Here is a 288,358-nt window from a genome sequence, read left to right as displayed (position 1 = left end):
GGAGGCCTCCGGGTTAGCAGACGCTTCGGCAGCTGCCTTGTTAGTTGGAGCGGCGGCTTCGGGAGCGGAGGCAGCTGGCGGTTCTTGATCTGCTGCCTCCGGCTCAGGCAACTCCGGCTCTTCGATTGGCTTGGCTTTCTTCGCCCTCTTGGTGAGTTTGGCTTGGGCACTGAAAGGACAGAAACGTTAAGCACAAAAAGGGTAAGTAAAGACAAGTATAACATGAGATGGTTATCATTACCCGGGCGCGGTCTTGAAAGCCGGAAGACTCGACTGCATAGAGTCGCCCGAAGAGGGGGAGGTCTCCTGATAATTTGAGTCAGAAGAATTGAGTGGCTGACGGATAACACCCGCCAACGGATGAAAAGGGTACAAGTGGGAAATAACCTCAGTTCGGCGCTTCCTCGATGCGTCAGGTAACCCGGAGGAGAGGTCGGTGTCCTTGTTGGTCCTGGTGTGACGCCGGCTCTCATGAACCTGTCGCTTCAAAATAAATTGAGGATCTTGATAAGCTAAAGGATGTGAAAATCTTACTTTCCGGGTTACCCTTTGGACTTTCAGCCTTGGCAAGGGCTCCGAGTCGGAGGAAAGTGACATTACCTCTTCAACCACCGGGTTACTGGATCCGGTGTCATCCTGTTGATGAACAAGTGTTGGTAAGGCGGACAAGAAATAAACAATAAACGCAACAAAGAGCTTATAGGTTCAGGGGTTACCTCTGACTCGGAGCTGTCGCTTAATTGCATCAGCTCCGAAGCAGTTGGCCTACTCCCCTTCTTGCGGGGAGCGGCTTTCTTGGCGGCTTTTTTCGCCTTTCTGGCCTTCTTGGCCGCTTCGTGGTCATATTTGACCCGCCAGAATTTGTCATCAGCCTGAAAGAATACAATGAGGTTTTCTTAAAATGATTCAGATGAAAGTTATGTACAGATAAGATGTTCAGATCAGCAGCTTACCGCTGGGGCTGGGTTGGTCTTGCAGAAGGGGGCTAACCCGGTTCTTCCGCAGTCTGCCAGGCTCTCGTTCAAGAGAGCCTTGGTCATCTCCTCTGCAACGTCTTCAAGAAGATCATTGAGGCTGTGTCTCTGAGGGTCGTCCTTTCGGCCCGTGTACTCACACATTAAGCCGGGGCGGCGGCTCAATGGGATCACTCGCCACGAGATCCAGACCCGGACCAGATCGATTCCATTCAGACCATTGCCCAGGAGAGCCTTGATCTTGTTGATAGTGGGGAGCAGAGGTTGGCGCTCCGCTTGAGTCAGCTTGTCTGATAGTGGGTGAGTCGGCTCCAGACGTGAGGGGCGAAAACCGGGCAACGGACTTTCATCAGCCGGCGACGTGTCTTGGCAGTAAAACCACGTCAGATTCCAGTCCTTGGGGTGGCTGGGCGGCTCTGCATAAGGGAAAAGGCAGTCCCTTCGCCGCGGAATGGAGATGCCACCTAGCTCTAGACTTGGCCCATTGGCGCACTCATTCTGACGGTTCAAGTAAAAAAGCTCTCTGAAGAGCAGCAGACTAGGTTCTTCTCCAAGGTAAACCTCGCAGAACACTTGGAAGTTGCAGATATTGGACACTGAGTTGGGTCCTATGTCCTGAGGCCGCAGATCGAAGAAATTCAGAACGTCTCTGAAAAACTTTGAACCGGGCGGTGCGAAGCCCCGGCTCATATGATCCGCAAAAATCACTACCTCCCCGTCCTTTGGCTGTGGTCTCTCCTCTGACGGGTCAGGGGCACGGTAGGACATGACGTCCTTCTTGGGCAGATATCCAGACTTGACAAAATCTGCTAGGGTCTCATTGGTGACATTGGACCTCATCCAGTTGCAAGTAATGGAGGCTTTGGGAGCTTTGGGAGGCATGGTGAAAGTCGGCAGTCTGATAAAAGGAAAAATGTCCGGGTTAATTATAAGCCGGAGGAAATCTACAGTTCAATGTCAAGGTGGCGGTTTATGAAGGGGACTAATGGTATACACCTAAGTGCATCGGGCTATTTAAGCCGCCGAGGGATTGAGAATAATTTGATTGTCTACAGGCCTTATCACAGCTAAGCTGGAAATTTTTATGGCGCATGGTTTTCTTTAAACCGGAAGGTTCTACGGCGCGTGGTTTCTTTAAACCGGGAATGTAAACCGCCGAGATTCAATGATTGCAGTTTTTTACTAAGTGTGGTAAAACAGGTTTCACACATCGCAGTGAATATTTTGGATCAAAATGGTCGGACAAAAGAAAAGTTTCTAGACCTAGAAACAGACGCGAGGAGGTTCTTGAGCTCGAACAAGGCTCTTATGCAGTAAAAAGAGGGCTATTTGCATGTGAAATGGGTCTTAAACATCTACCGCAGTGAGTCTATACAGAGCTAAGATCAAGAAGGGGCAGTAAAATTCAAATCTACTAAGGGCCGCGATGAACTACGAAGAACAGAGGAAGAACTATGAAGCCCTAGTGTGGATCTGTCCTACGGAGTAGCGAGGACTCACCGAAGCTGAAGAGGAGCGGAGGTTGCCGCCGATTGTCTGGACCGAGTCAGGGTGATGCAGCGGCCAAGGTTGACGAAGACTGGGGGCGCGACGGCGGCGGCAGTAGCAGAGCTCGGGCAGGGGAGCAGTGGCGCGAGGAAGAAGATGAAGGAGAGAGAAGTGGCTGAAAGCCCGTCGGGCCGGCCTATTTATAAGGTGAGCTCGTAAGTGGGCGCGAGAATCAAGGAGACCACGGCATGGTTATCTCCCCACGAAATGCCTTGATTTTCGGGATGACAGTAAAGGTAAAGATCCGTTGCGGATCTGGCGGAGTAAAAAAACGGGCTTAATGGAAGATGACGTCACGGCGGATTATCCGGAGTCCAGAGGATGACGTCACGCCGGGTTATGGCCTTCACACAATTGTAAGCCGGAGGTTTTCTGTCGAAGGAATGGAAGATTGACATGAGCCGGCTCAAATCAATCTGGGGCCTAATGTTGAGGATATAGACCTTAGAGTCACCCGCCAGGAGGGGCCGGGTTACTCATATGGTCATTGCCCGAAGCCGGGCGCCGAGCTTAAAGACGGTGGGCCAACGATGGGCTTAAGACCCGGATATGGCTTAAAGCCCGTAGTTGCAATCATTGTTATGGTAGAATTTGTAGTGTAAGGCAAGGATAGTTGAGAGTCCGAGCCGGACACTCTTATGAGCCAGCCGGGACTCTGAGAGCTGCAGGGCGTCCGCCTCCCTATTTAAAGGGACAACCCGGCAGCGGTTTAGAGACGAGAACAATCTCATCGAGAGCCGGGCATAGCAGTTTAGCTCCCTGGTGATCGTAACCCTAATCAATACCACCTCAAACTGGACGTAGGCTTTTACCTTCACCGTAAGGGGCCGAACCAGTATAAACCCTCGTGTTCCTTGTCCCGCATTAACCCCCTCAAGCTTCCTAGCTGCGATGGCTCCACGACTAAGTCCTAGCTTGAGGACATCTGCCGTGACAATTCCACGACAACGCGGATTACAAGGGGTGCCCCCCTCTCGGCCCAGCCGGATACACCCATGCCCCTTGACCAGATGACATGCCTACCAGAGGCCTCTGGTATCTTTCACCATGGCCTCTCTATATAGTGTGTGCACGGAAAGGGGTTAACAACTTACTGAACCATACTCTGCCTGTGGCAGGGACAAGTGGTAGCACGGAACAAGTATGGGGGTTAGCGGAACAAGACTCGATCTATGGTCAACTCAGGAGGTTTAAGTTTTCCTGTAGTGGTTAGCATAATATAATTCCTTGGCATTACCCAACAGGGTCACCACCTGGTATGTCCCAACATACCCTCACTGATTATTCTCGTCATAACGAGATTTCAGTCTCACGGTCACTTTTCTTGTGACTGTTTCTCCCTGCAGATTAGTCTGGACCAACATAAGCATGTGTGGCACATGGAAAGTAACCATACTCACTTATAGTATATGTTTAAATGAGGGCAACAACATATAAATGGATCATGCATGCAAAAATTGCCATATGCAAGTTTTATTTGAATTCAACATAATCATGATCCAATATTTCCCACAAAGAATCGACCATTCATCATATCAAGTGTTCAAGATGTTTGCCTTGAGCATGCAAAAAGATTGGGTGCACTCCAATACTTTGAAATTTTTATCTTCCCTCCACTTTCCTATTTTCAAAAATATTGCAATTACCACATAATTCCAAAATAGTACCAAAAAGTCTTTCACACATTTTTGAAATAAATACTAAAATAAACTAAATTGAAAATGAGGGATGTCAGAAAAAGAATCAAGTGATTTGGAGTTGTGGTTTAAAACCTAGAGGCGGTCAAAGTCGTGGTCAAATCTATTTTTAAATAAAACATAAAAAGAAAACGGTTCCGCTGGAATACGCTCTACATATAGATAAAGCGTATTCTCTAAAAACACGCGTTCGGGCTAAACAAAAAAGACAAGAAGTCTGACGGGGGTTTGAACTTGGGCGTGCTTCGCGCCGAAACAGAAAAGGAAGGGGAGTTCACCGGCGGTGATCGACGGCGTATCAGGAGATGGCGATGGTGCAGGTGTGCTCGTGGAACCTTTCCGCATCGGTGGGTGGTGGATTTGGCCACCGGCGTGCACCACAGCAACGGCGACGTCGACTCCGACGAACGGCGGCTTCCGGTGACGTTGGATCTCATCGGTGGAGCCTTCGATCGTCAAATTGACGTGCGGGACTGACGAGCGAGTGGATTAGGAGGCTACTGGTGAAATTTGGGAGGTGGGGGTGGATGGACGATGCCGGCTTCTTGGAAGCAGAGGTGGGTTGGGCGACCGGAGTTGGGGTAGTAGACCTCCCCGGGGCCGTTCGATCCCTCTTGTGTGTGTTTTCGGATGGGTGGAGGCGGGGTGAGTTCGAAACGAGGCTCGGGGCGGCCTTTATATAGGTGGGCGAGGGTGGTCGAAGCGGAGTGGATCACGCCGGAGTAATTCCGGTCGGTGGCGTTGGTTTGGGCGGCGAGCGTGGTCGGTGTCTGATCAGAGAGCTCGGTGGAGCTCTCTCGAAGTGCCAGCATGACGAGGTTTGAGCCCTGCGGCCTTATCCACGGCGCGGCTCGCGTACGGGTCTGGCGGCGGTGTCCGTCTCCGGCGACTTCCATGCGGGCGGCACGGTTCGGACGGTGCGTCAATGCCGTAGAAGAGATGACGCATGGAGAGAAGGTAGGCAGGGGAGCAGTTGGGGAGTGAAGGCGCTGGTCGGCCGAGCTGATCCATTCGTCCGCCGCTGCCGAGGGCGGTGGCAGGTGCACCGGCCAGCCACTGTGCTATCGTTGGTGAGCGGCCGACCAGAGGGACCCCAGAGACCCATTAATGATGGATGCAGGTGTGGATGAGGAGGAGAGGTGATGGAGTGCAGTGCACAGCGCCGCTTCCCTCTCCTACTGTCCGTTTCTGAATTTACTGAACTTTCTAATAGTGCTACAGTATGCATAGAAGGTGTTCGACGAAATGCCAATGCTAGCTAGGCATTTTTGAAAAATATGAAATTTGTTGTGGGGTCTCTCTGATGCAACTCTGAGTTGGTGTAAAAATTTCAGAATTTTGGGAGTAGGGGAGATATGGTTTTGAGCAAGGATTCCAAATCTGGTCCAACTTTCAGTCAAATGAAATTTGAATTATTTGAACTATGGACCTGAATAATCTTGGAGGAATTGAATTAGGTACTAAGGTCTTGCTTTGGAAATTTTGGTGAGGTCAGAAAGGTTAGGGAGAAAGGAGTTCCTTTGTAAACTCAAAGGATGCTAAGAAGTGGTGTTAGTTAGTTTTGAAAATATTTAAATTAGTAAAAGAAAATTTTGGTGGAAGAAATTGCATTGGGTAGTGACATAGGGCAGGGGAGGTGTTTGAGGGAATTTTAAAAAAATGAATTTGAGATGGTTTTAGTGCAACAGACAAATTTAAGCATTGAAAATGCTATTTTGTTGGCAAATTTATTCTGAAAATATTTCCTATTTTTATTTAAAATAGAAAAGAAAAGATTTAAGAAAACAACCACATCCCACAATACTAAAAATAAAAACCTAAATGGAGGGAAGAATTTTAGGAAAGCTGAGAACAGAGAAGGCTCTCAAATTAATAAATGACCTGGTATAATTCAAAAATTCATTTTCAGCCAAATTTTACTTAATAAAATTGTGGTTAAATTTTTGGGGTGTTACACAGAGTCTTCACGAAGATCTGCATACCACCACGCAGGTGCTTGCTGAGTTGGCCTAGAGGCCGCACGTCGCCACGCAGGTGCTTGCCTAGTTGGTGGGCTGGCAGCTGCATGGGAACAGCGGTGGAGTCTTGGTAGATGCGGGCCTGGTTGTGACTCCGCGGATGTCTTCGGCAAGGGTCTTGCCGCGGTGTTGCGGGCGTCCCCAGCAAGGGTCTTACCCGGGGGGGGGGGGAGCTCGTGGGTATCCCCGGCAAGGATCTTGTCGAGGATCTTCGTCTTCTTATCCTCATCTAGGCTTGCATGTTCTTGGTCTTCACAAATATCTACGTGCCACCGCAGAGGCGCCTCCCGAGCTTTGGTTCCAATGTGGTTGAGGGCGTTGGAACCTTCAGGCTCAAGGGTGGCAGCCCTGCTAGCGTTGGACGAGTTGCCCCGGCAAGGTTCTTGCCGGGGCCGTGGAGGCCCTCCCCGACAAGGGCCTTGTCGAGGGAGTCCACCTCACCCTTCTGTTCCTTGTGTTTCTGGCTTGGTGTTGCTCTGGTTGTCTTGTGGCTTTGCTTCCTTCCTCTGCCCCACTAAGTGTGGCCGCATGTACGGCTCCAACTGCCCACGCACAAGTGAAGGGGTACAAAATAGGACCCCTCCTTTTGTGCACCGACAGAAGTTAAGGCCACAAAGGAGCAGAACCATCCGTACGATATTTTCAAGCGTTTTGGAAATGCGAGGTCGAACAACAAGCACATGAAGGAGCTGAAAGCGTAATGTCCACACCACATAACCTTTCACTTGCTTTTCTCTGATATTTTTCCTTCGCTATTCCAGCCATGTGTTGTTTATGTTTTATGTTTTATTTTATTTAGTAGACATGATTCTTTCATGTTATATCATTTTCATACAGCTCATGTTTGGACAGAACCAAAATCATACAATGTGATGCGACATACGTCGACCTGGGTGATCTTGCCGAGTCTGTGAGGCCACTTGGTAAAATGTCGAAGAATGTAGTTGCGTGTGGGATTGACTTCATCAACAGGCATATGGATATTTGTCCTAACAAGACGATCATGCAGGACAGCGTGACCTGCAAAATATGGGATGGTGACTTCCACCATAAAATCCCGAGGAAGCATTTTGCCGCGCATGGTGAATTCAAGCTCACACTGAAGAAATATGTGAGTGTTCCTTCTTGTTGTACATATTTCTTCCATGGTATGTCTTGTCAGTAGCTATGCTTCATATGTGGCAACAGCTGCCATGTAAAATATGTTTGACCATTTAATGCAACTTATGTGGCAACTTCACTTAAAATATTGGGCAACTTTGTTTATACATGGATGGCAACTTCTTTTAATTACACATGGAAAATTAACATTCTCCGTGGGCGCATTTTTGGACCCTTGCTACTTTGTCATTCATGTAACTCTTACTGCATCCGGCAATATCTTTACATATCAGTTTTCCAATTACATCATTTCTGTTTTTGATGTGAACTCTGCTTTTTTTCCTTTATTTTACTTGGAGGTCATGTTCCCCATGTTCCAGGAGCTTGCACCAGACAACCCAGATGAAAAGTGTGGTCACCACTATGGATTTGCCTTGACCTGAAGAACCAACGATTTGAGATGCTTGATTCAATGCGTTCAGAAGATGATGAAGACCTTACTACACATGCTGAATTCTTTATCAACAACCTGAAGGAGACATGGAACCGTCACTACGAAAACAAAAAGGTCCAGATCAGTCATTTTCCAATCGAGTATGTCGCGACTATGAATCAAGGAAACCGGTAATTACTATCTTTTTCATGTGTCCTCCACATCAATCCTAAACCTTGTCACCTCTGCATTGAAGTTTATGATTTTTTCTGTTCTCTTGAGTTCACCTGATTCTTTTCTTTATAGGCATGACTGTGGCTTTCACACATTGGAATACCTTGTAAAGTGGGAAGGTCGAAGGGTCCTTGTCGTCACAGTTGCAATGGTCGTCGACTTCCGTAAAATATACACATGGAACTGGTTGATGAATGAAGATTTCAACACGCGGGCCAAGGCACGAGAGTTCATAGAGGAAGTTGTCAAAACTGCCAACAAGAAATACAAGTGATCACATGATGCTCCATACCGCATGCCTATACCTTACATTCTGTGGCAGAGGAATGTAAGGTATCAACTTGTTCTTTTAAAACTATGTCTTCCCCCTCTTGAGCATGCGTTGGTTTTCCCTTGAAGAGGAAAGGGTGATGCAGCAAAGTAGCATAAGTATTTCCCTCAGTTTTTGAGAACCAAGGTATCAATCCAGTAGGAGACTACACGCAAATCCCTTTTACCTGCACAAACAATCAAGAACCTTGCAACCAACGTGATAAAGGGGTTGTCAATCCCTTCAAGGCCACTTGCAAAAGTGAGATCTGATAAAGATAATAAGATAAATATTTTTGGTATTTTTGTTGTATAGATTGGAAAGTAAAGATTGCAAAAATAAACAGCGACAGAAATAGCAAATTGGCGGGAGATTAATATGATGGAAAATAGACCTCGGGGCCATAGGTTTCACTAGTGGCTTCTCTCACGATAGCATAATCTACGGTGGGTGAACAAATTACTGTCGAGCAATTGATAGAAAAGCGCATAGTTATGAGAATATCTAGGCATGATCATGTATATAGGCATCACGTCCATGACAAGCAGACCGAAACGATTCTGCATCTACTACTATTACTCCACACATCGACCGCTATCCAGCATGCATCTAGAGTATTAAGTTCATAAGAACAGAGTAACACATTAGGCAAGATGACATGATGTAGAGGGATAAACTCAAGCAATATAATATAAACCCCATCTTTTTATCCTCAATGGCAACAATACAATACGTGCCTTGCTGCCCCTGCTGTCACTGGGAAAGGACACCGCAAGATTGAACCCAAAGCTAAGAACTTCTCCCATTGCAAGAAAGATCAATCTAGTAGGCCAAACCAAACTGATAATTCGAAGAGACTTGCAAAGATATTAAATCATGCATATAAGAATTCAGAGAAGAATCAAATGTTATTCATAGATAATCTTGATCATAAACCCACAATTCATCGGATCTCGACAAACACACCGCAAAAAGAATTACATCGAATAGATCTCCAAGAGAATCGAGGAGAACTTTGTATTGAGATCCAAAGAGAGAGAAGAAGCCATCTAGCTAATAACTATGGACCCGAAGGTCTGTGGTAAACTACTCACACATCATCGGGGAGGCTATGGTGTTGATGTAGAAGCCCTCCATGATCGATTCCCCCTCGGGCGGAGCGCCGGAAAAGGCCCCAAGATGGGATCTCATGGGTGCAGAAGATCGCGGCAGTGGAAATAGGGTTTCGTGGTGCTCTCGGATGTTTTCAAGGTATATGAGTATATATAGGCGAAAGAAGTAGGTAGGTGGAGACACGAGGGGCCCATGAGGGTGGGGGGCGTGCCTACCCCCTGGGCGCACCCTCCTACTGTGACGCCCCCGATTTGACCGCACACTAATCATGCACGCAAATGTGTACGATCAAGATCAAGGACTCACGGGAAGATATCACAACACAACTCTACAACATAAATAAGTCATACAAGCATCATAATACAAGCCAGGGGCCTCGAGGGCTCGAATACAAGTGCTCGATCATAGACGAGTCAGTGGAAGCAACAATATCTGAGTACATACATAAGTTAAAAAAGTCTGCCTTAAGAAGGCTAGCACAAAAGTAGCAACGATCGAAAAGGCAAGGCCTCCTCCCTGGGACCTCCTAACTACTCCTCGAAGCCGAACTCCACGTAGAATCATCCTCGGGGTCTCTAGATCCTGGACTCCAGCATCTGGTTGCGACAATCAGGTATAGAAAGGGGAAAAGAGGGAGAAAAGCAACCGTGAGTACTCATCCAAAGTACTCGCAAGCAAGGAGCTACACTACATATGCATCGGTATACGTGTAAAGGGCCATATCGGTGGACTGAACTACAGAATGCCAGAATAAGAGGGGGATAGCTAATCCTGTCGAAGACTACGCTTCTGGCCACCTCCATCTTGCAGCATATAGAAGAGAGTAGATGGTAAGTTCACCAAGTAGCATCGCATAGCATAATCCTATCCGGCGGTCCCCTCCTCGTCGCCCTGTTAGAGAGCGATCACCGGGTTATATTTGGCACTTGAAAGGGTGTGTTTTATTAAGTATCCAGTTCTAGTTGTCATAAGGTCAAGGTACAACTCCGGGTCGTCCTTTTACCGAGGGACACGGCTATTCGAATAGATAAACTTCCCTCCAGGGGTGCACCACATAACCCAACACGCTCGATCCCATTTGGCCGGACACACTTTTCTGGGTCATGCCCGGCCGCGGAAGATCAACACGTCGCAGCCCCACCTAGGCTCAACAGAGAGGTCAACACGCCGATCTAAATCCTATGCGCGCAGGGGTCTGGGCCCATCGCCCATTGCACACCTGCACGTTGCGTACGCGGCCGGAAGCAGACCTAGCCTAGCAGGCGTTCCAGTCCAATCCGGCGCGCGCCGCTCCGTCGCTAACCTCAAGAAGAGCTTCGGCTGATACCACGACGTCGAGTGCCCATAACTGTTCCCGCGTAGTTGGTTAGTGCGTACAGACCAAATGGCCAGACTCAGATCAAATACCAAGATCTCGTTAAGCATGTTAAGTATCCGCGAACACCGACCAGGGCCAGACCCACCTCTCTCCTAGGTGGTCTCAACCTGCCCTGTCGCTCTGCCATAAAGTAATAGTTGGGGGCCGTCAGGAACCCAGGCACACCTCTACCGGGATGGAGCCACCTGTCCTTTCAGCCCCCCTCATCAGAATCACTTGCGGGTACTTCTCGAGCCGACCCGACTTTAGTCACCACATGTGTCATGTATATAAAGTATATAGTATATACCCGTGATCACCTCCCGAAGTGATCACGGCCCAGTAGTATAGCATGGCAGACGGACAAGAGTGTAGGGCCACTGATGGAACACTAGCATCCTATACTAAGCAGTAGGATAGCAGGTAAGGGTAACAACTGTAGCAATAATGACAGGCTATGCAACAGAATAGGATTAACCGAAATCAGTAACATGCTACACTACTCTAATGCAAGCAGTATAGAGAAGGATAGGCGATATCTGGTGATCAAGGGGGGGGGGGCTTGCCTGGTTGCTCTGGCAAGTAGGAGGGGTCGTCAACACCGTAGTCGAACTGGGGGTCGCCGGCAGTCTCGGGGTCTACCGGAAAGAAGTAACGGAGGGGGAACACAATAAATAACAGAGCAATCAAAGCATCACAAAGCGTAGCATGGCAATACGCGGTGCTAGAGGTGACCTAACGCAGTAGTAGGTGATACCCGCGAAGTGGGGAAACATCTGGGAAAGTATTCCCGGTGTTTTGCGTTCTCGGACAAATGAACCGGAGGGGGAAAGTTACGTGTTTGCTATGCTAGGGATGTGTGGTGAACGAATGGGCTGCGTATCCGGATTCGTCTCGTCGTTCTGAGAAACTTTCATGTAGAAAGTATTTTCATCCGAGATACGGATTAAAAGATATGATTTTCAAAAGAATTTATTAATTTCTGGAATTTAATTAATTATTTAATTTAATTCGAAGCTGGATTTATGACATCAGCATGATGTCATGCTGACGTCAGCAGTCAACAGGGGTTGACTGGTCAACCTGACCAGTGGGTTCCACTGGTCATTGACACATTTTAATTAAACATATTAATTAACCTAATCAGAATTAATTAGGGGTGGGCCCCACTGTCATTGACTACTTAATTAGCTAATTAGGTTAATTAGGTAACTAATGTTTAATTAGTTGTTTAGTTTAATTAATCAAAATTAATTAATTAATTATTATTATTTATTTATATTTTTTAATTCTTTTTTTAAACGTTCTAGGGGGGGCGTGGGCCCTGGCTGTCATAGGGCCAAGGGCTTAACGGGCACTGGGCGATGGATCGGGCACGGGGCGCAGGGCGCAGCGGGCGGGGACGCTTGGACCCGGGCGATCCCGGCTGGCTTAGCCAGTGGCGAGGCCAGGCAAGGGCGTCGGCGAGGTGAACGAGGCCGGCGCGTGGCCCGGCGCCGGCGACCGTGGCCGGAGCCGGGCGGTGCGGCGGATGGCGCGGTTGGCGGAGCAAGCGCAGAACCCGGGCGAGGGTGAGCAAGCAGGGGACGTGGTGGTCGCCGGGGAGGGGAGAGGGCGCGGTGGGCGCCGGAGTACGCGACGGGCGCGCGCGGGGAGCAAGGGCGTCGAGCGGCGCGGTGTAGACAAGCACGGCGCGGGCGCGCGCGTAGGACGAGTGGCCGGAGCGGCGAGATCTGCGGTGGTGATGCGGGATAGGCGAGCGGGCGCGTCTATGGCCGTGCGGGCGCGGCGTCCGCGGCGACGGCGACCAGCGTGGTGCGGTACACGGGACAGAGAGGAGGGGAGTGGAGGCCGGCGGCTGTAGGGGATTGGCAGTGGGCTCGAGCTCGAGGGGGAGGACAGGGACGGCCGCGTCAACGGAGACGACGAGAGCGATGGAGTCCGGCGAGGAGGAGTCGAGGAGGACGACGAGAAGGCGACGATGACGGTGGGCGGCTCCGGCGAAGCAGTGGCGGGACGAGGCAGTCCGGCGTGGAGGCGGGGTCGGGGCGGCGTTCCGGGCAGCGGTGGACGGCGAAGGGAGTCGGGGCGATGGGATCGATCCCGATCCAGATCTTATCGGGAGGGGGAGAGTGGCGGCGTGGGTTAGGGTTTGGGTGTCGTGGGGGTTATGGAGGAGTGGGGGTGGGCCGGCCGGCTGATGGGTTGGCCGCCTGGTCCAGGTGGGTCGAACGGTCCAGGGGGATGGGGGTCTTTGTCTCTTATTTTTTTTGTTTATTTTCTCTTTTCTTTTATTTATTCTTTTAGTTCTTATTCGTTTTATTTTAGTTTCAAAAAAATACAAAAGTGGCACCTAAAATAGTGTTACAATTTATGCCACTGCCATAAACCGTTTAGCACTGAAATAAAATAGTTTTAAATTGTTTATTATTTTAATGCATTTGAATAACTGTTTTGTCACTATTTATCTATTATAGTGCATTTAAACGCTTTACAAAAGTGTGGTTTCTCCACCAATATTACATATGATTTATTTGTCACATTTAGAACATTTTAGCTTGGACATTTGAATTTTTTTATTGTTTGCTTGATTTTGAATTTGAATTCGAACCGGTTTCGAACTAACGCGGGTTTATCAATAGTAACCGAGGTGACATGGCATCATTAGCAGGGAATTACTGTAGTCTAATTATCCGGGCGTCACAATTCTCCTCCACTACAAGAAATCTCGTCCCGAGATTTAGGCGGGGAAGTGAGGGGGAAGGAATTTGGTTATGAAATTCTCACGAATCTTCTCGGTCTTGGTTGCTCTCCTCGCAGAGGTCGATCCATTACATTGGCGTCTTCCTTCCTCTGTTTCAGGCCATCATGATGAAGTCGTTATCCTTTCTTCGGGAACTTCATCGTACTTACAAAAAAATAAGGGGGTATTTCGGGAGAACGGGCTTCTGCAAGGTTGACTATCTGGTCGATAACATCGGGAAAGGCGGCGGAAAGTAACTCTCGAATTGAAACTTTAAGAAATTATCGGGAGCAAAGTAAGAGGGTGCAAAGTAGAAGTTTCAAGTGCATAGGCAATCGTTCGTTGCCCGATACGAAAATGTGAAAGGGGTTTAGAGAAATGGGAATAAGTATTGCGTCCGATACCAGAATAGATCACTAGGCAGGTGGCCCGTGAACTACATACAAAGTCAAGCTCTAGGAATAACTTGGGCAACAGGGTGTACAGGAGAGTCAGGTTTCGATCCTGTGAAACTGTGGGTTATGGGCCCACCATGTGGTTTAAAGTAGAAAGGGGCTGACATCTTCACGGTCACGATAGCAAGTCATGTCAGAGGGTAGCCTGTCAGTTATGTCGGCAACAACTCGATACCAAGGGCGAGGGACGAAGAGAACCATTTTCCTGCTCGTTGAACGAGGCGGACCAATAGGCAAAGTTCTCATCCATCGGTGGTTACCGGAATGTCACCAACAATAGTAACAGGGTCTTACTGACAGAGTTGTACACCGAGGTGTTTGCACAAGCAGGGAATTAATACTGCTTAGATCATAATGATCACCAGAAATGTTAAACCAACCAATGGAAAGGAAAATATGATTATCAGATTAAGCAGAACAATGGAAAGGAAAAGGTGTTTAAACACATATTTCAGGGTATATCCTTCCCAAGGACAAGCAGAGCATGATATCCATGACAGGATATAATGTAGAAAACTCTTTTAGGTACGGGAGAGAATTTTCATGACATTACCCATACGGCGGTGTTTGGATAATTGAGCAGGAAACATTTAGCATTGGGCTTCAAATGTTCCAGTTGAAAATCGGAGTACCATAGACATGCTTCGAGATAGCATTGACATGGTCAATAGGTGAAGACCAGACTTTGGAAACAAAAAGGATCCATCAGGAACAACCTATAGAATAAGTCTTACAATTTCCTCACGGAATAATGACTAACCTTTCCAAAAAGGAAACTATAACAATAGGTCCTCCGTCTAGGTGTGCTAGGCATGACATCACCTTACCGGGTCATATAAAGACCAATGTTATAACTCTTGGAAATATGTTCCAACCATCATATCTAACCGAGATTCAGTTCTGATTGGTGTTAGGATACCTCAGACTTAGGATGCCTGAGAAGAAAAGGTGCGGCACAATTTGACGAGATGACATTGTAAGATTCTCGGGAAATATACTATGGAAGCGAGTTCCGAAACAAGAGTCCATCAGTAAACCAACGAGAGGATGAGGAGGTGGCTGATGGAATCAGCGACAATTCATCGAGATCAACAAAAGATGGATTTCCACAACTATGTGAACAAGGAGATAACATTTGTTAGATCAAATGGTATAATGATGTAGGTTCGAGGAAAACATACACAATTAAACATTGGTTGAAAGGTGCACCCGAAATATGGGCTAGGTAGCACGATCAATGTTCGAATGATGATCCATTATCCAATAGTCTAAGAATGAACTGTCGACCATTAACTCCAATGCAAATAGGGTTGTTAGGAGTACAGAATCCAAGCAGCATCGTTCACTTGTTGGTATTCCGGTTAGAATCAACATTGGGACCAAGAAAGAATGGTGATGGTGAGAAGTATCACTGTACCAAGAATTCTTAAGAGGTGAAGTAATGCTCACGACATTCTTGACATCAAAGATGGTAATACTCCACGGTAGAACATAACATAAGTTGGATAGCAGGGAAATCAAGATACAACACAAAATATGAACAAGTTTGTGTTGGGGGGAGGCAAGAATGTTGTCGATGATAACACAAATCATTGAGGGCAAGGATGGTATTTCTCATCATGAACTCAATCGATTTACAGGAAGAGCTCCGAATGCCAATGATGATCACAACACATTTGTCAAGAGATTTCATGAAGATGTAATTGATTGGCGATGACATCAAGTCAAAGGAATGATGAAGCGAAAGGATATTGGAACCACAGGTATGACACTAATTCAAAATCAAGCTTGCTGCTCAAGGTGAAATGGTATTATGGGGAAGATCGACGTAAGCTTTGCTCACCGTCGAAAGTTGTGCTCCGGGAAGAAGGACCGGGTCGCACAGTTTAAAATTTAGCACGATAATGATATAGCCAATCAGGCTAGGAATGACGTGTTTGGGTACAAACTCGTAAGTAAAGAAGATTACTAAGGTTGTTGAACAGTAGAGCGGACTCGGTTCAGTTATCGGTGTCTTTGAGTGGTTCTAACAACTCAGAACCCGTTGGAAAAATGGAATCGGCAAGAATATTAGTTGATGAAGAACCCATAAGAAGTTAAGTAGTTCCTTGGCATTCTCGAGATACCAGGTGGGTAATACTCGACGACAGACCAAAGTAGAGGTTGGACGGGGGTATTGCTCTGCAGAGGACAAGTGCTTAAACTTGCACGAGAAATGGTATTTAAAGGAGAACATGGTCGGAACCACGATTGCAAAAGGATCAATACACAGATACTAGACGATATCATATCAAGGAAATAGTTATTATTACAAGAAGCTTCTATGATAGGATCTACATCGTGTCCATGGGCATGAACACAAAGTTCAAGGTCGACTCCCACTTCTCCAATGCATAACCTTTCATTCACTTCTCGCATTCGATGAAGTTGTATGGTAGAAAATTATCGGGTAAGATACCAGAAGGGTATGGCTTGTGAAAACCTTCGGGTTCATACGGTTTTTAGGGAAGGTATAGGTTCAATCCATGGGGCATCTTAGAAACATATACCTCAAACTTCAAGAGTAAAATCACCAGCTCAAAAGTAGAGTATGGTTATCAAGCAGAGGATACAAATTACCAAAGGCATTATATATCCATGGAAATGATCACAAGGTTATTGAATATGAAGGACACTGTCGGATAACAACCCAACAAGGGGTCTTGTGGTCTACAACGGAGCTGATGCGAGTATCGGTACTCTATCAGAGGAAGAAGGAACGAAAGGGCATCGGACTATAAAAACAACTGAGTAATTCAAAGCTCAAATGCAAAGGAATTATCATTTCCAAATCAAGGGATCAGAAGCCAATGGTCTGATTAAGAATGGATAAGTTGAATAGACTTAGGGGTACAATCGACGACAATTTGATTGGTCGATAACCAGTTCACGTTTCAAATGAGGTCTGAGCCGGAAGGATGAATTCTAGGCTCTGATTGAGGATTGCGAGCATTCGCATCAAATTGAATCAACGGACTCAAAATGATAATGACAAGAGATTCCAATAAGATTGCCAGACTTATGGGATTAACTATAATGCAAGCAAGCAAGAATTCCAAGAGCAAGAGGATGCTCAGGATTTTTGGAAGATCGAATGGTATCTCGAAAACTTTTGTGAAACACATGAACAACTTGGAAAGAGCGGATACTCGATAAGCGCGAGGAATTATCCGTAAGGGTATTCATGAGGCAAGAACTGTATAGCATTAAGCTCAAAGGATTCTTGGAACAATGGAGAGCGGTTCGGGGCATCTTGTATTAACAAGATCAACTTGGAATAAAATTAAGAACGACGGGTGTAAGTATTTATCCATAGATCAGTGGTAGGGAATTGCAGAAGCAACGAGCACAAAGTCTCGAGAACATCGGAGAATATTTGAGGGCCCTTGTAATAACAAGGGCAACTGCGGATGAAGGTATGAACGAAAAAAGTATGTAGTTATCCATAAAGATTTATCGGTGGTAGGGATCGCAATGGCGAAGGGCACAAGGGGCTCGGGAAAGCATCAGAGAGTGTCTTCAGAATCTTCTGGTGCAGCAGGCGATCATCTGGCCGGAAGGGGCTCTCCGGGAGAAGTATTTACGGGAACCTACAGTTAGTCTTTTTAGCAAAATCATTTAACCCGAATAGGAGAGAGTTCAGAGTCCCAGAGTAAAGGTCGAGGAATAAAAGATCCTACTACCACCCAATGGCGACGTGTGCCCGTAAGCCGCACAGCCATGTTAGTAAAAACTTTTTCAATGACTAGATTCGACTTCGGCCAAGGAGTTGGAAAGGGGGATTCCTATAGGCAGTCGGCTCTGATACCAACTTGTGACGCCCCCAATTTGACCGTACACTAATCATGCACGCAAATGTGTACGATCAAGATCAGGGACTCACGGGAACATATCACAACACAACTCTACAACATAAATAAGTCATACAAGCATCATAATACAAGCTAGGGGCCTCGAGGGCTCGAATACAAGTGCTCGATCATAGACGAGTCAGCGGAAGCAACAATATCTGAGTACAGACATAAGTTAAACAAGTCTGCCTTAAGAAGGCTAGCACAAAAGTAGCAACGATCGAAAAGGCAAGGCCTCCTGCCTGGGACCTCCTAACTACTCCTCGAAGCCGAACTCCATGTAGAATCATCCTCGGGGTCTCTAGCTCCTGGACTCCAGCATCTGGTTGCGACAATCAGGTATAGAAAGGGGAAAAGAGGGAGAAAAGCAACCGTGAGTACTCATCCAAAGTACTCGCAAGCAAGGAGCTACACTACATATGCATGGGTATATGTGTAAAGGGCCATATCGGTGGACTGAACTGCAGAATGCCAGAATAAGAGGGGGATAGCTAATCCTGTCGAAGACTATGCTTCTGGCCACCTCCATCTTGCAGCATATAGAAGAGAGTAGATGGTAAGTTCACCAAGTAGCATCGCATAGCATAATCCTATCCGGCGGTCCCCTCCTCGTCGCCCTGTTAGAGAGCGATCACCGGGTTATATCTGGCACTTGAAAGGGTGTGTTTTATTAAGTATCCAGTTCTAGTTGTCATAAGGTCAAGGTACAACTCCGAGTCGTCCTTTTACCGAGGGACACGGCTATTCGAATAGATAAACTTCCCTGCAGGGGTGCACCACATAACCCAACACGCTCGATCCCATTTGGCCGGACACACTTTTCTGGGTCATGCTCGGCCGCGGAAGATCAACACGTCGCAGCCCCGCCTAGGCTCAACAGAGAGGTCAACACGCCGGTCTAAATCCTATGCGCGCAGGGGTCTGGGCCCATCGCCCATTGCACACCTGCACGTTGCGTACGCAGCCGGAAGCAGACCTAGCCTAGCAGGCGTTCCAGTCCAATCCGGCGCGCGCCACTCCGTCGCTGACGTCAAGAAGAGCTTCGGCTGATACCACGACGTCGAGTGCCCATAACTGTTCCCGCGTAGTTGGTTAGTGTGTATAGACCAAATGGCCAGACTCAGATCAAATACCAAGATCTCGTTAAGCATGTTAAGTATCCGCGAACGCCGACCAGGGCCAGACCCACCTCTCTCCTAGGTGGTCTCAACCTGCCCTGTCGCTCCGCCATAAAGTAACAGTCGGGGGCCGTCAGGAACCCAGGCCCACCTCTACCGGGAGGGAGCCACCTGTCCTTTCAGCCCCCCTCATCAGAATCACTTGCGGGTACTTCTCGAGCCGACCCGACTTTAGTCACCACATGTGTCATGTATATAAAGTATATAGTATATACCCGTGATCACCTCCCGAAGTGATCACGGCCTAGTAGTATAGCATGGCAGACGGACAAGAGTGTAGGGCCACTGATGGAACACTAGCATCCTATACTAAGCAGTAGGATAGCAGGTAAGGGTAACAACTGTAGCAACAATGACAGGCTATGCAACAGAATAGGATTAACCGAAATCAGTCACATGCTACACTACTCTAATGCAAGCAGTATAGAGAAGAATAGGCGATATCTGGTGATCAAGGGGGGGCTTGCCTGGTTGCTCTGGCAAGTAGGAGGGGTCGTCAACACCGTAGTCGAACTGGGGGTCGCCGGCAGTCTCGGGGTCTACCGGAAAGAAGTAACGGAGGGGGAACACAATAAATAACAGAGCAATCAAAGCATCACAAAGCATAGCATGGCAATACGCGGGGCTAGAGGTGACCTTACGCAGTAGTAGGTGATACTCGCGAAGTGGGGAAACATCCGGGAAAGTATTCCCGGTGTTTTGCGTTCTCGGACAAATGAACCGGAGGGGGAAAGTTACGTGTTTGCTATGCTAGGTATGTGTGGTGAACGAATGGGCTGCGTATCCGGATTCGTCTCGTCGTTCTGAGCAACTTTCATGTAGAAAGTATTTTCATCCGAGATACGGATTAAAAGATATGATTTTCAAAAGAATTTATTAATTTCTGAAATTTAATTAATTATTTAATTTAATTCGAAACTGGGTTTATGATATCAGCATGATGTCATGCTGATGTCAGCAGTCAACAGGGGTTGAGTGGTCAACCTGACCAGTGGGTTCCACTGGTCAGTGACACATTTTAATTAAACATATTAATTAACCTAATCAGAATTAATTAGGGGTGGGCCCCACTGTCATTGACTACTTAATTAGCTAATTAGGTTAATTAGGTAACTAATGTTTAATTAGTTTTATTAGTTGTTTAGTTTAATTAATAAAAATTAATTAAGTTAATTAAGTTAATTATTTTTATTATTATTATTTATTTATATTTTTTAATTCTTTTTTTTAACGTTCTAGGGGGCGTGGGCCCTGGCTGTCATAGGGCCAAGGGCTTAACGGGCATTGGGCGATGGATCGGGCACGGGGCGCAGGGCGCAGCGGGCGGGGACGCCTGGACCCAGGCGATCCCGGCTGGCTTAGCCAGTGGCGAGGCCAGGCAAGGGCATCGGCGAGGTGAACGAGGCCGGCGCGTGGCCCGGCGCCGGCGACCGTGGCTGGAGCCGGGCGGGGCGGCGGATGGCGCGGTTGGTGGAGCAAGCGCAGAACCCGGGCGAGGGTGAGCAAGCAGGGGACGTGGTGGTTGCCGGGGAGGGGAGAGGGCGAGGTGGGCGCCGGAGTACGCGACGGGCGCGCGCGAGGAGCAAGGGCGTCGAGCGGTGCGGTGTAGACAAGCATGGCGCGGGCGCGCGCGTAGGACGAGTGGCCGGAGCGGCGAGATCCGCGGTGGTGATGCGGGATAGGCGAGCGGGCGCATCTGTGGCCATGCGGGCGCGGCGTCCGCGGCGACGGCGACCAGTGTGGTGCGGTACACGGGACAGAGAGGAGGGGAGTGGAGGCCGGGGGCCTCACCGGCGGCTGTAGGGGATTGGCAGTGGGCTCGAGCTCGAGGGGGAGGACGGGGACGGCCGCGTCAACTGAGACGATGAGGGCGATGGTGTCCGGCGAGGAGGAGTCGAGGAGGACGACGAGAAGGCGACGATGACGGTGGGCGGCTCCGGCGAAGCAGTGGCGGGACGAGGCAGTCCGGCGTGGAGGCGGGGTCGGGGCGGCGTTCCGGGCAGCGGTGGACGGCGAAGGGAGTCGGGGCGATGGGATCGATCCCGATCCAGATCGGATTGGGAGGGGGGAGTGGCGACATGGGTTAGGGTTTGGGTGTCGTGGGGGTTATGGAGGAGTGGGGTGGGCCGGCCGGCTGATGGGTTGGCCGCCTGGTCCAGGTGGGTCGAACGGTCCAGGGGGATGGGGGTCTTTGTAGCTTATTTTTTTGTTTATTTTCTCTTTTCTTTTATTTATTCTTTTAGTTCTTGTTCATTTTATTTTAGTTTCAAAAAAATACAAAAGTGGCACCTAAAATAGTGTTACAATTTATGCCACTGCCATAAACCGTTTAGCACTGAAATAAAATAGTTTTAAATTGTTTATTATTTTAACGCATTTGAATAACTGTTTTGTCACTGTTTATCTATTATAGTGCATTTAAACGCTTTACAAAAGTGTGGTTTCTCCACCAATATTACATATGATTTATTTGTCACATTTAGAACATTTTAGCTTGGGCATTTGAATTTTTTTATTGTTTGCTTGATTTTGAATTTGAATTCGAACCGGTTTCGAACTAACGCGGGTTTATCAATAGTAACCGAGGTGACATGGCATCATTAGCAGGGAATTACTGTAGTCTAATTATCCGGGCGTCACACCTACCTCGTGGCCGCCTCGTTGCTTCCTTGACGTCCACTCCAAGTCTCCTGGATTGCGTTTGTTCCAAAAATGATGCTCGCGAAGGTTTCATTCCGTTTGGATTCCGTTTGATATTCCTTTTCTGCGAAACACTGAAATAGGAAAAAAACAACAATGTGCACTGGGCCTTCGGTTGATAGGTTAGTCCCAAAAATAATATAAAAGTGCATAATAAAGCCCATTAAACATCCAAAACAGATAATATAATAGCATGGAACAATCAAAAATTAGAGATACGTTGGAGACGTATTAAGCATCCCCAAGCTTAATTCCTGCTCGTCCTCGAGTAGGTAAATGATAAAAACAGAATTTTTGATGTGGAATGCTACCTAACATAATTTTCAAAGTAATTCTCTTTATTGTGGCATGAATGTTCAGATCTGAAAGATTCAAGATAAAAGTTTAATATTGACATAAAAATAATAATACTTCAAGCATACTAACAAAGCAATTATGTCTTCTCAAAATAACATGGCCAAAGAAAGCTTATCCCTACAAAATCATATAGTTTGGCTATGCTTCATTTTCATCACACAAAAATGCTCTCATCATGCACAACTCTGAAGACAAGCCAAGAAATTGTTTCATACTTTAGTAATCTCAAACTTTTTTCAACTTTCACGCAATACATGAGCGTGAGCCATGGACATAGCACTATGGGTGGAATAGAATATAATGATGGGGGTTGTGTGGAGAAGACAAAAAAGGAGAAAGTCTCATATTAACGTGGCTAATCAACGGGCTAGGGAGATGTCCATCAATTGATGTCAATGACAGGAGTAGGGATTGCCATGCAACGGATGCACTAGAGCTATAAATGTATGAAAGCTCAACAAAAGAAACTAAGTGGGTGTGCATCCAACTTGCTTGCTCACGAAGACCTAGGGCATTTGAGGAAGCCCATTGTTGGAATATACAAGCCAAGTTCTATACAGAAAAATTCCCACTAGTATATGAAAGTGACAAAGTAAGAGACTCTCTATCATAAAGATCATGGTGCTACTTTGAAGCACAAGTGTGGAAAAAAAGGATAGTAGCATTGTCCCTTTTATTTATTTTCTCTCTTTTTTTGGGCTTTATTTATTTATTTGGCCTTTCTCTTTTTTTTCTCTTTTTTTATTTGGGACAATGCTCTATTAATGATGATCATCACACTTCTATTTATTCACAACTCAATGATTAAAACTCGATACTAGAACAAAATATGACTCTATATGAGTGCCTCCGGGATGGGCAATGAATCAAGAGTGACATGTATGATAAATTATGCATGGTGGCTTTGCCACAAATATGATGTCAACTACATGATCATGCAAGGCAATATGACAATGATGAAGCGTGTCATAATAAATGAAACGGTGGAAAGTTGCATGGCAATATATCTCGGAATGGCTATGGAAATGCCATAATAGGTAGGTATGGTGGCTGTTTTGAGGAAGATATAAGGAGGTTTATGTGTGATAGAGCATATCATATCATGGGGGTTGGATGCACCGGCGAAGTTTGCACCAACTCTCAAGGTGAGAAAGGGCAAAGCACGGTACCGAAGAGGCTACTAATGATGGAAAGGTGAGAGTGCGTATAATCCATGGACTCAACATTAGTCATAAAGAACTCAGATACTTATTGAAAAAAATCTACAAGTCATCGAAAACCAAGCATTACGTGCATGCTCCTAGGGGGATAGATTGGTAGGAAAAGACCATCGCTCGTAAGGATGACAATCAAAGAACACCTCATGTTTCAAATTTGTCACACAACAGTTACCATACGTGCATGCTACATGACTTGCAAACTTCAACACAAGTATTTCTCAAATTCACAACTACTCAACTAGCACGACTCTAATATCACCATCTTCATATCTCAAAACAATCATCAAGTATCAAACTTCTCATAGTATTCAATGCACTTTTTATGAAAGTTTTTATTATACCCATCTTGGATGCCTATCATATTAGGACTAAATTTATAGCCAAAGAAAATTACCATGCTGTTCTAAAAGACTCTCAAAATAATATAAGTGAAGCATGAGATATCAATAATTTCTATAAAATAAAACCACCATCGTGCTCTAAAAGATATAAGTGAAGCACTAGAGCGAAATTATCTAGCTCAAGAGATACAAGTGAAGCACATAGAGTATTCTAATAAATTCCGATTTATGTGTTTCTCTCCAAAAGGTGTGTACAAAAAGGATGATTGTGGTAAACTAACAAGCAAAGACTCAAATCATACAAGACGCTCCAAGCAAAACACATATCATGTGGTGAATAAAAATATAGCCTCAAGTAAAGTTACCGATGGACGAAGACGAAAGAGGGGATGCCTTCCGGGGCATCCCCAAGCTTAGGCTTTTGGTTGTCCTTGAATTTTACCTTGGGGTGCCTTGGGAATCCCCAAGCTTAGGCTCTTGCCACTCCTTATTCCAAAATCCATCAAATCTTTACCCAAAACTTGAAAACTTCACAACACAAAACTCAACAGAAAATCTCATGAGCTCCGTTAGTATAAGAAAACAAATCACCACTTTAAGGTACTGTAATGAACTCATTCTTTATTTATATTGGTGTTAAACCTACTGTATTCCAACTTCTCTATGGTTCATACCCCTAATACTAGCCATAGATTCATCAAAATAAGCAAACAACACACGAAAAATAGAATCTGTCAAAAACAGAACAGTCTGTACTAATCTGTATCAAACGTATACTTCTGTAACTCCAGAAATTCTGAAATAAATTGGTGGACGTGAGGAATTTTTCTATTAATCATCTGAAAAAATAATCAACCTAAAAGCACTCTCCAGTAAAAAATGGCAGTTAATCTCGTGAGCGCTAAAGTTTCTGTTTTTTTACAGCAAGATCATAAAGACTTCACCCAAGTCTTCCCAAAGGTTCTACTTGGCACAAACACTAATTTAAAACATAAAACCACATCTAAAAAGAAACGAGATGAATTATTTATTACTAAACATAAACAAAAAGCAAGAAACAAAAATAAAATTGGTTGCCTCCCAACAAGCGCTATCGTTTAACGCCCCTAGCTAGACATAAAAGCAAGAATAGATCTAGGTATTACCATCTTTGGTATGCAATCCATCAGTGGCTCTCATAATAGATTCATAAGGTAATTTAATTTTATTCTTAGGAAAGTGTTCCATGCCTTTCCTTAATGTAAATTAATCTAATATTTCCTTCTTTCATATCAATAATTGCACCAATCGTTCATAGGAAAGGTCTACCAAGAATAATAGGACATGTAGGATTGCAATCTATATCAAGAACAATGAAATCTACGGGCACATAATTCCTATTTGCAACAATAAGAACATCATTAATCCTTCCCATAGTTTTCTTAATGGTTGAATTCGCAAGATGCAAATTTAAAGAACAATCATCAAATTCACGGAAACCTAACACACCACACAAAGTTTTTGGAATCATGGAAACACTAGCACCCAAATCACATAAAGCATAGCATTCATGATATTTAATTTTAATTTTAATAGTAGGTTCCCACTCATCATAAAGTTCTCTAGGGATAGAAACTTCTAATTCAAGCTTTTCTTCATAGGATTGCATTAAAGCATCAATGATGTGTTTAGTAAAAGCTTTATTTTGATCATAAGCATGAGGAGAATTTAACACGGATTGCAAAAAGGAAATACAATCTATCAAAGAACAATTATCATAATTAAATTCCTTGAAATCCAAAATAGTGGGTTCATTGCTATGTAAAGTTTTGACCTCTTCAATCCCACTTTTACCAATTTTTGCATCAAGATCTAGAAACTCCGAATCATTGGGACGCCTTTTAACTAAAGTTGGCTCATCTCCAGTCCCATATTTATCAAGATTCATATTGGAAAACAAAGATTTAATAGGAGACACATCAATCACTTTTAGATCTTCACCACTATTATCTTGAAAACTAGAAGAACACGCTTTTACAAAGCAATCTTTTTTAGCACGCATCCTAGCGGTTCTTTCTTTGCACTCATCAATGGAAATTCTCATAGATTTGAGAGACTCATTGATATCATGCTTAGGTGGAATAGATATAAGTTTAAAAGAATCAACATCAAGAGAAATTCTATCCATGTTCCTAGCCAACTCATCAATCTTAGGCAATTTTTCTTCAAGCAAGGCATTGAAATTCTTTTGCGAAATCATAAATTCTTTAACACTAGTCTCAAAATCAGAGGGCATCTTATTAAAATTTCCATAAGAGTTATTGTAGGAATTACCATAATTGTTAGAGGAATTACTAGGGAACGACCTAGAATTAAAGTTTCCTCTATACGCGTTGTTACCAAAATTGTTCCTACCAACAAAATTCACATCCATAGATTCATTATTATTCTCAATCAAAGTAGACAAAGGCATATCATTAGGATCAGAAGAAACACTCTTATTAGCAAACAATTTCATAAGTTCATCCATCTTTCCACTCCAAACATTAATCTCTTCTATCGCATGAACCTTTTTACTAGTAGATCTTTCGGTGTGCCATTGATAATAATTAACCACAATATTATCTAGGAGTTTAGTAGCTTCTCCTAAAGTGATTTCCATAAAAGTGCCTCCCACGGCCGAATCTAAAAGATTTCTAGAAGCAAAATTCAATCCGGCATAATTTTTTTGTATAATCATCCATAAATTCAAACCATGTGTAGGGCAATTACGTATCATTAATTTCATCCTCTCCCAAGATTGTGCAACATGCTCATGATCAAGTTGCTTAAAATTCATAATATCATTTCTAAGAGAGATGATCTTAGCGGGAAGAAAGTACTGAGAGATAAAAGCATCTTTGCACTTATTCCATGAATCAATACTATTTTTAGGCAAAGAAGAGAACCAAGTTTTAGCCCGATCTCTAAGTGAAAACGGAAATAACTTCAATTTAACAATATCATTATCCACATCTTTCTTCTTTTGCATATCGCACAAATCAACAAAGTTGTTTTGATGGGTAGCGGCATCTTCACTAGGAGGGCCAGAAAACTGATCTTTCATAACAAGATTTAGCAAAGCAGCATTAATTTCACAAGATTCAACATCGGTAATAGGTGCAATCGGAGTGCTAATAAAATCATTATTGTTGGTATTGGAAAATTCACACAACTTAGTATTATCTTGAGCCATCGTGACAAACAATCAATCCAACACACAAACACAGAAGGAGCAAGCGAAAAGAGACGGACGGAAAAGAGAGGGCGAATAAAACGGCAAGGGTGAAGTGGGGGAGAGGAAAACGAGAGGCAAATGGCAAATAATGTAATGCAATGGAGAAGAGTTTGTGATGGGTACTTGGTATGTCTTGACTTGTGCGTAGATCTCCACGGCAACGGCGCCAGAAATCGCACGTTGGCGGGAGATCAAATCTTGACTTGACTTGGTGTAAGCCTCCCCAGCAACGGTGCCAGAAATCCTTCTTGCTACCTCTTGAGCATGCGTTGGTTTTCCCTTGAAGAGGAAAGGGTGATGCAGCAAAGTAGCGTAAGTATTTCCCTCCGTTTTTGAGAACCAAGGTATCAATCCAGTAGGAGACTACACACAAATCCCTCATACCTGCACAAACAATCAAGAACCTTGCAACCAACGCGATAAAGGGGTTTTCAATCCCTTCACGGCCACTTGCAAAAGTGAGATCTGATAAAGATAATAAGATAAATATTTTTGGTATTTTTGTTGCATAGATTGGAAAGTAAAGATTGCAAAAATAAACAGTGACAGAAATAGCAAATTGGCGGGAGATTAATATGATGGAAAATAGACCCCAGGGCCATAGGTTTCACTAGTGGCTTCTCTCAAGATAGCATAATCTACGGTGGGTGAACAAATTACCATCGAGAAATTGATAGAAAAGCGCATAGTTATGAGAATATCTAGGCATGATCATGTATATAGGCATCACGTCCGTGACAAGTAGACCGAAACGATTCTGCATCTACTACTATTACTCCACACATCGACCGCTATCCAGCATGCATCTAGAGTATTAAGTTCATAAGAACAGAGTAACGCATTAGGCAAGATGACATGATGTAGAGGGATAAACTCAAGCAATATGATATAAACCCCATCTTTTTATCCTCGATGGCAACAATACAATACATGCCTTGCTGCCCCTGCTGTCACTGGGAAAGGACACCGCAAGATTGAATCCAAAGCTAAGCACTTCTCCCACTACAAGAAAGATCAATCTAGTAGGCCAAACCAAACTGATAATTCGAAGAGACTTGCAAAGATATTAAATCATGCATATAAGAATTCAGAGAAGAATCAAATATTGTTCATAGATAATTTTGATCATAAACCCACAATTCATCGGATCTCGACAAACACACCGCAAAAAGAATTACATCGAATAGATCTCCAAGAGAATCGATGAGAACTTTGTATTGAGATCCAAAGAGAGAGAAGAAGCCATCTAGCTAATAAGTATGGACCCGAAGGTCTGTGGTAAACTACTCACGCATCATCGGAGAGGCTATGGTGTTGATGTAGAAGCCCTCCATGATCGATTCCCCCTCCGGCGGAGCACCGGAAAAGGCCCCAAGATGGGATCTTACGGGTACAGAAGGTTGCGGCGGTGGAAATAGGGTTTCGTGGTGCTCTCGGATGTTTTCAGGGTATATGAGTATATATAGGCGAAAGAAGTAGGTCGGTGGAGCCATGAGGGGCCCATGAGGTTGGGGGCGTGCCTACCCCCCTGGGCGCGCCCTCCTACCTCGTGTCCGCCTCGTTGCTTCCTTGACGTCCACTCCAAGTCTCCTGGATTGCGTTTGTTCCAAAAATGATCCTCGCGAAGGTTTCATTCCGTTTGGATTCCGTTTGATATTCCTTTTTGCGAAAAACTGAAATAGGCAAAAAAACAGCAATTTGCACTGGGCCTTCGATTAATAGGTTAGTCCCAAAAATAATATAAAAGTGCATAATAAAGCCCATTAAACATCCAAAATAGATAATATAATAGCATGGAACAATAAAAAAATTTAGATACGTTGGAGACGTATAAATGTCCGTGTGCTATGTTATGAATGCATCCCCCGTAGTCTAGTATATAGTGGTGGCGTGTGAGTGCCATTGAATATTTGTAATATATGTGTGGATCTGAACCTGCTTAGGTGTGACAACAGCTACATTTATGTTCACTACTATTATGTGTTTGTGGTTGGGAGTACCAGTTGGGTGTTTGAATGCGTCTATGATGCCTGAAACATGGGAAATATAGTTGATCTGGCACGGTTAGTGAAAGTAATCATTCCGTTTTTGTTTTTTGGGTTTTTTGCATTGCTAATTGTATCGGTTAGCATGGTAGTTCATAAGCAACCGTTCTCTCATGTTTTTGCACGTGATTGTTTCAACTAGTTTGTTCATAGTATGTATACAATACAATATGTGTGGAAAAAATGCGTGGTCTGAAAACGGAAATCTACGCGATGGCAGATTCGGTAGAAATTACATGGCAGATTCGATGGAAGCTCCATGGCAGATTTAGTAGCACATACGTGGCAATTCTAGTCATTCATACATGGCATTTTCTTCAAATTCTGATGTCCAGCAACAGTCATTCTCCCATTTTTTAAAATCTTGACCATCTATATTACAAAAATGTCACCAACACCAAAGTTACAATCCTCCACAGTTGCTTACGGATTGCCCATCCCTTTCTTTGTTTTCTTGTGCTTTTCTTGAATTTCCAACCCCAATTTGTATCTCACCTCTTTTGGACGCCCTTTTGTGATGGAACGGGGCGGGTTCCTGACCTGGGTTTGCGTGCTTGCTGTTCTAGATCCTACCTCCGAGTTTTCAGATGATGGACCCATGGACGAAGGCACACTTGAGGTGTGGGGGAACCTGTGTAGGTCTTCTTCAGCCTTCCTCTTTTTGATCTCATCAAGCTCTCTTTTCTGGGCCTTCCCGTGTTTTTCTGCCACCCTCGCTGTCTCATCACTCTTGCATGCTTCATCTATTAGTTCAGCATAGTTCTTGGTCAACACAACGTGCCTCACGGCGTCCATGGTTGCCTCTGGTCTCTCATCATGCACAACCAAAACTGCATTTTTTGTTTGTGGCCCCAACGCATCGTCAGCGTCCCAAGTCCATTGCCGCCATGGCGGGGCAATCGCGTTACCGCGTGCATGTCCATTACTTTCAGTATGTGACAACACACAATCCCGTCCCGTTCTAATTTGCAGCATTGGCAGCAGTATTCGCCTTTGTTTATCGAGGCCTTCACAAAGTAGTTCCTTCCCTTGTCCGGGTCTTCAGGTTCGGAATCGGACATGCCCAAGAGAGAACACACCTTGAACGTATGTTCGTCCACCTGGTAAGCTGTGTACATGCTGGCACCCTTTATTTCTTCCTGGAATCTGCATGTTTTTGTGCTTTGCTAAACTCTTATATGATGTTTGTAGCACCTTATGTTGAGGTAGGTCGTAACATAGCAAACGTATCTAAAATCAATGATGGCATGGAAATCCTTATTTTTTCCCACATTTTTCTTGGGTTGTTTGTTTCCACAGGGCAACTGCATGATATTTGACATGGCAACTGCATAACATTTAACATGGCAAATGCAGTTTATTTAACATGGCAAATGCAGTTCATAAAACATGGCAAATGCAGTTTTGTCTCACATGGCAACTACATATCATTTCACATGGCAACTACAGTTCATTACACATGGCAACTACAGTTCAACACACATGGCAACTGTAGTTGATTTCACATGGCAACTACAGATCATGCTTATAATGTACTCAGTGGCTATTTTCAATAGATTAGCATGTCAAAAAGTTGGCAACTGCATTGCATTCTATATGGGACCTACTATCTTCATGCTTGTGCAAATAAGACGGTAAGATAATCCACTTACTTGTTAAAAATATTGTTGGTATATATCTTGCTCATCTGCCTCTCCATCGGTAAATATGTTACAAATTTAGGCTACTTGAGCATGGTGTTTGCTTCTTGCTGTAGCTCAGATCCCAGTATTTTCTGTTGCAAAGTTGTGTATTGCTTGGCAAACTGCAGCAATGAGTTGCCAGGGCTCACATACCGCTTCAAAACAGCATTGAACCCCTCGCTACACTGAGTAGTCTACAGAAATGGGAAGAAACACTACATGAAGTAGGCCGGCACCCAGTACATTCGCTTCTCCCACATGCTAGTAAGTGTCTCGTTGTCTTGGACCTGGTATGTTTCAATCATAGCCGTCCAGCTCCATTGAAACTCCTCCACCGTCAAGCTGTGGTCCACGCACAACTCGAATGCCTTGTGTAGCTCTGGACGGTCAGCAAAGAATGGTCCTAGCGTCTCCTCAGCCTTCTTAATAATATGCCACCTGCAGTGCTTGTGCACTGCCAACGGAAAGACCTCCTCTATGCCTGCACGCATGCTAAAATCCTGGTCTGTTATTATGTTCATCGGAGCAAGTTCACCCATGCACTCGAAGAAGGTTTTGGACAGCCAAGTGTAACCATCCGTATCTTCATTCCGAATGAGTCCGCAACCAAACTGCAATGACTGATTGTGGTTATTTATTCCTATGAATGGAGCACAGGGTATCTTGTACATATTAGTGAGATATGTCGCGTCGAACAAAATGCAATCATGGAAATGTTTGTAGGCTCTTCTTGTAGCACCATCCACCCAATACATGTTTCTGACACGGTCCTTATCGTCCAATCTTATCCTATAGAAGAAATCAGTATCTGCTTTTGCTTTCTCTTCGAAGTAGGCTATTGTGTCTTCTATGTCACAACCCGCTCTCTCTACGGTACTTTGCCTTTAGGTTTGTGACGTCTGCTGGTATGTAGGGCATGCTACCCAGTCTACCATCTCCACTGTGGATCAGGGATAGTATTTGGACCATTCTTGATGGACCAATGTTACAATCATGTAGCAATTTTACGAATTTCTTATCGAGGGGGCTGAATCCTCTATGGGCACTCAGAAATTTTACCAGGTCAAACTTCTTTATGAGTTCGTGGTTGTGTTCATCGAAATATTCGGTGACCACCCACCGTGCTCCATCTGCATTTAGCTTACACCGGACAGGGCATTCTGTCTTAACAATGATACCTCTCTTTCGTTCCGGCACGACAGCCGCAACACCTTTACCCTTCTTGTTCCTTTGTGCCTTGTAGCACCTTATCTCACCTCTGCTGTACTTGTTAGTTTTTTATTTTCCTATGGTATTCGGTGTTCACCGCAAACCCATGGAACATTGCATATCTCTGGTAGAATTCCTTGGCATCTTCAAACAAACCAAATCTCTGCCCAACATATGGTGGTTGAGGTATCATGATTTCTGATTGCCCATCTTCTTCATCCCCTTGTGCTTCATCATCAGTTTCATCATTCACTTCAGTATTGGCGGTTGTTTCATATGCTTGAGTGTTGCTTGTGCTGGTGTGCAAAGGTGTGCTTGTCGTCATTGCTGGAACGATTGCCAGTTCCGACACTGATTCTGCATTGTTTGTGGCAGCATTGTTGACTTGCTGGTGGAACGTTCCTTCCGTGTGCTCAGAGGTTCCCGCAGTAGATGTCCCCGCGTCGCTGTTGATTGTAGTTGAAGGTCCTGCAAAAAAAAACAGGTACGTGTGTAAGCATTGCTTGAATGGTAGGTTTATCGTAATGGAATATAGCAACTGCATCTGATTTGGCATGATATCATTCATACAGCAAGCCATGGCATCTGGCCATGCATGGCAACTGCAGGTTTTCAGCCATGGCAGCTACAGTTCAACAAACATGGCAGCTACTGTTGCCAAGACATGGCAACCGGCATCTTTAACATAAAAACTTGCATTCTAGGTACGAGCCCACTAGGAAAAATGGAGTTAATCATGAATGTTGTACACACGCAGACAGTAATTGACAAATCCTGAAGACAATACATGACTATTTGCACATGTCCACTTGGTAGCATTTTTGTTGTTTGCCGCCACCACCGTGACAAATCCACTTTCCCCCATGCTTTTCCACAAAAGCAAATGCACTATTGTTTTTTGGTTCACATATTTTTACCTTGTTGTGCCGCATGTGCTAATCGAAGCTGGTCTGCCATTCCAATTTGTTGTGCTCTATCTGCAATAGTGATGGCCTGCAACGGTGAAGCTTGCCACGATACGTTTGCCGATGTGGTGTGACGCCCCCGATTTGAACGTACACTAATCATGCACGCAAATGTGTACGATCAAGATCAGGGACTCACGGGAAGATATCACAACACAACTCCAAAACATAAATAAGTCATACAAGCATCATAATACAAGCCAGGGGCCTCGAGGGCTCGAATACAAGTGCTCGATCATAGACGAGTCAGCGGAAGCAACAATATCTGAGTACAGACATAAGTTAAACAAGTATGCCTTAAGAAGGCTAGCACAAACTGGGATATAGATCGAACGAGGCGCAGGCCTCCTGCCTGGGATCCTCCTAACTACTCCTGGTCGTTGTCAGCGGCCTGCACGTAGTAGTAGGCACCTCCAGTGTCGTAGGAGTCATCGTCGACGGTGGCGTCTGGCTCTTGGGCTCCAGCATCTGGTTGCGACAACCAGGTAGAAAGAAAAGGGGGAAAAGAGGGAGAGAAGCAACCGTGAGTACTCATCCAAAGTACTCGCAAGCAAGGAGCTACACTACATATGCATGGGTATATGTGTAAAGGGCATATCAGTGGACTGAACTGCAGAATGCCAGAATAAGAGGGGGATAGCTAATCCTGTCGAAGACTACGCTGCTGGCCATCTCCATCTTGCAGCATGTAGAAGAGAGTAGATTGAAGTCCTCCAAGTAGCATCGCATAGCATAATCCTACCCGGCGATCCCCTCCTCGTCGCCCTGTTAGAGAGCGATCACCGGGTTGTATCTGGCACTTGGAAGGGTGTATTTTATTCAGTATCCGGTTATAGTTGTCATCAGGTCAAGGTACAACTCCGGGTCGTCCTTTTACCGAGGGACACGGCTATTCGAATAGATAAACTTCCCTGCAGGGGTGCACCACATAACCCAACACGCTCGATCCCATTTGGCCGGACACACTTTTCTGGGTCATGCCCGGCCTCGGAAGATCAACACGTCGCAGCCCCCCTAAGCACAACAGAGAGGTCAGCACGCCGGTCTAAATCCTATGCGCGCAGGGGTCCGGGCCCATCGCCCATTGCACACCTGCACGTTGCGTACGCGGCCGGAAGCAGACCTAGCCTAGTGGCGTTCCAGTCCAATCCGGCGCGCGCCACTCAGTCGCTGACGTCACGAAGGCTTCGGCTGATACCACGACACCGGGATACCCATAACTACTCCCGCGTAGATGGTTAGTGCGTATAGACCAAATGGCCAGACTCAGATCAAATACCAAGAACTCGTTAAGCATGTTATGTCGAGTAACCGTGGACGCCGTCCAGGGCCAGGCCCACCTCTCACCTAGGCGGTCTCAACCTGCCCTGTCGCTCCGCCACAAAGATCCACTTGCGGGTACTCCTACGAGCCGACCCGACTTTAGTCACCACATGTGTCATGTATAGAGTATATAAGTATATACCCGTGATCACCGCCCAAGTGATCACGGCCCGATAGTATAGCACAGCAGACGGACAAGAATGTAGGGCCACTGATGGAAAACTAGCATCCTATACTAAGCATGTAGGATTGCAGGTAAAGGTAGCAACAGTAGAAGCAAGGGAAGGCTATGCATCAGTATAGGATTAACGGAAAGCAGTAACATGCTACACTACTCTAATGCAAGCAGTATAGAGAATAATAGGCGATATCTGGTGATCAAGGGGGGGGGGCTTGCCTGGTTGCTCTGGCAAGTAGGAGGGGTCGTCAACTCCGTAGTCGAACTGGGCAGCAGCAGTGTCGGTCTCGTAGTCTACCGGAGAGAAGAGGGGGGAGAAACAGTAAATACAATGCAAACATAAGCATGACGATGCGTGACATGACAATGAGCGGTGCTAGGTGTGTCCTAACGCGGCAGTAGGTGGTACCGGCGAAGGGGGGGAACATCCGGGAAAGTATTCCCGATGTTTCGCATTTTCGGACAGACGGACCGGAGGGGGAAAGTTCTATGTTCGCTATGCTAGGAACGTGTGGCTGAGAAACAAACTGCGTATTCGGATTCGTCTCGTCGTTCTGAGCAACTTTCATGTACAAAGTTTTTCCCTCCGAGTTACGGTTTATTTTACATGAATTTTAAAAGATTTAAATTAATTTTAGCATTTATTTAATTTATTTAATACAACATTATCCAGAACAGTGCATGCTGACGTCATCACGTCAGCAGTCAACAGGGGTGTTAACTAGTCAACTGACGTGTGGGTCCAGTGGGACCCACCTGTCATACCCTGTTTAGGTTAATTAGTTTTTAGTTAAACTAATTACTGTTTAATTAAATTAACTAATTAATTAGATTAATTTTAACATGACTAATTAACTTAATTAATTTAGTTAATTAATTAATTAAATTTATTTTTATTATATATTTTTTTATTTATATTTTTTTGTTCTGGGCGCGGGGGCCCACCTGTCTGTGGCCCATAGGGGTTTCGGGCCCAGTGGCAGTGGCTCAGGGGCGCGGGGCCCCACCTGGCAGTGGCTCAGGGGCCACAGGCGGGCGCGGGCGCGGCGCGCGTGTGCGGCGCGGGCGAGGCCAGTGGCCAGCACAGCCTGCCGGCGGCGGGCACGGCCGCGCGTGGAGGGGGAGGGGCCATGGCCGAGCCAGACGGGCGCGAGCGCGTGCGCGCGCGTAGAGGGAAAGCGGGGGGAGCGAAGGGGGCGTGGGGTGAGCAGGGGGTGGCCACGCGCGAGGCGCGAATGGCGCGGGTGGGCGTCGAGCGCGGGAAGGACGGCGAGGCCGGGGTGGACGAGGGAGTAGCGGGACAACGCGGCGACGGGCGTGCACGCGGGCGCAGGCGTGCGGTGGTCGCGGCGACGAGCGACAGAGCGAGGCGAGGCTCGGGCGCGCGCGCGGGGGCAGGGCGGGGGGCGCGGCCCCGAGCGGCGAGCAGGGGAGGGGACGAGCACGGGGCGAGGGAGAGAGAGGAGGGGCGCGGCTCACGGTGGCCGTAGGGTCAGGGGCAGCGGGGGTCGGGGTGGTGGTCGAGGACGACGGCGACGAGGAGAAGCAGGCCGGCGGGGACGCGCTCCGTCGAGGTCCAGGCGTCGGCGGTCATCGCGGGGCGCGGTGGTCTCCTCCTTGATCCCGATCCAAATCGGGGGAGAGGGGGGAGATATTTCATGGGGGGGAGTGTCGGTGGGGGTGGAGTACTGGGGGGAGTGGGGGAGGTTATGGTGGCGGGGTGGGCCGGCCTAGGTGGTGGCCTGGTGGGCCGAGGCCGTTCGGCCAAGTTGGGCCACGGCCCAGTGGGGGAGGGCTCCTTTTCCTTTTTTTTTGTTAGCTTTCTTTTCTTTTTATTTATTTTCTTTTCTGTTTTACATCATTTTAAAATATTTAGGCATTTTATAAAAATGTGTTTACTACACCATATTTACTTATGCAAAATATGGCACCTCCCGAACATTTTTGTTGTAAATTTTGAATAACTTTTATTGTTGACATTAATTTGAATTTGAATTTTGAAACGGTTTGACCTAACGGTAGCTTAGCAACAGTAACTGTGGTGACGTGGCACCATTAGCGTGGGATTACTGTAGCTTGATTATCCGGGCGTTACAAAACTCCTCCACTACAAGAAATCTCGTCCCGAGATTTAGGAGGTAGAAGGAAACAGTGTGGGGTATTCAACACGCAGGCGATCCTCGCGTTCCCAAGTGGCTTCATCTTCAGAATGGTGCGACCACTGGACTTTGAGAAACTTGATCGCCTTCTGACGTGTGCGACGTTCTGCTTGGTCGAGAATGCGGACCGGATGCTCCTTATAGGAGAGGTCCTGCTGCAATTCGAGCACTTCATGATCCACTGCTCGGATTGGGTCCTTGAAGCAATGGCGGAGCTGTGACACATGGAAAACATCGTGAACCTGAGAAAGGTTCGGCGGAAGCTCCAGTTGGTATGCCACTTTTCCATGTCTTTCAAGAATAGTGAATGGGCCAATATATCGAGGAGCTAGTTTTCCCTTGATTCCGAAGCGGTGAGCACCCTTCATTGGTGTGACTCGAAGATAAGCCTTTTCGCCAGGTTGATAGACCATGTCTTTATGATGACGGTCATACTGACTTTTCTGACGTGACTGAGCAGTCTTGAGATTCTCACGAATAATGCGGACTTGTTCTTCGGCATGTTGGATAATATCCGGACCGAAGAGTGGACGTTCCCCAGTTTCTGACCAGTTCAGAGGGGTTCGGCACCTTCGTCCATATAACACTTCGAAGGGGGCCATCTTCAGACTAGCTTGATAGCTATTATTATAAGAGAACTCAGCATACGGGAGAGATTCCTCCCATTTCTTGCCGAAGGAAATAACACAAGCTCGAAGCATGTCTTCGAGAACTTGGTTGACGCGTTCAACTTGCCCTTGCGACTGAGGATGAAACGCAGTACTGAATGACAGATGAGTTCCCATAGCTTCTTGGAAACTTGCCCAGAATCTTGAAGTGAATAAGCTGCCACGGTCTGAGCTGATAACCAATGGAATACCATGGAGTGAAACAATCCTGGACATATAGAGCGTTGCCAGCTGACTAGCAGTGATTGTTTCTTTGACCGCCAAGAAATGTGCAACTTTGGAAAGCCGGTCAATGACGACAAGAATAGCATCATTACCTTTCTGTGATTTGGAAAATCCAGTGACGAAGTCCATCTCAACATGGTCCCATTTCCATTCAGGAATAGAGATAGGTTGCAGAGTTCCAGCAGGCCTTTGATGTTCTGCTTTGATACGACGGCAAACGTCACACTCAGCAACATAACGAGCAATGTCTTGCTTCATATTAGGCCACCAGAATATCTGACGGATGTCTTGGTATATCTTTGTACTACCAGGATGGATACACAGGGGCGTATCATGAGCTTCTTTCATAACTTCCTGTGTCATATCCAGGTTTTTCTCTGCACATGGCACCACTAGGCGGCCCTTGAAGTATAAAGTGCCATCTTCAGCAATAGTGAAGAATGAGGGCTTTCCTTCTGCGAGGTAGCGCTTAATCTTGTGGGCTTCAGAGTCATATCCCTGTATTCTCTTGATGGAGTCCAAGAGATCTGGTTCAACGGCCAGGGTATTGAGGGAACCCTGGGAAACAACACAGAGGTTCATCTTGCGAAACTCCTTAGGAGGGGGAGCGAGTGCACCCGGAGGAACAATATGGAGGTTCAGCTTCCTGAATTCTTCAACAAGCGAAGGCTGAACTTTGTGAACCTGGAGGTGGTTGCAGTAAGACTTGCGGCTCAAGGCATCAACCATTACATTAGCCTTGCCTGGCGTATAGGAAATACCCAAGTCAAAGTCTACAACAAGCTCCATCTATCTCTGCTGACGGAGGTTCAGGTCTGGCTGAGTAAACAGATACTTCAGACTTTGGTGGTCAGTGAAGATCTCGCAACGATTACCGAGAAGGTAATGTCGCCACTGCTTCAGCTCATGTATGACAACAGCAAGTTCGAGGTCGTGAACTGGGTAGTTCCCTTCGTGAGGGCGCAATTGCCGAGAGGCATAGGCAATCACTTTGCGGTCTTGCATTAGGACACAGCCTAATCCTTGACGGGAAGCGTCGCAGTAAATGACAAAGTCCTTCTTAGTATTAGGTGGAGCTAGAACTAGGGCAGAAGTCAACTTGTCTTTGAGTGCCTGGAAACTTTCCTGACATTTGTCTGTCCATTGGAACTTGACGCCCTTATGCAACAGGTTAGTCAGAGGCCTGGCGATCTTGGAGAAGTTCTCGACGAATCGACGGCAATAGCTGGCGAGACCGAGAAAACTTCTGACTTGCTTAACGTTCTTGGGAGGAGTCCAATCAAGGATAGCCTGGACTCGTTCAGGGTTGACGGCAATACCATCCTTAGAGATGACATGCCCAAGATAGGTTACTTCCAGTAGCCAGAATTCACATTTGGAGAATTTGGCATATAGTTGATGCTCTCGTAGCTTTTCCAGCACAAGACGAAGATGTTCAGCATGTTCTTCTTCGTTCTTGGAAAATACCAGGATATCATCCAGATAAACCACAACGAACTTGTCGAGGTAATCCATGAATATATAGTTCATCAGACGAGAGAAGGTGGCTGGAGCATTGGTTAAACCGAAAGACATGACGGTGTACTCGTATGAACCATATCGAGTCACGAAGGCGGTCTTTGGGATATCCTCTTTGCGAACACGGATCTGGTGGTAACCCAACCTCAAGTCGAGCTTAGAGAACACTGATGAACCCGCCAGTTGATCATACAGATCATTGATCCGAGGAAGAGGGTATTTATTCTGAATGGTAGCTTGGTTTATGGGACGGTAGTCTTGAACTAATCGGTTTGTCCCATCCTTCTTCTTGAGAAGGTGCTCCCCAAGGAGAGCAACTTGGGCGAATGAATCCTTTGCGAAGAGATTTGTCGATTTCCTCCTTAAGCTCAAGGAGTTCATGCGGCGGCATCTTGTAGGGTCGCTTGGCTATAGGAGTGCTGCCTGGTTTCAAGTCGATGATGAATTCGACAGCTCTAGCAGGGGGAATCCCTGGAAGTTCTTCAGGGAAGACGTCGAGGAATTCACGCACGACGGGAATGTTTTCAATGCCCTCGAGTGGTGCGGCGTTTGATGCATTCAATGCATAGAGCCTGGCCTCGGCATTTTGCACCAGATGAGCTTGGTAAGCAACTATTTCATCTGAAGGGTGAAGTAGATGGACGGTCTTAGTGGCGCAAACCATAGAAGCAGTATGCGCTTCCAACCAATCCATCCCCGAAATGAGGTCGATGTTAGACGACTTCAGGATAATCGGAGAGGCATAGAATTCCAGCCCTTCGATTTCCACGGGGACATCGATGCCAACCAGGGAGGTTTGACACTGTCCCACGGGGGTTTTGACCAATACCGAGGTGTTCATCTCCTCACATTTAACGTCGTGCTTGTATGCAAAATCTTCTGACATGAATGAATGCGATGCACCTGTATCAAATAAAACGGATGCTGGTACTGAATTTACGAGGAGTGTACCCATCAAAGTAGCAGGCTGGTCTTGAGCTTCGTTGAGATCAACGTGGTTGGCATGAACACGACCATAAGACTTGGCCTTGTTGCTGCGGGGCTGGTTGCTTCCATGGCCAGTTGCTGGAAGGGCCAGTTGATTCTGGTTCTGGTTGCATTCTCTAGCACGGTGTCCTGGTTGACCACACCTGAAGCACAAGCCATTATTGGGAGTGGGAACAGGAGCTTGGGACGGTGGAGCTGGAAGTCTTGACTGCCTAGATGGTGGTGGAGGCAGACGAGGTGCAGCACAGGTCTGCCTTGAGGCAGATGCATTTGGACGGTACATGCTGTTCGAGATCCATATCTTACGCTTCTGTGAGGGCGGGCCCAAAGATGAGCCCGTGTCACGGTTGTGCATGTGAGAGCTCTGGTATTCCTGCAGACCAGTTTCGACATTGATGGCCTTGTTCACCAAGGTGGCGAAATCAGCAAAGTCATGCACTAGAAGTGCGAGCTTGATGTCAGCTTGAAGGCCATCACGGAACTTCTCCTATCTGCGTGCATCAGTTGCAATGTCCTCTTCAGCATAGCGAGACAAGTCCAGAAACTCCCGCTGATAAGCTTCAACAGTTTTGTTGCCTTGGGTGAGGTTGCGGAACTCACGCTTCTTCCGGTCCATGACTCCCTGAGGAATGAAGCGGGCACGGAATGCAGCTTGGAAGTCTGGCCAGGTGATGATTGTTCCAGCTGGCAGAGTATGCCTGTGGCTGTCCCACCATTGAGCTGCGGGTCCCTTCAGAAAGAAGGAAGCAAAGTTGACATAGCTGGCAGGGGCTACATCGGCAGACTCCATCTCATAGGTGATGTCACGGAGCCAGTCATCAGCATCCAGAGGCTGAGTTGAGCTGCGGTACACAGTTGGATTGAGGCGCATGAAATCCTGCAGAGTTACTGGAATTGATTGCTGGTCCATATTGGGACGAGGAAACTGAGCCATCATATTTTCCATGAATTGGCGGTTCAGTTCAAACTGTTGGATCATACCAGCCATGTACTCAGGTGGTGGTGGGGCATTGCCACCACTACCACGACCACCTGGTCTAACCATCCTGCTAATATATAACAGGGGTAGTTCAACATTGAGAAATTTGCAAAGACAAGAATCATTCATGATGAAACATGCATAATGAAAGGAGCACGATAGCTAGTACATAGTAGTCGGCATAACTTACAAAAGGGGTCATGCATAGAGTTCAGTACACAGAGTTCAGTACATAGACTAAAACAACATAGGCGGCACACAGGCTCGCGGCGAATGCATCTAACACTAATAAGCAAGCCTACATTAGTCCCAAGAGGTACTGTGGAGGTAGGTGTAGCCTGAAAGCTGGTAGTGTCGCATCGGGAACTCCACGTCAGCAACCTGGGGTCCGCGAATACTCTGGTGCAGAACCTGACGCTCAGGTGGCAGAAGAGGTCCAAGTGCGGGAGAGTGGCCTCCCACATCTGGCTAGCCGACACCCTGGGGCATCATAGTCCTGGCTGGGTAGATCGCAGAACGGGGCAGCTCCCTAGATCGGACAAAGGGGTGCAACAGCATCAGAGCACGGTAAAGGTGCTGACGGGTGGTGTACAACTCGTGGCGAAGAGCTCGGTTAGCTCGATCCAGCCCATCAGCATGCAGAACCAGGTTCTGATGGTAGAAGGGCTCTCGGGTGACAGTGGAGTAGGCAGCAGTATAGTATCCCTCCGCACCAACATCAGATGTGATAGCAATGTGCCTGAAAGGGGAGGTGTCCAACTCCTGATACTCTCCACGAAGACGTGTCACAGCAGCGTAAGCAGCATCGCGGACAGCCATATCGATGGTCACTCCAACACTATGAGCGGTGTGCAGCACAGTAGTGGAGTCATACTCCCGCGAGTAGAGGTGGACGATGGCACGGTACTGCTCCTGGTTAAAGTCCTGGTACTCCTCGTAGACGGTGTACTCAGGGTGTCAGCGATAACCCAGATAGGTCATCATCTCAGCTAGCACAGCAGGTGATCCCAAGGCACCAATGGCCGTCGTGTGACGCACGACCTGCCTCGTGGGTTCCATCTAAAAGCAAAGACGTTTCAAATGAGTCAAATGACAGTGTGTGAATTGTTCAAAATACTATTCTAAGAAACAACTATGGCTTATCCAACTATGGGGTGAATGCGGTCACGGGATCCGAGTGTTAGAGTTAGTAAATTCGTTTAACCCGAGTAGAAGAGAGTTCACAGTCCCAGAGTAAAGGTCGAGGAGTAAAAGATCCTAGTACCACCCAATGGCGACATGGGCCCGTAAGACAAACAGCCATGTTAGTAAAAGTTTTGTAATGTCTAGACTCCACTTCGGCCAAGGAGTGTGGAAAGGGGGATTCCTACAGGCAGTCGGCTCTGATACCAACTTGTGACGCCCCCGATTTGAACGTACACTAATCATGCACGCAAATGTGTACGATCAAGATCAGGGACTCACGGGAAGATATCACAACACAACTCTAAAACATAAATAAGTCATACAAGCATCATAATACAAGCCAGGGGCCTCGAGGGCTCGAATACAAGTGCTCGATCATAGACGAGTCAGCGGAAGCAACAATATCTGAGTACAGACATAAGTTAAACAAGTATGCCTTAAGAAGGCTAGCACAAACTGGGATACAGATCGAACGAGGCGCAGGCCTCCTGCCTGGGATCCTCCTAACTACTCCGGGTCGTCGTCAGCGGCCTGCACGTAGTAGTAGGCACCTCCAGTGTCGTAGGAGTCGTCGTCTGGCTCCTGGGCTCCAGCATCTGGTTGCGACAACCAGGTAGAAAGAAAAGGGGGAAAAGAGGGAGAGAAGCAACCGTGAGTACTCATCCATAGTACTCGCAAGCAAGGAGCTACACTACATATGCATGGGTATATGTGTAAAGGGCATATCAGTGGACTGAACTGCAGAATGCCAGAATAAGAGGGGGATAGCTAATCCTATCGAAGACTACGCTTCTGGCCATCTCCATCTTGCAGCATGTAGAAGAGAGTAGATTGAAGTCCTCCAAGTAGCATCGCATAGCATAATCCTACCCGGCGATCCCCTCCTCGTCGCCCTGTTAGAGAGCAATCACCGGGTTGTATCTGGCACTTGGAAGGGTGTATTTTATTCAGTATCCGGTTCTAGTTGTCATAAGGTCAAGGTACAACTCCGGGTCGTCCTTTTACCGAGGGACACGGCTATTCGAATAGATAAACTTCCCTGCAGGGGTGCACCACATAACCCAACACGCTCGATCCCATTTGGCCGGACACACTTTTCTAGGTCATGCCCGGCCTCGGAAGATCAACACATCGCAGCCCCACGTAAGCACAACAGAGAGGTCAGCACGCCGGTCTAAATCCTATGCGCGCAGGGGTCTGGGCCCATCGCCCATTGCACACCTGCACGTTGCGTACGCGGCCGGAAGCAGACGTAGCCTAGTGGCGTTCCAGTCCAATCCGGCGCGTGCCACTCAGTCGCTGACGTCACGAAGGCTTCGGCTGATACCACGACGCCGGATACCCATAACTACTCCCGCGTAGATGGTTAGTGTGTATAGACCAAATGGCCAGACTCAGATCAAATACCAAGAACTCGTTAAGTGTGTTATGTCGAAGTAACCGCGGACGCCGTCCAGGGCCAGGCCCACCTCTCACCTAGGCGGTCTCAACCTACCCTGTCGCTCCGCCACAAAGATCCACTTGCGGGTACTCCTACGAGCCGACCCGACTTTAGTCACCACATGTGTCATGTATAGAGTATATAAGTATATACCCATGACCACCGCCCAAGTGATCACGGCCCGATAGTATAACACAGCAGACGGACAAGAATGTAGGGCCACTGATGGAAAACTAGCATCCTATACTAAGCATGTAGGATTGCAGGTAAAGGTAGCAACAGTAGAAGCAAGGGCAGGCTATGCATCAGGATAGGATTAACGGAAAGCAGTAACATGCTACACTACTCTAATGCAAGCAGTATAGAGAAGAATAGGCGATATCTGGTGATCAAGGGGGGGCTTGCCTGGTTGCTCTGGCAAGTAGGAGGGGTCGTCAACTCCGTAGTCGAACTGGGCAGCAACATCGTCGGTCTCGTAGTCTACCGGAGAGAAGAGGGGGGAGAAACAGTAAATACAATGCAAACATAAGCATGACGATGCGTGACATGACAATGAGCGGTGCTAGGTGTGTCCTAACGCGGCAGTAGGTGGTACCGGCGAAGGGGGGAACATCCGGGAAAGTATTCCCGATGTTTCGCGTTTTCGGACAGATGGACCGGAGGGGGAAAGTTCTATGTTCGCTATGCTAGGAACGTGTGGCTGAGAAACGGACTGCGTATTCGGATTCGTCTCGTCGTTCTGAGCAACTTTCATGTACAAAGTTTTTCCCTCCGAGTTACGGTTTATTTTACATGAATTTTAAAAGATTTAAATTAATTTTAGCATTTATTTAATTTATTTAATACAACATTATCCAGAACAGTGCATGCTGACGTCATCATGACGTCAGCAGTCAACAGGGGTGTTGACTGGTCAAGTGACGTGTGGGTCCAGTGGGACCCACTTGTCATACCCTCTTTAGGTTAGTTAGTTTTTAGTTAAACTAATTACTGTTTAATTAAATTAACTAATTAATTAGATTAATTTAAACAGGACTAATTAACTTAATTAATTAAATTTATTTTTATTATTTATTTTTATTATTTATATTTTTTGTTCTGGGCGCGGGGGCCCACCTGTCTGTGGCCCATAGGGGTTTCGGGCCCAGGGGCAGTGGCTCAGGGGCGCGGGGCCCCACCTGGCAGTGGCCCAGGGGCCATAGGCGGGCGCGGGCGCGGCGCGCGTGTGCGGCGCGCGTGTGCGGCGCGGGCGAGGCCAGTGGCCAGGACGGCCTGCCGGCGTCGGGCACGGCCGCGCGTGGAGGGGGAGGGGCCGTGGCCGAGCCAGACGGGCGCGAGCGCGTGCGCGCGCGTAGAGGGAGAGCGGGGGGAGCGAAAGGGGCGCGAGGTGAGCAGGGGGCGGCCACGCGCGAGGCGCGAACGGCGCGGGCGGGCGTCGAGCGCGGCAAGGACGGCGAGGCCGGGGTGGACGAGGGAGTAGTGGGACAACGCGGCGACGGGCGTGCGCGGGGGCGCAGGCGTGCGGTGGTCGTGGCGACGAGCGACAGAGCGAGGCGAGGCGAGGGCGCGCGCGCGGGGCGCGGTCCCGAGCGGCGAGCAGGGGAGGGGACGAGCACGGGGCGAGGGAGAGAGAGGAGGGGCGCGGATCACGGTGGCCGTAGGGTCAGGGGCAGCGGGGGTCGGGGTGGTGGTCGAGGACGATGGTGACGAGGAGAAGCAGGCCAGCGGGGACGCGCTCCGGCGAGGTCCAGGCGTCGGCGGTCGTCGCGGGGCGCGGTCGTCTCCTCCTCGATCCCGATCTAAATCGGGGGAGAGGGGGGAGATATTTCGTGGGGGGGGAGTGTCGGTGGGGATGGAGTACTGGGGGGAGTGGGGGAGGTTATGGCGGCGGGGTGGGCCGGCCTAGGTGGTGGCCTGGTGGGCCGAGGCCGTTCGGCCAAGTTGGGCCACGACCCAGTGGGGTGGCTCCTTTTCCTTTTTTTTGTTAGCTTTCTTTTCTTTTTATTTATTTTCTTTTCTGTTTTACATCATTTTAAAATATTTAGGCATTTTATAAAAATGTGTTTACTACACCATATTTACTTATGCAAAATATGGTACCTCCAGAACATTTTTGTTGTAAATTTTGAAAAACTTTTATTGTTGACATTAATTTGAATTTGAATTTTGAAACGGTTTGACCTAATGGTAGCTTAGCAACAGTAACTGTGGTGACGTGGCACCATTAGCGTGGGATTACTAGAGCTTGATTATCCGGGCGTTACATGTGGTTCCACCATAACAACATGCGATCATTAGCAGTTGGTCAATGCATGGCAACTGTAGTTTGTACAACATGACACATGTAGTGGTTCAACCATGGCAAACAAATTTGTTCACACTTGGCATCCGCTGTTGTTTAGACATTCCAATCACAGTTGATTAGACATGGCAACTGTAGTTGACCAGACACGGCAACTGCGTTTTGTCAAGACACCACGTAAACACCAATGTAACCTATGTTCCTTCTCTTGATTCACTGTCCACAAAATCACTTCATACGACTCACCTGTGTACGACGTTGATGGCAGGTACCTGGTTGCCGCCTGTTGCCACGTGCTGCATGGTGGTCCTACTTTTTCCATAAAACTCATAAGTCTTTGCCATCCTTGCAAGTTTAATTTCATGGCCACATCAGTATGCTTCTTTCGTATGCGTTACCTTAATTTGCCACATTGGCTACTTGAAGTTGGTCTCCCGTACATCTATCAGCGTTAGCGCTCTGTGTTTGAACTTGCCATGGTATCCCTGTGGTTGTGGTTGTGTCATAAGAACCTGCAAAAAATGACATTGTAGGACATAAGTAGAATGCCATTTTCCTCGTCACAAACATGGCAACTGTCCCTTTTTGATCATGCATCGTACCGATGTTCGCGTACTGCTCTAGTAGTGGCAGCAATGGCCCCGCGGAAATGAGTTGATTGTACTCTGCTGCATCCCAAGGGGGCGCTTCCGGCCTTTGAGAAAACCAAGGATCAGTGCCGTCTTCATGATTCATTTTTCCGCTTTTTCTCCCACTGTGTTTTCAGTCACTGCATGAACAAGAACGCATGAATATTTGAAAATGCATTCTTGCTGTTTGCACATACAAGAAAACACGACAATCTTATCACATTTCTTGCATAGACAACCAATACATCATGGCAAGTAGGACATGCATATTCATTCTCTTTTTCTAAAATCTGGATGCCAACTACCATTTTTTACCGATGGCAACAACCAACATAATATGATGGCAAGTAACAACATAACATGGTGGCAGCTAACGGCAATGATAGGTGGCAACTAACGTCATATATGGGTGGCAATTAATTTCCTCCCTCCCTATGCACCACCCAAATTACTCCTTACTCCCCCTGGTTTAGTGAATCCTACACATCCTTCTAGAGCAACTACTTGCAACAACCCAACCCAGAAGCTTAGTTCAAATATAGGATAGAACATGGCAGATCTTGTGTATGTTGGTGGGCAAAGGGGAATAAACACAATTCCATGGTGTGTTTTCCATGACAGTGTGGATCTAGTCGCCATCTTCGTGGGCAATCTAAAATTGTAATTATTTTGGGACAGAAGAAGGATGAGAAAGAGGAGGAGAACGGAGATCGACCAGTTAGCTCGTCGTTGCAACTAGAGAGTGAGGGGGCGGTGGGGGGTGGGGGGTGGGGTGGCACTAGAGATCTGGTCTGGTTGCCATGGCAACTAGAGAAGGAAGATGATGAAGGTAGGGGATTGAGAGGTAGGAGATGACGGTGGCAGGTCGCACTGGAGTTCAAAGGAAGGTCGAGACGACGGGCGCGTTAGGTTGTGCGGGCAGCGCAGTCGATCGCCCGGACATGTGGGCGATTGTGCCACACACCGGACGTGCAGGCTGTGGCTGCGTGCGCCCGGATGCCATCGTGCGGGCGGGGTTGTCTCCGTGCCACACAAGGCGTGCGGCACAACCCCCTAGATGCCACACGTGTGGCAGTTATCGTCGTCCTTTGGTTTTGATGTGGTGTTTGTGCCCACATCTTTTGTATTCAAAAACAATTCTCAGACGTGAACCAACCTATGATTGGATGATTAGAGGGACAGTGGTATCCCCAGCCCACCAGGGTTCAAGTCCTGGTGCTCGCATTATTCCTGGATTTATGCGCCTACGGTGATTTCATAAATGTCAAGATGACATGCCGGCTCAGTCTCTCGCAGGTGCTCATAGGAGCAGAAGGAATTGCATGAGGGGTACTTAAACACTAAATATTTGTTGGGAAACATAGCATGCAATTTAAAAAAAAATCCTACGTCCACACAAGATCTATCTAGGAGACGCATAGCAACGAGAGAGGGAGAGTGTGTCCACATACCCTCGTAGACCGAAAGCAGAAGCATTTGACAATGCGGTTGATGTAGTCAAACTTCTTCTCGTTCTGACCGATCAAGCACAGAACGTACGGCACCTCCGAGTTTTGCACACGTTCAACTCGATGACGTCCCTCGAACTCTTGATCCAACAAAGTGTCGAGGGAGAGTTCCGTCAGCACGACGGCGTGGTGACGATGATGGTGAAGTGATCCGCGCAAGGCTTTGCCTAAGCACTACGAAGATATGACCGAAGGCGTAGACTGTGGAAGGGGGCGCCGCACACGGCTAACAATGGTTGGTGTGTGTTCTAGCGGTGCCCCCTTCATATATATAGGTTGGAGGGGAGGAGAGGCAGCCAAGGGGGCGCCCCAAGTAGGAGGGATCGTACTTGGGCACCTCCCAATTCGACCTCCCCCCTTTCCTATTCCTATTCGGAGTAGGAAGGGAAGAGGTGGAAGGGGGAATCCTATTCCCTTTTTCCTTTCCTCCTTCCCCTTTCCTTCTCCAATTTGGCCAGCCCATATGGGGGGGGCATCAGCCCCTTTGTGGCTGGTGTGTTTCCCCTCTTGGCCCATAAGGCCCATATCTTTTGCCGGGGGTGCCCGGAACCCCTTCCGGTGACCTGATAAGTACCCGGTGCTTCCCGGAACACTTCCGGTGTCCGAAAACCATCGTCCTATATATCAATATTTACCTCTCAACAATTTCGAGACTCCTCGTCATGACCGTGATCTCATCCAGGACTCCGAACAACATTCGGTCACCAAATCACATAACTCATATAATAACAAATCATCATCGAATGTTAAGCGTGCGGACCCTACGGGTTCAAGAACTATGTAGACATGACCGAGACACTTCTCCGGTCAATAACCAATAGCGGAACCTGGATGCTCATATTGGCTCCTACATATTCTATGAAGATCTTTATCGGTCGTACCGTAATGACAACATACGTTATTCCCTATGTCATCGGTATGTTACTTGCCCGAGATTCGACCGTCGGTATCTTCATACCTAGTTCAATCTCGTTACCGGCAAGTCTCTTTACTTGTTCCATAATACATCATCCTGCAACTAACTCATTATTCACATTGCTTGCAAGGCTTCTTACGATGTGTATTACCGAGAGGGCCCAGAGATACCTCCCCGATACTCGGAGTGACAAATCCTAATCTCGATATATGCCAACCCAACAATCACCTTCGAAGATACCTGTAGAGCATCTTTATAATCACCCAGTTACGTTGTGACATTTGATAGCACACAAGGTATTCCTCCGGTATCCGGGAGTTGCATAATCTCATTGCCAAAGGAATATGTATATGACATGAAGGAAGCAATATCAATAAAACTGAACGATCAATATGCTAAGCTGACGGATGGGTCATGTCCATCACATCATTCTCCTAATGATGTGATCCCGTTCATCAAATGACAACACATGTCTATGGTTAGGAAACTTAACCATCTTTGATTAATGAGCTAGTCTAGTAGAGGCTTACTAGGGACACTGTGTTTTGTCTATGTATCCACACATGTATCAAGTTTCCGGTTAATACAATTCTAGCATGAATAATAAACATTTATCGTGATATAAGGAAATATAAAATAACAACTTTATTATTGCCTCTAGGGCATATTTCCTTCAGTATCCCACTTGCACTAGAGTCAATAATCTAGTTCACATCGCCATGTGATTTAACACCAATAGTTCACATCTTTATGTGATTAACACCCATAGTTCACATCTCCATGTGACCAACACACAAAGGGTTTACTAGAGTCAATAATCTAGTTCACATAGCTATGTGATTAACACCCAAAGAGTACCTAGGTGTGATCATGTTTTGCTTGTGAGAGAGGTTTAGTCAATGGGTCTGGCACATTCAGATCTGTATGTATTTTGCAAATTTCTATGTCTACAATGCTCTGCACGGAGCTACTCTAGCTAATTGCTCCCACTTTCTATACGTATCCAGATTGAGACTCAGAGTCATCTGGATCGGTGTGAAAGCTTGCATCGACGTAACTCTTTACGACGAACTCTTTATCACCTCCATAACCGAGAAATATTTCCTTAGTCCTCTAAGGATAATTTTGACCGATGTCTAGTGATCTACTCCTGGATCACTATTGTACCCCCTTGCCAAATTCATGGCAAGGTACACAACAGGTTTGTTACACAGCATGGCATACTTTATAGAACCTATGGCTGAGGCATAGGGAATGACTTTCATTCTCTCTCTATCTTCTTCCGTGGTCGGGCTTTGAGTCTTACTCAACTTCACACCTTACAATACATGCTAGAACTCCTTTGACTGGTCCATTTTGAACTCCTTCAAAATCTTGTCATTGAAAAATCTTATCAAGCGCCTTGATCTATCTCTATAGATCTTGATGCCCAATATGTAAGCAGCTTCATTGAAAAACTTATTCAAGTATCATTTTATGCTATCCATAAATTCTATATCATTTCCAATCAACAATATGTCATCCACATATAATATTAGAAATGCTACAGAGCTCCCTCTCACTTTCTTGTAAATACAGGCTTCTCCGAAAGTCTGTATAAAACCATATGCTTTGATCACCTCATCAAAGCATATATTCCAACTCCGAGATGCTTGCACCAGTCCATAAATGGATCGCTGGAGCTTGCACACTTTGTTAGCACCTTTAAGATCGACAAAACCTTCTGGTTGCATCATATACAACTCTTCTTTAAGAAATCCATTAAGGAATGCAGTTTTGACGTCCATTTGCCAGATTTCATAATCATAAATTGCGGCAATTGCTAACATTATTCGGACAGACTTAAGCATCGCTATAGGTGAGAAGGTCTCATCGTAGTCAACTCCTTGAACTTGTTGAAAACCTTTCACGAGAAGTCGAGCTTTGTAGATAGTAACATTACCATCAACGTCAGTCTTCTTCTTGAAGATCCATTTATTCTCTATGGCTCGCCGATCATCGGGCAAGTCAACCAAAATCCACACTTTGTTCTTATACATGGATCCTATCTCAGATTTCATGGCCTCAAGCCATTTATTGGAATCTGGGCTCATCATCGCTTCTTGATAGTTCATAGGTTCGTCATGGTCTAGTATCATGACCTCCAGAACAGGATTACCGTACCACTCTGGTGCGGAACATGCTCTGCTTGACCTACGAGGTTTAGTAGTAACTTGATCTGAAGTTTCATGATCATCATCATTAGCTTCCTCTCTAGTTGGTGTAGGCATCACGGGAACAGTTTTCTTGTGATGAGCTACTTTCCAATTCGAGAGAAGGTACAATTTCCTTATCAAGTTCTACTTTCCTCCCACTCACTTCTTTCGAGAGAAACTCCTTCTCTAGAAAGGATCCATTCTTAGCAACAAAGATCTTGCCTTCGGATCTGTGATAGAAGGTGTACCCAACAGTTTCTTTTGAGTATCCTATGAAGACGCACTTCTCCGATTTGTGTTTGAGCTTATCAGACTGAAGCTTATTCACATAAGCATCACAACCCCAAACTTTTAAGAAACGACAGCTTAGATTTCTTGCCAAACCACAGGTCGTACGGTGTCGTCTCAACGGATTTAGTCGGTGCCCTATTTAAAGTGAATGCAGCTGTCTCTAATGCATAACCCCAAAACAATAGTGGTAAATCGGTAAGAGACATCATAGATCGCACCATATCTAATAAAGTACGATTACGACGTTCGGACACACCATTACGCCGTGGTGTTCCAGGTGGCGTGAGTTGTGAAACTATTCCACATTGTTTTAAATGAAGGCCAAACTCGTAACTCAAATATTCGCCTCCGCGATTAGATCGTAGAAACTTTATTTTCTTGTTACGACGATTCTCCACTTCACTCTGAAATTCTTTGAACTTTTCAAATGTTTTAGATTGTGTTTCATCAAGTAGATATAACCATATCTGCTCAAATCATCTGTGAAGGTCAAAAAATAACGATACCCACTGCGAGCCTCAACACTCATCAGACCGTATACATCGGTATGTATTATTTCCAATAAGTCACTAGCTCACTCCATTGTTCCGGAGAATGGAGTTTTAGTCATCTTGCCCATGAGGCATGGTTCGCAAGTATCAAATGATTCATAATCAAGTGATTCCAAAAGCCCATCTGCATGGAGTTTCTTCATGCACTTTACACCAATATGACCTAAACGGCAGTGCCACAAATATGTTGCACTATCATTATCAACTTTGCATCTTTTGGCATCAATATTATGAATATGTGTATCACTACGATGGAGATTCAATAAACCATTTACATTGGGTGTATGACCATAGAAGTTTTTATTCATGTAAACAGAACAACAATTATTTTCTGACTTAAATGAATAACCGTATCGCAATAAACATGATCCAATCATATTCATGCTCAATGCAAACACCAATAACATTTATTTAGGTCCAACACTAATCCCGAAGGTAGAGGGAGTTTGCGATGGTGATCTTATTAACCTTGGAATCACTTCCAACACACATCGTCACCTCGCCCTTAACTAGTCTCTGTTCATTTTGCAACTCCTGTTTTGAGTTACTAATCTTAGCAACCGAACCGGTATCAAATACCCTGGGGTTACTATGAACACTAGTAAAGTACACATCAATAACATGTATATCAAATATACCTTTGTTCACTTTGCCATCCTTCTTATCCGCCAAGTATTTGGGGTAGTTCCGCTTCCGGTGACCATTCTCTTTGCATTAGAAGCACTCAGTTTCAGGCTTAGGTCTAGCTTTGGGCTTCTTCATGGGAGTGGCAACTTGCTTGTCAATCTTCTTGAAGTTCCCTTTCTTTCCCTTTGCCCTCTTCTTGAAACTAGTGGTTTTGTTAACCATCAACAATTAATGCTCTTTCTTGATTTCTACATTCGTCAATTTCAGCATCATGAAGAGCTTGGGAATCGTTTTTGTCATCCCTTGCATATTCTAGTTCATCACGAAGTTCCAGTAACATGGTGATAGTGACTAGAGAACTCTGTCAATCACTATCTTATCTAGAAGATTAACTCCCACTTGATTCAAGCGATTGTAGTACTCAGACATTCTGAGCATATGCTCACTGGTTGAGCTATACTCCTCCATTTTGTAGGCAAAGTACTTGTGAGAGAGGTCTCATCTCTCTTGACTCGGGCATGAGTCTGAAATACCAATTACAGCTCTTGTAACATCTCATATGCTCCATGGCGTTCAAAACATTTTTCAAGTCCCGGTTCTAAGCCGTAAAGCATGGCACACTAAATTATCAAGTAGTCATCATATCGAGCTTGTCAAACGTTCATAATGTCTACATATGCTCCTGCAATAGGTCTGTCACCTAGCAGTGCATCAAGGACATAATTTTTCTGTGCAGCAACGAGGATAATCCTCAAATCACGGACCTAGTCCGCATCGTTGCTACTATCATCTTTCAACTTATTTTTCTCTAGGAACATATCAAAAATAAACGGGAGCTACATTGCGAGCTATTGATCTACAACATAATTTGCAAATACTATCAGGACTAAGTTCATGATAAATTAAAGTTCAATTAATCAAATTACTTAAGAACTCCCACTTAGATAGACATCCCTCAAGTCATCTAAATGATACGCAATCCAAATCAACTAAACCATGTCTGATCATCACGTGAGATGGAGTAGTCATCAATGGTGAACATCTCTGTTGATCATATCTACTATATGATTCACGTTTGACCTTTCGGTCTCCACTGTTCCGAGGCCATGTCTGTACATGCTAGGCTTGTCAAGTTTAACCCACGTATTCCGCATGTGCAAAACTGTCTTGCACCCGTTGTATGTGAACGTAGAGCTTAGCACACCCGATCATCACGTGGTGTCTCAGCACGAAGAACTTTCGCAACGGTGCATACTCAGGGAGAACACTTATACCTTGAAATTTAGTGAAGGGATCATCTTATAATGCTACCGCCGTACTAAGAAAAATAAGATGCATATAAAAGATAAACATCACATGCAATCAAAATATGTGACATGATATGGCCATCATCATCTTGTGCTTTTGATCTCCATCTCCAAAGCATCGTCATGATCTCCATCGTCACCGGATCGACACCTTGATCTCCATCGTTGCGTCGTGGTCGTCTCGCCAACTATTGCTTCTACAACTATCGCTAACGCATAGTGATAAAGTAAAGCAATTACATGGCGTTTGCATTTCATACAATAAAAGGACAACCATAAGGCTCCTGCCAGTTGCCAATAACTTCTACAAAACATGATCATCTCATACAGTAACATATATTACATAATGTCTTGACCATATCACATCACAACAAGCCCTGCAAAAACAAGTTAGACGTCCTCTACTTTGTTGTTGCAAGTTTTACGTGGCTGCTACGGGCTTCTAGCAAGAACCGTTCTTACCTACGCATCAAAACCACAACGGTGTTTCGTCAAGTTTGCTGTTTTAACCTTCAACAAGGACCGGTCGTAGTCAAATTCAATTCAACTAAAGTTGGAGAAACAGACAACCGCCAGCCACCTTTATGCAAAACTAGTTGCATGTCTATCGGTGGAACCAGTCTCATGAACGTTGTCATGTAAGGTTGGTCCGGGCCGCTTCATCCAATAATACCACTGAATCAAAATAAGACGTTGGTGGTAAGCTGTATGACTATCACCGCCCACAACTCTTTGTGTTCTACTCGTGCATATCATCTACGCATAGACCTGGCTCTGATACCACTGTTGGGAAACATAGGATCCAATTTCAAAAAAATTCCTACACGCAAGATCAATCAAGGAGATGCATAGCAACGAGAGGGGGAGAGTGTGTCCACGTACCCTCGTAGACGGAAAGCGGAAGCGTTTGACAACACGGTTGATGTAGTCGAACATCTTCTCGTTCCGACCGATCAAGCACCGAACGTACGGCACCTCCGAGTTCTGCACACGTTCAGCTCGATGACGTCCCTCGAACTCTTGATCCAGCAAAGTGTCTGATACGTCTCCAACGTATCTACTTTTTCTCACACTTTTCCCCTTGTTTTGGACTCTAATTTGCATGATTTGAATGAAACTAACCCCGGACTGACGCTGTTTTTAGTACAACTACCATGATGTTGTTTTTGTGCAGAAATAAAAGTTCTCAGAATGAAATGAAACTTTGCGAGGATTTTTTATGGAATAAAGAGGATTTTTGGAGCCAACAACCACCAAAGAGGGCCCCCTGGCTGGGCACAACCCACTAGGGCGCGCCCCCCTCTCCTGGCGCGCCCAGGTGGGTTGTACCCACCTGGTGGCCCCGCAGACCTCAACCCTGACACTATAAATTCCTATTTTAGGAGAAAAAATCAGAGAGAAAGAATTATCGTGTTTCACGAGACAGAGCCGCCGCCAAGCCCTGTTCTTCCTCCGGAGGGTAGATCTGGAGTCCGTTTGGGGCTCTGGAGAGGGGGATATTCGTTCTTCGTCATCACCAACCAATCTCCATCGCCAATTCCATGATGCTCCCCACCGGGAGTGAGTAATTCCTTCGTAGGCTCGCTGGTCGGTGAGGAGTTGGATGAGATTCATCATGTAATCGAGTTAGTTTTGTTAGGGCCCGATCCCTAGTATCCACTATGTTCTTGGATTGATGTTGCTATGACTTTGCTATGCTTAATGCTTGTCACTTTGGGCCCGGGTGCCATGAACTCAGATCTGAACCGTTTATGAATTCATCATTATATCCATGTTTTCGATCCGATCTTGCAAGTTATAGTCACCTACTACGTGTTATGATCCGGCAACCCCGGAGTGACAACAATCGGGACCACTCCCGGTGATGACTGTAGTTTGAGGAGTTCATGTATTCACTATATGTTAATGCTTTGTTTCCGTTCTCTATTAAAAGGAGGCCTTAATATCCCTTAGTTTCCAATATGGACCCCGCTGCCACGGGAGGGTAGGACAAAAGATGTCATGCAAGTTCTTTTAATAAAGCACGTATGACTATTTACGGAATACATGCCTACATTATATCGATGAACTGGAGCTAGTGTCGTATCGCCTAGGTTATAACTGTTACATGATGAATATCATCCAACAAGTCACCGATCCAATGCCTACGAATTTATTTATATTGATCTTGCTGCGTTACTATTGCTATCATCACTGTTAAACTTGCTACAAATTACTGCTATGACTGTTACTGTTACCGTTGCTGCTGTCACTATTATCAAAACTATCAAACTACTTTTCTACTGATCACTTTGCTGCAGATAATTAATCTCCAGGTGTGGTTGAATTGACAACTCAGCTGCTAATACCTTCAAATATTCTTTGGCTCCCCTTGTGTCGAATCTATAAATTTGGGTTGAATACTCTACCCTCGAAAACTGTTGCGATCCCCTATAATTGTGGGTTATCTAGACCTTTTTCTAGACCCGTTGCCGGGGAGCATAGCAATATTTGTTGAGTCACTTGGGATTATTATCATATTATCACTATGAAGAATTTGAGGGATCCAAAGACTAAGAGATTTCCCTCAAAGACGAGGGGAGGTAAGGAACTGCCATCCAGTTCTGCTTTAGATTCACCTTTTGTTATGAGTAAACTTGCAACACCACCACATGCTATCAATTCTAATATGTCGCAAGTTATTTATGATGCTACTTCTGCTATGGATAATGCTTATGATGATGCTAGTACCTTGCTTGATAATGATGATGTGCCACTTGCTGATTTTTCTTGATGCACAAATTGCTAGAGTAATACAACATGATGTTGTTGAATCTGATGATGAGATTGAAACTAAATCTCCTGAAACACTTGCTAGAACTAGCCTTCCTAGATATGAATTGCCTAAGGTATCGGAAGGTTATGTTATGAATGAGGAGACAACTAGAGATATTCTTGCTTGTAAGGATAGAGATGATCTAGAGAAATTATTATGCAAGTATAAAGAAAAATCTCTGAATGCTAGAATGAAATGTGATTGTAAGTTTGCTACATCATCTATCTTTATTGATGATAAGGATTATGAATTCTCTGTCGACCCAGAGTTGATTACTTTGGTTGAATCTGATCCTTTCCATGGTTATGAAACTGAAGCTGTTGTGGCACATCTTACTAAGTTGAATGACATAGCCAACCTTTTTACTCATGATGAGCAAACTCGATATTAATTCTCAAATTATTTCCTTTCACATTAAAGGGTGATGCTAAAGCATGGTACAATACTCTTACTCCTGGTTGTGTGCGTAGTCCCCAGGATATGATTTATTACTTCTCGAAAAAATATTTTCCTGCTCATAAGAAACAAGCTGCCTTACAGGAAATATTTAACTTTGTTCAAACTAAAGAAGAGAGTCTCCCACAAGCTTGGGGGAGGCTTTGCCAGTTTCTTAATGCTTTTCCTGATCATCCTCTTAAGAAAAATGAAATACTTGATATCTTCTATAATGGACTAACCGATGCTTCTAGGGACTTCCTAGATAGTTGTGCTGGTTGTGTTTTAAGGGAACGGCTATTGCTCAAGCTGAGGAATTATTGAATAACATATTGAAAAATTATGATGATTGGACTCTTCCTGAACCACCGGCTAAACCCACTCCAAAGAAGAGGGGTATATTATATCTCAGTCCTGAAGATATGCAAGAGGCAAAGAAATCTATGAAGGAAAAAGGTACTAAAGCCGAGGACGTTAAAATTTTACCCCCTATTGAAGAGACATGAGCTTAATAGACCACCACTGCCTAAGGTGGTAGAGGTAATTTCTCTTATGAAATTCAATGAAAATGATAATGCTCACAATATGCATCCTAGCCAATGCATTTATGAGTTTGAAAATTACATTAGAAAACAAGATCACTTCAATGCAAATGTTATGAAACGATTGAAATATAACTCTGATATGATTCCTCGCTTGACTGACTTGTTATTTAGAATCTCAAATTATGCTAGAGGTGTTGGAAAACATGCTTCTATGGTACAAACTCAACTAGAAGAAGTTGCTAAATCACAAAGAGAATTGCTTGATGAAATGAATAGTAATATGCATGACTTTGCTGTTAGAGTTGGAACTAGAGGAGGTAAAATGACTCAGGAACCACTTATCCTGAGGGACAGCCAAAAATAATTGAACAAGATTCACAAAGAAACAACACGAGTGCACCTAGTCCTTCTAGAAAGAAAAAGAAAAAGAAAAATGATAGGACTTTGCATGCTTCTAGTGAACCTGAAATAGAGAAACCTCCTGATAATGAAAATGAAACTTCTATCTCAGATGCTGAAACTCAATCTGGTAATGAACATGCACCTAGTGACAATGAAAAACATAATGCTGATGTTCATGAAGACACTCAACCAAATGATAAGGAACCAGATAATGATGTTGAGATAAAACCACCTGTTGATCTTGATAACCCACAACCCAAAAATAAAAAGTATGATAAAAGAGACTTTGTTGCTAGAAAGCACGGTAAAGAAAGAGAACCGTGGGTTCAAAAACCTATGACTTTTCCACCCAAGTCAACTAAAAAGAATGATGATGAAGAATTTGAACGCTTTGCTGAAATGCTGAGGCCAGTCTTTTTGCGTACTCGCTTTACTGATATCTTGAAAATGCCTCCTTATGCAAAGTATATGAAAGACATCATCACTAATAAGAGAAAAATACCGGAAGCTGAAATCTCCACTATGCTTGCTAATTATACTTTCAAGGATGGAGTACCTAAAAAACTCGGAGATCCGGGAATACCAACTGTACCTTGCTCCATCAAAAAGAATTATGTGAAAACTGTTTTGTGTGATTTAGGAGCTGGTGTTAGTGTTAATCCTTTATCTTTATATAAAATACTTGACTTGAATAAACTCACACCTACTGAAATATCTTTGCAAATGGCTGACAAGTCAACTGCCATACCTATCGGTATCTGTGAGGATGTGCCCGTTGTTGTTGCTAATGTTATTATTTTGACTGACTTTGTTATACTTGAGATGCCCGAGGACGACAACATGTCGATTATCCTTGGTAGACCCTTCTTGAATACTGCAGGGGCTGTTATTGATTGCAATAAAAGCAAGATCACTTTTCATATTAATGGTAATGAGCATACGATGCACTTTCCAAAGAAACAATTCCAAGTGAATGGTATTAATGTTATTGAAAAATCTCCGACAATCACTATTGGAAGTTTTCAAATACCTCTACCTATTGTCAAAAAGAAATATGAAATGCTTATTGGTGGGGAGATGCATATCCCCATTGAGGTAACTTAGTGATTTACGAAAGTTCTTCGGTTTCATGCTAATCGAAAGTGGTTGTTAATAAGACCTGATCAACCTTATTAATGAATCATATTTGAGCGGTATGAAGTTGATGAATTTAGTAAGCACTACTTTCTAATCCTACTTTTTGTTCTCTGTTTTTATTAGTTAAATAAAATAAAATGCCATGTTTAGTCTGTTTTCTGAATTTCCCGTGCAATAAAAAATGTCCCAAAAATAAAAGTTCTTAGAATACCCTAAAAATTTTATACGATTTTTTTCTGAATATTTAAGAATTCTTGGTGCAAATAATACCCGTGGGAGGTGCACTAGGTGGGCATAACCCACCTGGGCGCGCCAGGACCCCCGGGCTCGCCCTGGTGGGTTGTGGTCCCCACACGGGCCCCCTCACTTATCTCTTTAGCCCACATCACCACTTACCTCCAGAAAAAAATCTCCATTGCTCCCTCTCCCGTGTTCTCGAGCTCAAACCCGCGGATTTCGATCTCTTTGCTCGAAGCTCCGTTTCCGAAACTGTTTCGGGGGATTGTTGCTTGGTATGTGACTCCACCGTTTGTCCAATTAATTTATGTTTTAGTGGTTTATACTTTGAATAATTAGCTACTCTTGGTGCTGCTGTAGATGATCTTGCATGTTGAATTCTTAGTGTTCTAAGTAGTTTGAATGCTTGCTATGGCCTCTATGTATCCCTATGAGTAGTTGCTATCAATTTTGTGAAGTTTTGTTGAGAAAATTTTGTGAACTAAAAATTCAGATTTTTGTTCATAGGGAAATTGTACGTGGACATGAATATCTTCAGGAAGTTTGGCTCTAAGAAGAACTCCGAGGGTGTTATTGGGGAGTCTTCTAACAGTGATATCCACCCTCGGAGGTTGGCGGAGGTACGGCCGTGCGAATGACCGCACACCCCGTTCCTGCAAGAGGCTGGAATTCTTCCGGAGTTCATGCAATATATTGCTAATGCCGGCCTCACCGACTTCATCGCAGATGAGTGTGACCAGCACCAAATCCTCACAAACTTCTTTGTTCAAAGATTTACTTTCTTGCCTAGAAATAATCCTCTTGAAGTGAGCTTTGATTTATATGCTGAAAACCATGAGATACCACTTACTAAATTTTGTGACATATGCATGATCCCTTATGATGGGAGCCTGGCTAAGCCTAGGCCGGCTGGGTTTGAGGAATTTTGTCTCACTTTGACTGTGGGAGATGAGAGAGGGGTGTCAGCCACCACGGCTATTAGCTTACACTTTCCAGCTGCACATTATTTCGCTTTATTTGTTGCTAAGTGTCTACTTGCTAGAAAGAAAGTAGGTGATGCGCTCAGCACACCGGACTTTGTTGTTTTACGCGGGGCACTGGAGGGTGACAACACTTATTGCTTGGGAGCTATTGTGGCTCGTCGCCTACATCTTAATAAATCCCAAGGGGAAATACATGGTGGGATTTTTGCTACTCGTTTGGCGGCCCACTTCAATGTTGGGATACGCCCTCATGATTACCCTCTGACTAAGGTTTACCTAGACCGTGCAGCCATGGAACACCATCACGTTCTTGCACATGATCATCCTAACATCGCCATTCCTCATAACATGGTCTTTAGCGTTAAAACTCATGATGTTATTCCATTGCTTGCACCTGCTTTGTTTGATTCTGCTGCGAGGGGCGGATACCGGATTATGCTTGCGGACATCATCACCGGGATGCTCAGGCTGCAGCGGAGGTAGCACAGGAGGAGCCTCAACAGTGGGATGAGTGGATGCCTACTCCTCAGGATCCCTACTACGATCCAGGCTACTGATCGATTACCAACTTAGGCCAAAAGCCTAAGCTTGGGGGAGTACGTGTTCTCACCGACATTACATTCATGTTCACACACATCATTCTATTTGTCGGTGTTCACACTTTTTCATTGTATCATCCATGTTTAAATTTATTTTCTTGCTTTCTTCTTGTGTGTTTGAAAAACTTTAGAAAAACCAAAAAAAATAATTGTAGTAATTTACTTTCTATGCATGCTTAGTAGTAGAACTAAAAAGAGAAATCCCAAAAGATTTCCTTGTTCTTCTTTTGCTCGTGGGGAGCTTTCCCGTGTAAATAGTTTTTCTCGTTTTTGCTTTTCCCTTTTTATTTGCCTGTTCAAGAAAACCAAAAACTCCAAAAATATTTCAGTGTGTTTCTCTGAATTTCTTTTCCTTTTATTCGAGTCTTACCGAGGAGAAGACCACGATGAAAATGTTGAGAGGCTCTCATATGAATAAATGTTAATCTAATAAAGAGCACATTTTACCTTGTCTTCTCCTGTTGAATAATTTTTTTTGCAGATTCGAGCTTAGTCCATGGCACTCTTGCACTATTATTATTATTATTTTCATATCATTCGGTCGTGCAAGTGAAAGGCAATAATGACGATATTCGATGAACTGGGCGTGGCAAAGAAAAACTGGGATGAACTCAACTTGTTCTGTTTGTGTAAATATGTTTAACCTAGTATCCAGGCTTTAGCCCATTATGATTAAACATGTTTGCAATGACAATTAGAGATTATAGTTTCTCATGCCATGCATAAGTAGCAGGGAGTTGATAATGATTTATCTTGGATATCAACATAGCGTTAAAATGATTATGATGTAGTATGATGATATGGTATCCTCCTCTGCATGTTCGAGTGGCTTGACTTGGCACATGTTCATGCATGTAGTTGAATCAAAACCAACATAGCCTCTATGATATTTATGTTCATGGTGTTCATATGCTACTTATGCTAGTGTCCAATGTTACTTATGCATAATGCCTGGTTATGATCGTTGTTGCTCTCTAGCTGGCCGCTTCTCAATCTTAATTGCTATCCTTCGCCTGTACTAAGTGGGAACTCTACTTGTACATCAAAAACCTTGAACCCAAAGTTATTCCAGATGAGTCCACCATACCTACCTATATACGATATTACCCTGCCATCCTAAGTAAATTTGCATGTGTCACCCCTAAAAACTTCTAAAAAAAACCATCCGTTTTTGTGTGCCTGGATCGTTCATGGAACAACAGGAGGTGGTCGATATCTTCCGTGCTAAGCAGGTTATTCTCAGGTCGAGTGTTTATTCACTCGCCATCGCACGAGAAAATGGGCGGTAATAGGGATTCCCAGTCCTGAACTCAAAAATGCAAATAATAAAACAAACTCCCCGGGGCTGATGTTGGTATGGACGACACCCATTGTTTTGGACAAGCCATGGAGTGTGATTAATGGTGGAGGGGGAGTAAACCTTTACTTTTATTGCTTGGGAACCGCCACTAGCGTGCTTAGCATGGAAGATGTTGATAACTGATGGTCATGAAGTGAATAAGAAGGGTGCATGTCCCAAAATATCATTTATCTCTGTTTTAAAAATTGAGCTCTGGCACCTCTGCAAATCACTGCTTCCCTCTGCGAAGGGACTTTCTATTTACTTTTATGTTGTTCCATCACCTTCTAAAAACAAGTGCCAGAAACTGAGTAGAGCACAACTGTCATGATTTATGCATTGTGTATAGCTAATGTTGGGTGCATCATGACTGGATCTTTTCTACCATGAATTACAATGTTTAGTTGCTGCTTTAACTTTGGAGGTGCTCTGCATTTATGTTTTGTGGTCTCAGAAAGGGCTAGCGAGATACCACTATTGACATATTATATCATGGTTGTTTTGACAACGTGTTGCTGTTTGAGATATCTTATTATCGCTCGCTAGCTGATTATGTCATTGATATGAGTTAATATAATCTTTAAATGTTATTGTTGATATGGTTAGTTATAATGCTGGCTGAAAACCTGGGTGCTGTTTAAGCTTATTTATGCAAACAAGAGCAAAAGAGTTCGTAAAAGTTTTTCTTTCTCACTTTTAGTTTATCAACTGAATTCTTGAGGACAAGAAAAGGTTTAAGCTTGGGGGAGTTGATACGTCTCCAACATATCTACTTTTTCTCATGCTTTCCCCCTTGTTTTGGACTCTAATTTGCATGATTTGAATGAAACTAAGCCCGGACTGACACTGTTTTTAGCAGAGCTACCATGATGTTGTTTTTGTGCATAAATAAAAGTTCTCGGAATGAAACGAAACTTTGCGAGGATTTTTTATGGAATAAAAGAGGATTTTTGGAGCCAACAACCACCAGAGAGGGGCCCCTGGCTGGGCACAACCCACCAGGGCGCACCCCCCTCTCCTAGCGCGCCCAGGTGGGTTGTACCCACCTGGTGGCCCCGCAGACCTCAACCCTAACATTATAAATTCCTATTTTCGGAGAAAAAATCAGGGAGAAAGAATTATCACGTTTCACAAGACGGAGCCGCCGCCAAGCCCTGTTCTTCTTCGGGAGGGCAGATCTGGAGTCCGTTTGGGGCTCCGGAGAGGGGGATCTTTGTTCTCCGTCGTCACCAACCAATCTCCATCGCCAATTCCATGATGCTCCCCACCGGGAGTGAGTAATTCCTTCGTAGGCTCGCTGGTCGGTGAGGAGTTGGATGAGATTCATCATGTAATCGAGTTAGTTTTGTTAGGGCCCGATCCCTAGTATCCACTATGTTCTTAGATTGATGTTGCTATGACTTTGCTATGCTTAATGCTTGTCACTTTGGGCCCGGGTGCCATGAACTCAGATCTGAACCGTTTATGAATTCATCATTATATCCATGTTTTCGATCCGATCTTGCAAGTTATAGTCACCTACTACGTGTTATGATCCGGCAACCCCGGAGTGACAACAATCGGGACCACTCCCGGTGATGACTGTAGTTTGAGGAGTTCATGTATTCACTATATGTTAATGCTTTGTTTCCGTTCTCTATTAAAAGGAGGCCTTAATATCCCTTAGTTTCCAATATGGACCCCGCTGCCATGGGAGGGTAGGACAAAAGATGCCATGCAAGTTCTTTTAATAAAGCACGTATGACTATTTACGGAATACATGCCTACATTATATCGATGAACCGGAGCTAGTGCCGTATCGCCCTAGGTTATAACTGTTACATGATGAATATCATCCAACAAGTCACCGATCCAATGCCTATGAATTTATTTATATTGATCTTGCTGCGTTACTATTGCTATCATCACTGTTACACTTGCTACAAATTACTGCTATCACTGCTACTGTTACTATTATCAAAACTATCAAACTACTTTGCTACTGATCACTTTGCTGCAGATAATTAATCTCCAGGTGTGGTTGAATTGACAACTCAGCTGCTAATACCTTCAAATATTCTTTGGCTCCCCTTGTGTCGAATCTGTAAATTTGGGTTGGATACTCTACCCTCGAAAACTGTTGTGATCCTCTATACTTGTGGGTTATCAGTGTCGAGGGAGAGTTCCGTCATCACAACGGCGTGGTGACGGTGATGGTGAAGTGATCAGCGCAGGGCTTCACCTAAGCACTACGAAGATATGACTGTAACACCCCGGATGTAACTTTCAGTATTTGTAACTCCAACTCTTGCCATTTTCGGCTATGTGTTATGATATTCCCTCTGTGGTCGGGTTTTGTTTTTCATTTTGCATTTTGTTCATGTCATGCATTTCATATCATGTCATCATGTGCATCTCATTTGCATATGTGTTCGTCTCATGCATCCGAGCATTTTCCCCGTTGTCCGTTTTGCAATCCGGCACTCCCACCTCCTCCGGCGCACCCCTCTTGTTTTCCTTTCCTGAGCGGGTGTTAAACGTTCTTGGAATGGACCGAGGCTTGCCAAGTGGCCTTGGTATACCACCGGTAGGCCACCTGTCAAGTTTCGTGCCATTTGGAGGTCGTTTGATGCTCCAACGGTTAACCGGGTAGCCGCAAAGTCCTTTTGTGTGTTACAGCCCAAAGTCACTTCCATGCTCTAGGTCGTTCGATCACGATCGTGTGGGCGAAAACCGGGCTCCATTTGGAGTCTCCTAGCTCCCTCTACCTATAAAATCACCTCCCCCTCCGAAATATTCGCAGATGAAACCCTAGCCCGTTCCCCTCACGCCGCCGGACACGTCCTCCGCCGCCGGACAAAACCCGCCGCCGCGCCTGACCAATCTCTGCGCGCCAGGTCATCGCCGCGTCCCCCCGCGCTGCCCGCGGCCCGGCGAGCCCGCAGCCGGCCCCTGAGGCCCGTCTCCTCCCCCGCGGCCCGAGCGCCGCCGCCCGAGGCGCCGTCCGCCAACGCCGCCCGTCGCTGCTCCTCCTCTGTGCTGCCCCGCCGCCCGAGCGCCTCCCCGAGCCCGCGTTGCCGGTCTCGTCGCCCCCCCTCCTCCGGCCGGCTCCGCCCCGAGCTCCGGTGAGCAGCCCGGCGAGCTTCGGCCGCGCCCCGATCCAGATCCGATCGGGTCAAATCTCGGTTGACTTTCTCCCCTCTCTCAAATATTCGAAGTCCCCGAAATATTTGCATAATGTGCTGATGTTCATCGCATTATAACTCTCTGCATATAGCTCCGTTTCATGCGTGTAATATATCGAAATGTTTGCCTCGTGATGCTCTTCATTTTGTTCCATTCTGCCATGTTCATTTGAGTCCGTCTTGATGCCCAGACCTCTGGTGCAAGAGTGCTAGTTGCTGTTATCTGCTGTTACTTATCAGATCTTGAGGATTTGTTATTTTTGTTCCATTTAATGGGTGCATCTTATGGGCATGAGCTCTACATGTGTTTTGATGTATGCCATGTCATCTTTACAGAGGTGTATGCCATGTAGTTTTGTGATCTCTGTGGTGACTAGCACAAGCATGCAAACTAGGCTTCGTGATGTTTCTGATTTCAGGGACTTAGTAATTTTACTGTCTGTTTCTGCTGTTATTTTGTTGCTGTGTATCCATGTGGCTACAGAGAGATCCAAGCTTCTTTTGGACATGTTCAGTAAGAATGTTTTGTAGATATAGTTGTGGTCTATCCATCCATGCCCCTGTTTGAAATTATGGAGTGCCGTAGAATGTCTTAAGTTTGCTCTACTTTTGCTATAAAATATTTCTGGCAGAATGTTAACATGATAATCAATTTTACCAAGGTTGTTGTAGTTGATCCTTTCATGCTATGAACTTTCTCTTGCCATGGATAGCTTCATAAACATGCCATCGTGCTGTAGGTATGTTTTTTTGTCATGCATTGCTTTTTGATGAGTGAATCAAGCTCACAAAGATGCCTTCATGATACTGTTTCTGCCATGCTCTGTTTTCTGCCAAGTCTGAAACCTGTTAACGAAACTTGCTATATTTACATGGGTGCCATCATATCTTCTGTTCCTTTTGGGCTTATGGTCAGTAAGGAACTTTGGTTCTATGCATTTAGTAGATTTATGCCATGCCTTGTTTTGCTATGTTAAGTTCCGGTAGCATGTTGATTTCGTGCTCTGAACATTGCTACCTGATACTGTTTCTGCCATGTCCAGTAATTTCACTAAGTCTGTGAACCTGATATCTTTTGCACTTTTGCCATGCTTGTTTGAACCTGTTATGTTGTGATCTAGCCGTAGCTCAGTGTTCATCTTTTGTCAAGCATCTTCTGTATATTTCTGCCATATGCTCTGTTGCTATGTTGGAGTGCTGTAGCTTTGTTACTTGTTGCATTCTAAGTGCTATCATGCTGTTAATCTCAGATTCGTGTCATTCTTGTTTTGCTTGCCATTTGCAAACCGTGCATCCGTTTCCGGTGATCTTTATATCGATTTCGACCGAAATCATCTCATCTTTCCAGTGGCATGCTTGGTTTGCAAGTTACTGCCTTGTTCATCATTTTTCTTCCGGAGCACGCATATGCATCGCATATCACATCTCGCATATCATACATGTTTTGCATCATGTTGCTTGTGCATTTCCGTGTTTGATTGTGGTTCCATTGCTTGTGTTCTTGTTTTGGGTAGAGCTGGGAGATGAGTTCGTGAACGAGGAACCTGTTGAGTACGCTTACGAGGATCAAGCTTTCGACAACTCTGAGAACCTTGCAGGCAAGATGACCATACCCTCGAAATCACTTCTATCTTTGCTTGCTAGTTGTTCGCTCTATTGCTTTGCCGCGCTACCTACCACTTGCCATATCATGCCTCCCATATTGCCATGTCAAGCCTCTAACCCACCTTTTTCCTAGCAAACCGTTGTTTGGCTATGTTACCGCTTTTGCTCAGCCCCTCTTATAGCGTTGCTAGTTGCAAGGGAAGATGAAGATTGCTCCATGTTGGATTATGTTTATGTTGGGATATCACAATATCTCTTATTTAATTAATGCATCTATACACTTGGTAAAGGGTGGAAGGCTCGGCCTTATGCCTGGTGTCTTGTTCCACTCTTGCCGCCATAGTTTCCGTCATACCGGTGTTATGTTCCTTGATTTTGCGTTCCTTACGCGGTTGGGTGATTTATGGGACCCCCTTGACAGTTCGCTTTGAATAAAACTCCTCCAGCAAGGCCCAACCTTGGTTTTACCATTTGCTACCACCTATCCCCTTTTCCCTTGGGTTCTGCAGACTCAAGGGTCATCTTTATTTTAGACCCCCCCGGGCCAGTGCTCCTTCGAGTGTTGGTCCGAACCGAACTCGAGGCCTGGTTTTACTCGTAGCTTGACTTATCCGGTGTGCCCTGAGAACGAGATATGTGCAGCTTCTATCTGGATTTGTCGGCACATCGGGCGGCTTTGCTGGTCTTGTTTTACCATTATCGAAATGTCTTGTAAACCGGGATTCCGAGACTGATCGGGTCTTCCCGGGATAAGGTTTATCCTTCGTTGACCATGAGAGCTTATAATGGGCTAAGTTGGAACACCCGTGCAGGGTATAAACTTTCGAGAGCCGTGCCCGCGGTTATGTGGCAGATGGGAATTTGTTAATATCCGGTTGTAGAGAACTTGACACTCGACTTAATTAAAATGCATCAACCGCGTGTGTAGCCATGATGGTCTCTTTTCGGCGGAGTCCGGGAAGTGAACACGGCTTTTGAGTTATGTTTGACGTAAGTAGGAGTTCAGGATCACTTCTTGATCATTACTAGTTGACGACCGTTCCGTTGCTCCTCTTCTCGCTCTTATTTGCGTATGTTAGCCACCATACATGCTAGTGCTTGCTGCAGCTCCACCTCCCTACTCCTTTTCCTACCCTTAAGCTTAAATAGTCTTGATCTCGCGGGTGTGAGATTGCTGAGTCCTCATGACTCACAGATACTTCCAATACAGTTGCAGGTGCCGATGATGCCAGTGCAGGTGATGCTACCGAGCTCAAGTGGGAGCTCGATGAGGACTTGGTCGTTACTATGTTTCGTTTCCTGTTGATCAGTAGTTGAGCCCAGTTGGGACGATCAGGGATCTAGCATTTGGGGTTATCTTCTTTTTCTTTTGGCTTTGACCGTAGTCGGTCTATGTGTGTATCTTGAAAGATGTATGATTTATTTATGTATTGTGTGAAGTGGCGATTGTAAGCCAACTCTTTATCCCATTCTTGTTCATTACATGGGATTGTGTGAAGATGACCCTTCTCGCGACAAAACCATAATGCGGTTATGCCTCTAAGTCGTGCCTCGACACGTGGGAGATATAGCCGCATCGTGGGTGTTACAATGACCGGAGGCGTAAACTGTGGAAGGGGGCGCAGCACACTGCTAACAATTGTTGGTGTGTGTTCTAGCGGTGCCCCCCTTCATATATATAGGTTGGAGGGGAGGAGAGGCAGCCAAGGGGGCACCCCAAGTAGGAGGAATCCTAATTGTGCACTTCCCAATTCGGCCTCCCCCCTTTCCTATTCCTATTCGGAGTAGGAAGGGAAGAGGTGGAAGGGGGGATCCTATTCCCTTTTTCCTTTCCTCCTTCCCCTTTCCTTCTCCAATTTGGCCAGCCCATATGGGGGGCGCACCAGCCCCTTTGTGGCTGGTGTGTTTCCCCTCTTGGCCCATAAGGCCCATATCTTTTGCCGGGGGTGCCCAGAACCCCTTCCGGTGACCCGATAAGTGCCCGGTGCTTCCCGGAACACTTCCGGTGTCCGAATACCATCGTCCTATATATCAATATTTACCTCTCGACCATTTTGAGACTCCTCGTCATGTCCGTGATCTCATCCGGGACTCCGAACAACATTCGGTCACCAAATCACATAACTCATATAATAACAAATCATCATCGAACATTAAGCGTGCGGACCCTGCGTGTAGACATAACTGAGACACCTCTCTGGTCAATAACCAATACCGGAACCTGGATGATCATATTGGCTCCTACATATTCTATGAAGATCTTTATCGGTCGTACCGTAATGACAACATACGTTATTCCCTATGTCATCGGTATGTTACTTGCCCGAGATTCGATCGTCGGTATCTTCATACCTAGTTAAATCTCGTTATTGGCAAGTCTCTTTACTCATTCCATAATACATCATCCCGCAACTAACTCATTAGTCACATTGCTGGCAAGGCTTCTTATGATGTGTATTACCGAGAGGACCCAGAGATACCTCTCCGATACTCCGAGTGACAAATCCTAATCTCGATCTATGCCAACCCAACAAACACCTTCGGAGATACCTGTAGAGCATCTTTATAATCACCTAGTTACGTTGTGAAATTTGATAGCACACAAGGTATTCCTTCGGTATCCGGGAGTTGCATAATCTCATAGTCAAAGAAATATGTATATGACATGAAGAAAGCAATATCAATAAAACTGAACGATCAATATGCTAAGCTAACGGATGGGTCATGTCCATCACATCATTCTCCTAATGATGTGATCCCGTTCATCAAATGACAACACATCTCTATGGTTAGGAAACTTAACCATCTTTGATTAACGAGCTAGTCTAGTAGAGGCTTAGGGCGTGTTCTGAAAGTGCCCAGCTTCTCCAAAACTTCCTAGATTTAACTTCTCGTATGGCTTCTCACTTCAGCTGGCGCTATGGAAAGCGTTCGGCACCCAACTTCCGGTTTCCGTGGTTAGGCACGGGTCTGACAGGCCATTTGATTAGCAATAAGCCCAACTTTAGATGGATTGGCAGGCCATGTTGGGGCCCAAAGCCAATAGCCAACGCGCGCGCGCGAGAGAGTTAGCGATAGAAAATCGAAATGGTATGCTGAATGTCACTTGGCGGTGGCAATCCTATGTAATTTGCCTTAACTCCAACTTCCCTGTTTTCATGGATCTGGAAAGGACCAGCTTCCCAAACTCCTTCCTTTTTACACTGAGACGGGCCGCCAGCTTCTCTATTCCAGCTTCCTGGAGCTAGAGCGTTCGGCTCAGCTTCATGCGTGGAGTTCATGAAGCTGGGAGCTGGAGCGTTGCCGAACAGGCCCTTACTAGGGACACTATGTTTTGTCTATGTATCCGCACATGTATCAAGTTTCCGTTTAATACAATTCTAGCATGAATAATAAAAATTTATCATGATATAAGGAAATATAAAATAACAACTTTATTGTTGCCTCTAGGGCATATTTCCTTCAATATTACCATGCAAAAGAAAATGGTAGTCACTGGAATAATTTGATCCTTAAGTTGAACCAAGGTGAAGGTGTGATTGAGGGGCAAGAAAATCTCAAAGAAATCACTGGGTTTTATAGGAACCTCTTTAGTGACCTGAGATTTCTTCCTTAGTCATGGATCTTGGGTTGAGACTTTATCTACGGTGGAGAAGGATTTTTTGATCAGATGAATCTCTCTAGAGGAACTTAAGGATATATTCTTTGGATGGAGGTAAATAAAGGTGTTGGTCTTGATGACTTTAACATTGAGTTCTACCAATGCTTTTCTTTAACATTGAGTGTATTCATGACAGATGTGAGAGTTATCATTAAGGGTTAACTTAAGGTGGCTACTTTAATACACATCTGGGTGGATTGGTTGGGGCACCCTGGGGATATACCAGTGGCTTGCCCGGACACCTGGGGATATACCAGTGTTGTCCTAGGAGATCCCGGGGTACCCGTGTGATCATCCTATGGAATGCCACCCAGGCTCAAAGGGGTCATAAGATTATTCATGCTAGAAACTTCCGTGTGCAACCACAAGCTATTACGGGCTCTATCATAGTTGAGTATGTTGCATGACCTCTTTAAGTGGTAGGCTAGCAAATGTAGGGGAAAGTAGGTGTAACTGTCTACCCAGAGTAAAGAGTTAATGCTTCGGAAAGACTGTGCCTCGGTCATCCGTTTCTCAAACATTATGTAGTGCGAGAAATCAAACGGAGGAGATCGAGTCTTGTGGGGAAAAGTGCGCAAACCTGTGCAGAGTGTACAAACTAATCATGATTAGCCGTGTCCCCGCTTATGGACATCTTGAGTATCTGGTACTCGAATTATTTGATTGATCTCATCACTCTATATATTTAATTTGTTGGGTTGTTAATATTTAATTGGGATTGAGATGGGGATTTACCATTCTCAACGTTTTCAGCAAACTTTGTAGTTAAATAAAATATATTCCTTTGCAGTAGGGAAAAATTGGCTTTACGCAAAAACAATAACCATAGAGCCTCCACCAGCCATATATGCATGTAGTGATAGTTATTATTCATCATTATCCTATGGTGTGAATTTGCCAGTACATTCAATGTACTGACCTACATGGCTGCAACGTCTCATGTTGCAAGAAATCTTACGATGAGTAAGTGATACGTTAGGGTTACAATTTCTACACTCAACTTTGTCGTTGGTGTTGATGGGAATCCACAACCTTGTTGTTACTTCCGCTATATGGATTGAGGTAATAGTATTTATGTTACTTTATACATGTGATTTACCGCTGTTATAACTCCTAGAGTACTGTGTGTGTCAGCATACCGATCTAGGGATGACACTTAGGCACATAGACTTGACTGTCTGAGGTCGGGTCGCTACAAGTTGAGCTGTTCAGATATTTCTACTATTTAAACCGCCCTATGGAATTTGTGGACGGGCCCAATACTGCACTTGGCGGGGTTTCAATTCAAAAGAGAAAAGATGTCAGCTTCCCTCACGCTAATCATCATAGCCACCCCAAAGATTGGAATCAGACTTGGTTCTACTGCCAAGATACATCTCTAGCTTAATCCATATTCTTAATATTCCCTTATGATCTTTTTAATCTTAACTGGCTGATGATCCATTCTGGAAGAGGAAACCGCAGGATAAACTGGTCAAGACAGCTCGTGCCAAGACCAAGGCCAATAAAAAGCCCACCAAAAATAAAACCGCCGAGTCTGCGGAGTTAAACATTGACGACGACGATCATAATCCTGAATCAGAGGTAGAACTTGATTCACTTGGCTCCTTTTTCGTACATCTCATTGGCAATAATTGTTATCAGGATGATGTAGAGACTAGCCGTGCAGGTGACGCAGAGGTAATTATTCTTTCCTCCGGCTCAGAACCCCTGCGAACACAGAAAACCCGACAAGCAAGCCGGAAAGTAAGATTTTCTCACCCTCTAGCTCACCTGGATCCAAACTTTCTTTTGAAGAAACAGCAACATGAAGCTCGCCGCACGACCCGACATAGCGGCAACATGATCACTTCTTCCGGTTTACCAAACACTCTGCTTCGCAAACGCCGTCCAGAGGTCTTACATATTTCTGACATACTTTACCCCAAGGCGGGTCATTTTCGACAACCTCTTAACCCGTCTGATTCAAACTATCAGGGAACTTCTCACTTTTCCTCTGGAGAATCAACAGGAACACAAATCCCAACCCTCAAAACTGTTCCTGGATGAGCATGTTTTTTGACTCCTTATATCTTCTCTTTGATCATTATACTAACCTGTTTATTTGCGTCTTATTTTCAGGGCCCAGGCCAGACCCAACAAGAAGGCTAAACTGAATAAACCGGTTGATGACCCCAATCCATCTGATCCGAAAAGAACCTCGGAACCTTATAATCCACATGCTGAAATCACTCCTGACGATCCACCACCGCAAGATCATGCAGTTTTGTTGAGCCTATGGAAGTTGACCCGATGACAATGCTGATAAACCGCCAAGCCCAACTAAAATTGCTGATGACAAGACTGATGATGTTATGGTCACTGGTGTTAGTTATACAGCCCCGGGGAAGCCCACTGCTCTGTCAAAACACAGCGCCAAAGAAGAAATTTCTGCTGTTGATAAAGGCAAGTGGAAGGTAGACTTGGAAAGCTATTCCCACCTCAGTGCCCAAGATATTCATTCTGGGTTTTTAAACTGTCTGTATACAAGCCGTGACTATGAAGCCGGTTTACTAAATCTGACGAAGGAGCGGTATGAGGTAAATGATGTTGACTTTGTATGAATATACTTCCCTTAGCCGCCAAGTTTATTGGATATAAGAGAATAGAATGTGCTGTAAACTTCCAATAACCATATAGATCAACTCCAGCATCCCCCAAGGGCCGGTTTATACTTTCAATATGAACCGGGACTTTTATAATAATAAGACTTCAATTTTGCCTGTGTAGCCCTCAAGGGTCGACTTAACAAATATGTTAAGTTGAGACTAATGATGTAAGACCCAAAATTCTCGCTTAGAACCTTCTTAAACCGGTTTACCACCTAATTGATGGTTGGAAAAATAACAATCTATGGTCTTGAGAAAATATGCATTAGCCCCCAAGTGTCAAGAATAATACTTGTACTGGGCTTGGGACTTGTAAAAAGGTTTATAAGAAGCAATAGACATTAGCCCCAAGTGCCAGGTATATTACTTGTTATCTGCTTGGGACTTCAAATACGCATTGTCAACTCATAAATTGCTTGTCTTTTGCAGACTGAGCTTATCAAGAAGGAATCACAAATCGCCGACCTTCAAGAAAATATCAAATCTCAACAATCAGAAAGTTCCAAGGCCAAGGATGAACTGACCAGTGCCTTGGCAGCAATGGAAAAGCTGAAAGAAAGCTTCAAGAATGATCGGGCAGGTTGGGATACAGAAAGGTCAACTCTGCTGAAGAGGGCTGAAGATGCTGAAACGGACCTTAAACCGGTATCGGCAGAACTTACTAGTTTAAAACAGCAGATAAATGCCATGACTGCTGCGGTTTTTGGTAAATAGCTGCTTCATAAGCTTTAAAACATGTGTTATCTAGTAAACTGCCGGTTTACAGATGTCTTTGATGATGCAGGAACCCGCGTTGCTCATCTTGGCTCACATATGCGGAAAAAACTGAAAGCCGCCTATATACTCATAGAATAGTTATATACCGGCGTACAATGGGTTATCTGCACTGCTTCCCATAACAAACCGCCCCCAACCTTGATCAAGGAGACGTTGGAAAGGCTGTCGATGATGCCTGCACGGTTTGAAGAACTAAAGAAATCAGCTGCAAGAGCGGGTGCTCTTACCGCACTGACTCGGGCCAAAGCATGGATATCTGATCTTGATTCGGCCGATTTGGCAAACAACTTCCCAAGCATAAAGGAAGATGGGCCAGACTTCAATACTGATGACCTCACTGCCATACGAGGGAAATGCGTCCACTGGCTAGTAAATTGGCTGAAGAGACCGATCTTTCATATTATCAGTTGGTTTATGATGCCAACAATAAGAGAATTAAAGCGCCAACTTATGATGCTCCAAATCTTACTCCTCCAATCCGTAAGCACAGTTATGCCCCTGATGTTGACCCCTCCACACTTATAAGTGATGAAGCTGTATTCAAAGCCTTAACTGGGATCGATTGGACAACCATTGACTTCCAGCCACTGGGTAGAGAGGAGGAAGATGAACCGGTGCTGGATGATCCACAACCTTCAAGTCAACCAGGCCAAGATTCATAAACCGGAGGCTGGCTTAGCATCTGCTTTCTGCAAGACTTGTTTAAACAATTATTCTTTTGGGCACCAGACGCTTTTGTAATAGGCATAGCTGAAACTCTCAGAGCTGATATGCCATCGTGCATAAGTTATATTGCCTGACCCTGTTGACCTTGAAACTTAAGATATGCCATTTTGCATTAAAAATACCATCCATGTGAATCTGTTCTTGCATATAATCAGATTACAAGTGTCCTAGCGGTTTACGTCAGGACGGGTCATCATACCCCATATGTGATCATAGGTAATCAAAATAATTCATAACCAGGGCCAGGTTAACAAATATCATACCTGTGACATGTGATTTAACTGCCGGTTTATCAGACCGATGCAGTAAGGGGTAATATCCCAATTTTTTTGGAGCACCATGCTTCCAAGTATGACTCAAATATGGCCAGGGCGGTTTATCAAGAACCACCACCACAACAACAAAAACAACAAAGCCTTTAGTCCCAAACAAGTTGGGGTAGGCTAGAGGTGAAACCCATAAGATCTCGCAACCAACTCATGGCTCTGGCACATGGATAGCAAGCTTCCACGCACCCCTGTCCATAGCTAGCTCTTTGGTCATACTCCAATCCTTCAGGTCTCTCTTAACGGACTCCTCCCATGTCAAATTCGGTCTACCCCGCCCTCTCTTGACATTCTCTGCACGCTTTAGCCGTCCACTATGCACTGGAGCTCCTGGAGGCCTGCGCTGAATATGCCCAAACCATCTCAGACGATGTTGGACAAGCTTCTCTTCAATTGGTGCTACCCCAACTATATCTCGTATATCATCATTCCGGACTCGCTCCTTCCTCGTGTGGCCACACATCCATCTCAACATACGCATCTCCGCCACACCTAACTGTTGAACATGTCGCCTTTTAGTCGGCCAACACTCAGCTCCATACAACATTGCGGGTCGAACCGCCGTCCTGTAGAACTTGCCTTTTAGCTTTTGTGGCACTCTCTTGTCACAGAGAATGCCAGAAGCTTGGCGCCACTTCATCCATCCGGCTTTGATCCGATGGTTCACATCTTCATCAATACCCGCATCCTCCTGCAGCATTGACCCCAAATACTGAAAGGTGTCCTTCTGAGGTACCACCTAGCCATCAAGGCTAACCTCCTCCTCCTCACACCTAGTAGTACTGAAATCGCACACCATGTACTCGGTTTTAGTCCTACTAAGTCTAAACCCTTTCGATTCCAAGGTTTGTCTCCATAACTCTAACTTCCTATTTACCCCCGCCCGACTATCGTCAACTAGCACCACATCATCCGCAAAGAGCATACACCATGAGATATCTCCTTGTATATCCCTTGTGACCTCATCCATCACCAATGCAAAAAGATAAGGGCTCAAAGCTGACCACTGATGCTGTCCTATCTTAATCGGGAAGTCATCAGTGTCGACATCACTTGTTCGAACACTTATCACAACATTATCGTACATGTCCTTGATGAGGGTAATGTACTTTGCTGGGACTTTATGTTTCTCCAAGGCCCACCACATGACATTCCGCGGGATCTTATCATAGGCCTTCTCCATGTCAATGAACACCATATGCAAGTCATTATTTTGCTCCCTATATCTCTCCATAAGTTGTCGTACCAAGAAAATGGCTTCCATGGTCGACCTCCCAGGCATGAAACCAAACTAGTTTTTGGTCACGTTTGTCATTCTTCTTAAGCGGTGCTCAATGACTCTCTCCCATAGTTTCATTGTATGACTCATCAGCTTAATTCCACAGTAATTAGTACAACTCTGAACATCCCCCTTGTTCTTGAAGATTGGTACTAATATACTCCGTCTCCATTCTTCTGGCATCTTGTTTGCCCGAAAAATGAGGTTGAAAAGCTTGGTTAGCCATACTATCGCTATGTCCCCGAGACCTTTCCACACCTCAATGGGGATACAATATAGGCACATCACCTTGCCTCCCTTCATCCTTTTTAAAGCCTCCTTGACCTCAGACTCCTGGATTCGACGCACAAAACACATGCTGGTCTCATCAAAGGAGTCATTCAGTTCAATAGTAGAACTCTCATTCTCCCCATTGAACAGCTTGTCGAAGTACTACCGCCATCTATGCTTAATCTCCTCGTCCTTCACCAAGAGTTGGCCTGCTCCGTCCTTGATGCATTTGACTTGGCCAATATCCCTCCTCTTCCTCTCTCGGATCTTGGCCATCTTATAGATGTCCCTTTCGCCTTCCTTCGTGCCTAACCGTTGCTAGAGGTCCTCATACGCCTGACCCCTTGCTTCACCAACAGCTTGCTTTGCGGCCTTCTTTGCCATCTTGTACTTCCCTATGTTGTCTGCACTCCTATCCAGGTATAGGCGTCTGAAGCAATCTTTCTTCTCTTTAATCGCCTTCTGGACATCATCACTCCACCACCAGGTATCCTTATCTTCGCTTCTCCTTCCCCTGGACACTCCAAACTCCTCTGAGGCCACCTTATGAATGCAAGTCGCCATCTTCATCCACACATTGTCCGCATCCCCTCCTTCCTCCCAAGAGCCCTCCTTAATGACCCTGTCCTTGAATGCCTGAGCTACCCACCCCATTGAGCTTCCACCACTTCGTTCTAGCGACTTTGGCACGCTTATCCCGCTGGACACGAATCCGAAAGCGGTAGTCAGCAAGTACCAGCTTATGCTGGGGTAAAACCCTCTCTCCAGGTATCACCGTACAATCTAGGCACGCACGCCTATCTTCTCTTCTCGAGAGGATGAAATCAATCTGGCTAGAGTGTTGGCCACTACTAAAAGTCACCAGATGTGATTCTCTCTTTCTAAAGAGGGTGTTGGCTACAATCATGTTGTAGGCTAGAGCAAAGCTTAAGACATCTTCTCCTTCTTGATTCCTGATGCCATAGCCAAAGCCCCCATGCGCCCCTTCAAAACCTGTGTTAGATGTACCCACGTGGCCATTGAGGTCTCCTCCTATGAAGAGCTTCTCACCAATCAGTACACTCCTAACCATATCTTCCAGGCCTTCCCAGAACTCCTTCTTGGTGTTCTCATTGTGGCCTACTTGCGAGGCATACATGCTGATAACATTGAGAACCAAGTCCTCAACTACCAGCTTGACCAGGATAATCTGGTCCCCACGTCTCTTGACGTCTACCACTCCATACCTGAGGCTCTTGTTGATCAAGATGCCTACGCCATTTATGTTTGCAACCGTCCCCGTGTACCATTGCTTGAAGCATGTATCCTCCACCTCCTTCGCCTTCTGTCCTCTCCCTTTGGTTTCTTGGACACAAAGAATATCAACACCTCTCCTCACCGCTGCATCAACTAGCTCCCGAAGCTTCCCTATCAGAGATCCTACGTTCCAGCTACCTAAGCGAATCCTCCTAGGCTCGGCTAGCTTCCTTACCCTTCGCACTCGTCGAGTCAAATGTGAAGACCCTTGCTCATTTTCCACTACATCCGGGCGCCGATGTACCGCGCCACTAAGGATGCGACGACCCGATCCTTTCTCACTTGCCACCATACCGGATCAAGATATGGCACGCCACCTGGGGGGTGACGGCCCGGCCCTTGCTCATTTTCCACCACACCCGGGTTCCGATGTGCCACGTCGCTGAGAGGGTTACGCCCCAACAAAAATCTTTTGGGTTTCATCTCCATAAGAGTGGCTGAGTTTTTACGTTGGCTCGCTAAGCCTATCACAACTCTCCTCCTTTACCCGGGCTTGGGACCGGCTATGTTGAGACAACATAGGCGGATTTTTTATCAAGAACCACAGGTAGACTCAAATATGGCCAGAGCTGTATGTCAATATTCACCAAATATAAACCCAAAAGATGCACAAAAATTTAATCAAGTAAAGAAAAAACGAGGCTGTCATGGGCTGCCAAGCCACTGAGTTATCCTTTTATTGCGAATCTGTCCTCACACGACTGTCGGTTTAACTGTGATAAGTTCAAATATGTCTATCAAGTAACCGGCTTGCTATTCCAGATTACTCGGTCGGAGTGACAGTTTCGACAATGCAGGATAACCCGGACGGTTTTGGTGATTTACACCTGGTGTTCCAAACCAGCTCACATGGGTAGTAACGCTATGTTCTCTTTGGTGAATACACCTATGTTTGAACAGGAACCCCCCAAGTGGGTTGTGGCCGTAGGCCAACCAAAAGGGATATTCACAGCTATGATTCGAATACGATCAGGAAGCCCCAGAGTGGTTTGTGGCATTGCGCCGATCAAAAGGGATATTCACAGCTATGATTCGAATACGACCAGGAAACCCCCAAGTGACCATAAGGGTGGCATTGCGTCGATCAAGAGGGATATTCACAGCTATGATTCGAATACAACCAGGAAGCCCCCAAGTGACCATAAGGGTGGCATTGCGCCGATCAAGAGGGATATTCACAGCTATGATTCGAATACGATCAGGAAGCCCCCAAGTGACCTTTTGAAGTAAAAAGAGATACTTGTTATTCTTGGAGATAAAACGGCAGAGGCCCTGCTTTATCAGGGATGCCTAACTTTATTATAATCATCATAATATGTACATTGTGAAAATATATGCATTGTAAGAGCCGATGGCTCAAGTGTAGTAGGGCCGAAGATGAGCAATGTTCCACGATCGGTGGGTCTCCTCCTTCGACGTGCGTGAGTCCTTGTGATCTCGAACATTGATAAGGTAGTACGACCCGTTGTTCAGATTCTTGCTGACCACAAAGGGTCCTTCCCAAGGTGGGGATAGCTTGTGCATATCAGTTTGATCCTGGATAAGCCGGAGCACCAAGTCACCTTCTTGAAAGGTTCTGGTATTAACCCGGCGGCTGTGATAACGGTGCAAATCTTGATGGTAAATCGCCGAACGAGCCGCCGCTATGTCACGCTCCTCATCTAATAGGTCAAGTGCATCCTGACGTGCTTTTTCATGATCAGCTTCAACATAAGCCGCCACACGGGGCGAGTCATGACGGATGTCACTAGGGAGAACCGCTTCTTCCCCGTAAACCATGAAGAAAGGCGTGTAACCCGTAGATCTGTTGGGGGTAGTATTGATACTCCATAACACAGAAGGCAGCTCTTCCACCCAACAACCCGACGTCCTTTGCAAAGGAACCATAAGTCGAGGCTTGATGCCTCACAAAATTTCTTGATTGGCTCTCTCCGCTTGACCATTGGATTGGGGGTGAGCAACCGATGACACATCAAGCCGAATATGCTCATGTTGACAAAACTCTTTCATAGCACCCTTGGATAAATTAGTGCCATTATCAGTTATGATGCTATGGGGAAAACCAAAACGAAAGATCACCTTTTTGATGAATTGAACCGCCGTCGCTGCATCACATTTACTGACCGGTTCTGCTTCAACCCACTTTGTGAATTTGTCAACTACCACTAAAAGATGAGTCTTTTTATCCTTGGACCTTTTAAAAGGCCCAACCATATCAAGCCCCCAGACCGCAACCGGCCAAGTAATCGGGATCATCCTCAATTCTTGAGCCGGCACGTGAGCTCATCGTGAAAACTTCTGACAACCATCACATTTACTGACCAGGTCTTCTGCATCAGCATGAGCCGTCAGCCAATAAAATCAGTGACGAAAAGCCTTGGCTACAAGAGATTTAGAACCGACATGATGACCACAATCTCCTTCATGAATCTCACGCAGAATTTCACGGGCTTCTTCGGGAGAAACACAACGTTGAAATGCCCCCGTAACACTATGGTGATGCAGCTCTCCGTTAGCAATAGTCATTGACTTAGATCGCCGGGTTATCTGTCTGACCAATGTTTCATCCTCTGGTAACACGCCTCGGGTCATGTAAGCCAGATACGGAATCGTCCAATCAGGAATAGCATGAAGAACCACCACAAGTTGTGCCTCCGGGTCAGGAACAGCCAAATCCTCCTCTGTAGGTAATTTTACCGACGGGTTATGCAAGACGTCAAGAAATATATTAGGCGGCATCGGTTTACGTTGGGAACCCAACCGGCTTAAGGCATCTGCCGCTTCATTTTTCCTCCGATCAACATGCTTAACTTGATAACCCTTGAAGTGACCAGCAATAATGTCCACCTCTCATCGTTAAGCCGCCATGAGTGGATCCTTACAATCCCAAGTACCTGAAACTTGCTGAGCTACCAAGTCCGAGTCACCAAAGCACCTGACTCGGCTTAAATTCATATCCTTAGCCATCCGGAGGCCATGAAGCAAAGCCTCATATTCAGCTGCATTGTTAGTACAAGGGAACATCAGACTTAAAACATAACAAAATTTGTCACCTCGTGGGGAAGTTAAGACAACTCCAGCCCCCGAGCCTTCCAACTGTCTGGACCCATCAAAGTGAATAGTCCAATACGTGTTGTCCGGTTTCTCCTCAGGCATCTATAATTCTGTCCAATCATTTATAAAATCCACAAGGGCTTGAGATTTGATTGCTGTGCGAGGCACATATTTCAAACCATGGGGTCCAAGCTCAATGGCCCACTTGGCGATTCGGCATGTAGCTTCCCTGTTCTGAATAATATCTCCTAGGGGAGCAGAGCTAACCACAGTGCTGGGATGACTAAAGAAATACTGCTTGAGCTTGTGGCTTGCCATAAAGACTCCATATACCAGCTTCTGCCAATGTGGATACCGCTGCTTGGACTCAATGAGAACTTCACTGATATAATAAACCAGACACTGAACCGGATGCTCCTTTCCTTGCTCTTTCCTCTCCGCCACTATAGCTACATTGACAGCTCGGTTGTTAGCAGCCACATATAACAACAAAGGCTCCTTATCAATAGGAGCAACGAGAACCAGCGGTTCAGCCAGTTGTTTTTTAAGTGCCTCAAATGCCTCATTAGTAGCATTACTCCAGACGAAATCGTCTGTCTTCTTCATCATCTGATATAGAGGGATAGCCTTCTCCCCCAGGCGGCTTATGAACCGGCTCAACGCTGCTATCCGACCCGCCAAGCGCTGGACGTCATTGACACACTTCAGTTTAGCCAGGGAAGTGATAGCCTTAATCTTCTCCGGGTTAGCCTCAATACCCCGCTCTGAAACCAGAAAACCCAAAAGCTTTCCTGCCGGTACACCAAAAACACACTTCGCCGGATTAAGCATCATCTTATAGACCCGGAGATTGTCAAAAGTCTCCTTCAAGTCATCTATCAAGGTTTCCTTCTTTCTGGGTTTCACCACAATATCATCCGCATAGGCATGAACATTGCGCCCAATCTGATTATGAAGACAATTCTGCACACATCGCTCGTAAGTCGCCTGGGCACTCTTGAGCCCAAAAGGCATAGACACATAACAGAAGGCTCCAAAGGGAGTGATAAGAGTTGTCTTCTCCTGGTCCTTAACTGCCATCTTGATCTGATGATAACCAGAATAAGCATCCAAAAAACTCAAACTCTCACAACCCGCCGTAGCATCAATAATTTGATCAATACGAGGGAGAGCAAAAGGATCAGCCGGATAAGCCTTGTTTAAATCCGTGTAATCCACACACATATGCCAAGTCCCGTTCTTCTTAAGTACCAGCACTGGGTTAGCCAACCACTTAGGAAGAAAAACTTCAACAATGAACCCGGCCGCCAAGAGCCGAGCTACCTCTTCAGCAATAGCCTTACGCCTTTCTTCGTTAAAACGACGCAGAAATTGCTTGACTGGTTTAAACTTCGGATCAATATTGCGAGTGTGCTCAGCGAGTTCCCTCGGTACACCTGGTATATCAGAAGGTTTCCATGCAAAGATGTCCCGATTCTCACGGATGAACTCGATGAGCGCGCTTTCCAATTTCGGATCCAGGTTAGCACTGATGCTGAAATGCTTAGATGAATCGCCGGGAATAAAATCAACCAGCTTAGTATCGTCTGCTGATTTAAACTTCAATGCCGGATCATGCTCTGTAGTTGCCTTTTTCAAATATGTCATATCCGCCGGATCAACATTGTCCTTATAAAATTTTAACTCCTCCGTTGCACAAACTGACTTAGCATAAGCCGCATCACCTTCTTCACACTCCAAAGCTATGTTCTGGCTCCCATGCACCGTGATGGTCCCCTTGTAACCCGGCATCTTAAGCTGCAGATAAACATAACTAGGCCGTGCCATGAACTTGGTATAAGCCGGCCGTCCAAACAGAGCATGATAAGGGCTTTTGATCTTCACCACTTCAAAGGTCAATGTCTCAGACCTGGAATCATGATCATCCGCAAATGCAACCTGCAGAGCGATTTTCCCAACCGGGTATGCCGACTTGCCAGGCACCACGCCATGAAAGACAGTGTTTGATGGCTTAAGATTTTTATCGGTCAGCCCCATGCGACAGAAGGTTTCATAATAAAGGATATTGATGCTGCTACCTCCATCCATGAGTACCTTAGTGACTTTATATCCTCCCACCTGAGGCGCCAGCACCAAAGCCAGGTGACCCGGATTATCAACCCGGGGCGGGTGATCCTCCTGACTCCACACAATAGGCTGCTCAGACCAGCGCAAGTAACGGGGAACTGCCGGCTCAACGACGTTCACAGCCCTTTTAGGGAGCTTCTGACTCCGTTTGCAAAAACTTGTAGTGAAGACGTGGTACTGCCCACTATTCAACTGCTTTGGGTTACTCTGATATCCAGATTGCTGCTGTTGATTTCCCTAGCTAGACTGTTGATGGTAACCGCCCTGATTGCCTTGATTTCCTTGATGACCCTGGAAGCCAGAATTAGAACTGCCGCCACCGTAACCCGGTCCATGAGAACCGCTGCCACCATAACCTGGACCGGAGCCAGAGCCACCGCCCGGCCCATGATCATTCCGGAACAAATCAGAATTTTTAAACTCCTTCATAATCTGACAGTCCTTCCAAAGGTGACTGTATGGCCTTTCACGTGATCGTGTTTCGGACAGGGCTGATTTAGCAGATGCTCAAGATTGACAATTGGTCCTCCTGTCTGAGGAGGTGGCTTTGGAAGGACTGTCAGATTATGGCGCTGACTATTATTCCGCATATTAGTATTGGTCACAAAATCCGAATTACCGTCCACTTTACGCTTACCATTGCCCCCCTGGCTCGCCGGATTATGACGCTGACCCTTGGTGTTGCCACTCTTCTTTCCCTTTCCTAGCTTTTCATCATCAGACTCGGGGTCCTTGGTACTATCCGAGTCGGCATATTTAACTAGAGCTGCCATGAGCGTCCCCATGTCATTGCAGTGGTGTTTGAGTCGCCCTAATTTCTGCTTTAAAGGTATGAAACGACAATTGCTTTCCAACATTAGGACTGCCGAATCAGCCTTGATATGATCCGACGAATGCAGAATTGCTGAGACCCGGCGCACCCAGTGGGTTGTCGACTCACCCTCTTCTTGAACACAAGCAGCCAAATCCACAATCGACAATGGTTGCTTGCACGTGTCTTTAAACTGTTGTATGAACTGGGCTAGTAACTCGTCCCGTGATCCAATGGAGTTGGCTGGCAGTCCTTTTAACCAGGTGCGAGCTGTTCCCTCCAACATCATGGTGAAATACTTAGCACATGCAGCGTCATCAACGTCCAGTAACTCCATCGCCATCTCATAACTTTCGACCCATGTCTCAGGGGGTAAGTCAGCTGTGTAATTAGGCACCTTACGAGGACCTTTGAAATCCTTGGGCAGACGTACGTTACGTAGAGCCGGCACTAAACATGGCACACCAGTGCTTCGGGAGGTCAAGCCTAACTCCACCGAAGCTATCGGATAAACCGGAGACGGCTGACGAGCCGCATTCTGGGCTGCTGGCTCAGGCTCGTGATGTGCTCTCTCCTAATCTATCAGGGCCTGAGTGTTATGGGGCAGGTTATGTCCATGGGGCGGGTTACGACGCTGCTCACTGCTTGACACCGCCGGGGAGTCCATGTGCCTGCTATAACTCCAGCTTGGGCGGGGGGTTGAATGGATCCTCTCACGGCTGTAAGAATACGCCTCCTGCTGAACCAATGCTGTCTGAAGAAGCTCTCTAGCCCTCCGCGTTTCAACTGCAGCTGGAGACTCGCCTTCAACTGGGATGGCCGCCAATCGTGATGCCGCAGCGATCATGTTATCCAATGGGTTAGAGTAATGACCCGGTGGTGTCGGCACATGTTGCGGTGGGACATTGTTCTGACGAGGCGGGTCCGTCGTGCATGGTTGAACCTGTCGGATCACGGGTTCCGGCAAAACCCTCAAGGTTCGAACACTGGGGTGCGCAGGAAGATCTCCTCCTACCGATCCACGCCCTAGGTGTGCTAAGATCTCAAGGACTAACTCGGCGAACTCGCAACACAAAGGACACAAGATTTATACTGGTTCGGGCCACCGTTGTGGTGTAATACCCTACTCCAGTGTCGCGGTGGTGGATTGCCTCTTGGGGTGAGGATGAACAGTACAAGGGGAAGAACAGCCTCCTGAGGCGAGGTGTTCTTGTGCTTGGTGGGTGTGAGGATGAACTGAACGAGTTCGAGACCAGTTGCCTCCTACTGTGGTGGCTAATCCTATTTATAGAGGCCCTGGTCCTCTCCCCAAATATTGAGCGGGAAGGGAGCCAACAACGGCCAATTTGAAAGGGGACAGCTAGTACAGCTTATCCTGACAAAAGTGGTCTTCACCTTCAAAAGGCTCTGGTGGTGACGCCGCCTTGGGCTCCATGGTGACCTCCATCTTGCCGTCCTGCTTGTCTTGGTCTCGTTGCACCGATATGGAAACCTTTGCTTGACGCCTCGGTACTCCGCGCCTGCGCTTGCCTCCTTAGAACCAAAGAGGAAACAAGGACATTGTGCGCGCTGGCACCCGCCTGGTCTCGATCGTCATGGCTCACGTCACAAGAACCTCGCGAGGTTTGCCTTGCCTTGATTTCTCTGCCCCTCGCGAGCCAACCTGGTGAGGGCGCTCTCGAGGAGGTCTTGTGTCGTCTGCCTTGCGAGGCTTGGCCCCTCACGAGGGTCTTGAGTGCTTGTTGGTGAAGATGGGCCGTATGGGCCCGCTCGTAGAGCCACGCCGTGGGCCGCAGGCAGGCAAGTCTGGGGAACCCCATTCCCAGAACGCCGACAGTAGCCCCCGGGCCCAAGGCGCGCTTGGGCTTGGCTTCGAGGCGAAGCCAAAGGTCAAGTGCGGAGCGCCACGGGCCCCAATAGCCTGCGGCCTTGGTCGACGCGTGGCAGTTGATTGGACGTGGGCGTCTCCGCTTCCCCACGCTGCCTCAGAAACTGCTCGACTGTCAAAAGGCTGGCGTAGACAGCGCTTGCCTTCACTACTTCCTTTCGCCTTGCTCAGATCCCCTTTTTTGCGCCCTGCCTCCGAAATCCCCAGATCTGTTTCCATCTTCTCCCGCATCAACGACAAATGGCGCCGCGCAAGGCCAAGTCTGCCTCACCGCCGGCTTGGTACGAGCCAGCCCTCGATGCGCCCAACATCTCAGAGAAGAACCTCGCTGCCACGCGCTTTCTGAAGGCAGGGGAAAGCAACGAGAGGGGGAAGACTGAGCTTCGGGTCGGCTCTGCCGTGCTGGAGCCCAAAGGAAGCACCTTCTTCCCCTTCTTCACAAGTAGCATCGCCGCAGGACTAGTTCCCCCTTTTTCTGACTTCTTCTATGTGGTCCTCGGCCACTACGGGCTACAAGCGCTACATCTTCATCCCAACTCCATCCTTCTCTTGTCCATCTTCGCCTACTACTATGAGGCGGACCTCGGCGTGATGCCGTCCGTGGCTCTTCTGCGCCACTTCTTCTTCCTCCACGTCAAGGAGGGTCACACCTCCGGGTGCGCCAACTTCATCGTGGCCGGCAAGGCCAACTCGATCTCGAAGACGGGGAAGAAAGCCGAAGGCTTCCGGAGCAAGTGGGCCATGATGGACGCTAAATGCGTCCACCCATGCTTGACGCTGCCGACGGAGATGCCCAGTCTGACAAGGGCTGGTCTTGCACGAAGCTCACCGACGGGCGGGCGACGTTGGTGCTGGAGCAGATGAAGACCGACCTGAAGCCGTGCAATGCAAAGGCGGCGAAGGTGACAGGGGCCATGCTCCTGAGGGAATTCCTGAAGCTGCGCGTAGCCCCGCTTCAGGCCCGTACGCGCCCCTTATGGGAGCTTGGGGACGAAGAGGACAAGGTTCTCCTAAGCCCGAAAGCCTTATCCGAGGGCGAGATGGCCGCAGTTCTCCGTCTCTTGGTTGGGGACGACCAGGAGTACCCGTCGAGCATCTTCACCCCCTTGTTTCGCCGTGAGGACGGGGCGCAGGTCGTGGCTTCTAGGCCGACTTTTGACGGGCGCGGGCTGGTGCCGCCGACGCCAATCGGGGCCCCTGCGACGCCGAAGCCGGTGGAGCTGTCTTCTGATGAGTTCCACTGGGAGGAAGAGGGGGAGGAGGAAGAATCGGAGGTGACTCCCGAAGGGATGGGGGAGACCTCCCCCTTGAGCAAAGCTGACATCCTCTGTGCCTTTCCTGACGACGACGAGGCCGATGCCCGCCAGGAGGAGGGGGAGCTCCCCGTTATCCCGACGAGGGGCAGATCGTCGCTAGTCTCTCGAGGTGTTAGTCCCGTCTTAGCGTCGTCTGAAGCTGCTTCCGACCCTTCTGCCGCGTTGTTTTCTGTTCCCGGAGTCTGCGCGCTCAATCCTCGGGCCTCGAAGCTCTCAGGCTTCAAGCTCACCAAGTGGAGGGTGGACTACGCTGTTGTGGACCAGTAAGTGCTTGAGCTTCAACTTGTTCTTGCTTATACTGCTGCCTCCTGACGTTCGTCCTTGTTTGACCAGGCTGCCGCCTTCGGCGAAGAAGAGGAAGGAGGATGCAGCGCCCACGCCTGGGACTGAACCATCTGTAGCGGCCGCACCCCCCTCCATGGAGAAAGGAAATGATAGCTCTCGTACATCTTCAGCCCTGTCGCCCTCGCGAGGCCTGGAGGGGCGTCGTCCGGAGGAGTCAGCCCCCGAGGCCCCGCTGGTTCCGGAAGTGCCGATGTCCGGTTCGGCTGCTGAGGTCCCGAAGGCTCAGGAGCCCTTGGTCTCCCAAGCCCTGGTAACGACGTCGCCTCCTCCTCCTGCTGCGCCATTACTCCCAGGTTCTTCTGCCTCCTCTGCTATCTTGGAGCGTGCCCTTTCAGAGATGACTCAGCTGCGGGAAGGTCTCTTGGGCACGAATCCGCGCCTAGTAGCCGGGCGCGGATCCACGCCTAATAGTCGGGCCCCTGGAGCTGGCCTTCGGCTGCCTTCAGTCTGACACAGCAGTCCGAGCGACGTTGAGCCAGGCCGCGACGACCTCCGAGAAGGAGAAGCGGGCCGCCGCTCAAGCTGCGGCCGATCGCGAGGCGGCGCTGAAGGACGCCGAAGTCGCCCACGACCGCTGCCGGGCGCTGGAGGACGAGCTGAAGAGTCTGCGTGATGAGCATGCAGAAGAAGCTCACGGCCGCCAGGCAAAGGAGGAGGAGATGAGGGCCCGAAAGGATGCCATCAAGAACTGCGACGCCGAGCTGGGGGAGTTGGCGAAGGTGCAGGCCACTGAACGCAGCCGGCTGGAGGAGCAGGAGTGGAAGGTGGAGGCGAAGGGGGTCGATCTTGATGCCAAGGCAAAGGTCTTGGCTGAGGATCATGCGGCCTTCACGCTTCTTGAGAAACGTGGCGCTGAAAGCACTTTACGAGAAGGGCCTGGAAAAGCCGCTGACCACCGACGAGGATGGCCCTGCTCAGCTGCTTCCCTACTTGGTTGACGCGCTCGAGGAGGTCGTGGATGGCATCGGTCCCATGGCAGAGGCAGAGGCTCGTGTCCTTTCTTCAGCTGCGCTGACGCGTGTCTTCAGCCATCTGCACCATCGCGACCCCAGCGGTCGTCTTGACGAGCTGCTGGAGCCTATGGCTGACGAACATTGCACAGCCGCCGCCGCAGTCGTGAAAGGTCAGGTGGAGGCCCTGCTAAAGAAGTTCCGTGGCTCTGCTTCTGCGCCTTCGACCGGGGACGCCGCCACTCCTGCAGCTCCGGCCGGTGGGCAAGACGAAGGCGACGTCGTCAAGGGAGGAGTGCCTCTCGTGGGCGTCGGTGGTGTTCAGGGATGACCTGCGGCTCCTTTCCTGTTTTATTCCTACAACATACATCATGCCTCGTGGAGGCGTTAAACTTGCGTTTGATATATGTCTTGTAATATTTGCTTTGAGAATTTGCGATTTTCCTCCTATTTGCTTTACATTCTGCGTCGGCAGAGGCCGGCCCCGCACATACCTCAGCCGCCGTTGGGCCGACCGGAGACCAGGACAGAACCAAGGAGTGAGGGGCTACATGACTAGTTAGGCTCCCGAGTCGCGATGCTCAGGAGTCCCCCTTGACGTGCGAACAGCTTATAGGTTCTACGTCGGCAGAGCCCGGCCCCGCGCATACCTCAACTGCCGTTGGGTCGACCAGAGACCAGGACGGACCCAAGGAGTGAGGGGCTACATGACCAGTTAGGCTCCTGAGTCGCGATGCTCAGGAGTCCCCCTTGACGTGCAAACAACCTTCATACCTTTGCCCTCGCCGAGGCTCGGGAGGGGCGTGCGACGACCGGGTCCAGGGGACCCGGTTGGGTGGCGTACGCTTGGGCGTGACCCGAGCGCAGCCCCCGTGCCTAGCCCCCTCGCGCGACTGTCCCGAGGGGAGTTGTTGCGGTGAGGCCGGACTGAGCTCAGGGGCTCCCTGAGGTTGGTGCGGCCATGGGGCCGCCCACAGTTGTTTATCACCAGCACGGAGCATAGCGCTTCCGCACTTGCACGGGCATAGCCGCTCCTCGGCAGTGTCGACGGCCAGCGCGGAGCATGGTGCTTCCACTGGTACGTGGGAGGGGACTCCCTACTGCGGAGAGCCCCCGAGGCGTGTACAGCCCCGCCCTTACACGTGGCTTGCACGACAGGGCTAGACGAGGTGTGTCTGGGCACTCGTGAGTCAGCGCGGGACTCACGAGGCCCTACCTCAAGGCGGGTTGCGCCTGGTCTTGGTTTTTGTTCGATGTGCTAGTCCTAGGTGGCCAGGCAACCTGCGCCGAACGAATCTCCTGAGGTTATCGCGTGAGAAGGCCAAGCACCAACGGCCCCAGGAGGTGACGTGAACGGGGCCGGCCCGCTAAACAGAGCTCAGCCGTTTGATTTATCGACACTGCAGGGACGGGCCCAAGCACAAATGCCGTGCCTAACCCTCTCACGCGAAGGATCCTGAAGAAAGACGGCCGGCGCGCGGCTCCCATGGTGGGTGACGATCGAGCAGGTGATAGTCATAGATAGATTAAGCATGGAAAGCAAACTGGCTTAGGTAAATGCAGGGAAGATACATGCCACTGGGTCAGGCCCGAGCGGCTTGGGGATGATGCAGCCTGAGGGGCGCCCCCCAGCGAGGTAAGCTAAAGACATAAAAAAGGGATACATGCCACAGGGACGGACCCACGTGGCCTGGGAATGATGCAGCCCGGGGGGCGCTCCCAGCTAAATAAACTTGGAAAATTTCACCTGGTTCTGTCGATGAAGGGATGTTGGGGAAGCTGAAGGTACGTGGCGAAGGGGTTGCACCTCATGAGCCACCGGGGTCCTGAGCCTCGGGAGGCTCTGGTGTCCAGGCGGTTCCTTGAGGACCATCTCTATCTCCGTCAGGACGGTGTGGTGCCTGGCCTCCTGAGTCGCCAGGGCGTGCCGCAGGTTGCGCTGATAGGCAGACGCCACGCTCGGCAGGCCAAAAGGCATGCGAACGTAGCTGTGTGGTGGGCCCTCGCAGTGTCCCACGCGCGAAGGCCAGAAGGGCTCCTGAGACGCGGCTCTGTTGAGCCCTGGGACGTCGATGCAGACGCGCAGCCCAGCATCCTCGCCTAGATGGGAGGCTGCGCCAGGTGAACAGCAATCGCCGTGCATGGCCCTCGCATCTTGCAGCTCCTGGGTGGTCCTGGTAATGAACTCCTGAGCGCTAGGCGCTCCTCGTCTTGTGTCCTCCTGAGGGTGATGTGCCGCAAAGCACGCCTCCAGATGGTGCCCGAGCGCCTCCCTCGTGATGTTGGCAAGGTCCGAGGCCCTCCAGAAGAGAGCCCCCGAGCCCTGCCTGAGAAGAGCGCCGGGCGCGCTTTCCTATGTGATGGAGGGAGGCGCCCCAGGTGCGGCCGCCGATCCGGTCGTGGTGCCGCTTGCCTAAGGCCCTATACGGAGCAGCTGCTTCTTCTTCTTGGGGGTGGCCTTAGGAGGGCGCTCGCCCTTGCTGTCGGGGTCGTCGATTGCTACAGCTTGGACGGCACGCTCGAGGGAGCACACCGCATGTCTTTCCTCGCATGGAACCATGATGATTCCGCCAATTCCTGGCATCTTGAGGACACTGTAGCCGTGATGGGTCACCGCCATAAACTTGGCCAGGGCTGGGTACCCGAGGATCGCATTGTATGGCAGACGGATGTGGGCGCCGTCGAAGTCGATGAGCTCGGTGCGGTAGTTGTCGCGCTGTCCGAAGGTGACGGGGAGGCGGACCTGCCCGATCGGGGTAGTGGAGCCATTGGTCACTCCTGAGAAAGGCTTGGTGGGTTGAAGCTGGTCATACGGCACTTGGAGGTTGTCGAACGTGTCGACGGACAGGACATTGAGCCCTATGCCACCGTCGATGAGGGTCTTGGTAACTTGCACGTTGCTAATGACTGGTGAACAGAGCATCGGGAGGGCGCCAGCGGTAGCCGCGCACTTGAGCTGATCTACCGAGCTGAACGTGATGGCTCACTTGGACCATCTGAGCGGGTGCGTGGCCTCGAGCTTGGGGAGGACTGCATTCACTTCACGAGCAAACTGTTTGAAGATACGCTGTGAGGCTGGGGCTTGAGCTCCGCCCAAGATGCAGGCGATGGCACGCGGCTCCTGGAAGCCCCCAACCCCTCGTCTTGATGGTGGTCTTCGTTCCTTCTTGGTGGTGGCCGTAGTGGAGGAAGACCGGCGTTGCCCTGAGGACGATCCTCACGAGGTTGATCCCTCCAGGCGCCCTCGCGAGGCTGATCCTGCCAGCGGTCCTCACGAGGCCGGTCGCACCACTCTTGGCGCAGGCCACGGTCATCCCAGCGTCTGCCACCACGTCCTCCTCCTCAGTCGTAGCCCTAGTCGTTGCGCTCGGGGCGTCGACTGAAGTGTCCTTCTCGAATGGCCCTGAGCTCTTTGACAGTCACTGGTGTTGTGGCTATGCAGGTTATGGAAGGCGCAGAACGGTCGGCTGCTCTTGGATGACTCGGGCTGGTCTCTGCCGCGCTTGGTGTCCGGCTCCGCCATGAGCACGGCTGCTCCCTTGCGCTTCGCGTCCTTGGCCTTGGCTTTCTTCTCCTCCGGGTCCGTAGCCGGGAGCTCGAGGAGGGAGAGGCGCGCCTCCTCAGATCTTGCGCACTTGGTCGCCAGGTTAAACAGCTCCAGAGACGTGCACAACTCCTCGTGGATGGCGAGCTCCTCCTTCATCTTGACGTCGCGGACGCCACCAGAGAACGCGGAGATGATGGTCTCGTCCGTCACCTTGGGGATCTTGAGGCGAACGTTGTTGAAGCGCTAGATGTACTTCTGGAGGGTCTCTCCTGGTTGTTGCTTGACGCGGCATAGGTCACCCGCAGCCGGTGGGCGGTCACAAGTGCCCTGGAAGTTGGCAACGAAACGGTCGCGCATCTCGTCCCAGGAGGAGATCAAGCCTGGAGCCAGGTTCAGGAGCCAGGAGCGGGCACCATCCTTGAGAGCCATGGGGAACCAGTTCTCCATGACTTTCTCGTCGCCGTTGGCCGCCTCGATGCTTAGCTCGTAGAGCTACAGGAACTCCGTGGGGTCGGGGGTGCCGTCGTAGCGAGGAGGCAGATCCGGCTTGAACTTGCCCGGCCAAGCGATGCTATGCAGCTCAGGGGTGAAGGTGTGGCAGCCTGCCGTGGTCACCAGGAATCTGCGATGGTGGAGAACTTGTCCTTGATGGGGGTCCGCGCACCGCCACCGCAGGCGGCACGCGGTCTTGCCGTGGTGGCGCAGGGAGCGTGGGGGCGTTTTCTCGTGGCCAAGGGATTTCTTGGCAGCTTCTTTCTTCTTGCGTGGGCGCCGGACGAGACAGGTCGCGCCGTGGGGCCGCGCGCCTGGGCGCTAAGACTCCATCTTGGGGCAGAGGTGGTGGAGGCGCTCCATGGGCCACGCCGCCCGCGGCTAGCGGAGGGCGAGGCAGCGAGAGGGACGGCACAGGGGAGCCCCCTACGGCGCTGACAAGCTCGGCGATGCTGTCGAGCCAGTCCTCGTAGAGGTCGTCGACGGGGCGGTAGCGCAGGAGCTCGCGCACCATGCACAGAGCGGCCTGCGCGTCCACAGGAGCGCGACGAGCGTGGGATGACGAACCGGCTGGGGTCAGCGATGGAGTAGCGGTGTGGCCGTCCCGCCGCACCGAGGGGTGCAGCGAGGATGCTTGCTGCTCGTTCCCCACCGGGTCGATGGCGGTGTTGGCGGCAGGCGACGGAGAACGGCGGGGTGGCCCGCTGACGGGAGCCGTCCGAGCAACGCGGGCAGCGAGGGCAGCCCGGCGCTCAGCGCGAGCGCGGCGAGCGTCCGCCGTGGAGACGGTGAAGCAACGGGAGGCGGAGCGACGGAGAGGAAGCTTCCGCGCACCCCTACCTGGCGCGCCAAATGTCGGATCATGGGTTCCGGCAAAACCCTCAAGGTTCGAACACTAGGGTGCGCACGAAGATCTCCTCCTACCGATCCACGCCCTAGGTTTCCTAAGATCTCAAGGACTAACTCGACGAACTGGCAACACAAAGGACACAAGATTTATACTGGTTCGGGCCACCGTTGTGGTGTAATACCCTACTCTAGTGTGGTGGTGGTGGATTGCCTCTTGGGCTGAGGATGAACAGTACAAGGGGAAGAACAGCCTCCTAAGCAAGGTGTTCTTGTGCTTGGTGGGTGTGAGGATGAACTGAACGAGTTCGAGACCAGTTGCCTCCTACTGTGGTGGCTAATCCTATTTATAGAGGCCCTGGTCCTCTCCCCAAATATAGAGCGAGAAGGGAGCCAACAATGGCCAATTTGAAAGGGGACAACTAGTACAGCTTATCCTGACAAAAGCTGTCTTCGCCTGCAAAAGGCTCTGCTAGTGACGCCGCCTTGGGCTCCATGGTGACCTCCGTCTTGCCGTCCTGCTGGTCTTGGTCTCATTGCACCAATATGGAAACCTTTGCTTGACGCCTCGGTACTCCGCGCCTGCGCTTGCCTCCTTAGCACCAAAGAGGAAACAAGGACACTGTGCGCGCTGGCGCCCGCCGGGTCTCGATCTTCATGGCTCACGTCACGAGAACCTCGCGGGGTTTGCCTTGCCTTGATCTCTCCGCCCCTCATGAGCCAACCTAGTGAGGGTGCTCCCGAGGAGGTCTTGTGTCGTCCGCCTCGTGAGGCTTGGCCCCTCGCGAGGGTCTTGAGTGCTTGTTGGTGAAGATGGGTCGTACGGGCCCGCTCGCAGAGCCACGCCGTGGGCCGCAGACAGGCAAGTCCGGGGACCCCCGTTGCCAGAACGCCGACAGAACCGGCGCTCCAGTCCCCGGTGCGGCTATTGCCCGGTTTACCCTTGGCTGGTCACTGGTCCCCGCACCAGTTGTGTTGAAGAGGTTCCTCGCCTCGTAAACCGGAGGCAGACGAGTCCGGTGTCTTCTCCTCATGATGTCATTTGAAGCATTCTGATCCAATGAAAGCCGGAAGGAATCAGCCTGGATCTGTTGTGCCTGAGCGTCCAGAACCGCTCGTTCCGCTGTCATCCTTGCATCCTCAGCTGCCAGGTCCTCCTTGGCTTGAGCTATCTGATCTCGCAGTTTTGCAACCTCCGCATTGTGCTAATCTTGATTCACCGGATTAACACCTGCCGCTAACAATGTCATCAGACTGTCCGATAAGTCGGTCAAGACCTGAGCCGGCAGGCGCGCAGGACCTCCTGCCCCGGCTGCCGTTGCCGCTGCTGATCCGGAAATCATCGCCGCTGCTGTCGAAGAATTCTGTACTGACTGTGTACCGGCCATAAAGATCGCAACCCGGTTCGGCGGCTCGTGGGGGTCCAGAATACTGTCGCCATTGGAACATCCCCCAAGCCTGCCGTCCTGCAATTGATACAATGAAGTAGTCTCGCCTGTGGAAGACTCACCGTCAGAATAGATGGCCGTCTCACCGTCAGATACAGACCCTTCCTCAAATTCTCCCCCATGGATGAATCCAACGAAGGCACGCTTCATGGCGGGTTGAACTCGGGCGGGTCTTGCACGCTGAGCCGTCTCGATGATGTCGGTGCAGATGTCCGGCTCAGGGCCCGGTTCACCGATCTTGCCGATGAAGACGTGGATTCCGCCGAAGGGGACCCGGTACCCATACTCAATTGAGCCGGCATCGGAGCCGCAGCCTGCATCATCGATGTAGAGTTCCCACGGCGACTGTTGGTCATCTGGCCCATAGCATATCCCTTGATTCCTTCGAAGTTGCCCTTCAAGAACTCGAAATCACCGTGCGATATCCCCACGGTGGGCGCCAACTGTCGTGGAATAGTCACGGCAGATGTCCTAGTGTGAGGACTTAGTCGTGGAGCCATCGCAACCCGGTTAGCTTAATGGGGTTAAACGGGACAAAGGATACAGGGAAGTTATACTGGTTCAGCCCCTTGATGTGAAGGTAAAGGCCTAGTCTAGTTTGAGGTGGTATTGATTATGTCTCGATTACCAGGGAGCGAATATGCTTGACCTAGCTTTCGATCTCTTCTTTCTTGTCCTAAACCGCCGCTGGGTCGTCCCTTTATATACACAAGTTGACGCCCCGCGGCTCACAGAATCCTGACCGGTTCATAAACGTGTCCGGCTCGGTATCTACTCTGTCATACCTTACAATACAAGTGATACACATATGGCGGTTTATATCTATGGGCCCTAACCCGCCTTTGGGCTAGGGCCTTCTTAGTAAATCTCCTTCGTAAGTCGCCATCTTCTATGTCTTCATGGGCTTCAATACTGATAAATCGCCATGAGTATAACTCGGCCCCCCCTGGGCGGTTTATACTCAATAGTTATATCCCCAACAGTCATCGTCGCTTATCTCCTTGGCCATGGGATTTCTCTTCCTCGAGGATGAGCGGAGTGCCCGACCCAACGCCGTTCCTGAGGGCGGCGGATCGGACGTAGCACCGACTGGTGTCGGGTCAGAGGCAGGAGGGGGTGGGTTCGATCGAGCTCACCATTGGGGGGTTGAGGTGACATGTGTGGCTTGTCACCGGCCATGAAGATGTAGGGTGATGTCGCTTGAAGCTACGTTAGTATTTCCACAAAGAGGAAGGGATGATGCAGCACAGCGGCGGTAGGTATTTCCCTCAGATATGAAACCAAGGTTATCGAACCAGTAGGAGAACCAAGCAACACAACATAAACATCCCCTGCACACAGATAACAAATCCTCGCAACCCAATGTGTTAAAGGGGTTGTCAATCCCTTCCGGGGTATGGCGCCTCAAGATAGGCAAGCAGACATGAGGTAAATTGCAGTAGATTGATAGATCGAATGCCAAATAAAATAAATAGAAATAAAACAAAGCAAGGTATTTTTGTATTTTTGGTTTAATAGATCTGAAAATAAATGCAAAGGAAAAGTAGATCGCAAAGGCAAATATATGAGAAAGAAGACCCGAGGGCCGTAGGTTTCACTAGTGGCTTCTCTCGAGAGAAATAGCAAATGGTGGGTAAACAAATTACTGTTGGGAAGTTGATAGAACTTTGAATAATCATGAAGATATCCAGGCAATGATCATTAAATAGGCATCACGTCCAAGATTAGTAGACCGACTCCTGCCTGCATCTACTACTATTACTCCACACATCGACCGCTATCCAGCATGCATCTAGTGTATTAAGTTCATGGAAAACGGAGTAATGCAATAAGAACGATGACATGAAGTAGACAAGATCTATCTATGTAGAGATAGACCCCATCGTTTATCCTTAGTAGCAACAATACATACGTGTCGGTTCCCCTTCTGTCACTGGGCTCAAGCACCATAAGATCGAAACACTACAAAGCACCTCTTCCCATTGCAAGATAAATAGATCAAGTTGGCCAAACAAAACCCAAATATCGGAGAAGAAATATGAGGCTATAAGAAATCATGCATATAAGAGATCAAATAAACTCAAATAACTTTCATGGATATAAAAAGATATAACTGATCATAAACTCAAAGTTCATCAGATCGCAACAAACACACCGCAAAAAAGAGTTACATCATATGGATCTCCAAGAGACCATTGTATTGAGAATTCAGCGAGAGAGAGGAAGCCATCTAGCTACTAACTACGGACCCAAAGGTCTACAAAGAACTACTCACGCATCATCGGAGAGGCACCAATGGAGGTGGTGAACCCCATCCGAGATGGTGTATAGATTGTTTGTGGTGGTTCTGGACTCTGCGGCGGCTGGATGAATATTTCGTCGACTCCCCTAGGGTTTTGGGGAATATTGGGGGTATTTATAGAGCAAAGAGGCGGTCCGGGGGCACCCGATGTGGGCACAACCCACCAGGGCGCGCCTGGGCCTCCTGGCGCGCCCTAGTGGGTTGTGCCTCCCTCGGGGCACCCCCCAGGCGCAGCCAGGGCCCATTACGTTCCTTCTGGTCCAAAAAAAATCTCCATGAAGTTTTGTTGCATTTGGACTCCGTCTGATATTGATTTCCTGCGATGTAAAAAAACATGCAGAAAACAACAACTGGCACTTGGCACTCTGTCAATAGGTTAGTACCAAAAAATGATATAAAATGACTATAAAATAATTATAAAACATCCAAGATTGATAATATAATAACATGGAACAATCAAAAATTATAGATACATTGGAGACGTATCATAGGGGCAGCGGGAGGGTGCGTGTGCACCATCATTGATGGAAAGGGGATTTTGGGTTTTCTCTAGGAATCGCTAGTACTGTAGATGGAACCGATCCTTATATTGAGTGGTTACCTACTGTGAACCAGTGCGAACTTGAAGCAGTGGGAACACAATGGAGGTGGTTGACAAGGGATGTGTGGTGGCATACATAGGCGAGGCGTCCATCATCTACTCGATGGGCGAAAGGGTGCTGAATTAGCTACTTCTTTAATACACATTACAATCCCAGGAAACCAGCACTTGATTGTAAAGCGTGCATGGCAATGGCACTAATATATAACCGTGATGATTGTGTGTTTGATATCCCAAGGCCTCTTTTTTCACTATTGTACTTTTGATGAATTTTATTTAATCTCTCTAAATAATAGGAATTTTGTAATGTTAACAATCAGCGGCATAATCATGATCAACACCATTGATCAAATTGAAATGCAAAATGAGGTTTTTTTCACCAACTGCATGTACCGCACCATGCGAGAATGTCAAAGTTTACCTTGTTTTTTTACAATTAAGAGGTTCGGTTATTTTTTTTCTTCAAAGATGATGTGTGATACGTCTCCAATGTATCTATAATATTTTATTGTTCCATGCTATTATATTATCTATCTTGGATGTTTTATATGCATTATTATGCTATTTTATATCATTTTTTGGGACTAACCTATTAACCTAGTGCATAGTGCCAGTTGCTGTTTTTTTCCTTGTTTTTGTCTTCTACAAAAATCAATACCAAACGTAACAAAACTTTTTGACGATTTTTCTTGGACCATAAGACACCTAGGAAGCTTCGGGAGGAGGCCAGAAGAGCCACGGATGGGCCACAAGCTCACCAGGCGTGCCTTATAGCCCCCCCCCCCCCCCCCCCGAGCTTATGGGCCCACCGTGGCACCTCTAACCATAAGCTTAGCTCTATAAATACCCAAATATTACTTGTATACTAGAGGGCACGCCAAAAATACTTTCCTGCCTCCGCAAGTTTCTGTCCTCGTGAGATCCCATCTCGAGACCTGTTCCGGTACTCTGCCGGAAGGGGATTCGATCATGGAGGGCCTCTACATCAACCTTGCTACCCTTCCTATGATGTGTGAGTAGTTTACCACAGACCTACGGGTCCATAGCTAGTAGCTAGATGGCTTCTTCTCTCTCTTTGATCTTCAATACAATGTTCTCCTTCATGTTCTTGGAGATCTATTCGATGTAATCTTCTTTTGTGGTGCGTTTGTTGAGATCCGATGAATTGTGGATTTATGATCAGATTATCTATGAATATTATTTGGGTCTTCTCTGAACTCTTTTATGCAGGATTAAGATAGCTTTGTATTTCTCTCCGACCTATTGATTTGGTTTGGCCAACTAGATTGATTTTTCTTGCAATGGGAGAGGTGCTTTGTAATGGGTTCAATCTTGCGGTGTCCTCACCTAATGATAGAAAGGGTAGCGAAGAACGTATTTGTATTGTTGCCATTAAGGATAAAAATGTGGGTTTTATTCATATTGATTGGATCTATCCCTATACATCATGTCATCTTGCTTAAGGCGTTACTCCATTCTTGTTAACTTAATACACTAGATGCATGCTGGATAGCGGTAGATGTGTGTTGTAATAGTAGTAGATGCAGGCAGGAGTCGGTCGACTTGTCACAGACGTGATGCCTATATTCATGATCAATGTCTTAGATATTGTCATAACTTTGCGCTTTTCTATCAATTGCTCAACAGTAATTTGTTTACCCGCCGTATGTGTTCTTTCAAGAGAGAAGCCTCTAGTGAAAACTATGGCCCCCGGGTCTATTCTTATCATATATATATAACCAAAACCCCAAAAATACCTTGCTGCAATTTATTTACCTTTACTTTATTTTGCACTTTTATTTATCTTTTATACCTATCTCTATCAGATCTCATCCTTGCAAGTAACCGTGAAGGGATTAACAACCCCTTTATCGCATTGGGTGCAAGTATTTGTTTGTTTGTGTAGGTGCTATCATTGGAGACTTGTGTGTTCCTCCTACTGGATTGATACCTTAGTTCTCAAACTGAGGGAAATACTTATCTCTACTTTGCTACATCACCTCTTCAAAGGAAAAACCAACGCAAGCTGAAGAAGTTGCAATGTGCATGCACCCATAACATGACACCATGGCTGAGGGTGAGGAAGCAAACGAGGGCGGCATCCCATACCGCTAACGCAAGGCACTATCACCGACACCGGGATAGGCGCGCGCACAAGCACAAGCGATGCAAGCAGCGGTGGACAGCGGTGTCCCATGCCGCTGAGGCGGGCACTGACACCAGCGCGCGCGCACAGACACATGCGATGCAAGGTAGCAGTCGAGGGCGGCATGCCATGCAGCTGAGACAGGCACTAGCACCGGCTCGGGGACAGGCGCGTGCATGGGCATCTCTCATGTGTATTTGTTGGCATATTCAAGATGCTGACCTACATGGCTGCAACGTCTCATGTTACAGAGGTTTATTCTGACCAGGAGTGAGGCTATGTTCTACGCTTAATGATATGCCCTTGGAGTCGGATGGACTCGCTATCTTCTACGTCTTCCATGGTAGTTATCTCATGAGTTGCCCTTCAGCCAATTTATTATTTATGTAATAAAGACTCTATATGATATATGATGTAATAAAAGCATGTGTTACCCTTTGATATATATTTTGATTGATGTACCGTGTGTGCTAGCATGATCTTGGGATGGTACAGATACATAGAGACTTGACAATTTTTTGGGTTGGGTCGCTACAAAGGAAGAATGACTATAGTCGAGAAGATTGAAGGCGAAGTGGAGATATAGCATTCCTTTTGTTGTTCTTATTTCTCTTATTTGCGTCATAGGACCACCGTAATATTAAAATTGGGTATAGGTTCTCGAAGCTTTGGTCTACTGTGATGCTTAGCCAAAACCTATGAACAACTGAGAGAAATCTCTTTGTACTTTGAATGATTATCTGTCAGCAGAAGACAATTGTCTTCGGTGTTGTAGGAGATATCTTTTGGACCGAGGAGTTAGCATTACTTGGTCTATCGTTGTGCTTAGAATCTAATCGTTGGAAATGTGTTGTTCGACCATTGGCTGAGCCACGTGTCCAATTTGGTCATACCCCTTCAGGGAAGGCCACGACTATAAATAGCCACCCCGCACCAACGTTATCTGTTGGTTGCTCCGCTTGAGATTACACTACAAAAAAATACACTTCCGTGATGATACGTGTTTGTCACAGTAGGTCACATTTTCTGTCATGCATGTACATCCATGACAAATTTATGACAGAATCAAGATAGTCATACCTGTGCTGTCGTAGAAGTGTTCCATGACATTACCAAAATTATCATCACGGAAGTGTCCACTTCCATGACGATAAATCGCACGTCACAGAAGTTCTTTCATCAAGGGTGACCGACATGTGGCATCCACCATAACGGAACGCCGTTAAGCTATCGGGTCCGGTTTTGGATCCGTTAACCTGTTAACAGCCCCGACCAATGGGGATTTTCCACGTGTAAAATCATCATTGGCTAGAGGAAACACGTGTCGGCTCACCGTTGGGACAGATGTCATACACTCATTGGACACAAAGCGCCTATGATACGTCGACACGTGGCACGGCCCAACAGAGGCCCATTCCTGTGAAAAGGCCGGCCCATTTGACTTGGTCAAAAGGTGGCGGGTCGACCCACGGCAAGCCTGTTAACGGCATGTTCGCTTATAGCCCATTTACAACCCGCTAACCCAGGGCCCGTTTACGCCCTATCCGAATTAGGCCCAGTAGCGTCATCTGGGCCGTCCAATATAATTCCAGCCCGTTTTAACTTCCGGCCCATGTATGGCCCATGACATCTTTTGGCCCATATGAGGCCCTTAGTAACCATTGGCCCATTAATGTCCCGTGGTAAAACTGGCCCGTAATGAACAGTGTATCACTTTATACCCATTAACGGCCCATTATTCTGTTGGGCCGTTTCCAGCCCATGTTATCTTTCGGCCTTCTCAGGGCCCATTTATTCTCGGGCTCATTTCCAGCATTCATTTACTTTCGGCCCGTTACTGTCATTTTCTGCTTGTGGGCCAAATTCAGCCCGTGGTTACAGTCGGCCCGTTTGTGGCCCGTTAATACGTTGGGCCGTTTTCATAGCATCATCAAATACGGCCGATTAACGATGGCCCGTTACGGTCGGCCCATGAACGGGCGATTTCAACTCTATCCCATTTATGGCCATAATGTGGTCTGTTATTGGCCCATGTTTTGCCAACCGACCATACGTCCCGTAGAAGGCCCATTGATGATACGGCTTGTAGAAGGCCCATTGTGTCTATGGCCCGTATAAGGCCCATTGTTTCTATGCCCCGTCGAAGGCCCATTGTTTCTACGACCCTTAGAAGGCCCATTGTTTCTACGGCCCGTAGGAGGCCCATGTTAACTACAGTAAATATGTAGCCCATGGTTAATGTGGCCTAGTTTTAAAAAATAGGTTATTGCGGCCACTAGCAAATCGCAGAAAAAGAACTACACTGACTACAAGAAAACAAATAAACAAGACAGTAAGGAAATAAATAGGCAAGCAACTTACGCTAGGCTATCACGGCTATTACACATATTACATCCACTGGGCATCAAAGTTCGCCACTAGTGCAAATATAGGGAACAAAGCAGCATATAAACACTGTAGCAAAACAAGTCCAGAACTGAAACCACTTCAGAAGAGCTCAAGAAACAATATCCTGGGTACCCATAATGCTGGCAAGATGCTTAGCAAGCTTATTAACTTTCTCTTGTTTAGCGCTTAAATCCTCCAGCACTTGCTGTTGCACCAGAAAGTATGCATCTGAATTCTGCAGGGACTTCCTCAGTCCTTCGGCTTCCTGTCGCATAACATCTGATCGATTTCTTTCAACTTGAAGTTGGGACTCAAGAAGCCGAACTGATTCAGGCAGCGAGTTCGAAGAGCTGGTGCCAGCGGTAGTAGCCAGTAACTCGAACACTACATCAAGACATGACTTTAGGGTTGTCTCAGTGTCTTCAATATAGTTTTTATCAGCTTTCTTGGAGAACAACAGGGATGTCTCACTATCTTGAACCTTATGTGCATTACTTCCTTTACCATTGCATAACGGGGTACTCTTCTCCAATATTTTATCCGCGTTCTAAAAGAGAAACAAACAAACACATCCCAGGTTTACAATGTAGTATATGAAACTCATTTTGGTAAACCAGTTCAGTAGTAAGGTGGACAGGATAACAACATGAAACAAACATATAACTATGTAGTATGGTCACTGTATGGTCTATATCATTCTAGTTTATGTTGCCAAATCAAGATAGATACAGTTCGAATCATATCTATTTAAGACAAAGCAGCATAGACAGAATATAAGTGTGGGAAACTACACGGCAATAACAACACTTGTAATGTGCATGGCATGAGAACATAACTGTTTATTCAATTGAAACTGAAATCAAGATAGAGCAAGTTACAACAGCAAACACGTTAAAGAAACAGGTTTAAAACATACCTGTTGCGCCATTGGACTTTCAATTGCATCCTTCAAATTTGAAATTAGTTGGTATGAGTAAATACAGTGATGCAAGAGCAAAGTAGTATGAATCATAGCTACGGAACCTGACCTGAGAACAATTCTTCTTCTGCTTTAAGCATTGACTTGGGGTTCGGAGTGGTGGTCCTCGTGCTTTGGGCACTGCAGTTGCCTTACTAACTAATCGTGTTTGGGTGCTCTGTGGTGGAGACGGTGCTGTGTCAACGGGAACTGGGTTACTATCTGCTCGGGTTGGGGTTAGAAGGGGTGTAGCTGGTTCTCTGTCCAACTGGGTAGGGGTACAATCTGCATGAGTCTGGGTTATGGGTGGTGGGGTTAGTTCTTGGGCAAGTACAACCGTGGTTCTATCTCCATCGACAGGTAGCACGATCTTTTCTGAAGACCGTGTTTTTACTCCCACAGATACTGCCATCACACCCTCCAATTGAAATGGCTGATAAACAAGAAAAGTAATTGAATGTACAGACATTGTAAGATAGACAGGTGCAATGGATAGTACGGAATAAAACAGGGCATGAAATAAATCACATTTATGTTGTCTAACCAAACAGAATAGCAGGACATAATTTCAAATATATGATGGCTAATTAAACAGGATAGCATGACACAATTTCACATGTATGATGGCTAACTAAACATGATAGAATGACATACTTCAAAATATGATGACTATGGAAACATGATTACATGATATAACTATACGATGTGTCTATTAAAGTGGTTGGCATGCCATAAATCACAAACATGTCGTCGATGGAAACATGATGGCATGATATAATTCACGGATAGAATGACATAATTCAAAATATGATGACTATGTAAACAGGATGAGGTGATATAACTATATTATGTCTTTAGAAAATGGGTTGGCATGCCATAATTCAGATACATGCTGTCTATGTAAACATCATGGCATGATATAATTCAAATATATGATTTATATACTAAGGAAGTGATTAGAGGGCAATCACATATATGATGTGTCAACTAAAGAGATGGCATTCAATATCGTGTATCTGATGTAAAAACTAAGCACTGCAATACAACATATGCATGATATGAGTAATAAAACCCTGCCAAGTTTGAGCATACACCTCAGGGGGATAATAGGACTGGTCATCTGCCTCTGAATCCTCCTCTGAAGAGCTATCTGTAACCAGCAAGATATCTGCTTCAGCAGGTAGCATTGTCTGCTCTGAAGACCTTGTTTTCACTCCAGATTTCTCCATCACCAATTCAAATGGCTGATGCACAGGAAGAGCAGTTGAATATACAAACATTATTGACAAAAGCAATGAGAAATACAAAAAAAGAATGGCATGATATAATTCACATATATGACGCTTGGCTAAACAACATGGCATTGCATAATTCACATATATAATGCCTTGCAACAAGATAGCATTGCATAATTCACATATATAATGTCTTGCAACAAGATGGCATTGCATAATTCACATATATGGTAATTAGACACTAAACAGGTGGCATTCACACAAATCATGTCTAAACTAAGCAAATGACATAGCAATGCAAGATACCATATGCACGATATGAGCAACATAACCCAGCCAAGTTAGAGCATGCACCTCGGGGGGGAATAGGACTGGTATTCTGTCTCTGAATCCTCCTCTGAGGAGCTATCTGTAACCAATGAAAGCACAAGTGCTCCCTGGGTGATTTTTGTACTTAATGTCAACATATCTCTTGTTGGACTAATGCTTCTACCTAGTATGTTTCAGATAAGTTCAACAATGGAGTGGCATGGACAAGAGGATCTGGACCCCTTCAAGATGCTAAGGACAAAGGATTGGCTCAAGCTCAAAGCTCAGGACTCTACAATTTCTATTTTAGTGATCCAAGATCACATTGAGTCCATAGGTAAGCCAATACTATTAAGAAGGGATGAGGTCTTGCTTAATGGCTTGCTTGCTCAAAATGCTTAGTGATATGCTCCAAAGCCCTCAACCACTTTCTCACTTCCACATATGTCCTAATCCAAAAAGTCCAACTCGGCCCCACCGATTCTTTCTATCCGGAGCCACCGAGTTCAGTTGACATAGCCACTTTCAGAAACCCTAATTAGTTCGGTCTCACCGATGGGATCTCGGTCTCACCGAGATGGGCCTGCAAACTCTCTGTTGTCTGTTGCAATAGTTTTGGTCCCACCGAGATTTGCAACCGGTCCCACCGAGTTTGCTTGCCCAACATTCTGTTTCACTTATTACCCAAATCGGTCCCACCGAGTTTGAGTAATCGGTCAAACCGAGTTTTGGATTTACCCTAACCCTAGCACATCGGTCCCACCGAGTTGACCAAGTCAGTCCCACCGAAATGCCTAACGGTCACATTATGAACCAAATCGGTCCGATCGGGTTTAATGATTCGGTCCCACCGAGTTTGGTGATTTGTGTGTAACGGTTAGATTTTGTGTGGAGGCTATATATACCCCTCCACTCACTCTTCATTCGTGGAGAGAGCCATCAGAACATGCCTACACTTCCAATACATATTTTCTGAGAGAGAACCACCTACACTTGTGTTGAGGTCAAGATATTCCATTCCAACCACATAAATCTTGATCTCTAGCCTTCCCCAAGTTGCTTTCCACTCAAATCTTCTTTCTACCAAATCCTATCCTATGAGAGAGAGTTGAGTGTTGGGGAGACTATCATTTAAAGCACAAGAGCAAGGAGTTCATCATCAACACACCATTTGTTACTTCTTGGAGAGTGGTGTCTCCTAGATTGGCTAGGTGTCACTTGGGAGCCTCCAACAAGATTGTGGAGTTGAACCAAGGAGTTTGTAAGGGCAAGCAGATCGCCTACTTCGAGAAGATCTACCCTAGTGAGGGAAGTCCTTCGTGGGCGACGGCCATGGTGGGATAGACAAGGTTGCTTCTTCGTGGACCCTTCGTGGGTGGAGCCCTCCGTGGACTCGTGCAACCGTTACCCTTCGTGGGTTGAAGTCTCCATCAACGTGGATGTACGATAGCACCACCTATCGGAACCATGGATAAAAAATCTCCGTGTCTCCAAATTGCATTTGCACACTCCAATCCCATCTCTTTACATTCTTGCAACTTGCTTGCTTTACTTTACGCTGCTCATATACTCTTTGTATGCTTGCATGTTTGCTTGATATGTATTGTGAATGTTTAAACTTGTGCTCTAACTTCACATCAACTAAGGGAAATTAAAAACCGCAACTTTTCTTGATTAGAGTCTATTCACCCCCCTCTAGACACCTCTTCTCGATCCTTTGAATTGGTATCAGAGCTTTGGTCTCCATTGCCTTGGTTTAAACACCTTTGGAGGAAGATGGATGTGTCTACTTTGGGGAGCCTTAGACGTAGAGTGCCTATTCTTGATGGAGAATATTTTCATGAGTGGAAAAATGAAATGCTTGAGATTTTCAATGAATATCATTTGAACAAGTACATCACTAGCCCTTGTGCACCTCATATTGATCCTTTGCATCCTACACCCGAAGAGGATCTTGACATGATTCACAATCTTAGAACCATAAATCTTATCATTAGAGGATTGCCCAAAAATTTGATTGCTAGTTTACCTAATCTTGATTGTGGCTATACCATATGGAGATTTCTTGAGGAACGATTTCCAAATTATTCCTTGAAAAATTTAGACAAAATTCTCCATAAGTCTATTGCCTTGAGTAAAATGAATTCAAGTGATCCTAGCTTTGGTGATTGTTTATTTGAGCTTACCAATCTCATGCGTGCCATAGGAGATGTTGGGATCATTAGCAATATTATTTCGGAAGCTATTAGAATTCATAAAGATAACCATAGAAATGATCATTTGTCTAATGAATTACCCTCTATAGGAATTGATCAATCACAAGATGATGTTGAACATGGATACTATGATGAGGATGATGATAGTGACTATGATCTTAATGATGCGATGAGACACTTTGGTCTTATGGCAAATCTTCGCGGCTACATGGCCGGAGGAAAGGAATGGGTCCTTGATAGTGGATGTACTGATCATATGAACGGAGATAAAGATATGTTCCGTGAGCTTGCTGAAAACGACGGCCCTCGAAAATATGTCACTTTTGGTGATAACTCAAAGGGTAAGGTGGTTGGCCTCGGTAAGGTGTCCATCTCACATGATAGCTCCATACAAAATGTTATGCTCATTGAATCTCTTGGGTACAATTTACTTTCAGTTTCTAGAATTGCTGATTTCGGTTTCAATGTCCTATTCACTGAAGTAGATTGCCAAGTGTTTCGTAGAGACAATCGTAAAATGGTCTTTACCGATATACGTTGAGGTGATCTTTAGATTGTGGATTTCACTAAAAAGGCTCAACCTAGAACTTGCTTAATTGCTAAATCTTCTAAGGGTTGGCTGTGGCATAGAAGGCTAGGTCATGTGGGTATGCGAAATCTTGATAAGCTTATTAAAGGTGATCATATCCTTGGAGTAAAAGATGTCATATTTAACAAGGATAGACTTTGTAGTGCTTGTCAGGCAGGGAAACAAGTTGGAGGAAGTCATTGCGCGAAGAACATCATGACCACGAGAAGACCACTCGAGCTACTTCACATGGATCTCTTTGGTCCAAATGCCTACAAGAGTCTCGGTGGTAACTCGTTTGGACTAGTCATAGTTGATGATTTTTCAAGATTTACGTGGGTGTTCTTTCTTGATGACAAATCGCAGGTCCAAAAGATCTTCAAAAACTTTGCTAGGAAGGTCCAAAATCAATTTGACGTGAAGATCAAGAAGGTTCGGAGTGACAACGGAACGGAATTCAAGAATGCAAATGTGGATACCTTTCTTGACGAAGAGGGGATTTCACATGAGTTCTCGGCTACGTACACACCTCAACAAAATGGAGTCGTTGAGAGGAAGAACCGGACTCTTATTGAGATGGCAAGAACGATGCTTGATGAGTACAAGACTCCAAAACACTTTTGGGCGGAAGCGGTTGAGACAGCTTGCCATGCAACAAATCGCTTGTATCTTCACAAGCTACTCGGCAAGACGGCATACGAGTTCCCTGATAATGCACTAGTCCCTCGCTCGGTGACTTTACGGGAATTTGCCAATTGGGGTGAGGTCATGGTGTCGTGGTCAGCTGGTTGTTATATCTTATCAGGTGAATTTGCTGGTGCCATGATCCCAGCGGATGAAGATCCTATGCCTCTTAATGGGAATCCTCACCCGATGCCGGGAGTTGATCTGCCGCAACCGTTTTGGGCGATGCCTCCATACCCTGCTCTTGGATGGAATGCAGTTCCACCGGGTCATAATCAAGGACAGAATGATGTGGCAGGATGGGCTGATAATGTGCAACATGTGGCTGGATGGGGCCCCTGGGAGGAACAAGCTCAGCCTGAGCAGCAGCAGCATGAAGAGGTTCAACCAGTCCAAGACCAAAATTCTATGATTTTCAACCCTTCCTTGGACTCTACTGATGATGAGGATATGGTTGAAGTTCAGCAGCCTCTGCAAGCTCCACCATTAGTGCAGTTGGACCCGATTCATCTTGGAATGGTCAGGGTCTTTTATCGGCCAGTTCTTCCGCCGGCTATGATCTGGGAGAGATCGTTCAAATCCTTACTGCCTGAATTTGTCATCAGGGATATACCAGCTTGTCTGCCTGGGTTTTCTGCGATGTTGATGCAAGTTAAATTTGGGTCTGCTGATCTGCAACAGAAATTTCTGCTCTTGACTACCAAGCAATGTGTCCCCAATCCTGGGATCAGCTCTTCGGTGGTCATTGAAGAGTTGCCATCTGATGATCTCTCGCGCTCCAGTTCTCAGGTTCCACATTCTCCTTCACAGGTTTCTCAGGAGGATTTTCAGTTTACTTCGGTCTCTCCAACTCCGTTGGGCAAGCACCCACGTCAGTCTGCACGCTCCAGGCGTTCTGTCATGCTTGTGGAGCCAGTTCTGGACTTCCCCACCAGAAGGATGACGCGCAATTCTGCCAAAAGGACGGGCATGAAGCCAGTTTCTGCAATCCCTCCGAGGTCTGCCCCCCTGCGTCGCCCCAAGGCAAAGAAGCTTCGTCTTGACGATGAGCACATCCAGCTTCCTCTCCCACCCCCTACACCTATATCAACAATGCAGGCAATCGGAGTGGCTTTGGGCATTGATCCGTCTGAGTTATCGGTCAAGAAGCTTATGGCTTCTCCACGTCCTGCTGAAGAGATGATGGTTCACAGGATGATTGACGGTCCAAGAAGCTTGATGGAGAGTTGGGCACTTTTATTTTTGTGTCCGTTTTATGTTAGAACTTTCTGTTTGTGTGCCTGTCTGAACTCCTCGGTTACTGTTGTTTGCACTTTTGTTATGCCCTTGTCCACGCTGTTAAGCAGCTGGATCTGCAACTACTTCTCAGTGCTGTTTTTTATGGATAACTGTTATTATCGAAATTGGAATGTGCTCTGTTGGAACGTGCGTGGGCTAAATTCTGAGGCTAGGCAGCGTGATTTACGTGCTAAGATTGAGGAGAGCAGATGTTTTGTCCTCTGTCTGCAAGAAACTAAATGTGAGAATTTTGATATTTGAATGATTAGATCCTTTTGTCCTAGGAGGTTTGATCAATTCGCGTTCTCGCCTTCTGCTGGGGCCTCTGGTGGGATTTTAGTCATTTGGAACTCCTCGATCTTTCCCGGCCAGTTTGTTGATATACAGAGATTTGGTGCTGTGGTCTCCTTCCAATCGTTACAGAACTCCAAAAAATGGACCTTAGCCTCTGTATATAGGCCATGTGAGGGTCAGCCTAGGGACGATTTTGTTAGTTGGCTATATCATCTAGACATCCCTCTCGATGAAAATTGGCTGTTGTTGGGGGACTTTAACTTCGTCAGGTCATTGGATAATAGAAACCTCCCGGGTGGTGATATTAATGATATTTTCCTCTTCAACGAAATCATTGGTCACCTTGGTCTTTTGGAGCTGCCCTTGAAAGGCCGTAGCTTCACCTGGTCTAATATGCAGCAAAACCCCTTGCTTGAGCAGCTTGATTGGTTCTTTACTACTGCTGATTGGATTTCACATTATCTGAACACTGTGGTTAACCCACTGGCCAGAACTGCCTCGGATCATGTGCCTTGTGTGGTGTCCATTGACACTACCATTCCTGCGGCCAAGATTTTTAGGTTTGAAAACTTCTGGGTTGATATGCCGGGGTTCATGGATTGTGTCACCAAGTCTTGGAATGCACCGGTATTCTCTGATCTGTCTGCTTCTGCGGTTCTCACAAGGAAATTTAAGCGGCTGCGGTATGATTTGAAAATTTGGAGCAAAAAGTTATCATACATCAAAAAACTTACTGTTGATTGCTCAAAGGTGATTCTACACTTTGATCAGCTGGAGGAAGTGAGACCTTTAACAAGGCCGGAATTCAATTTTTGGAAAATAGTGAAGTTCCACTATGAACACCTGTTGAAAATACATTATATTTATTGGAAACAGAGGTGCACTATTCGATATATAAAGTTTGGCAAGGAGAATTCTAAATTTTTTCATGCCATGGCCTCGGAGCATATGAGGAGGAATTCAATCTCCAGTCTGAAGACCAATGCCATGCTTCATCCTGTGACTGATCACGCTCAGATGGCGGGAATTCTTTGGGCTTCGTTCAAATCAAGGATGGGCCAGGCCCAAGGGATCAATATGGGCTTCGATTTGAACCATTTAATCCAGCCCATCCCGGGACTGGAGGAGCTATCGTTGCCGTTTTCTGATGAGGAAATCAACAAAGTTTTGAAAGAATTGCCGGTGGATCGGGCACCTGGCCCGGATGGATTTAATGGGATGTTTGTCAAGCGTTGTTGGCCTATAATTGAGAAGGATTTCTTGAGGATGATTCGGGATTTTTATGAGGGGAAGCTTTCGTTGGAAAACATTAATGGCTCCCTCATTACACTCATACCCAAGATCATTTCACCAGAAGGGCTTGATGATTTCCGGCCAATATCTCTCACCAACACTTGTCTAAAATTTCTAACAAAGTTGTTGGCCAACCGGTTGCAGAAGGTGATCCTTAAGTGTATCCACAAAAATCAGTATGGGTTCCTTAAGGGTAGGTCAATTCAGGATTGTCTGACCTGGAGTTTTGAGTATATCCATCAATGTAAACAGTCCAAGCGTCCAATCATAATTCTTAAATTGGATTTTGCTAAGGCCTTTGACACTGTCGAGCATGAGGTTATTCTACAGATGTTGCAGCATAAAGGGTTTGATGCCAAATGGATATTTTGGGTTAAACAATTACTGTCCACAGGTTCTTCGTCTGTGCTGTTAAATGGAATTCCTGGAAAGCAATTTAAGTGCAAGTGTGGGGTCAGACAGGGTGATCCCTTATCACCATTTTTGTTTGCCATCGCAGCGGATCTGTTGCAGTCTGTGGTCAACCAAATGTTGGAGCATGGCACGCTCTCTTTGCCTATTCCAACCCATGACAGAGATTTTCCTATCATTCAATATGCGGATGACACGATTATATTTCTTGCAGCTAAGGATGATGAGCTTGTTGCCCTAAAGAACATGCTTCTTACCTTCCAACAATCCACAGGTTTAAAGGTGAACTTTGCTAAATCTTCAATGATTCTTGAATATGAGTGATGAGGAGGCTACTAGGCTTGCTGCTATTCTTGGTTGTAGAATTGGGCAGCTACCATTTACTTATCTTTGATTGCCTTTGGGAACTACTAGGCCAAGGATCATTGACCTAATGCCTCTAGTTGACAGTCTTGAGAGGAGGTTAACTGCAAGCTCTTCCATGCTGAATCAAGGCTCTCGCTTGCAGCTTCTTACCTCTGTCCTGACCTCTCTGCCAATATACTTTCTGTGCAGCCTCAATATTCCACCAGGGATCATTAAGCAGCTAGATAGAATCTTCAGGAAATGTCTCTGGAGGGGCAATAGTGATGCTCCAAAGCAGTCTCTGGCTGCATGGGAGCTAGTTTGCAGGCCAAAAGATAAAGGGGGTTTAGGAGCTATTAATCTGAACATCCAGAATAAAGGACTCCTCATCAAGCATCTTCACAAGTTCTATAACAAGGTTGATATTCCTTGGGTGACCCTGATATGGAACAACTACTATGATCATGGGGTTCCACAGGCCACAGCTCAAGCTGGATCTTTTTGGTGGAGGGATGTTCTGAAACTGCATGAGGCTTATACTGCTATTGCCTCAGCTCATATCAACATGGGTGACACTGCTCTGTTCTGGACAGATTCTTGGCACATTGGGGGTTCTGCTAGACCCCTATGTTGCAGATTGCCTAGGTTGTTTTCTTTTGTCAATAATGATAAGATCTCAGTGTAGGAATTTCTTCAATCCCAGGATCTATTCTCCATGTTTTATTTGCCTCTTTCTCATGAGGCTGCTGCTGAGTTACACATGCTGGAAGGTTGGATCATGCAGTTAGACAGAGACCCCACTATACCTGATGTTTGGATATGGCCTGGTAAATCAGGGGAATACTCTGCCAAAAGCTTCTACATGATCATGCACTCCCACCTACCTACAATACAACCTTGCAAATGGTTGTGGCAGAGTAGGTGCACTATGAAGATCAAGGTGTTTGGGTGGCTGTTATTCTTTGACAGACTCAACACCAAGGATATGCTAGTTCGAAGACATTGGCGCTCAAGCCAAGATGACAATCTCTGTCTCATTTGTAGTGAGCTGGTGTACGAGGATAGAATCCATCTCTTTTTTAATTGCACATTCAGCTGTAGAGTCTGGAGCTACTTGGGCATTGATTGGTCTGGAGGCCCCGATATACTGCAATGTATCATGCATGCTAGATCCAGCTTCAGGCACCCTTTCTTCTTTGAAGTTATGCTGATAGCAGCCTGGAATATTTGGATTTTAAGAAATGGGAGAACCTTCAGAGCTGAGAGAGCTACTTTCAGTGCTTGGAAGTGTAAATTCATCCATGATATTTCATTGCTTGCTCATAGGGTGAAGGATTGTATTAAACCAAAACTCTTGGCTTGGGTTGATTCTTTGTTGTAAAGCAGGTACGGATGTTTAGTCATAGGTAGGCTCTCTTCTTTTTTCTTTGTATAGTCTGTAATTTGCTTGTACAATTCTGTTTTCTTTAATAAAGGGCTGTGGGGCTTTGCCTCACAGTAAATATTAAAAAAAACATATCAAAAACAAACCCCAAGTTGGATACTTTCGAGTATTTGGCTCAAAATGCTACATTATTGATAAGCATCGTCATTCTAAATTTGCTCCTAAATCTCATGAAGGTTTCCTACTTGGTTATGGCTCAAACTCTCACACTTACCGTGTCTACAACCATTTCACCCGAAAGGTTGAAGAGACGGTAGGTGTGAAGTTTGATGAATCTAACGGCTCGTAAGTAGAGCAATTGCCAATTGATGTAGGAGACAAAGACCCTTCGGAAGCAATCCAAGACTTGTCTATTCGCAAGATTCGTCCAACGGAGGTGAAGGAGAGTACCTCGTCCGTCCAAGTGGAAGCTTCTACCTCACGACAAGGTGAACCAAGAATTGATATGGAAGCATCCACAAGTGGGACACACCAAGACGAAGAAAATGAGGAAGCACACCAAGATGAACATCAACAACATCAACAATGAAGAAAGCCAAGAAGAAGAACAAGATGAAGAAGATGCTCCACCCCAAGCCAAGCCAAAGCTCCCACAAGTTCGAGCAAGAATCGCCATAGATCATCCCGTCTAGCAAATCTACAATGATATCCAAACTGGGAGAATAACTCGCTCTAAAACTCGTTTGGCTAATTTTGTGAACATTACTCATTCATCTCTAGCAATGAACCTATGAAGGTTGAAGAAGCATTGGAAGATCCGAACTGGATAAACGCTATGCATGAAGATCTACACAACTTTGAGAGAAATCAAGTATGGACATTGGTCGAGAAGCCCGACAACAACCACAACATCATTGGTACCAAATGGGTGTTTTGCAATAAGCAAGATGAAGATGGTCAAGTCGTCCGCAACAAAGAACGCCTAGTCGCCCAAGGCTACACTCAAGTCGAAGGTATGGACTATGGTGAGACATATGCTCCCGTTGCTAGACTTGAGTCCATTCGCATCTTACTTGCTTATGCAAATCACCATGATACCACCTTGTACCAAATGGACATTAAAAGTGCTTTTCTAAATGGTGAAATTGAGGAGGAAGTTTATGTGAAGCAACCTCCCAGCTTTGTCAATCCTAAGAAACCTAATCATGTCTACAAACTTCACAAAGCCCTTTATGGTCTTAAACAAGCTCCTAGAGCGTGGTATAAATGCTTGACCAAGTTCCTTATTGAAAAAGGCTTTGAAATTGGTAAAATTGATTCTACCCTCTTTACTAAAAGGGTAAATGGAGAGTTATTTGTGTGCCAAATTTATGTTGATGATATTATATTTGGTTCGACTAACCCTCATTTTAGTGAGAAGTTTGGAAAGCTAATGGCGGAGAAGTTTGAGATGTCTATGATGAGTGAACTCACATTCTTTCTCGGTTTGCAAATCAAGCAAACTAAGGAAGGTACCTTTGTCTCTCAAACAAAGTACACCAAGGACTTATTCAAGAAGTTCAATATGCCAGAATGTAAAGGTATGACTACACCCATGCCTACTAGTGGACATCTTGATTTGACCAAAGATGGTGAACTGGTTGATCAAAAAGTTTACCGCTCTATGATTGGTTCATTGTTATATCTATGTGCCTCTCGTCCCGATATTATGCTAAGTGTGTGCATGTGTGCACGATATCAAGCAGCACCTAAAGAATGTCATCTTAAGGCTGTGAAAAGGATAGTGAGATACTTAATACATACACCAAATTTTGGCATTTGGTATCCTAAGAGGTCTTCCTTTGATCTTGTTGGCTACTCCGATTCGGACTATGCCGGAGACAAGGTTGATAGAAAGTCCACTTCGGGTACTTATCAATTTCTTGGTAGATCTCTTCTGTCTTGGTCCTCCAAGAAACAAAACTCGGTATCCTTATCCACCGCCGAAGCAGAATACATTGCCGCTGGTTCATGTTGTGCTCAATTACTTTGGATGACCCAAACTCTTAAAGATTATGGGATATATGTGAAACATGTTCCATTGCTATGTGACAATGAAAGTGCTATTAAGATTGCTCACAATCCCGTGCAACATTCTCGAAGAAAACATATTGAAGTTCGTCATCATTTCATTCGAGACCATATTGCCAAAGGGGACATTAATCTTAAGCATGTTCGCACTGATAAGCAATTAGCGGATATATTTACCAAACCGCTTGATGAGAAAGTCTTTTGCCGTTTGAGAGGTGAATTGAACATCATTGATGCTTCAAACTTGGAGTAGGAACTCCATTTGGATACATGCAAGGCATGAGTCTTTGACTAATCCTTGATATTTCTTTCATGATGCTATCTATATGTCTTGGATACTTTTTCACCCTTGTATGCTATCTAACCCTTGTAGGTACTTGGATGAAACTAAATCCATGAGATTGCAACTCACTCACATCTTGAGCAATCTCTACATCATCAAGTCTCTATACAATGGTGGTTGAAGTCAAGGAAGCACAAAACCCCTCAAATATATCCTTTGACGAATTCTATGTGTCATTTTGGATACACAAGTGCTCTTCCTTCCAAAGCTAACCCATGTAGGAAGATGAACTCAAACTCCAAGTGATGCTCCCAACTCTTGATGAGCTACATCAACCTTGAGCAACCCACACAAGTTCGACTACATGATCAAGATCGACACCACCACCACCCAAGGTATGCTATTCCATCTTAGAGAAGCTTTACTCCAAGTCATGGGATAAAGCAAATCAACAAGATGTGAATACATCAAGAAGCTTAAACGAAAAATGGTGACCCCATTTTGAGCTTAAACGATGAGTATGACCAAAGATCAAGTGATCTCACTTGACTCCTAAGTCAATATACTCTAACATAGGTGACTTTGTCACCGCCCACTTCTAGATGAAGTTCTCTTGTGTTTCCTTTTGCATTTGTCTCTTGCATATTTGTTCTTCATCTAGATCTTTTCATTTCTTCGTGTTCTGCATTTTCTGCATCCAATTGATTGCAAATCTTTTAGCTAATTCCTTGCAAATCCTTGTGAGATCTTAAAGTGCCTAGTGAGCTGAGGTGACAAGTGTTTTACTGTGATGAACTCGGTCACACCGGTCTGTTTTCTTCGGCCCAACCGAATTCTCTCGGTGCCACCGAAGCACACAACTCGGTGCTACCGATTTCACTATAGGAAAGACAACTTGCCACTTATTCTTGCAGTCCTTTTGCTCCAGCTCCACTTAATGATTCTTGTCCTCTACCAGCATCACATTCAACTTGCTTTGTGACTCAAGGACCAAACCCTTCTACAATAACACAAAAATCCAGAAGAGCCCTTCTTGGAAATTGATGTCAAAGGGGGAGAGAGAGATCACATCAAAGCTCTATGCTTAATCATTTCTATAGGGGGAGAGGATACTCAGGGGGAGTGTGTGTAAGAAACCTCAGACCTCAGATGCTTGGTGTTCAAGAGGAGAGAAATTGCATGTCTTTAAGAGGGGAAAGACATGTTCATATTTGATTGCTTACATTAATTATGTTTTTTTTCTCTTTTCCCTATCTTATCCCAATATCCCACGCAAGATTCAGGGGGAGCAAGACATCTAAGGGAAGGAAATCTCTGATTTTATTGCATATCTTTACCTTTGGGGACATGTCTATACCCAATGGGGTACTCAGTACTCACTCTATACAAGTCATCCCAGTCTTGGTTCTCTTGTGGTTTCTTTTGTTTGCTCTGGCTAGTAGGTGTATCTATGTTGTCTAACCTTTTTTACTCAGGTTCATTCCTTCCTAAGCCAACTCAAGACCACAAGGTAAGTATATGCATCATAGTCATGTGTATGAGGATTTCTTGCTGATGTACATACTGTTTGCAAGGACTCATGGGCATGAAGGTACATTTCCTATATTCACATCATTTGCTCTGATGCATATAGCCAAGATACATGTAACACATGGCTTACTCTATCATGCTTATGCATTCACATGCTCCTATGTTTCATATTTACATGATTGCATACATGACGGGGGAGCTTATGCATGTTACATGTCTTTCCAAAGCTTTGCTTATTGCTCTCTATATCTTTATCTAAAGCTTTGATGTATGTTGTCATCAATTACCAAAAAGGGGGAGATTGAAAGCACAAGTGCTCCCTGGGTGATTTTGGTAATTAATGTCAACATATCTCTTGTTGGACTAATGCTTCTACCTAGTATGTTTCAGATAAGTTCAACAATGGAGTGGCATGGACAAGAGGATGTGGAACCCCTTCAAGATGCTAAGGACAAAGGATTGGCTCAAGCTCAAAGCTCAGGACTCTACAATTTCTATTTTAGTGATCCAAGATCACATTGAGTCCATAGGAAAGCCAATACTATTAAGAAGGGATGAGGAGTTGCTTAATGGCTTGCTTGCTCAAAATGCTTAGTGATATGCTCCAAAGCCCTCAACCACTTTCTCACTTCCACATATGTCCTAATCCAAAAAGTCCAACTTGGCCCCACCGATTCTTTCTATCCGGAGCCACCGAGTTCAGTTGACATAGCCACTGCAAGAAACCCTAATCAGTTCGGTCTCACCGATGGGATCTCGGTCTCACCGAGATGGGCTTGCAAACTCTCTGTTGTCTGTTGCAATAGTTTCAGTCCCACCGAGATTTGCTACCGGTCCCACCGAGTTTGCTTGGCCAACATTCTGTTTCACTTACTACCCAAATCGGTCCCACTGAGTTTGAGTAATCGGTCAAACCGAGTTTTGGATTTACCCTAACCCTAGCACATCGGTCCCACCAAGTTTATCAAGTCGGTCCCACCGAAATGCCTAATGGTCACATTATGAACCAAATCGGTCCGACCGAGTTTAATGATTCGGTCCCACCAAGTTTGGTGATTTGTGTGTAACGGTTAGATTTTGTGTGGAGGCTATATATATACCCCTCCACCCACTCTTCATTCGTGGAGAGAGCCATCAGAACATGCCTACACTTCCAATACATATTTTCTGAGAGAGAACCACCTACACTTGTGTTGAGGTCAAGATATTCCATTCCAACCACATAAATCTTGATCTCTAGCCTTCCCTAAGTTGCTTTCCACTCAAATCTTCTTTCTACCAAATCCTATCCTATGAGAGAGAGTTGAGTGTTAGGGAGACTATCATTTGAAGCACAAGAGCAAGGAGTTCATCATTAACACACCATTTGTTACTTCTTGGAGAGTGGTGTCTCCTAGATTGGCTAGGTGTCACTTGGGAGCCTCCGACAAGATTGTGGAGTTGAACCAAGGAGTTTGTAAGGGCAAGGAGATCGCCTACTTCGTGAAGATCTACCCTAGTGAGGCAAGTCCTTCGTGGGCGACGGCCATGGTGGGATAGACAAGGTTGCTTCTTCGTGGACCCTTCGTGGGTGGAGCCCTCCGTGGTCTCGCGCAACCGTTACCCTTCGTGGGTTGAAGTCTCCATCAATGTGGATGTACAATAGCACCACCTATCGGAACCACGGATAAAAAATCTCCGTGTCTCCAAATTGCGTTTGCACACTCCAATCCCATCTCTTTACATTCTTGCAACTTGCTTGCTTTACTTTCCGCTGCTCATATACTCTTTGTATGCTTGCATGTTTGCTTGATATGTATTGTGAATGTTTAAACTTGTGCTCTAACTTCGCATCAACTAAGGGAAATTAAAAACTGCAAATTTTCTTGATTAGAGTCTATTCACCCCCCTCTAGACACCTCTTGTCGATCCTTTCAACCAACAAGACATGCGCTTCGTCAGATAACATTGTCTGCTCTGAAGACCTTGTTTCCACTCCAGATTTTCCATGACCGTGCCGAATGGCTGATGCACCGGAAGATTAATTGAATGTACTAAAATTGTTGACAAATTTAACATGTAATAAAAAATGATGTCATGATATAATTCACATATAAGATGACTGGCTAACCAGGGTGGCATTGCAAAATTCACATATATGATGCCTGGCTAAACTAGATGGCATTGCATGATTCACATATACGATAAAGAAAGTAAACAGATGGCATTGACACAAAGCATGTCTAAACTAAGCAGATGACACCTTTGATGTATACAGTAAGCAATGCAAGACACCATATGCATGATATTACCAACATCAGCATGCCAAGTTAGAGCGAAGACCTCATGGGGTAAATAGGAGTGGTCTTGTGCTTTGGAATCCCCCTCAGAACAGTTATCTTGCTCTTGATTATGATCCGAAATGGGTGGAGGGGGGGCTGCCTTTGCGCCCACCATGGAGCGACGTCTGCATGAAATTTTATTGCCACGCAAGGCTCGTCTCTTTTTCTCTACATGTTCAGTTCCATTGTGTACAATAACTGACATGCGTAGGAATAAAACATAGTGAGATTATGTAAGGAGTGCATCCACAAATCCATAGTGATGGTAGCAAACTGTGGATAGAACCAAAACAAATGATAGCAGGTAGATAATAGCTTTAGTTAAAAAAATACAGATAATGGCTCCTTTAATGTTTGTTTGCACCCAACATGAAACTCATAGTAGACACCTGAGATTAACCAGATAGTAGACAGATAGTACTGATTGCTGCCCCAATATGTACCCCACAACCATTTAAATACTCAAGTTTCAGCATAAGTTTGGACCTGAGTCGGAGTCTAATAGGTGAACACGACGATAAAGTAGCATGTCATCATATTAAGCGATGCATAACGTAAGCAGACACGGAAGAGTGCGACCTCTCTTGCGGACCCGTGTAGTCCTCAAGGTCATTTGCTCAGTTGATGATGGTAATGCAGTTGTCGTGGCTGCCGGCGGCGGGGAAGAAGATCTGAGGCGGCGAACGACAGTCTGGAGAGCGAATCCCTGCTGTGGTGAACCCTTCCATCGTTGGAGCAGATGAGCTGGGGTGGAACACAGCACCGCAGGAGCAGGACAAACCACACAAGGTTTTCTTTGACACATATCTGTAACAGAAGTAATTGTGTAAGGGCTTGTTTGAATTTGAGGATTCTAACAATGCAGGGATAGGAAATAGACAGGAATATGATAGGAATGCACGTGCAAAACAGAGAATTTAAAAACACAGGATTTCTGCCAATCTGGGTGTTTGGTTCACAAGAATTGGAAGATCACAGGATGCAAAGAGGCATGGTGAGATTAAGTCAAACCATAAGAAGTGTACAACCTCTTTGGCGAAGCCATGTCGATCTCAGCGTGATTGGGTTGGCCGGTGAGGATGCTCCGGCTGACTTGGCTGTCGGAGGAGGGGAAGAAGATCTTAGGCGTCTGGAGATGGAGCCCGAGGTACTGCTCCACTCTGATGGAGGGTTTCGTCGTTGGGGCAGCTCCGGTGAGTTGTACGACGCCGAGGCTGAAGCAGGACAAGAGAGACAACGTTAACCTGAGTGGAATTCTAATAGCATCTCCAATAGATGACGTAAAATACATAACCACAAAGTGCTAGATGTATACATCAGCCGCTCATCTCTGAACTTAACTGTCGAAACTGAATTTAACTATCGAAACTGAACTTAACTGTCGAAACTGAATTTTGTTGTCGAAACTGAATTTTACTGTCAAAACTAAACGCACTAGAGGTGAGGCTACACGTCAGTCGACTGACTTTTTCATCTCTGGTCAGTCGATTTTGCAGCCATTGGATACGAAATCAAGGGCCTGCAGTTCATCTTCAACCTCCACCCCCCCTGAGCCGCCAGCCACCACCGGCCAAACAGCCCCCCCCCCCACCGCCCGCGGCCGGCGGTGCGCCGCACCGCCCTCCCCGAAAACACTCCCCACCGCCAGTCCGCCGCCGCCCCGGCCATCCCTCTAGGCCCCCCATGCCGAGCTTTTTCTCCGGCGATCCCCACGCCACCGCCCCACCACCGCCCCACCCTGAACCCTAAGATAGATAGTGGGGTACCTCTCCTGCGAGCCCCTCTCCCCGCTGTGGTTGGTTCTTCCTTAACTCCAGCGAGCCCCCCACCCCTTGAAAATCGATTGACCCAAAAGTCGATTCAGTCGACTGAAGTGTAGCTAAATCGGAACAGCATCGCAAGCAAGAGCAAGAGCGAGAGCAGCAGCGCGAGAAGGAGCAGACCAGGTAGGGGACCGAGAGCAAGAGCAGAGCAGCAGCGCGAGCGAGAGCTAAAGCAGCAGTAGCTCCTACTGATCTGGACATCGCCGCCGAGGGAGCGACGCTGTGGAGGAAGTGGCCAGCGACGCCGCCGTGGATGTAGCCGCGCCGTGTCGGCTCGGGACTGAGCGTCGGCAACACCGTGAGATCGAATCAAGAAGAAAATGTGGCGATTAGTGTACAACCTCTTTGGGGGCGCCGATTAGGCCGCAGCTTCATCCGAGGAAACGGTGATGATGATGCTCTTCCGGTGGTGTAGTTGAAGACAGCGGTGTGGGAATGGAGGTGGCGCAAAAGACGAGGGGAACATCGGGGCAGCTCCTTGGAGGTGGAGGATGGGGTGGCCGAACCGGCGGGACGACCAGATCGATGACGGATCCTCATCCGGTACGGTGGATGAGGGACGTCGAGGTGTTGCTGTGGACGACATCGTCGGGGAAGAGGCTCCGGCTGGGTGGCGGACAGAGGAGGGTGTGGGGCTTCGCGGGTTTTCCCGGAATCGGTGTACGAATGGGTGGGCGGATTTGATGGGAGTGGGGAACCATGGCTTAGGGACGCGCTTGTCTGAAATGTGGGGTAAGTTACGAAAGTACCCGCACCGATTTGAGGCGGTTCTTTCGGTTCAGGGGTATCACAGGCATTTCGCGTGTCGGGATTTCACAGGAGGTGGGAGTTTTCGCGCGCGTTGTAATTTTGGAATAGCAAGGCGCGGGTTGAGATGGAGGGAGTTGTTGGAGCACAACGAGACAAAGATATATCTTAAATATTTCAGGCTAACAAGGCGCGGGTTGAAATTTCCAGACAAGCGTAACTTGTACTGTACCAAATCAATTTGCACTACAAATGTCATTCGAAACTTTGAATTCATGTTATGTTCAATTAAAATATTTCGCTACGTGTATAATGCATGCAACCTAGTACTCAAATGAACGTTTTAGTGCATTCCAAATGTATATACTACCGCTTCACTATGAACTAAATTTGAATTCGTTTCTCTATTTGAATAAGATCTACAATAATGATTGTTGTGAAGTCAAAGCATTTGAATTCGTTTCTCTATTTTAATAAGATCTACAATCATTGTTATTGTTAAGTTAAACCATTGTGTATTATCTTCACAGCACACCACATGATTAGTATCGAGTTACATATGAATTATGTGTACTATATGAACTCGAACTCGATTTTTTGAATCCACTTTATGTTGATTTCAAATCATAGTACATTTGAAGCTCTAGCTAGATCTTCACAAACTAAACCATGTCTCATATGTATAATGTGGTTATCACATTATGTATGGTGCCCCGCCCCCTACGCCTACAAGTATTTAGTTGTGAGTTGCAAACACCACACATTACCACAAATTCAAATAAAATGTGAGAATGTTCGATATATAGTATTGTTTAGATTGTTCGATATTTAGTTGTAAGCTGCAAACGCCACACATTATCACAAATTCAAATAAAATGTGAGAGTGTTCGATGTATAGTATGGTTTAGATTGTTCGACATTTAGCTATGAGTTGCAAACGCCATGCATTATCACATTATGGTATAACATGTGCAAAACCACAACACGCGTATCACCGCTATATTCATGCATGCATATGTTTAAAACACTATGATCTCCTATTCAAATATATGAATCCACTTTCATATCAAATTATGATCTTTGTTAGTCTCTTACACCCACACAATCCTCTAACCTTCGTAGCTACCACTAACTTTCTCTCGTGCATGCACACGCCCTCCTCGCCCTCCCCCTCCCTCAGCATTCTATCCATCGCGCACATTCATTTTTTTCTTTAGGTCGTTCTCCCACGGTATCGACAACTCCTTTCCGACACACACTGATCGATAAACCTCTCCAGCAATGTCTGCCTACAACATACACAGGCACCTTCAATCTCCTCCTTTATGTGTCCTTGCCTCGTGTCTCTCATACGGTCCCACACACGTGTCAACTCTCGCCCCTCTTTTCATCGATCTCACAACCGCACACTCCTCCCCCTATCTAGCTAGTAGTTGGGCCTCTCGCACCACCTCCTAGCTCCATTCTCTCTGTCTATCCATCTCGCCGGGCCTTATTTGCCTCTAACAAATGGACGTACACCGACCGATCTCCCGTATACATATAGCTAGCTAGGTCCTTATAACTCGTTTTTCCCCACGCGTCGATCGATCTATCTCATTAGTTATGTCTCTCCCTTCCTCCGACAAACAACAATTGATCTACCGATCTAGTTAGGTTTGCTTACCAAACACATGGTTCCCCTTCATCATCCATGGATGTGTCCTGACAGATCTATCACGCACAGGCACACACAGAAACATATCCCCACTCTTATTGATAATATTGCAGTTCCACCCTCAGTTTGTCTAGTAGGCCTCTCCCACCATCTTCGAGAAGCAACTCCATCACCCATCCAGCACTCTACCCCTCTCCCTCCCTCTCTCTCTCCTCTCTCTCTCTGTCCCATCCTATTTCCCGACCTTCAGTTATGTATGGATGTCGACCGATCTCCCTCAAGACATAGCTGGGTCTCTCCTTCTCAACACATATACGAGTCGTTCTACCTCTATAGTTAGGCCTCTGCCTACCCCTCCCCCACCCCCTCCCACACACACACACTGATACATCGAGCTCTCTAGTCATGTCTCCCTGCCACACACAAACTTGACCTGTGCCCTCTGACGTTCCGGTAGCTAGGTCAGTCGCCCTATACTTTGACTTGCACACACACACAATTTCGATGGCTCTCTTCATCGATCTCGCACCCACCCACTTGATCCTCTCTTTGACTCTATCGATATCTATGACCCCTCCATATCTTCTCGTGGATCACCTGACCCTCTATATATGATATGGATAGGCCTCCATTTCACACACATTGCATGCAAAATTTTGTTTGAGATGTCATCGACACACATTCCCACAAATAGATTCACGAAATCAACCTCCCCCCCAAAACAAAAAACACTCACGAACACAAGCCATTTGTCTAGGTTTGTATCTCTCACACACACCCACGTATTTGGGGGACGTGCACGAAGAGAAGAGGTGCACGCACGGCGCACGTACTCCCGTCTCTTTCCCAACCACACCCGCGCGGGTACACGGTGGAGCTCATTTATGTATGAAAAGGCAGCCCACGTGGTAATTTGACACGTGTACTGGTTGTGCACTAGATGGAGCGAGGATTGTCTACCACGGGTGAACAAACAAATTGCGACTTGACGTGTTATGTTAAAAAAGAGGCAAACCATGTGGGGCCTACCTTACAGGCAAGGCTCTATACACTGGAGTACTTTTGATGTGTCCCGTCAACTCGCAGAACGAGGAGAAGCTTGCTTAGTACGCCGTCTCCCCTGCCCACTGGCGCGGTGGCTCGCAGGATGAGGTGAAGCTTGCTTACTAGTAGTAGTAGTGTACGCCTTACGCCCGCTCCCTCGCCCACGCACGCGGTGGCTCGCGGGATGAGGAGAAAATTTTACTACTCCCTCCGTTTACTCCTCGTCCCTACTACCTTGGTTAGAGAGATTATCATATTGTTTGGAATATATATGTCCTTTAGTAGATTTCAATATGAACTACTAGTACATACTCCAAGCACTTATGTATATAGACATATTTTAGAGTGTAGATTCACTCATTTTGCTCCGTATGTAGCATAAAGTTGAGACACTTATTTTGGAACGGAGGGAGTACATATTTGCTATGATCTGTCAATCATTGAGATGCAATAGCATGCATGTTAGTCTCCTTTGCATTTGATGAAATGTTGCAACGGGCAACCTTGGACGCAAGATACATGTAACAGACGCTGGAAGCTTCATAGCATTGTACTATCTCGCTGATAAATTACAGTACATACTATACAAGTACTTCCTCCCTTCCTAAATATAAGTCTTTGTAGAGATTTCACCATGAACCACATACTGATGTATATAGATGCATTTTAAGTGTAGATTCATTCATTTTGTTCCGTATGTAGTCCACCTAGTGGAATCTCTACAAAGACTTATATTAAGGAACGGAGGGAGTACTATGTAAAGAGTTAGGTGTCGCACGGTGTCCAGAAAATATGGTGGTAGTGTGAGGTGGGCCATGTAATCACTGAGCCTGCATGTTTTCACTACTCTTGCACTCCTCCGCCGTAAGAATGGAGAAAATTGTAATCTAGTAGTACCTCCTTTCGCCAAAAGCGTGGGACATCCAGCAGTCCTACCACCTCAGTAATAATGACCAATGAGCCGTCAAATCACATAGACCCAGCAGTAAGTTGGACGGACGAAGCAACCATCACTCTTGAATCCGCTTCTCCCTTCAACGCAGGCGCCAGTGAGAGGTCGCGTCCGCTCTGCCCGGGCATGAATGCGGCACCGATTCTTTGGAGCGGCGCTGACCGTTTCGGGCGGGAAGCGCGCGCGGGCGATGGAGGGGCTTTGGGTGGGCCAGGCTGGTCAGGAGCGGGCATGGCAGCTGTCCGCCTGTCCCTACCGGACGCCCGGAAACAAGAGGATGCACCGACTCTCGCGGCTAAAATCATACACTACACACCATCTCTCTGTAGGAGTAGGTCGATCTGTCGCTCTCTCTAACACACACATGTTGTTAAACACACACACGCACACGCACACGCACACACAGGTTCATAGAATAGGAAAATCGTGCGAGTGCGAAGCCACAAGAAGTGAGATAGAGTACGTACAAGAAGAGAAGAGGTAACGAATATTCCATCAAACCTGGACTGAAGAGTAGTACTCCCTTCGTCTAGGTGTTAAGTCATCCTATGGAAATCAGATATTCCCAAAATGTTTAGGCGTCGTCCATTAACTTCGCATCTCAATCCCCTCCTGGCCTCGTTGCTAGCGAGCGTTGTTACTTAGGGAGCGTTTGGATCCTTAGCAAGAACAACTTATAGCATAGCGGAGCAAGGTTAGGTGTTTGGAACTGTTAAAATATGTTAGCTTTTGTGGGCCAACTAGCTTGGGTGGGCTAGAAAAACCTTGCTAGCTCAGGAGAGCCAGATCGGCTCGCTTCCGACGGCAAACTTCGCGTAGTAGTAACATAGACTAGTAACATATGCATGTTACTAGTCCAAGTTACTCACCACTACGACCAACCTAAGCAATGTAACCAAACGCTCCTTACTCTGCCTTGTTATCTCTCCCGGAAACCCAATGCATGGAGCGCAACTACGCGTTGATCAGTCAAGAAATCAAAGTCGACTTGCATGCGAGTTAATACGTGGCCCTGCATGGTAGTTAAAACGGCATCTCTTAGTTGTTTGGATTAATTGTTGCATTTAGAGACAGAAATTAGGGCTTTGATTGGAGGAATGACCGGTCAAGTTTCTCCTTCTCCTCCAATCTGCTTGCACCTTGGTCCCGCTGCACCTTCTAACGTGACTTATTACACCTAGATAGAGGGAGTCGTACGAGATATGGTGGCACACTGACTTAGGTCGAATACAAGTGCCCAAAATTGTGTGCATGTTATAATAAGGATTCACTTAAAATAGTACTTGAGCGAACAGAGGGATCAATTAGACAGTGTTCCCGAGCAGTAGCGAGATGTGTGAGGTAAGAAACACCACTGGCGCTTTTAATTTTTCTAATTAATTTGTTTGTTTCACCCTATGACTGGTGGGACCCAACGTACTATGTGGAGAGAGGTAAGGTGACTAAGGCTGCATTATTTCTGCACCACTGTGGATAGTCTTACCACCAAAGCCACATGACACGATTATGATTTAAATCCCAATGACTCCCACGCAGACAAAAAACACGGCATGCTTGTCACACGAATGCAGGAATGTATAAAAGGTTATTTTCCTCTCATTGAACGTAACGGGAGGGATGTGTAGCTGGTTAGCCTATTCGCTCATCAAACTTGAGGTCTCGGGTTCGATAACTACACTTGAGCATAATTCTTGCCAGGAGGATTCTTTGACTGGTCAAAATGGATGGATACGGAGCTATACGATCTCGTAGCGACCGTATAATCACCTCATCACGTATAAGCTGCAGCCTCGGCGCTTGTTTTCTAGGGTTTGCACTCTTCACACTCTCTCTAGTATATAGATACATGCTGGAGCCTCAGCGCTTGTAGTTGCTCTCTTCACACTCTCTCACCCTCTCCAGATCTAAACAAGACTTCGTTGGCCTCTCTCTCTCTCCCCTCACTGCTAGTCTGCTTGTAGTTGCTCTCTTCACACTCTCTCACCCTCTCCAGATCGAAACAAGACTTCATTGGCCCCTCTCTCTCCCCTCACTGCTGGTCAAAGAGCCGGCAGGATCCGTCCGCCAGGAAGGGAAGGAGGCTTAACGCTGTCGCCGTCGGCAAGGGAGGGAATCCACTACCGGCGCAGCTGTTCACTTTCACCCAACGGCGGCGCGGGAGGGCCTTCGACCCCTTCTTCTTCGCCGCCATACATAGTGTGGGTCGAACGGCCTCCGGTCGCCCACCGAACCACACCCCTAGAACCTTAAGGTATAATTTACCTATTCCACATGCATTGCTCTAGCTGCATGTGGGATTTTTCCGCTTCTGCACTCGAATCTAGGTGTTGGATCAAACAGGAAAGTAGTGGGGAAAGTTGTATACCATGAATCTAGGACGTGGTTCAAAGAGGAAAGGAATGGGGTAAGTAGTGGGAGAAGTTGTGTAGCATGAATCTAGGACGTGGTTCAAAAAGGAAAGGAAGGGGTAAAATAGTGTGGAAAGTTGTATTGCATGAATCTAAGACGTGGTTCAAAGAGGACAGGAATGGGGAAAGTAGTGGGGAAAGTGGTATAGCATAAATCTAGGACGTGGTTCACAAAGGAAAGGAAGTGGGGAAAGTACTAGTACAGACTGGCTATCCAGCACCTACGTTGGTCGAAAAGGGAAAACAATGATAAACGCAGTACGCACATCTGTAACAAACTGATCTTTTGTTTTGGGGAACAAGGCTGTAGAGTTTGAGCAGGACTAGATTTACCGCGCTCACATAGGGAAAGGTGTCTAAAGATAACAAAATTGGGACCAACACAAATATGCTCCTTGGTTGTTTATTCTTTGTTGCAACATACTGTGCATCACCCCAGTACATCGGTAGATGCACATGGTGCTGGTGCGTCCACTGTCCTGTGCAAGTCTTTAGCTATTGTTAATCTAAGGCCGTGTTTGGTTAAAAACTTCCTAGTCCCTACCTGCTTGGTTCTAGGGACTAAACATGGACTAGAGGTTATTAAATGACATGCTAAAATACCATGTTACCCCTAGTAATGAACTAATAGAGACAAGGTGCGATGCGTGGCAGGGGCAACTGTTGGAAAAAGTCCCAAAAAGACTCTCCCTCGGGGTCTTCTTTCTTTAGTCCCAAATGCCCACTTTCAGTCCCTAAAAGTCCCTCCTGTTTGGTTTAGATGGGACAGACACGGAGTTTTTTTAGTCCCTCCACCAACATGTCCCTGTAAACAAACACCCTCTAATAATGCCGCTGGAAAATTGATGCAATGCCATAGTTAAAAGAAAATTACATGTTTAACGAATTTTATTATTAATATAATCTCTCTGTTAATATTAATCAATGCCACCGTTTGAGAAATGCTACTATCTTGCTTTCTTTCCCATTTAGATAAGGTAGATGCTTCTTTTTGTTGGCTTCTGTGTCATCCACCGTTATTGACCACTAGTTGTTTCCTTTGCACCTCTGTGTAAACAGGGTTATCTACTTCACCTCGTTGCCATTGTGACCTTTTGTTGCACTGCACAAAACACTTTTGTTTTAAGAGTGTTTTGTGCAGTTCAACCAAAATGTCACACCCGCAACGTTGCTTGATTGCTTGATCTTAGTGGAACTGCACAAGAGGAGATCTTACTTCCTATCCGTGTTGGCAAATTTGGTTCAGATCTTCTTCTTGTGAGTTGTTTGAATTCCGCGTCATGAGAGGTCAGTACTAGCCTTCTTTCACATGATTCTGTAGTGTGCTTTCATACGTTGTGCTACTTGTACGGTAATGTTGCTTGATTTTAGTGAACTGCACAAATGGAGACAAGACTTCCAATCTGTATGTGCACCGCAATATCCCATTGAGGTAAGATAAGGATATTTCACAACTGTTGGCCTGTATTTTGCCACTTTCATCAGAAAATTAATGTCATTGTTTAGTGCTACACTTGTGCAACCTAATTGACATGCCAAATCTTACATTGAAGGCGAAGCTTGTCTGTTACTGAACCAAGTGATGAAGGGGAACAACAAGCGGAAGAACCACGAAAATCAACCTGGTGCTATAATGAAGCACTGGAACTGTGATGACACAAGTAATGATATAGTTTTGCATCTTAATTTATTGCTATGGCTGGAACAAGCAATTGTTTTGCCACTGATTTGATGCCACTCTTAATGTAATACGTAATTATCAATACTTGTGCAAACAGGGATCTTCTTTGAAGATACCATATATTTTAGTGGAACTGCACAAGAAGATGTTGGAAACATTAATCTAATCGAGGAGTATATAGTAAGCTTGGCCACCATAGTAGATAGCAACAGATGGTTCCGGAGAAGTGCTTCATCTGTATGCTCTACACAATAAGCCTCCTGACAAAGGTTGGTACTCGCCCACTAATTTCATCCATATGATTGAGCTTTGTCATCTCTATTGGTGTTGTGCTACTATTTAGATACTGTCATCAAAAAGTGGTATTGTCCTTGAGAAGTGCTTCATCTGTGCTGTTTTAAATATTTCCTTTCCTTTTTTTCGAGCAAACAGGGATGCTAGCATTTAGTTATCCTCTTGTCTTTGCACAACAGGATCATCCTCCTCTGAAGAAGAATATGGAGTACGTGAAGTGACTAGTTCCGATTATGCCAGGATGAAGAAGCCCTATCTATCTCCTCATCAGAAGGAGCAGTTGAAGGATGGTTACATTGCCCCCCCTCCACAAGACCAAACTAAATTCAGCTCAGAAGGATTGACAAATCTCCATTTTCTTGCTGTGATGCGCGAGTACAATGTTGTTCTAGGATTCTTTCCGGTGGGTTCCATTTTTCTAAAAGTGTGCTCTACATGGACCATGTAGGTGCCTGTTTAAACTGTCAATCCATAGTACAGTTTCCTTTATACTAATCACTTTTTTGTATTTGTGCAAACAGGTGTGCTCAGCTTGATTTCAATGGGAACTGCACAAAATGCTCATGAATACATCGAATCATTCATTTCCACCACAAGAAAGGAGGTGCCAATAAGTTCAAGGCGTTGCAACATATAAGGGCGAAATCATACAAGCTACGCGCGAATTTGGTTGATTTTGGTGGAACTGCACAAAAAGAACAGCTGGTTTATTTAGCACGAGGTGCCATGTCAATGTCCGAACTGATGGCAAACCCTACCCATTCCACAATCGTAGGCATTTGATATTTTGGAATGGGAAAACCTTGTCAAATTTTGCTCATTGATTTTAGCAAGAAGACATGCATTTGATATTTTCAAATGGGACGCCCTTTGCTGTCAGCAGCGTCGATCCATTTTTTCTTTCTTCTTTAGTTGTGAAGTAAATATTGGCTCTGACATGTGAATCGCTGAGATGCATAATCATCGATTGTTTTGAATGTTCTCTAAAAATTGCCAGGCCTGTGTGTTTGATTGCAATGTACAAGAACGCTAAAAAGCTGCTCAAACTCTTTGTACTCCTTCTGTTCCTTTTTACTTCGCACATTGTGAAAGTGCATACTTTTTTCTATAAGATTGGTCAAAGTAGAGATACTTTGACTGCAGACAAAACTTGTATGCAGACTAGAAAGGACCGGAGGGAGTACATGTGAAACTGCTGCAAACGAGGTGATCACCCTAGGAATAATGCTAGTACGTATTGTTTTGCATGTTCATCCAATGCTAGTGATACAAGAATTCGAACTAATCAAAATAAATTCATTCATACACGGTCGGATTTCATATAAACATGCCGGATTTCATTACATCTCATACATTCTTCAACTAAAAAGGGGTGCGCTGGAGGTATAATTAATTAACTGAAGCTACCCACCTGTGTCCGGCTGAGCCGAACAGAAGCTTCAGTGACTTAACTGCAGGTGCAGTTGCGTAACTGGCATGTGGCCCAGATGCCTGTTGGGCCCACGTGTCAGTCAGCCAACTACACCAGCAGTTAAGTAGAAGCAGCGTCCTTCTCCAACATAGCTCTCCGACTCCACGTCGCCGCCAAGAAGCTAACCGGCCATCAGTGGTCAACCCGCTTAGCTTGTCATAGCGATTAGGGCAACTAGGAGCCCAATGATCAGGATCCCCACATGACAAACACCTTTCTTCTTGTCATTCTTCTTCTTGAAGTTTGTGTGTTGCAGAACCTTGTTCTTCCCATCAAACTTTGGTTTACCATCAAACTTGCCCTTGTTCTTGAACTTGTGGGGCTGGAAGTTCTTCTTCTATACCAGATTGGCACTAGATCCTCCCTCAATTCCTCGAGCACGTGTGTCCTTTGCTCTCGCCTTTTCTTCCACATCAAGAGTGCCAATGAGATCCATGAAGGAGGAAGCTTAGTGATGATACCTCCGGCAACAAACTTGTCCGGTAGCATACAACTGAAGTGCTCAAGTTCTCTAGCAAATGACTGTATCTCATGAGCTTGCTCAACCACGGAGTGCTCTTCAATCATCCTGTAATCATAGAATTGCTCCATGATGTATAGCTCAGTGCCAGCAACCGGAGGGTAGCAGTGGTGGGCTTACTTGGACCCGAGCAGCGGCGACCTACCGTGTTCTAATCTTCCTTGTTTTCTGTGTGGCGCGACCTTGTTGGCAACGGGGCGGGGCCTCGGCGGAGCTGGCGATGTCCTCTGTCTCGTTGCCGGCGGGCGGCGCCTCGACGGAGCGGGGGAAATCCTCCCCCTCATTGCTAGCAGGGTGGGGCCTCGGCGGAGCCGGCGGTGTCCTCTGCCTCGTTGTTGGCGCCGCGGGGCCTCGGCGAAGCAGGGCCTCGTCGACGCCAGCGGAGCAGGGACTTGTTGGAGCCGGCATTGTCCTCTGCCTCGTCCTTGGTCTCGCCAAACAGCGCCTCGCCCGCTTCATCGCCCTCTTTGTAGGAGGCCGCAGCCTCCGCCACCCGCATGCGGTACCGCCAGCGCTTGAGGCGGCCCTCGCGGGCGGAGCGGTACGAGTCGAGCAGCGCCTCCTGCTCCGCGGCAATCTGCTCCTCCGCCTGTAGGTGCTCCTGGAGGAGATGGTGGTTGTAGGCGGCGTTGGCCTGCGCCTCCCGAAACTGCTCCTCACGCTTCTGCCTCACCGTGTCCATATATTAGGCACGGTCCTCGCCGATGGTCATGGTGCAATGCACCGGCGAGGATGGCGCGGAGGAGGGGGTTGGCGCCGGATCGTCGACTACCATGTTCTCCATTGGGACGTCGTCGTCCTCCGGTTGCCTGTCGGCAGCAATGGCTGCCATCTTCTTATGGTCCGTCGTCCGCCCGTCCCGAAGAGCGCTGGAGCGCGAGGAAGCCATGGTGGGCAGTAGTGGTGTGGACAGGAGAATAGGAACGGATGCGGATGACTGCGGCTATGGCCGGCGCAGCAGTTTATATAGCAATGGTGGGCGGCGGCGGGACGGACGTGTGGCGCCGGAGTAGCCGCATCGGCAACCGCGTATCATTAATGTGGGCGGCAGAAGGACGGACGAACGGCACTTGTGTCGTTCGAAGGCGGAGCAATCGCATGCACCGGGAAGCGGGGCGGGCGGTGCTGACCGTTTTGGGCGGAAAGCGCGCGCAGGCGAGGGAGGCGGTCTGGGTGGGCCAGTGCAGTCAGACTCGTGCTTGGCAGTGGGTCAGTCCAGCAGCCGGACATGCTGGCTCGCCAGCTACCTCGCTGAGCTGAGCGATGACAATCAGACGATGGACGTAGCTTCCGACCAGGAGCCGGCGGCACTGTCCAAGCCGGTTCATGCCGTGTTCACCATAGAGGAGGTGCGGCCGCACTTCGACGCCCTAATGACGGAAGAACTACCAGCGCAGGAGGACCTACGTTGCAACCTCTGTCTCCTCAATGAGCACCGGTGAACAAGCGAACGACAATGCCGTTGCGGACATGTGGCCCTATGATCCTGGCTTCCCGAATGAGCAGCGGGCGCTGTATCAGACCATCAGTAGGGCCCGCAAGGCCCTCTTCGTCGTCCTTCGAGTTGTTGTGCTCGCCGTGGCGCCGCCGTCTCGCATTGTCAACATGGTCAACGGACATGATGATGAGGAGATGACTTTACTTGGAGAGGATGACAGTGGGGACCCACCAGGGACATAGCCGCACGTACGCAAGTGCCTCCTTATTAGTATATAAAACTATATTTTTTTGCTTCCTCCAGGTTTCCTGACATCACGGTCCCACACCATTGTCAACCTATGTAGTCAATAAACGAGAGAATTGCACAAGAAGCGGCCGACAGCTGGGACAAAGCAGCTCGAGTAGTATTTGTGTTTTTGAGGTGTGAGCACTGCAGAGTTTTTCTTGAGCGATGTTTAGCCCAGATATTAATTTTTCTCCTCTGAACAACAACGAAAACATCACTATAGCTATTAACTGGGCAGGCTGTGGCCCGTCTAGCCCAGGCCAGATATCCAGCCCAGATATTAATTTTTTTTCAAGCTGAAAATGGCTAGCCCAGCTATACTTTTTTTAGGAATACCCAGGCAAGGTAAAGTTGTTATTCTCCGCCCCGCTAGGCTGCAAATCTTTCCTAGGAGGGATGCATTAGGCTTAACAAGAAAATGGGCTTTAAGAAATAATAAATGGGATGTAATTATAAAAACTGGGCAGTAACTATAAAAAATGCACCAAACACGTAATTACTTTATAAATATTATTTTTGGATATTGAAAATTTTAATTTCATTAATTGTTGCGAGCGCAATGTTTCGTTGAATTTTTACGTAATATAAATTTATACTGAAATTGTATTTAATCTGACTAGAAATTTCGGGATAAAAATATTTCGGATCCCATCAAAATGTGGGAAATTTTATTGAATTCTGTTTTGAACGGTTGGTTGAAATGGGTTGTACTTTTAACAAACTATAAATGGGCTATAGTAAATTCCATTAGAATTCAAAAATTGGCTGCACATTCTTACAAATCTCAAATGGGCTATAAGTTCTCTGCCACACACTTGTGGCCTTACTAAGTTGACGCGTCCCCTAAAAAAAAGAGAGTTGACGCGTATGCAAGGCTTTGTCAACTTATAGTCAACACACGGTTCTAGTAGCAGTGGCCGTTGGATGTCCATCCAACGGATGCCGTTCTTCTTCTTCAATCTCGGATATTCTAGCTTCACCCGCCCAAAAAATGATTCCTCCCCCTGACATCTGGGGCGCACCGTTTCGGAACCTGACCTGTGGGCCTACTAAGTTGACGCGTACCAAGGGCTTTGTCAACTTAGTCAATATAAACGATTCTAGCTGCAGTGACCATACGATGGCCATCCAACAGCCGTCGTGCTTCTACAACCTCTGGTCTTTCTGCTCCAGCCGCCCAAAGCAGCGCCGGTCGTGCTGCCTGCTCCTGCCTCCAGTGGCCAGCTGTGCTGCCGCAGAGGCCTCACCGCCCCCTAGTACTCCCACCGCTGGCCAGGCCATCCCTCCACTCACCCACACCCACTGTTATTCTGCGGCGACGGCAGCCTCACACCGCAGCCGAACCAGTGAACCCTCGTACTCCTCTCCGCATGGGCATCCATTGCCGCATCTTCCCCGGCTCTGCGTCGTCCCCTTCCTAGGCCTCGCCGTCGTCCACCGCCCTGGTGCTCTCGGCGCGGCGTGGTCAACGTGGTCAAGGAATGGCTTCCATCGGACGTGGACTGTACGTGGAGAGGCTGACAGCTGGGTGCACGGCTGCAGCAAGGAAGTGCCTCCTTATTACGCGCAAAATTTTTATTCCTCCACCTGACAGCGAGGACCCATCGGACGGGCCACCGTAGTTCGTGAAAAAAACATTTCCCCCTGACTGCTGAGACCCACCAGCTACATCTTTTCACACGCAAGGAAGTGCGTCCAGGCAAAAAAAAATTATTCGCCCCCTTGACTGCTGGGACCCACCAGCTACATCTTCGCATGCAAGGAAGTGCCTGAGAGTCGGGGCCCACCTGGTCGAAGCGTACGTAGCGTTGTCATTCTGGTTGCGAATGTGTACGTACATACTGGTCGATGTAGAGGCGCGCACGTGTCGTAGTAGAGGCGCGCACGTAGCATGTACATGTACGTACAGCGGCTAATGTGCAAGAAAGAAAATACGGCCACGTACGTACATACGGGTAGGGTCTCGAACGCCTACTCGCGCATACGTACGGCCAGGGCTCGTGTACATGTCTGGGTCGGAATGGAGAAACTGTGTCATTGTCGTGTTCATGGGGAGCCAACCGACTGGGTCGGAACGGAATGCGTCGTCGTGTTCATCGGGAGGGCTTGGACGGAACAACCGATGGAAACGAGGCCTGGCGTACCGCAGAACGGAGGAAACGGCCTTGTGTTCGACCGGCCACGGTCGAAACCGGATCCTGTTCATTGGGAGGGGTCTGGCGTACCGCAAAACGGAGGAAACGGACCTCCTACGGTCGAAACAGGGGTCCTGTTGATCGGGAGGGGTGTGGCGTACCGCAAAACAGAGGAAACGAACTTGTGTTGGAGCGCTATGGTCGAAATGGGGGTCCTGTTCATCGGGAGGGGTGTGGCATACAGCAAAACGGGACTCCACGGGATACTGTTCATCTCCACCGTCGACCCCCTCCAGCCTCCACCGGCTACTGTTCATCCACCGTCGACCTCCTCCAGCCTCCACCTGCGACTGTTCATCCACGGGCTCCTGTTCATCCAGCCTCCACCGCGCGCTACTCCACCGGCTACTGTTCAACCAGCCCTCTCCACGGGCTCCTGTTCAACCACCCCTCCACGGGCTACTATTCATCCAGCCCTCCACCGTCTACTGTTCATCCAGCCCTCCACGGGGTGGTCCTGTTCATCCAGCCCTCCATGGGGTCCTGTTCATCAAGCCCCAACCGGCTCGATCGATCGGGGTCCTGTTCATCCAGAGGCAACACCACGGGGTCCTGTTCATCCACCCCCACCGGGAACTGTTCATCCAAACCCCCCCAGCAACGCTCACTGTTCATCCAGGCGCAGCATCGATCGGCTTCATTTAGCAGCAGTAGCGAAGGAATCGCTCGATCGGGTTCAGTTAATAGCCATCGATCGATCGCTCGGGTTCAGTAATGCGTAGCCTGCAGTGCAATCGCTCGGGTTCAGTTAGAGCCCAACGCCTCGCTCGGGTTCAGTTAGAGCCCAACGCCTCGCACCCACGCGCGTGCGTGTACGAGAGAAACGCGCATCGCTCGGCCCCGACCACCCACCGTAACCAGGAACATCCTGATATTTTCCTCGCCCTCGCTTCTACCATAGTTTTTCCGTCATGGACGGCCCAAAGAATGTCATGCAGCTGTGTCTCCGGCCGGCCCAGGACGAAAAGCCCATTTTCTGTCATGATTTTTTGTCATAGAAGTAGGACCCCACCACATCTATGATGATATCGGGTTTTGTCACAATTATCGTCATAGAAGTGTCATAAGTATGACAGAATTTTTTTTTGTTCGGCCCAAAATGTCACGGATGTGTCTTTTTTTTGTAGTGTTATGAGAAGATTGATTGAGCACCCCTCTTGAGAGATTTGAGTTTGAGATCCACTGAGAAAATCAAGAGCCAAAACTTAGATAGTGGTTGAGCATCACAGTAGTTCTTGTACCTATTACTCTTGAGAGCTGCACACTCTCTAGACGGATAGGTGTCGGCTTGAGCGTCGAAGAGTAATTGTATTCACCAAGCAAAGTCTTTAGAAACCAAGAGTAACTGTGGTTAGTGAAGAAGTTTGTCGAAGGTTTGGAGATTGCCGACAAGTATCTACCACAAGTGAAATCAACCAGAGTCTGATCAGCTTCAGGGTGAAGGAGAATGGGGCAGAGAGAGGCTTGCTCCTGTGTTCAATCACAACTCCCTCCAATCAGACATAGCCCTTTTACAGAAGGGCGAACTGGTCTACCAAATCCTTCTATCACCATCGAGCACCACTTCTTCATTCCACTCTTCTGCAATACCTTTGGTAGTTTATCTTCAATGCTCTATGGTTTGATTGTTAGCATGATCATGTATTCATATATGTAGCATGTTTACTTCCGTATAACCTTATTTGTTCAGTATGATATTCCCTCGTCCATGATTTCATTCGTTATGTGCATCTCACTCTATGATTCCATTGTTATTCATTCTCTCATTTGTTCATTAGCATCTTAGTTCGTGATTGTTATTGTTGTTTGCTCACTCATGCTATTCTATCTGTTAGAATACTATGTTACCATCGTCATAGTAAAAGTTGTGAGTTACTCTTCTGAGACGATCATATTATGTTTCCTCAAAAGATTTGCTTAGTCCTCTGCCTACCTTATCTTTTCATCCAGATCTTTGTCTATTTCTCTTCGGTGCTTCATCTAATCAGTTTATTCCGCTGTAGTGTTTGGTTTCGATTCAAAGTTTTGAAAGAAAATTTTGAATCTCCCATATGCACCCCTCTTCCCGGTCCTAACACTAAGACATGATCATTTTGAAACACCTAATGAGAATAGAACTTTAAAGTTGTGCACACAAGTTCTCCATGATGTAGGAACCACATTGTACATGTCTTGTGCACTCAGTCACATCTCGTATCTCATTTGCTTCTATTTGGTCACCATTCGAGTTTTCTTCCCATTTCACAATTCAAGGGGAGAGGTTTGTGATTAATGGACCTTTTTACATTTTCCATATGAAATTGAGTATGGATCATGTCTTATTCTGTTGATGATATTCACAAGTTTGGCATCACATTTGATCTTGTCACGTGATGATGTCGACTAAGGTTTACTAAGGCATGATCAATTTGCAACACATACTGAGAATTGCACTTTAAAGTCGTGCACACAAGTTATCCATGATGCACGAACCACATTGTACATGCGTTACACACTCAATCACATCTCGTATCTTAGTTTCTTGTATCTGGTCACCATTCGGATTTTCTTTCCATTCCCCAATTCAAAGGGAGAGGTTTGTGATGAACTAACCTTTTTACATTTTCCATGTGACATGGAAAAATTGAGCATGGATCATGTCTTATTCCATTCATGATCACAAGTTCAACATCACATTCGAACTTGCCACATGACGATGTCAACTCGGGTTTACTAAGGCATGACCAGTTTGAAACACCTAGTGAGAATAGCAAGTCATGCACACAAGTTATCCATGATGCACGAACCACATTGTACATGTCTTACACTGTAGCGACCTGACCTCAGACGGTCAAGTCTCTGTGCTTAAGTGTCATCCCTGGATCGGTATGCTGACACACACAATACTCGAGGATTTATAACAGAGGTAAATCACATGTATAAAGTAACGTAAATACTATTACCTCAATCCATATAGGGGAAGTAACAACAAGGTTGTGGATTCCCATCAACACCAACAGCAAAGTTGAGTGTAGAAATCGTAACCCTAACGTATCACTTACTCGTCGTAAGAATCCTGCAACATGAGACGTTGCAGCCACAAAGGGTCAGTACATTGAATGTACTGGCAAATTCACACCATAGGATAATGATGAATAATAGCTATCACTACATGCATATTTGGCTGGTGGAGGCTTACAGTTAACATGTTTTTGCGAAAAGCCAATTTTTTCCTACTGCAAAGGAATATATTTTATTTAACTACAAAGTTGGTTGAAAATTATTGAGAAGGTTCCTCCAAATCAATCCCAAATTAACATCAATAACCCAACAAATTATTTAAGTAACGAGATGAGATCAACATGATAATTCAAGAACCAGATACTCAAGATCTCCATAACCGGGAACACGGCTAATCATGATTAGTTTGTACACTCTGCAGAGGTTTGCGCACTTTTCCCCACAAGACTCGATCTCCTCCGTTGGATTTCTCGCACTACATGGTGTTTGAAAAACGGATGACCAAGACACGGTCTTTCAGAAACATTAACTCTAACCCTTTGTAGACAGAACCAACCTACATCCCCTACATCTGCTAGCCTGCCACTGGAAGAGGTCATGCAACATACTCGACTATGCTAGAGCCCATAATAGCTTGTGGCTGCACATGGAAGTTTCTAGCATGAATAATCTTATGATCCCTTTGAGCCTGGGTGGCATTCCATAGAGTGATCACACGGGTCCTCCGGGATCCTCTTGGGCAAGCACTAGGTTCTCCAGGTGCCCGGGCAAACCACTGGGTGCTCGAGGGTGCCCCTACCATTCCACCCAGATGTGTATTGAAGTAGCCACCTTAAGTTAACCATTAAATAATAGCTCTCACATCTGTCATGAATCACTCAACCAATCCACGTCTACGAGCTTAGTAGAGCAGTATGAGCATAATGTAGAAGTCCCAAGGTTTGAATGCAGGACAATAGGTTCCTACCTCATCAACTACTTACCAATAGCACATGTTATCAATTCCTAACCATGCAATGTTCGAGGGTGAAACTAATGCATAAAAACTGGGTATGAAAGGGATATGATAAAAGTGTGAACTTGCCTTGTACTGTTGATGAAGATGATTCGCACACATAAATCCTGATAGTTCTACTCGTCGCACTCCGGTCAATCTATCGTAAGCAATCAATAGTAACCACACATAAGCAATCACTCAAAAGATCAGAAAGAACGAAGAAGACAATTCGGAAAACATCAAAACCAAGAAAATAACTCTTGCAACATAAAACAATTTCTAACAGTACCAAAATTATGTGAATTTGGCTTTATCAGAAGTTTAGGTCAAGAGTTTCGATTTGCAAAAATAATCATTTAAATCGGAGTTATAAAACTCGAGTAATGAACAAAAGAAGTTTGAATACAAATCTGTTTGAATTCAAATTTTAAACTTTGAAAAACATGTTTAAGTTAAATATCTGGATAGAGGAGATCATAACGAAGAGGTGGGCGTTGGTTTCGTTGGATTTGGACAAACGAGTAAAAAGTAGTGATTGTTTGAAGATCATGGACTAAACTGTAAGAAAAGAATTCATAGATAGGTCCCTGGCCGAAATTAAAAAGAAAAGAAAAAATGTATCGAGTGAACGCTCGCTACAGAACCTAAACCGACGAAAAACGTTCGCTATAGAGTTCTAAGCGACGAACATTCACTAATTAAACAAAAACGTTTCGAATAATAAATAAAAAAATAAAAAATAAAATGCGATCTAATCCTAACCGTCAGTCTAAGATCGGACGGACGAGGGAAGCGGCGGCTTACCGCGGCGACGGGCGCCGAGCGAAAACGCCAGTGGCGGCGGCGGCTTCAAGCGGGCGGCGGCTCCGGGGCTCGGCTGCGACGAGCGGAGGCACGGGGAGGCGCGGCGCGATGCGGCGGTGACGGTGGTGGTGATGGCAGCGGCCGAGGGCGACGGAGTGGAGCGGGCGGCGATGGTGGATCTCGTCGGAGCGGCGGCTTCCGGCGAGCGCGGCGAGTCGGGAGGAGAGAAGAGGGGCCGGGGCGAGCGGAGTATATAAGGAGGGGGCAGAGGCTTCCGTGGAGGAGGGGGCACGGAGGAGTCCGGCCTCGGCTCGGCGGCGCGCCGTGGTGGCGGCGGACTCCCCAGCGGGAGCTCGGAGGCGGGCGCGGGGAAAGGCCGGCTGGGCTGGGCCTCGGCCCAGTTCGGCGGCCCGAAACATTTTTTTATAAAACATTTTTTTCTAGAAAACAAGAATAAAACCAGATAAAAAAATATACTATAGGCATATAATATATCAAAATTTCCAGAAAAAGGTTTTCTATAACGTGAACATTTTTCTAACAACAAATAAAATCCACACAAATTCAAATAAAGCAAAGAGTGCAACAGCTCTAATAAAATCCAATAAAAATCATTTTAAAAATACCAAAATGATTTCAAATTTATTTCTCTCCTATTTTCTACTGTAGGGAATCATGTTACCCTATTTTCCATATATTTTATTTTTGGAGAAACATAATTTGAATATAGTAATAGAAATCCATGTCCTACCGAGACAGAATTTAGAACTTGCTATCCTCTTGCCTAATAGGCAAAGATTGACCTCTGTAGAAAGACTGATTCATTCGGATCGATATGAGGACCCAACTCCGTCCCTCGAACAAATCGAAATGATTGAAGTTTTTCTATTTGGAATCGTCTTAGGCCTAATTCCTATTACTTTAGCGGGATTATTCGTGATTGCGTATTTGCAAGCCGCAGGGATTACAAAAAGAGGGTGCTTTCCTGTGTTGCATTGAAAAAAGGACAAAGGAGAAGACGCTCTTCGACTTTCTTTCTTCCTCCCGCGCCCGCCTAAGCCCGACCCGCGTTAGAGGGGAAGATTAGCAAAGCGAAAAAAGACAGAGGGAGGGGAAAGGGATTTTCAATTTGATTCTTCAAAACTCCCAACTCATATTTCATATGTTTTGAAGAAGTCATTTTATCTTCTCTCATGAAAATCATTGAGTTGCTTGAAGTTTCTGAATTTGAAATATTTCCAAATGGAATTCAAATATTTTCAAAAACCCTTTTCATTTCATTAAATGGAAGAAGTCATGTCATCTTCTCTCTAGGTTTTTGTATTTGAAAAGAATTTGAATTCAAGGAGATCATAAAGCAAAGGTGAAAGTTTGGGAAAGTCCTTTTATTCCCTCTCATTTAACTTTCAAAAAGTTTCAAATTTCAGTCAATCAATCACACACAATCAAACAGACAATCAATCTATCTATTTAATATAACATTCCAAAATTTAGCATTTTGGGATGTCACCATTCGGTTTTTCTTTCCGTTTCCTAATTCAAAGGGAGAGGTTTGTGATGAACGAACCTTTTTACATTTTTCATGTGACATGGACAATATTGAGCATGGATCATGTCTTATTCCATTCATGATCACAAGTTTGACATCACATTTTAACTTGCCACGTGACGATGTCGACTTGGGTTTATAAAGACATGATCATTTTGAAACACCTAGTGACAATAGCACTTCAAAGTCGTGCACACAAGTTCTCCATGATGTAGCAACCAAATTGTACATGCATGTCTTGCGCACTCAATCATGTCTCGTATCTCATTTGCTTCTATTTGGTTACCATTTGAGTTTTCTTTCCATTTCTCCATCAGAAAAATAAAATAAACAGTGTAGTTAGATTTGTGGCTGTTGGATCCACGGTGTACGGCCTCTATGTGGCTGCCTACTTGTCTTCCGTGGAAAACTAGGAACCTCCAGATGGAGGATGGACAACTTCGGATTCGCCTTCCTTCTCCCCTGCCTTGTCACATAAGCTTCAAGTTGCCTCGGGAAGGAACGTAGAACAATTACTACCGTTCCTCCCACTCCTCCACTCATATTAGAAAACTACCGCTTGATTTATATCATGTTTCCTCTCTCTCTCCCTCTCTCTCTGTCTCTCTCTCTATCTCTGTCTCTCTCTCTCTTTCTCTCTCTTGTTCTTGGCTTCTTGATCCACATGAAGCTTCATTGGTTCTTTGAGAATCCCAATAAGCTTGATGGATCCCAGAAGGGGACCCTCGATGACACCGAGAAGGTAATGGTGAGTCTGTTCATACTGCTTGCTAGCTAGCTAGCTTTACATTTATGCCTATGAATCAAACACCAAAATCTGAAGATTTCCGTGTTTTCTTAAGAAATAGTTTCACATGTCTGTCGCGGAAAAAGGCCTGCACGGTTAACTAATGTAGATGCAAAATATGAAAAGAAGTGCCTTCGGTTCCTGGATCCCGAGGTATATTTTTGTTCTAATCTTTCTTGATTTTTTCCTATGTTGTGCCGCTTATCCCATAATTCTGACCACGGGCATGATGGATGATGATTGGGTATTTTGATTATTATTGTTCGGTACTGAATCTGAACTTTCATGTGGTTTTTCGGTAAACTGTTATTTGCCTTTCAGTTGTATGATCATTCCCCCGAGGTTCTTCAAATAGCATATGCCACAAAGGTTCAGTTGGATGTGGAATATGGTCCTGCTAACGATGTAGCCATGTTCACTGTCAAGAGAGGCCTATTTTCACCTACATTTGTTGTTGCATATGCTCTCCATCAGACTTTATGTCACCGGGACTTCAAGATTGCTGATCATGAAATCAAGGATGTTGTTCTGGTGGAATTCAAGTACCAAACAGATGTTTCCTTGATTCATGGCTACAACCTCAAGTTAGCCGAAGTCACCGAAGCTGAAGCACTGATGATGGCAACCAAAGTTTCAAAACTGATGCCACGTACTCTAGAATTGTACAACATCACTAGGATTGTCATAATGCATGTTGCTCGTGATGCTTTTGAGGATGAGGATGATGAAGATACTGGAGCAAGTGATGTTGTAGGTGTTGGCGATGCTGGAGGCAGTGGTGTTGGAGGTGCCTGATACGTCCCAAACGTATCTACTTTTCCAAACACTTTTCTCTTGTTTTGGACTCTAATTTGCATCATTTGATTGGAACTAACCCAGACTGACGTTGTTTTTAGCAGAACTACCATGGTGTTGTTTTTGTGCAGAAATAGAAGTTCTCGGATTGAGCTGAAAATTTATGAAGAATATTTTCAGAATATATAGAAAAATACTGGCGAAGAGAAATACCAGAGGGGCCACCAGGGCGCCACAAGCCCAAGGGGCACGCCACCCCCCAGGGCAGGCCTAACAAGCTTGTGGCCCCCTGGCAGCTCCCGCAACCCTAACTCCAGCTCCATAAGTACCTATTCATCAAGAAAAAAATCAGAGAGAAGGAATCATCATGTTTTACGATACGGAGCCGCCGCCACCTCCTGTTCTCCATCGGGAGGGCTGATATGGAGTCTGTTCGGGGCTCCGGAGAGGGGGATTCGATGCTATCGTCATCACCAACCACCCCCCATCGCCAATTTCATGATGCTCACCACCGGGAGTGAGTAATTCCTTCATAGGCTTGCTAGACGGTGATGGGTTGGATGACATTTATCATGTAATCGAATTAGTTCTGTTAGGGCTTGATCCCTATTATCCACTATGTTCTGAGATTGATGTTGCTGTGACTTTGCTATGCTTAATACTTGTCACTAGGGCCCGAGTGCCATGATTTCATATCTAAACCCTTTATGTTTTCATGAATATATTTGTTTTCTTGATCCCTATCTTGCAAGTTGTATGCACCTATTATGTGTTATGATCTGCATACCCCAAGGTGACAATAATTGAGATTCTTTTCGGTGATTACCGTAGTTCGAGGAGTTCTTTTATTCACTATGTGCTAATGCTTTGTTCCGATTCTCTATTAAAAGTAGGCCTTAATATCCCTTAGATTTCCTTATGGACCCCGCTACCACGGGAGGTAGGACAAAAAATGCCATGCAAGTTCCTATTATAAGCACGTATGACTATATATGGAATACATGCCTACATTCACTACAAAAAAAGACACATCCGTGACATTTTGGGGCGAACGAAAATTTGTTCTGTCATACATATGACACTTCTATGACGATAATTGCGACAAAACCCTGTATCATCATAGATGTGGTGGGCTCCTACTTCTATGACAAAAAATCATGACAGAAAATGGGCTTTTCGTCCTGGGCGGGCCAGAGACGCAGCTGCATGACATTCTTTGGGTCGTCCATGACGGAAAAACTGTGGTAGAAGCGAGGGCGAGGAAAATATCAGGGTGTTCCCGGTTACGGTGGGTGGTCGGGGCCGGGCGATGTGCGTTTCTCTCGTACACGCACGCGCATGGGTGCGAGGCGTTGGGCTCTAACTGAACCCGAGCGAGGCGTTGGGTTCTAACTGAACCCGAGTGATTGCACTGCAGGCTAAGCGTTACTGAACCCGAGCGATCGATCGATGGCTGTTAACTGAACCCGATCGAGCGATTCCTTCGCTACTGCTGCTAACTGAAGCCGATCGATTGGATGAACAGTGAGTGTTGTGGGGGGGGGTTGGATAAACAGTGAGCGGTGGCGTTGCCTCTGGATGAACAGGACCCCGTGGTGTGGAGGGCTGGATGAACAGTAGATGGTGGAGGGGTGCCCGTGGAGGGGTGGTTGAACAGGACCCCGTGGTGTGGAGGGCTCGATGAACAGTAGACGGTGGAGGGGTGGTTGAACAGTAGCCGGTGGAGTAGCGCGCGGTGGAGGCTGGATGAACAGGAGCCCGTGGAGGCTGGAGGAGGTCGACGGTGGAGAGGAACAGTATCCCGTGGAGTCCCGTTTTGCGGTACGCCACACCCCTCCCGATGAACAGGACCCCCGTTTCGACCGTAGGAGGTCTGTTTCGTCCGTTTTGCGGTACGCCACACCCCTCCCGATCAACAGGACCCCCGTTTCGACCGTAGGAGGTCCGTTTCATCCGTTTTGCGGTACGCCACACCCCTCCCGATCAACAGGACCCCCGTTTCGACCGTAGGAAGTCCATTTCATCCGTTTTGTGGTACGCCAGACCCCTCCCGATCAATAGGACCCCCATTTCGACCGTAGGAGGTCCGTTTCCTCCGTTTTGCGGTACGCCACACCCCTCCCGATCAACAGGACCCCGTTCCGAATGTAGGAGGTCCGTTTCCTCCGTTTTGCAGTACGCCAGGCCTCGTTTCCATTGCCTGTTCTGTCCAAGCCCTCCTGATGAACACGACCACGCATTCCGTTCCGACCCAGCCGGTTGGCTCCCACGCGTTCCGTTGCCTCCCGATGAACACGACGGATTCCGTTGCCTCCCCATGAACACGACGCATTCTGTTGCCTCCCCATGAACACGACGCATTCCGTTGCCTCCCCATGAACACGACGACGACGCTGTTTCTCCATTCCGACCCAGCCATGTACATGAGCCCTGGCCGTACGTATGCGCGAGTAGGCGTTCGAGACCCCGCCCGTATGTACACATACGTGGCCGTATTTTATTTCTTGCACCCTGGCCACTGTACGTACGTGTACATGCTACGTGCGCGCCTCTACTACGACACGTGCGCGCCTCTACTACGACACGCGCGCACCTCTACATCGACCAGTATGTACGTACACGTTCGCGACCAGAATGACAACGCTACGTACGCTTCAACCAGGTGGGTCCCGACTGTCAGGCACTTCCTTGCCTGTGAAGATGTAGCTGGTGGGTCCCAGCAGTCAGGGGGGCGAATCGTTTTTTTTTTTTGCCCGGACGCACTTCCTTGCGTGCGAAGATGTAGCCGGTGGGTCCCCGCAGTCAGGGGGCGAATCATTTTTTTTTGCCCGGGCGCACTTCCTTGCGTGCGAAGGTGTAGCTGGTGGGTCCCAGCAGTCAGGGGGCGAATCGTTTTTTTTTGCCCGGACGCACTTCCTTGCGTGCGAAGATGAAGCTGGTGGGTGCCAGCAGTCAGGGGGAAACGTTTTTTCCGCGAAATACAGTGGCCCGTCCGGTGGGTCCCAGCTGTCAGGTGGAGGAATCATTATTTTCCGTGTAATAAGGAGACACTTCCTTGCTGCGGCTGTGGACCCAGCTGTCAGCCTCTCCACGTACAGTCCACGTCCGATGGAAGTCGTTCCTTGACCACGTTGACCAAGCCGCGCCGAGAGCACCACGGCGAGGCCTAGGAAGGGGACGACGCGGAGCCGGGGAAGACGCGGCAATGGAAGCCCGCGCGGAGAGGAGTACGAGGGTTCACTGGTTCGGCTGCGGTGTGAGGTTGCCGTCGCCGCAGGGCCTGGCCAGCGGTGGGAATAGTAGGTGGCGGTGAGGCCTCCGCGGCAGCACAGCCGGCCACTGGAGGCAGGAGCATGCGGCACGACCGGCGCTGCTTTAGGCGGCTGGAGCAAGAAGACCAGAGGTTGAAGAAGCACTACGGCCGTTGGATGGACATCGTACGGTCACTGGAGCTAGAATCGTTCATATTGACTAAGTTGACAAAGCCCTCCGTCCCCGTCAACTTAGTTGGCCCACAAGTCATCCTCCCACTATGGTGGGTCCCAGCTAGCAGGGGGTATTCATTTTTGTGCGTAATAAGGAGGCACTTCCTTGCGTGCGAAGATATAGCTGGTGGGTCCGACATGTCAGCGGGGTGAACGTTTTTTCACGAAATATAGAGGCCCTTCCGGTGGGTCCCAGCTGTCAGGTGGAGGAATCATTATTTTGTGCGTACAGTCCACGGCCGATGGATGTCGTTCGTTGACCACGTTGACCAGGCCGCGCCGAGAGCACCATGGCGGCGGACGACGGCGAGGCCTAGGAAGGGAACGACACGGAGCCGGGGAAGACTCGGCAATGGTTGCCCACGAGGTGGGGAGTATGAGGGTTTACTGGTCCGGCTGCCGTCGCCGGAAAATAATAGGAGGTGTGGGTGAGTAGAGGAATGGCCTGGCCAGCAATGAAGTAGGGTGGGGCGGTGCGGCCTGTGCGGCAGCATAGCCGGCCACGGGGGGCGGGAGCAGGCAGTCCCACCGGAGCTGGTTTGGGCGGCTGGAGCAAGAAGATCAGATATTGAAGAAGCATCACGGCCGTTGGATTAACATCCAACGGTCACTGCTGCTAGAATCGTTTGTGGACTACGTTGACAAAGCCAAAGTACACGTCAACCTAGTAGACCCACAAGTCAGCCTCCAAATCTGTCCCAAACAGCATACAGCCCGAAATTTCTAGCCAGATTCAAATTAATTTTAAATCTAAATATACCTTAATTTAAATTCAATGAAATTTTACCCGCACAAAAACAATGAAATTTAAAATATCAAAATCCGAAAGAAAACAGTATTTTGGAACTAATTGCCTGTTTGCTGTATTTTTTCATTTTATAGCCCATTTATTATTACTTATAGCCCATTTTCTGGGCAAAATGCATCCCTCCTCGTCTTGAAAGATTTCCGGCCCAGCAGGGCGTAGAAAAGCAAGTAGGCCTACGTTGGTTATTCTGCAAAAAGAAAAATAGCTGGCTAGCCATTTTCAGAAAGGAAAAAAACAAACTGGGCTGGTCATGTGCTAAACATATGAAATAAAAGCCTGGGCTAGACGGGCCACGGGTCCCGCACAACCCAGTTGATACCCTTCTCCGTCCCAAAAAACAAAATTACTGCGCGCGCTGCTGGGTCCCTACTGTCATCCTCACCATGTACAGTCATCTCCTTATTCCTCTCGGTTGTTGACCATGTTGACAACACCGGAGGGTGGTGCCGCGGCGAGCGAACCAAGGTGGAGGACGATGGTGAGGCCTCGGACGGGAACGAACAGGAGCCGGGGAAGATCACAGCCAGCCGTGGGAGGCGGGAGCAGGCGGTCCCGCCGGCGCTGGTTTGGCTTTGGCGGCTCGAGGAAGAAGAGACTGAAGAAACGCGACAGACGTTGAATGTCAATCCAACGGTCAAGGTTGGCACAATCGTTTGTTGACTAAGCTGACACCAAGTAGCATACTTTTTTATATATAGGAAGAAAACTGCGAGGAAAATGCGTTCGTCTGCCGTCCTCCTCACAGGGAACGTTCGCCACATAAGTGACTAGCACCCTTGGTTTTCAACCGAGAGGTCTTGGGTTCGAGTCCCAGGAACTCTCAATTTTGTCCTCCTTCCTTCCTCGCAAAAAAAGGGAAAGAAAATCAAAGACTTGGGAAGGCGTACAGAACAAGCTAGTGTACTAGTTGTAACATCCCAAAATTCTAAATTTTGGAATGTTATAATAAACAGATAGATTGGATTGATTGTTTGATTGATTGACTGAAAGTGAGTGGAATTCGAAATCTTTTGAAAGTTAAATGAGAGGGAATAAAAGGACTTTCCCAAACTTTCATTTTGCTTTTATGATGTCCATGAATTCAAATACTTTCCACCACAAAACCCTGGAGAGAAGATGACATGACTTCTTCCATTTATTTAAATGAAAGGGGGTGTTGAAAATATTTGAATATCATTTGAAAATATTTCCAATCCAGAAACTTCAAGCAACTCAATGATTTTCATGAGAGAAGATAAAATGACTTGTTCAAAACATATGAAATATGAGTTGGGAGTTTCCAAGGATTAAATTCAAAGTCCTTTTGGAAATTATTTTTAATTTGGAGTTAATTGAGTCTTATTCAAATTATTTTTCTCCAAAATAAAAATATACGGAAAATAGGGTAACATGATTCCCTACATCAGAAAATTGGAGAAAAATAAATTTGAAATCATTTTGGTATTTTTAAAATGATTTTTATTGGATTTTATTAAGGCAGTAGCACTGTTTGATTTATTAAAATTTGTGTGCACTTTATTTGACTTTACAAAAATGTCCAAGTTGTGGGAAATCTTTTTCTGAAAATTTTGATATATTATATGCCTATATAATTTTATTTGATTTTCATTTTTCTTTTCTTTTACCTCTGTTTAAAAAAAAACTTCTCCCCGAACTGGGCCGGCCCAACTCTTGCCAGGCCAAGGCCTAGCTCCACGCACCGCCATCGTCCCCGTCGTCCCGTCGCCGAGCCGGACTCCGGCCGGAGTCCGAGCCGCGCCCGCCGCCGCCTTGCCCCTTCCCCACGCCTCCCAAGGCCACCCCTCCTCCTTAAATACCGGGCCACCCCGGCCCCCTCTCTCTTCTCTCTCCTCACCGCCGCCGCATCTCGCCGCAACTGCCGCGCCGCCGCCGCTGCTCCGCCCGCACCGCTGCCCTGCGCCGCCCGCGACTCCTCCCGCCGCCGTCGCCTTGCCCCACCGCCTGCAGCGCCGCCCGCGCCGCGCAGTCCCGCCTCCGACCTCGCCGGAGAACGCCGCCGTCTCCAGATCCACCGCGAACCGGTATAACCGCCGCCCAAGTTTTCTCGGTTTTCCTTTTTGTTCGGTTTTTTTTAAAAACCTAGCCTAGATCTATTTTTTTAGGTTTTACTAAACAGCGAACGTCCACTGTTTAGATCCTATAAACGAGCGTTCGTTATTTAGTCTTTTCGTTTTCTGTTTATTTATTCCAGGGACCTAGTTGTAGTTATTTTATTTACAGATTAGTCCCTGATTTTCAAACGATCACTACTTTTTACTCGTTTGTCCAAATCCAACGAAACCAACGCCCACGTCTTCGTTATGATCCCCTCTATCCAGTAAAACAACTTAAACATGTTTATGAAAATTTAAAAATTGTTTTCAAACAGATTTGAATTTGAATCTTCTTTTGATCATAACTTGAGTTTTATAACTCCGTTTGAGTTGATTCTTTTTGCAATTCGAAGCTCTTGACCTAAACTTCCTGATAAGGCCAAATTTACATAATTTTGGTACTTTTAGAAATTGTTTTATGTCGCAAGAGTTATTTGCTTTGTTTTGATGTTTTCCGAACTATCTTCTTCGTTCTTCTCGATCTTTTGAGTGATTGCTTATGTGTGGTTACTATTGCTTGCTTATGATAGATTGACCGGAGTGTGACGAGTAGATCTATAAAGAGTTTTGAGTGCGAATCATCTTCATCAACATTGCAGGCAAGTAACACTTTGATCATACCTTCCATACCCAGTTTTTATTGCATTAGATCTATTTCCTCAAACATTGCATGATTAGGATCTAATTAAATTGTGGGAATTGGGAAGTAGTTGAGGTAGTACCCATTACCTGTTTTATTTATCAAACCCTTGGGAGTTACTTCTACGTTGCTATTATATTGCCATGCTATGCTTGTAGACGTGGATTGGGTTTTGAGAGATATTCATGACAGATGTGAGATTGTTAATAATGGTTTACCTAAGGTGGCAACTAAAACTCACATCTGGGTGGATTGAGGCAGCTGGAGAATCCAGTGTTGTCTGTTTGTATAAGGACCGCCACCCAGGCTCAAAGGGATCATAAGATTACTCATGCTAGAAACTTCCGTGTGCAGCCACAAGCTATTATGGGCTCTAGCATAGTTGAGTAGGTTACATGATCTCTTGAAGAGGTGGGCTAGCAGATGTAGGGGAAAGTAGGTGTACCGGTCCACCCGGGGTAAAGAGTGATTGTTCCTGAAAGACTGTGTCTCGGTCATCCGTTTCTCAAACATCATGCAGTGCGAGAATCAAGCGGAGGCGATCGAGTCTTGTGGGGAAAAGTGCGCAAACCTCTGCAGAGTGTACAAACTAATCATGATTAGCCGTGTCCCCGGTTATGGACATCTTGAGTATCTAGTTCTTGGATTATCCCGTTGATCTCATCATGTTACTTTAATTAATATTGTTGGGTTAATGATGATACTTAATTGGGATTGAGATGCTGTCAACCATCTCAAATGTTTCACAACCACCATGATAGTTAAATAAAATTTATTCCTTTGAAGTAGTGAAAAATTGGCTTTTCGCAAAAACATTATAACCATAGAGCTTTTCCACCAGCCATATATGCATGTAGTGATAGCCTTTGTTCATCATTTCTCTATGGTGTGAATTTGCCAGCATATTCCATGTGCTGACCCGTTTTCGGGCTGCAACGTTTCATGTTGCAGGATTCTTACGACGAGTAAGTGATACGTTAGGGTTACGATTTCTACACTCAACTTTGCCATTGGTGTTGATGGGAATCCACAACCCTGTTACTTCCGCTATTTTGGATTGAGGTAATAGTATTTACGTTACTTTATGCATGTGATTTACCTCTGTTATAAATCCTCGAGTACTGTGTGTGTCAGCATACCGATCCAGGGATGACACTTAAGCACAGAGACTTGATCCATTCGGGTCGGGTCGCTACACCAGTAAAGAGACGTTGCCGAGTTTTAGAAAAAAGAAAGACGTGCTCCTGTAGCTGGTTCGAATCCAAACCTAGACTATGACTATATATGGTGCTATGCTACTCTGCAAGTAATGAAACTGACATATCCAACGTTCACTTCTCTACTTACTCTGCCTAGCATCAGAAGCTCTGGCCGCAGCAACCATGTCCGCTGGCTGCTCGTCCACCTGCTCTTCAGCAGGCAACAACCAGATATGTGCCAAGTCGCCACCCGTACCATCGCCTGTGGGTCTCATCACACCCCCGCCGGCACGCGCACCACAGCCGATCGCTCATCGCAACCCGCTGCCGTTGGTGTGTTGCCACTGCTGCAAATCACGCAGAGTCATCCGTCGCGTCTCAACCACAATCCGCAACCTTGGCCGAGTCTTCTACAAATGCCCGAATCATGGGGTAATAATATGTTTAAGTGTTGTTCTGCTGCTTTCAGTTGCTGATTTTTTTAATAGTTTGGTTGATAATCTTCCAATTTGATTCGTGCAGAAAAGGGAAGATTCATGTGATTTGTATTTCTGGGAAGTTGCTGATGTGGGGGAATGCAACTACGCTGATTATTTGGTTAGCCGAGGAATCCCAATACCAGCAGGTTGGGGTGTTGGACAAGTAACTGAAGGAACGACAGAAGAGGATGATGCAGAGCAGAAGGTTAAAGATGCCGTTCCTCTGATCATGGCCAAGCAACAGCTGCTGAACAGCCTTTACAGCAATGAGGAGATGAAAGAGCTTGTGAAGATAATGGGCAAAATCGATGTGCTCTGTAGGATGATTGTCTCTTTATTTGTAGTGTATGTAGCACTCGTGATGTATTCAGTGGCTACGACATGAGCACTTTGCTGAAACTAGTAATGAATGAAACCTATGTAGCAGGCTGGGCGTAGTGTTGTGAACATCTAATGATTTCTATTAACGGAAATCAGGGGATATCCCCTTTTGCTCATATAAATAAATAAATAGCAGAGGCCCTGTTGGGTTAGCTTTGTTCTCATTCGAAGACGTCGAGCGAATTGCAGTCCAACAGCAAACTGTGTCATCAAATTCAAGTTTCACGGCCAAATATGAGTACAACTAAACAACAATGTCATCATGTTTTAGTTGTCATACAATCACCAAACACAAATCAGCGTACATAACAAGTGATGTTCTCACAGCAAAATACTAAACAACATGTTCATCAGGTTTCAGTTGTCATAGCAAACACAATTTCACATAGTAGATAAAAAAATGTCTTCTAACAGGCAAATACGACAAAAACAATGTAATTATCATCCGCAGCAGCAGCGTCAACATCTTCGCCATGTGTATCAGTCTGAATCGTACTTCCCGACGGTGTCATCTTCTTCTTCGTCCTCAACGTCCTCGAACGTTGGCTTCTTCTTGATCAACTCTTGTATGTCCACAACACGACATGCAATCTTTTCGCCGACGTCATTAACGTGATGGTTCTAAAAGATATTTGGAACATCTGTGTTATCTTGTACATCAGGAGCAGTGTAAGCATCATCTTGTTGTGCAACTTCATTAAACGAATTCCTCTGCTCAAACATTTGCAATACTCTCCAGTCATCGCTACGTGCAAATGTGTCTTCCAAGAAAAATATATGTGTTGCTTGATTTGCCAAAATAAAAGGCTCGTTGGTCTGGTACACCGCCTTGACATTGATGGATTTGAAATAATCATCAGCTCTGGGTTTTGCGATCCTGGAAAACAGGTTATACCAACGACAGCACAAGAGAACCACACACCGATGATCCTCGAAACTGGAGATATACTGCAACTGAACAATGTCTGTTATGTTAGCATACATTTCAGTTGTCTCTTTGTCATACGTATCCGTGCTCATGATGGCACTGTTTTGTGTCTTCCTGCCTTCATCTCGTGCATGGGTGTTGTAGCGCACATCTCCAACAACGCAAGATTCATAATGTCTTACCCGAGTATCAGGACCCATTGCTAGTGAGTAAAGGGCATCATCAACTGCCTGCCCATCCTCCCACATCTTCTTAACCTATGGTTAGAAAATAGACAAGCTGATCATCTTATGTACTCAATATATTAAAAAAACTGACAGTGCACTTCAAAAGCTTACATGGTTCTTGAACCATTTCGCAAATCCTGCCATAACCAGTTTGTCAATGTTTCTTGGATTTTGCGGCAGTAACTCCTCTTTGTAGATGCTCCACAACATAGTGATCGCGTCAAACATCTAAATATATAAGAATGTGCTGCAAGTTTAGTAGATTACGATGTATAAGCTGCAGTACTGCACTTACTTGATATAAGGTAGTATCTCAGGACAGTTATTCAACACATACAAAACCATTTTGTCCAAATCTTTAGGTTTGTCCTCTTGTCGGCACTTCCCTGTAACTCGAACAGAATAATCGAAAACATTGAGCCCGGGATTGTCTTCACCCACCTCTTTGCTAAGCTGATCAGCTATTTCAATGTATTTTGAGCAGAATGTCAACGCTTCTGTAGCAATGTAGGCCTCTGCAATGGAACCCTCGGGTCTAGCTCTGTTCCTAACATAGCCCTTGAAAGTGCCTAGCCGCCTTTCAATAGGGTACATCCAGCCATACTGTACTGGACCTCTAAGTAGTGCCTCATCAGGTAGATGAACAGCCAAATGCACCATCACATCAAAGAAGGCTGGAGGATATATCTTCTCAAGGTCGCATAGGATAGTTGGTATCTTGTCTCTAAGACGCTCCAAAGCATCTATCCTGATATTCCTACTACAGAGTTCCCTGAAGAATTGTTCCAACTCTGCAACTGCTCTGTATAAGTCAGGGCGGCCCAATCCTCTAAGGATAACAGGTAAAACCCTTTGAAGTAGGACGTGGCAGTCATGAGTTTTCAACCCTTGTACCTTGTTTCCATCTGCATTGACTCTCCTTTCAGGGTTGGAAGCAAATCCATGTGGGAATCTCACACGTGACAGGACCTCGCAGAATTCTTTACTTTTTACCTTGTCCAAGACGTACACCGCTGGTGCCATATCCCGTGGTTTACCTTCATCTTGCACCTGCAAATCCTTTCTGATACCCAGGTGTGTCAAATCAATCCTAGATTTTAAGGTATCTTTTGTCTTGCCTTCAATATTAAGAAGTGTGTCGATAATGCTGTCACATATATTTTTCTCGATGTGCATCACATCAAGATTATGCCGCAGATCCAAATCTTTCCAATACCCCAAGTCCCACAAAGTGGACCTGCGGGTAAACAATAATCTCTCTTCTACCCTGCCACGCTTCCTTTTCCTGCTACCATTACCAGGATGGTTTCCTGGTGTAATATGCCTGACCTTCTCTAATTCCACTTGCAACTCATCAGCGGTGAGCCTCTTTGCCGCATCACGGTTTTCATGCTTTGCATTGAACACATGTCTTTGGTATTTTCTAGGATGCGGCTTGTCCTTGGCAAGGAAACGACGGTGTCCAATGTAACAGATCTTGCTAAGTATTGCGTATGACAGCGGATTCCTGTCACAGCGAACACATGCATTGTAACCATGTGTCGTTCACCCTGACATAGTGCCCAAAGCCGGATAATCATGGATGCACCAAATTATAACAGCACGCAGAAAGAAATCAGCTGGTGGGCTGCTATATAGGTCTTGAGTGAGAACACCCTTCCATAGCTGTTGAAGTTCCTCCACAAGAGGCTCCATGAACAAATCAAAATCCTTTCCAGGACTTTTTGGACCTGGGATGAGCAAGGCCATCATGCAGTTTGATTCTTTGGTGCAGACATTTGGAGGCATGTTGTAAGGGATAACAAGCACTGGCCACAGGCTATATGTGGCGCTCTGGTGGCCAAATGGGTTAAATCCATCTGAAGCTAAGCCAAGTCTAATGTTTTTTGTGTCAGCAGCAAACTCTTTGTGTTTATCATTGAAGCTTTTCCACTCACTACCATGAGATGGATGGCTCATTACATTCTGATCTCTGTACTCCTGGTTCCTAGAATGCCACAGTACATCCTCTCTTGTTTCAGCATCATGAAACAACCTCTGCAATCTTGGTGTAATTGGAAAATGTCTCAGAACATTATGAGGAATCCTCTTCACAACATCGCCATCTTTCCATCTTGATGATTTGCATTTTGGGCATTCACTTAAGTTGGCATAATCCTTCCGGAACAGAACACAATTATTCTTACAAACATGGATCATATCATATCCAATTCCAACTGCACGAAGGAAATTCTTCATTTTACTGTAGGTGTGTGGCAGCTCAGACGCATCTGGGAAAGATTTGCGGAAAGCAGCCAACATCGCATTGAATGATTTGTTGGTCATCCGCTCAGATGTCTTCACCTGAAGAAAGGTGACCATAGCTGAGAATACTTACAGCTTATTTCCTGGGGTGACAGCAACGTTGCATTGTTCCAACATGCAGGCCCACCGTTTTTCTTCTGCAGGTGAAAGTTCACGGAATGCACGAGCATTTCGTAGCATTGTTTCAATGTTGGTCAAACTCACTGGCTCCGCCACCACCACCACCTCCTCCTCTTCCACCTGAGCATCAGGCAGATCAAGATGGTGATCTGCTGCTTCCACGTAGTCAATAACATTGACGTTCACAGCTTCACCATGATGAACCCACCTAGTATATGTGACCGGCATCCCATACAAGTGTAGACGATTTTGCACAGTTGACTGGGGTCTTGTAACTGAATTCATACAACTGCTACACGGGCAGAGCACATCTGATTTCGGACCACCGTACTCAGCTCTGATAAAGTTCATGAAGTTTTCAACCCCCTCGACATATGCAGCGCGAGCAGAAGTTATCCAAGTCTTGTCCATCTGTTAGACATACAAATTAGTTCTTCTACTAGATATTACAGGAAAAACATATATGCTTTTTTATGAAGTCCAGAAAAAAATACCTAGGTCGATGTCTAAAGCTATGGCAAAATATTTGGACAAGCAGATCTAAGTAACGAAATATATGTAAAGCTAATTCAGCAAACAGATTTGAGTGCCAAATTATGGCAGGCTGTTTCAGCAGTCAATGAGGCCGAGCACACAGCCATCGAACTATCGAAGGCCATCGCAGCAACAAAGATCGAGTATAAAACGGTGTAGAGCTATTTCACCTAATAGATTGGCTACTAGACCATGGCAATCTACGTCACAACAAATATATGGCAGGATATTTTAGCAACTAATCGGCCTTGGCATGCCATCTCAGCTAAGCAGATTGAGTGCAGAACAGGGCAAGGAAGCTTCTTAAGCAGAGCATATTGACAGTAAACTACTTCGGAAAATAGTGAGATTAACAGCGTCTATCAGCTAACATTCAGCGCTACACCGACATGAACGGGGCCTCAGTCTAGAATGCGCGTACCGTGGGAGAAGCTGACCGCCGTGCGTCTCCACACGAACGTCGCTAGCGGTGGCAGCGCTGGCCGCCGTGCGCCTCCACAAGAACGTAGCCAGAGGTGGCGGCGCGGCTAGAGGATGGCAGTCTACGAGAGCGTACTGTGGGAGCGAGAGGATCGCCGAACCACGGCGCCGACGTATCGGCGCGGTGGGGAGGGCGGCTTTGGCGGAGCGAATGGAGTGGAGGGGGACAGGGGGGTTGGGGAATATTATTGGCTAGTTGGCCGAAGGGCGGTTGAATCAGATTTGGGGGGAATTTTTGGGTGTCGGGGGGGGGGGGGGGGGAGGATTTTCGCGCGGTGGGCGGGGGGCGTTTGGGGCATGGTAGGTTTCTCCAAGTGCAGTCGCACGTGTTAGTGAAGAGGCAAGCCGAAGCGCGTTCCATTTGCGTGAGCCGTGTGCAGGACCGAACGTGTGTGGGGTGCAATGCGACCGCAACAGGAGTGCTGTGAGTGTACCGCCTTTTTTCCTTTTAAACTAGGTGCTTCGCCCCCTCAAAAACAAATTTGTTGCTTCGCGCGATCCATCGATACTACTACTAGTAATCCGGTAATCCCGACTGAAACGGCGCGGCCGGGTCTTTTCCCGCGCGATATGCTGGGACGTTGGCTTAGTTGGGTTTTTTAGGACGAGTAATGCTACACCTACGTAATCCCAGTTACGTAATTAAAGTAATGTGAAACGTGTAAGCTTTTGATTGTAGATTGGGGGAGGGAGGGGCCCACCACCATGAAAATCAGGGGAGGAGAGAGAGAGGCAATTTACGTTAACCCTTTCGTAGGTTCCCGTAGATGTAGAAAGATGTGAAATGCGTGGATGTGTAGTGGACATACTATTGGAGTGCCTAAGATAATTTGTGTATGTATAGACCCTATGTGTTTATTTTACTTCGCATGTTAGATTTGTCTCGGTTCAATAAAAAGCAGAGTTGTTGATGATGGTGTGCCTGTCATCCTGCAATATAGGCCGTCCGATCTATATCTAACGGATAGGAAGGAAATTATGACAATTTACCCGCACTCCTCTCCACATTTGCAGATAAGGCTTTCCCTCGTTCATCCTTTTCTCCCACAAAATCTTGATCTTCCATGCAACACACGGGCATCTTGCTAGTACTCCTACAATATGTATATTATTGTGAAAGTTCATATACACCGGCCGAGATTAATGCAAACATGGCAGATTTTCATTACATTTCGAACTTTTATAGGACAGAAAAATAAAACAAACCCGACCCTAAACCTATTCTACGGCGGCGGCCGACATCCTCCATCTGCGATCTCTATGTACGGGGGCGGGTTCAAGACCCGTGAAGTGAAGGTGCGGTCTTCGGCGAGGAAGAGTACAACACGGGATACGGACCGGCCAGTTGGCACACCATGCCCTGCCGCCTCCCATTCCCTACTCATCCTCGGAGGAGTCCCCGACCTCGGTGGTGCCGGACGTTGGACGGCGGCAAGTAGGACGCGTGGCTGACTGTGCTCCCGTCGTCGGCCGCCAGCGTGGCCACCGCTTGTGCGGTCGCGTCCGCGTACGGCTACGCCGCTATTGCGTCGCGAGAGGCGACTTGAGCGAGGGCGGCGACCTCGAGCTTCATCCTCGAAGACAAGCTCTCCCGCAGAGCGTTCGCACTTGCGTTCATGGCGGATGTGGTGCCAGGTAGGAGGACGATGCGCTATGGTGTGGAGGTTAGGTGGGCATTGCCGCTTTAAGTAGCACATTCCGGTGAGGCCAAGCATCCGGGTGCGTCATTAAGTCGCCGGAGTTGGTTCCTCAAGCACCGAGCCTCTTAACGACGACATACGAACGGACGGCATGAATGCGGGCAGTTGGCGCCGGCTGGGAACGCACCGCGCGATGGCGCGAGGGATGAGGGTTTTGGTGTGCCAGGGTAGTCAGATGCGGTCGTGGCAACGTTGGAGATGCCCTTTGCTCACATGCGATCCCCGCATGTCATTGAAAAAGCAAGACGACCCAGCATGGTCTCAGGTCCAGAGGATGCAGTTGGCGGCGCTACACCACTCCGCGGACGCGTCGCGGCGCCCCGTGCATCCTCGACGAGCCGGGTGTTGGGGTGTGTTTGGATTATGGCCAAAGTGCACCTTACCAAAATTTTGGTCATGACCCAAAGATTGGTCTTTGTTTGGATGGTTGCCATTTTTTTTGGCATGCCAATGAACTCTAGCTAACTCTAGTTCATTTTTCTTGCCAATGTCGGCCAAATCATGGGCAACCAATACCTCAACCAAAATTTTGGTCATGACCCAAAGATTGGTCTTTGTTTGGATGGTTGCCATTTCTTTGGCATGCCAATGAACTCTAGCCGACTCTAGTTCATTTTTCTTGCCAATGTCGGCCAAATCATGGGCAACCAATACCTCAACCAAAATTTTGGCTACCCAATGCTTTGATGGGGAAACCTTGGGCACAAACCAAACATACCGTTGGTCGTGCCGCAGCACTAACGCCACCCTCGGCACACTGAAACCGACCATGTCTAGCGACAATATGAGCATGTCGCTCACCGCGGTCACCGTGTCTAGAGGCGGTGCTGGAGCTGCGCCCCATTGTTGGCCCCAACGACCCACATGAACGGTTGTCGGTGGCGAGGAGGTCGTGGGCCAGCTCCTCCATTGGACTAGTCTGCGCTACGTCGTCCCGACGGGTGTGCCCTACATGTCGGTTTCCTTGTTTTCCCGGACATATTCGAGCGTTAGTGCTCCGCGTTACGCATTAGGCCTTTCACTATGTAGGCCAAGCGAGACAACTTATTGTTTAATTGAGCCGTTCAAGTATAATCATGTGGCGTTTCCTTATTTCTCATTCCTCTCCAACCCTCTTCTCCATCGATCATGTCGCCCTCCAGTCGAGTCCATCCTCCTGCATGCCTCATTTGAACATTCCGCCGAGTATCATTCACATGTACCCACCCTAGTCCTCTTTCAATAGATCTCCGGACCTCGAGATGAAATCGAGAGGGAACGAGTGGGGGCACGTGATACCTAAGGCGGATTCAAAATTTTGAACCGGTGATCATAGCATCCGCAAATCATATATAAAGGGTATTCAATGTTCGTTTTGTTTTTTAACGTACAATATACTCCCCCTATCCTTTCTAGTTTACATATAAGTTTTATGTGTAGTCAAATATCTCTACTTTGATCAAAAAGGTATCAACATTCAACAACGCCCAATCAATATTGTTAGATTCGTACGTACTCCTAGATTTGTACTCGAGATGGTTTCCAATTTGACTATTGACAAGATTAATAGTACATGAGATGTATGATGTGAAAATTATATCATTGGAAACTCCTTTCACATACGAATTTGACCGTATCTTTGTGTAAGTTGCATGTCATATATTATTACTCTAACATTTGGTCAAAGTTAGCCTCGAAAAATGCATTAGACCCTGTATGCTTTGTGTAAGTTGCATGTCATATATTATTACTCTAACATTTGGTCAAAGTAGTATAGTGGAAGTGGATCCTCTGACGTAGGTATCCCTGCCTTACCCTCCCTTTCGGTCACTTACTGGCGGACCCCATGCTTGCTAGGCCCCGCATGTCAGTTACTCAATGGGTTCGGCCACCTTAGGGGATCCTCATCCGTAGTATACTCCCTCTGTTTTTATTTACTCCGCATAAAACGGAGGGAGTGGTGGTATAATAAATGACGCGGGCGGGGGAGGGGGAGGGACGTCGGTTTGCTCTCAATTGCGGTCCCACAAGCGAGCGAAAACGCAAAATGAAGCGCGTTCCATTCGGTGAGCGACGTGGAGGGTCCAGCGTGCCGGGCTGCAACATGAACGCGACAAGAGCAGTGTACAGTCAAAACCGATTGACCGGTCGTCACCGGAACCACTATTCACACCAGAACCTTCGCTGCTCGGCCTATGCCAGCCACTGCCCTAAAACCACACCAAATCTCTAGCCCATTCCCCACCTTTCGATCCCCTAGCCCGCATCAAGCGTCCCCTAGTTCGCCGGAAGGCCATGGTACACCGCAAGATCACTTACTACAAGATGCTGACGCCGGAGCGCCGCGCAGAAATAGCGGCGGCGGTCGGCGCCACAGACCTCCGTTCCCAAGCTCGCTTTGCGGCGGACCAATCCCCGAGTTCTCTGGAGCCAAGCTACGAGGAGGAGGAAGCCGATCCAATGTTCATGGCGGAGGTCGCGGCGCAGAAGGCCCCCGATGGGTATGAGACGATGGACGTCGACTTCATGCCGGCGTCCGAGTCCCCCATGGTGCAGGCGGACCAGCGGTTCAACATGGCGATACTAAAGGAGGACCGGGAGGTAGAGGCTCAACTCGATGCGGAGCACGTGCATGCCGCTGCCATCGAGGCTCTCCTGGAGGCGGAACCGGATGTCGTGGATGTGAACTGGGCGGCGGAGGCTCAACTTGACGCGGAGCGCGCGATTGCCACTGCCATCGAGGCCCTCCTGCAGGCGGAACCGGACGTCCTGGACTTGAACCGGGCGGCGGAGGCTCGACTCGACGTAGAGCGCGCGGATGCCGCTCTCATCGATGCCCTCCTGCAGGCGGAACCGGATGTCCTGGACTTGAACCGGGCGACGGAGGCTCGACTCGACGCGGAGCGCGCGGATGCCGCTGCCATCGAGGCCCTCCTTCAGGCGGAACTGTACGTCCTCGACTTGAACCGGGTTGTGCTCTCGTTCGTGCAGAGCGCCCGCACGCTCCGCTTGAACGAGTAGCTAGAGGCCGAGGACAACCACAGTGCAGAGACACACATCGGCAGCGACAGCTGGTTCGCGCCGGCAGCCAAAGACGACGAGGCCGTCTCTTTCCGCGAGCAGTGATAGTTTTTCTTTATGTTGTTGTTTTGATGGATCTTTTGCTATGTAAAAACATATATTTGTTATGCAAGTCACCTGACTTGGTTCAGTCTACCATTTCAGGCGGTTGGATGAATATCCTACGTCTCCTAACCCTTCTTTCCTTCTTCCTCACCTCTTCTTCTTCCCCAACAGACCACCGCACGGGCCGTACGGATACTCCCCAACATGCGGTTGGATAAACATACTCTATGAACGAAAATTATGTGTCAGCGATAGGATGGCTGAGTTTGGTTTGTTCACATGCGACAACACGTGTCAGTGAGGGTGCGTTCCCTTGGTTGGGTTTGCGGCGTGCAGGAGCGACTGTGTGAGGGTGCGGTGCGACCGCGGCGTGCAGGAGCGACCGTGTGAGGGTGCGGTGCGACCGCGGCGTGCAGGAGCGACCGTGTGAGGGTGCGGTGCGACCGCGACAGCCGTGCGCAAGTGTACCTCCTTCTCATTTTGAAAACTTTAGGCAAGCTTGGCAAAAATGTGTGGCGAAGTTTGGCAATGCAAGGCCTAGACCCAAACAGGATAAGTACGTACGTACTAGGAGTACTAGTGTTAAAAAAGAAAGGCGGGGTTTTCCTTCGCGGGATTTAATCGATACAAATCCTCATTTCACGTGTCAATTAATGCGTATTTTTTTCTCCAAAGACCAAAGAGCTAACCATCTCACTCCTCATCGCTTGATTAATGCAGCGCCATGCAAACCAACCTTCTCACTTCCGCATGCATGCAGGGGATATTAATGTCCTTGGTTGCTAACTCCATCAATTTTGCCTCGATTAGTGTTAGTGGCCCTTTGCAAATTGTAATTTTGATATACTGGCCTTGTGTACAAAAAAATGGAGGTAGTAACTATATTTGACTTCCTTCCACATTGCAGTGACGTCGACAATATCTTTTTTTGGTGGTTTGGCGAAGTGCGTTCGACGGAGAACACCATTGAGGGAGACCACGGTAAGTCGTTCGCAAGTGCCGCCTGCAAGCCGAGACAACTGCCTTATTTGCATCCAGGAAGTCCTTTACTAGTACTACTAGGAGTACTAGTGTGGTGAGATGGTTTCTCGAAGAAGACGATGGAGAAGCGGAGTCAGCGAAGAGTGAAATGATGGTTGCTTCGTCCGTGCTTTTGTGATTTGACGCCTCACTGCTTTGTGATTTGTGATAGAAGGGACAGGGGAGTAGACTCTGTGCTCTAAACTGTACTACATGCGTCCCAGCATGGGAGAAAGAGGAGAGACGTTGCATTTTTCTATTCCTTCAATCAATCAATCAGGGAGCTTCGGTTCCATCTTTTTGGCTTTGGCAACACCGTCCACAATGGTTCCCACGATGCCAAAAGCTATTTTCACATTTGGCTACACATTGTGGATGCCCTTAACCGTACCACTTGGTTTTGCTCCTGTGTGCTATCTATACAAATCTCAATTATATTGATCTAAAAAATTATAGAATCAAGATTAGTAAAAAGGAGGTGATTTTGCCGCGTGGATGGCGGGGGAGGTTTCTTATTTGAGCAATGCTACATCCACGTAATGGTTTACGTAAAGTTACGAACTGATGTGATGTGGGACTATTTGATTGGATTAAAGGAGAGGATTAGGCCCACCCCACCTGAAAATCAGGGGGGCATATATAGATTAGATGGAAAGTATACGTAGCAGCTACGTAGCCCTTTGTAAGTCTAGGATTAGGCTTCTTATTTTCGGAGGACGTTGTCCTGGCGGTTTGCTAACATGCGGTCCCATGTGTCAGTGCTTTACCAAGCCGATCTGCGTCCCACATGAGGAAGAACAATGGCAGAAGCAACACGTGGTTAAGTTGAAGAAGATGAGGGAGAAGCGGATTCAGCAACGAGTGAAATGATGTGATGGTTGCTTCGTCCCTCCAACTTAACTGCGGGAAAGGTGCAGCTTTGTGATTTGACGCCTCATTGCTCATTACTACGCCGGCGCCATGACTGGGGTGCTTCACCCTGGCTGCTCTGCACTGTATTCCGGTATGGCACATGGACCCGGTAGCTTGATGTCCCACATGTCGGCGAAAGGGACTAGAAGATTTATGAAAGCGAGCGCTCCACTCTTACGACGGAGTAGTAGACGACACGACGGCCCAGGGAACTGTCACTTGTAGTACTGTATAGTACTATAGTTTTGCTGTTTCGCACGATCCATCGATACAAACCAGATTAAACAGGAAAGGGAGGGATTTTTACCGCGCGGTAGATGATACTGGCCATACATTTCAAAGGAAATTTTAATGTATGCAAACTGAATAATTATAAGTAACAATATGATATCTAGTAAAACTAAAAACACATATGATTTATTGTGTTAGAGTGTAGTAGTAGTGCTGTATTGCATAGTTGTTAGATGTAACATGCGAGAACATGTAGAGAGGTAGTTTTGGAGGGCCTACAGAGAGAAAAGCGTAATACGGTCACCGGACTTCAGAATAAGCTGATTACGGTCACTATATACGTTTTGCGGTGATTATACGGTCACTTGCTCACAGTTCAGCATTGGATTGCACTCTGTTCACCGACCAAATAGTCTGCGTGGCGCCATGTTGACTAGTTAAATTGACCACGTTCCTTGTGGGTCCCACCTGTCAGTTCGCATAGGCAAAAGGTCAGATAAACACAAATTTACGCAGGCGCGACAAGGCTCCAACCCGTGCGCGGGAATCACCTGGTTGTGTATGTGTCTATCAGGGCCTGATGTGTGTGCACGTGTAGGTTGAGCACTTGAGCGTGAGAGTGTGTGTTGGTCGTGTGGTGTACTGGTGTGTGCATGCATGCATGCGTGTCTGTGTGTGTGAGTGTTGCGTGCGTGCGTGTGAGTGTTGCGTGCGTGCGTGGTTGCGTGTGTACGTGTGAGTGTTGCGTGCGTGCGTGGGTGCATGTGTTTGTGTGAGTGTTGCGTGGATGCAGTTCGTGTGCATGCGTGCGTGTGTGTATAATCACCACACCAGCTCCTTTGTGTTAAAATAGACGACTCAGCATACCAATACAAGGCCACCTTGTCCGCTGTGCCCGCGGTCATGACTTTGAACCACCGTCCAAATATTTTTTTGTCGTTTGTTTTCATTCTTACTAGCAAGATGCCCGTGCGTTGCACGTAACATCAAGATGCATTTGTATGACTTGTTTATCTTGTGAGAGAAAAGGATGAACGAGGGAAGGCCTTATTTGCAAATGTGGAGAGGTGTGTGGGTACCTTTTTGCAAAATTGCCATAGTTTCTTTCCTATCCGTCAGATATAAATCGGACGGCCTATATTGCAGGATGGCAGGCACACCATCATCACCAACTCTGTTTTTTATAAGAGTGTATTTTATGTATTTTATAAGAGTGTAGATGCCACGTGGAGCGTTTAACTGGTCAACTAGTCATGTCATGAGCAAATACAAAGTTGTACGGTGAGGCCGTGACTGTATAATAACCACTAAACCTAAATGGTGACCGTAATGAGTGGATTCTGAAGTCCAATGTACGTATCGTGCTTTCGCTTCAAATACAATGATCTTCATTGCATATATCGTGAGAGAAAGATGAAACATGCGTGAATTTTCTGGGGCTTACTTTTAGAGGACCTGGAGATAGTTTTGTGTGCACACGTGAAAGGGGCGTACAGGGGGGGTATGCGATGGAGAGAGAGATGCTCTTCGTTTCTCTTTATTATACTAACTTTGTATATAGTATAAAAATATACAAATTCACAGTGCAGAATAAATATCATTGTGGGCACCATGCAATGCAAATTAGCGTTCGTACTCCTCCATATAACTTTGTAATGTTGTATATATGTAGAAACTCTAAAATATTTTTTTGGCCACACTTTATTCAAAAGGAATGTTGTATGCGAAATAAACGTGAAGAGAGGGCTTTTTAGATCAATGGGGTACGTGATGTAACATGTGTGAATGTGTAGTTGATGCATTTGGCGGGGCCTAGAGAGGTATGTGTGTGTATTACGTATTCGAGAGAGGCATGGATAGAGGGGCCGATGGGGGGGCGTGGGAGAGATAGCACGAGAAATGAGAGTGGTCTAGAGAGAGAGACGAATATGATGTCACGACAAGAGATTCCATTCCCTTGAGTGTGTATATGCAAGGGGGGAGGGAATAGAGGCACCATGAGAAATTTTTCTGTGTGTGTGGTGTTTGTGTTGGTATGTGTGGGTGTGAGAAGATAATGAGACGTGGGGGCAGAGGGTGTGTCACCGCGTGAGGTCCGGTGGGTCGAGGTGAGGCCCTTCGTTCGGTTCGGTCCTACGGCACATTGGTTGGCCCGTGACGCATTTAGGAACACCCATGGATGACTAGTCGTACAAGACAAAGATAGCAGAATTGTGAAGGACTCTGTGTCCACTGACAAAGCCGGCTAGGATTTGTAACCCTAGGTTCTCGAACTAAGGTAACCCCTTTATCTCTGATATTACTATTCATCCAACCTAACTTTAAGGGGCATCCTACAGAATGCTCTGCTAGAATCGTACTCGTCGATTAGGAAGAGAGGTGTGAGACAATGCGTGAGAGACAGGCGTAAAGATAATGTGCGTACATGAGACACGTAGGCAGGTCCATGTATATAGAAAGGGTCGATGAGGATTGTGCGTGTGTATGTTTGCGAGAGGAAGAGTGCTTGTGATAAAGGTTAGTGAAAACAGTTGTAAATGGTTACGAGAGGGAGGGAGGGTTATATCTAGAGCATGTGTGCGAGAAAGACACCTCGGGAGAGAGTGTGTGAGCATGTGTGAGAGACCACCGATGGAGAGTGAAACTACACGTAAAAAGACTGCTCTACACATTGATTAAATATAAATTGTATCCAAATATTAGGATGGGATCATGATATTTGCAATTCGCGTAAGGAGCGGTCATTGATCCATCAGACATCTAGATTCTATCGAATTTGAGCATGTCTATGTTATTATTCGACACAATTGATCCACATAGTTAGTATTTTGAACTCCAGACAATGCATCGCTTTAGCAATCGAATATAAACGTGAGTATAGTTCATGTTGTGTGTGTAAAGCACATTATACATACGAAAATTACACAATGGACATTATAAATAGCTACCTATGAACTAGCATACATTTGAATTCAACTTAAGGTGGTTTAAAAAAATCGAATTCAACATGAAGTCCATTCAATTATTTGAATTTGATATCATGGCATTTGTAAACCATACCTAAATTATGGGGGCACCAATCTTTGCTCTGATTTTGTACATAATAGCATATGTAGTCGTGTACAAACTAGATTCAAATTTAGCTCCTCCATTCCAAAATAATCGTAGTTATAGGATTTTCAAGTGTCAAAATTTCAAAAAGAAGCAGATAATTTAATGAGGTTTTCAAACATACAAGGTCAAATATAACGTTGTCTATTTAGGTCAATCCTCATAGTTCAAGAGTACTCTAAACGTGAATGCTTATGTTTCAAAATTTTGAACGAAGCGCCAAAAGAGCCTCTACTCGCCCGAAACCGCGTGAGACCAATGTTTGGTAGTACAATGAAATTACTTTTCTAATAACTCCGACCCGTGAAACCTACCGGCCCGACGTCCAAAGGTCTAAACCGGGGTAGGTTTGTAGCTTCATCTAGACGCCACGCAACCGCATCCGAAAAACATTCATACACAATGGCCGCCTAAGCACACATGCGCGCGGCCGAAATCGCTCCCGCCCACTATTTGGGACACTTGGGATTACCATCCTACCCCCGACCCGGAGTAGGTCCGAAATTTAAGAGGGGGGCAAAGTTTGTACTTTCCCCAAATTTCAAACAAGCGCGTCACATCTTCTGTTCAAAAAAGCCAAAAACAAGCGTGTCCCAGACCGAAACATGGTTCCCCCCACCCGTCCGATTCCCCATTCGTACTCCGTGGGCGCCAAAACTACCTCTCCACCAGCCGCGAAACCCGGGCATCCTCCGTCCGCCACCCCATCCCACCCATCAACCGCCGCCCTCCTCCATCACGCTGGAGCCGATACCCCGATGTCGTCGTCCACCGCAACCTCAACCGCAACGCCCTCCACGGCTAGTAGTTGAAGCCGAGGCCGAGCCGTCCATACCCGAGCCAGTTCAACCACGCCATCCTGCGCCTCACCGCTGCCGCTCCAACTTCGCCACCCTCCACCGCACCGAAGTTGTTCCTGCTACGCCGTCCTTCGCCGCCTCGGATCTGCTTCCCCTCCGCCGACATACGGCCACGGCAACACAGTCAACAATTTGGCCATGGGTTCGTCCAAGCCTGCACCCTCGAGAACATCGGTTTCCCCGGTAAAAAGAAGAAGATCGGCGCGACATGTGGAGGTGACCACACCGGCAGCCGAAAAAGGTACTCCTCTTCCCTTATTCGTGCAAATCTTACGTCTCTGCTTGCAGGGTATTCATCCCACAGAAGACACTAGTTGACCGCTTCTTCTTGATACTAGATGTTCCTAGTAACTCGCGATGCCCAAGGTTTCTCATCATATACTATTTCACCTTAGCTAGAGGTCCGTCGCCCCCCTGAATTTGAATTTCTGGCCAGTTGATTCCCAATTAACGGAAGCATTCCCCGGCATAACAGGCGCTAGTACGCCTATTACGCCGGGGAAGCAGCGCCTTGGTGTTTATCTTAGGGGCGTGTGTAGCCTAGAGCTACTGGCGCCCGATCTGGAGGTCGGCCGGGATTAAAGGGATGGCATGGGGGCACTGCCAAGCACGGCGATGGTGTGAGGTCGATGGGAGGGCGGGGCGGCGGAGGCAGGGGTCTGGGCCGGTGGTCGCTGGCGGTTCGAGAAAGATCGCCAACAGTGACTGGCGGGAGGTAGACGAAGGCCATCTACCTGTTCCTTATAGATCGGAAGGTTCATTAAAAAAATCGACTGACCTATTTATTTTCAGTCGACTGTTATCTTAGATATGACCACATGTGGTGGTGTGCTGGAGGAGTACCTGCATTTCCTGTGCTCATATATTACAAAATCATATGGAGTAGAATCTAATTTTGTTTGCCAGGCAATATTGTAGAGCTATCATATGTCTCCTGTCATTTATTTTTCAGCCACCTGCTATCTGCTACTTTTACAGTGCACTAGTTCCGCACACACTTCACCCTTACTCTCACTATTGTGTTTTTATGCAAGGGTATTTCAGACTCTGCTGCCATGAGAGAAGCCAAAAAGAAAAGAGAGAAGTCACTCCAGCTTCGTATGCGGGTAGGCAAGACACATTACAGCGCTATAAAGGGTGCAGTGTCAGCAGATGGAGACGGTAAACGTAGCTCTGGAGTTGATGACCTCGCTCGCAATGAACCACCATCCCAGGTGCTTGCTTTAACTTCGCGGTGTCATATGTGGTTGCATGTTCCATATGGTGTCTAGCTTGTATTCGAAAGGCCGAAGTCGGTAAGATAAGGAAAGATATATTTTTTACATGAACCACCATCCCGTGAGCACCAGAAGACAAATAGCTAGTCAGGGCACTGGCCAAGCCAGTGACAAGCCCAGCAAAGATAGGCATCACCTGGAAGCCAACTAAAAAGCTGCGATGGTGGCGAAGCAGCCCGCCTCCCACCAGGCTCTCAATGATCATGCTCACCACTCCAGCCGGATGTCTACCTTGTATTGCTTCCAATTTGGTTAAATTGCATCTGCTTAGCTTACACATTATACCTTTGAATATGGCATACCTTTCTGTTTTTGGTACATACTAGTACATCTGTGTGTTAACCATGTTCTTACATCAAACTAATGTTCTTGTGTATCCCTCATCAATCACTTATGACGAGGTAGGCAGGCAAGGGGACTACTCCTCATTTAAAGAATGCAGCGTCAGCCTCCAGACATGATTCTCAAGAAACAGAAATGCTAGATGAAGATAGTGAACGTAGCTCTGTAGTTGACTACAGCATTTCCCCTACACTAGCATCGCAGGTGCTTGCTCTAACTTGGCAGCGTGATATGTGGTTGCATGTTGCATATGGTGTCTAGATTGTAATTCTTCCAATCTGGTTAAACTGCATGTGCTAGTCTGCTTAGCTTATACATTATACTTGTTAATGTGACATGCCTTCCTGTATTTAGTACATAGTACATCTGTCTATTAAGCATGTCCTTAGATAAAACTATTGTTTTTTTGTATCCCGCATCAATCAACATGACGAGACACCTTTAGTATATGCAGTGCGATATTAGTTGCATCTTTCATATGATTTATAGCATGCGCTGCTTCTAATTTGTTGAAATTCCATTTATGATGGGACGCTTTTAACTTGGCAGAGTCATATTGGTTGCATCTTTCATGTGGTGTCTAGCTTGCATTGCTTCTTATTTGCTGGAATGGTTCTGCTTAGTTTACACAAACAGTTGTGAACATGCCATGCCGTCCTGTTTTTCGTACATATTCCATCCTGGTATCATGTGTTTGCCTTACATCAAAGTAGTGATTGTCAGTATCATGCATGAATGAGTTCTGAAGAGAGAATTTGATTGCTTTTTCTTGTCGGTTTTACTTGAAAATTCAAAATCAATAAAGCGGAAGGAAGTTAGCAAGGCAGCGGATAAAGGTGCTCCTTCCAAACGGAGGGCCTCTACAGTTTCTATTCCTCCACACCCCCAAGATGATTTCCAAGACAACACATTCATAGACACTCAACAAAGCTGTATTTATGATGAGCACGTCTCCCCTAGTGCAGCATCACCGGTGCTCCCTCTAACTTGGCACTGTTATATGTGGTTGCATGTTATGTGTGACGTCTAGCTTGTATTGCTTCTAATTTTGTTGAATTCCATCTGCTTACTTTACACATTATACTTGAATAAGACACGTGTTCCTGTTTCTAGAACATACAATATCTGTCTATCACACCATGTTCTTACATCAAATTACTACTGTTGTGTAACCTGCAACAATCACTTATCATAAGACACGTTTGACTTTGGAGTGTGATATAGGTTACATCTCACATTCTTTTCTAGCTTGTACTACTAATTTGTTGAAATGGCACTTATGACGAGACAGTTTTAACTTGGTAGAGTGATATTCGTTGCATCTTTCATATGGTGTCTAGCTTTCATTGCTTCTAATTTTTTGAAATGCCTTCTCCTTAGTTTACACATCATAAGCTGTGAATATGCAATGCTGTGAATATGCAATGGCACTAATGACGAGAGACCTCTAACATGGTAGTGTGATGTTGTTTGCATCTTGCATATGATTTATTTCTTGTACTGCTTCACATTTGTTTAAACGCCATTTATGACGAGACACTGTTAACTTGGCAGAGCGATATTTGTAGCATCTTTCATATGGTGTCTACCTTCCATTGCATTGCTTCTAATTTGGTGAAATGGCTTCTTCTTAGTTTACACATCATAGTTCTGGTTATCTCTTCCGTCTTGTTTTTCATACATATTACATCCTCCTATCATGTGGTTGTCTAACATCAAAGTTTAGTTCGTCTGCATCACGCATCAATTTGTTCTGAAGAACTAAATTGTTATTCATTTTTCTTGTCGGCTTGACTTAACATGGCATAGAGAAAGAGGAAGAAACAAAGAATGGCAGGGAATGAGAAGCGGATGAATCTTGCAGATTCTGCTGGTACTGATGGTGCAATAGAAGGTCAAAGTCCAGCGGAAAATTCTACAAACATGGCATCCCATGCTACACGAGTTGCAAAAAAAGCCAAACAGAAACAAATAGCTGCCACCAAACAAGTAGAGACAGCCCTAGTTCTTGCAACACCTACCACAGTACTACCAGCTGCACGACTTACTCGTGCGTCAACTGAGCTAGCAGCACGTTCCCAAGCTCCCTTGCCACCTGACACTACTTCCCAAGCACTCTTGACACAAGACGAGTTGGCAATATCAAATGAACCTTGTGAGCTTCAATAGCAAGAAGGTAGTTGCTGGAGTCAAGTTATAGTTGCATGCTTGTTTATATGTAGTCTCACAGTTTGATGTACACTAACACTTCCTATGTTCGTTGTTGGACTAGCACCTAGGCGCAAGAGGAAACAAACATCAAGGATAATGCTCGATAGGTTAACTAAATCTAGAGGAGGAAGAATGGAGATCCGTTTTGAGGCAGGTTTTAAAAGGCCACGTGATGCTACAGAGTCAGCCAAGTTAGTATCAGAGGCAGCAGTTGCCGTTTGGTGTCATGTACGTATCCTCCCAACATGGATTCAGTACAGGAATGACAAATACGAAACCCAGTTCAACACCTTCCTCGACCATTTATCTGTAAGTATGGTTATGTATGGAAACTAGTAATATCGTCTTGCTCTGTCCCATACTTTCTAGGTTGCTGATAATGAGACTCCCATAATTTTCAACAGATGAGGTTCAAGTTGGATAGCCAAGATGATGCAACCAGACAAGCTTGCACCCATGTTTTCAAGTCTGCTCTGCGACAGTATCGGTATACCTTGAGGAAAACTCACTTTGAAGGCAAGGCTAACAGTGAACTTTCCCAAACATCTCAAGTGGAAAATATATCGGATGAAGACTGGAGGGGCCTTGTTAAACACGGGTCTGATCTGAAGTATCAGGTACATTATATATATGTGACCAGATCACATGTTGAAGTCCTATTTACGCATGTGCCACACAAATCTATCTTCTTTTAGGTGAACTGTTCAAAGAACAAGGCCAACCGTACGAAAGTGAAATTCCAACAGACGACAGGATCTCGTAGCTATATTGCACACTGCGAGGCTCTTGTAATTAGCTGCTGTTTCACTCTTTTCACTGTACCATATTATCAGATCTATATTGACTTGTTCGAAATGCAGAGGAAAGCCCGCAAGGACCAAAAAGTACCCGAACCAAATGCTGTGGAAATCTTCAAGGACTGTCACACCAGCAAGAAGAAGGGCATGACTACACCAGTCAAAGCTGCTGTTGTAAGTCCTTAATCCGCATGCCTTTTAACTACTATTTACTCTGACTTGTGCCTTGAACTGCATGGTTTGCAGCCAATGTTTATTACTCTTTTCAATTTTATACACAATTGTCTTAGCGTATCATTGTACCTTACAAGGTTTAAAAGAGAGGAGTGATGTTCCTTTGATCTTGACCCATAATCTAGTTCCATGCTGGACTTGCCCACACAACGTTACAATTGCCTGTTTGTCTGTTCTCAGTTGTTTTGTGATACGAATGATGTCATACTATGCTTACCGTATTATAAACTTCGTCTCTTTATCCTTAGCCCTCAATACAATGTGAAGAAATAGACAATACATTAGCGATGGTACATGGTCATATGTTTGGAACCTGGTTTTATTATGTACTTTGCAATAAAATACAACTAATATTTTACATGGGTTCACCAGAATAAGTTCTGTTTATAGACCAAAGCTTTTTTGTTTGGTTTTGCTGCCTCCTTAATATCTTCTGTCCTGGTACTACTAATGTAAAACCTCAACTTTTCAGCGAGCTATGGAAAAAATGTTGGAACCGCCACCTTCTGAAGGTGGCGAGGCAACTATAACCGCAATGTCAGCTCTTGCTGCAGTGGGTCAGTACCTGTCCACTAACAGTGCCAAAAGCACGTTCCTGCGTAATACTAGGTTGGTTGTTAAGGCAATATCGTCCAAACTGCCTCATGATCAAGATATACAAGCTCAAAGCAATGTTGTATCTGCGCTCCAGACACAAGTCCATTCCCTAACAGAGACCCTTTGTGAAACAAGGAGAAACATTGCTCAATGTCGTCAAGATATGCATGGTTTTGAAACCAGACTAACAGACATTTGCTATGTTGTTCAGGAGCCTAGGGGAAATGAAGGCGAGGGTTATGGTGCTCCATCGGACAATACAACATGAAAATGTAACAGTCAGGTCAAATGAACTGAGCTTCTGAACTTCTGGTGGTGCATTTATCTGCTAGACTGTTAAGTTTTATGCCAACCTTCCTTTTGTTATATAGTTGTAATTTGTTTTGGTGCGATACAAAATTTATTCTTAACGTGCAGCCACTGGCTGAAGAAAACAGCAAGCCATTTTTGTATAGTGTAGGGTGTTCCCTATATTTGCACTCGTGGCGATCTTTGATGCCGAGTGGATGTAATCTGTGCAATCGCCTTAATAGCCTAGCGTTAGTTTCGGCCTTATTTATTTCCTAGTCTTCTTTTTCCCTGGTTTGCTAGTGGCCGCAACTACCATGGGCCATATACGGGCCGTAGGATCCATGGGTCTCCTACGGGCCGTTGATAAATGGGCCTGTAATCGGTGGGCCTCGGGCCGTCGGATAAATGGGTCTACATGGGCCGTAATCGGGCGTAATTGGTATCGGCCCAGCACGGTAACAGGCCGTTAACAGGCCGTAGGACAGCAAAGGCTTAATTCTGTCACAGGCATAATGGGTCGTTAATGGGCCAGAATATAGGACGGGCTGGAAACGGCGCAACGGGTTAATAGGCCAGAAACGGGCCGACTCTTGCAATGGGCCGAATTTGGCCCATTAGGGTAACAGGCCAATAACAGGCTGACTCTTGCCATGTGCCGTATTTGGCCCATTAGGGGAACAGGCCAGTAACGGGCCGACTCTTGCCATGGGCCAAATTTGGCCCATTAGGGGAACAGGCCAGTAACGGGCTGGAAGTAATCGAGGGCCGAAAAGGAGCCCAAGAACGTATGGGCCGTCAATAGGCCGAAAGCTAACATGGGCTGGAAACGGCCCATGTAAATCACGGGCTGTTAACGGGTATAAAGAAAATTACTGTTCATTATGGGCTAGAGTCACCGTGGGCCTGTAAAGGGCCGAAAGATATGAAGGCCTCATATGGGCCGAAAGACATCGTGGGCCATACATGGGCCAAAAGTGAAATGGGCTGGTGTTATATTCGACGGCCCACATGACGTTGTTGGGCCGATTTCCTTTAGGGCCTAATGGGCCATGAGTTAACGGGCCGTAAAATGGGCTATTTGCGAAGAGACCGTTAACAGGCTTTTCATGGGCCAGCCCGTTAACTTTTGACCAAGTCAAACGGGCCGGCTTTGTAAGCTAAATGGGCCAGTGGTGGGCCGTGGCACGTGTCGACATATCATAGGTGCCTATCTGACCCACTAACGAGCTAACACGTGTTTCGTCCGGCCAATAAGAATTTTACACGTGGAAATTTCCCATTGGTCGGGCTGTTAACGGGTTATCGGATCCAAAACCCGACCCGATAGCTTAACGGCGTTCCGTTACGGTGGATGCCACGTGTCGGTCACCCTCGACGAAAGCACTTCTGTGACGCGCGATTTATCGTCATGGAAGTGGACACTTCTGTGATGATAATTTTGGTAATGTCATGGAACACTTCTACGACAGCACAGGTATGACTATCTTGATTCTGTCATAAAATCGTCATGGATCTACATGCATGACAAAACACGTGACCTACGGTGACAAACACGTATCATCACGGAAGTGTATTTTTTTGTAGTGATTACATTGATGAACTGGAGCTAGTTCTGTGTGGCTCTAGGTTATGGTTGTTACATGATGAATATCATCCAACATAATTATCCATCACTGATCCAATGCCTACGATTCTCTCATATTGGTTATTGCGAAGTTACTTTCGTTGTTGCTGCTGTTACAATAACTATAAAACTGCTACTGCTACTGTTGCTGTTACTATATTGCTACTGTTACCACAACTATCAAACTATCATACTACTGTGCTAGTGATCACTTTGAAGGAAATATGCCCTAGAGGCAATAATAAAGTTGTTATTGATATTTCCTTATATCATGATAAATGTTTATTATTCATGCTAGAATTGTATTAACCGGAAATTTAGTACATGTGTGAATACATAGACAAAACAGAGTGTCCCTAGTATGCCTCTACTTGACTAGCTCATTAATCAAAGATGGTTAAGTTTCCTGACCATATACATGTGTTGTCATTTGATGAACGTGATCACATCATTAGAGAATGTTGTGATGGACAAGACCCATCCGTTAGCTTAGCATAATGATCGTTAAGTTTTATTGCTATTGCTTTCTTCATGACTTATACATATTCCTCTAACTATGAGATTATGCAACTCCTGAATAATTGAGGAACACCTTGTGTGCTATCAAACGTCACAACATAACTGAGTGATATAAAGATGCTCTACAGGTGTCTCCGAAGGTGTTTGTTGGGTTGACATAGATCGAGATTAGGATTTACCAATCCATGTATCAGAGAGGTATCTTTGGGCTCTCTCGGTAATGCACATCACTATAAGCCTTGCAAGCAATGTGACTAATGAGTTAGTTGCGGGATGTCGCATTACGGAACGAGTAAAGAGACTTGTCGGTAACGAGATTGAACTAGGTATGAGGATACCGACGATCGAATCTCGGGAAAGTAACATACCGATGACAAAGGGAATGACGTATGTTGTCATGCCGTTTGACCGATAAAGATCTTTGTAGAATATGTAGGAACCAATATGAGCATCCAGGTTCCGCTATTGGTTATTGACTGGAGATGTGTCTCGGTCATGTCTACATAGTTCTCGAACCCGTAGGGTCCGCACGCTTAACATTCAATGATGATTTGTATTATGAGTTGTGTGTTTTGGTGACCGAAGTTTGTTCCGAGTCCCGGATGAGATCACAGACATGACGAGGAGTCTCGAAATGGTTGAGAGGTAAAGATTGATATATTGGAAGGTTATGTATGGACACCGGAATGGTGCCGAAGAGGTTCGGGGATTTTTCGAAGTACCGAGAGGTTACCGGAACCCCCCGGGAAAGTTAATGGGCCTCATGGGCCATAGTGGAGAGAGGGAGGCAAGCCACAAGAGATGGTGGCCCCCCCATGGCAAGTCCAAATTTGACAAGGGGTGGGGGCGTGCCCCCCCCCTTTCCTTCTCCCTCTCCCCCTCTTTCCCCTTTCCCCCTCTCCGCTGGAAGGAAGGGGAGCCGACTAGGACTAGGAGTCCTAGTGGGACTCCCCCCACTTGGCGTGCCCCCTAGTGCCGGCCGGCCTCCTCCTCCCCTCCTTTATATACGGGGGCAGGGGGCACCCCATAGCACATCAATTGTTCCCGTAGCCGTGTGCAGTGCCCCCCTCCACAGTTTACTCCTCCGGTCATAGCGTCGTAGTGCTTAGGCGAAGCCCTGCGCGGATCACATCACCATCACTGTCACCACGCCGTCGTGCTGACAAAACTCTCCCTCGACCCTCTGCTGGATCAAGAGTTCGAGGGACGTCGTCGAGCTGAACATGTGTTGAACTCGGAGGTGTCATACGTTTGGTACTAGATTGGTTGGATCGTGAAGACGTTCGACTACATCAACTGCGTTAACCTAACGCTTCCGCTTTCGGTCTACGAGGATACGTGGACACACTCTCCCCCTCACGTTGCTATGCATCTCCTAGATAGATCTTGCGTGATCGTAGTAATTTTTTTGAAATTGCATGCTACATTCTCCAACAGTTGTATCAGAGCCAGGTCTATGTGTAGATGATATGCACGAGTAGAACACAAAGAGTTGTGGGCGATAATAGTCATATTGCTTACCACCAATGTCTACTTTGATTCGGCTGTATTGTTGGATGAAGCAGCCCGGACCAACATTGTAGCGATCCAACCTCAAACGGTCAAATCTCTGTGCATAAGTGTCATTGCTGGATCGGTAATGCTGACACACACAGTACTTGAAGGATTTATAACAGAGTGCAATCACACACTTATTACATCGAATGTCTCAAAAGAGAACTTATTACAATAATATGGCTTAAGGCCATCTAAATAAGATAACTCCAGAAGCATCGAAGGTAAATGAGTCCATCAACTCCAACGGCATCGATTGCACCAGTAAGTCTATTCTGCTCACCACCCCAGAGGGTAAACGGATTAAGTATGTGTCTCGGCATGCGCCGAGGAGGACCCAAGTAAACTCGCTCTCAGGAGTTGTTCAGGAGGAAGTGCCCCTTGTGAAGGATTACCCCGAATGTATTTCCAGAGGAATTACTAGGCATGCCGCCAGATCGAGACATAGAGTTTTTGATAGAACTGTTGCCAACCACCGGACCAATATCGAAGAGACCATACCGGATGCCCGCAAATGATCTGGAGGAAATTAAGAAGCAGATTAAGGAGTTATTGGAGAAAGGTTACATTCGACGAAGTTCGTCACCGAGGGGAGCCCCAGTGCTCTTGGTTGAGAAGAAGGATGGATCTTTGAGAATGGTTGTTGATTATCGTGCTTTGAATGAAGGAATGATCAAGAACAAGTACCCACTACCGATGATCAACGATTTGTTTGACCAGCTGCAAGGAGCTAAAGTATTCTCCAAGATCGATCTGCGATCAGGATACCACCAGCTGAAGATCCGAGAGCAGGATATACCTAAGACAACTTTCACCACAAGGTACGGGCTATATGAGTACATGGTCATGTCTTTTGGATTGACTAATGCCCTAGCCTATTTGATGAGTATGATGAATAAGGTGTTCATGGAGTTCTTGGATAAGTTTGTTGTGGTGTTCATTGATGATATTTTGGTATACTCGAAGAATGAAGAGGAACACAAGGAGCATTTGCGTTTAGTTCTCAAGAAGCTCAGGGAACATCAGCTATATGCCAAGTTCAGCAAATGCGAGTTTTGGTTGAAGGAAGTTGGATTCCTTGGACATGTTATATCAGGAGAAGGTATAGCAGTAGACCCTACCAAGGTTAAATCTATTACTGAGTGGTTGGCACCCACCTCAGTAGGAGAGATCCGCAGTTTTCTTGGACTCGCAGGATATTATAGGAGGTTCATTGAGAATTTTTCCAAGATTGTGAAACCCATGACGGAGTTGTTGAAGAAGGACATCAAGTTCAAATGGACAGAGGATTGTGAGGCTAGTTTTCAGGAGTTGAAGAAACGTTTGGTTACATCACCAGTGCTAATTCTGCCGAATATACGCAAGGATTTCCAAGTGTATTGCGACGCTTCTCGCCAAGGACTTGGAGGTGCACTTATGTAGGATGGAAGAGTGGTTTCATATGCCTCACATCAGCTTCGACCGCATGAGTTGAATTATGCCACACATGATTTGGAGTTAGCAGCCGTAGTGCATGCTCTCAAGACCCGGAGACATTTTCTTATTGGAAACCATTGTGATGTGTACACGGATCATAAGAGTTTAAAGTACATTTTCACTTAGAAGGAGCTAAACCTCAGGCAGAGGAGATGGTTGGAGCTTATAAAGGATTATGATATGAAGTTGCATTATCATCCAGGAAAGGCCAATGTCGTAGCAGACGCTTTGAGCCGGAAGAGTTAGGTCAATACCCTTGTAAGCGGAGGATTACCAAAGGAGTTAGCCGAAGATCTCAAGGAACTTCGTTTGGAGATAGTTCCAAGAGGTTTCGTTGCAGCAATGGAGGTTCAGTCAACATTATTGGGAAAGATTCGAGAAGCTCAGAAGGATGACAAAGAAATTGCTGAGATAAAGGAGAAGATGAACCAAGGAAAAGCCAAGGGATTTCGTGAGGATGAACACGAAACTTTATGGTTTGAGGACCGTGTATATGTACCCAATAATGCAGAGACCAGGAAGTTAATACTTCAGGAAGCCCATGACTTGCTATACTCAATACACCCCGGAAACACCAAGATGTACTTGGATTTGAAGGAGCGTTTCTGGTGGACAGGTATGTAGAAGGATATTGCCGAGTATGTAGCCGTATGTGATGTATGTCAGAGAGTGAAGGCAGTACATCAGAAGCCAGCAGGATTACTACAGCCTATGCCGATACCCGAATGGAAGTGGAACAAGCTTGGCATGGATTTCATCACCGGATTCCCCAGGACCCGGTCAGGTTATGATTCTAGCTGGGTAGTAGTTGATCGCTTGACCAAAGTGGCTCACTTTATCCCAGTGAAAACCACTTACACGAGTGTGAAGTTGGCCAAGATATATATGACCAGGATCGTATGTCTGCACGGAGTTCCGAGGACCATCGTATCAGATAGAGGAACACAGTTTACTTCGAAGTTTTGGAATCAGTTGCACCAGACTTTGGGTACCAGGCTAGAGTTTAGTACTGCCTTTCATCCGCAGACAGATGGACAGACCGAGAGAGTCAATCGGATTCTGGAGGACATGTTGAGAGCTTGTGCATTAGACTATGGATCCAGTTGGGATGATAATTTGCCTTACGCAGAGTTCTCATACAACAACAGTTATCAGGCTAGTTTGAAGATGGCACCTTTCGAAGCTTTGTATGGAAGAAGGTGCAAGCCACCGTTAATATGGGATGAAGTTGGAGACCGTTAGTTGTTTGGACCTGATTTGATCAAGGAGTCTGAAGAGAAGGTTAAGTTAATTCGAGACAGACTGAAAGTAGCTCAGTCCAGGAAGAAGAGTTATGCAGACACCAAACGCAAGGAGGTAGTCTACGAAATCGGAGACAGAGCGTATCTTCGTGTGTCACCTCTGCGAGGAGTTAAACGTTTTGGAGTTAAGGGAAAGTTAGCCCCGAGATTTGTAGGACCATACTGAGTTTTTGAGCGTATGGGAGAAGTGGCCTACAAGTTGGTGTTACCTGAAGGATTGTCAGGAGTTCATGATGTGTTTCACGAAGTGCCATGCAGAGATGGCCGATATTCCTCTGAGGGATACAATGCCCCTGGAAGCAATTCAGTTGGATAGTGATCTGACTTACGAGGAGAAACCCGTCAAGATTCTCGAGTTTGCCAGCCGAGTTACCCGCAGTAAGGTTATCAAGTTTTGCAAAGTTCAGTGGAGCCACCATACCGAGGATGAAGCCACCTGGGAATGAGAAGAAGACATACCGAAAGACCACCCACACCTATTTTCTAGCCAACCCGAATCTCGAGGGCGAGATTCATCTTAAGGGGGGTAGGTTTGTAACATCCCAATTTTCAATTTGGATGTTATACATAGGTCATCATATGCATATCATATTTTATTTGCATTTTGGTTGTGATCCTAGAAATCTTAAGCAACTCAAGGACCCAAGGAGAGAGTTGGAGATTTAATTTATTTTCATATTTGAATTTTCTCAAATTTGAAAAGAGGATCCATTTGGTTTTAATATTTTTCTCTGTGGATATTTATAATATTAAAAATAAAAGAGAGAAGATAATATGACTTCTTCAAAAGGAGAGGAATATTGGAGGAAATTTTTTAAAATCAAATAAATATTTTATTTGGATTTTATTTGTTATTTTATTTGAATTAGAAAAATATGCATTATTTAAAATTGCATTTGTAGGCCAGAAAAATGTTCACTTTGTTCTAAATATTTTATTTAGACGGTGAAAACTATTTTTGGCATTTTTAGAAGAAAAAATCATATTTTATTAGGATTTTCTTTGGCAGAATTTTACTTAAAAAAATCTTTCCCGCCCGACTGGGTCGAAGGCCCAGCCGAGCAGGCCGGCCCAGCCGCGCCGCACTAGTAGAAAAAGGGCCTTTTGTCCCGGTTCTGGAACCGGGACTAAAGGGTCGTTACTAAAGGTCCCCCCTTTAGTCCCGGTTCTTATACGAACCGGGACTAAAGGCCCTCCACGTGGCTGCTGCCTGGAGGTCCACCTTTAGTCCCGGTTGGTAACACCAACCGGTACTAAAGGATTTTTTTTGAATTTTTTTTAAAAAAAATTTGAATTTTTTTGAAATATTTTCCCGATTTTCAAATTTCTGTATTATTTTAACCTCTAATCTCTAATCACCCCTCATCACTGCTCAATTTAATCTCTAATCACCCTCATCATTCCAAATCATCTAACTTCCCAAACGGTCACCCATCCTCCCACTCCCCCAGCCTGAGCACGCTTAACTTCCGGGTTCTATTCTCCCTCGTTTCCAAGTCTGCACTGGTTGTTTTCCTGACAATAGTAAGATGTCAATCCTATTAACCCTCAGGAGTTTAGCTTGAGCATAAAGTCACACATTTCATTGTTTGAGTTTGAAACTATTGTTCTAAAAAACAATAATTATTTAGTAACACTAATATTTCTTGAATAAGTAGTTTGACCATTGTTTGACCATAGTTTGACCAGATTTGACCAAAATTAAAAAAACTAAAATAATTATTTAGTAACACTAATATTCTTGAATAATTATTTAGTAACACTAATACTTCTTGAATAAGTAGTTTGAGCATAGTTGACCAGATCTAACGAAAATTTAAAAAAACTAAAATTTGAGCATAATTTTTTTCCTTTTGGAATTTGAGGATTCTAAAAATTTGCAAACAGGCCATAGGCGGTCAAAGTTGGATGCGGATTTTCGTGCTGAACATTTTGATATATTATACGTTTTTTTCTGACATCGTATGCAAAAGTTATAGCCGTTTTACATTTTCCCTACACTTTTTGCAAAACATGTCCAAATTTAAGTTTTTAAATTTTCCTAACTAGTAGATGTGGTAACATAACTACATCTCGAAGGATTTTAACTTTTGAAGTTTTTATCATTTTCTTTTGCTTTTTACAAAACTGAAAAGGCGATACACGGGGGGGGGGGGTGTAGGATTTGAAAATTGCACCATTAGTACCGGTTCGTGCCATGAACCGGTACTAATGGGCATCGCACCCTTTAGTACCGGTTCGTGGCACCAACCGGGACTAAAGGTCCCATTTGAACCGGGAGTAATGCATGTACGGTGCCCTCGCCGCTCGAACCGGGACTAATGCTCACATTAGTCCCGGTTCGTAATGCAACCGGTATTAATGCTCTTTTCTGGCTGAACCAAAGCCCCTTTTTCTACTAGTGCCGCCTTCCCGGCCGACTCGGGACGGGAGTCCCGAGGTTCGCCGCCGCCGTCGCCGAGTCCGGCTCGGACACGAGCCACCGCCGCCTCCTCCCGCAAGGCAAGCCCCCCGACCCCTTTATATATCGCCGCCCCGCCGCCCTGTCCTCCCCAAGCCGCCGCGCCGCCTCCCGCACTCCACCCCGCCGCCGCCGCTTTTAGCCGCCTCCGCTGCTCGCGCTGCGCGCCGCCGCCGCCCGCGCCGAATTCCGCCGGAGCCGCCGCCCGCCGCCGTTGACCCGCCGCCCGTTGACCGGTATAAAAGCCGCTCCAGTTCGCCGGTTCACTTCGGGTTTTTTTCTCGGTTTTTCTCGATCGGATCTATTTAGCGAACGTTCACCCGAACGCCTCTATTTGCAAACGTGTTCGTCCGTTCGTCTCTGATAGCGAACGTTTGTTCGTTAGTCTTTTCTTTTTATTTTATTTTCGGCCAGGGACCTATCCGCGATTATTTTTATCGCAGATTAGCCCCTGATCTTCAAACCCTCGCAACTTCTTGTTCGTTTATCCAAATCCTGTGAAACCAACGCCAAAATCTTCGTCTCGAACCCCTCTTTGCAGTTAATCAACTTGAACATGGTTTTGACAAATTAAAATTTGGTTTCAAGCATATTTGAATTCAAACTTCTTGATCGTAGTTTGAGTTTCGTAGCTCCGATTTGATTAATTCTTTTTGCAAATTGAAGCTCTTCAGTTGAACTTTCAGATGGGATCTTTTTATTTGATTTTTACCCTTGCATCTATGCATGATTGCTTATATATGCTATTTTTTGTTTGCGATAGAATTTCTGGAGTGCGAAGCGTGCTACTACGAGTCACTAGGCTTTTCAGATCGTCAGCAAGGCAAGGAACACTTTGATCATACCCCTTATTACCCAGTTTTTATGCATTAGTTTCAACCCTCAAACATTGCATGATTAGGATCTGATTAACATGTGGGTTTTGGGAAGTAGATGATGAGGCAGATCCTATTTATCCTTTATATCAAACCCTGGGGGTTACTTCTACGTTATGCTTATACTGCTATGCTATGCTCGTAGACGTGGTTTGGTTGAGTGTATCCATGTCAGATGTGAGAGTTGTTAATTAATGGTTGTCTGGGCACATCTGGGTGGATTGGTTGAGGCACCCTGGAGCACCCAGTGGTTGTCTGGGCACCTGGAGCAATCCAGCGTTGTCCTGGGATATCCCGGAGTACCCGTGTGATCATCCTATGGTTCGCCACCCAGGCTCAAAGGGATCATAAGATTATTCATGCTAGAAACTTCCGTGTGCAGCCACAAGCCATTATGGGCTCTGGCATAGTTGAGTAAGTTGTGGGAATCCTTTCCATGATGGGTTAGCAGATGTTGGGGATTGTAGGTGTACCGGCCTATCTATCGATTAAGGGGGCCTCTTCGGAAAGACTATGTCTCGGTCATCCGTTTCTCAAACACCATGCAGTGCGAGAAATACAACGGAGGAGATCGAGTGTTGTGCGGAAAAGTGCGCAAACCTCTGCAGAGTGTACAAACTAATCATGGTTAGCCATGTCCCCGGTTATGGACATCTTGAGTATCTGGTTCTTGAATTATTGATTTGATCTCATCACTCTTAATTAATTTTTGATGGGCTGTTAATTACTTTTTAATTGGGACTGAGTTGGAGGAACCTTCTCAATATTTTATCAACCAACTTTGTAGTTAAATAAAATATATTCCTTTGATGTAGGGAAAAATTGGCTTTACGCAAACATGAAAACCATAGAGCCTCCACCAGCCATATATGCATGTAGATATAGTTGTTATCTTGTTCATTGCTCTACAGTGTTATTTTTCCAGCATATTCCATGTGCTGGCCCGTTTCGGGCTGCAACGTATTATGTTGCTGACTTTCAGATGAAGAGTAAGGTGCGCAAGGTCGTTGTCGTGCACTCAGTTATGCCGTTGGAGTTGATGGACTCATTTACCTTTGATGCTTCCGCGGTTATCTTATTTAGATGGCCTTAAGTCATATTATTGTAATAAGTTCTCTTTTGAGACATTCGATGTAATAAGTGTGTGATTGCACTCTGTTATAAATCCTTCAAGTACTGTGTGTGTCAGCATTACTGATCCAGGGATGACACTTATGCACAGAGATTTGACCGTTTGAGGTCAGATCGCTACAAACATTACATGACCGCGTTCATGAGACCGGTTCTACCGACGTGCTTTGCACACAGGTGGCTGGCGGGTGTCTGTTTCTCCAACTTTAGTTCAATCGAGTTTGACTACGGCCGGTCCTTGTTGAAGATTAAAACAGCACACTTGACGAAAAGTCGTTGTGGTTTTGATGCGTAGGTAAGAACGGTTCTTGCTAGAAGCTCGCAGCAGCCACGTAAAACTTGCAACAACAAAGTAGAGGACGTCTAACTTGTTTTTGCAGGGCATGTTGTGATGTGATATGGTCAAGACATGATGAGATATAAGTTATTGTATGAGATGATCATGTTTTGTATAAGTTATCGGCAACTGTCAGGAGCCTTATGGTTGTCGCTTTATTGTATGAAATGCAATCGCGATGTAATTGCTTTACTTTATCACTATGCGGTAGCGATAGTTGTAGAAGCAATAGTTGGCGAGACGACAACGACGCTACAATGGAGATCAAGGTGTCAAGCCGGTGACGATGGAGATCATGACGGTGCTTTGGAGATGGAGATCAAAGGAACAAGATGATGATGGCCATATCATGTCACATATTTTGATTGCATGTGATGTTTATCTTATTTTGCTTAGTACGGCGGTAGCATTATAAGATGATCCCTCACTAAATTTCAAGGTATAATTGTTCTCCCTGAGTATGCACTGTTTCTACAGTTCGTCGTGCCGAGACACCACGTGATGATTGGGTGTGATAAGCTCTATGTTCACATACAACGGGTGCAAGCCAGTTTTGCAAGTGTAGAATACTCGGGTTAAACTTGACGAGCTTAGCATATGCAGATATGGCCTCGGATCACTGAGACCAAAAGGTCGAATGTGAATCATATAGTAGATATGATCAACATAGAGATGTTCACCATTGGAAACTACTCCATCTCACGTGATGATCGGACATGATTTAGTTGATATGGATCACATGATCATCTAGATGACTAGAGGGATGTCTATCTAAGTGGAGTTCTTAAGTAATATGATTAATTGAACTTTAATTTATCACGAACTTAGTCCTGATAGTTTTTGCATATCTATGTTTTTGTAGATCAATGGCCCATGCTACCGTTCCCTTGAATTTTAATGCATTCCTAGAGAAATCTAAGTTGAAAGATGATGGTAGCAACTACACGGAGTGGGTCTGTAACTTGAGGATTATCCTCATTGCCGCACAAAATAATTACGTCCTAGAAGCACCGCTAGGTGCAAGGCCCGCTGCAGGAGCAACTCTGGATGTTATGAACATCTGGCGGACTAAAGCTGATGACTACTCGATAGTTCAGTGTGCCATGCTTTATGGCTTAGAATCGGGACTTCAAAGATGTTTTGAACGTCATGGACATATGAGATGTTCTAGGAGTTGAAGTTAATATTTCAAGCAAATGCCCGAGTTGAGAGATATGAAGTCTCCAACAAGTTCTATAGCTGCAAGATGGAGGAGAACAGTTCTGTCAGTGAACACATACTTAGATTGTCTGGGTACCATAACCACTTGACTCAGCTAGGAGTTAATCTTCCTGATGATAGTGTCCTTGACGGAGTTCTTCAATCACTGCCACCAAGCTATAAAGGCTTCGTGATGAACTATAACATGCAAGGGATGGAAAAGACAATTCCCGAGCTCTTCGCAATGCTTAAGGCTACGGAGGTAGAAATCAAGAAGGAGCACCAAGTATTGATGGTTAACAACACCACCCATTTCAAGAAAAAGGGCAAAGGGAAGAAAGGGAACTTCAAGAAGAATAACAAGCAAGTTGCTGCTCCCGGGAAGAAGCCAAAGTCTGGACCTAAGCCTGAAATTGAGTGCTTCTACTGCAAAGGGACTGGTCACTGGAAGCGGAACTGCCCCAAGTATTTGGCGGATAAGAAGGATTGCAAAGTGAAAGGTATATTTGATATACATGTTATTAATGTGTACCTTACTAATGCCCGTAGTAGCGCCTGGGTATTTGATACTGGTTCTGTTGCTCATATTTGCAACTCGAAACAGGGGCTACAGATTAAACGAAGATTGGCTAAGGACGAGGTGACGATGCGCGTCGGAAATAGTTCCAAGGTCGATGTGATCCCGTCGGCACGCTACCTCTACATCTACCTTCGGGATTAGTTTTAGACCTGAATAATTGTTATTTGGTGCCAGCGTTGAGCATGAACATTATATCTGGATCTTGTTTGATGCGAGACGGTTATTCATTTAAATCAGAGAATCATGGTTGTTCTATTTATATGAGTAATATCTTTTATGGTCATGCACCCTTGATGAGTGGTCTATTTTTGTTGAATCTCGATCGTAGTGATACACATATTCATAGTATTGAAGCCAAAAGATGCAAAGTTAATAATGATAGTGCAACTTATTTGTGGCACTGCCGTTTTGGTCATATTGGTGTAAAGCGCATGAAGAAACTCCATGCTGATGGGGTTTTGGAATCACTCAATTATGAATCACTTGATGCTTGCGAACCATGCCTCATGGGCAAGATGACTAAACTCCGTTCTCTGGAACAATGGAGCGAGCAGCTGACTTAATGGAAATAATACATACTGATGTATGCGGTCCGATGAGTGTTGAGGCCCGTGGCGGGTCGTTATTTTCTGACCTTCTAGATGATTTAAGCAGATATGGGTATATCTACTTAAAGAAACATAAGTCTGAAACATTTGAAAAGTTCAAAGAATTTCAGAGTGAAGTGGGAATCATTGTAACAAGAAAATAAAGTTTCTACGATCTGATCGTGGAGGTGAATATTTTAGTTATGAGTTTGGTCTTCATTTGAAATAATGTGGAATAGTTTCTCAACTCACGCCACCTGGAACACCACAACGTAATGGTGTGACCGAACATCATAACCATACTTTATTAGATATGGTGCGATCTATGATGTCTCTTACCGATTTACCACTATCGTTTTGGGGTTATGCTTTAGAGACGGCTGCATTCACGTTAAATAGGGCACCATCTAAATCCGTTGAGAAGACACCATATGAACTATGGTTTGGCAAGAAACCTAAGCTATCGTTTCTTAAAGTTTGGGGCTGCGATGCTTATGTGAAAAAGCTTCAACCTGATAAGCTCGAACCCAAATCAGAGAAGTGCGTCTTCATAGGATACCCAAAAGAAACTGTTGGGTACACCTTCTATCACAGATCTGAAGGCAACACTTTTTGTTGCTAATAATGGATCCTATCTAGAGAAGGAGTTTCTCTCGAAAGAATTGAGTGGGAGGAAAGTAGAACTTGATGAGGTAGTTGTACCTTCTCTCGAATTGAAAAATGGTACATCACAGAAATCAGTTCTAGTGATGCCTACACCAATTAGTGAGGAAGTTAATGATAATGATAATGAAACTTCAGATCAAGTTACTACCAAACCTCGTTGGTCAACCAGAGTACGGTCCGCACCAAAGTGGTATGGTAATCCTGTTCTGGAAGTCATGTTACTGGACAATGACGAACCTATGAACTATGAGGAAGCGATGATGAGCCCAGATTCCGCGAAATGGCTTGAAGCCATGAAATCTGAGATGAGATCCATGTATGAGAACAAAGTATGGACTTTGGTTGACTTGCCCGATGATCGGCAAGCCGTAGAGAATAAATGGATCTTCAAGAAGAAGACTGACACTGATGGTAATGTTACTGTCTACAAAGCTCGACTTGTTGCGAAAGGTTTTCGACAAGTTCAAGGAGTTGACTACGATGAGACCTTCTCACTCGTAGTGATGCTTAAGTCTGTCCGAATCATGTTAGCAATTGCCGCATTTTATGATTATGAAATTTGGCAAATGGATGTCGAAACTGCATTCCTTAATGGATTTCTTAAAGAAGAGTTGTATATGATGCAACCAGAAGGTTTTGTCAATCCTAAAGGTGCTAACAAAGTGTGCAATCTCCAACGATCCATTTATGGACTCCCGCAAGCATCTCGGAGTTGGAATATACGCTTTGATAGTGTGATCAAAGCATATAGTTTTATACAGACTTTTGGAGAAGCCTGTATTTACAAGAAAGTGAGTGGTAGCTCTATAGCATTTCTAATATTATATGTGGATGACATATTGTTGATTGGAAATGATACATAATTTCTGGATAGTATAAAAGGATACTTGAATAAGAATTTTTAATGAAAGACCTCGGTGAAGCTGCTTATATTGGGCATCAAGATCTATAGAGATAGATCAAGACGCTTAATTGGACTTTCACAAAGCACATACCTTGATAAAGTTTTGAAGGAGTTCAAAATGGATCAGTCAAAGAAAGGGTTCTTGCCTGTGTTACAATGTGTGAAGTTGAGTCAATGCCCGGCACTGCAGAAGGTAGAGAGAAAATGAAAGTCATCCCCTATGCCTCAGCCATAGGTCCTATCATGTATGCAATGATGTGTACCAGACCTGATGTGTCCCTTGCTATAAGTTTAGCAGGGAGGTACCAAAGTAATCCAGGAGTGGATCACTGGATAGTGGTTAAGAACATCCTGAAATACCTGAAAATGACTAAGGACATGTTTCTCGTTTATGGAGGTGACAAAGAGCTTGTCATAAATGGTTACGTCAATGCAAGCATTGACACTGATCCGGATGACTCTAAGTCACAAAACGGATACGTATTTATATTAAATGGTGGAGCTGTCAGTTGGTGCAGTTCCAGGCAGAGCGTCGTGGCGGGATCTGCGTGTTAAGTGGAGTACATAGCTGCTTCGGAAGTAGCAAATGAAGGAGTCTGGATGAAGGATTTCATATCCGATCTAGGTGTAATACCTAGTGCATCGGGGCCAATGAAAATCTTTTGTGACAATACTAGAGCAATTGCCTTGGCAAAGGAATCCAAATTTCACAAGAGAACCAAACACATCAAGAGACACTTCAATTCCATCTGCAATCAAGTCAAGGAGGGAGACATAGAGATTTGCAAAATACATACGGATTTGAATGTTGCAGACCCGTTGACTAAGCCTCTTCCACGAGCAAAACATGATCAGCACCAAGACTCCATGGGTGTTAGAATCATTACTTTGTAATCAAGATTATTGACTCTAGTGCAAGTGGGAGACTGAAGGAAATATGCCCTAGAGGCAATAATAAAGTTGTTATTTATATTTCCTTATATCATGATAAATGTTTATTATTCATGCTAGAATTGTATTAACCGGAAACTTAGTACATGTGTGAATACATAGACAATACAGAGTGTCCCTAGTATGCCTCTACTTGACTAGCTTGTTAATCAAAGATGGTTAAGTTTTGTGACCATAGACATGTGTTGTCATTTGATGAACGGGATCACATCATTATACAATGATGTGATGGACAAGACCCATCCGTTAGCTTAGCATAATGATCGTTAAGTTTTATTGCTATTGATTTCTTCATGACTTATACATATTCCTCTGACTATGAGATTATGCAACTCCCAAATATCGGAGGAACACCTTGTGTGCTATCAAATGTCACAACGTAACTGGGTGATTATAAAGATGCTCTACAAGTGTCTCCGAAGGTGTTTGTTGGGTTGGCATAGATAGAGATTAGGATTTGTCACTCTGTGTATCAGAGAGGTATCTCTGGGCTCTCTCGGTAATGCACATCACTATAAGCCTTGCAAGCAATGTGACTAATGAGTTGGTTGCGGAATGATGCATTACAGAACGAGTAAAGAGACTTGCCGGTAACGAGATTGAACTAGGTATGAGGATACCGACGATCGAATCTCGGGCAAGTAACATACCGATGACAAAGGGAATGACGTATGTTGTCATGCGGTTTGACCGATAAAGATCTTTGTGGAATATGTAGGAACCAATATGAGCATCCAGGTTCCGCTATTGGTTATTGACCGGAGATGTGTCTCGGTCATGTCTACATAGTTCTCGAACCCGCAGGGTCTGCACACTTAACGTTCGATGATGATTTGTATTATGAGTTGTGTGTTTTGGTGATCGAAGTTTGTTCGGAGTCCCGGATGAGATCGCGAACATAACGAGGTGTCTCAAAATGGTCGAGAGGTAAAGATTGATATATTGGAAGGTTATGTACGGACACCGGAATGGTTCCGAAGAGGTTCGGTTTTTTTTTCGAGTATAGGGAGGTTACCGGAACCCCCCGGGAAAGTTAATGGGCTTCATGGGCCATAGTGCAGAGAGGGAGGTAGGCCACAAGAGGTGGCGCCCCCCCATGGCAAGTCCGAATTGGATTAGGGGTGGGGGCGCGACCCCCTTTCCTTCTACTTCTCCCTCTATTTCCCCTTTCCCCCTCTTTGTTGGAAGGAAGAGGGGTGCCGACTAGGACTAGGAGTCCTAGTGGGACCCCCCACTTGGCGCGGCCCTAGGGCCAGCCGGCCTCCTCCTCCCCTGCTTTATATATTGGGGGCAGGGGACACCCATAGCACATCAATTGTTCCCTTAGCTGTGTGCAGTGCCCCCCTCCACAGTTTACTCCTCTGGTCATAGCGTCGTAGTGCTTAGACGAAGCCCTGCGCGGATCACATCACCATCACCGTCACCACGCCGTCGTGATGACGGAACTCTCCCTCGCCCCTCTGCTGGATATCGAGCTGAACGTGTGCTGAACTCGGAGGTACCGTACGTTTGGTACTAGATCGGTTGGATCATGAACACGTTCGACTACATCAACCGCGTTAACCTAATGCTTCCGCTTTCGGTATACAAGGGTATGTGGACACACTCTCCCCCTCTCATTGCTATGCATCTCCTAGATAGATCTTGCGTGATTGTAGGAATTTTTTTGAAATTGCATGCTACGTTCCCCAACACACTTTGCCGTAGATATTTAGTTCTCCAGGTGTGGTTGAATTGACAACTCAACTACTAATACTTGCAAATATTCTATGGCTCCCCTTGTGCCGAATCAATAAATTTGGGTTGAATATTCTACCCTCGAAAACAGTTGTGATTCCCTATACTTGTGGGTTATCAAGACCTTTTTCTGGCACCGTTGGCGGGGAGCATAGCTCTATTTGCTAAGTCACTTGGGATTTATATCTATTGATCACTATGAAGAATCTAAAATATACCAGAACAAAGATCGTTTCCTCTAAGACGAGGGGAGGTAAGGAACTACCATCACACTCTGCACTTGATTCACCTTTTGCTTGTAATGATAGAGAGATGTTAAGAAACTGCTATGTAAGCTGAAAGAAAAATCTATGATGGAGAAAATGAAATATGATCCTAAGTTTGCTACTTCTACCATCTCTGTTACTGATCTGGATGATGAATTCTCTGTCAATACCGAGTTAATTACTTTGGTTGAATCTGATCCTTTCCATGGTTATGAAACTAAAACTGTTGTGGCACACCTTACTAAATTCAATGATATAGCCACCTTATTTGCTAATGAGGAAAAGATTCACTACTCCTATATTCTTAAGTTGTTTCCTTTCTCATTAAAGAGTGATGCTAAGATATGGTTTGATACTCTTGCTCCTAGTTGTGTGCGTAGTCCCAAGGATCTGATATATTATTTCTCTGAAAAATATTTGTCTGCTCATAAGAAACAAGCTGCCTTCCATGAAGTATTTAACTTTGTGAAAATTGAAGAAGAGAATCTCCCTCAATCTTGGGGGAGGCTTCTCCAATTAGTTAATGCTTTGAATGATCATCCTGTTAAGAAAAATGAAATACTTGATATCTTTTATAATGGACTAATCGATGCTTCTAGCACTGGTACGCATCAGTCCTAAACAAACGGTTTTTAACACCTTTCCGCGACCGCATTTGGAACCGTCGCCAAGTGAGTGTGGGCGATAGGGGGGTACTTCCCACACGACACAGAAACCATCGGGGATATGCCCTCCTGGCACACACGTTCGGCAAAATGAGGTCGTGTGCGACCGACGAGCACTCAAATACGGAAATACATACAGTAGAGCTAAAAAATACAATTATATGGTGAAATTGTTTCCGGTCGCAAGTACATCCCACAAGTCAGTCCCCACTAAAGGTTTCTGTTCGTATGCACATCCCACACAGTCGCTCCAAGGAAAACGTTTCCGTTCACAGGTACATCACACACAATTTTTCCCGTTAAATCATTTGCGTTATTGAATGTATCACACACGGTCCGTAGAAGAAACTGTGTGGCAAAGGCTGTCCATCACACAGAGTTTTTATGTGGTAAACGTTTGCGCAAGGTGGCCTAACGCAAACAGTTTTCAAGAGAAAGTCATGTGTGATTGTTCATTGATCCAACACGGTTTATTCCTAGAAACTGTGTGCGTTGCTTGAGGTCATCGCCCACGGTATTTTTTCAACAACCGTTTTCAATAGCAAAACACAATTAGCAGGTTAATTCACCATTAGCAGGCTAATTATCCGATTATTGATAATCCATTTATTAATCTAATTGACATTTCATATTAAGCAAACAATATATTTCATTTCCATATTAAGGAAGCGGAATTTCATAATTGAAATACACCAGAGTACAACATGATATACCTTCAGCACTCAGCTACCCCATTACACAACTGCACCAACAACAAGTTCCACATGTAACATGTAGACCCTTTCGAAATTAGCATCATAGACGGTATATAGACAGATGCATCTCATCTGGAAAATTGCTGAAGCGGAAGACGAATATTGAGCCTTCATTCATGTTGAAGGTCTTTGCAACTTTAGGCCTGTGCCTGTGGATGATTGACCGTACGTCCTTCGTCCTCTTCAGGAACACTTCAATATTGAACCGTGGGTGTTGTATGAAAACCTTCCTTGCCTCCTGACCATAGAGGTGGTTTGAGAGGTAATCATCAGTGAACTGCTTTGGAAAGGCCTGAAAACAAGGATGTGCATAAATATATTCTCTATATTGGAAATGGGGCAAAGGAATTAAAAAAGGCAAGGTATAATAGGTAGTACCATCTTGTAGTGAACCGATGTCTTCTTCATTGTGTAGACAAAGATCTTGTTGTTTTTTGTCACTAATTTCTTTATCCTGACAATCTTTCTAATTTTCTTGATTTGATTGATATTCATGGCAACTCATTTCCACATATGCAAAAAGGGTCGAACAGTGGGTCAAAACCTCTAATAGCAGGACCTACATGTGCAAGACCAAATTGTTAAAAACCAAAATATTAGAATGGTTCCTGCAATTGCACAATAATGTGCTATTAGACAACGGACCATGCACATGCTAACCTCGATTGTAAACCTTAGTGCTTCCCATTGTTTCCCTGCAACACATATAAGGTAGTTGGTCATCAGGTTAAGTAAGGGTTCGCATGCTATCAGTAAAATATGTTGATGAAAAATAAGCACATTGCAGATTCATCAGATTAATTGAAGCCACACGGAAAACCCATTTACCCAAACCAAGCATGATTAAGAACTAGGAAATATAGCACTTGTATATGTTTCTCATGTATTAAGTGCAGCCAAATTCGATTTATTCCTCACATGCACAACAATACAAAATTCTACCCACGACAATTGGACATCGCATTGCAGAATTGAACCAAGCAGTTAACTAAACACCACAACAAATTAACCAAACATTAACTGGGCACCTCATTGCACAATATAACATACTCCTAATAGAAGATCAGAGATTTAACCAAATAGTTAACTACAGCCAATTGTAGCAATTGTATTTGTTTCTCATGTATTTACTACAGCCAAATTCAATTTATTCCTCACATGGTATACAATAACAGAATGCACCCACAATTTTGTAAAGATAAATTCGATTTATTTCTCACATGGAAGACAATACAAAATTGCAGCCTGAAGAATTGAACATCACATTTGCAGAATTGAACCAAATAATTAACTGAAGACGACAACTAATTAACAAAACAGTTAGTAAGTGAGCACCACACTGCACAACATATATAACATATACACTAGAGCAACAGATTGCATGGTGAAATTAGATAGCACAATTCACTAGAATTTGTGAAGGAAAGGCAAGAGCAGCACATGCAATGGGTAAACCAAGCATGCTTAACCGGCGTAGCTAGCAATTGGCAAGGTGCTCCTTCAAGATTTGGGGGTTGACACGAATGGCAGCCATCGCGACCTCATCCGTGCGTGCGGCCATGATTTGCTTCTCCGCTGCCAAATGCTCCTTGAGGTCTTGGCTATACTGCGTGCACCATGGCTTAGGCCGGCGCTTTTTTGGTGGAGGGGTCGGTGATTTGGGTGGAAGGTGTCGCGCTCGCGCCGGCGGTCGGGGCATGTGGGATGTGGAAGGAGGAGGAGGATGGGTTCGGGTGTGGATTACCTGCCTGGATAGAGGAGGCCGAGCAGTGTGAAGGAGGGTCGTCGGCGAGGAGGCGGCGGCGCTGCAAGCAAGGAGTGAAGGTTTCAACTTGGAAAGGAAGGCAGAAAGAGGGGAAATGTGGCTTTTGGTAAGGGAGAGGGGGCGGGGAGGTAGATATTTCCGTGGAAGCCAAAAATTTGGAATCGCTTCAGCCAAAAAACTGGCGCGCAAAGTGTCATCAGACATGGTCCCTTATTTAGAATTGTGTACGATATGTGGACATCACAAACGATTCAGATAGCTTAACCCGTGTGTGATGAGTTTGAACGTCAAAAGTTTTGGTTCGAATTTCCATGGTTACAGTGGTCATCCACGTCATTGCATAATTTGGGTACACAAAGGAGACTACAGCACACACACACTTCTTAATCGAGCAAGTTCAGCAATTAAACAGAGCTAGCTGACCTAAACATTACTCTAACAAATTAAAGATCGGCGCTCTTAATTAAACAAAACAAAGAGTACTACTACGGCTGGTGCTCGTCGATCTCCGCCGCCGCCTCCATGTCCAGCTCGCGCCCGACGATCTCCTGGGGAAGGGGCTCGATGGCATCCATCGCACCATACTTGGCAAGCATCTCTCCAACCGCGTCCGCCATCTCTTTGGAAAAGGCCGCCACGAGCTGGGCGTGGGCGGACGTGATCTGGGCTTGGACGGGCTCCGTCGTCGCAAGGTATGCGGCGGAGGAACGGACGGCTGCTCGAACGCTCTTGGCGATTGCCAGCTCTTTGGCCGAGGGTTGCCGACCGTTGTCGGAGAAGCTTCGCTCGATTTATGCGATGACCGCCAGGAACTGGGCGTGGGCGGCCTCGACATGGTCGTGGGCGGCCTCCATTAGGGCTAAGGCCGCCGCTACGGAACGGACAGCTGCTGTCCCGCTCTCGCCAGTTGCTATCCCCGAGACAGATGTTGCTGCCGCCACCTGAGAAGCAACAGCAGCTGTTTGGGTTGCCTTTGCCACCAGGTCGCAAATTGTGGCCGCACTCATGCACCTTGTTAGCACACGCATGGCGGCTGCGTCCGCGCTCTCGCCGGAGTGGGCCACCGAAGTTGCCCTCACGACGCGGGTCCATGTGCCCATCTTTCACCGGCGATGATTGAATAGTGAAATGATATTTGGGGAGCGAGCTAGTGTGCTTGAGACACCGGCTGTGGACTATAGCCGATGCACCTTCTCGCATAAGCCATAGGTGTACTATACACCGACGGTGCTCCAAGATATTTTGTACTACATCTCACACCGTTGCTGATAATAAACTGTGTGCGGTCTACTTGATTTTTCATCTTGATTTGAATTACATAATGGGGTCACAACGGCAATGGACGGTGTTTGAATTGCTAGACCTTTTATCTGGAGTGAACATGAAACTATACGTCTGTCGTAAAAGAATTGGAATTATTCAAGGTTCGTTTGAACATTTTATACATTAAATTGGTTTTCTAGCCATTTCAGGTGAACAATTCAAATTTGAACTACATGCACATGCTCCAGTGCATATAAATTGGTTGCAAAATCAAATATGTGTCCTTGGGTGCATGCTTAGGTCCCATGCAAGAAATGGGAATGAATTACAAACACCAGGGCACCGTTGATTGCCGGCAAAACATTGAGATGCCTGGTTTTTAAATTCTAGTAAATCCAAAAATCGTCTGAAATTCATGAAACTTGGCATGCTATCATGGAGCGGCATCAACATGTCGTGGTACAAATTTTGTCCCATTTGGGGAAGGTTTGGGTATATGCTTCTCACAAACCAGAGCTTCTCACAACAAGCATGATTGATTTCGGTAGGGAACGTCCCACCTTTGGGGACGAAATGATATCCATTGCCTCTTATTGCTTTCAATTTTTTTTCTCGTGTCAACATAGACAACAGGAGTGTTGTGTGAATTTTTGTGATTCTTCGGGGTTCGGTTGGACATTTTTATGCATTAATTGAGTTTTCAATGCATTTTATGTGCATAATTCAAATTTGAACTACATGCACATGCTCCAGTGCATATAAATTGGTTGAAAAATCAAAATATGTGTCCTTTGGTGCATGCTTAGGTCCCATGCAAGAAATGTGAATGAATTTCAAACACCAGGGCACCGTTGATTGCCGGCAAAACATTGAGATGCCTGGTTTTTAAATTCTAGTAAATCCAAAACTCATCTGAAATTCATGAAACTTGGCATGCTATCATGGAGCGGCATCAACATGACGTGGTACAAATTTTGTCCCATTTGGGGCAGGTTTGGTTATATGCTTCTCACAAACCGAAGCTTCTCACAACAAGCATGATGGTTTTCGGTAGGGAACGTCCCACCTTTGGGGACGAAATGATATCCATTGCCTCTTATTGCTTTCAAATTTTTTTCTCGTGTCAACATAGATCAACAGGAGTGTTGTGTGAATTTTTGTGATTTTTCGGAGTTCGTTTGGACATTTTTATGCATTAACTGAGTTTTCAATGCATTTATGTGCATAATTCAAATTTGAACTACATGCACATCCTCCAGTGCATATTAATTGGTTGAAAATTCAAATATGTGTCCTTGGGTGCATGCTTAGGTCCCATGCAAGAAATGGGAATGAATTTCAAACACCGGGGCACTGTTGATTGCCGGCAAGACATTGAGATGCCTGGTTTTTAAATTCTAGTAAATCCAAAACTCATCGGAAATTCATGAAACTTGGCATGCTATCATGGAGCGTCATCAACATGCCGTGGTACAAATTTTGTCCCATTTGGGGCAGGTTTTGGTATATGCTTCTCACAAACCGGAGCTTCTTACAACAAGCATGATGGTTTTCGGTAGGGAACGTCCCATCTTTGAGGACGAAACGATATCCATTGCCTCTTATTGCTTTCAATTTTTTTTTTCATGTCAACATAGAACAACAGGAGTGTTGTGTGAATTTTTGTGATTTTTCGGGGTTCGTTTGGACATTTTTATGCATTAACTGAGTTTTCAATGCATTTATGTGCATAATTCAAATTTGAACTACATGCACATGCTCCAGTGCATATAACTTGGTTGAAAAATCAAATATGTGTCCCTGGGTGCATGCTTAGGTCCCATGCAAGAAATGGGAATGAATTTCAAACACTAGGGCACCGTTGATTGCCGGCAAAACATTGAGATGCCTGGTTTTTAAATTCTAGTAAATCCAAAACTCATCTGAAATTCATGAAACTTGGCATGCTATCATGGAGTGGCATCAACATGCCGTGGTACAAATTTTGTCCCATTTGGGGTAGGTTTGGGTATATGCTTCTCACAAACCGGAGCTTCCCACAACAAGCATGATGGTTTTCGGTAGGGAACGTCCCACCTTTGGGGACGAAACGATATCAATTGCCTCTTATTGCTTTCAAATTTTTTTCTCGTGTCAACATAGAACAACTGGAGTGTTGTGTGATTTTTTGGGGTTCGTTTGGACATTTTTATGCATTAACTGAGTTTTCAATGCATTTATGTGCATAATTCAAATTTGAACTATATGCACATGCTCAAGTGCATATAAATTGGTTGAAAAATAAAATATGTGTCCATGGGTGCATGCATAGGTCCCATGCAAGAAATGAGAATGAATTTCAAACACCAGGGCACCGTTGATTGCCGACAAAACATTGAGATGCCTGGTTTTTAAATTCTAGTAATTCCAAAATTCTGTTAACCATTCACGTGATGCCACATGTCTTGGTTTTAATGGCTGTAGGAGGTGCCATGCGGACAGCTGCTTGACCTTGACTGAACGGGAGGCGTGCGAGCGCCGTCCGTTGCACAGGCTGACCGAGAGGCATGCAAGCTGTCCTCGAGTGTGCAGGCTCACCGGGAAGTGTGCGAGCTGTACGTTGTGCAGGCTCACTAGGAAGCGAGCCCTTTGACTTCCATGGCTGCCCGCCTTGCTCGCATCCTCTCCATTAATGGCGCCCAAGCCGTAGTTTAATTTGCTTTTTAAATATAAAACACTCATCGCAAACATTTTAGTTAGAACACCCGTATGCAAACCGACAGCTTCCCCAGGAAGCCAAGAGAAAATGTGCCTAGCAGGATTTCTGCAGCTCTTGATCGCAAACATTTTAGATAGAACACCCGTATGCAAAGTGAGAGCAGTGCAAGATTTGTGCATCCCTTCAATGTAAACGGTTGTTTTGGATGACCCGTGTGCAACCACGTACAAACAATTTGGTAAGATTTGTGAATCCTTGTAACACTGCGCTTTGTCAAAATATGAAGCTAAAAATCACTAGCAGTATCTAATTTTTGCAACTAAAATTCAGTAATTAAGCATAGATTTCATTCAAGTCGTTCTTAATTTATACAAACAGTTCAACTCGACAGCTGAACCGACCAAACTTTTCCCCAATTGTTGCCAACCACGTACTAAAATAGCTAGTTCAACTATATATACTACTCCCTCCGTCCCATAATATAAGAGCGATTTTAACACTAGTGTAGTGTAAAAACGCTCTTATATTATGGGACGGAGGGAGTAGCTAATTTTAAGTACGTTGTACAGTTCCACCACATCTATAGTCAGATGAACTGAACAAAATAGCCCCTAAATACTACTACTACTGCGGAGGGGCTTTGTACTACTTCCGGCTGCCTCTCCTCTGTCGAGCGCGCTTAGTAAGAGGTTGAGGAGGAGGAGCCTATCGACGAGATAGGCAACCGCAATGCGGTGCCTGCCGCTAATGCAGCTTCAGCGACGCTCACCTCGAACGCCCTCTGCCGCTCCAGACGACCCCTCTCGAAGTGGTGGTTCTCCTCGTAGATCTCCCGATTCCTCGCCTCTGAGGTGGCATGTGCCGCGGCCACTATGACGGTAAGGCTCTTTGCGTGCTCGACGAGGCGCTCCTCCTCCTCCCGCAGGAACTCGGTGTAGCGCGCAAGGTCGTTGTCGCACGTGCGGGCATCCACCTTTGCCTCCCGCCTTCGAGCGGGTTTGGCGGAGCGGGTGATGACCCCGGCGGTCGACGGTGGGCTGGTGGCCACGGCAGCCGACGGCGGGGTGGCGGCCACGACCACCACCTCCCGCCTTCGGGCCGCGGTGGCGAAGCAGGTGATGGCCACAGTGGCCGGCAATGGGGTGGCGGCCACGACGGCCATCTCCCGCCTTCGGGCCGCGGCGGCGGAGCGGGCGATGGCCCTGGATTTCGACGATGGTGTGGCAGCAACGGCGGCTGGCAACAGCCGCCGACGGGCACCGGCGGCGGAGTGTGTGGAGAGCGTTCCGCGCACACCCAACAGGGATCCCACACGCACTACACTACGTCGGGGACTGTGCTGCCGCCACGGTGTAGCCTGCCAGCTAGAGTTGTCCTCTAATGACGGCAGAGTGGCTGAGCGACGACGACGGACCGGTGCCATTGGCGAATGTGGGAGAAGCAGAGAAGATAAGCTATAGGGATGGAGGGAAAAATGCGACGCAGGACTCGCCGGCCGTGAGGGTTTTTATAGCAGGCCGGTAAGCATTGGGATTTTGGGGGATTTCGCCGAGTCGGGCGGGAAGCTTGCGCGGGAACCTGCGAGGTTGCACGGCAATGGGCTCACCGATGATTCATTGGCGCCACCGTTTGGCAGAAAGAACGCCCCCGCGCGCTGCGCAAGCTTGCACTGTAAGCCATCTGCGGCAGCGGGGTGACAAGACGTGCGAGAGGAGGACGAAAGGCCACGTACACATACGGTTAATAGAAAAAACGTTTGCGATTTAATTACACACTATACCACCGTCCTGGTTTATAAGTATGATTTAACTAATAAAATACGAATGCATGTCGCCAAAGATTATATAGTTGGATTTGTATTTGAACATAGTTTCCAATTATATAATTTTTAAAACATGCATTAACATTTTGATGGTTAAATTTGAGGGCAAAGTATGGCATGGAATATAAAGGAGACTATAGACTAGACGGAGGTGGTACCTGATACGTCTCCAACGTGTCTACTTTTCCAAACACTTTTGCCCTTGTTTTGGACTCTAACTTGCATGATTTGAATGGAACTAACCCGGACTGACGCTATTTTCAGCAGAATTGCCATGGTGTTATTTTTGTGCAGAAATAAAAGTTCTCGAAATGACCTGAAAATCAACGGAGAATTATTTTGGAATTAATAAAAAATACTGGCGAAAGAATCAAGGCCAGGGGGCCCACACCCTGTCCACGAGGGTGGGGGGCGTGCCTACCCCCCTGGGCGTGCCCCCTGCCTTGTGCCCCCCTGGAGCTCCACCGACCTCAACTGCAACTTTATATATTCATGTTCGGGGATAAAAAAATCAGAGAGAAGGATTCATCACGTTTTACGATACGGAGCCGCCACGAAGCCCTAATCTCTCTCGGGAGGGCTGATCTGGAGTCTGTTCGGGGCTCCGGAGAGGGGAATCTGTCGCCATCGTCATCATCAACCATCCTCCATCACCAATTTCATGATGCTCACCGCCGTGCGTGAGTAATTCCATCGTAGGCTTGCTGGACGGTGATGGGTTGGATGAGATTTATCATGTAATCGAGTTAGTTTTGTTAGGGTTTGATCTCTAGTATCCACTATGTTCTGAGATTGATGTTGCTATGACTTTGCTATGCTTACTGCTTGTCACTAGGGCCCGAGTGGCATGATTTCAGATCTGAACCTATTATGTTTTCATGAATATATGAGTTCTTGATCCTATCTTGCAAGTCTATAGTCACCTACTATGTGTTATGATCCGGCAACCCCGAAGTGACAATAATCGGGACCACTCCCGGTGATGATCGTAGTTTGAGGAGATCATCTATTCACTATGTGTTAATGCTTTGGTCCGGTACTCTATTAAAAGGAGGCCTTAATATCCCTTAGTTTCCATTAGGACCCCGCTGCCACGGGAGGGTTGGACAAAAGATGTCATGCAAGTTCTTTTCCATAAGCACGTATGACTATATTCGGAATGCATGCCTACATTACATTGATGAATTGGAGCTAGTTCTGTGTCACCCATGTTATAACTGTTGCATGAATAATCGCATCCGGCATAATTCTCCATCACTGATCCAATGCCTACGAGATTTTCATATATTGTTCTTCGCTTATTTATTTTTCCGTTGCTACTGTTACAATTGCTACAAAACTATCCCTGTTAGTTTTGCCACCATTACCGTTACTTCCATACTACTTTGCTACTAAATACTTTGCTGCCGATGTTAAGTTATCCAGGTGTGGTTGAATTGACAACTCAACTACTAATACTTGAGAATATTCTTTGGCCCCCCTTGTGTTGAATCAATAAATTTGGGTTGAATACTCTACCCTCAAAAACTGTTGCGATCCCCTATACTTGTGGGTTATCAAGACTATTTTCTGGCGCCGTTGCCGGGGAGCATAGCTCTATTCTTTGAGTCACTTGGGATTTATATCTGCTGGTCACTATGAGGAACTTGAAAGATGAGAAAACCAAAATTTATCCCTCAACTACGAGGGGAGGTAAGGAACTGTCATCTAGCTCTGCACTTGATTCACCTTCTGTTTTGAGTAAACTTGCGACACCTAAACCTGCTTCTGCTATTAATTCTGATATGTCGCATGTTATTGATGATGCCACTTCTGCTATGCATGATACTTATGATGAAACTACTTCTATGCTTGATACTACTGTGCCACTTGGTGAATTTCTTGATGAACAACTTGCTAGGGCTAGAGAGAATGAAATTATTGAAACTGATAATATTGATGAAAGTGATGATGAAGATTCTCCCCCTAGATATGAATTGCCTATTGTGCCTGAGGGTTATGTTATGGATGAAGAAACTGCTAGAGACTTTCTTGCTTGCAATGATAGAAGTCATCTTAAGAAATTATTAGCTAAGCTGAAAGAAAAATCTCTGAATGCTAGATTGAAATATGATCCTCCTTATGCTACTTCACCTATCTTTGTTACTGATAAGGATTATGAATTCTCTATTGATCCTGATATAATTACTTTGGTTGAATCTGATCCTTTTTATGGTTATGAATCTGAGACTGTTGTGGCACATCTTACTAAATTAAATGATATAGCCACCCTGTTCACTAATGATGAGAAAACTCGCTACTATTATATCCTTAAATTATTTCCGTTCTCATTAAAGGGTGATGCTAAAAGATGGTTTAATTCTCTTGATCCTGGTTGTGTGCGTAGTCCCCAGGATACGATTTATTACTTCTCTGCTAAATATTTCCCCGCTCATAAGAAACAAGCTGCTTTAAGGGAAATATATAATTTTGTGCAAATTGAAGAAGAGAGTCTCCCACAAGCTTGGGGGAGGCTTCTCCAATTACTCAATGCTTTGCCTGATCATCCTCTCAAGAAAAATGAAATACTTGATATCTTTTATAATGGACTAACCGATGCTTCCAGAGACCACCTGGACAGTTGTGCTGGTTGTGTTTTCAGGGAAAGAACTGTTGATCAAGCTGAAATTCTATTGAATAATATGTTGACTAATGAAAATAATTGGACACTTCCTGAACCAATTCCTAAGCCAACTCCGAAGAAAAGGGGTATTCTATTTCTCAGTCCTGAAGATATGCAAGAGGCAAAGAAATCTATGAAGGAAAAGGTATAAAAGCTGAAGATGTTAAGAATTTACCTCCTGTTGAAGAAATACATGGTCTTAATTCATCACCTATTGAAGAAACACATGGTCTTGATAACCCGACACAGGTAGTAAAGGTAAATTCTCTCTATAGATATGATAAAGCTGAAATCCCTCCTATTAAGTTTGTTAGCCAATGTTTGGATGATTTTGATAACTTTATGGTTAAGCAAGAAAACTTCAATGCTTATTTTGGTAGAGAATTAAAACGCAATGCTTATATGATTGAACACTTGGGTGATTATTTGTCTAGAGTTAAAGGTGAACTTAAACTCATTAGTAAACATGCTTCTATGGTTACCACTCAAGTAGAACAAGTACTTAAAGCTCAGAATGATTTGCTCAATGAATTGAATAGTAAGAATAATGACTATGATGTTAGAGTTATGACAAGAGGAGGCAAAATGACTCAGGAACCTTTGTATCCTGAGGGCCATTCTAAGAGAATTGAGCAGGACTCTCAAAGAAATAATGTTGATGCACCTAGTCCTTCTAAAAAGAAGAAAAAGTAAAATGATAGGACTTTGAATGCTTCTAGTGAACCTGTTGTAGACACACCTGAGAATCCCAATGATATTTCTATCTCTGATGCTGAAACACAATCTGGAAATGAACATGAACCTAGTGATAATGTTAATGATGATGTTCATGTTGATGCTCAACCTAGTAATAACAATGATGTAGAAATTGAACCTGCTGTTGATCTTGATAACCCACAATCAAAGAATCAAAGTTATGATAAGAGAGACTTCGTTGCTAGGAAGCATGGCAAAGAAAGAGAACCATGGGTTCAGAAACCCATGCCTTTTCCTCCTAAACCATCCAAGAAAAAAGATGATGAGGATTTTGAGCGCTTTGCTGAAATGATTAGACCTATCTTTTTGCGTATGCGTTTTACTGATATGCTTAAAATGAATCCTTATGCTAAGTACATGAAAGATATTGTTACAAATAAAAGAAATATACCGGAAGCTGAAATTTCCACCATGCTTGCTAATTATACTTTTAAGGGTGGAATACCTAAGAAACTTGGAGATCCAGGAGTACCAACTATATCATGCTCCATTAAAACAAACTATGTTAGAACTGCTTTATGTGATCTTGGAGCCGGTGTTAGTGTTATGCCTCTCTCTTTATATCGTAGACTCGATTTGAATAAGTTGACACCTACTGAAATATCTTTGCAAATGGCCAATAAATCAACTGCTATACCTGTCGGCATTTGTGAGGATGTGCGTGTTGTAGTTGCAAACGTTGCTATTTTAACGGACTTTGTTATTCTTGACATTCCCGAGGACGATAGTATGTCTATTATTCTTGGAAGACCCTTTTTGAATACTGCAGGGGCTGTTATTGATTGCAACAAAGGCAATGTCACTTTTCATGTTAATGGTAATGAGAATATGGTACACTTTTCGGGGAAACAACCTCAAGTCCACAATATCAATTCTATTGGAAAAATTTCATCAATTATTATTGGAGGTTTTGAATTTCCTATTCCTACTGTCAAGAAGAAATATGATATTCTTATTGTTGGGGATGTGCATATCCCCGTTGAGTTAACATAGTGTTATTCGAAATTTCTCCGGTTCCATGTTATTCGGAATGAGTTTGTTAACAAGACTTGATTAACCTTGTTAGTGGATTCCTTTTGATGAGCATGAGATGGATGAAGTTAGAAAGCACAACCTTCTGTACCCTCCTTTTACTTTCTGTAATTTAGATTAAATGAAGCAAAAATAGTATTTTCTGTCTGTTTCTGATTTATCTGTGCAATAAAAAATACCCCAAAAATAAAAGTTCTCCAAATGCCCCGAAATTGAAATATGATTTTTCTGGAATATTTGAGAATATCTGGCACTGAGAACATAGCAGGGGGAGCAAGCACCTGGCCACGAGGGTCCAGGGCACGACCACCCCCTGGGCGCGCCCCTGCCTCGTGGGCCCATGGTGGCTCTCCTCCACTTATTCCAGCAACCACACACTCCTTCTTCCTCCCAAAAAAATCACCAACCAGCTCAAGCATGAGTTCTAGCTCATCTTGCTGCCATTTTTGATCTCCTAGCTCAAAGCTCCACTCACAAAACTGCTTTGGGGGATTGTTCCTTGGTATGTGACTCCTCCAATGGTCCAATTAGTTTTTGTTCTAGTGCTTTATTCATTGCAAATTTTTGCTGCTTGGGTGACCCTTTTCTTGAGCTTGCATGTCAAATTTATTTGGTCCCAAGTAGTTCTAATGCATGATATAGTCTCTAGGCACTTGTGGGAGTAGTTGTTATCAATTTTGTTGAGTTTGGTTCACTTTTATTTGAAGTTACTAAAATTTTCAGAAATTTTTCAGAGGGAGAAATATGTTTAGGAAAATGTACCAAGGTGGTCCTTCAAGGAAGCAAGGACCCAGGCTCGCAATACGCGATGCGGACGATGAACCACCGAGGGAAGCTCAAGTGCGGGCTTGTGAATGGCCGTCAGAGGACTTTATGGTTCGATCAGCAATCAAGGAGGAATTTGACGCATATGTGCGTAACGTTGACCCTAGGAGCTTCGAGGCAGATAAGTGCCGCCAGTACCACTATCTCACTGATTCCTTTGTGAGAAGATTATGAGGCAATGGTTCGTCATCAGTTTGTTGAGAGGAACGATCAGTTCCTCCATTACCGACTAATCTTTGACAGACGACGCACCTATCACGTTGCTCTCCCTGCTCCTACTTTCTTTGACTTTCAGGCAAAAGGGAGATATGTTATAACCAGGGAGGAGGCGAACGAGTACGAGAGGAGGACTGAGACAGCTCGCCTTCAAGCTGCAGCCCATCATGCAATAGACGCTGCATCTCAGTACGACCCCAACTATAACTTTGGATATCCGCCAGGCCAGCCGTGGCAATAGACCAACTTAGGCCAAAAGCCTCAGCTTGGAGGAGTACGTATTTCTCACCGACATTACATTTATGTTCACACACTCATGCTAGTTGTCGGTGCTCATACTTTTTCATTGTACTATCCATGCTAGTTTATTTTCCTTTTTGTGCTTTCTTCTTGTGTGTTTGAAAAAACTTAAGAAAAACAAAAAAATTAGTTGTAGCTTTTAGCTAGTTTACTTTCCATGTTGTAGTAGTAATAAGTAAAAAGAAAACCCAAAAATATTTCCTGTTCTTCCTTTGCTTGTTGGGAGCTTTCCCATGTAAATAGTTTTATTTCTTTTCTTTTCTTTGGGGTCGCGAGGAGAAGACCATAATGAATGCTGGCTTTACATATTTACAACAACTAGAGCAAATAGAGTTTGTAAAAGTTTTTCTTTATCACTTTCAGTTTATCAACTGAATTGCTTGGGGACAAGCAAAGGTTTAAGCTTGGGGGAGTTGATACGTCTCCAACGTATCTACTTTTCCAAACACTTTTGCCCTTGTTTTGGACTCTAAATTGCATGATTTCAATGGAACTAACCCGGACTGACGCTGTTTTCAGCAGAATTGCCATGGTGTTATTTTTGTGCAGAAATAAAAGTTCTCGGAATGACCTGAAAATCAACGGAGAATTATTTTGGAATTAATAAAAAATACTGGCGAAAGAATCAAGGCCAGGGGGCCCACACCCTGTCCACGAGGGTGGGGGCGCGCCTACCCCCCTGGGCGCGCCCCTGCCTTGTGGGCCCCCTGGAGCTCCACCGACCTCAACTCCAACTCTATATATTCGTGTTCGGGGAGAAAAAAAATCAGAGAGAAGGATTCATCGCGTTTTATGATACGGAGCCGCCGCCAAGCCCTAATCTCTCTCGGGAGGGCTGATCTGGAGTCCATTCGGGGCTCCGGAGAGGGGAATCCGTCGCCATCGTCATCATCAAATCCTCCATCACCAATTTGATGATGCTCACCGTCGTGCGTGAGTAATTCCATCGTAGGCTTGCTGGACGGTGATGGGTTGGATGAGATTTATCATGTAATCGAGTTAGTTTTGTTAGGGTTTGATCCCTAGTATCCACTATGTTTTGAGATTGATGTTGCCATGACTTTGCTATGCTTAATGCTTGTCAATAGGGCCAGAGTGCCATGATTTCAGATCTGAACCTATTATGTTTTCATGAATATACGTGAGTTCTTGATCCTATCTTGCAAGTCTATAGTCACCTACTATGTGTTATGATCCGGCAACCCTGAAGTGACAATAATCGGGACCACTCCCGGTGATGACCGTAGTTTGAGGAGTTCATGTATTCACTATGTGTTAATGCTTTGGTCTGGTACTCTATTAAAAGGAGGCCTTAATATCCCTTAGTTTCCATTAGGAACCCGCTGCCACGGGAGGGTAGGACAAAAGATGTCATGCAAGTTCTTTTCCATAAGCATGTATGACTATATTCGGAATACATGCCTACATTACACTGATGAATTGGAGCTAGTTCTGTGTCACCCTATGTTATAACTGTTGCATGAATAATCGCATCCGGCATAATTCTCCATCACCGATCCAATGCCTACGAGCTTTTCATATATTCTTCTTCGCTTATTTACTTTTCCGTTGCTACTGTTACAATTGCTACAAAACTATCACTGTTAGTTTTGCCACCGTTACCGTTACTTCCATACTACTATGCTACTAAATACTTTGCTGCAGATATTAATTTATCCAGGTGTGGTTGAATTGACAACTCAACTGCTAATACGTGAGAACATTCTTTGGTCCCCTTGTGTCGAATCAATAAATTTGGGTTGAGTACTCTACCCTCGAAAACTGTTGCGATCCCCTATACCTGTGGGTTATCAGTACCACACGGCCGCTCTCTACGCAGTGATACAACTGTCGGCCGGCTTGTAGGCGACCATTTCCTGCGTGTTCAACTGCTCTATGTGTGTGGTTGCTTGCGGTTCAGGCGGCCGCGGCGCGATCTGCTCGCGTCCCGCCGCGCGCGCTCTGCTCTGCGTCCCTCCGGGTGCTCTGTCCTCGTCCCTCCATGCGCGCTGCCAGTGTTTTGTTGGGGATCGTTGCAGAAATTAAAAAATTTCTACGCATCACCAAGATTGATCTATGGAGTTTACTAGGAACAAGAGGGGAGTGCATCTTCATACCTTTGAAGATCGCGATGCGGAAGCGTTGCAAGAACGCGGTTGGAGGAGTCGTACACGTAGCGATTCAGATCGCGGCAGAATCCGATCCAAGCACCGAACAACGGTGCCTCCACGTTCAACACACGTGCAGCCCGGTGACGTCTCCCACGCCTTGATCCAGCAAGGAGGAGGGAGAGGTTGAGGAAGAAGGCTCCAACAGCAGCACGACGGCGTGGTGGTGGTGGAGTGGCAGTTCTCCGGCAGGGCTTCGCCAAGCTCACGCGGAGGAGGAGAGGTGTTGGGGAGGGGAGTGGCTGCGCCTTGGATGTGGTGCTGCAGCCCTACCTCCACCCCTCTATTTATAGGGAGAAGGGGGAAGGGGGCCGGACCCTCTAGATGAGATCTAGAGGGGGGCGGCGGCCAAGGGGGAGGGGGCTTGCCCCCCAAGCAAGGGGGGCGCCCCCCTTTAGGGTTCCCCCCAACCCTAGGCGCATGGGCCCTAGGGGGGATGGCGCCCAGTCCACTTAGGGGCTGGTTCCCTTCCACCTACAGCCCATAAGGCCCTCCGGGGCAGGTGGACCCCCGGAACCCCTCCGGTGGTCCCGGTACAATACCGGTATACCCCCGAATATTTCCGGTGACCGTATGATGACTTCCCATATATAAATCTTCACCTCCGGACCAATCCCGAACTCCTTGTGACATCTGGGATCTCATCCGGGACTCCGAACAACATTCGGTAATCACATACAAACCTTCCTTATGACCCTAGCGTCATCGAACCTTAAGTGTGTAGACCCTACGGGTTCGGGAATCATGCAGACATGACCGAGACACCTCTCTAGCCAATAACCAACAGCGGGATCTGGATACCCATGTTGGCTCCCACACGTTCCACGATGATCTCATCGGATGAACCACAATGTCAAGGATTCAAGCAATCCCGTATACAATTCCCTTTGTCAATCGGTACGTTACTTGCCCGAGATTCGATCGTCGGTATCCCAATACCTCTTTCAATCTCGTTACCGGCAAGTCACTTTACTCATTCCGTAATGCATGATCCCGTGACCAACTACTTGGTCACATTGAGCTCATTATGATGATGCATTACCGAGTGGGCCCAGAGATACCTCTCCGTCATACGGAGTGGCAAATCCCAGTCTCGATCCGTGCCAACCCAACAGACACTTTCGGAGATACCTGTAGTGCACCTTTATAGCCACCCAGTTACGTTGTGACGTTTGGTACACCCAAAGCATTCCTACGGCATCCGGGAGTTGCACGATCTCATGGTCTAAGGAAATGATACTTGACATTAGAAAAGCTTTAGCAAATGAACTACACGATCTAGTGCTATGCTTAGGATTGGGTCTTGTCCATCACATCATTCTCCTAATGATGTGATCCCGTTATCAATGACATCCAATGTCCATGGTCAGGAAACCGTAACCATCTATTGATCAACGAGCTAGTCAACTAGAGGCTCACTAGGGACATGTTGTGGTCTATGTATTCACACATGTATTATGATTTCCGGATAACACAATTATAGCATGAACAATAGACAATTATCATGAACAAGGAAATATAATAATAACCATTTTATTATTGCCTCTAGGGCATATTTCCAACATGTTTTGGGTCGGCGCACGATCACGCACGTTCATGTGCAAGCGGTTGCGCCGGGGGCGGCGCGACGATGCGGTTACCCGCTGCAAAAACTGTCATGCAGACGCGCCGAGAACCACGCCGCCCAGCCCCCTTTTATTCCTGCGTCCATTTACCTTCATCTCTCGTCTCACACGACACAATAAGCACACCCACGAGGACACATACAGAGAGGACATCCGGTGGTTCCAATGGCGCTCCCCGTGGCTCCAATGGTGCTCCCAGCGGCCGGCGACGACAACGGCGGGCAGTTCACCACGCATCATGTAGTGGACACCCACGTGAGGGGGAAGGCCCTCTCGGTGGTGTACACGAACGATCTGGTCTCGGTGGAGAGCTCCATCCAAACTATGGAGCAGTTCCTTGCCGAGGACAAGTACCGAGTGGTCGGCTTCGACCTCGAGTACACCATCGGTCGTGCCGGGCACGATCAGAAGGTTGCCGTCGCTCAGTTGTGCGTGCGACATGACGTCCTCTTCTACCACTTCCACCTTGCCACAAGGCCTTGCGAGCATTTCTCCAGGTTTATCAATAGCTCCGACTACAGCTTAGCTACGGTGGACACCACCAACGATCTGAAAGCGCTCAATGTTTCGGACTTGAAATGCCTAAATCTTGTCAACATCCAGCACCACTACAAGGTCTGGGGCAGCGACAAAAGCAAACTGAACTCCTTGGTTGACCTCGCCTCAGCCATCATCGACCCCTACTACGCGAAGATAAAGCAAGAGGGCAAGAAGGACAAGAACGCTTGGCACAGTGTGTGGCATAAGAGACTGGATGGACAACATGTCAAGTACGCGGCCATGGACGCGTACACAAGCTACGAGATGTACAGGCGGATCATTGACATGAGGAATTGTCTTCTTCCTGGCCCAGATGAGGGATCGAGCCACATAGCAGTGGCGGGAGCGTCACAAGAAGTAGATGACTAGACGATCATTTCTCCTACTTTAGAATGCATGCAATTGTTTATTGAGGTGTGTGCGAATGATCTGTATAGTCACTTATGTAATTGGATGTTTATTTCAGTTATATATATATACATGTTATTCTACTGTAGACGGAGCAATTCACATGGCTTATTAGCAGCAATCATCTGTGTTATTATTGGTCTTCGCACACATTTCAGATTACGGACCTGTTTGCCGCGTATCACACACAGTTCATCCTAGTGAACCGTATGTTGTATATCGCACATGCCTTCATCTGGCTGCCCGTTTCTTTTGTTCCTCCTCATCCCAAACAGTTAATTGAGCTGAACCGTATGCCCTGCATCGCACACGCAACAAAATTCTGAACCGTGTTTGATGCATTTGTCATCGCAAACGTTTTGCACCTTTTTTGACGGGTTTTTTACACCACCGTTTGCGATTATGGCATCGCACACAGTTTCGTCGAAGGGTCTCTGATCGTAGTGTCGCATTTGGACCATCCTGCAGTAGTGTAGGGACTGCCTAGATAGTTGTGTTGGTTGTTTTTTCAGGGAACGAACTATTGAACATGCTGAAGAACTATTGAATAATATATTGAGAAATGACAATGATTGGACCCTTAAGCACCACATAAACCAGCACCAAAGAAGAGAGGTATTCTATTCCTTAGTCCTGAAGATATGCAAGAGGCAAAGAAATCTATGAAAGAAAAAGGTATTAAAGCTGAAGATGTTAAGAATTTACCACCTATTGAACAAATACATGGGTTAAAGCACAAGTACTCCCTGGGTGATTTTGGTAATTAATGTCAACATATCCCTTGTTGGACTAATGGTTTTATCTAGTATGTTTTAGATAAGTTCAACAATGGCATGGCAAGGACAAGAGGATGTGGAACCCCTTCAAAATGCTAAGGACAAATATTGTCAAAAGCTCTAGACTCTTCATCTTTATTTTAGTGATCCAGTATCACATTGAGTCCATAGCAAAGCCAATACTATTAAAAGGGGATGAGTTGTTGCTTAATGGCTTGCTTGCTCAAATGCTTAGTGATATTGCTCCAAAACCCTCAACTACTTTCTCCATCCAAATATGTCAAAACCCTAAACTCCAACTCGGCCCCACCGATTCTTTCTATCCGGAGCCACCGAGTTCATATGACATAGCTACAGCCAGAAACCCTAACTGTTCAGTCTCACCGATACGGGTCTCGGTCCCAACGAGATGGCCTTGCCAACACTTTGTGACTTTTTGCATTTATTTCGGTCTCACCGAGTTATGCAATCGGTCTCACCGAGTTGGCTTGACAGATTCTCGGTTGCCTTATTGCTTCACTTCGGTCTCATCGAGTTTATGCAATCGACGCCACCTAGATGATGTTTGCCCTAAGCCCTAGCATCGGTCCCACCGAGTTGTTCCAGTCCGTCCCACCGAGATTCCCAACGTTCACATTTTTGAAAAGATCGCTGCCACCGAGTTTAACCATTCGGTCCCACTGAGATGAGTCAAATGTGTGTAACGGTAGGATTTTGTGTGGAGGCTATATATACCCCTCCACCCCCTTCTCAATTTGTGAGAGAGCCATCAGAACATGCCTACACTTCCACCATACATTTTCTGACAGAGAACCACCTGCTCATGTGTTGAGATCAAGACATTCCAATCTTACCAGAAGAATCTTGATTTCTAGCCTTCCCCAAGTTGCTTTCCACTCAAATCATCCTTCCACCATAGCCAAATCTAAGAGAGAGAGAGTTGAGTGTTGGGGAGACTATCATTTGAAGCACAAGAGCAAGGAGTTCATCATCAACACACCATCTATTACCTTTTGGAGAGTGTTGTCTCCTAGATTGGTTAGGTGTCGCTTGTGAGCCTGCGTCAAGATGTGGAGTTGAACCAAGAAGTTTGTAAGGGCAATGAGATTGCCTACTTCATGAAGATCTACCCGAGTGAGGCAAGTCCTTTGTGGGTGATGGCCATGGTGGGATAGACAAGGTTGCTTCTTCGTGGACCCTTTGTGGGTGGAGCCCTCCATGGACTCGCGCAGCAGTTACCTTCCGTGGGTTGAATTCTCCATCAACGTGGACGTACGATAGCACCACCTATCGGAACCACGCCAAAAATCTCTGTGTCTCCATTGCGTTTGCAAACTCCAATCCCATCCCTTTACTTCCTAGCAACTTGCATGCTTTACTCTTTTTGCTGCATATACTCCTGTCATGCTTGCTTGAAATGTATTGTGAATGCTTTAACTTGTGTTAAAACTCAACCTTTACTTGAAGAATTCAAAAAATGCCACTTTTGCTTGTTAAGGGTCTAATCACCCCCCTCTAGACCCCTCTTCTCGATCCTCTCAATTGGTATCAGAGCTTTGGTCTCCATTGCCTTGGTTTAATCACCATTGGATGAAGATGGACGAGTCTACAATCGAGAGTATTAGACGTAGAGTGTCTATGCTTGATGGGAGTTCTATAGTTCTTGGAAGAATGAGATGCTTGAGATTTTAAATGAATATGATTTGAACATGTATATTACTAGCCCTTATGTGCCTCCTATTGATCCTTTGCATCCTACCCCCGATGAGTATCTTGACATGGTTCACAATCTTAGAAATATTGATCTTATCATTAGAGGTTTGCTTAGAAATCTGCTTGTGTGCTTGCCTACTTTTGAATGCGCATATACTATATGGAATTATCTTGAGGAATGCTTTCTGAATTATTCCTTGAAAAATCTAGACGATATTCTTCAAAAGTCTATTGCTTTTCATAAAATGAAGCCTAGTGATCCCAAGTTTGATGAATGTATGTTTGAGCTTTGCGATCTTATGTGTGCTAAAGGAAATGTTGGGGTCATTAGTAGCATCATTTCACAAACAATTAGAATCCATAAACTTGCACATTGTCATGGTCATAAATCTAATGAATCACTTGCTCTAGGTAATGCTCACACAGATGATGATGATATTGAGCATGGCTATTATGATGAAGATGAAGATAGTGACATTGACCTTGCGGAGACTATGAGAAATCTTAGTCTCATGAAAAAAATCGTGACTACATGGCCGGTGGGAAACAATGGATTCTCGATAGTGGATGTACTGATCATATGACCGAAGATAAGGACATCTTCCGTGAGCTTGCTAAAAATGATGGCCCACGCAAGCATGTAACATTTGGAGATTACTCCAAGGTAAGGTACTTGGCCTTGGTAAGGTGGCCATTTACAATGATAGCTCTATCCAAAATGTTATGCTCGTTGAATCTGATGGTTACAATCTCCTCTCCGTATCTAGACTAGCCGACTTTGGTTTCAATGTTGTATTTACCGAAGTAGATTGTCAAGTGTTTCATAGAGATAATCATAATATGGTCTTTACCGGTATTCGTAGAGGTGATCTATACATTGTCGATTTCACTAAGAGAGCCCAACCTGGTACTTGCTTAATTGCTAAATCATCTAAAGGATGGTTATGGCATAGAAGGTTAGTTCATGTGGGCATGCGAAATCTTGATAAGCTTATTAAAGGTGATCATATCCTTGGTGTTAAATATGTTATATTTGACGATAGACTTTGCAGTGCTTGTCAAGCAGGAAAACAGGTTGGAGGAAGTCATCCCGTGAAGAACATCATGGCCATGAGAAGATCGCTCGAGCTACTACTATATTCTTAAGTTGTTTCCTTTCTTATTAAATGGTGCTGCTAAGATATGGTTTAATACTCATGCTCCTAGTTGTGTGCGTAGTCCCCAGGATCTGATATATTATTTCTCTGAAAAATATTTTCCTGCTCGTAAGAAACAAGCTTCCTTCTATGAAGTATTGTGAAAATTGAAGAAGAGAATCTCCCTCAAGCTTGGGGGAGGCTTCCCCAATTACTTAATGCTTCGCCTGATCATCCTCTTAAGAAAAATGAAATACTTGATATCTTTTATAATGGACTAATTGATGCTTCTGTGGACTACCTAGATAGTTGTGTTGGTTGTTTTTTCAGGGAACGAACTGTTGAACAGGCTGAAGAACTATTGAATAATATATTGAGAAATTATAATGATTGGACCCTTCCTTAACCACCACCTAAACCAGCACCAAATAAGAGAGGTATTCTATTCCCTAGTCCTGAAGATATGCAAGAGGCAAATAAATCTATGAAAGAAAAAGGTATTAAAGCTGAAGATGTTAAGAATTTACCACCTATTGAAGAAATACATGGGTTAAAGCACAAGTACTCCCTGGGTGATTTTGGTAATTAATGTCAACATATCCCTTGTTGGACTAATGGTTTTATCTAGTATGTTTCACATAAGTTTGACAATGGCATGGCAAGGACAAGAGGATGTGGAACCCCTTCAAAATGCTAAGGACAAATATTGTCAAAAAGCTCAAGACTCTTCATCTTTATTTTAGTGATCCAGTATCACATTGAGTCCATAGGAAAGCCAATACTATTAGAAGGGGATGAGGTGTTGCTTAATGGCTTGCTTGCTCAAATGCTTAGTGATATTGCTCCAAAACCCTCAACCACTTTCTCCATCCAAATATGTCAAAACCCTAAACTCCAACTCGGCCCCACCGATTCTTTCTATCCAGAGCCACCGAGTTCATATGACATGCCATAGCAAGAAACCCTAACATTTCGGTCTCACAGATACGGATCTCGATCCCACCGAGATGGCCTTGCCAACACTTTGTGACTTGTTGCATTTATTTCGGTCTCACCGAGTTATGCAATCGGTCTCACCGAGTTGGCTTGACAGATTCTCGGTTACCTGATTGCTTCACTTTGGTCTCATCGAGTTGATGCAATCGATGCCACCTAGATGATGTTTGCCCTAAGCCCTAGCACATCGGTCCCACCGAGTTGTTCTAGTCGGTCCCACCGAGATTCCTAACGTTCACTTTTTTGAACAGATCGCTGCCACCGAGTGTAACCATTCGGTCCCACTGAGATGAGTCAAATGTGTGTAACGGTTGGATTTTGTGTGGAGGCTATATATACCCCTCCACCCGCTTCTCAATTTGTGAGAGAGCCATCAGAACATGCCTACACTTCCACCATACATTTTCTGACAGAGAACTGCATACTCATGTGTTGAGATCAAGACATTCCAATCCTACCAGAAGAATCTTGATTTCTAGACTTCCCCAAGTTGCTTTCCACTCAAATCATCTTTCCACCATATCCAAATCTAAGATAGAGAGTTGAGTGTTGGGGAGACTATCATTTGAAGCACAAGAGCAAGGAGTTCATCATCAACACACCATCTATTACCTTTTGGAGAGTGTTGTCTCCTAGATTGGTTAGGTGTCGCTTGTGAGCCTCCCTCAAGATGTGGAGTTGAACCAAGAAGTTTGTAAGGGCAATGACATTGCCTACTTCATGAAGATCTACCCGAGTGTGGCAAGTCCTTCGTTGGCGATGGCCATGGTGGGATAGACAAGGTTGCTTCTTCGTGGACCCTTCATGGGTGGAGCCCTCCGTGGACTTGTGTAGCCGTCACCCTTCATGGGTTGAAGTCTCCACCAACATGGACGTACGATAGCACCACCTACCGGAACCACGCCAAAAATCTTCGTGTCTCCATTGCGTTTGCAAACTCCAATCCCATCCCTTTACTTTCTAGCAACTTGCATGCTTTACTCTTTCTGCTGCATATACTCTTGTCATGCTTGTTTGAAATGTATTGTGAATGCTTTAACTTGTGTTAAAACTCAACCTTAACTTGAAGAAATCAAAAAATGCCACTTTTTCTTGTTAAGGGTCTAATCACCCCCCCTCTAGACCCCTCTTCTCGATCCTCTCAATTGGTATCAGAGCTTTGGTCTCCATTGCCTTGGTTTAATCACCATTGGATGAAGATGGGTGAGTCTACGATCGAGAGTATTAGACGTAGAGTGTCTATGCTTGATGGGGAGTTCTATAGTTCTTGGAAGAATGAGATGCTTGAGATTTTAAATGAATATGATTTGAAGAAGTATATTACTAGACCTTATGTGCCTCCTATTGATCCTTTGCATCCTACCCCCGATGAGTATCTTGACATGGTTCACAATCTTAGAAATATTGATCATATCATTAGAGGTTTGCTTAGAAATCAGCTTGTGTGCTTGCCTACTTTTTAATGTGCATATACTATATGGATTATCTTGAGGAATGCTTTCTGAATTATTCCTTGAAAAATCTACATGGTATTCTTCAAAAGTCTATTGCTTTTCGTAAAATGAAGCCTAGTGATCCCAAGTTTGATGAATGTATGTTTGAGCTTTGCGATCTTATGTGTGCTAAAGGAAATGTTGGAGTCATTAGTAGCATCATTTCACAAACAATTAGAATCCATAAACTTGCACATTGTCATGGTCATAAATCTAATGAATCACTTGCTCTAGGTAATGTTCACATAGATGATGATGATATTGAGCATGGCTATTATGATGAAGATGCAGATAGTGACATTGACTTTGAGGAGACTATGAGAAATCTTAGTCTCATGAAAAAAATCGTGACTACATGGCCGGTGGGAAATAAGGATTCTCGATAGTGGATGTACTAATCATATGACCGAAGATAAGGACATGTTCCGTGAGCTTGCTAAAAATGACGGCCCACGCAAGTATGTAACGTTTGGAGATAACTCCAAGGTAAGGTACTTGGCCTTGGTAAGGTGGCCATTTTCAATGATAGCTCTATCCAAAATGCTATGCTCGTTGAATCTCTTGGTTACAATCTCCTTTTCGTATCTAGACTAGCCGACTTTGGTTTCAATGTTCTATTTACTGAAGTAGATTGCCAAGTGTTTCATAGAGATAATCATAATATGGTCTTTACCGGTATTCGTAGAGGTGATCTATACATTGTCGATTTCACTAAGAGAGCCCAACCTGGTACTTGCTTAATTGCTAAGTATTCTAAAGGATGGTTATGGCATAGAAGGTTAGTTCATGTGGGCATGCGAAGTCTTGATAAGCTTATTAAAGGTGGTCATATTCCTTGGTGTTAAATATGTTATATTTGACGATAGACTTTGCAGTGCTTGTCAAACAGGAGAACGGGTTGGAGGAAGTCATCCCGTGAAGAACATCATGGCCATGAGAAGACCGCTCGAGCTACTACTATATTCTTAAGTTGTTTCCTTTCTCATTAAAAGGTGATGCTAAGATATGGTTTAATATTCTTGCTCCTAGTTGTGTGCGTACTCCCCAGGATCTGATATAATATTTCTCTAAAAAATATTTTCCTGCTCATAAGAAACAAGCTTCCTTCCATGAAGTATTTAACTTTGTGAAAATTGAAGAAGAGAATCTCCCTCAAGCTTGGGGGAGGCTTCTCCAATTACTTAATGCTTTGCCAGATCATCCTCTTAAGAAAAATGAAATACTTGGTATCTTTTATAATGCAATAATCGATGCTTCTAGGGACTACCTAGATAGTTTTGTTGGTTGTTTTTTCAGGGAACGAACTGTTGAACAGGCTGAAGAACTATTGAATAATATATTGCGAAATGATAATGATTGGACCCTTCCTTAACCACCACCTAAACCAGCACCAAAAAGGGACGTATTCTATTCCTTAGTCCTGAAGATATGCAAGAGACAAAGAAATATATGAAAGAAAAAGGTATTAAAGCTGAAGATGTTAAGAATTTACCACCTATTGAAGAAATACATGGGTTAAAGCACAAGTGCTCCCTGGGTGATTTTGGTAATTAATGTCAACATATCCCTTGTTGGACTACTGGGTTTATCTAGTATGTTTCAGATAAGTTCGACAATGGCATGGCAAGGACAAGAGTATGTGGAACCCCTTCAAAATGCTAAGGACAAATATTTTCAAAAGCTCAAGACTCTTCATCTTTATTTTAGTGATCCAGTAACACATTGAGTCCATAGGAAAGCCAATACTTTTAAAAGGGGATGAGGTGTTGATTAATGGCTTGCTTGCTCAAATGCTTAGTGAGATCCCTCCAAAACCCTCAGCCACTTTCTCCATCCAAATATGTCAAAACCCTAAACTCCAACTCGGCCCCATCGATTCTTTCTATCCGGAGCCACCAAGTTCATATGACATGCCACAGCCATAAACCCTAACAGTTCGGTCTCACCGATACGGATCTCGGTCCCACCGAGATGGCCTTGCCAACACTTTGTGACTTGTTGCATTTATTTCGGTCTTACCGAGTTATGCAATCGGTCTCACCGAGTTGGCTTGACATATTCTCGGTTGCCTTATTGCTTCACTTCGGTCTCATCGAGTTGACGCAATCAATGCCACCTAGATGATGTTTGCCCTAAGCCCTAGCACAGCAGTCCCACCGAGTTGTTCCAGTCGGTCCCTGAGGGAGTCCTGGACTAAGGGGTCCTCGGGCTTCCGGCCTGTTATCCATGGGCCGGACTGATGGGCTGTGAAGACATGAAGGCTGAAGACTGCATCCGTGTCCGGATTGGACTCTACTTGGCAGGGAAGGCAAGCTTGGCGACCAACTATGAAGATTCCTTCTTATGTAAGCGACTCCATGTAAACCCTAGATCCCCCCGGTGTCTATATAAACCGGAGGGGTTAGTCCGGAAAGGACATACATACTCATTACCATATTCACATAGGTTAGACTTCTAGGGTTTAGCCATTACGATCTCGTGGTAGATCCACTCTTGTAATACTCATATTCATCAAGATCAATCAAGCAGGAAGTAGGGTATTACCTCCATAGAGAGGGCCCGAACCTGGGTAAACATCATGTCCCCCGTCCTGATACCATCGATCCTAGACGCACAGTTCGGGACCCCCTACCTGAGATCCGCCGGTTTTGACACCGACATTGGTGCTTTCATTGAGAGTTCCACTATGTCGTCGATGGAAGGCTCGATGGCTCGCCTTGTCATTAAAGACAACATTACCGCCGGGGTAGTTCTGGCCCCGGGCCAAACCCCCCGGCTGGGCGACTTTACTATGATCGCCCATTCGGCCGCGGAGCCGATGATGACCTCCCGGGCCATCGAAAATCCCCTTCGCATCAACTCCGAGCACTCCAAGCAGATGGATCCGGTCGAGCTTTCGTCCTTAAACGAGCTCCTAGATCGCATTGCCGATTTGGGAATTGCCACCGATTATGATCAGATCGGGCCTAAAACTGATCAGGGAGAACCCGAAACTCCACCGGTCACCCACCAGATTGCGGTAGTCGTGGAGCAGGGCGGCGAGTCTTCTTCTATATTGAAGACGGACTATGTTCGGATCGCCGTTCGCGAAGAGCCGAATACTCACCCGCGAAAGGATGCGACCAGCCCTCCGAACATAGCATCGCACGGCAGTCCCAAACAATCAGAAGATATTCCGGAACCCGGACTATCAAGTCCGGAAGGTCATCAGACTCCGGATAATCGGTTAGGTCAGGGTTCGGATTTGATTCCACCCACCCACCCGGACATAGAGGCTCTCATAAGCATAAAACAGCAGTCTCAGGAAAAGGTCCACCACTTCTGGGCCAGATTCCTCCTTGTCAAGGACAAGGTAAAAGATTGCCGTGACGAGGACGCAATATCAGCATTCTGCAAAAATTGCTCGGACGAAGGAATCCTCAACGCCATCAATCGCCGCCGCATACTGCAATTTGCTGACTTAGCAAACATAGGACAAAAGTACTGCGCGATGGAGAGCGCCTGGGAAACTCGGGCAGCTCGCTGGGAACCATTAGTCCCAACCCAGCTCCCCATATAGGCGAAAAGGGCGTACCCTCGTGGCACGCCCAGTCCAACAGTCAAAAAACACAAAGCCGCTATACGGCACGGCACCGTTCTAGAAGGGTGGCTCGAGGGCCCATGCAAAATACATACAACAACAGATACCGTGGCAACCCACAACCTTAGAGCATGTCGGATACTACGACAGGTAGCCAAGAGCGGCGAGGACATCCTTATCAAGGACGCCTCGGAACAACACCCCCCAGAAGACGATGACCCAAGAGTATTGACAGTCTTCGAGACATTCGCTTCAAATAACAAGCGCAAAAGGGCACTTCGCGAGCTCGACGAAGTCTGCCAAATTGCTGTAATAAACCCATGGAACGACACGGCTATAACATTCAACGCCGGTGACGAACCAAAGTATAGAACAGTACGAGCACCAGCCGCGTTAGTCCTCAGCCCCATCGTGGATGGGTTTCGACTCACCAAGGTCCTCATGGACGGCGGCAGCGGACTAAATCTCATTTATGAGGACACACTCCATAAAATGGAAATAGACAGGAGCCGCATCAAACAAAGTAACACAACCTTCCGGGGAATTATTCCTAGTTGGGAGGTGCGGTGCGCGGGCAAAATCACACTTGACGTGGTATTCGGCACGCTGGAGAACTATCGGTCCGAAGAAATAACCTTCCAAGTGGCCCCTTTCAGCAGCGGATGTCACGCCCTGTTGGGGCGGGATGCTTTTACACACTTCCAAGCTATACCTCACTACGGATATATGAAGCTCAAAATGCCCGGACCAAACGGTATAATCACTCTTGTCAGTGATCCGGACATAGCACTCCGCGCCGAAAACAAAACCGCATCCCTGGCCCTGGAAGCGCTATCCGAAGCCCTCGCGGCCGAAGAATTAACTGCACTACGCTCCACTATGGACAGGGACGATGTGATCCTCGACAAACACCCCAAATCCACCTCATTCAAACCAGCAGAAGAAATAGTCAAATTCCAGGTCCACCCAACGGACCCCAAGAAGACAGCATCTATCGGAGCTCAACTGAACCCAACAGTTGGCGCCGCACTACGAGAGTTCCTGCGCGAAAACTGGGACATATTTGCCTGGCACCCTTCGGATATGCCAGGGATCCCACGCAAGTTGGCCGAACATAGCCTCAACATATTAAAGGGATTTAAACCAATCAAGCAAACACTGCGGCGCTTTTCCGAACCCAAGCGACAAGCCATGGGGGAGGAGCTGGCCAAGCTCATCGAGACCGGATTCATTAGAGAAATCAAGCATCCGGACTGGCTGGCAAACCTGGTAATGGTACCAAAGAAAGATAAATCCTGGCGCCTATGTGTCGATTTCAAGGATCTCAACAAGGCTTGCCCTAAGGATCCTTTTCCCCTTCCCCGCATTGATCAAATCATTGGCGCCACCGCAGGACACGACTCACTGTGTTTCCTCGATGCATACTCCGGATACCATCAAATCAAAATGAAGGAATCCGATCAAGCTGCCACAGCATTTATTACCCCATACGGGCCATTCTGCTTCAATACTATGCCCTTCGGGCTCAAGAACGCCGGCGCGACATACCAACGCATGATACAAACATGCCTGGAGAAACAGATCGGAAAAACGGTAGAAGCTTACGTTGATGACGTCGTCATCAAGACTAGGCATGTCGAAACACTAATAGACAACTTACGTCTTATGTTTGACAACCTCCGGGCATATGACATTAAGCTCAACCCGGAGAAGTGTGTCTTCGGTGTCCCCGCTGGAAAACTGCTAGGCTTCATAGTTTCCAATAGAGGAATCGAAGCAAATCTGGCTAAAATCCGAGCTCTGTCACAGTTGGCTACACCAACAGACCTCAAACAGGTCCAAAAACTGGCAGGATGCGTGGCAGCACTAAGCCGCTTTATCTCCAGACTAGGAGAAAAGGCACTACCACTCTATCGCCTCTTACGGCGCACGGATAACTTCAAATGGACAGACGCGGCGACTGCCAGGCTAGGGGAAATAAAGACCCTCCTAGCAAGCAATCCAATCCTGGCCACACCAAACGCAGGTGAACCCATGCTGCTATACATATCGGCAACACATCAAGTGGTGAGCGCCGTGCTCGTCGTCGAACGAGAACAGGACGGACACAAATTCCCACTTCAAAAGCCAGTATACTATGTATCCACTGTCCTCACACCATGCAAATATCGGTACCCCCACTACCAAAAGATAGCATACGCAGTTTTCATGGCATCCCGCAAGCTAAGACACTACTTCTAGGAGTGTTCAATCACGGTGGCTTCCGAGGTCCCACTCAATGACATAATAAACAACCGCGATGCCACGGGACGTATCGCCAAATGGGCCATAGAGCTACTTCCATTCGACATAACATACAAGCCGCGTCGAGCCATCAAATCTCAAGTGCTGGCCGACTTCGTCGCCGAATGGACAGAGGCCGAACTCCCTAAAGAGTACGGCGCATACTCAAATTGGGTCATGTATTTTGATGGTTCCAAAATGTTGGCAGGACTAGGAGCGGGAGTCGTATAAACATCCCCTACTGGAGACGTCGTCCAGTATGTACTCCAGATATTATACACAGACTCCAACAACGCAGCCGAATACGAGGCCCTACTGCATGGTCTTCGGATGGCCACATCCATGGGCATACAACGCCTGGAGGTGCGCGTGGACTCGAACCTCGCGATATCTCAGATAGACAGCGACTTTGACGCCAAAGATCCAAAGATGGCAGCTTATCGCAATGCCGTATTAAAAATGTCGGCTCGGTTCGAAGGACTTGAATTTCACCACGTTGCCCGAGAAACCAATCAAGCAGCGGATGTCCTGGCTCGCATCGGTGCTAAGCACGACCCCGTCCCACCTAACATCTTCCTGGAAAGGCTCTTTAAGCCATCCGTGGTGTGGCAAGGGGAGGGCGGCAACCACAGTTCAGATCCAAACACAACCTGAAATCCCGAACATACAGACAGTACCGGGGGCTCAGCCACCGAAATAACACCATCGGCCCATCTCATTATGGCAGTCATTGCCCCATGGACCGAACCCTTCTTGGCCTACATTGATAAGAAGGAGCTTCCCGACGAATGGAATGAGGCCCGCCGCATTGTCAGGCGTTCGAAGGCCTACCGGAGTACTTCAAAGATGTATCTCCGAAGAAGAAGGGCGGTAGCTATTAGCGGAACTTCACGCTGGCCTCCACGGACACCACGCCGCAGCTCGGGCCCTCGTCAGCAAAGCCTTTCGCACTGGGTTTTATTGGCCGACAGCCCGAGCGGAAGCGCAGGACCTTGTCCAACGCTGCGTCGGATGCTAGCACTTCGCCAACCAAAGCCACATGCCCCCAACTGCCTTGCAAACCATCCCCATTACCTGGCCTTTTGCGGTCTGGGGTCTGGATATGGTCGGACCCCTTAAGGGGGGAAGCCATAAGAAAAAATATCTGCTGGTTATGGTGGACAAATTCACTAAGTGGATAGAGGTTAAACCGGTCAAAACGGCTGAGTCCGGCCCGGTGATTGACTTCATATCAGGTGTTGTGCACCGTTATGGTGTCCCACACAGCATCATCACCGACAACGGCTCCAATTTCACAGCTGACGAGGTAAAAACCTGGTGCACTAATCTGGGTATTAAACTCAATTATGCCTCCGTCTATCACCCACAAACCAACAGTCAAGTCGAACGAGCCAATGGTCTCATTATGAGCGGCATCAAGCCCAGACTAGTGTGGTCCTTGAAAGAATCAGACAAGCACTGGGTAGAGGAGCTCGACTCCGTACTCTGGGGGCTGCGGACCACACCCAACCGAACTACCGGATACACACCTTTCTTCATGGTGTATGGTGCAGAGGCCGTATTGCCCTGCGATATTATTCACGACTCACCTCGAGTGCGTATGTACGAAGAGAGAGAAGCCGAGCTTGATCGGTAGGACAGCCTAGATGCCTTGGAGGAGGAACGCGATGTCGCAAAAGCCCATTCAGCATTCTATCAACAGCAGGCTCGAATATACCAAAGCAGAGAAGTACGGGCCAAGACTTACAATGTTGGCGAACTCGTCCTACGCCTGCCGGAGAAGAAAAAGGACAAGCTCAAGCCCAAATGGGAGGGTCCCTTCATAATTGACGAAGTTCTCACTGGAGGAGCGTACCGTCTTCGTGATGCATCAGACAATCGCCTCGAGCCGAACCCCTGGAACGCGGTCAAACTCAGAAGATTCTATGCCTAGCGCCGAACTCCTTGTTCGTCTCCTTCTCCCCTGTAGTTTCCATTATTTTTCTCTCTTTTCCGATTACCTTTTTCCTCTTCAATTTAAAGTTTCGATATGGCTAGACCGCACACCGCTAACACATACATATTTCAAATATGTATGTCCATTATACCTGGGGGCTTCTTAGACAGAAGCTTTTTATCATTACTCTTCGAGCATCAAGCTCTCGACATATGAGTTCTTCCATATGTACCTTTTCTTCGCCACTATATGCATTGATATGACTTAAGTTTTGGCCAAGCTGGGTTGCCTGGCTCCTGTGCTTATGCCCTACGTTCCCGTTAGTTCGGCTAGGGCATAAAGGGAGCACCTCTGCGATTGTTACTGCCGGGTCATCTGGATGTGTACCTCAGACTGGGTGAAGCCGGAAGCTAGCGTTCTTAAGGGAATATTCGGTCAGTGAATTAAAGACGTTTTTTCAATTACTCCATTGGTAACCCCCAGAAGTTACAGAAACAGTGATTTTTTCCACCACAACTCGGACATGTACATTAATACATGCACACCCAGGGAAAGGAACCCTTAACGCAACTATCCTCTCTGGAAGATTTTTTCTTATGACTCAAATGTAATATAACATAACTAGCAGAATACAACTTGTCTGTTCAAGCAATTATGACCCCTACGCCTAGTTTTCCAGGCATGCCCCGGCCTATTCGGCCGTGAGGGTATCCGAAAACACTCTGCACCCTTGAGTCCGGAGGTTGAAGCGAAAAGGTCTGCCATGAAAAATGCTATACAATTCAGCTAGAATTACACAGGGCAAGGAAAATACAGAGTCACTTGGACTCAAACACTTCCCTCTCTATACCATCCAACAGGCGGTCTAACTTACAATCCTGTTGGGAATATTTGGCGGCCACCTCTACTTGGTCATATACTAAACTAACGGGAATTTCCTCCCCATTTGACCCTAGTGGTCCAACCCTGGCCATGTGATTCGGGTCCAGCTTGGTATATCGCGTTTTCACCATGGCCCAGGCTTCCCGCGCACCCTCTCGGCAGGCCGATATCTTCCATAGTCGGATACGCCGCCGTGCTCCCTTGAACAGCTCTATAAGCTCCTCCATACTACCTGGAGGGGAGTCGGACGGCCATAAGGCCTTAGCCACGCTCCGCATGGCTAGTCGAGCATGCTCGTGCACCTGTGACAGCCTCTGCAGCAGATCACTCGATGATCCAGACACCTCCTCTTCAGGACGGCCCGTCAGTACACCTGCAAACACGACTATATCAGTCCCATTTATCTCTGAGCAAATCCACAAATAGTTCGGACACATACTGAATATACCGCCCCGCAGTTTTTTGTTCTCCTTCACGGAAGCGGCTAGCTGGGCTCGAACATCTTTCAACTCTTCACCCAATGCAGTGTTCGAATCCTGTAGCTTGTTTTTCTCATCTCTGAAGTGGGTCAGCACACGCTCGCCTGTGGCGTGTTGCCTTTTCGCCTCTTTTTCTCCCTCTTGGGCGACCTTCAGCTTCTCTTCAAGTTGATCAGACGGCCCTATTATGCGAAATCAGCAGCAACATTAGCACAGTGGGTACACAATTATTTTCCTTGAGGGAAGGGAAAAATACCAGAGGACGACTTCTTCAAGTCTCCCAGTTCGGCGGTAGCAGCTTTTAGCTGCGCCCGACACTGCTCCAGCTCTTGGGCTAGCAAACTATTCTTCTCTACGAGGACCTGGTTGTTCAACAATCCTTAAATCAGTTGTGCCAACTGCTTTCAGTCTTGGGGGCTACGGGTATATGGCTATCCTTTTTTGACAAAGAAAACTTACCTGCACATCTGTCAGATATTGCCTCGTGGCTTTTCTAAGCCCGTCTCGAGCAGCTCGGATGTATGTGTCACCCGAGCTAAAGGCATTAAATGCCTCGTCCGAGAACTTCGGGTCTCGTAAAACAGCCCTGCAGCGCCGATGATTCATGGCGCTCTCTACTTCCGAGTTGGTAACAGACGTATTGTGCGAACCCTTGGCCGAAGGGCAGTCCGGCTTTGTTCCTACATCAGCCCCCGTCTCCCCGACTGGATCTAAATCTTGGTTGTTGGGAGCGCGGCCGGCCGGACCCCCGGACACAGTTGGACGAACCTTTTTCCTGTAATCAAATAGGCGCATAGGTCACATTTGGACACGGCCACTGAAAAATATAGTTATCCGTACCTCCTCGATGAGGGCCCGGCGGTGCCTTCACCGGCCCTCCTCTTCGAAGGCCTGCCCGGCGTAGGAACCGATTTCCTCGGTATCATCAAACGCCTCCCCTGTAGAACGCACGATAATGCGGTGGGTGAGGCAGAGTAAGAGCACCCTTTCAGAGAAGGTGTTTCCTGATTACTTACCTGTGAAGCAGGAAGAAGACCAGGGTAGTCGGCGATGATGGCCACTTCTGTGCCATCATAGCTCGTCTGGTAAAACACCCCCTCCGCGAGCACCACAAATATATCCGGATCCTCTTCAAACCCGGGATCAAGCTCCCGGTTGTGGTCCTCCGGCTGTGGGGCGGGACTATAAAATCCCTCGGTAACCTTTCGCTAGTGCTGTCATAAGAAAACAAACTAGAAATTTATCGAAGGCAATTCGGAGATGGAAGGAGTAAAAACAGAGGGGTCGGGCCTTACCCAACTGGGAGGGTTATACATAGAGTACCCGTCTCTGAATTTGATGCAAAGAAATTCCTTTTACTCCCCTTTGAACAGTTCGGCTAACATCTTAGCCAAAGCCGCAGGGGTATCCGGACCTTTCCGGCCGCAGCGAGAGACGTCGTCCTCCCCATTCACTAGTAGGAAAAGGGGCTTTTACCCCGGTTCATAAGGGCCTTTAGTCCCGGTTCAGGAACCGGGACTAAAGGGTCGTTACTAATGCCCTAGCCCTTTAGTCCCGGTTCTTACACGAACCGGGACTAAAGGCCGTCCACGTGGCCGGTGCGGGGAGCCCAGGCAGGAGGGCCTTTGGTCCCGGTTGGTGCCACCAACCGGGACCAATAGGCATCCACGCGTCAGCACCTGGCAGGAGCTGAGGTTTTTGTTTTTTTTTAAGTGGGGGGGTTTGGGGGTTTTGGGGGGTTAATTTAGGTTGTTATTAGGTAGCTATTAGAGAGAAGTGTCCTCTCTTATATCTCCGTGCTTGGTTTACCAACGCTACGTACTGCTATGCCTAAACATGGCTTAGATTGAAGTGAAGGCAACATGTGGTGCATGTCGAAAGTAATACTAATCCGGACTTGATCAAGTTTGGATTGTACTACTTTCGACACGCACCACATGCATGTTGCCTTCACTTCAATCCAATCCATGTTCATTTCACCCGCTGATATATAATAACTCTTCATGCACGCATCATGCATCATCATATATAATAACAAGTCCTACTAATCATCATCATACAACTTCTACTCATTATTAATAACAAGTCATACGATCATCATCCTCACAGTCATTGAACCAACCCTACTTAATTGTTCTTAGCACATGATCATCAGTATTAGGTAGGACCGAAATACCCTTTTTAAGGTAAAATAGCATAAAACAATATAGACCCTGACTCTCCATTATGGAGAATGGAGATCATCCTGTCTCCAATTCTTGCGCCTCGCTTCCTTTTGCTTCCAAGAAGCTCCTTGCGACTGTCCATACATTTTTTCCATTCTTTGATTCGCATGTCTCCACTTCTTTTAGAAATCCGGTATGGACAGTTGAGATTCGTAGGATGACCTGGTTGTATATTCAAAACATCAAGCCTACCATTCTGATACATCAAATGAGGCAGACAATCCTCTGGGATTATCTATTGAAAAACATAGTAATAACTTCATAGTTAGCAATGATAATGCACTAGTTTTAGAACTATGCAAAATATGCACGGATGTCGTAATAGTAAGAAATCTTACCAGGGTATCTCCATAGTAGTTACCGTAGTTCAACACGTGCACTAGTGGCACGTATGGAGGACCATAATGATGAGGAGTTTGATTGTAGATATTGTAATTCTCAATATCAGTACAAATCCGACCAGATGAGTTTTCTCCTTATAAGTTAACTCAGAGCCATCGGTGTAGTAGGTTCTGTCTACCATGTTCCGCACATTGTTTGAACAATCAAAATAAGCTGTCAATGAAAATAAGCTGTCAACTATTTTGAAATCAACAATATAAATTAGCTAATAACTATGTTTGAGAAACTCACATAGCGGTAGAATTGGAGGCGTATCAACAAGGACCCAAATGTCCATATTGTCTTGCTCGATGTCAGGATCACCAAGATCCATGGTGACAAGCATACCCTCATCAAAACCATACATCTTGCAAAATGCTTCCCAATTTTTGCAACCAAAATGGGTTACACTCTCAGAATTATACAGATTTACTTCAAAATCTATATCATGATGGGTCCTTAGGTGAATTTTCTTTGTTTCCATACTTTCATGGTCTTCAAAACCCATCCTCTCCAAGACGTAGCGTCTTGCATGGCATGGGATAAGCTAGCCGAATTGTAAAAGATGAAAAGTACACGTTGAAATAGTTGAAGTCGTGCTTAATTATGAAAAAATAACACTTGTCGTCGTTGCGTACTGTTTCAACATCGAACGTCTCCTCCAGCTTAATACTGAAGCGCCGATCTTCGTCAAGGTGAGGCCTGTTGCACTGACCTCGGTCGTCGTGGCACCAGTCGCACTCCCCCGGGAGACTTTCGTCGTCCGAGTATGACATTTCCTATGTTCATATATAATTCAAATATTAAACATCTACAATTAAATATATGTACTAAAAAACCTAAGTTAGATCATTATTATTCATCACGGGTTGACTATCGGTATGTCGAGTCTTTTCTTGAAAACTCTCAGCTCACGTGGTGTATACATTCGACCGTTGGTGATGGTCGCTCCTCCCTTTGTCCCCGTGTGCATTACACCAAAATGTCTAGCTAGCACACGGGAACAAAGGAGAAGCGACCCCCACAACAACAGTCGGGATTCTTCGTCCTCTCATATATATATGGTGGAACTCTCCCTCACTGATTCCTCTCTGACATTTGCGACCGTCGGTGATGGTAGCTCCTCCTTTCGTTCTCGAGTGCATTACACCAAATTGTCTAGCACACGGGAACGAAGGAGAAGCTACCCCCACAACAACAGTCGGGATTCTTCGTCCTCTCATATATGGTGGAGACTCGACAGACTTACAGTCAACCCGAAATATCGTTTAATTATCTTTCTAAAAGAGGATTTGGCTGGTCTCACCTCGATGTCGGAGGGGGCGGTGACGGGGACGACGGCGGGGATGATGGAGGGGCCGGGGGGCTCCTAGATTTCTGCGAAAACAAAAACCCTATAAGCTATCAACTAATCATAGTGCTCTCCAATTTTAGCATTCAAAGTAGGATCGGAGTAGTTTTCCACTCTGAGCATTCAATAAGCAAAATCAAATCACAAAATAAAGTAGTATTCAAATTAGGATGCATTCAATTATAAGCAAAACTACATCATCTCCATGCGTCCGTACATCGCCGAATATTATCACTAATACACCTCGAATACTATCATACATATAGCATCGCTAGTACAGCTAGAACAGTAGCGCCCGACGGGTATCGGCGCGGGCGGTGGACACCCAAAGGGATGGAACCATCACAGGATCATAGCTCCAGTGAGATCCCTGAAGAACCTGCCAGGTATTGTCGAACCTGCCCTCCAACGCAACCATGTAGCGACGGACGTGCTCGTCCTCCTCGCTGACACGGTGACGTACCACCTCCGCGGTGTCCGGAAGCCTCGGCACCGTCACTAGCCCACGCGAGCGCCACCAAACAAGGATCGGGTCAACGACGGGCTGGTTCCTCACCAACCTACGCCCACCAGAAGGTAGCACCTCCCAAAACTAGCCCGGCGGAGCCCAGTCCCGGACATGGCCCCTCTGATCAAGCCGGCCTCCTCTGCCGAGTCGACGACGAGGATGCGGGATAGGCATCGTCGACGTCGATGCAGGAATAATTGCTTTAACTAAAAAAACAAACTAGTTCTATTAATTTCCTTACTATAAATAGAATAAAGTAGTACTTACTAAAAATAAACTAGCTAGTTTAACTAGTTCTATTATTTTTCTAACTAATTCTATTAAACACTTTCTAAGTAGTACTTACTAAAATTTATCGGGGAGGGGGGTACGTATATTGACAACGACATACCCGATAAAAAAATAAGAAGAGGAAGAAGAAGAAAAAAAGAGGAGAAGAAGAAAGGAATAGAGGAGGAGATCGAAGAAAAAAAATTAAAAAAAGAGGAGAAGAAGAAGAAATAGAATAATATATTAAAATAGAATAATATATTATTCTATTTCTTCTTCTTCTCCTCTATTTCTTCTTCTTCTACTCTTTTTTTCTTCTTTTTCATCTTCTTATTTATTTCTCCTCTTCTTCCTCTCCTCTTCTTCTTATTCTTCTTATTCTTCTCCTTCTTCCTCTTATTATTTTCATTTTCTCTCTCCTTCTTTTTCTTCTAAATATGAACATACATAAATGACTTTGATCATACACAATTTTCAGATTCCTACACAATATGAACATATACATAAATTGACAAAGAAAATTCTATGAACAAAATAAATCATAAAAATTCTATGAACAAAATTACAACAGAAAAAAGTCATAAAAATTCTATGAAAAAATTGATATATTCTTTGCATATATATGAACATACAAACATTTGCATATTCAATAATAATATCACCAAAAAAATCTAAACTACACATCTAAATTAATACATCTAAATTACAACAACTAAATTAACTACACATCCAAATTAATACAACTAAATTACAAATCTAAACTACACATATGTAATAGCTAGCTAGGGGCGCGGCAGCAGCGGCGGCGGCCATTACAGGGAGGAGGAGGGCGTGGCGGCGGCTCACATCGGGCGACGGAGGGCGGAGGACGACGGCGACGGCCGATGGCGTGGGCTCGGGGGCACTGGCGACGGCGACGGCGGCGGGGGCGGAGGACGACGGCGACGGGCGATGGCGTGGGCTCGAAGGCACGGGCGACGGCGACGGCGGCGGGGCAGCCTGGCGGCGTAGATCGAGCTCGCGGCGTCGTCGGGCGGGGGGACACTGGCGACGGAGATGTGAAATTTTCACAAGTCCTGGTTATATAGCAAGGGCATTGGTCCCGGTTCGTGGCACAAACCGGAACCAATGCCCACCCTTTAGTCCCGGTTGGTGGCACCAACCGAGACCAAAGGTCTCTTTTCACCAGCGCAAAGGGCGGGAAGCAGAGGGCTTTGGTCCCGGTTGGTGGCACCAACCGGGACCAAAGGGGAGCATTGGTTCCGGTTGGAGCCACCAACCGGGACTAATGTGCTGGCGCGGTGCGGTGGGAAGTTTAGTCCCACCTCGCTAGCTGAGAGAGCTCAGCACCTGTTTATAAGCTGCGCTGCAGCTCAGGTGCTGAGCTCCTCTCTAATATGCAGGCATTATACATGCCTACCTTTGTCATTGCCATGTTGGGCCTATTGGGCCTGCGGGCCTGCATCCTGGCCCATATGCAGATGGGTTTCTAGTCGTATGCAGGCTGTGTGGCCCATTAGGCGGCATTTTTTTATTTTTTCCAGTATTTTTTTGTTTTTTGAATTATTTATTTTCTTTTGATTTTTGCTTTATTTTTTATTCTTTTTGCTTTTAGCTCAGAATAATTATAAACTTTCTGTTAATCCATTAGTTTCCAAATTTGAATAGTTTAAATTTCATCCGGAAACTCGTGTGTTACAAAGGGATTTCATTTTTTAAACCTAATTTGAACTCCTGACTTTTTGTGTGTTCAAAATGCACCATTCAAAGCCACATCATCATTTTTCAATCCTTTCTGACTTCATTTGTTATTTTTCATGCATTTACTAATTATTTTGAACTATAAGACCCTAAAATTGAAAAGCATTTCAAATGAACTCTGAAAAGGTTGAAAGTTGGCATGATATCATCATTTCATCCACATAGCATGTGCAAGAAAGTTGAGAGGGTTACGGCAAAAACTGGATGCACTTCGTGTACAAAACGGACAATCTCTTTCAAAGTATCAGGATTTCATCCGGAAACTCGTGTGTTACAAAGGGATTTCATTTTTTAAACCTTATTTGAACTCCTGACTTTTTGTGTGTTCAAAATGCACCATTCAAAGCCACATCATCATTTTCAATCCTTTCTGACTTTTTGTTATTTTTCATGCATTTACTAATTATTTTGAGCTATAAGACCCTAAAATTGAAAAGCATTTCAAATGAACTCTGAAAAGGTTGAAAGTTGGCATGATATCATCATTTCATCCACATAGCATGTGCAAGAAAGTTGAGAGGGTTACGGCAAAAACTGGATGCACTTCGTGTACAAAACGGACAATCTCTTTCAAAGTATCAGGATTTCATCCGGAAACTCGTCCGTTACAAAGGGATTTCATTTTTTTAAACTTATTTGAACTCCTGACTTTTTGTGTGTTCAAAATGCACCATTCAAAGCCACATCATCATTTGTCAATCCTTTCTGACTTCATTTGTTATTTTTCATGCATTTACTAATTATTCTGAGCTATAAGACCCTAAAATTGAAAAGCATTTCAAATGAACTCTGAAAAGGTTTTCTTTCTACTTACAACAAAAAACTTATTTATTTTATTTCTAATTACTTATGTCTTTTACTTTAATTATTTTATTTTTATTTATTTTACTGCTGCTAGTTTTATTTATTTTACTTGCTGCTATTTTTACTTAATTAATTAAGGTTTATTTATTGTAGTTACTATAGTTTATTTTATTTTATTTTATTAAGGTTTATTTAGTTTTATTTATTTTATTAAGGTTTATTTATTTTATAAATATAAAAAAATGAAAATAGATGCGCTTATAGAGAAAATTCAACCTAAATTCATAATAAATTTATATGAAATTTACTATGAATTTAGGTCAAATTTCCTGTATAAGGGCATCTACTTTCACTTTAAGGGAAGCTCAACACGGGCTTATAAACTGGTGTGAGCGCCCTTCGGTTGGCGAGGTGGGACTAAACACTGGCCGCAACTAGGACCAGCCCTTTAGTTCCGGTTTGTGGTATGAACCGGGACTAAAGGGTGGTGGGCCAAGAGCGTGGCCCATTGGTCCCGGTTTGTACCACCAACCGGGACCAAAGGGTCCATACGAACCGGGACCAATGCCCACGAGGCCCCGGCCGGCCCCCTGGGCTCACGAACCGGGACCAATGCTCACATTAGTCCCGGTTCGTGACTGAACCGGGGCTAATGTGAAAACTGCCCTGTGACCTAAGCCCTATTTTCTACTAGTGATTGTAGTGCCACATTGGAAGCCCTCTGTATTGGAGCGGCTGAACCCCTCGCACTATGGAGATCGCCATAACCTCGATTACTGTGTGTCCGGACTGAGTGAGCTCTTGTATCCTGCTCATCAGCTGATGAACCTCTGCGCCATCTTCCTCTTCAAGACTCCGGGGACGCCAACTGTGGCGTTTCTTCAGCGGGACGCGCGCAAATTCAGGAAGACCCTTTCGAACCGGCTCAGGAAGCGCGACGTCCTCAATATAGAACCATTCGGAGGGCCATTCCTCAGGTGCCTTCCTTGGTGTGCCAGATGGATATCCGGTATCAGCGACGCGCCATACTTCGGCTCCGCCCACTTCAAATATTGACCCTTTGTGATTGCGCGGGACGAGATAGAACAACTTCCTCCACAACTCGAAATGAGCCTCGACGCCCAAGAATAGTTCACATAAAGCGACGTAACCTGCAATGTGGAGAACAGAGGCCGGAGTGAAGTTGTGCAGCTGGAGGCCGTAGTGCTCCAGAAGCCCTCGGAGGAACAGATGGATTGGAAATCCAACGCCTCTTAGCAGGAAGGGGACAAAACACACTCACTCTCCCCCGGACGGATTGGGGAAGTCCTCTGCCTGAATCCCCTCATTGAAGGAAGCTAGCCCCGTTCGAATAGGGACTAGATCTGCGGGGGGAGGAATCCCTGCGTTTGCAACTTCGTCAATTGGCTATGAGACACAGAACACCTCTCCCACTCGCCTTTCTCTGGGCCGGGACGAGCGGAGGAGCTAGGAACACTAGCCATGCTGGAATGGTTTCTCCTAAGCAGTCTCTGGGGATTTCTTCTGCGTAGAGCTGAATGGATATAGGATCCAATCTCTTTAAATATGCACTCTTCCTCGCGTGGATGGGGTGTTATTAGCAAAAATACCCTGACTTTCCACATTCGCTTGACATGTGGAGGACGAAGATTATTTAACGTGCAGAAGCCAAGGAGGCGACATTGAATCAATGGACGAATACATTACTTGGAGATCATTGAAGGGGGAACCCGCCTTGCAATGCCGAAGACAATATGTGTGCCGAGCACCTCGCTATTGAAGACTGGTTCGGGGGCTACTGAGGGAGTCCTGGACTAAGGGGTCATCGGGCGTCCGGCCTATTATCCATGGGCCGGACTGATGGGCTGTGAAGACATGAAGGCCGAAGACTGCACCCGTGTCCGGATTGGACTCTACTTGGCGTGGAAGGCAAGCTTGGCGACCAACTATGAAGATTCCTTCTTATGTAACCAACTCCATGTAAACCCTAGATCCCCTCGATGTCTATATAAACCGGAGGGGTTAGTCCGGAAAGGACATACATACTCATTACCATATTCACATAGGTTAGACTTCTAGGGTTTAGCCATTACGATCTCGTGGTAGATCCACTCTTGTAATACTCATATTCATCAAGATCAATCAAGCAGGAAGTAGGGTATGATGTCTACTACACAACCTTCTTCTTGTAGACGTTGTTGGGCCTCCAAGTGCAGAGGTTTGTAGGACAGTAGCAAATTTCCGTCAAGTGGATGACCTAAGGTTTATCAATCCGTGGGAGGCGTAGGATGAAGATGGTCTCTCTCAAGCAACCCTGCAACCAAATAACAAAGAGTCTCTTGTGTCCCCAACACACCCAATACAGTGGTAAATTGTATAGGTGCACTAGTTCAGCGAAGAGATGGTGATACAAGTGCAATATGGATGGTAGATATAGGTTTTTGTAATCTGAAAAATATAAAAACAGCAAGGTAACTAATGATAAAAGTGAGCGTAAACGGTATTGCAATGCTAGGAAACAAGGCCTAGGGTTCATACATTCACTAGTGTAAGTTCTCTCAACAATAATAACATAATTGGATCATATAACTATCCCTCAACATGCAACAAAGAGTCACTCCAAAGCCACTAATAGCGGAGAACAAACGAAGAGATTATTGTAGGGTACGAAACCACCTCAAAGTTATTCTTTCGGATCGATCTATTAAAGAGTTCATACTAGAATAACACCTTAAGACACATATCAACCAAAACCCTAATGTCACCTAGATACTCCAATGTCACCTCAAGTATCCATGGGTATGATTATACGATATGCATCACACAATCTCAGATTCATCTATTCAAACCAACACAATGTACTTCAAAGAGTGCCCCAAAGTTTCTACTGGAGAGTCAAGACGAAAACCTGTGCCAACCCCTATGCATAGGTTCATGGGCAGAACCCGCAAGTTGATCACCAAAACATACTTCAAGTGGATCACGTGATATCCCATTGTCACCACAGATACGCACATGCAAGACATACATCAAGTGTTCTCAAATCCTTAACGACTCAATCCGATAAGATAACTTCAAAGGGAAAACTCAATCCATTACAAGAGAATAGAGGGGGAGAAACATCATAAGATCCAACTATAATAGCAAAGCTCGCGATACATCAAGATCGTATCACCTCAAGAACACGAGAGAGACAGATCAAACACATAGCTACTGGTACATACCCTTGATAATCCCCAAGTGCAGGGAATCATCATAGCAATTTCCAAAGGTGGAAGTGATAAGTATGGAGTGTCGAACCCACAAAGAGCTAAAGGTAAGATCAATATTCTCTCAAGCCCTATCTGCCACTGATACGACTCTACGTACACCGAACGTTTTCTTCCAACTCGAAACGAGAAATAAAACTACGTTGTGGGTATGAAGAGGATAACTTTGTATGATATCGGAGAACTAAAATATAAAAGTAGGTGTTGTTATCATAAAGTTAGAATATATTACTAAATATTATAAATAGCGAGTGTGGAATAATGGTGGATCGGTGTGCGGAATTGTCCTAGGCAATTGTTAACAAGACCGATAGTCGTCATTGCAATTTCATATGAGGGAGAGGCATAAGCTAACATACTTTCTCTACTTGGATCATATGCACTTATGATTGGAACTCTAGCAAGCATCCGCAACTACTAAAGATCATTAAGGTAAAACCCAACCATAGCATTAAAGCATCAAGTCCTCTTTATTCCCATACGCAACAATCCCTCTTACTCGGGTTTGTGTTTCAGTCACTCACCAACCCACTATAAGCGAATCATGAACGTATTGCAACACCCTACAGCGGGAATCCCTCATGCTTGCGCGACACGGAAGGCACCATAGGACAACACCAAAATAAAACATACAACTCGTACCAATCTATATCATCAAACAACCCAAGGACAAAAGACATCTACTCAAAACATCATAGGATGGCAACACATCATTGGATCATAATATGTGGCATAAAGCACCATGTTCAAGTAGGGATTACAGCGGGGTGCGGGAGAGTGGACCGCGTAAAAGAGATGAGGATGGTGATGATGATGGTGATGTTGATGAAGATGATCACCGTGGCGATGATTCCCCGCTCGATGGCACTCCGGTGCCACCGGAAGAGAGGAGGAGAGGTTCTCCCCCTTGTGCTTCCTCCTCCATGGCCTCCACCCTCTGGTCCTTGGCCTTCATGGTGATGATGGCCCCTCCGGGATACTCCTCCATGGCCACCGGTGATGATGGCCCCCTCCGGCAGGGTGCCGGAGAGGGCCTAGATTCACTTCTCGTGGCTACAGAGGCTTGCGGCGACGGAACTTCCGATCTAGGTTTCTTTCTGGAAGTTTGGGTATATATAGAAGAGTTTTGCGTTGATTTCACGTCAGGGGGGTCTCCGGGCTGTCCACGAGGTAGGGGGGCGCGCCCCCCACCCTCGTGGGCAGCCCGGGACTCTTCTGGACTGCTTCTGGTACACCGTGGGCTTCTTCTGGTCCAAAAATGATCTCTGTCAAGTGGCATGTCAATTGGACTCCGTTTAGTTTTCCTTTTCTGCGATACTCTAAAACAAGGAGAAAACAGAAACTGGCACTGGGCTCTAGGTTAATAGGTTAGTCCCAAAAATCATATAAAAATATCATATAAATGCATATAAAACATCCTAGAAGGATAGTATAATAGCATGAATACTTCATAAATTATAGATATGTTGGAGACGTATCAGCATCCCCAAGCTTAATTCCTGCTCGTCCTCGAGTAGGTAAATGATAAAAGAAATAATTTATGAAGTGTGAATGCTAGCAAGTGCATAAGTTTGATCAATGATAATTCCAATCACTTTTTCTAGCTTCATTATATATCATAACAATAGCTCATCTCATAAAACTTTTCATGATCAAGTAACAAGCAAATCACATGTTTAAAGTATAGATCGTAAACGTTCTTGAAAACTAACAAACAATATTCTCAGTCATCAAACAATTGCAATTCATCTTATTTTCAGGAAGAGTCTATGTCAGAGCTTTGATTTAGCAAACTCCACATACTCAACTATCATTCAGTCTTTCACAATTGCTAACACTCACGCAATACTTGTGGTTATGGAGTTTTAATTGGAAACAGAGAAAGATAGGGGCTTATAATTTCGCCTCCCAACCTTTTACCTCAAGGGTAATGTCAACAATAATAGCTCATGCTAACTTACATCCAATTAGAGATATATATCAGGATCCTTCCAACATCCCGTGCTTGCCAAAGGATAAAATGTAAAAAGGAAAGGTGAAGATCACCAAGACTCTTGCATAAGGTAGAAGATAATAATAAAAGATAGGCCCTTCGCAGAGCGAAGCAGAGGTTGCCATGCGCGTTAAGGGTTGGATGCACAAAATATTAATGCGAAAGAACATCACTTTATATTGCCACTTGTGATATGAACCTTTATTATGCAGTCCGTCACTTTTATTTCTTCCACATCACAAGATTGTATAAAGCTTATTTCCTCCACACCAATCAATCATACATATTTAGAGAGCAATTTTTATTGCTTGCACCGATGACAACTTACTTGAAGGCTCTTACTCAATCCATAGGTAGATATGGTGGACTCTCATGGCAAAACTGGTTTTAAGGGTATTTGGAAGCACAAGTAGTATCTCTACTTGGTGCAAAGAATTTGGCTAGCATGAGGGGGAAAGGCAAGCTCAACATGTTGGATAATCCATGACAATATACTTTATTTCAGATATAAGAAAACATAACCCATTACGTTGTCTTCCTTGTCCCACATTAACTCTTTCGCATGTCATATTTTAAAGAGTGCTCCCAATCATAAAAGATGTCCAAGATAGTATATTTATATGTGAAACCTCTCTTCCTTCAATATTCTTTCATGAATTGTTCAAGTGACCAATTCTACGTTTGTTAACTTTCAATAAGTTTACTACCTATACTTATTATGTGTGAAGTCATTACTCCCCATGTTATAAGCATATGAAACATATATAAATTCAGATTTATGACATTCAATTTATTCAACCATTTACTCATAGGATATACATGAAGCACATGAGTAAATGACAAACTACTCCAAAAGATATGAGTGAAGAACACTGAGTAGTCAAATAATTAACTAGCCATGGGAGGATTCTTTTTTATTAGATAATTCACATCCAATGATTTTATTCAAACAGCAAGTAAAATTGAAAATACGCTCCAAGCAAAACACATATCATGTGACGAATAAAAATATAGCCCCGAGTAAGGTATACCGATAGTTTTGAAGACGAAAGAGGGGATGCCTTCCGGGGCATCCCCAAGCTTAGGCACTTGAGTCTTCCTTGAATATTACCTTGGGGTGCCTTGGGCATCCCCAAGCTTAGGGTCTTTCCACTCCTTGTTCTCCTCATATCGATATCTCACCCAAAGCTTGAAAACTTCAATCACACAAAACTTAACGAAACTTCGTGAGATAGGTTAGTATGATAAAGAGTAAACCATTCACTTTGGTACTGTCAAAGACAAGGTTCATAGTTGTTCCCACACAATGTCTACTGTACCATATCATTTCTACAATTTATATTGAGAAACATAAGTCATAGAAACTAGAAAACAAGCAAACTATGCAATGAAAACAGAATCTGTCAGAAACAGGACAGTCTGTAATGATCTGAACATAAACCATACTTCTGCTACTCCAAAAATTATGAAATAAATTGGTGGACGTGAGTAATTTGTCTTTTAATCTTATGCAAAAAGAATCAACTCAAAATCACTCTTCTGTAAAAAATGATAGCTAATCTCGTGAGCGCAAAGTTTCTGTTTTTTACAGCAAGATCACATTAACTTCCACCCAAGTCTTCCCAAAGGTCTTACTTGGCACTTTATTGAAACAAAAAGTATAAAACATGATTAATGCAGTATCTTAGTCATGTAAACACACAAAAACATTAAGGTTAAATATTGGGTTGTCTCCCAACAAGCGCTTTTCTTGAATGCCTTTTAGCTAGGCATGATGATTTCAATGATGCTCACATAAAAGATAGGAATTGAAGCACAAAGAGAGCATCTTGAAGAATATGACTAGCACATTTAAATATAACCCACTTCCTATGCCTAGGGATTTTGTGAGCACACAATTTATAAGAACAACAATGAACTAGCATCGGAAGGAAAAACAAGTATAACTTCAAAACTTTAAGCACATAGAGAGGAAACTTGATATTATTGCAACTCCTACAAGCATGTATTCCTCCCTCATAATAATTTTCAGTAGCATCATGGATAGCAACTTTGTTCTCATACTCAATTGGAACCTCTTCCGAAATAGTGGAATCATTACTAGCTAAAGTTGACACTCTTCCAAATCCACTTTCATAAATATCACACTAAGATTCAATACCTCCAAAATAGTGGGATCACTAATTCCTAAAGTTGACACTCTTCCAAACCCACTTTAAATGATAGTATTATTCATAAAAGATATAAGTGAAGTTCATGGAGCATTCTACAATTAACATAGACTAACCAATATCCAAGCTCAAAATATATAAGTGAAGCACACGAAGCATTCTATAAACCCATACTCAAAAGATTTAAGTGAAGCACAAAGAGCAACTCTATAAGGTCATACTTAAAAGATATAAGTGAAGCACATGAAGTATTCTATAAATTGATAAAGGGACATCTCACACTATCATGGTTCTTGAAGGAAAAACAAAAACACAAAGGACACAAATCATGTGAACAAAACAAAAACCGAGGTATACCGATATTTGTTGAAGAAGAAAGATGGGATGCCAACCGGGGCATCCCCAAGCTTAGATGCTTGAGTATCCTTTGAAATATTTACTTGGGGTGCCTTGGGCATCCCCAAGCTTGAACTCTTGCCTATCTTTATTCTTCTCACATCGGTAACTCCTCGTTCTTCGAACACTTCAACCATAAAAACTTAACAAAAACTTTGTGAGATCCGTTAGTATAACAAAGCAAATCACTACTATAAGTACTGTTGCAAACCAATTCATATTTTGTTTTTGCATTGTAGCTACTGTAATATAACTTTTCCATGGCTTAATCCACTGATAGAAATCAATAGTTTCATCAAAACAAGCAATCAATGCATCAAAAACAGAATATGTCTTAAACAGGACAGTCTGTAGTAATCTGGAAGTTTAGTATACTTTTGTAACTCCTAAAATTATGAACTAAATTTGACAATTTGAAAATTTTGTACAGAAGTAATGTGCAAAAAGTTTCAGACCGATTTGACTTTCCAGTAAAAATGTAAATTCACGCACTACAGCCAAAGTTTCTGTTTTTGTTCTGCACATCGTAAACAAGCAATCTAATCATCCTAAAACTAAAGCTTGGCACATTATTTTTATAATACAATGGATATATACAAGGGGATAATTATTTACAGAGAAACTTCCATGAAAAATTCTACATTGTTTCCGTGAGCATGAACACAAGTGCTCAAGGTCGACCCTCACTTCTTCAATGCATAACTTCCCAATCACTTCTCTTTTTGAAAAACTTTTTAGGCATGAGAGGCAAGTAATTTTTTTTGTATTTTCATTCTTTTAAAAAATTTGTATGTTTCACCCACAACTAAATAGAAACAAAAAGGAAAAACAAAATCTACTTAGTGAAGAAAGCAAACAAGCACACACGAGAATATCAACCCCACGCTATTGCTCCCCGACAACGGCGCCAGAAAAGAGCTTGATAATCCCCAAGTGCAGGGAATCATCGTAGCAATTTCCAAAGGTGGAAGTGATAAGTATGGAGTGTCGAACCCACAAGGAGCTATAGGTAAGATCAATATTCTCTCAAGCCCTATCTGCCACTGATACGACTCTACGTACACCGAACGTTTGCTTCCAACTAGAAACGAGAAATAAAACTACGTTGTGGGTATGAAGAGGATAACTTTGTATGATATCGGAGAACTAAAATATAAAAGTAGGTGCTGTTATCATAAAGTTAGAATATATTACTAAATATTATAAATAGCGAGTGTGGAATAATGGTGGATCGGTGTGCGGAATTGTCCTAGGCAATTGTTAACAAGACCGGTAGTCGTCATCGCAATTTCATATGAGGGAGAGGCATAAGCTAACATACTTTCTCTACTTGGATCATATGCACTTATGATTGGAACTCTAGCAAGCATCCGCAACTACTAAAGATCATTAAGGTAAAACCCAACCATAGCATTAAAGCATCAAGTCCTCTTTATTCCCATACGCAACAATCCCTCTTACTCGGGTTTGTGTTTCAGTCACTCACCAACCCACTACAAGCGAATCATGAACGTATTGCAACACCCTACAGCGGGAATCCCTCACGCTTGCGCGACACGGAGGGCACCATAGGACAGCACCAAAATAAAACATACAACTCGTACCAATATATATCATCAATCGACCCAAGGACAAAAGACATCTACTCAAAACATCATAGGATGGAAACACATCATTGGATCATAATATGTGGCATAAAGCACCATGTTCAAGTAGGGATTACAGCGGGGTGCGGGAGAGTGGACCGCGTAAAAGAGATGAGGATGGTGATGATGATGGTGATGTTGATGAAGACGATCACCGTGGCGATGATTCCCCTCCCGATGGCACTCCGGCGCCACCGGAAGAGAGGAGGAGAGGTTCTCCCCCTTGTGCTTCCTCCTCCATGGCCTCCACCCTATGGTCCTTGGCCTTCATGGTGATGATGGCTCCTCCGGGATACTCCTCCATGGCCACCGGTGATGATGGCCCCCTCCGGCAGGGTGCCGGAGAGGGCCTAGATTGACTTCTCGTGGCTACAGAGGCTTGCGGCGACGGAACATTCGATCTAGGTTTCTTTCTGGAAGTTTGGCTATATATAGAAGAGTTTTGCGTTTATTTCATGTTAGGGGGGGTCTCCGGGCTGTCCACGAGGCAGGGGGCGCGCCCCCCACCCTCGTGGGCAGCCCGAGACTCTTCTGTACTGCTTCTGGTACTCCGTGGGCTTCTTCTGGTCCAAAAATGATATCCGTCAATTGGACTCTATTTAGTTTTCCTTTTCTGCGATACTCTAAAACAAGGAGAAAACAAAAACTCGCACTGGGCTCTAGGTTAATAGATTAGTCCCTAAAATCATATAAAATGTCATATAAATGCATATAAAACATCCTAGAAGGATAGTATAATAGCATGAATACTTCATAAATTACAGATACGTTGGAGACGTATCAGCATCCCCAAGCTTAATTCCTGCTCGTCCTCGAGTAGGTAAATGATAAAGAAATTATTTATGAAGTGTGAATGCTAGCAAGTGCATAAGTTTGATCAATGATAATTCCAATCACTCTTTATAGCATCATTATATATCATAACAATAGCTCATCTCATAAAACTTTTCATGATCAAGTAACAAGCAAATCACATGTTTAAAGGATAGATCATAAACTTTCTTGAAAACTAACAAACAATATTCTCAGTCATCAAACAATTGCGATTCATCTTATTTTCAGGAAGAGTCTATGTCAGAGCTTTGATTTAGCAAACTCCACATACTCAACTATCATTTAGTCTTTCACAATTGCTAACACTCACGCAATACTTGTGGTTATGGAGTTTTAATCGGACACAGAGAAAGATAGGGGCTTATAGTTTCGCCTCCCAACCTTTTACCTCAAGGGTAATGTCAACAATAATAGCTCATGCTAACTTACATCCAGTTAGATATATATATCAGGATCCTTCCAACATCCTGTGCTTGCCAAAGGATAAAATGTAAAAAGGAAAGGTGAAGATCACCAAGACTCTTGCATAAGGTAGAAGATAATAATAAAAGATAGGCCCTTCGCAGAGGGAAGCAGAGGTTGCCATGCGCTTTCAGGGTTGGATGCACAAAATCTTAATGTGAAAGAACGTCACTTTATATTGCCACTTGTGATATGAACCTTTATTATGCAGTTCGTCGCTTTTATTTCTTCCGCATCACAAGATCGTATAAAGCTTATTTCCTCCACACCAATCAATCAGACATATTTAGAGAGCAATTTTTATTGCTTGCACCGATGACAACTTACTTGAAGGCTCTTACTCAATCCATAGGTAGATATGGTGGACTCTCATGGCAAAACTGGTTTTAAGGGTATTTGGAAGCACAAGTAGTATCTCTACTTGGTGCAAAGAATTTGGCTAGCATGAGGGGGAAAGGCAAGCTCAACATGTTGGATAATCCATGACAATATACTTTATTTCAGATATAAGAAAACATAACCCATTACATTTTCTTCCTTGTCCAACATCAACTCTTTAGCATGTCATATTTTAATGAGTGCTCCCAATCATAAAAGATGTCCAAGACAGTATATTTATATGTGAAACCTCTCTTCCTTCAATATTCTTTCATGAATTGTTCATGTGACCAATTCTACGTTTGCTAACTTTCAATAAGTTTACTACCTATACTTATTATGTGTGAAGTCATTACTCCCCATGTTATAAGCATATGAAACATATATAAATTCAGATTTATGACATTCAATTTATTCAACCATTTACTCATAGGATATACATGAAGCACATGAGTAAATGACAAACTACTCCAAAAGATATGAGTGAAGAACACTGAGTAGTCAAATAATTAACTAGCCATGGGAGGATTCTTTTTTATTCAATAATTCAGATCCAATGATTTTATTCAAACAGCAAGTAAAATTGAAAATACGCTCCAAGCAAAACACATATCATGTGATGAATAAAAATATAGCTCTGAGTAAGGTATACCAATAGTTTTGAAGACGAAACAGGGGATGCTTTCCGGGGCATCCCCAGGCTTAGGCACTTGAGTCTTCCTTGAATATTACCTTGGGGTGCCTTGGGCATCCCCAAGCTTAGGGTCTTTCCACTCCTTGTTCTCCTCATATCGATATCTCACCCAAAGCTTGAAAACTTCAATCACACAAAACTTAACGAAACTTCGTGAGATAGGTTAGTATGATAAAGAGTAAACCATTCACTTTGGTACTGTCAAAGACAAGGTTCATAGTTGTTCCCACACAATGTCTACTGTACCATATCATTTCTACAATTTATATTGAGAAACATAAGTCATAGAAACTAGAAAACAAGCAAACTATGCAATGAAAACAGAATCTGTCAGAAACAGAACAGTCTGTAATGATCTGAACATAAACCATACTTCTGCTACTCGAAAAATTCTGAAATTACTTGGTGGACGTGAGGAATTTGTCTGTTAATCTTCTGCAAAAAGAATCAACTCAAAATCACTCTTTTGTAAAAAATGATAGCTAATCTCGTGAGCGCAAAGTTTCTGTTTTTTACACCAAGATCACATTAACTTCCACCCAAGTCTTCCCAAAGGTCTTACTTGGCACTTTATTGAAACAAAAGGTATAAAACATGATTAATACAGTAGCTTAGTCATGTAAACACACAAAAACAGTAAGGTTAAATATTGGGTTGTCTCCCAACAAGCGCTTTTCTTGAATGCCTTTTAGCTAGGCATGATGATTTCAATGATGCTCACATCCTATGCCTATTTAAATATAACCCACTTCCTATGCCTAGGGATTTTGTGAGAACACAATTTATAAGAACAACAATCAACTAGCATAGGAAGGCAACACAAGTATAACTTCAAAACTTTAAGCACATAGAGAGGAAACTTGATATTATTGCAACTCCTACAAGCATGTATACCTCCCTCATAATAATTTTCAGTAGCATCATAGATAGCAACTTTGTTCTCATACTCAATTGGAACCTCTTCCGAAATAGTGGAATCATTACTAGCTAAAGTTGGCACTCTTCCAAATCCACTTTCATAATATCACACTAAGATTCAATACCTCCAAAATAGTGGGATCACTAATTCCTAAAGTTGACACTCTTCCAAACCCACTTTAACTGATAGTATTATTCATAAAAGATATAAGTGAAGTTCATGGAGCATTCTACAATTAACATAGACTAACCAATATCCAAGCTCAAAATATATAAGTGAAGCACACGAAGCATTCTATAAACCCATACTCAAAAGATTTAAGTGAAGCACAAAGAGCAACTCTATAAGGTCATACTTAAAAGATATAAGTGAAGCACATGAAGTATTCTATAAATTGATAAAGGGACATCTCACACTATCATGGTTCTTGAAGGAAAAACAAAAACACAAAGGACACAAATCATGTGAACAAAACAAAAACCGAGGTATACCGATATTTGTTGAAGAAGAAAGATGGGATGCCAACCGGGGCATCCCCAAGCTTAGATGCTTGAGTATCCTTTGAAATATTTACTTGGGGTGCCTTGGGCATCCCCAAGCTTGAAATCTTGCCTCTCTTTATTCTTCTCACATCGGTAACTCCTCGTTCTTCGAACACTTCAACCATAAAAACTTAACAAAAACTTTGTGAGATCCGTTAGTATAACAAAGCAAATCACTACTATAAGTACTGTTGCAAACCAATTCATATTTTGTTTTTGCATTGTAGCTACTGTAATATAACTTTTCCATGGCTTAACCCACTGATAGAAATCAATAGTTTCATCAAAACAAGCAATCAATGCATCAAAAACAGAATATGTCTTAAACAGGACAGTCTGTAGTAATCTGGAAGTTTAGTATACTTCTGTAACTCCTAAAATTATGAACTAAATTGGAAAATTTGAAAAATTTGTACAGAAGTAATGTGAAAAAAGTTTCAGACCCATTTGACTTCCCAGTAAAAAAATGTAAATTCACGCACTACAGCCAAAGTTTCTGTTTTTGTTCTGCCCATAGTAAACAAGCAATCTAATCATCCTAAAACCAAAGCTTGGCACATTATTTTTATAATACAATGGATATATACAAGGGGATAATTATTTACAGAGAAACTTCCATGAAAAATTCTACATTATTTCCGTGAGCATGAACACAAGTGCTCAAGGTCGACCCTCACTTCTTCAATGCATAACTTCCCAATCACTTCTCTTTTTGAAAAACTTTTTAGGCATGAGAGGCAAGTAATTTTTTTTGTATTTTCATTCTTTTAAAAAAAATTGTATGTTTCACCCACAACTAAACAGAAACAAAAAGGAAAAACAAAATCTACTTAGTGAAGAAAGCAAACAAGCACACACGAGAATATCAACCCCACGCTATTGCTCCCCGGCAACGGCGCCAGAAAAGAGCTTGATAATCCCCAAGTGCAGGGAATCATCGGAGCAATTTCCAAAGGTGGAAGTGATAAGTATGGAGTGTCGAACCCACAAGGAGCTAAAGGTAAGATCAATATTCTCTCAAGCCCTATCTGCCACTGATACGACTCTACGTACACCGAACGTTTGCTTCCAACTAGAAACGAGAAATAAAACTATGTTGTGGGTATGAAGAGGATAACTTTGTATGATATCTGAGAACTAAAATATAAAAGTAGGTGCTGTTATCATAAAGTTAGAATATATTACTAAATATTATAAATAGCGAGTGTGGAATAATGGTGGATCGGTGTGCGGAATTGTCCTAGGCAATTGTTAACAAGACCGATAGTCGTCATCGCAATTTCATTTGAGGGAGAGGCATAAGCTAACATACTTTCTCTACTTGGATCATATGCACTTATGATTGGAACTCTAGCAAGCATCCGCAACTACTAAAGATCATTAAGGTAAAACCCAACCATAGCATTAAAGCATCAAGTCCTCTTTATTCCCATACGCAACAATCCCTCTTACTCGGGTTTGTGTTTCAGTCACTCACCAACCCACTATAAGCGAATCATGAACTTATTGCAACACCCTACAGCGGGAATCCCTCATGCTTGCGTGAAACGGAGGGCACCATAGGACAGCACCAAAATAAAACATACAACTCGTACCAATCTATATCATCAATCAACCCAAGGACAAAAGACATCTACTCAAAACATCATAGGATGGCAACACATCATTGGATCATAATATGTGGCATAAAGCACCATGTTCAAGTAGGGATTACAGCGGGGTGCGGGAGAGTGGACCGCGTAAAAGAGATGAGGATGGTGATGATGATGGTGATGTTGATGAAGACGATCACCGTGGCGATGATTCCCCTCCCGATGGCACTCCGGCGCCCGGAAGAGAGGAGGAGAGGTTCTCCCCCTTGTGCTTCCTCCTCCATTGTTGGAACACGCTGTACGCTATGGTAGCGCCAAATAAAATTTTCTACCGCGCACCCAAGATCATGCTGCTGGAAATAGATCACGGGATCGGGTTTACCACTAGACGCGCAGTCACCACAGCGGAAGTAGAGTTGGTGATGCGTGTTGCCGATCTCCCAAGCCGTCTCCTCCTCGCGTTGCCGATCTCCCGCAAACAGCGAAGACCCGTGAACGGTGATCTCCCGCGAACGGCACCTCGCGGTTCCCTCGAACGGTTCGTCCAAGCACCGCAGATGCGATGCCTCCAAGGTATCCACACGTACGGGGAGCAGCGTCGAGCGGCGGACTGCTAGGTCCGATCACGCGGCATGGGCATGGGGAGTGGCGGTGTCTAACCAGGGTTCAATCCGATCAACCCTAAGTGGTGTGTCCACTCCCCTTTATATAGACCTCCAAGGTGGGATCAACACTTCAGCCCACTAGGAGTCCACATCCATTTTCCACTTAGAGCCAATCCGAATGGGCTGCAGCCCCTTAAGTGTGCGACCCTATAGGTTCACGTACACATGGACACGACCAAGGTCGATAGTTGGTAGAGGCTCCTAGCAGAACGTGCCAACTCCCATGTGGGCGTAAAGTCGTTTGATGAACCTCAACAATGTGGAATATGCAACATTCCTTTTACCTCACGATATTTGTTGTCGAGCTCAAGGCGAGTACTTGTCACCCTTGTGTTAGCTCGACCTCTCTTCTCAAAACCATGATACAGATTCCCGAACTGGGTTAACACTTAACCCAAGTCGCATGGCCATGCTTTTCGAATCTGATCACTCGAGAGGGCCGAGAGAATATCTCTCCAAATAGGAGGGGCAAATTCCATCTTGGTCAACCATGTCTCGTGGCATGTCTCACGACTCACCTGAAAGCTACCTTTATAACTACCCAGTTATGGATTAGCGTTTGATAGACCCTAAGTGAGTCGATCCTCATCCCGAGAACATGCGAGGACCTCAGGTCTAGGACATGGCATAGACATTGCACTTGAGACTAACAGATGACTACATCTCGCTGCGTCTCAAAGTGGGTCTGTCCGGCTCGGTGATCTCCATCCCCGAGCCCATACTATCGGTTTAGCATCTCCATGCACATGACTTGTGAAACATAGTCATCAACCGAGTCGTATACTAGTCAAGGATATGTGTCCACATAACCTTATCAACTAGGGACCATTAAAACAATCATCATACAATACATAGTTCCACAAACAAGTCACATACTTATTGATACATATCATTGATGATGTTCAAGGACAATACAAAGGACTCATGAATACATATGGAAATATCATCATCACATGATTACCTCTAGGGCATATCTCCAATAGTCTCCCACTTGCACTAGAGTCAATCATTTAGGCATCGTATGCCCATGGAGCTCATGTGCGCCTCATGCTTCGGACGTGGGAGAGGCTTCGTCAATGGATCAGCAACATTTGCATCCATGTGTACCTTGCATATGTTTACATCACTCTTTCGACAATGTCGCGAATAAGGTTAAAACGCCTGAGTATGTGTTGGGTTTTATGATGGTTCCGTGGTTCCTTGACTTGCGCAATGGCACCACTATTATCACAATAGAAATCCAATGGATTAGTCGCGCCCTCAACCACACCAAGATCAGAAATAAAATTCTTCACCCAAACACCTTCTTTTGCAGCTTCAGAAGCCGCAATGTACTCGGCCTCTGTTGTAGAATCAGCTACCGTATCTTGCTTGGAGCTCCTCCAGCTACTGCTCCTCTGTTCAGAATGAACACAAACCCAGATTGCGATCGACTATCATCCCTATCTGTTTGGAAACTAGCATCGGTGTAACTATTTACAACGAGCTCATCCTCACCTCCATAAACCAGGAACATATCCTTAGTCCTTCTCAAGTACTTAAGGATATTCTTAACCGCTGTCCAGTGACTCTCCCCTGGATCAGCCTGGTATCTGCCCACCACGCTAAGAGCAAAACTAACATCGGGACGAGTACATACCATAGCATACATGATGGACCCAACAGCCGAAGCATACGGAATCCCATCCATGCGTCTTCGCTCATTAGGAGTCGTAGGACTCTGAGTCTTGCTAAGACTAATGTAATGTGACATGGGCAAGAAACCTTTCTTGGCATCTTGCATGTTGAACCGCTTCAACACCTTGTCAATATACGCACTCTGGCTTAATCTAATAAGCCTTCTCGATCTATCTCTATAGATCTTGATTCCCAAAATGTAAGCTGCTTCTCCCAAGTCCTTCATAGAAAAACTATTTTTCAATGAGTCCTTGACAGATTCAAGCATTTGAACATCATTTCCAATCAATAATATGTCATCCACATATAAGATCAGAAATGCAACTGAGCTCCCACTGACCTTCTTGAATACACAATGATTACAGTCATTCTTGATGAAGCCAAACTCTTTGACAGCTTCATTAAAATGAATGTTCCAATTTCGAGATGCTTGCCTTAATCCATAAATGGATCTCTGAAGCTTGCATACCATGCTAGACTTCTTTGGATCGACAAAACCCTCGGGTTGTGTCATATACACATCCTCGGTTAAATTTCCATTAAGGAAAGCCGTTTTGACATCCAAGAATGATCCGAATTGATTTAGGCATCGCTACTAGTGAGTAAGTCTCATCGTAGTCAACTCCTTGAACTTGTCGATAACCTTTAGCAACAAGTCGAGCCTTATGGACTGTGACATTTCCGTCCATGTCAGTTTTCTTCTTAAAGATCCACTTGCACTCAATGGCTCGAACGCCATCTGGCAGATCAACCAAGTTCCAAACTTGATTGTCATCCATGGACTTTAATTCGGATCTCATGGCCTCAAGCCATAACTCGGAATCAGGGCTCTCCATCGCTTCTGCATACGTAGTCGGCTCGTTGTTCTCCAAGAACAACACATTGCAGTCATGCAAATTGCGTAACCTTTCCGACCTCCGTGGAACCGGCGTCGACTCCACTACGGGTTCCCTGACTAACTCCAGTGTGACAGTATCACCTACCGGAACGTCCCCATGTGGTTCTCGAATTTCTTCTAGTCGGACCTTCCTCCCACTAGCCTTCCGATTGAGAAACTCTTTCTCAAGGAAAACTCCATGTCGAGCGACAAACACTTTGCCCTCTTCACGGTTGTAGAAGTAATATCCCAAGGTTTCCCTTGGATATCCCACGAATATGCACTTGTCCGATTTGGGTGTGAGCTTATCTGACTGGAGTCGCTTGACATATGCTTTACATCCCCAAATTTTCAGAAAAGACAAACTGTGACTCTTCGCAGTCCATATCTCATATGGTGTCTTATCTACGGACTTAGATGGTACCCTGTTTAGTGTGAAAGCTGCAGTTTCTAGAGCGTATCCCCAAAATGACAAGGGTAAATCCGACTGACTCATCATCGATCGGACCATGTCCAATAGGGTCCGATTCCTCCGTTCTGACACACCATTTCTCTATGGTGTACCCGGAGGAGTCAGTTGTGGAACTATTCCACCATTCTTCAGATGATCATCAAACTCCTGGCTCATATACTCACCGCCACGATCAGATCATAGAAGTTTGATTTTCTTGCCGAGTTGATTTTCCACTTCGTTCTGAAACTCCTTGAACTTTTCAAAAGTTTCTGACTTGTGCCTCATCAAGTAGACATATCCATATCTACTCAAGTCGTCGGTGAAAGTCACGAAGTATTGGAAACCACCTCTGGCTACCGTGCTCATTGGTCCACATACATCACTATGTATAGGTTCCAACAACTCGGACGCCCGCTCGCAACTCTTTGCAAAAGGAGGCTTAGTCATCTTACTGAGTAGGCAAGACTCGCATGTCTCAAATGATTCAAACTCAAACGAAGTTAGAATTCCATCATCATGGAGCTTCTTCATGCGCTTTTGACTAATGTGTCCTAGTCGACAATGCCAGATGTAAGTCGGATTTATCTCATTAGGCTTATGCCTCTTGACATTTATGTTATTGACTGATTCACCTTCAAGATCTAGGATAAATAACCCATTTACAACGGGTGCAAAGCCATGAAACATATTATTCAAGTAAATAGAACAACCATTGTCCTTAATACTGAATTCATAACCTTGTCTCATCAAACTTGAGGCAGAAATAATGTTTCGACTCAAAGCAGGAATATGATAACAATTATCAAGTTCCATTACAAATCCTGAAGGTAAATTAAGTTGCATAGTGCCGACGGCCAATGCAGCAACTCTTGCTTTATTCCCGACGCGAATGTCAACTTCTCCTCTTGCGACATTCCTAGTTCTGCTTAGCCCCTGCATCGAGTTGCATATGTGAACAACCGATCCGGTATCATATACCCAAGAGCTACTAGAAACATCAGCAAGATAAATGTCTATAACATATACAACAAGTGTACCTGAAGAAGAAGTCATACTTCCAGTCTTCTTGCCCTTCTCGGCAAGCCACTTGCTACAGTTCCTTTTCCAGTGTCCGGGTTCCTTGCAATGAAAGCAAATACTCCCCGAAGCCGTCCCTGACTTAGGCGCAGCGGCTTTAGTTGGAGTTGCCTCCTTCTCTTTGCCCTTTGCCTTAGCCTTTTTCTTAGACCAGCTCTTCTTGAACTTAGCCGAGTTCTGCACCATCAACACTTGACGATGTGTACCTTTCTTGATATCCTGCTCTGCCACTTTGAGCATCCCATGCAATTCAGTGAGCTTCTTTTCCATCCCATGCATATGGTAGTTCGAGATGAACGGCCCATAGCTGTCTGGAAGAGAACCCAGAATTGTATCTGTGGACAACTCATCCCCAAGTGGGAAGCCCGGCCTATCCAGAGCTTGCATGTACCCGATCATCTTGATCATATGCAGGCTCAGTGGATCCCCCTCTTTCAGCTTACAATCCATCAAGGATCGCCAGACGTTGAACCTTTCGGTCCTAGCCTGCATTTGAAACATGCTCTTAAGATTCTCGATCATATCGAAAGCCTCAATATTTTTGAACTGCTGCTGCAGATCGGGCTCCATAGAAGCCAGCATGAGACAGCTGATCTTGTTTGATTCACCAACGAGTTTCTGGTAGGCATTTCTGGCTGTGGCATTAGCATTATCGGCAGGTTCCTCTCGAAGCGGATTCTCTAGAACTTGTTCCTTTTTCTCATGCCTAAGAACAATTCTTAGGTTTCTATACCAGGTGGTAAAGTTTGTTCCATTCAATTTATCTTTTTCCAGGATTGATTTCAACGCAAAAGGGGTAACTTGAGCAGGTGGTGCCATTGATCTACAACAGAAATATGCAAAACACTACGACATGTATTCATGAAGAGTAATTCATATTAAACATTTTAATAAGATCATTACTCCCACTAAAATCAACATCCCTCGGTTGATACTTAGTGATTCAAGATCCAAGATCAACATGTCAACTAGTGAGCTTTTGCATCACCGCTAGAGGACAAGATCACACGGTAAGCAACTCTTGCTAATCGTATCTCCATACGACTCTTGTTGTTGGGGACATCTCATGCCTCGCCAACTCCTATGCCTCGTAGCCCAAAACTGTTTTGATAGCTACGACAAGTCAACCAATGCTCCGCGTGTAAGTGTCCGAGACAAACCCATCACTTCAAGGAGATCTAGTGGCACCCTAATTTCATAGGCCCGCCACTAAATATACTTGATATGTGAAGGTGCAGCAATTGGGGAGGCATTTGTACTTGACATTCTTTGAGGGATCACCCTACTTAAAACATCTACCATGCAAAAGGAAGGGTGCATAAAAGGGATAAACTTTCACAGGCAGTTTATGTATGTGTGATATGGTATAGCCCCTTTTCACAGCGCGTGGTGATCTCCATCTCCACGTGCGCAGTCTGCCCATGCATGGTTGTCCTCATGGTGATCTCCATCTCCACGCCATGGTGTCAACCGCCAAGTGTTACATAAGATACTATGCGATTAAAAACTAATAGCTACTGAAAGTAAATTACATTACATGGCTTCTCATGTTGACACGCAGGTCATTAATACAATAATGGGACAACCATATGGCTCCTGCCGGTTGCCGCACTCATGACACGCAGGTCATGAAACAATAATATACAAGCAACATACATGGGCTATACCAAATCACAGTCATTCCCTACAAAAACGAGTCAGACGTTCTACCGCCGAAGATAAAACCTCCTGAAACTCTATCTTACAAGCGGATTTTGGCCTAGACAGAAGCGCCGAAATCCTGTTTTAGAATTTCGCCGCTAATCCAGCTTTTCGTTAGCTTCAGTTTGACAGGTCGTGGAGCAAAATCGGAGTTCATATGCAAAAGTTACAGCCGTTTTACCGAGACCGCTCCAACGATTTCAGCACCGCGGAAATCACATTTCCAAGGTGTTGATCTATGTTCCGATTCGATCAATCTCATTGATCTTCGCGTGCTGCATCCGGATTTACGTTCCACTATCTACCCCGATGGCGGACAACCGACCGGTAGGGGTAAGTCGTGTCACGACCTCTGCATCACGATCACGGAAACAAGATCACGAAACCAACCTTCAACACTGACATGCGCGACCGATCTCATCGACCCACACCTGAACCGATCTACATATCTCATATGCATATCATCAAATCTATTACCACACAGCGGAGGCTCTGAAACCACTATTGGAACACGCGGTACGCTACACTAGCGCCAAATAAAATTTTCTATCGCGCACCCAAGATCATGCTGCTGGAAATAGATCACGGGATCGGGTTTACCACTAGACGCGCAGTCACCACAGCGGAAGTAGAGTTGGTGATGCGTGTAGCCGATCTCCCGGGCCATCTCCTCCTCGCGTTGCCGACCTCCCGCGAACAGCGAAGACCCGTGAACGGTGATCTCCCACGAACGGCACCTCGCGGTTCCCTCGAACGGTTCGTCCAAGCACCGCAGATGCGATGCCTCCAAGGTATCCACACGTACGGGGAGCAGCGTCGAGCGGCGGACTGCTAGGTCCGGTCGCGCGGCATGGGCATGGGGAGTGGCAGTGGCTAACCAGGGTTCAATCCGATCAACCCTAAGTGGTGTGCCCACTCCCCTTTATATATACCTCCGAGGTGGGCTCAACACTTGAGCCCACTAGGAGTCCACATCCAATTTCCACTCAGATCCAATCCGAATGGGCTGCAGTCCCTTAAGTGTGCGACCCTATAGGTTCACGTACACATGGACATGACCAGAGTTGATAGTTGGTAGCGGCTCCTAGCAGAACGTGCCAACTCCCATGTGGGCGTAAAGTCGTTTGACGAACCTCAACAATGTGGCATATGCAACATTCCTTTTGCCTCACGATATTTGTTGTCGAGCTCAAGGCGAGTAGTTGTCACCCTTGTGTTAGCTCGACCTCTCTTCTCGAAACCATGATACAGATTCCCGAACTGGGTTAACACTTAACCCAAGTCGCATGGCCATGCTTTCCGAATCTGATCACTCGAGAGGGCCCAGAGAATATCTCTCCAAAATAGGAGGGGCAAATTCCATCTTGGTCAACCATGTCTCGCGGCATGTCTCACGACTCACCTGAAAGCTACCTTTATAACTACCCAGTTACGGAGTAGCGTTTGATAGACCCTAACTGAGTCGATCCTCATCCCGAGAACATGCGAGGACCTCAGGTCTAGGACATGGCATAGACATTGCACTTGAGACTAACATATGACTATATCTCGTTGCGTCTCAAAGTGGGTTTGTCCGGCTCGGTGATCTCCATCCCCGAGCCCATACTATCGGTTTAGCATCTCCATGCACATGACTTGTGAAACATACTCATCAACCGAGTCGTATACTAGTCAAGAATATGTGTCCGCATAACCTTATCAACTAGGGACCATTAAAACAATCATCATACAATACATAGTTCTACAAACACGTCACATACTTATTGATACATATCATTGATGATGTTCAAGGACAATACAAAGGACTCATGAATACATATGGAAATATCATCATCATATGATTGCCTCTGGGGCATATCTCCAACATCCATGGCCTCCACCCTCTGGTCCTTGGCCTTCATGGTGATGATGGCCCATCTGGGATACTCATCCATGGCCACCGGTGATGATGGCCCCCTCCGGCAGGGTGCCGGAGAGGGCCTAGATTGACTTCTCGTGGCTACAGAGGCTTGCGGCGGCGGAACTTCCGATCTAGGTTTCTTTCTGGAAGTTTGGGTATATATAGAAGATTTTTGCGTTGATTTCACGTCAGGGGGGTCTCCGGGCTGTCCACGAAGCAGGGGGCGCGCCCTAGGGGGGTGGGCGCGCCCCCCACCCTCGTGGGCAGCCCGGGACTCTTCTGGCCTGCTTCTGGTACTCCGTGGGCTTCTTCTGGTCCAAAAATGATCTCCGTCAAGTGGCACGTCAATTGGACTCCGTTTAGTTTTCCTTTTCTGCGATACTCTAAAACAAGGAGAAAACAGAAACTGGCACTGGGCTCTAGGTTAATAGGTTAGTCCCAAAAATCATATAAAATATCATATAAATGCATATAAAACATCCTAGAAGGATAGTATAATAGCATGAATACTTCATAAATTACAGATACGTTGGAGACGTATCAGCATCCCCAAGCTTAATTCCTGCTCGTCCTCGAGTAGGTAAATGATAAAAGAAATAATTTATGAAGTGTGAATTCTAGCAAGGGCATAAGTTTGATCAATGATAATTACAATCACTTTTTCTAGCTTCATTATATATCATAACAATAGCTCATCTCATAAAACTTTTCATGATCAAGTAACAAGCAAATCACATGTTTAAAGTATAGATCATAAACTTTCTTGAAAACTAACAAACAATATTCTCAGTCATCAAACAATTGCAATTCATCTTAGTTTCAGGAAGAGTCTATGTCAGAGCTTTGATTTAGCAAACTCCACATACTCAACTATCATTTAGTCTTTCACAATTGCTAACACTCACGCAATACTTGTGGTTATGGAGTTTTAATCGGACACAGAGAAAGACAGGGGCTTATAGTTTCGCCTCCCAACCTTTTACCTCAAGGGTAATGTCAACAATAATAGCTCATGCTAACTTACATCCAATTAGATATATTTATCAGGATCCTTCCAAAATCCTGTGCTTGCCAAAGGATAAATTGTAAAAAGGAAAGGTGAAGATCACCAAGACTCTTGCATAAGGTAGAAGATAATAATAAAAGATAGGCCCTTCGCAGAGGGAAGCAGAGGTTGCCATGCGCTTTCAGGGTTGGATGCACAAAATCTTAATGCGAAAGAACGTCACTTTATATTGCCACTTGTGATATGAACCTTTATTATGCAGTCCGTCGCTTTTATTTCTTCCACATCACAAGATCGTATAAAGCTTATTTCCTCCACACCAATCAATCATACATATTTAGAGAGCAATTTTTATTGCTTGCGCCGATGACAACTTACTTGAAGGATCTTACTCAATCCATAGGTAGATATGGTGGACTCTCATGGCAAAACTGGTTTTAAGGGTATTTTGAAGCACAAGTAGTATCTCTACTTGGTGCAAAGAATTTGGCTAGCATGAGGGGGATAGGCAAGCTCAACATGTTGGGTAATCCATGACAATATACTTTATTTCAGATATAAGAAAACATAACCCATTACGTTGTCTTCCCTGTCCAACATCAACTCTTTAGCATGTCATATTTTAATGAGTGCTCCCAATCATAAAAGATGTCCAAGACAGTATATTTATATGTGAAACCTCTCTTCCTTCAATATTCATTCATGAATTGTTCAAGTGACCAATTCTACGTTTGCTAACTTTCAATAAGTTTACTACCTATACTTATTATGTGTGAAGTCATTACTCCCCATGTTATAAGCATATGAAACATATATAAATTCAGATTTATGACATTCAATTTATTCAACCATTTACTCATAGGATATACATGAAGCACATGAGTAAATGACAAACTACTCCAAAAGATATGAGTGAAGAACACTGAGTAGTCAAATAATTAACTAGCCATGGGAGGATTCTTTTTTATTCAATAATTCAGATCCAATGATTTTATTCAAACAGCAAGTAAAATTGAAAATACGCTCCAAGCAAAACACATATCATGTGACGAATAAAAATATAGCTCTGAGTAAGGTATACCAATAGTTTTGAAGACGAAAGAGGGGATGCCTTCCGGGGCATCCCCAGGCTTAGGCACTTGAGTCTTCCTTGAATATTACCTTGGGGTGCCTTGGGCATCCCCAAGCTTAGGGTCTTTCCACTCCTTGTTCTCCTCATATCGATATCTCACCCAAAGCTTGAAAACTTCAATCACACAAAACTTAACGAAACTTCGTGAGATAGGTTAGTATGATAAAGAGTAAACCATTCACTTTGGTACTGTCAAAGACAAGGTTCATAGTTGTTCCCACACAATGTCTACTGTACCATATCATTTCTACAATTTATATTGAGAAACATAAGTCATAGAAACTAGAAAACAAGCAAACTATGCAATGAAAACAGAATCTGTCGGAAACAGAACAGTCTGTAATGATCTGAACATAAACCATACTTCTGCTACTCCAAAAATTATGAAATAAATTGGTGGACGTGAGTAATTTGTCTTTTAATCTTATGCAAAAACAATCAACTCAAAAGCACTCTTCTGTAAAAAATGATAGCTAATCTCGTGAGCGCAAAGTTTCTGTTTTTTACAGCAAGATCACATTAACTTCCACCCAAGTCTTCCCAAAGGTCTTACTTGGCACTTTATTGAAACAAAAAGTATAAAACATGATTAATGCAGTAGCTTAGTCATGTAAACACACAAAAACATTAAGGTTAAATATTGGGTTGTCTCCCAACAAGCGCTTTTCTTTAATGCCTTTTAGCTAGGCATGATGATTTCAATGATGCTCACATCCTATGCCTATTTAAATATAACCCACTTCCTATGCCTAGGGATTTTTGAGCACACAATTTATAAGAACAACAATCAACTAGCATAGGAAGGCAAAACAAGTATAACTTCAAAACTTTAAGCACATAGAGAGGAAACTTGATATTATTGCAACTCCTACAAGCATGTATTCCTCCCTCATAATAATTTTCAGTAGCATCATGGATAGCAACTTTGTTCTCATACTCAATTGGAACCTCTTCTGAAATGGTGGAATCATTACTAGCTAAAGTTGACACTCTTCCAAATCCACTTTCATAAATATCACACTAAGATTCAATACCTCCAAAATAGTGGGATCACTAATTCCTAAAGTTGAAACTCTTCCAAACCCACTTTAAATGATAGTATTATTCATAAAATATATAAGTGAAGTTCATGGAGCATTCTACAATTAACATAGACTAACCAATATCCAAGCTCAAAATATATAAGTGAAGCACACGAAGCATTCTATAAACCCATACTCAAAAGATTTAAGTGAATCACAAAGAGCAATTCTATAAGGTCATACTTAAAAGATATAAGTGAAGCACATGAAGTATTCTATCAATTGATAAAGGGACATCTCACACTATCATGGTTCTTGAAGGAAAAAAAACACAATGGACACAAAATATTTACTTAGAACTCAAGAATTACAACTCGATATTTAGAACAAAATATGACCCTATATGAATGCCTCCGGCGGTGTAACGGGATGTGCAATGACTCACGAGTGACACGTATGAAAGAATTATGAACGGTGGCTTTGCCAGAAATACGATGTCAACTACATGATCATGCAAAGCAATATGAGAATGATGGAGCGTGTCATAAACGGAACGGTGGAAAGTTGCATGGAAATATATCTCGGAATGGCTATGGAAATGCCATGATAGGTAGGTATGGTGGCTGTTTTGAAGAAGGATATGGTGGGTGTATGATACCGGCGAAAGGTGCGCGGTATTAGAGAGGCTAGCAATGGTGGAAGGGTGAGAGTGTGTATAATCCATGGACTCAACATTAGTCATAAAGAACTCATATACTTGTTGCAAAAATCTATTAGTTATCGAAACAAAGTACTACGCTCATGCTCCTAGGGGGATAGAATTGTAGGAAAAGACCATCGCTCGTCCCCGACCGCCACTCATAAGGAAGACAATCAATAAATAAATCATGCTCCGACTTCATCACATAACGGTTCACCATACGTGCATGCTACGGGAATCACAAACTTTAGAACAAGTATTTGTCAAATTCACAACTACTAAACTAGCATGACTCTAATATCACCATCTTCATATCTCAAAACAATCATAAGGAATCAAACTTCTCATAGTATTCAATGCACTTTATATGAAAGTTTTTATTATATCCCTCTTGAATGCCCATCATATTAGGACTAAATTCACAACCAAAGAAAATTACCATGCTGTTTAGGACTCTCAAAATAATATAAGTGAAGCATGAGAGTTCATGTATTTCTTCAAAATAAAACTACCGTCGTGCTCTAAAAGATATAAGTGAAGCACTAGAGCAAATGACAAACTACTCCAAAAGATATAAGTGAAGATCAATGAGTAGTTGAATAATTATGTAACTATGTGAAGAATCTCTAACATTTAAGAATTTCAGATCTTGGTATTTTATTCAAACAGCAAGCAAAACAAAAGAAAATAAAATGACGCTCCAAGCAAAACACATATCATGTGGTGAATAAAAATATAGCTCCAAGTAAAGTTACCGATGGATGAGGACGAAAGAGGGGATGCATCCGGGGCATCCCCAAGCTTAGGCTCTTGGTTATCCTTGAATATTACCTTGGGATGCCTTGGGCATCCCCAAGCTTAGGCTCTTGCCACTCCTTATTCCATAGTCCATCGAATCTTTACCCAAAACTTGAAAACTTCACAACACAAAACTCAACAGAAAACTCGTGAGCTCGGTTAGCGAAAGAAAACAAAACACCACTTCAAGGTACTGTAATCAACTCATTCTTTATTTATATTGGTGTTAGAACTACTGTATTCCAACTTCTCTATGGTTTATAAACTATTTTACTAGCCATAGATTCATCAAAATAAGCAAACAACACACGAAAAACAGAATCTGTCAAAAACAAAACAGTCTGTAGTAATCTGTAACTAACGCAAACTTCTGGAAATCCAAAAATTCTGAAATAAATTGGTGGACCTGAGGAATTTGTCTAGTAATCATCTTCAAAAATAATAAACTAAATATCACTCTCCAGTAAAAAAATTAGCTAATCTCGTGAGCGCTAAAGTTTCTGTTTTTTACAGCATGATCATAAAGACTTCACCCAAGTCTTCCCAAAGGTTCTACTTGGCACAAACACTAATTAAAACATAAAACCACATCTAACCAGAGGCTAGATAGATTATTTATTAATAAACAGAACCAAAAAGCAAGAGACTAAAATAAAATTGAGTTGCCTCCCAACAAGTGCTAACATTTAACGCCCCTAGCTAGGCATGATGATTTCAATGATGCTCACGTAAAAGATAAGAATTGAAACATAAAGAGAGCATCATGAAGAATATGAGTAGCACATTTAATTCTAACCCACTTCCTATGCATAGGGATTTTGTGAGCAAACAACTTATGGGAACAAGAATCAACTTGCATAGGAAGGCAAAACAAGCATAACTTCAAAACTTTAAGCACATAGAGAGGAAACTTGATATTATTGCAATTCCTACAAGCATACATTCCTCCCTCATAATAATTTGCAGTATCATCATGAATTAATTCAAAAATATAACCAGCACCTAAAGCATTCTTTTCATGATCTACTTGCATAGAAATTTTACTACTCTCCACATAAGCAAAATTCTTCTCATTCGGAATAGTGGGAGTATCATAAGAGACTCGAATACTATAAATTGTTTCCACATTAAATGAGTAATGTTCAGAAAAAGGGTAATCATAATCATGACAAGTTTTATAAATATAATCATCACTACTTTTTATAGCATAAGTTTCATCACAATAATCATCATAAGTAGCAACTTTGTTCTCATCATAATCGATTGAAACCTTTTCCAAGATAGTGGAATCATTACTAAATAAAGTCATGACCTCTCCAAATCCACTTTCATAATTATCATAATAAGATTCAACATCTTCCAAAATAGTGGGATCATTACTTCCTAAAGTTGACACTCTTCCAAACCCACTTTCATCAATATAATCATCATAAGTAGGAGGCATGCTATCATTATTATAAATTTGCATATCAAAACTTGGGAGGCTAATAACATCATCTTCATTAAACATAGCATCCCCAAGCTTGGGACAAACATTAATTTCAGCAAATATATTCTCAAATATGTCATCCTCATCAAACATAGCTTCCCCAAGCTTGGGCCTTTTCATATCATAAGCATAATCATTCTCATCATTAATAGTATGGATAGCACCAATAGTATAGCAATTATCATCATCACAATGAGTAGTAGGAGCAACATCATTTGGGAGGGATACCTTTTTACCTTTGCTTCTCCGTTTTTTTCTTTTTCTTCTTCACATCATGTGCGGGTTTATCCCTCTTTTTTGAGCTCCTTATTGATGAGATTGGTTGAATAGAAAGCTCCTCCTCGTTACCTGATTCATCATAAGAAATAATAGGAGAATATTGGGAAGTCTCTTCCCTTTCGTTAGTATTCTATTCATCTTCTATTTGTTTTCTTTTCTTTATGTAATTGGCAATATAAGGATTTTCAATGCAATTCACCGCACAATACATATAAATTTCTTCTAGATCAATATCGAGGAATTTCTCGAGGTTATATTCTGGAATAATCTTAGTTTGACGTTTCATTTCTTCATAACCCAAAAGCAAACTAAGTTCACTATAATGTGCAAGGGAAATCAAGGCATCACAATTTTTGGACACGATTCGATCATGAAAAAATTTGCATTTGGTATTTAAATGACCATGTTCATTGCAAAGTTCACAAGTATGGCTAAGATATTTTAAATTTTCAGCACTAACATTTAGCCTTTCTTGCAACCATTTAGTTTCTAAATGCTTATGCCTCTTGCAATATCTATCTTCCCTATTTTGTGTGTACTTGCAAACCCAATGCACTCCACAAAAATCGACATGCTTATAAGAGATATTTTCATCATGACTAGTGCAATCATCATTAGTACCATGGATATTCAAGGAGTTCATACTAACAACATTGCAATCATGCTCATCATTCGAAGATTTAGTGCCAAATATTTTAATGCATTTTTCTTCTAACACTTTGGCACAATTTTCCTTTCCATCATACTCACGAAAGATATTAAAAAGATGAAGCGTATGGGACAAACTCAATTCCATTTTTTTTGTAGTTTTCTTTTATAAATTAAACTAGTGATAAAACAAGAAACTAAAAGATTCGATTGCAAGATCTAAAGATATACCTTCAAGCACTAACCTCCCCGGCAACGGCGCCAGAAAAGAGCTTGATGTCTACTACACAACCTTCTTCTTGTAGACGTTGTTGGGCCTCCAAGTGCAGAGGTTTGTAGGACAGTAGCAAATTTCCCTCAAGTGGATGACCTAAGGTTTATCAATCCGTGGGAGGCATAGGATGAAGATGGTCTCTCTCAAGCAACCCTGCAACCAAATAACAAAGAGTCTCTTGTGTCCCCAACACACCCAATACAATGGTAAATTGTATAGGTGCACTAGTTCGGCGAAGAGATGGTGATACAGGTGCAATATGGATGGTAGATATAGGTTTTTTTGTAATCTGAAAATATAAAAACAGCAAGGTAACTAATGATAAAAGTGAGCGTAAACGGTATTGCAATGCTAGGAAACAGGGCCTAGGGTTCATACTTTCACTAGTGTAAGTTCTCTCAACAATAATAACATAATTGGATCATATAACTATCCCTCAACATGCAACAAAGAGTCACTCCAAAGCCACTAATAGCGGAGAACAAACGAAGAGATTATTGTAGGGTACGAAACCACCTCAAAGTTATTCTTTCGGATCGATCTATTAAAGAGTTCATACTAGAATAACACCTTAAGACACATATCAACCAAAACCCTAATGTCACCTAGATACTCCAATGTCACCTCAAGTATGCATGGGTATGATTATACGATATGCATCACACAATCTCAGATTCATCTATTCAAACCAACACAAAGTACTTCAAAGAGTGCCCCAAAGTTTCTACCGGAGAGTCAAGACGAAAACGTGTGCCAACCCCTATGCATAGGTTCATGGGCGGAACACGCAAGTTGATCACCAAAACATACATCAAGTGGATCCCGTGATATCCCATTGTCACCACAGGTACGCACATGCAAGACATACATCAAGTGTTCTCAAATCCTTAAAGACTCAATCCGATAAGATAACTTCAAAGGGAAAACTCAATCCATTACAAGAGAGTAGAGGGGGAGAAACATCATAAGATCCAACTATAATAGCAAAGCTCGCGATACATCAAGATCGTATCACCTCAAGAACACGAGAGAGAGATCAAACACATAGCTACTGGTACATACCCTCAGCCCCGAGGGTGAACTACTCCCTCCTCGTCATGGAGAGCGCCAGGATGATGAAGATGGCCACCGGTGAGGGATTCCCCCTCCGGCAGGGTGCCGGAACAGGGTCCCGATTGGTTTTTGGTGGCTACAGAGGCTTGCGGCGGCGGAACTCCCGATCTATTCTGTTCCGTGATGGTTTTAGGGTATATTGGTATATATAGGAGGAAGAAATACGTTAGGGGAGCCATGAGGGGCCCACGAGGGTGGCGGGCGCGCCCCCTGCCTCGTGCCTCCCTCATTGATTCCCTAACGTGCACTCCAAGTCCCCTGGATTGCTTGCGTTCCAAAAATAACTCTCCCGAAGGTTTCATTCCGTTTGGACTCCGTTTAATATTCCTTTTCTGCAAAACACTGAAACAAGGGAAAACAGAAACTGGCACTGGGCTCTGGGTTAATAGGTTAGTCCCAAAAATAATATAAAAGTGTTTAATAAAGCCCATAAACATCCAAAACAGATAATATAATAGCATGGAACAATAAAAAATTATAGATACGTTGGAGACGTATCAGGGTATTACCTCCATAGAGAGGGCCCGAACCTGGGTAAACATCGTGTCCCCCATCTCCTGTTACCATCGATCCTAGACGCATAGTTCGGGACCCCCTACCCGAGATCCGCCGGTTTTGACACCGACAGCCCCACCGAGATTCCTAACGTTCACATTTTTGAACAGATCGGTGCCACCGAGTTTAACCATTCGGTCCCACTGAGATGAGTCAAATATGTGTAACGGTTGGATTTTGTGTGGAGGCTATATATACCCCTCCACCCCCTTCTCCATTTGTGAGAGAGCCATCAGAACATGCCTACACTTCCAACATACATTTTCTGACAGAGAACCACCTACTCATGTGCTGAGATCAAGACATTCCAATCCTACCAGAAGAATCTTGATTTCTAGCCTTCCCCAAGTTGCTTTCCACCCAAATCATCTTTCCACCATAGCCAAATCTAAGAGAGAGAGTTGAGTGTTGGGGAGACTATCATTTGAAGCACAAGAGCAAGGAGTTCATCATCAACACACCATCTATTACCTTTTGGAGAGTGTTGTCTCCTAGATTGGTTAGGTGTCGCTTGTGAGCCTCCGTCAAGATGTGGAGTTGAACCAAGAAGTTTGTAAGGGCAAGGAGATTGCCTACTTCATGAAGATCTACCTGAGTGAGGCAAGTCCTTCGAGGGCGATGGCCATGGTGGGATAGACAAGGTTGCTTCTTCGTGGACCCTTTGTGGGTGGAGCCCTCCATGGACTCGCACAGCTGTTACGTTCCGTGGGCTGAAGTCTCCATCAACGTGGACGTACAATAGCACCACCTATCGGAACCACGCCAAAAATCTCCATGTCTCCATTGCGTTTGCAAACTCCAATCCCATCCCTTTACTTTCTAGCAACTTGCATGCTTTACTCTTTCCGCTGCATATACTATTGTCATGCTTGTTTGAAATGTATTGTGAATGCTTTAACTTGTGTTAAAACTCAACCTTAACTTGATGAATTCAAAAAATGCCACTTTTGCTTGTTAAGGGTCTAATCACCCCCCTCTTGACCCCTCTTATCGATCCTCTCAATTGGTATCAGAGCTTTGGTCTCCATTGCCTTTGTAAGTGCATCTAGTGCCCCTTAGTGATTTTGGTGTACTAAAGACTTATAGGTTAAGGGACTAATGTGTTTATGAGTGTACACATGTCTATAAGTCTATGAGGAGTTTGATATTTACAGAGAAAGTCGACCCCTAAAAATGAATTTCTTCGACTGATGACTTTGGAATTCTGAAGACTTTGGAATTCCGAAGACTTTCTGAACACTTTGAAAGTGAATAAATTGGTGTGACCTTGAAGACTTGGTATTCATGCGAGGAACATGAAGCATGAAGACTCTTGTTTTCGTAGTTTCATTTTCTCTTTCTTGAGTCATAGGAAACACCGTACTATTAAAGGGGGTCGAGGAAATACTAAGGAAAAATTTCCATGTGATGCTCAACTCAAAATCCTACACCTACCAATCCCTTCGAGTGAAGCCATTGGAAATCTCATACAGTTCAGTCATATTCTTCAGTGACAGAGACGAAGTTCTTCTGGTCTCTGAGGAATTTGTTCTGACTGAGGAGTTAGGAATTTGCCAGTGCAGATTGCCTACACAGTGAGGAACATGATAGCCCTAAGGAATTTGAGCCTCAAATATCCGACCGTTGCTGTGCTACGCGCCAGCTGTCCCAAAATATCTACCCACCTAACGGTCATATCATTGAAGGGCATTTATGTCTTATCATGTCGGGCTGCTCCCTAGGCTATAAATAGCCGCCCCCTACAACCACTAGTTGGTTGGCTGCTCCGAGAGAAACTGACACTTGTCATTTGAGAGCATCCCATCCTCCGAGGACTTTGAGCGAAAATCATCAAGTGAGGAAACCCAAACCCAAACACCTACAAACCCAAAGTGATTGAGCATCACTGAAGAGATTGATCTTGCATAGATCCGACGCTTGTTACCTTTGAAGACTGTGCTTCTTCCAAACGGTTAGGCGTCATGGTCTAGAGCATCCAAGAGGAATTGTGGATCGCCGAGTGACCGAGTTTGTGAAGGTTCGGAAGTCACCTGAAGACTTACCACGAGTGATTGGGCGAGGTCTGTGTGACCTTAGCTCAAGGAGAATACGGTGAGGACTGTGTGTCCGGGACTGTGTGTCCTCAGGTTTAAATACCTAGGCGCTCCAACCAGATGTACAACTGAGACAGCAGTTGGAACTGGTCTACCAAATCATTGTCTTCACCAAGCTTACTGGTTCTATTTCCTCAAATCTTTCATTTCCTCATAACTGTGTTCTGCATGTTCATATCTGTGTCTGAAGACTTTGACTGAAGACTTTTCTAATTTCCTCAGTTCAATTTCTTCAGTCTGTTTGTCTTCATCCTGTGTTATCATGTGCTTACGCTTTCTGTACTCTGTGCACGTCTTAATTTCATCATGATGACCATGCTTGTGTTCTGTTATGTTTACTTCTGAGTACTAATTCCGCTGCAAGTAGTTCTTCGCTAAGGAATTTCCTCACCCGCAAATTCCTCAGTGAAGAATTCATAAAAATCGCCTATTCACCCCCCCTCTAGTCGATATAACGCACTTTCAGCCTTGGTTTAATCACCATTGGATGAAGATGGACGAGTCTACGATCAAAAGGATTAGACGTAGAGTGCCTATGCTTGATGGGGAGTTCTATAGTTCTTGGAAGAATGAGATGCTTGAGATTTTAAATGAATATGATTTGAACAAGTATATTAGTAGCCCTTATGTGCCTCCTATTGATCCTTTGCATCATACCCCCAATGAGTATCTTGACATGGTTCACAATCTTAGAAATATTGATCTTATCATTTGAGGTTTGCTTAGAAATCTGCTTGTGTGCTTGCCTACTTTTGAATACGCATATACTATATGGAATTATCTTGAGGAATTCTTTCTGAATTATTCCCTGAAAAATCTAGATGATATTCTTCAAAAGTCTATTGCTTTTCATAAAATGAAGCCTAGTGATCCCAAGTTTAATGAATGTATATTTGAGCTTTGCGATCTTATGTGTGCTAAAGGAAATGTTGGAGTCATTAGTAGCATCATTTCACAAACAATTAGAATCCATAAACTTGCACATTGTCATGGTCATAAATCTAATGAATCACTTGCTCTAGGTAATGCTCACACAGATGATGATGATATTGAGCATGGCTATTATGATGAAGATGAAGATAGTGACATTGACCTTGAGGAGACTATGAGAAATCTTAGTCTCATGAAAAAAATCGTAACTACATGGCCAGTGGGAAAGAATGGATTCTCGATAGTGGATGTACTGATCATATGACCGAAGATAAGGACATGTTGCGTGAGCTTGCTAAAAATGACGGCCCATGCAAGTATGTAACGTTTGGAGATAACTCCAAGGTAAGGTACTTGGCCTTGGTAAGGTGGCCATTTACAATGATAGCTCTATCCAAAATGTTATGCTCGCTGAATCTCTTGGTTACAATCTCCTTTCTGTATCTAGACTAGCCGACTTTGGTTTCAATGTTCTATTTACCGAAGTAGATTGCCAAGTGTTTCATAGAGATAATCATAATATGGTCTTTACCAGTATTCGTAGAGGTGATCTACACATTGTCGATTTCACTAAGAGAGCCCAACCTGGTTCTTGCTTAATTGCTAAATCATCTAAAGGATGGTTATGGCATAGAAGGTTAGTTCATGTGGGCATGTGAAATCTTGATAAGCTTATTAAAGGTGATCATATCCTTGGTGTTAAATATGTTATATTTGATGATAGACTTTGCAGTGCTTGTCAAGCAGGAAAACAGGTTGGAGGAAGTCATCCCGTGAAGTACATCAAGGCCATGAGTAGATCTCTCGAGCTACTTTATATGGATCTTTTCGGTCCCAACGCCTACAAGAGTCTCGGTGGTAACTCATTCCGTTTGGTCATTGTTGATGACTTTTCAAGATTCACGTGGGTATTCTTTCTTGATGACAAATCGCAGGTCCAAAATATCTTCAAGAACTTCGCCAAGAAGGCCCAAAACCAATTTGAAGTGAAGATCAAGAAGGTTCGAAGTGATAATGGAACGGATTTCAAGAACGCCAATGTGGATACCTTTTTGACGAAGAGGGGATTTCACATGAGTTCTCGGCTACGTACACACCTCAACAAAATGGAGTTGTTGAGAGGAAGAACCGGACACTTATCGAGATGGAGAGAACGATGCTTGGTGAATACAAGACGCCAAGACACTTTTGGGCAGAAATGGTTGAGACAGCTTGTCAAGCTACGGATCGACTATGTCTTCACAAGCTTCTTAGTAAAACAGCATACGAGCTACTCACTGGTAACAAACCCCAAGTTGGATACTTTCGAGTATTTGTCTCAAAGCGCTACATTCTTGATAAGCATTGTCTCTACAAATTTGCTCCTAAATCTCATGAAGGTTTCGTACTTGGTTATAGTTCAAAATCTCACACTTACCATGTCTACAACAATTTCACCCGAAAGGTTGAGGAGACGGTAGATGTGAAGTTTGATTAATCTAACAGCTCGCAAGTAGAGCAATTGCCAATTGATGTAGGAGACAAAGATCCATCGGAAGCAATCCAAGATTTTTCCATTGGAAAAATTCGCCCAACGGAGGTTAAGGAGAGTACTTCGTCCATTCAAGTGGAAGCCTCAACTTCACATCAAGGTGAACCACAAGTTGACATGGAGGCATCCACAAGTGGAACACGTCAAGACGGAGGAAATGAGGAAGTACAACAAGATGAACCACCTCGACCTTCTTCTCCACCTCCACAAGAGAACGACAACGCCACCAACAATGAAGAAAAAGAAGATGATGAGGATGCCCCCCCCAACCGAAGCAAAAGCTCTCACGAGTTCGAGCAAGAGTCACAAGAGAACATCCCGTCGAACAAATCTTCGATGGAATTCAAATCGGGAGAATCACTCGCTCTAAAACTTGTTTGGCTAACTTTTGAACACTACTCATTCATTTCTAGTGTTGAACCTATGAAGGTAGAAGAAGCTCTTGAAGATCCAGATTGGATAAATGCTATGCCCGAAAAGCTACACAACTTCAAGAGGAATCAAGTGTGGACATTGGTAGAAAATCCCAACAACGATCATAATGTCATTGGAACCAAATGGGTATTTAGGAATAAGCAAGATGAAGATGGACAAGTTGTACACAACAAGGCATGTCTCGTCGCTCAAGGCTACACTCAAGTCGAAGGTATGGACTATGGTGAGGCATATGCCCCGTTGCTAGACTCGAGTCCATTCGCATTTTACTTGCTTATGCCAATCACCATGATATCACTTTATACCAAATGGACATTAAGAGTGATTTTCTAAATGGAGAAATTGAGGAGGAAGTTTATGTTAAACAACCTCCCAGCTTTGTTAATCCCAAGAAACCTAATCATGTTTACAAACTTCATAAAGCTCTTTATGGTCTTAAACAAGCCCCTAGAGCTTGGTATAAATGCATGACTAATTAGTTTCTTATTGAAAAAGGATTTGAAATTGGGAAAGTTGATTCTACACTTTTTACTAAAATGGTTAATGATGAATTATTTGTGTGCCAAGTTTATGTGGATGATATCATATTTGGTTCTACTAACCCCCATTTTAGTGAAAAGTTTGGAAGGCTAATGTCGGAGAAGTTTGAGATGTCTATGATGAGTGAACTCAAATTTTTCATTGGATTGCAAATCAAGCAAACTAAGGAAGGAACCTTTGTCTCACAAACAAAGTATACCAAGGATCTTTTCAAGAAGTTCAACATGCAAGAAAGCAAAGGTATGAAAACACCCATGCCTACTAGTGGACATATTAACTTGACTAAGGATGGCAATCTTGTTGACCAAAAGGTTTACCGTTCTATGATTGGTTCATTGTTATATCTATGTGCCTCCCGTCCCAATATTATGCTAACTGTGTGCATGTGTGCACGATATCAAGCGGCTCCTAAAGAATGTCATCTTAAGGCCGTGAAAAGGATAGTGAGATATTTAATTCATACACCAAACTTTGGCATTTGGTATCCTAAGAGGTCATCTTTTGATCTTGTTGGCTATTCCGATTCGGACTATGCCGGTGACAAGGTCGATAGGAAGTCCACTTCAGGTACTTGTCAATTTCTTGGTATATCCCTTGTGTCTTGGACCTCCAAGAAACAAAACTCGGTATCCTTATCCACCACTAAAGCAGAACACATTGCCGCCGGATCATGTTGTGCTCAGTTACTTTGGATGACCCAAACTCTTAAAGATTGTGGGATACATGTGAAACATGTTCCATTGCTTTGTGACAATGAAAGTTCTATTAAGATTGTTCACAATCCCGTGCAACATTCTCGAACTAAGCATATTGAAGTTCGACATCATTTCATTTGAGATCACGTTGCTAAAGGATACATCAATCTTAAGCATGTTCGTGTCGGTAAGCAATTGGCGGATATATTCACCAAGCCGCTTGATGGAAAGGTATTTTGCCGCTTGAGAGGTGATTTGAATATCATTGATGCCTAAAACTTGGAATAGATATTCCACTTGGATACATGTGAGGCATGAGCTTCTTTGTGACTAATCCTTGATATTTATCTTATGATGATGATCAATTATCTTAGATGTATTTTTGGACCCTTGCATGTTATCTAACCCGTGTAGGTACTTGGATAAGCCTCAATCTAGGAAATTGCAAGTCACTCACATTCCAAGCAATTTCTACATTACCAAGTTCCTATGAGTTGATTTCAAGGAAGCATGAACTCACTCAACATATCCTTTGACTATTTTAATATGTCCAATTTCATGATTGTCAATTTGGATACACAAGTGCTATTCCTTGCAAGACTAACCCATGTAGGAAGCTGAACTTCAACTTCTAGTGGTGCTCCCAACTCTTGATGGACTACATCAACCTTGAGCATCCAACATAAGTTCAACTACATGATCAAGATCAACAACACAACCCAAGGTATGTCATTCCATCTTAGAGAAGCTTTACTCCGAGTCATGAGCTAAAGCAACTCAACAAGATGTGAATACATCAAAATGCTTAAACGAAAAATGGCAACCCCATTTTGAGATTAAACGATGAGTATGGCCTATGATCAAGTGATCTCACTTGACTCCTCGGTCAATATACTCTAACATAGGTAACTTTGTCGCCGACCATCTCTAGATGAAGTTCTCTAGTGTTCTTTTTGCATAGTTGAATTTCCATTTGCATGTTTTCATTGTGTCTCTTTTATAAAAAAAACTTCATCTAGATCTCTTTTGCTTTCTGACATTTGCCTGTGTTTCTACAGTTAATTCTTTGCAAATCCTTATGACAATTCCTTGAAAATCTTTGTGAGATTTCATTTGCTAAGTGAGCTGAGTTGACAAAATTTTACTCTGTGTTGAACTCGGTCTCACCGATCCAAGCCCATCGGCCAGACCGAAACACAAGGTTTCCTTGTACACAGTTCATCAGTACAACCGACATGGACTAACTCGGTCTCACCGGTGAGCACCTTCTGTGGCTCTGCCATGTCGGAGTCATCGATGGAAACAGATCGGCGTCATCGATTTCAACATTGAGAAAACATTTTTCCATTCTATAATGACTATTCTCTTCAGCTCCACTCAATGATTCTATTCCTCTATCAGCACCTCAATCCACATGATGCTTTGTAGTGCCTCTCAAGGACCACACCTACTTGACTCATATTCCTGAAGTTGCCCTTCTTGGAAATTGATGTCAAAGGGGGAGAGAGAGAACACATCAAATCTTATCAAATCAAAGAAAGAGCACATCTAAACTCTTCTAGAGATGCATGTTAATAAGAGGAGAGAAGTCCCATGTCTTTAAGAGGGGAAAGACATGTTAGTATGATCTAATTTTATTATTGCTCTTATCTTATTTGAAGTATCTTTGCTCTGATTTTATCTCACTCTACCTTCTCCCATTATCCAATGTTAGATTCAGGGGGAGAAAGAGTCCATGCTTATGGTCCAATGTCAGATTCAGGGGGAGAAAGAGTCCATGCTTAAGGGGGGATCTTTGGAACTTATTGCAAATTTTTAAATCTTTGGGGACATGTATATATCTAAATGAAGTACTCACCTTGTAGTGCTCACCCATTACATGTCATACCAGTCTTGGTATTCTTGTGGATCTTGGAATCCTTCTTGTTTGGAGTATTCTTGTGTTACCTAACTCTGTTTTCTCAAGTCTACTCCTTCAAAAGTGAGCTCAAGAACCACAAGGTAAGTATATGCATCACACTCATGTGCATGATGATCTCTTGTTGTTGCACATATTGTTTGCAAGAGGGATTCATAAACATGAAGGTACACTTTCAACCATATTGTTTGCTCTGGTGCATATAGCCAAGAAACATGTAAGTCATTGCTTACTCTGTCATGCTATGCATTCACATGTTCTTCCATGTTATATTCACATGATTGCATACATCTAGGGGAGCTTATGCATGTTACATGTTCCTCCAAAGCTTTGCTTACTACTCTTCATATAATTTTATTAAATCTTTGATGTATGTTGTCATCAATTACCAAAAAGGGGGAGATTGAAAGCACAAGTGCTCTCTCGGTGATTTTGGTAATTAATGTCAACATATCCCATGTTGGACTAATGGTTTTATCTAGTATGTTTCAGATAAGTTCGACAATGGCATGGCAAGCACAAGAGCATGTGGAACCCCTTCAAAATGCTAAGGAGAAATATTGGCAAAAGCTCAAGACTCTTCATCTTTATTTTAGTGATCCAAGATCACATTGAGTCCATAGGAAAGCCAATACTACTACAAGGGATGAGGTGTTGCTTAATGGCTTGCTTGCTCAAATGCTTAGTGATATTGCTCCAAAACCCTCAGCCACTTTCTCCATCCAAATATGTCAAAACCCTAAACTCCAACTCGGCCCCACCGACTCTTCCTATCCGGAGCCACCGAGTTCATATGACATAGCCACAGCCAAAAACCCTAACAGTTTGGTCTCACCAATACGGATCTCGGTCTCACTGAGATGGCCTTGCCAACACTCTGTGACTTGTTGCATTTATTTCAGTCTCACCATGTTATGCAATCGGTCTCACCGAGTTGGCTTGACAGATTCTCTGTTTCCTTATTGCTTCACTTCGGTCTCACCGAGTTGATGCAATCGGCACCACCGAGATGATGTTTGCCCTAAGCCCTAGCACATCGGTCCCACCGAATTGTTCCAGTCGGTCCCACCAAGATTTCTAACGTTCACATTTTTTAACAGATCAGTGCCACCAAGTTTAACCATTCGGTCCCACCGAGATGATTCAAATGTGTGTAACGGTTGGATTTTGTGTGGAGGCTATATATACCCCTCCACCCCCTTCTCCATTTGTGAGAGAGCCATCAGAACATGCCTACACTTCCACCATACATTTTCTGAGAGAGAACCACCTACTCATGTGTTGAGATCAAGACATTCCAATCCTACCAGAAGAATCTTGATTTCTAGCCTTCCCTAAGTTGCTTTCCACTCAAATCATCTTTCCACCATAGCCAAATCTAAGAGAGAGAGTTGAGTGTTGGGGAGACTATCATTTGAAGCACAAGAGCAAGGAGTTCATCATCAACACACCATCTATTACCTTTTGGATAGTGTTGTCTCCTAGGTTGGTTAGGTGTCGCTTGTGAGCCTCTGTCAAGATGTGGAGTTGAACCAAGAAGTTTGTAAGGGCAAGGAGATTGCCTACTTCATGAAGATCTACCCGAGTGAGGCAAGTCCTTCGAGGGCGATGGCCATGTTGGGATAGACAAGGTTGCTTCTTCGTGGACCCTTCGTGGGTGGAGCCCTCCGTGGACTCGTGTAGCCGTCACCCTTCATGGGTTGAAGTCTCCATTAATGTGGATGTACGATAGCACCACCTATCGGAACCACGCCAAAAATCTCTGTGTCCCCATTGCGTTTGCAAACTCCAATCCCATTCCTTTACTTTCTGGCAACTTGCATGCTTTACTCTTTCCGCTGCATGTACTCTTGTCATGCTTGTTTGAAATGTATTGTAAATGCTTTAACTTGTATTAAAACTCAACCTTAACTTGAAGAATTCAAAAAGTGCCACTTTTTCTTGTTAAGGGTCTAATCACCCCCCTCTAGACCCCTCTTCTCGATCCTCTCAATGGGCTCGAGACCCCGACACATGTAGTAAATGTAAATGCTCTTATAAGATTTGATGAAGGTGATATTCCTTATAATAAATTTGCTAGTCAATGCTTGGATGAATTTGATAACTACATTGTTAAGCAAGAACATTTATATGTGTATGTTAGGAAACAATTGAAACGCAATGCTTTCATGGTTGATCATTTGAGTGACTTGATGTTTAGAATTGCTAATGATGTTCAGGGTCTAGGTAAACATTCATCCATGGTTCAAACTCAGCTAGAACAAGTTACTAAGTCACAAAATGATTTGCTTAATGAGACGAATGATAATATGAATGATCATGCTGTTAGAGTTATGACTAGAGGAGGTAGAATGACTCAGGAGCCATGATACGTCTCCGTCGTATCTATAATTTTTTATTGTTCCATACCAATATTATACAAATTTTACATACTTTTGGCAACAATTTATATGATTTATTGGACTAACCTATTGATCCAGTGCCCAGTGCCAGTTCCTATTTGTTGCTTGTTTTTTGTTTCGCAAAATATCCATATCAAACGAAGTCCAAACATGATAAAAATTTACGTATAATTATTTTGGAATATTTGTGACACCCCGCATGTAACTTGCCATATTTGTAACTCCGACTCTTGCCATTTCCGGCTATGTGATATGTTTTTCCCTCCGTTGTCGGGTTTTGTCTTTCGTTTTGTATTTTGTCATGTCTTGCATTTTTATATCATGTCATCATGTGCATTGCATTCGCATACGTGTTCGTCTCATGCATCCGAGCATTTTTCCCGTTGTCCGTTTTCCAATCCGGCGCTCCTATCTCCTCCGGTGCACCCCTCTAGTTTTCTTTCGTGTGCGTGTGTCCAACTTTCTCGGAATGGACCGAGGCTTGTCAAGTGGTCTTAATATACCACCCGGAGACTACCGGTCAAGTTTCGTTCCATTCGGAGGTCGTTTGGTACTCCAACGGTTAACCGGGCCTCCGCAATGTCCATTTGAGTATCCAGCAAAAACCCCCTCCAAAACTAGACCAAAGCCCACCAAACTCTCTTCCATGCTCTAGGTCGTTCGATCACGATCGTGTGGGCGAAAACCGCACCTCATTTGGAGTCTCCTAGCTCCCTCTACCTATTTATAAGTGGGCATCCCGAAAAACGGATTCGCAGACGAACCCTAGCGTTTTTCCCACCGCGCCGCCGGACGCGTCCGTCCGCGCCGGACGACGTCCAACCGCCCCGCCGCCGGCCCGCGAAGCCCGCAGCGGGCCCGCCCGAGCCCGCCGCCGCCTCCTCCGCGCCCGCGCGCGCCCTTCACCGCCGCCTCCGCCGGAGCTGCGCCGCCGCCGCCGGCCCGCTCCGCCGCGGCCACTGCCGCCGCTCCGGCCATCGTCGCTGCCGCGCCTCCGGCGACCGCCGCCCCCGCCGGCGACCGGCGCCTCCCCCGCCGCGCCTCCTCCTCTCCTTCCCCCGCGCCGGCGCCGCCCCTCCCTCTCCGGCCGGCGAGCGCCCGAGCGAGCCCGAGCTCGGCAGCCAAATCCGATCGGTACAGTAACTCCCCCGTTGACTTTCTCGCTCCGTTTTTTTCCCAAGTCTGAGAATTCTATCCGCAAGTGCTCCTGTTCCCGATGCGATAACTTTGTGCATGTAGCTCCGATTCGCGCGTATAATATGTCAAATTGTTCGTCTCGTGATTCTTTTCATTTTGTTCAATTGTACCATTTTCATTAGAGGTCATATTGATGCCCAAATCTTCGTTGGAAGAGGGCTAGTTGCTGTTAATCTCTGGTTCTTATCAGAACTTGAAGATTTGTCATTTTTGTATCATTTATTCTGTGCATCTTTTGAGCATGAGCTCTACATGTGTTTTGTAGTATGCCATGCCATCTTTCCAGTGGTATAGTCCATGTATTTTTGCGATCTATGTGGTGACTAGCACAAGCATGCAAAGTAGGCCCCTTAATATTTCTGATTTCAGAGACTTAATGATTTCTCTAAGTCCTCGTCTGCTGTAACTTTGTTGCCATGTAAACTTGATGCTACAGAGATATCCATGCATATTTTGGAGATGTTCAGTGAGGATGTTTTATAGCTATAGTTGTAATTGATCCATTCCTGCAATTGTTTGCAATTATAGAGTGCCATAGCATTACTCAATCTTGCTCTACCTTTGCTATAAAATATTTATGGCAGATTCTTAACATGATATGCATTTTTGCCAAGCTTATTGTAGTTGATCCACACATGCTATGCAATTGTTCTTGCCATGGATAGCTTCATAAACATGCCATCTCGCTGTAGGTATGCTTGGTTTGTCATGCATTGCTCTGTAGTGAGTGCATCAAGCTCACAAAGAGGCCTACATATTAATATTTCTGACATGCTCTGTTTTCTGCTAGTCTGAAACCTGATAACGAAACTTGCTATGTTTACATGCTTGCCATCATATCTTCTGGTCCTTTTTGGCTTATGGTCAGCAAGGGACTTTTGTCACGTGCTTTTAGTAGAACACTACCATGCCTTGTTTTGCTATGTTAAGTTTCTGTAGCATATTGATTTCATACTCCGAACATTGCTACCTGATGCTGATTTCTGCCATGTCCAGTTTCTCACCAAGTCTGTGAACCTGTAATCTTTTGCACTTTTGCCATGCTTGTTTGAGCTTGATATGTTGTGAACTAGCCGTAGCTCAGTGTTCATCTTTTGTCAAGCATCTCCTGTAGATTACTGTCATATGCTTTGTTGCTATGTTGGGGTGCTGTAGCATTGTTACTTGTTGTATTTTAAGTGCTATCTTGCTGTTTATCGCAGATTAGTGTCATTCTTGTTTTGCTTGCCATTTGCAAACCGTGTATCCGATTCCGGTGATCTTTATATCGATTTCGACCGAAATCATCTCATCTTTCCAGTGGCATGCTTGGTTTGCCAAGTTACTGCCATGTTCATCATTTTCCTTCCGGAGCACGCATATGCATCGCATATCATAACTTGCATATCATACATGTCTTGCATCATGTTGCTTGCGCATTTCTCGTTGTTGATTGTGGTTCCATTTGTTTGTGTTCTTGTCTTGGGTAGAGCCGGGAGACGAGTTCGTGAACGAGGAACCTGTCGAGTACGCTTACGAGGATCAAGCTTTCGACAACTCTGAGAATCTTGCAGGCAAGATGACCACCCCTCGAAATCACTTCTATCTTTGCTATGCTAGTTGTTCGCTCTATTGCCATGCTCGCTACCTATCACTTGCTATATCTTGTCTCCTATTTCAGCCATGTCAGCCCTAACCATCCTTTCCTAGCAAACCGTTGTTTGGCTATGTTACCGCTTTTGCTCAGCCCCTCTTATAGCGTTGCTAGTTGCAGGTGAAGTTGAAGTTTGTTCCATGTCGGAACATGGATATGTTGGGATATCACAATATATCTTATTTAATTAATGCATCTATATATATTTTGGTAAAGGGTGGAAGGCTCGGCCTTATGCCTGGTGATTTGTTCCACTTTTGCCGGCCCTAGTTACTGTTATACCGGGATTATGTTCCTTGACAGTTCGCCTTGAATAAAACTCCTCCAGCAAGGCCCAACTTTGGTTTTACTATTTGCCGCCTAAGCCTTTTCCCCCGGGTTTTCACGAGCCCGAGGGTCATCTTATTTTAACCCCCCCGGGCCAGTGCTCCTTCGAGTGTTGGTCCGAACCGAGCAGCCTGCGGGGCCACCTCGGGGAAACTCGAGGTCTGGTTTTACTCGTAGCTTGACTTATCCGGTGTGCCCTGAGAACGAGATATGTGCAGCTCCTATCGGGATTTGTCGGCACATTCGGGCGGCTTTGCTGGTCTTGTTTTACCATTGTCGAGATGTCTTGTAAACCGGGATTCCGAGACTGATCGGGTCTTTCCGGGAGAAGGTTTATCCTTCGTTGACCGTGAGAGCTTATGATGGGCTAAGTTGGGACACCCCTGCAGGGTATTTTCTTTCGAAAGCCGTGCCCGCGGTTATGAGGCAGATGGGAATTTGTTAATGTCCGGTTGTAGATAACTTGTCACTTGACCCAATTAAAATACACTAAGTGCGTGTGTAACCGTGATGGTCTCTTCTCGGCGGAGTCTGGGAAGTGAACACGGTCTGTGTTATGTTTGGCGTAAGTAGGTGTTCAGGACCTCTTCTTGGTCATTGCTAGATGACGTCCGTTCCATTGCTTCTCTTCTCGCTCTCATTTGCGCAATGTAGCCACCATATATGCTTTGCCACTGCAGCTCCACCTTGTTGCACCTCTTGTCCTATAAGCTTAAATAGTCTTGATCTCGCGGGTGTGAGATTGTTGAGTCCCCGTGACTCACAGATACTTCCAACAACAGTTGCAGGTGTCGACGATGCAAGTGCAGATGATGGCGTCGATCTCAAGTGGGAGTTCGACGAGGAACGTGGTCGTTACTATGTGTCTTTTCCTGATGATCAGTAGTGGAGCCCAGTTGGGACGATCGGGGATCTAGCATTTGGGGTTGTCTTATTTTCATCTGGATTTTGGCCGTAGCCGGTCTATATGATTGTATTTTGGATGATGTATGATGATATTTATGTATTGTGTGAAGTGGCGATTGTAAGCCAACTCTTTATCCCATTCTTGTTCATTACATGGGATTGTGTGAAGATGACCCTTCTTGCGACAAAACCACTATGCGGTTATGCCTCTAAGTCGTGCCCCGACACGTGGGAGATATAGCCGCATTGTGGGCGTGACAAGTTGGTATCAGAGCCATCCCCGACTTAGGAGCCCCCTGCTTGATCGAATCGCTGGCGTTGTTGAGTCTAGAACAAAAAAATGTTTTGAGTCTTAGGATTATATATATCGGAGAGTAGGATTCTTTTTACTCCTCAGTCCCTTCGTCGCTCTGGTGAGGTCTCCTGACGTAGAAGTTTTGACTACTCTCTCCTCAAATTTCACTAAAATTTCTTTTAGGATCACGCGGGTATCTTGGAATCGTTCCGATCGATTTGTGACGAGAACATTGTTCTTGGTGCCTCCTGTCATTTAGGGGTTGTGGCAGTGTCCCGGGGAGTTGAGCTCCGAGGTGTTGTCGTCACAATTTTATCGTTGCAGTTCTGGAATACCTGAGTTTCGCCGACATCGAAATCTCTTTTATGCAGTTGTTGGTGAGATCACCTCGACGCCACCCAGTACTGGGGCGGGAGTTCGGGAGTATTGCCATAACTTGTATAACGGATGTTTTTCGAAGGTTGAGGTAAACGATTTCCGAAGGTTCCTTGGTTATGTGTTGACGGATGGATACAGCTGGATCTAGGGATTGCTAGTTTGGGTGATATATATTTGTGTCCCCTGTATCCCCTACACCAGATTGCATAACCAGAAAGTTTCGGGAGTTTATAAGTGGGAATTCTAGTAGCCTTAGGATATCTTTCCGACAGACGCATGATATGAGATTGGGGTTCGACGTCTAGTGGTCCGCCTGTATACGGTTGATTTTACAGTGGTCTCGTTGTGTCTTAAAGAGTCCATGGCTTTGCCGACTCGGGGACGCTTCGTATGTCATGTGCACAGCCTTGTACATGATGGTGTTGTACGATTGAGCCCGTGTGGGCCCCACCACGAAAACTTCGGATGAAATATCTATCATATGTTTGTTCCGGTTTATTCTGCAAGCCAATACTTTGTTTTATTTTGTATTGTGGTATTCGAGTTACTTCGAATTCGTATGTTCATTCCATATCTTTTTCAAGTGGCTTCTCAACTTATGGAAGTGTGATGATTTACTACGGAATTCATTCGTTCATCTTCGTTCGAATGTTTATTGTGAAGACTATATGTTGCAATTTCTATCCGTTGATTCTACTTATCTTTTGTCTATCAAGATGCTAACGGATGTCACCCTCTTCAGGATGGCTCCGCCAACGCGTCAGAATCCGGATTGCAATGAAGGGAGTCAAGCGAACCCTCCGCCGCCACCTCCACCTCCGGAGGCATGGCAAGCAATCATGGCAGCCACCAACGCCAATGCTCAAATGATTCTGCAACTCTTGCAAGAACGTACTCAAGGGCAAGGCAATCAAGGTCAAGGCAACAATCAGTTTCACTTTGCCACTCTCAACCAGTTTCTCGCAAATCAGCCTAAGTCTTTCAGCTACTGTGCCGAGGCCACGGATGCCGATGATTGGCTCGTGGACATCAACAAGCATTTTGAATGTAGTAATGTCAGGCCTGAGGACTTTGTCAAGTTCGCTTCTTTCCAGCTCAAGGACCAAGCTGCTGATTGGTTTCAGCAATACAAAGATTCCAGAGGAGGTCGTGTGATCACTTGGACTGACTTCTGTCGGGACTTAAAAGCGCACCACATTCCACAAAGTGTTGTTGAGAGCAAGCGTGAGGAGTTCCGCAATCTCAAGCAAGGAAACATGTCTGTGTATCAATACAACATTCAGTTTCAGAAACTTGCTCGCTTCGCTAAACAAGACGTTCCTGATGAGAAGAGCATGATCTATCACTTGAGAGGTGGCCTTAAAGAGGATCTGCAGTTAGCTCTCATTATTGTTGAGCCTACTCAGTTTGATCAATTCTACAATATGGCACTGAAGCAAGAGGCTGCTCAGCTCAAGTGCGAGGCTTCTAAGAAGAGAGTCAGAGACGCAGTTCAGCCTTCTTCTTCCTCTCTTGTGACAGCTAAGCAACAGAAGTTCTGGTTGCCTCCTCCTCCTCCTCCGTTTCGTCAGCCTTACCAGCAGAAGAACAAAGGTGGCCATGGTTCTTCAAACTCTTCCAACTCTGGCTATCAGAACAAGTCTCAGAATCAAGCTCCAAAGTCCAATGCTCCTTATCACCGTCCACTCTCAGAGGTGACTTGCAACAAATGTCAGCAGAAAGGTCACTATGCTAACAAGTGCTTCAACCAGAGGCGTCTTCCTCCTCCTCCTCCTGTCAGATCTTCCAGCAATGCAGTGGTCAAGCATAATCCAAAGTCTGCAAAGGTGAACATGATGAATGCAGCTCAAGCGGAGGAATCTACTGATGTGATAATGGGTAATCTCTCAGTTAACGATATTCCTGCAAAAGTTCTTTTTGATTCTGGTGCATCGCTTTGTTTCATGTCAAGACCGTTTTTTGCCAAGCATGAATTCACTTGTTCTCATCTGAGTAAACCCATGGATGTCGTTTCTCCGGGTAAACGTTTGAGTTCTAGTATGATGGTTCCGGATGTTTCCATCAAGATGGGTGTCTATAAATTTCAGTCTTCTCCAATTGTTCTTGGTGACTCGGATATTGATCTTATTCTCGGGATGGACTGGCTTTCTAAGCACAAGGCTCAACTTGATTGTGCTGCCAGAGAAATTCAATTGACACACTCGTCTGAGGATGTGATTATTTTTGCCGCTCGTGATGAAACCATTCGGTTTTTCTCTCTCAATGAGAAGGGCGAATTGGATGCCATCTCTCAAATTCCAGTCGTTTGCGAGTATCAAGATGTTTTTCCAGAAGAGCTTCCGGGTATGCCTCCGCACCGGCCAGTTGAGTTCGTTATCGAACTAGAGCCTGGTACTGTACCCGTTTGCAAGCGTCCATACAAGCTTGGACCAAACGAGCTGAAGGAATTGAAGAAGCAGCTCGATGAACAAGAACGTCTGGGTTTGATCAGACCGAGTTCTTCTCCATGGGGTTGTGGTGTTCTTTTTGTCAAGAAGAAGGATGGCACGGACCGACTTTGTGTCGACTACCGTCCATTGAACAAGAAGACAATCAAGAACAAGTATCCACTTCCCAACATCACTGAGCTATTTGAGCAACTCAAAGGGGCTAAAGTATTCTCGAAGCTTGACCTTCGTATGGGTTATCATCAGATTCGCATTCGTGAAGAAGATATTCCCAAGACAGCATTCAGAACAAGCTTTGGCTCTTATGAATATACTGTCGTGTCTTTCGGCCTTGTCAATGCTCCTCCGGTGTTCTCTCAGATGATGAATTTCATCTTCAACCCCTATACCAATGAATTCGTTCTGGTGTATCTCGATGATATCTTGGTCTTCTCCAAGAATAAGCAGGATCATGCCAAACATTTGCGATTGGTGCTCGACAAGCTCAGAGAGTATCAATTCTATGCGAAGTTCTCCAAATGTGAGTTTTGGCTCGATGAAGTTCTTTTCCTTGGTCACATCATCTCTGCCAAAGGCATCGCTGTTAACCCCGAGAAGGTGTCCGCAGTTCTGGATTGGGAACCTCCTCAAAATGTCAAGCAGCTCCGCAGTTTTCTGGGTCTTGCAAGCTATTGCCGAAGATTCGTTGAGAATTTTTCCAAGATTGCAAAGCCTCTTTCCAACCTCCTACAGAAGCATGTGAAGTATGTCTGGTCTCCTGAGTGTGACGTTGCTTTCAACACTCTCAAACAGAAACTAGTCACAGCTCCTGTCTTGACTCCTCCTGATGAATCCAAGCCGTATGAAGTTTTCTGTGATGCTTCTCTCCAAGGTCTCGGTGCTGTGTTAATGCAAGAGAAGAAAGTTGTGGCCTATACCTCTCGACAGTTGAAGCCCAACGAGAAGAACTACCCCACTCACGATCTTGAGTTGGCGGCAGTTGTCCATGCATTGGTTACGTGGAGACATCTCTTGTTGGGAAGACAAGTGGACATTTTCACTGATCACAAGAGTCTCAGGTATATCTTCACTCAGCCCAACCTCAACCTCAGGCAGACTCGATGGGTCGAAATGATTCAAGAGTACAATCCGAGTATCGAATATACTCCAGGCAAGGCTAATGTCTTTACAGATGCTTTAAGCAGGAAAGCTTATTGCAACAGCTTAATTCTCAAGCCTTTCCAGCCGGATCTTTGTGAAGCTTTCCGCAAGCTGAATCTCCAAGTTGTTCCTCAAGGCGTTCTTGCCAACCTCATAGTATCTCCTACTTTGGAAGATCAAATTCGTGAGGCACAACTCCTTGATGCCATGGTGAAGAAGGTGAAACGTGGTATCAACAAGGGTCTTTCCAAATACAAGTGCTATCGCATTGATGACAGAGACACTTTGTTCTTCGAGGACCGGATTGTGGTTCTCAAAGGTGATCTAAGGAAGTCATAATGAACGAAGCGCACAATTCTCTCCTTTCCATTCATCCTGGAAGTACGAAGATGTATCATGACCTCAAGCAGTCGTATTGGTGGACTCGAATGAAGCGAGAAATTGCTCAATTCGTGAATGAATGTGATGTCTGCCGAAGAGTGAAAGCAGAACACCAACGACCAGCGGGTCTCCTCCAACCTCTTGCTATTCCAGAATGGAAGTTTGATCATATCGAAATGGACTTCGTGACTGGATTTCCCAAGTCCAAGCGCGGAAATGACGCTATCTTCGTTGTCATCGACAAGCTCTCTAAAGTGGCTCATTTCCTTCCTATCAAAGAATCCATCACAGCAGCTCAGCTGGCAGAGCTCTACACCTCTAGAATTGTCTCCTTGCACGGCATTCCACGATTGATTTCTTCTGATCGTGGAAGCATCTTCACCTCTAAGTTCTGGGATTCCTTCCAGAAGGCCATGGGCACAAACATTCGCTTCAGCACAGCTTTCCATCCCCAAACTAGTGGCCAAGTCGAGCGAGTCAATCAAATTCTTGAAGATATGCTCAGGGCTTGTGTCATTTCTTTTGGCATGAAATGGGAAGATTGTCTCCCATATGCTGAATTCTCCTACAACAACAGCTTCCAAGCGAGTTCGGGCAAGGCCCCATTCGAGATTCTCTATGGCAGAAAATGCCGTACTCCTCTCAATTGGTCAGAGACTGGTGAACGCCAACTTCTTGTCAATGACTTAATCACTGAAGCTGAAGAAATGTGTAAAGTCATCCGTGATAATCTCAAAGCCGCGCAATCGCGCCAGAAGAGTTACTATGACAGTAAGCATCGTGATTTGGCTTTCGAGATCGGAGACCATGTCTACCTCCGCGTCTCTCCAATGAAAGGCACTCGTCGCTTCGGTATCAAAGGGAAGCTTGCCCCTAGATACGTGGGTCCTTTCAAGATCATTGGCAAAAGAGGCGACCTCGCCTATCAACTTGAGCTTCCTTCCAACTTCGCGAACGTGCATGATGTGTTCCACGTATCACAGCTCCGCAAGTGCTTCAAGACGCCTGAGCGCACTATCGACTTCGAAGAGATTGACCTCCAAGAAGATTTGTCTTACCATGAGCACCCCGTTGCTATTCTCGAAGAAACTGAGCGCAAGACTCGCAACAAGTCTATCAAATTCCTGAAAGTGAAGTGGTCGCACCATTCCGACCGGGAAGCCACCTGGGAACGCGAGGACCATCTCCGTTCCGAATATCCGGAGTTCTTTCAGTCCTAGATCTCGGGACGAGATCCTCTCGTAGTGGTGGAGTGTTGTAACACCCCGCATGTAACTTGCCATATTTGTAACTCCGACTCTTGCCATTTCCGACTATGTGATATGTTTTTCCCTCCGTTGTCGGGTTTTGTCTTTCGTTTTGTATTTTGTCATGTCTTGCATTTTTATATCATGTCATCATGTGCTTTGCATTCGCATACGTGTTCGTCTCATGCATCCGAGCATTTTCCCCGTTGTCCGTTTTCCAATCCGGCGCTCCTATCTCCTCCGGTGCACCCCTCTAGTTTTCTTTCGTGTGCATGTGTCCAACTTTCTCGGAATGGACCGAGGCTTGTCAAGTGGTCTTAATATACCACCCGGAGACTACCGGTCAAGTTTCGTTCCATTCGGAGGTCGTTTGGTACTCCAACGGTTAACCGGGCCTCCGCAATGTCCATTTGAGTATCCAGCAAAAAAACCCCTCCAAAACCAGCCCAAAGCCCACCAAACTCTCTTTCATGCTCTAGGTCGTTCGATCACGATCGTGTGGGCGAAAACCGCACCTCATTTGGAGTCTCCTAGCTCCCTCTACCTATTTATAAGTGGGCATCCCGAAAAACGGATTCGCAGACGAACCCTAGCGTTTTTCCCACCGCGCCGCCGGACGCGTCCGTCCGCGCCGGACGACGTCCAACCGCCCCGCCGCCGGCCCGCGAAGTCCGCAGCGGGCCCGCCCGAGCCCGCCGCCGCCTCCTCCGCGCCCGCGCGCGCCCGTCACCGCCTCCTCCGCCGGAGCGATAACTTTGTGCAAGTGCTCCTGTTCCCGTTGCGATAACTTTGTGCATGTAGCTCCGATTCGCGCGTATAATATGTCAAATTGTTCGTCTCGTGATTCTTTTCATTTTGTTCAATTGCACCATTTTCATTAGAGGTCATCTTGATGCCCAAATCTTCGTTGGAAGAGGGCTAGTTGCTGTTAATCTCTGGTTCTTATCAGAACTTGGAGATTTGTCTTTTTTGTATCATTTATTCTGTGCATCTTTTGAGCATGAGCTCTACATGTGTTTTG

The sequence above is a fragment of the Aegilops tauschii genome, chromosome 2 (genome assembly GCF_002575655.3).
Source record: "Aegilops tauschii subsp. strangulata cultivar AL8/78 chromosome 2, Aet v6.0, whole genome shotgun sequence".
Taxonomy (NCBI): Eukaryota; Viridiplantae; Streptophyta; class Magnoliopsida; order Poales; family Poaceae; genus Aegilops; species Aegilops tauschii.
Note: the sequence above shows the minus strand (reverse complement) of the source record.